The sequence below is a fragment of the Pseudorca crassidens genome, chromosome 19 (genome assembly GCF_039906515.1).
Source record: "Pseudorca crassidens isolate mPseCra1 chromosome 19, mPseCra1.hap1, whole genome shotgun sequence".
Lineage (NCBI taxonomy): Eukaryota > Metazoa > Chordata > Mammalia > Artiodactyla > Delphinidae > Pseudorca > Pseudorca crassidens.
The window spans coordinates 42,314,299-42,523,420 of record NC_090314.1 but is presented as its reverse complement, the minus strand read 5'-3'; the positions used below and the strand labels follow the sequence as shown (position 1 = coordinate 42,523,420).

At 42.8% G+C, this 209,122-nt stretch overlaps 3 protein-coding genes and 2 long non-coding RNA genes across 13 annotated transcripts; 3 read left to right on the top strand and 2 right to left on the bottom strand.

The window, feature by feature from the left end:
• Positions 1–24,488: 24,488 nt before the first annotated feature.
• On the top strand, positions 24,489–121,829 carry NPEPPS (aminopeptidase puromycin sensitive). Of its 2 annotated transcripts, XM_067717012.1 has the most exons (24): positions 24,489–24,895; positions 35,331–35,415; positions 50,831–50,965; positions 80,417–80,494; positions 88,819–88,940; positions 91,539–91,646; positions 92,903–93,103; positions 93,557–93,653; positions 93,766–93,799; positions 94,641–94,755; positions 96,885–97,049; positions 97,861–97,965; positions 98,392–98,452; positions 100,325–100,434; positions 102,775–102,838; positions 105,212–105,351; positions 107,181–107,315; positions 108,569–108,788; positions 112,817–112,959; positions 114,101–114,157; positions 116,988–117,095; positions 117,584–117,739; positions 118,010–118,057; positions 120,310–121,829. In XM_067717012.1, exons 1-24 carry the CDS (start codon positions 24,635–24,637, stop codon positions 120,460–120,462), a joined length of 2,901 nt encoding a protein of 966 aa, XP_067573113.1. In that variant the 5' UTR covers positions 24,489–24,634; the 3' UTR covers positions 120,463–121,829. The 2 variants fall into 2 exon arrangements, with proteins under 2 accessions (XP_067573113.1, XP_067573114.1); XM_067717013.1 differs by lacking the exon at positions 50,831–50,965 and having other exon boundaries at positions 24,490–24,895.
• Positions 121,830–125,447: 3,618 nt separating this feature from the next.
• Positions 125,448–142,845, bottom strand: LOC137212893 (uncharacterized). 5 transcript variants are annotated; one of them, XR_010937686.1, is made up of 4 exons: positions 142,352–142,845; positions 138,336–138,437; positions 131,619–131,705; positions 125,448–130,586 (listed from the first exon to the last, which is right to left on the bottom strand). It is a non-coding gene; the product is annotated as an uncharacterized lncRNA (long non-coding RNA). The 5 variants fall into 5 exon arrangements; XR_010937684.1 differs by having other exon boundaries at positions 138,319–138,437; positions 142,352–142,844; XR_010937685.1 differs by having other exon boundaries at positions 142,456–142,832.
• Positions 142,846–143,184: 339 nt separating this feature from the next.
• On the top strand, positions 143,185–167,039 carry KPNB1 (karyopherin subunit beta 1). The gene is made up of 22 exons (XM_067717014.1): positions 143,185–143,572; positions 143,677–143,735; positions 145,931–146,113; positions 148,570–148,770; positions 149,665–149,817; positions 151,513–151,572; positions 152,349–152,438; positions 152,786–152,896; positions 153,656–153,757; positions 155,004–155,228; positions 156,442–156,633; positions 157,437–157,567; positions 158,635–158,782; positions 159,129–159,200; positions 160,431–160,575; positions 162,153–162,235; positions 162,727–162,834; positions 163,220–163,363; positions 163,478–163,583; positions 164,248–164,362; positions 165,018–165,179; positions 165,848–167,039. Coding segments are annotated over exons 1-22 (2,631 nt in total). The 5' UTR covers positions 143,185–143,532; the 3' UTR covers positions 165,849–167,039.
• LOC137212894 (uncharacterized) lies at positions 166,568–177,438 on the bottom strand. The gene is made up of 4 exons (XR_010937687.1): positions 177,295–177,438; positions 171,755–171,841; positions 171,275–171,355; positions 166,568–170,871 (listed from the first exon to the last, which is right to left on the bottom strand). It is a non-coding gene; the product is annotated as an uncharacterized lncRNA (long non-coding RNA).
• TBKBP1 (TBK1 binding protein 1) lies at positions 175,907–193,377 on the top strand. 4 transcript variants are annotated; one of them, XM_067717017.1, is made up of 10 exons: positions 175,907–176,027; positions 177,970–178,229; positions 178,639–178,761; positions 178,996–179,100; positions 180,132–180,312; positions 180,924–181,096; positions 181,292–181,353; positions 189,771–189,889; positions 190,106–190,842; positions 191,900–193,377. In XM_067717017.1, exons 2-10 carry the CDS (start codon positions 178,005–178,007, stop codon positions 192,026–192,028), a joined length of 1,854 nt encoding a protein of 617 aa, XP_067573118.1. In that variant the 5' UTR covers positions 175,907–176,027; positions 177,970–178,004; the 3' UTR covers positions 192,029–193,377. The 4 variants fall into 4 exon arrangements, with proteins under 4 accessions (XP_067573118.1, XP_067573120.1, XP_067573117.1 ...); XM_067717019.1 differs by lacking the exon at positions 175,907–176,027 and adding an exon at positions 177,428–177,567; XM_067717016.1 differs by lacking the exon at positions 175,907–176,027 and having other exon boundaries at positions 177,444–178,229; positions 178,696–178,761.
• The last annotated feature ends 15,745 nt before the right edge of the window (positions 193,378–209,122 follow it).

The following is a 209,122-nucleotide window of genomic DNA, read 5'->3' as shown; positions in this document are numbered from 1 at the left end:
AGTCAATTGTATTATGCTTCTAGACCTCATACATGTCCCTTTCACTGTTTGTCCTGTGAAAATGTGAGCTGCATGTCTGTTGCCTCCCTGACAGATTGTTGAAAACACTTTAGAGTTATTTAAGATTCAAAGAAGCCCAATATAGTAGTCTGTGTGAGCTTAGATCTTAGAGACAGGAGATTCCATTTTTAAATCATTTGTTGGTGGTCACATCCTACTATCCTTGTGTGTCACCATACTAGTGGATGCTGAAAATTATTTTCTTATCTCCCCTTTACGCAAAGGTCCCAGTTGCTCCCTAACTAGGGTCATGCTTCCTAAAGACATGAGCTGGTTTCCAAGAAAGCAGATTTCAGCTTTATCCCTTGGCAGAGAGAATGGAGTCATTGCACACAGGCCAAAACATTCTTTCTGCCAGAGCTTCCCATCTGGAAGAAAAGAGAAAAAGAGTTTCAGAGTTTCCATAAGGGCTGCCTAAAAATGGGAGGGAGGAATAGTGAGCCATAGGGAGGGGAGAAGAAAGCTACAGGGCTGGAACCCCAAGCTCCATTGTCTGGAAAGAATGTCAGATTCCACAGGCCTAAAACCCTGGCCTAGCAGCACCTACCTTTCCCTTCCTCCTAACCCTTAGCCAGGATTTATTTTGTACCCCATTCCTTTACCTTTCACATGTATTTATCTGTCTTGCCTATCCCATCTCAGAATTTTCCCTCTATTCTTTGTTCTTTATGTACCTCCCTTCCAATTTTTTGCTTTCTGTATGGACAACTCCGAAATGTTCCTAGACTACTTTAATGCGTCTCAAAAATAAGATTGCAGCGTTAGAAGGAACTTTCTCATAACCTGTGATGTACAGAAGGACTTCAGTGGGTCCAGGAAGCCTCTGAAATTGAATGTCAGTTTAGTCCATATATGCATCTTTCTGGCAAGAAGGCCTGTAGCTTCTATCAAGTTCTCATATCTTCTGTTCAAATCCCTGCTGTTGACCCTGTAGTTCAGTGTGTTTCGGTGTAAGGCTGGGAACCCAAGTTAATTTTGGAACCTAGATCATGGCTTCCATTTTTTAAAATGAATAAAATAGAAAATATCAATGTGGGACTTTCCTCGTGGTGCAGTGGTTAAGAATCTGCCAGCCAGTGCAGGGGACATGGGTTTGAGTCCTGGTCCGGGGAGATCCCACATGCCGCAGAGCAGCTAAACCCGTGCGCCACAACTACTGAGACAGCGCTCTAGAGCCCGCGAGCCACAACTACGGAGCCCGTGTGCCACAACTACTGAAGCCCGTGCGCCTAGAGCCTGTGCTCTGCAACAGGAGAAGCCACCACAATGAGAAGCCTGCGCACCGCAACAAAGAGTAGCCCCCGCTAGCTGCAACTAGAGAAAGCCCGCGTGCAACAATGAAGACCCAATGAAGCCAAAAATAATAACTGAATAAATAAATTTATTAAAAATAAAATTTCAATGTGTATTACACATAGTAAGGATGTTAGTTTTGATTAACATTTGATTCAAAATGCATATGTGTAATAATTTTTATTTTATGTATACATATATGTAAAATCAAAACATCCAGCCTCATTCATTTAGTGAATATTGAGCATCCAAAGACATTGCTCTAATCACTGGGAACATGGAAAATGAAAGAGACATGTTTCTGGCCCACAAGCAGCTCACATTCAGTAGGAAAGAGAGAAGTTCACAAAACATTTGCAAAAGAACAAGTCCCACTGTAGAAGTAAGCACAAGGTACAAGGTATAAAAGAGAGTATGACACACCATTTAGAGTTCAGGTGGAGCCACACTTGAGTTGCATCTGGAGAGATGAGTAGGAATTTGCAGGGTACATAGCAAGGAGATGTGCAGTTCTAGGCAAGGGACTGACATGCACAAAGACACAGCAATGTGAGAACACAGGATGGCCAGGGTGGCTGTCACAGTGGTCTCGTGTGTTGCCTCTGTACTGTAGAGAGGTTGGATGCTCAGGCCAGATCATGGAGAGTCTCCCACCTGAATGCAGAAAATGCTAAATATTCCTAACAGACTGTCACCCAGCTCTGCTTGGGCTCTCTCAATGAGACAGAACCTAGAACTCTGTGAGGCTGCTCATTCTGTTCTTGAGCATCTGATTGTGACAGATTCCTTCCTGTGCTGATGTAATATTTGCTTCCCTCTTTCAACCATTGATTCTCATTTGCCCTCTGCAGCATTACAAAAGGAGTTGACATCATCTTCTATTCGGTTGACCCAAATTAAATTGCATTTTTTTTTTTTTTTTTTTTTTTTTGCGGTACGCGGGCTTCTCACTGTTGTGGCCTCTCCCGTTGCGGAGCACAGGCTCCGGACGGACGTGCAGGCTCAGCGGCCATGGCTCACGGGCCCAGCCGCTCTGCGGCATGTGGGATCCTCCCGGACCGGGGCACGAACCCGTGTCCCCTACATCGGCAGGCGGACTCTCAACCACTGCGCCACCAGAGAAGCCCGAAATTGCATTTTTATAGATCAAGATGGTTGGATACTGACAATTTCGTGTTGTTGGCCCGTACTTAAAAAAACAAAAAACAAAAACACAGCTAATTGAGGATATCAATTCTTTATCCACCTTAGTCTTTTCTTCCCAATATTTAATATCTTTTTTTTTTTTTTTTTTTTTGCGGTACGTGGGCCTCTCACTGTTGCGGCCTCTCCCGCTGCGGAGCACAGGCTCCAGACACGCAGGCTCAGCGGCCATGGCTCATGGGCCTAGCCGCTCCGCCGCATGTGGGATCTTCCCGGATCGGGGCAGGAACCCTCGTCCCCTGCATCGGCAGACAGGCTCTCAACCACTGCGCCACCAGGGAAGTCCCCAATATTTAATATCTTTAAACTACATCAAATTATTCCTCACGTAAGTTACTGGATCTTTTCCAACCTGATATCTCCCCGGGCATACACTGGTTCATCAATATCTTTTTAAATATGAGGTACCCAGTGGATGGACCTAGAGTCTGTCATACAGAGTGAAGTAAGTCAGAAAGAGAAAAACAAATACCGTATGCTAACACATATATATGGATTCTTAAAAAAAAAAATGGTTATGAAGAACCTAGGGGCAGGACAGGAATAAAGATGCAGATGTAGAGAATGGACTTGAGGACACGGGGAAGGGGAAGGGTAAGCTGGGATGAAGTGAGAGAGTGGCATGGACTTATATATACTACCAAACGTAAAATAGATAGCTAGTGGGAAGCAGCCACATGGCACAGGGAGATCAGCTCCGTGCTTTGTGTCCACCTAGAGGGGTGGGATAGGGAGGGTGGGAGGGAGACGCAAGAGGGAGGAGATATGGGGATATATGTATATATATAGCTGATTCACTTTGTTGTAAAGGAGAAACTAACACACCATTGTAAAGCAATTATAGTCCAATAAAGATGTTAAAAAGAAAACTAAAAATTTTCTCCGCTCAAAAAAAAAAAAAAAAGCCCATGGTAGGTGTTCATTAGAAGAAAATAATAAATTATAGTATTTGTCAAATAAATAAATATGAGGCACCCAGAATTGGTCAGTTTAAAGCACAGTGATGCTATTATCTCTTTTGATCTGACCTTGTGTCTTTTCATGAAACTGTGACTGCATTGGGTTTGGTGAGTCCTAAACCTTTTTCACGTAAAATGCCGTCAAGCCAGTCCCATGTCTTCCTTGTACAATTGATTTTTTTTTTTTTAACCTAAATATGAGTCTTTACTTTATCCCTGTCAAATTTCATCATGTTGATTTTGGCACTTTGTTCTAATCTGTCATGATGATTTTATTCTTTTTTTATTTATTTTTTATTGAAGGATAGTTGATTTACAATGTTTCAGGTGTACAGCAATGATTAAGTTATACATATATATATATTCTTTTTCAGATTGTTATTACAAGATATTGAATATAGCTCCCTGTGCCATACAGTAGGTCCTTGTTGTTTATCTGTTTTATATATAGTAGTGTGTATCAGTTAATCCCACATTCCCAATTTATCTGTCCCCCATTTCCCCTTTAGTAACAATAAGTTTGTTTTCTATGTCTGTGAGTCTATTTCCATTTAGTAAATAAGTTCACTTGTATCTTCTTTTTTTTTAGATTGCACATATAAGTAATGTCATATGATATTTGTCTTTCTCTGTCTAAGATGATTTTAAACCTTGCTTCTATCATCATCTAAGCTACTGATTTTAAAAATATCTAATACAACAGTGAGGCCCCTCTCTTTATTGATATCAACTTTTTAAATCAATATCCTTTGAGGTCAGTTGAAAAGCTAGTTAAAAAATCTACATAACTGTGATTATCCACCCACAACTCCCAGGCTCATTTTCTTAGCCCCATCTACCTGCTCCTTTACTACCTTGCTCTGATCTGTCCCTGGTCCATTAAGCAAACCAGACCCAGGCATCACACAACTACCGATTTCTGTATGGGACCTACAAACACCAGCTGCTTTTAAAGGAATCATCAACGACCTGCCCGCTTGCTAATTCCCCACCTGCTCTCATGCTGCTCTTCCCTCCGTGCAACTCTGCAGAGCCTTTGTGATTCCCAACTCTCATTACTCCCACCAGCCGCTCCAGGCATGATGTCCCTATTCTTCTAGGATGTAGACTCCAGCTTGGACTTGGGCATTGCTCCTCCAGTTGGCTCTTGGTGCTCTCCCTCTGCCTACAATAGAACTCTCTTCTTTTGAGCTTGGCTATTAACCATAAATAATATGTATAACTTTGCCTCAATCTTTTTAATGGCTACATAGTATTCCATTGCATAGATAGACTATGCTGATGGACACTTAGGTGGTTCCCCAAATTTTGGCATTACAAAGAGGCCATGAGTCTGTTTGCAAGTACCAAGGTAGGATAAATTCCTGGAAATAGAATTGAAGGATCAAAAGATATGTACCTTTTTATTTTGATAGTGCCAAACTGCTCTCCAAGTTGTACCATTTTACTTATGGTGGTTTAGAGCTCAGCAACATAAATAATTTTGAATTAAATATACCTGTTCTTAAAAGATACCTTGCTGTTATACTATTGGAAACTTGAAATGGCTTTTAATTTTTCTCTTCTCCCTCATTTCTTCTCCTTACTGTCTCCTCTGATTTCTATCCCACCCTGAACTCCAAATTCTTCTCATTCATTTGTACAAAGTAATTCCACTGTCTCCAGACCATAATGATTAACTCTCCCCATCCCTGCATTTGCACATACAAACCTCAGCATATTAAACCTGCTGCCATCCAAAGCCACCCTCTTTAGTAATAACAATGTTGAGCACGAACATGTATTAACTGATTTAATTCTTTTAACAACCTTGTCATGCAGGTACTATTACTATCCCTACTTCATGGGTGAGGAAATTGAGGTACAGAGAGGCTAAGTAGCTTGTCCAAGGTCACACAGTTTAAAAACTGCACTAATACTATTTGAACCTAGATTGCAGGTCTCTAGAGATCATACTCTTAACCCCTACAGACAGATATGTCTCTTCAGAGATTAGTCTACTTAGGTTCTTATCAAATTCTAACCTAACTTTCCTAGTGCTTCCTATGATATAATTCAGGCTATGGTCTCTACCCTGATCCCTATCTAGCCCACAGCATGTTCTATTAGTAGCTCTGCCCCACAAACGTGTCTGGAAAAAACAAGTTTCAGGATGGCCATATTTACAGAGGAAAAAGTGTGGGGTGGGATCACAGGCAGAGGGGGACATCAGTCAAGCCCTCTCTCTCCCTCTGCAGAGGTGCGGCCTCCTGTTCTGGTCTCTGGGTGGGTCTCCCCAGACAGGAAGGGAGCAGTTGGCTTAGTCAGTCTAATTTTCCCTAGAGCTCGGCACACTGTGAAATTCAGGAGGTGCCTGAGGCTAATTTAGGCAAATTCTATTCAACCAACATTCATTGAGTCCCAACAATGGGCCAGGCACTGTGCTGTGTAAGGGTGCAACATGAATAAGTCACAAGCTCTAGAGTGAGGATAAGCACTTCCATTACCAGTTACCTACAGTGTGATAAGTGTCTTAATAGTTAGAACCTTGACTGCATTGTTTGGAGTGGGGGAGGGCAAGAGGAGAAAGGGAGAAGGGAAAGTATGGATAAAGTCCATATCCCTGGGTGTTTTAATTTTAAGGAAACGATCCAGATTAGGGAAAGAAATCATAACTCAGTCTCAGTAAGGATTTCTGACGGAAGGGCAGTAACTTCTCAAGTACTGAGGTCTTCAAATGCAGGTGAGGTCAAATACCTCGCCTGTTTATCTGGACTGGTGTGGGAAGGAAGGTATGAGGGCAAAGAGTAGTCAGGAAAAGTTCCAAGATCCATAATGGTGGGGGGAGGGCGATCTGTGAAATGCTAATTCCTACTTTTTCCTGGCAGCTTTCCTGGAAATTGTGATGACAGCTGGTGGTAGGAAAAATGACGGAAATCACCAGTGACCACAACAATTTCCCTGCCCCTAAGTGGCTGGCTATCACCTGAGCCATTCCAGATGATGGCAGGCTGCTACGGATCCTTTCTTTTCTTCCTTCCTTTCTTTATTCCTTCCTTTCTCCCTCCCTCCTTTCTTTCTTTCTCTTTCTTTCTTCCTTTCCTTTCCTTTCCCTTCCTTTCTTTCCTTTTTTTTTTTTTTTTTTCTGCAGTGCAGCTGACAGGATCTTAGTTCCCTGACCAGGGATCGAACCCAGGCCCTGGCAGTGAAAGCGCCGAGTCCTAACCACTGGACTGCCAGAGAACTCCTCTTTCTTCTTTTCTCCCTCCCCCTCCTTCCTTCCTTTCTTCCGTTCTTTCTTTCTTTCAGGGAGGAACAGAAAAAGAGGTTCATTTTCCAAGAGCAATGAATAAGCAAGCCACATCTTCTACATTAACTAGACAGCTTCTTGTAGGATAAAAAGGCCTGGTCAAGAGACTCAATCAGCAGAGAGACCCAGTCTCTGGCTTCAGATCTGGTCCAACTTAATGAGAACTTTGGAAATTCACGACCTATCTGTACATCCATTTCTCATTTGTGCTGTGGGAATAATAAGTTCTTGTCTCTCAATGATATTGCAAAATAAGGAAAGAAAGGAATAATAGATAAACATTTAAAGGCCTCAGGAAGAGCTTCCCTGGTGGTGCAGTGGTTAAAAATCTGTCTGCCAATGCAGGAGACACGGATTCAAGCCCTGGTCCGGGAAGATCCCACATGCCGCGGATCACCTAAGCCAGTGGGCCACAACTGCTGAGCCTGCACTCTAGAGCCCATGAGCCACAACTACTGAAGCTTGTGTGCCTAGAGCCCATGCTCCACAACAAGAGAAGTCACAGCAATAAGCCCATGCACCACAAGGAAGAGTAGCCCCTGTTCGCTGCATCTAGAGAAAAGCCTGCGTGCAGCAATGAAGACCCAATGCAGCCAAAAATAAATTAAATAAATAAATAAATAAATTTCTTAAAAAATAAAATAAAATAAAAAATAAAGGCCTCAGGAAACAATACTCAACAGGGATTTTTTTTATTGTTTTTAATAATTTCACAGATTGTTTCAGTAAAGTCAAAAGGCCATGGTTGATGTGCTGTTTTATTAAATGGGTGCTGAGAGTTGCTAAGGGGTCTCTCCTGAGTAACTTCCTCTTCCTAATTGGGACAGAAATTCTGGCTGTGGATAGAAACATAGAAGGGCCAAAATAAAACTCAACTGTTCTACAACTTCTGGTTCTCAATAGACTCCACTTAAGCATTTTGTTCTATTTCAAAGCTAAGTCATTAAAACAGGGGCCAGTTCTAATGAAGAGCATACTTATGAAGAAATATGGATAACACAAAGAGAAAGGAAAGGCAAGAAAAAAAATTCACTAATGAACTACAAGTGGCCATAAATCTGGAAACGTGAGTGAATATACTTAAAAGATTTGTGAATATTACAATACGAAACATGCTATGTTCAGTAACGTTACACAATACGTTCCTCACTAGGGATGCCTTGTTCGATGCGATGGGCCAACGACCCACAGCACATGCAGTGCTAATGCATAGTTTCTACCATTCCTTGCAAATGAGTCTGTGATACCTTGTCTCATATAATTTATCTTTGATTTTCATTTTCACTGTATAAACATACATACCCCAGAAGAAGTAAACAAGGGGGTTCAATCTGTAAAAATATAAACTGTTATCTATGTTTCCAGACTTTATGGCTATCTTGTAACTTCTACAGAGATGAACACAGAAAATAGATGCAAAGAGAATGGTAAAGAGTCTAGAGAAAAAGAGTCTAGGGTAAAAGTAGAAACATACAGAGTGTGACCATGGAAACAAAACTGGGGGGGGGGGGAGGTGAAATATCCAAATCCAAGCAGGGAGAGACAGAGACAGAGAAGAGAGACATAGAGATCCTTTGGAAAATAGGCAACATATCAAGGGGACAGGACAGTGAGAAGGACAGAAAAGCAGGTCAAAAAGGAAAAAAACATTCTTAAAAGAATTTCCTAAACTTCACAAACTGTCAAATGCAGCCTTCATTAGCCATAGCTGATGGATGGAAGCATACTTTTTACACAGAAAATTAGAAAACTATAATTTAAGAACTAGAAAGAAATTAAAAGTTTATCTAGTCCAACACCTAATTTTACAAATGAAGAAATTAAGGCACTGAGAGGTTGTAGAGACAGATTTGGGTGGCCCTGTTGGAAAGGTGGGAGAGTCTGATGACCATCAAGAGAAAATAATGGGGCTTCCCTGATGGCGCAGTGGTTAAGAATCTGCCTGCCAATGCAGGGGACACGGGTTCAAGCCCTGGTCCGGGAAAATCCCACATGCCGCGGAGCAACTAAGCCCGTGCACCACAACTACTGAGCCTGCGTTCTAGAGCCCGCGAGCCACAACTACTGAGCCCGCGTGCCACAACTACTGAAGCCTGCGCGCCTAGAGCCCGTGCTCCGCAACAAGAGAAGCCACTGCAATGAGAAGCCCGCGTGCCACAACGAAGAGTAGCCCCTGCTTGCTGCAACTAGAGAAAACCTGTGCACAGCAACGAAGACCCAAAGCAGCCCCAAATAAATAAATTAAATTAAATAGAAAAGAGAAAATAATGTCTTTTCACAGTTCTCAATATTCATTCATTTATTTATTTATTTTATTGACTATAGTTGATTTACAATGTTGTGGCAATCTCTGCTGTATAGCAAAGTGACTTAGTTTTACACATTCTTATTTAAATATTCTTTTCCATTATGGTTTATCACAGGAGATTGTGTATAGTTCCCTGTGCTATACAGTAGGACCTTGGTGTTTATCCATTCTAAGTGTAATAGTTTGCATCTACCAATGCCAAATTCCCAGTCCATCCCTCTCCTCCCCCCACCCCCCGGCAACCATAAATCTGATCTCTATGTCTGTTCTGTAGATAGGTTCATTTGTGCCATATTTTAGATTCCACATGAGAGTGATATCATACGGTATTTGTCTTTCTCTTTCTGACTTACTTCACTTAGTATGATAATCTCTAGTTGCATCCATGTTACTGCAAATGTTATTATTTTGTTCTTTTTTATGGCTGAGTAGTATTCCATTGTATATATGCACCACATCTTCTTTATCCATTCATCTGTCGCTGGACATTTAGGTTGTTTCCATGTTTTGGCTATTGTGAATATTGCTGCTATGCACAGTTCTCAATATTTAAATGAAACAGGTGATGGAAACTCATCTACTCTTTTTTTAAAATTAATTAATTTATTTATTATTTGGTTGCACCGGGTCTTAGTTGTGGCCTGCAGCCTCCTTAGTTGTGGCTCGTGGGCTCCTTAGTTGCGGCAGGTGAACTCTTAGTTGCAGCATGCATGCGGGATCTAGTTCTCTGGCCAGGGATCAAACCCGGGCCTCCTGCATTGGGAGTGTGGAGTCTTAACCTCTGTGCCACCTGGGAAGTCCCCTCATCTGCTCTTGAGTGGGCCAATTTATGCACCATCTGTTAGGGAAGAACTAAATGGGAACTCAAGCTCTAGACTTGTCTTGTTCCAGCCATTCTTTAGGTTAAATTACATCATCCCTGGAGTTTATGGAAAGAGATCATGGGAAGACTGAGTGTTGAGGTGGAAAGAGTGCCTGTCCTGTGTCAGGTTAACCTGGGTTCTTGCACTGGCTCTGCCAGTTACTAGCCACTGAGATCCCAGGCAAGTCAATTAATCCATGCATTTCTCAGTTTTCCAAAATGAGAATAATACCATGTGCTTCATGTGGTACTTGAGGAGATAAGTGAAGGAATACATAGTATAAAGTGCATAGCAATTCACCAAAGCAATAAAAGTGGCCAATGCTAAAAAAAAAAGTTCTTCCTAACTAGGAATCAAAGAAATGCAAATAAAGAGCAACGGGATACCACTTTCGCCTACCAAACTGACAGATTAAAAGAAAACAAAGCTAATAACATGATGCTGGAGGGTGTGGAAGCAGATATTCTCATATTTTGCTCAAAAGAATGTAAATTTGTACATTTCTGGAGATCAGTTTGGCAACATTTTTAAGAGCCTTAAAAATGTTCGTGCTGGGACTTCCTCGCGGCGCAGTGGTTAAGAATCTGCCTGCCAATGCAGGGGACATGGGTTCGATCCCTAGTCCGGGAAGATCCCACATGCCGCTGAGCAACAAAGCCTGTGAGCCACAGCTACTGAGTCTGTGCTCTAGAGCCTGCGAGCCATAACTACTGAGCCCGCTACCGAAGCCCTCGCGCCTGGAGTAGCCTAGAGCTACTGAAGTCCTCACGCCTAGAGCTCGTGCTCCACAACAAGAGAAGCCACCGCAATGAGAAGCCCACGCACTGCAAGGAAGAGTAGCCCCCGCTCGCTGCAACTAGAGAAAGCCTGCATGCAGCAACGAAGACACAGTGCAGCCAAAAATAAATAAATAAACAAATTTAAATGTGGCATGTTTAAAAAACAAAAAAAGAGTACATAACTGGCGGGATTATATTTGCAGAAGAGAAAGTAAATATTATAAAAAATAATGTTCATGCTCTTTGATCCCTGATTTTACTTCTAGATATTGAGCCTAAGGAAATAATGACATGTAGGAGGAAAAAGATATTGTATATCTATATCTATAAATTTGTTCATATAAGTTCTTTATATCAGGGGTCCCCAACCCTGGGGCCACGGTCCGTGGCCTATTAGGAACCGGGCTGCACAGCAGGAGATGAGCGGCAGGTGAGCAAAACTTCATCTGCCGCCCCCCATCACTTGCATTACCACCTGAACCATCCCCACCCACCTTCTCTGTGGAAAAATTGTCTTCCATGAAACCGGTCCCTGGTGCCAATAGGGTTGGGGACCACTCCTTTATATGACAGAAAATAATATGGTAATTATGAATTTTCACAACCTTCCTCTCTCCCACAAGACAAAAAGAATGTTTTGCTGCTCGATTGGTAAAGTGAGGGTATTGGGTCCTGGAGAAAATGCAATGGAGCTTCAATTTAATTAACATTGAAAAAGGCAGATATTTATAGGAGAGTGGGAAGAATTTTATCAGACTGTTTGGCGTCAGGGACCAAAGAGATGATGGGAAAAGGAAGGAAGGAAATGGAGAAACCAGGAAAAGCCGAGCTAGTTGGGAGGAAGTTTCAAACAACTGTCCTCTGCATGAAGTATTAAGAGAAAGAGGGAGAAGAGAAGAGAGGATTTTGAGAAGCTTTGCTATGTCTTATTAATGGAATCTCCCTTTGGTTTTGTTTTTTTTAATATATTTATTTATTTTATTTATTTATTTTTGGCTGCATTGGGTCTTCGTTGCTGCATGCGGGCTTTCTCTAGTTACGGCGAGTGGGGGCTACTCTTCATTGTGGTGCGCAGGCTTCTCATTGCGGTGGCTTCTCGTGGCGGAGCACAGGCTATAGGCGCACGGGCTTCAGTAGTTGTGGCACGCAGGGTCAGTAGTTGTGGCGCACGGACTCCGTAGTTGTGACACACGGGCTTAGTTGCTCCGCGGCATGTGGGATCTTCCCGGACCAGGGCTCGAACCCTTATCCCCTGCATTGGCAGGCAGATTCTCAACCACTGCACCACCAGGGAGGCCCCTCCCTTTGGTTTTATCTTGAGAAAGTGAAGATTTACTTTTCTTTTTCTTCTCATTCTCCTCCTTTTTCCTTGATTCTTTCTTTTATTTTTAAATGCTGGAATGATGTTTCTGTAAAATCTTAGCTTGAGCTACCCGTCAGCTTGGTTTTATAGGGGTTATATTTAAAACAGTAAACATAATTAGACACACTCTGAATATCCAAGAATAGGAAATTGGTTAAATAAGTTAACTAGTTTATAAGTTAAATAAGTTAGCGCATGTCTATAGCCATTGACATACTGAAGAATATTTAATAACATGAATACTTGAATAATATATTAAGTGAAATAGGTTATGATCCCAACATGGTGTGTGTGTGTGTGTGTGTGTGTGTGTGTGTGTGTGTGTGTGTTGTTATGTATCATCAAAAAAGACGGGAGGTCAGTATACTAATTATTAACAGTGATATGTTTAGAATTACTGATTATTTTTATTTTCTTAATGCTCATCTAAATTTTCTGAATTCCCTACATTGATCAAGTAATACTTTTATAATCAGAAACCTCCTTACCTTAAACCTTATTTTTTAAAGTGAGTAGCACAAGAACCATACAGCTTCCAGATAAAGTACAGAAGAGTATCTTTGTGACCTTGAAGGAAGCAAAGATTTCTCAGCAGGACACAAAAAGCACTAGCCATAAAAGAAAAAATTGAAAACTTGGACTTCATCCAAATTATAAATATTTACTCATCACAAGACATCACTGGGACTTCCCTGGTGGCACAGTGGTTAAGAGTCTGCCTGCCGATGCAGGGGACACGGGTTTAATCCCTGCTCTGGGAAGATCCCACATGCTGCGGAGCAACTAAGCCTGTGTGCCACAACTACTGAGCCTGTGCTCTAGAGCCCGCGAGCCACAACTACTGAAGCCTGTGCACCCTAAAGCTATGCTCCACAACAAGAGAAGCCACCGCAATGAGAAGGCCGCGTACCACAATGAAGAGTAGCCCCCACTTGCCACAACTAGAGAAAGCCCAGGCGCAGCAGTAAAGACCCAACGCAGCCAAAAAAAAAAAAGACATCACTAAGAAAATGAGTAGACAAATGATAGACTGGGAAAACAGTTTTCATTTTACATATACATGACCAAGGATTCATATCCAGATAATTTAAGGAGTGCCTATAAATTAACAACAAAAAGTTGAGCTACCCAATTAAAAAATGGGCGAAAGGCTTGAAAAGATGCCCCACAAAAAAAGAGATATAAATGGCCAATAAGCTATGAAAAGTGCTTGTAGTAAATGCTATGATGTGCCACTCTGATTCTCCTTTTGGAATGAAGGACTTACTCCTCAGCTGTTGGAAAGGCTGCCAGCAGACAGCTTTCAATCAGTCCACTTCAGTGATTGCCTCTGCTGAAGAGCCCTGACTTTCCCAAGGTCAAAGCTTATACACACATACACACACAATGAATTGCTCTAGGCACTAAGTAAATGTTTAATAAACAAGAGCCTCATCTCGCAGTGGTCTACATCCAGTGACTAATCAACATGGGGGTACAAAAACCCAGCCACTTGTCCAAACTCAGAACATTTTTGACGGCTCATCCCAGTTTCAGCGCTTTCTGTAAGGTCAGCTGAGGCCTCTGACACTACATTGTATAATAGCTCAACTTCTTCCCTTGCTCAATCATGCTCTGTCTCTTCTCTTCCACAGATGTTGAGCCCAAGTGCACTCCCTAAAAAACCTGCCAACTAATCTCCCAGTGAGTCTGCTTCCAAGGGAATTCAACCTGTGACAATGCTCAACATCAGTAATCATCAGAAAAATGCAAATTAAAGCCATAAGGAGATGCCATTTTACATCCACTAGGAGGGCTAAAAAAAGACAACACCAAATGTTGGTGAAGATGTGGAAAAACTGGAACCCTCATATAGTGCTGGTGGGAGTGTAAAAACGTACCACCATGTTGGAGAATTGTTTGGCTATTTCTTATAAAATTAAATATATATTTAACCCGTGACACAGCAATTCCATTCTTAAGTATGTAGCCAAGAGAAATGAAGACATATTTATATAAAATTGAACAAGAATACTCATAGGTAGCCTTAGTTATAGTAGCCCCAAACTGGAAATAATACAAATGTCTATCAATAAGAGAAGGAATAAATAAATTACAGTATAGTCCTACCATACTACTCAGCACTATAAAGGAATGGAGTACTGATACACACAACATGTGTAGATTAAAAACATTATGTTGGGGCTTCCCTGGTAGCGCAGTGGTTAAGAATCTGCCTGCCAATGCAGGGCACATGGGTTCAAGCCCTGGTCTAGGAAAATCCCACATGCCGCGGAGCAACTAAGCCTGTGCACCACAACTACTGAGTCTGTGCTCTAGAGCCCACGAGCCACAACTACTGAAGCCCGCGTGCCTAGAGCCCGTGCTCCGCAACAAGAGAAGCCACTGCAATGAGAAGCCCACGCACCGCAACGAACAGTAGCCCCTGCTCGCTGCAACTAGAGGAAAGCCCGCGTGCAGCAACGAAGACCCAGCGCAGCCAAAAATAAAAACAAATAAAATAAATAAATTTAAAAACAAACAAAATTATGTTGTATAAAGCCACACACGTACACACACATACACCCCCCCACACACACACACACAACACATACTAAAAGATTCCATTGACATGAAGTACAGGAACAGACGAAACAAATCTACAGTGACAGAAATCAGAAAGTAGTTGGGTTGCTCGGGTGAAGTGGGGGCAGGAATGAGGATTGACTGAAAAGGCCATGAGGAAACTTTCTGGGGTGATGAAAATATTCTATATCTTGTTTTGACTAGTAGTTACACAGTGGTTACAATTGTCAATATGCATTGACCTGAACATTTAAGATTTCTCCATTTTCATTGTATGAAAATTATATTTCAGTCAAAGCTTATACACACATACACACACAACGAATTGCTCTAGGCACTAAGTAAATGTTTAATAAACAAGTGAAGAGGAGATGACTTTTCTAAAGAACCAAATTATTAATAATTATGGAAAAGATTTCCCTTTCCTGGGTTATAGTAACATGTGATTCTCTTGGGATATTCCTTGATTAAAACTCTGAATATTTATTCTTCACAGTGGTGTTTTTCCCTTCTGCATTAAAATGGTTAAGCTTTGATCTCTCCCAAAATGGCAGAATCAGGTCTATAATGTCTGGCTGCATCATTTGCAGGTGAGTGGAAATGCTAAGAGGATATTAAGATAGTAACAGTGGTGAGAGAAAGAAATAAAAAACCATCATTGGTTTCCCAGTGCGGTAGATCAGCATTTGGCTACGATTCCACATAATCGGGCCAACATCACTCTCAAAGCAATTTCTCTTATAAAATATGGCACAATCGCCACCCTATTTTGAACATGGGTATTTAATCTCAGAAAAACTATTTAAAGTATTTGAAATATTTGAAGAGACAAGTTGATTTATATGGAGCTGGTTGATATCAACCTATGCTGTTTTCCGCTAAAGTTAATACCCTGGGGAATATGAAAATTAGAAGAAGAGAGTCAGAGAATCCTTTTAGGGGTTTCATAACCTAAAAAACTAAACATGACAGAATGCCAATGACTCTCAAGAGAAAGATTTTTGTAAACACACAAAGCTACTTTAAAATTCCCTTTAATAAAATCAAACAGTTCAAAAACCATTGTCTGCCATCTTCAAAATCTGAAAGACTACTGGTGGAGTTGCCAGATTTAACAGAATCTTCAATTAAATTTGAATTTCAGATAAACAATGAATAGTTTTTAGTATAAGTATCCCCCCCAAATATTACATATTTTAGTATTAGCAGGTCCCATGAAATATTTGAAACATATTTATACTAATAAACAAGTTATTTAAAAAAATTTGTTGTTTATCTGGAAATCAAATTTAACTAGGCGTCCTGTACTTTATCTGGCAACCCTAGTACTGGGGAGAGTTATTTGGCCTCCTCTGCAGAACATGAGGCCCCACCTGGCTGATGAGAATGTACCTTTAGGGTTACTACATGGAATTACAAGGTTAGCAATGGTCATGGTTAAAGGAAAAGAACTGAACCTTTCTTCTGCTCCATGGATTTACTCTCTCTTTCACACTGAAGAAATACTGTGAAAAGCATTTCAATGTATTTCTAATTATTTAGAGTGGTAATGGATTAGTTGTACTAAATAAAGAGTATACTTCATTTGGATCTCTAGGGTTTGTTTGCGTAGGGGCTAAGAGCCTAGGATTAACCGTATGGATTTATGAAACTAGAGAACTTGTTTCTCTTGCTAGGTTTGCTAGTCCTAGTGAGGAATGAACAGACCTGGTTTTGTAAAGCAGTTGGAAGACTTCGAAGTTGCTGCATGCAAATATTTTCTAATGAAGTTATTACCACCACCTCTTTCCCTAAAGGATTACCCACATTTTTCTGGTTTTATAGGAATTGTTACTGTGGTAGATCTCCCTATTTGACAGATCTCATCCTCTTTAATGGAGGCTGGAGTACTAGTACTCCAGAGGTAGGTTGAAAACAGCAACATTGCTCTGAGTCTGTTTTGAACGCTCATGGAGGGAGCATTCTTTCTAGCAGCAGCTGATGCTCTGCAGCGTGGGATTCTATTACCTTCATTTGAGCTGCCTGGTTATTCTAGCAATCAGATCTTTCTGTCTCCTTCCTGTTACCTGGCCTTGACACCAGCTATCATGTGCCCACTTTGCCTTGACTCCGAGGCCCACAATTCTTCTTTCATTTTCTTTAAACTCATATGCCAGAATATTGGAATTTCTAGGACATTTACATGGCTATGACAACAGTGGAGAATATTTGAAATCAGGACTGTCCAGTAAAATCTAGGGCATGTAGTCCCCCTAATATTTCAACACTTGTCCTCTGACAGTTACTTAGGACAGCATGGGTATTTGGAAAGGAGACAGGACTGGGAATCAGAAATTCTTCTCTTCATGGCTTTTGTCACTGCTTTGCAGTTAATTTTAGGCAAATTACTGCGTCTATCTCTGTCACTTTCTGATCCTTTTTATTTGAAACCCCTTATAAAAATAATAAAAAAGAACAAAGCAAAAGGAACTCATTTTCAACTTACTCTGCCTATCCTTAAAATTTAAGTTTGAATCCTAGTGTTTGTAATACAGCATATTGGGCTTCTCTGTCCATTTACCATGAGGGTGGGGAAAGTTAGGGAAAACTAAGGCCTTAAAGACTTTACCATTTAATTTTAACTTCTTGTTTAGGAGGATAAAACGAGTGTCTGCTTTCAGGAGTGCAATTTGTAAACTTCAAGTCTGAACCCAAGCTGGATAGAACTATAGTATTCTAATTCCCGGAAAAAATAAAAAGGGCTTGTAAACTAAAGAAAGTGATTTACTCTGTCAGACAGTAAGAATAGCACAATCTGTAAAACAATGTCTCCTTTTTCTCTTTTCTGCCTTTTCAATTCCTTTGATCCTGTCAGCCTCCCCTCCACATATGATATCCTCTTAAATTGAGATAAGATAGTGATGAATCATGTTAGTAAAAGTACATAGGGCCAAACAAAGATGTCATATTTTGGCATCACTTGGCACTGAGACACATCAGGACAGGACAGAAAGAGTTCAGGATTTCCTGATGCAAAGTTCCTAAAACTGTGGTTCCCACTAAGTGGTTAATGTAGGTTTGGGGCAAGAAAAATACAAATTTCTCCTGAATGTTGGAATTATGCCTTTTTGCCTAAAGAGTTCTGTCTTTTTTTTTTTTTTTTTTGGCCTGCCCTAATTCCTGATGTCAGGTCCCCAGGGTATCTGTGCTCTGCCTCATTCTCAGTGAATGTATATTTTATACAGTGTGATCACACTTTGAACTAAAATAGACCATATCTAGAAATCTGCTGGTACAGCTTCCCAAGGACTAAAGAATATGAACAGTTTGAATTGTTTTTTGTGTCTGTGGCTTCTTCTTGAGTCAATTCACAATACAGAGATGTTACCCTCTAGATTTTATTTCGGAAAAAAAACTGCATCAGATCCCAAAGGCTAGCCTCCATACCAAGACTATTTTCCTAGTAAATGCAGAATATCTGCAAAGGAAAGGGGCCTAGATGCCTACTTTTCAGTCTCTCTTCAGCTCTGGCATTTTTTTTATTGAGGACAAGATAACTTTCAGTTCAGTCCTGTGCGTAAGCAGGCCACAAGCCAATTTCTAGTTCCCCCTACGCTTTTCAAGTGTTTATTAATCTTGACTCCAATGCAAATCCTGTAGGGAGGCTGGCAGCAGCAGATTTTCATCCTCAGTTATTTAAGATGTGGCTAAAACTTCAAAGGCAAATTGCTCTCATAAAATCACATCCTGTAAGACGTGATTTCACCAGGTTGGCAGGCCTTAGTGTTTTGAGTATCTTTTCTTCACCCCACTCTTAACCTAGGGTTGGACAGAGGTGAGATTATTCTCTTTGCTAGGTATGGAGTCAGGTCTTGAAGGAAGACTAATTCTCATGTAAATTCTTTCTTGTCAGGGATTTAAAAAACAAATAGAAATAGAGCCAAGGGTGGAGAAACTGAGGCTATCTGACTGTTGCCAAGTTGCTGAGACTAATCCTTTTGGCTACTTCACTGGTCTGGTTCAACCTAAGCCCTCACTATTTTTTTTTGGATTTGAAGTCAAGGCAACACCATTGCTAAGTCAATTCCAGCATGCCAGCTCCAGAACACTGTAACCTTTAAAGTCTTGGGATTCCGTGGGAAATATAGCAGCATTCCAGGGACCCACGCATCAGACACAGACATATGCATTCTTCCCTGCAGCAGGGGGCGTTGGCCTTACTCCCTAAGTGATGTCCTCAGGAGTCCAGCGGCTGATCCTTCATAAGAGGACAGGGTCAAACAGGCTCATCTCAACTTGAAGATCACCAGCAAAGGGTTTAGTCATGTAGTTGCCCAGTCACTTGGGATTGGTAAATAATCCTGGAGTACTAGTAGTAAAAAAGGAAGCAGAAGTACTGAAAAAAGGGGCGGGGGGAGGGTCTAGAAAGGAAGTAAGACAGGTGGAAATGCATGACTTCTTCAACTTCCTGATGGAAAGATCCAAGAGAAATAAAACTCTTTCCGACTCTGAGGACCTTTCTTTGGCTATATTTGGATGTATATAATGTCATATCGCCACTCTCAAATAAATAAATGAACACATACAGATATATACACACATACATATATCACCTGTTACATCAAATATAGTTATTATCCATCAGTATAGTATACATTTTATTTTATTATTATAATTATTTTTTGCGGTACGCAGGCCTCTCACTGCTGTGGCCTCTCCCGTTGCGGAGCGCAGGCTCCGTACGCGCAGGCTCAGCGGCCATGGCTCACGGGTAGCCGCTCCGCGGCACGTGGGATCTTCCCGTACCGGGGCACGAACCCGTGTCCCCTGCGTCGGCAGGCGGACTCTCAACCACTGCGCCACCAGGGAAGCCCAGTATACATTTTAAATAAAGCATATGGAATTAATCTACTCTCTTTCATGAAGAACACAGGAGGGGTAGGCAACATTCCATCTACTCCCCACATTTCCAACGGTCATTCCAACAGCCATTTTAAGTTAGAGAAAAGAGTGAAGCTGGGATCTCATGGCATCAGCTTCCTATGGATTACTCTCCAACTTTTTGTCTCCCTGGTTTTTGGAACTCCTTCACCATCTTCCACAGGTAAGACTCATGTTAGTGGAACTGGAGTTACACGCTTGAAACTGATGTTGAAGGCTATAATTTCTAAGTGAGGCTAAATAGTAACAGTAATGCTTTATTTTCATCTAATGTGGTGGGTTTTATAATGGCCTCCCAAACTCTTCGACCTGTTTCTCTTCCCCTTTCAATGTTCCATGGCCAGTGTGTCTCGCCCTTCTGCCTGAATATTTTGGCTTCCTAACCCGATTCCTTTATATTCTCTTTGCTTTGAAACATCTTCAATTTCTTACATTTGCTCTATACAGTTGACCCTTGAACAGCATGGAGGTTAGGGGCACTGACCACTCCCTCCAGTCAAAAAAAAAATCCATGTATAACTTTACAGTCAGTCTCTGCATCTGAGGATTCAATCAACCACAGATCATGTAGTCCTATAGTTTGTATTTTATTGAAAAAAACCCATGTATAAGTGGACTCGTGCAGTCCAAACCTGTGTTGTTCAAGGACCAACTGTATATCCTTTACTCCAACTTTTTATCTACAACTCATGCTGTGAAGATCATTCTGATATTAAGCACATGACAGGACTTCCCTGGTGGCACAGTGAGAATTTGCCTGCTAATGCAGTGGACACGGGTTCGATCCCTGGTCTGGGAAGATCCCACATGCCGCGGAGCAAATAAGCCTGTGCACCACAACTATTGAGCCTGCGAACCACAACTACTGAGCCTGCGCACCACAACTGCTGAAGCCCACGCACCTAGAGCCCGTGCTCTGCAACAAGAGAAGCCACTGCAATAGGCCCGCACGCCGCAACGAAGAGTAGCCCCCGCTCGCCACAACTAGAGAAAGCCTGCGCACAGCAATGAAGACCCAACGCGGCAAAAACAAAAAAGAACATGACAGACTTCTTTTTTTTAAAGGAAATTCCCAAGCCACAAGTAAAATAATAATACTTTTCTTTAAGAAGAGTATGTATTATGCACTTATCTGCTTTACAAATGTGGAAACTGAAGCAGGGAAATTATAAAACTTGCTCTAGGTCATATATAAAAATTGGGGCTATGTCCTCAGACTCTCAGACTAGTGCTTTAAAACTAAAGACAAAAGGGACTAAGATCAAAATGAATTTGATTAGTTTTTTTTCTTTCTTTTTATTGAAGGATACAACTTGCATAGGTTTTTTTCATTTGCAGATTTTCAAGGGCTTTGTTAAACAGAGAAGCTGAGAAATCTGTTAGAAGTACTGCTAATGACCTTGAGATATTGCTGACTTCCCTACTCTTTCTGAAGCCCTATTGGAGGGAAATTAATTTCCAAGAGCCTTAAACTTCATTTAAACTATGCCAGAGAAGACTGCCTGGAGCATATGTTAGCTTCTTAGTCTTCTTAATGGGAACTATATGCTACCTTCCATTCCTCTATCCCAAGTAGGCCTGGGTTCAATCTTGACTTGCTGCATTGGAACCTCGTGGGTCATGGGACTAGGGATGTGGCCAAGTAAGAGTCTCCTCTTTATTACTGTTGCCATGAAGTCTATGGCCCTGGTAGGTTTTTTGTTTTGTTTTTTAAAACATTTCTGTGATTTTATGAAAGAGCTTGCTTCTAGCCTTAGGTTCACATAGGTTCTCTGTGGAGCACACAGCTTGTATACAAAGGAAAGGCTACAGACTGGGTAAAATACTCTCTCTTGGTCAGTTGGTTAGTTGGGTCAATAAAAATTGAGATGTACTTTGTGCAGGGCTCAGTACTGACAGTTACAAAAGAATAAGAAGTCAAGCTTTTGCTAGTAGTACATCTTAAAAAGATATCCATATAAGACAAATTAAAAATACAATTACAGAAAAACAGAACAAGTCCAAATAAGTCAGCAAAAGCCAGTACTTGGGAGCTGATGGGAAACGGGTTACAGTTGGGTGGAGTTAGTCAATGAGGACTTTCTGGAAGAGGTGAGTTTTGAAGGAAGGGAGGGGCATGGGTTTGCGAAGAAGGATGAGGAGGCCTTTCCTAGCAATAATGCATGAGCAATGGTAGAGAAGAGAGTGAGCAAGCTCTAAGGACCAAGTGGTAAACAGCTTAGCTTGGTAAGACTGGAGAATCTATGTTAAAGGGTAAGGAGAAACAAGTCGGAGAAAATGGTAAGGACAGTGCATGAAGAGCCTTAAATGGTTATATATCAAATTTGCTTTAACAGAAAAGAGGGAGCCTCAAAGTTTCTTGCATAATAAAAATTACTTTTTAAGCAGCTGAGGTACAGATGAATTAGAATAAAACAAAACTGGAGAAGTAGAAAATAGGGGAGATGCTGCAAAATTTTCCAGGAGAGAAAAAAAATGGCTGGGTCCTAATGCCAGCTCTGCCATTTATTAGCTATATGACCTTGGGCAAGTCACTAAATCTCTATGTGCCTGTTTTCTCATCTGTAAAATGGGGATAATGGTGTCCACCTAACAGAATTGTTGAATGGATTAAATGAATTAATACATGAAAAGTGTTCAGTAAGCACTCAATATATTAGTATGCAATTATTAATTACATTATTAATATATTAGTATTATATTATTATTTTATGACCAAAAAGTGGGCATAGAAATGCATCCATGTAACAAAAGTCCCCATCTCACATCTTACTTTGAAATGATTGCAGCTTTTCAGTCTGTTCTAAAAGGTATGTAGGATTCAGAGGATAGGAGGGCAGGCCTAGTGTCCGAGACTGTGCTGATCAATATAATAGTCACTAATCACATGGGGCTGTTGAAAACCCAAAATGTGCCTAGTCAAAACTGAGATGTGCTGTAAATTGAGATGTGCTGTAAATACACAGTGGATTTCAAAGCCTTATTATGGAAAAAAAAATCATATACATTTATTTTTTTGGCCACCCAGCTTGCGGGAACTCAGTTCCCCCACCTGGGATTGAATCCAGGCGGTGGCAGTGAAAGCCCAGAATCCTAACCACTAGGCCACCAGGGAACTCCCTCATTAAAACTTTTTTGTTGATTGCATGTTGAAATGATAATATTTTGGATATATGGGGTTAAATAAGATGTATCAGTTTCACCTTTTTCTCTTTTTTTTTGAATTTAAAGTTACGTAGCTGGCTTGCATTATATATATATATATATATTTAAAATAAATTTATTCATTTTTGTCTGTGTTGGGTCTTTGTTGCGGCTAGCAGGGGCTACTCTTAGTTGGGGTGTGCGAGCTTCTCACTGCCATGGCTTTTCTTGTTGCGGAACGTGGGCTGTAGGTGGGTGGGCTCAGTAGTTGTGGCTGGCGGGCTCTAGAGCGCAGGCTCAGTAGTTGTGGTGCACGGGCTTAGTTGCTCTGCGGCATGTGGGATCTTCCCAGACCAGGGATCGAACCCGTGTCCCCTGCACTGGCAGGCAGACTCCCAACCACTGCGCCACCAGGGAAGTCCCTTGCATTATATTTCTATTGAACAATAGTGGTCCAGTACAACTTTCAGCACTGAGTTTTAAAAATTAAGCGGTTCTACATGAGAAGGTTCTATAAAGGAATATGGGGAATTATAGACAAAATCTCCTTGTCCTTGACACTTTAAAACATATATTTAAATATACACACATTTATATGTAATTAATATATATTTATATTAAAAATATATATACCTCAATTTGCGAGATACCTACAAAACTGAGGGAGCCACAGCTAATTTACCTTTAAAGAGGCCACAATTGGTAAAAGTTCTTTTATTTTATTATTATTATTTTTTTTGGCCCCACCACGAGGCTTGCGTGATCTTAGTTCCCCAACCAGGAATCTAACCTAGGCCCTGGCAGTGAGAGCACAGAATCCTAACCACTGGACCGGCAGGGAATACCCAGGTCTTCTATTTTTTTAAAAAAAGCAGAAACAAAGACGAAAACAGAAAAAAGGTGAAGCACATCTTACTTTTGAACATTAAATCATGAAAACAAAAATCTTCTAATTTCTGAAATCACACCCTCAAAGGTCCAAATCTTATTGGTTTAAGTAACCTGAATTATTAAAGGGTTTCTGACAAAATTTTTCATATCATCCCCTGAAGTTACTACTTAAAATAACAGAAATAATTACGGCCAAAGAGCCTCCCATCAGGGTTTTCTGCTGGTCTGGAGGTAAAAATCTAGTTTGGGGTTTTGCTCTTAATTGATATTTCAACATTTTGCCCTGACTGCACTGACCAACTACATAGGCTTCTATTTCCAAAGACAGCCCGGGGGTTGGCGGGGTGGGGGGAAAGAGAGAGAGGGAGAGACAGAGACAGAGAGACAGAGTGAGAGAGAGACTGAGACAGAGAGACAGAGTGAGAGAGGTGTGTGTGTGTGTGTGTGTGTGTGTGTGTGTGTGTGTGTGTGTGTGTGTGTGTGTGTGTGTGTGTGTGTGTGTGTGTGTGTGTGTGTGTGTGTGTCCCTCACGCCTTTTCTGTGCTTCTCAAACCCTTCCGGGCTTCTTCCAGCTCGCAGGCGGCCTGCTCCCCGCAGCGGCGGAGACAGGTGCAGCGCCGGCAGCCGCCTCCCACCGCCAGGGCTCGCCGGCGACCCTACATCCCGCCAAACTAGCCGCGCCCTCGCCGCTCCGCCCCCTTCCCGGCGCGCGCGCGCACACCGGCGGAGGCGCGCCCGTCCGGCGGGGCCGCGCACGCAAAACTGTCGCTGCCGCCGCCGCCGCCTCCTCCCTCCCTCCCTCCCTCCCTCTCTCCCTCCCTCCCTGCTGGCCCTCCTCCCCTTCCCTCCCCTCCGCCCCCTTCTCTGTAGGCAGCCGGCCCGCCAGCCCGCGCGTCCGTACTGCCTGCCTCCCGGCCCCTGGCGATCGGGCTGGGTCTCTCCCCCGCCCCCAGGCTCCCCCGGTCGCTCTCCTCAGGCGGTCGCCGGCGCTCGGTGGATGTGGCTGGCAGCCGCCGCCCCCTCCCTCGCTCGCCGCCTGCTCTTCCTCGGCCCTCCGCCTCCTCCCCTCCTCCTTCTCCTCCTCAGCCGCTCCTCTCGCTGCCGCCGCCGCCTCCACAGCCTGGGCCTCGCCGCGATGCCGGAGAAGAGGCCCTTCGAGCGGCTGCCTGCCGACGTCTGCCCCATCAATTACAGCCTTTGCCTCAAGCCCGATTTGCTGGACTTCACCTTCGAGGGCAAGCTGGAGGCCTCCGCCCAGGTACGGCGACCCTCGGGTGCCGGGGGCGAGCTGCCGGGCAAGCAGTTAGGCCGCGCCCACGGGCTGGGCTGGGGGCCCGGTCGGCCGGGCGAGCGGGCGCGCGGGCCTGGGCGCTGCGGACCTGGGGCTGGGGGGGGCCGGCTCGGGGACGGGCGCGCCCCTCTGGGGCGGCCGCGGGGCGCCCGGCGGCTGTGCTCTGCCCTGCCGGCCTGGGGCCCGGGCCGTGCTGCAGGGAGCGCCGCGGGAACCGGCCGGCCCGGCCCGTGTGCCCCTCGGGGCCAGCACACCTGTGTGGAGCCTCCCCCAAACCCCGGCCCTTCCGGGCTTGGTCTTGGTCTGGGAGAGGCTGGAGGGTGTTGGGGAGGCCAGAGGGGTCATCGGAGTCCATGCGTAGCCTCCTGACTCAGTTCTTTTCTCTCGTTCTCCCTACGCCCCATGGAGGACACATTGGAAGGGGCAGTCATCTGGGACTCCGGCTGCCGCGCGTTAGCCAGGAGGGGAGATTCTAGAAGGGGGAAGAGGGTGAGAAGGAGAATGTTAATCCCGGGCAGCCTTGCTGAGTTCTCCCCGCCTGCTCCGGCCCAGGGGCTGGGTTTCTAAGATGATCCGCCCCCTCCCCCTTCTTTCCCTCAAGTGACAGTGCAGCATTGACTTTGTTCTCTCCTAACCTCTAAAGAAGCTGAAGGAGGACCCCCATCTCCGCTTTTCCTTCCATCTTCTTAGCTTTGCAGCCTTTAAAGCAGGTGGATTTATTGGTACAGCGATGGTTGCTTAGCAGTACCCTCCTCTGAAAGAAGCTATTGGTTTTAGCATACCACCGGTGAAAATATTCCATTAGTCTTCATTGCAGTTTTTGGTGAATCATGCTCCCCCCGCCCCTCCCCCCGCAGATTATCTAAAGTATTGTTTGATTTTGGAGATCATTAGTATTGATGCCCTACAAAGATCTAGAACAATAGACATTTGTGATACCATGTTATATGATGTATTATGTGAAGTCTGTAATGAAAAATGGGAACTGTTTAGTAGTTACCTTTAAAAAGAATGATGGTAAATACATTTTGTTTCATTTCTTTTCCTCCTGCAGTCAGGGGGAAAAAATCAGTAGGCCTCAACCTTAAAGATTAGGGTGTATGTAGCAGCGAAATGAAAGAAATGTAGACTAGGGTAGCGTTCGAATGAATTGAAAGTTGGCAGTTGTTTTTGAAAGCCGAGTACTCAGACTGAAAATATGTCTAAAAGTGTAGAATTAAAAAGTATACTGTCAGATTTGGAGTGCTTGTACGAAAGCATGAGGGCTCTGTTGTCTGGCTGCATCAAAAGGGAAAACTTACCCCTGTGAAAGTCAGGTGATTTAAAAATTTTCCATTAAGAATATGAATCAGAATGAGTGCATCTTGGGTCTAAATTAGGATTTGAGAGGGTTATTTGGGAGAGACTGTTTATTTAAGCCAAGTGACTAGAGTGTTTGATATATATTGGCTGTGGGCAGATGGGAGGGATTGTAAACAGTAGTGTGTCTTGTGACTTGGCAGACCTGTGGGAAGAAGGACCTAGCAATGAATGAGTTTGCATTATGTGCAAAGACTAACATTAAAAAAAAAAATCATTTGTTTCTTTACCCCAGTAGTTGGTGTACCCCATAATGCATTCATAATTTTGAGAGGTATACATATTTAGGGAAAAGTTTCAGAAAAAATATTATCAATAATAAAGATTTTCAAATGATTATTTTATTGGGAAATGATAGTTTTGTTTGTGTTAGGGTATAACAACAAGCAGTGACATGCTTGTCCTTACCCCTTTTCTACTTGCTTTTGGAAAGAAATGAGAAATAGTTGGTGGACTGGTTTGGGCCAATGAAGGAGCGTGTGGTAATGTACTAGGTATTAGCAGGGACTCATTAATTTGATACAAGGAAATAAATGAATCTTTTTTTTTTTTTTTGTAACATTAAGTTTTCAAAGCTTTTCAGAAAATTTTTTTCAGGCAAGGTGGCAACACAAATGAAAGATGGCATGATAGAGAATTCTAACAGGTTTTATTAAAGGATGATTGGACTTTTTAATTGTATGCTTTGCCACCTTTGGAAGTGTAAAGAGGAGTTAACATTAGTAAAAAGTTAACATTAGTAGTAAAAAGCATATATTGATGTTTTTGAAATCCATAGATTGGAGCAATAAGTTTAACTTGTGGCATTAGGTGGTACCTAATTGTGGAAATATAAAATGTGGACAAAATTATATCTCTAGAAGCCTAGATTGATAATTGGTATTGTGTCAGTTCCCTAACAGTTTGGAATTACATTGCACAAAGTATGCAAGTTGCTTGGTTGCTTTAGTTGCAGAATTTTATGATAAGCTCAGAGTATTTGTACAGGTTACATATTAGAAACTTAGTGGATTTTTAACCTGGTCTGGGGTGTGGACTTCTGGGGAAGATGAAAATTAGTCAGTGTGCAGTGATTTAAAAGTAGTTGTCTTTTACGTAAGTGAGTGTGGTCTAATTCAGCAGGTTTTGAAAATGTGTTATCATGGGCCTAGAAAAATGGGACATTCCCTTTCCTCTCCTTTTACATTAGGATATTTGAGAGGAACAGACTTCGTAGCTATTTAAAATTCTGACTCTCTTGCTTTGTGGTTAATTAATTTAAAAATAGATTACAAGTTTATGTGAGTGGCTACAGTTCCTGGTTATGAGTGTATAGTGGTTTATACAGTAATTCTCTTATGGAAATATTTCACCTGTGCCAGAGAAATTAACTTTATCCTTCAATGCCAGAAGTCAGGATATACTAAACAATCCCTGGCCTCCGCCAACAAAATATTCATGATGGTGATGACTAAATTGGCACGTAGAGGAGAGTTTCAGATACAGTAGATTGTTTGGCAGGCTACAACTTGGCGCCTAAATGGATGTTATTGTCACCCTGTGTTATGGAATTTTCTGCCCAAATTTTGCAGATATTCTATGCAGTCATTTTAGTAGTTTTTTATTACTTAAAACAGATAAAGTTAATTAATTTGTACAGCATTGTGCTAGATCACTAAATGGTCTTAAATTAAATTTGAAAGATTGGTCATAAGGAATTGAATTTGTTCAGATTTTCTATTCTGTTTCTTGAAATGTATCAATGAGGAAACACCTGGGTATAAGAAACTTTTGTATGGTAAGTCCAGTATCATCTGGCATTGAATTTTGCAGTGAATTTTCCAGATAAATGAAGCTTACCCTTTGAGGCACTCAGACTTTAAAAAATATGTAAATATTTTGATGGAAATGTTTATCTTTTTAAGCTCCATAATTCCTCATAATCTAGGTTTCTTTCTTTTCTTCCTTTTCTAAATACTGGACAGCATTCTAACATGTCATTGATACTTATATCCATAGATTACCCAAAACTGTGTAATTACCCAAAACTGTGTACTATAATTCATTAGTTTCAAATCTTCTCTTTAAAGTTTGTTTTCCTTACTCTCAGGTTATTACTTGCTGCTTGTTGTGCCTTGTTGCTCCCTATTGTGCAATTTCTTCCCTCTTCTATTTTACTGAACTTGATCTGAAGAGGTCTAAGTAACCAAATAAACAAGCTTGTTTGAGCTTAAAATTTTTTTCTAAGTGAGGGTTTGATGGATTCTCTTCTGAGTGTAGGGTATGAGCTTTATTGTATGGACTTTGAATCATCTATTCTGGCTTCCATGAAGGCTTTTTTTTTTTTTTTAAACTTCCTGGTTCTTGATAATTGATATTGTCCAATACAACAATACAACCTGGATAAATGCAGTCTTGAGTAGTAAATTATCTATGAAACTTCTCTGAACTTTGCTACATAAATGAGCCTGTTCTTATTGTAAAGTAAATCTTATTCTAATCTGTATTTGAGTCTGTGGCAAAGGACTGAGTCTTCAGATAGCTGTTTTGTTGTTAATTGAGATTAGTTGTCTAGATCTTGGAGATTCCATTTTGAACACCATACAAGTATGTAGCTCTCAGTTTATTTGGCCACATGTAATCACTTTAAAATTTTATTTTAAATTAGGAAACATTTTAAATACAGAGAAAGTAACCACCACCCAGATTTAGCAGATATTAATGTTTTGCCCCATTTGTTTTAGCGTGTACATGATGTTTTTTGGAAAATAAAATGTCACAGAAACCACTAAAGTTCATTTCCATCTCTTCTCGCCCTCACCCTGAGAGGTAAATTCTCTTTTTTGGTAGGTATTATTCCTATGTATAGTTTTAAAGTTTTAGGGTGTACAAAAGTAGCTACAAACAATAAATAGTAATGTTCTGTATGTTCATGTGTTTATGTGTTATGTTTGACTTTCTGCAGCTTGCCCTTTTTAATGTCTCTTTTGTTAGAAAACTCAGCTCAATTTGTGTTTACTAATTATTTGCTCCTTATCGTCTTTAGAAATTATAGCCCTATTCCACAAAGGCAATGATGATTACAAAATTTTAATGATGAAATCACTTTTTAGGCAAAGTGACTCAGGCTTCAGACTGACTGGTATTTAGAATTATCACACTGGAGATTTCCTTTTACTAAAATCGCAGGATTTTAGCAATCAGAAAAAAACCCTTTTGAGTCTTTCTAGTACATGTAATGTGTATTCCTGAGTGATTGTAGTAAAGACTTATTCAGGAAAAAAATTGTCTCAGATTGCTGCTTTCCTAGCTCTTAGGAAACTTCCATTGTAAAATTGTTACCAATGGTCAAGCTGTCTCTTCAGTAGAACCATTACTTAACATTTGGTTCAGTTGAAGTACAGTCTGTATGGGACTCCAAGAAGACTTAACTAACCCTGGGTTTGAATCAAAGAAAGGATATGCTAACGTTCCATTCATTAATAGCACCAAATGGAAAAGTTGAAAATAAGCTTGTTATCAACACAATTTATATGCCAGTTTTAACATTCTGCTTCTATTTTAAGTTTGGAAAGTGAAGATTTTTTTTTTAAAGGATTTTTAAAATAAATTTATTTATTTATTTATATTTTATTTTTGGCTGTGTTGGGTCTTCGTTGCTGCGCGTGGGCTTTCTCTAGTTGTGGTGAGTGGGGGCTACTCTTCGTGGCGGTGCGCGGGCTTCTCATTGCAGTGGCTTCTCTTGTTGCAGAGCATGGGCTCTAGGTGCATGGGCTTCAGTAGTTGCGTCATGTGGGCTCAATAGTTGTGGCTTGCGGGCTCCAGAGCACAGGCTCAGTAGTTGTGGCACACAGGCTTAGTTGCTCCGCGGCATGTGGGATCTTCCTGGACCAGGGCTCGAACCTGTGTCCTCTGCATTGGCAGGCGGATTCTTAACCACTGCGCCACCAGGGAAGTCCAGTGAAGATGATAATGCTGAAATTCCTTTGATTTATTACCTGTTTTTTTTTTAAATTAAAGCATAGTTGACTTACATTATTACCTGTATTTTTGACAGTGGAACATACAGGTAGTATTCAATAACATGATGATGTTAGTGTGTGAGAAATAATATTGAATCATTAGTCAGTGCTCTTGTTGGGAAAGCATCAAAAAGATCAGTGTGGTGGTTGAGTACTTAAGCATACGCTTAAGTCCACACGGATATTTTAAATTACATTCCTTGGTTGGTACATAGAGTATGCTAATATCCAATATAAGATATAATATGTGCTGTATAATACAGCACATAGTTCTTAAATTTTATAGCATTTTGATTAGGTACTTTATAGACTGTTAGGTGCACATTTAGTCTTGGTCTCTGTGCACGGTTTTTTTTTTTTTTAATTTATTTATTTTATTTATTTATTTTTGGCTGTGTTGAGTCTTCGTGGCTCTGCGCCGGCTTTCTCTAGTTGCCTCCAGTGGGGGGCTACTCTTCGTTGAGGTGTGCAGGCTTCTCATTTAGGTGGCTTCTCTTGTTGAGGAGCATGGGCTCTAGGCACGTGGACTTCAGTAGTTGTGGCATGTGGGCTCAGTAGTTGTGGCTTGTGGCTCTAGAGTGCAGGCTCAGTAGTTGTGGCGCACAGGCTTAGTTGCTCCGCGGCATGTGGGATCTTCCTGGACCAGTGATCGAACCCGTGTCCCCTGCTTTGGCAGGTGGATTCTTAACCGCTGTGCCACCAGAAAAGCCCTCTGTGCATGTGTCTTAATAATGTCATCTATTAAGTGATTACTATGTATCAGGCACTAAGTGGTAAAAGCCCTTTCTATGGATTATCCTGTTGTTTAAAATGCATCTCTAGGGGCTTCCCTGGTGGTCCAGTGGTTAAGACTCTACGCTTCCACTGCAGGGGGCACAGGTTTGATCCCTTGTCGGGGAAGTTCTGCATGCCGCGAGGTGCAGCCAAAAAAAAAAAAAATCTCTAATATGAGACAGAATATATTGTCTGTTTTTTAAAGTTTGAGTGGAGTTCTATTATTAAGATAAGTATTTTTGTTCCTTTAGTTCTCCCCTTCCACCCTTCCAGAAATGGCAATACCCTGAAAAAAAAGAATTAATTGGGTTTCCTTGGTGGCGCAGTGGTTGAGAGTCCGCCTGCCGATGCAGGGGACACGGGTTCGTGCCCCGGTCCGGGAAGATCCCACATGCTGCAGAGTGGCTAGGCCTGTGAGTCATGGCCACTGAGCCTGCGCGTCCAGAGCCTGTACTCCACAACGGGCGAGGCCACAACACTGAGAGGCCCACGTACCACACACACAAAAAAAGAATTGCTGTTCAACAAGCAGCTTAATTCATTAGTATAAACAGGTGGGTTTTCCCTAAACCCAGGAAGAATTGGAATGTACTTGTAACTAGATGTTATGCCCTGTACCTTTCCAAAGTTAACGAACACTTTCCCTCAAAATGGTACAATAGTAGTGAGATAAATGTCATTTGGCATATGTAGTGTAGTACAGGTATCTTTTTTTTTTTTTTTTTTGCGGTACGCGGGCCTCTCACTGTTGTGGCCTCTCCCGTTGCGGAGCACAGGCTCCGGACGCGCAGGCTCAGCGGCCATGGCTCACGGGCCTAGCCGCTCCGTGGCATGTGGGATCTTCCCGAACCGGGGCACGAACCCACGTTCCCTGCATCGGCAGGCGGACTCTCAACCACTGCACCACCAGGGAAGCCCAGTACAGGTATCTTGACATGGTAGATTAACTGCTTGGCTACCATTAAATTCATTGTAGATGTTGGTGGATGAAAATAGGATTGCCTAGGTAAAGATTAAGACATGTAACTAGGGACTTCCCTGGTGGTCCAGTGGTTAAGACTCCGTGCTCCCAATGCAGGGGTCCTGGGTTCGATCCCTGGTCAGGAAACTAGATCCCGTGTGCCAGAACTAAGACCTGGCGCAGCCAAATAAATAAATAAATATTAAAAAAACCAAAACAAAACAACAAACATGTAACTAAGCCACTGTTAATGATTTTGTTGGCATAAACGTCAAACTCTGGAAGGTTTTTATTCATTTTACCCTTTGGAGCACACCCCAGTGCTTCATTTTTGTGTTTCTGAAAATTTTTTTTAAAGTCAGTTTGTGAATAGGCAAAGAGTTGTTCTTTTCTTTTTGTTCAAACATAGTGCTATAAACAGCCAGTTGAGATGTAAAAGTTTTAGTGCTGTTTAGGTATGTTCTGGTGAAGTAAACAGTGTGAAGGAATATTATCACTTACAAAAAAAACCCCAAAAAACAAAAACCCAAAAAACTGTTCACTAAATGGCATTTTTGTTTAGAAACAGGAAGATTTATGAGAAGAATTTTTTTTTTTAAATGAGCCAAAATAGTTTCACTTTATGTGTTAGAGATTTTGACAGTCTGTTACAGGCTTAATAACATACTATCTGTAATTTAGGTCAGGTAATTTTAGTTTAATATTAATCATGTTTATGTATTGGTTATTAATAAAATAATTACTCTTAGGTATAGCTTTTTCATACAGATTTTATATTACTCTGTGTCCTTACCTAGTTCTGTGGTCCGTTCAGTGACACTCAAGGCACTGTTGGGTTTTGTTTGGTCTATACAGTGTTTTAGAAAATTTTGAATTAGTTGTCATCAATTAGAAATTGGGAGATTGCACATGAAATCTGAATTTGTGGCTTTTTTAAATTGGAAGATCTGTCAACACTGAGTCTGTTTTTTATTGTATATAGCAATAATTGGTTAGCTCCAAGAAATGTCTACTTCCCCCTTCCTTTACACATAGCTTTCCTTTATGCATAGCCTTCACCTGGCCTACTGTACTCATCTGTTTCATTGGCCTCTGTAGGCATATGTGATTTAGGACATCTGTATTTTTGTTATTTTAGATTTAGACCATTAAAATGTCTGAAAATGAATTTGAGATTTTGTGTAATGCAACAGTTATAGAAAGACAAGGTTCCAACCAAATGGAAAATGAGCAAGGGTTATGAATGAGCAAGTAGGAGAGGAAAAACTTAAGGGTCAAAAGAGAAAGAAAGAGGGAGGGAGGGAAGCAGGGGTGGGGGAGGCAGAGGAAGAGAAACAAAGGAGAAAGAGAAAGAGAAAAGAGGTAACTCATATTACTAGTAATCAGAGAAATTCTAATTAAAACAATAATGGAATACCATTTTTTAAAATAAATTTACTTATTTATTATTTATTTTTGGCTGCATTGGGTCTTTGTTGCCGTGCACAGGCTTTCTCTAGTTGTGGCGAGCGGGGGCTACTCTTCCTTGCTGTGTGCAGGCTTCTCATTGTGGTGGCTTCTCTTGTTGCAGATCACAGCTCTAGGGCGCTCGGGCTTCAGTAGTTGTGGCACATGGGCCTAGTTGCTCCATGGCATGTGGGATCTTCCTGGACCAGGGGTCGAACCTGTGTCCCCTGCATTGGCAGGCGGATTCTTAACCACGGCGCCACCACGGAAGTCCCTGGTATACCATTTAATACCCACCAGACTGTCGAAAAATTAAGTTTTTTGGAGGTTGCTGAAACTGGGATTTCTTTATTCTTTGCTTATCGGAGCGTGCATTGAAACTACTCTGGAGGAAAATTTTAGCAATTCTTGGTAAAGAAAATGGGTGCACAAGAAGACATGGGCCAAGATGTTTATTATAGTACTCTTTTACATAACAAAAAAGTGGAAATAACCTAACTTCCTTCAGGAAGGAAATGGATAAATAACTGTGGTTTATTTATAGAATGGAATACTACTATGCAGAAGTAAAATTAATGAGTTAGGTTTACATCTATCAGCATTTACCTATCTCAGAAACAATGTTAAATTAAAAAAACAGGTTGCAAAAGGTTATACACACTTTTGATACCATTTGTGTAACATTAAAAACATTCTTTGCTGATCTTTATATATGTAACAAAAGTACTAGACATATATGAGAGAGATATACATTAGCCTTAGGATAGTGGTTATCTCTAGGGAATGAGGAAGAGAGGAATGGGCTTTCATTATATCTGTATTTTATTTTTTGGATCTAAATCAAGTAAGACAAAGTCTTAAAAGTTTATTTAATCTTGATGGTGAGTCATTAGTGTCTGTTATATTCAAAATGTTTCTTCAGGAAAAGAAAAAATTTAGAGAGTGTTTTATGAAGTTCTGACATAGTTTATGATACCAGATTTCTTCCTCTATCCTTACAAAATGAGGGGACCCTCATGATGGTTTTGATGTGCAGGTTGAAATACATGATTAATTGCAACATATAAGAAATGTTTCCTAATTAAAATTTTTTTGAAATTAAAAAGTTTAATTAAGAAGTTGTTTTAGGGCTTCCCTGGTGGCGCAGTGGTTGAGAGTCCGCCTGCCGATGCAGGGGACACGGGTTCGGGCCCCGGTCCGGGAAGATCCCACATGCCGCGGAGTGGCTGGGCCCGTGAGCCATGGCCTCTGAGCCTGCGCGTCCGGAGCCTGTGCTCTGCAGCGGGAGAGGCCACAACAGTGAGAGGCCTGCGTACAGCAAAAAAAAAAAAAAAAGAAGTTTTAAATCAAGTTTAAGTAGGAAAAAAAAAGGCTTTTATTTAGCTCATTGGTCAGATCTTTGAATTCTGTGAAATACCTAAGTATTTATTATTGCTTTTAATATAATCCAGATATTATAATATCTATTCAGAACTAGTCATTAATTTATACCATTGATGCATATATATTTAGTATTGGTTTAAGTGGTGTTTGGCAAGGGTCCCCAACCCCCGGGCCTCGGACTGGTACCAGTCCGGCCTGTTAGGAACCAGGCTGTACGACAGGAGGTGAGCAGCAGATGAGGGAGTGAAGCTTCATCTGCTGCTCCCCATCGCTCCCATTACCGCCTGAAACCCGCACCCCCCCCATCCATAGAAAAATTGTCTTCCACGAAGCCGGTCCCTGGTGCTAAAAAGGTGGGAACCGCTGATGTATGGGTTTTTAAAAATTGCCTGTGACATATTTTAGGCTGAGATGAAGATGTACATATTATTAACCTAGGCTATCTCTGACATTGCCGATTTTTTTTTTTTCTCCTTAGGTGAGGCAGGCAACCAATCAGATTGTGATGAATTGTGCTGATATTGACATTATTACAGCTTCATATGTACCAGAAGGAGATGAAGGTAAGCGCTGTTTTCCCTTTTAATTTGCTGTCTCTGTGTTTATGTATAATATGTACTTGTATGTGCTTTTGTGTGTGTGTATACATAATGTATACACTTGCAAATTAAGATATTAATGTTTGTTACTTTTGAAATAGGAAAATTCTTTAGATGTTCATAGGAGATATTTGAGTAATGTAAGATAAAGGAAATGTAACAATTTAAATTCTGCTTCAAACATTAACTTATTTTGTGACCCTAGGCAGATCACATTTCATGAGTGTAAAATAAATATAATATCAATCATGTAAAGCTGAAGAGTTATTTAAAAATTAAGTACTTTGGACATGAAAAGTTTCTCAGGCAGGCTTAGTTCATATGCGGTTTTCTTAAAGTTTTTTTTTTTTCTCTTGAAAAATAGATTAAAATTGAGATAGTGTTACTCATAATTGGGAGAAAAATATTTGCTTTATGAGATCTAATGTGAAGGTTAGAAACTAGATGATGGAGTTAATTACAGGGGAAGAATATGTTTAAAAGAAACATGGTATAGAATGTGAGGGAACTCAATTAGCATCTTTAAAATAAGAAATATTTTGGACCTTGTAATTACAGTAAGAATTAAATTGAATAATCAGTTTTGGCCTGAATTCTTATTCCCACATAAACTGCATTTTAAAAAGTTATCAAGTTTGGTATAAACTCACAAGTGTATTAATATTGGATCTGAATTACTTTTTACTCTTGACTTCTTCACATTCCTTGTTAAAATGGCTTATTGGTTAGCCTCTACTACTCAGACTTTTCCTCTTAGAAAGTCTTCTTATTTGATATAAATTAAGTTAGAAATTTGACCTTTTAATTTACATTTTGTATTGCTATTTCCCTTCTTTACATTATACTGAAAATAAGCATACAAGTAACATTTTAAGGCCTGGCTATATTTATTTTGTGGATTTTTCTTAAAATATCTTGTCCATAGAAAGATTAAAAAATGCAAGTAGCAGTTGAGCGTATTATTGCCAAGAAGTACTTATGTTCAGTTGATTGTAATTGAGATCAGCTGCTGCCATTTTAAGTTAGAGGAACAGATCCTTCAAATGGACTTTGATTGAGTGCCAACTTTAAAAAAATTGTTTGGTAAATGAAAGAGAGACTGTTTAATTTCTTTAGCTGAAGAAAAATGGGAGCACCTTAGCTAGGCATATCAAGGCAAGCTTTCTTTGTTGTAGATAGAGAACATTTAAATTCAATATAGGGTTTTAAAATGTTGTCAAGTTTAGATAGGTAGAACTAGTAAAATAAGTGTGTACCCTCCAGCTGGCATGGTTTCAGCTCAGGTTTGTTTTTTTATCCTCCTCTACTGAAGTGCCAGGAAAGAATTCAGAGAATTTAAATGTTTGAATATGCATAACTGAATGGTGCCAAGCTCATAATGATCTGAATCTTAAGGAAGCAGCGTTAGTATTCTCAATGAAAATTCATACAGTAGAGAGGATTTGGAGAGTGATTCATATAAAACATTAAATTTTTTTACATACATAAAATATTTTCTTCAGAACTAGCTAAGGTACATTTCTCAATTTGTTCTCCTATAGCAGTAGGAAATACCTGGAGTCGTGTAAACCCGTTTAATTTTAGAGTATAAAAGAATGGGGAGTTGTATTAATTTCGTGTTTTAAGGAGTCAGAACAGATAGATTTGGCCTTCCAGGTATATACATAGCTTAATTTTGCCCTTAGATAGAGAAGCATTTCTTGATTTTTATCTTATTTGGAGAGTATAATATTGTTTCTTTAGAAACTAATAGTTGTGAACTTGACTGTCAGCTCCTTCTAGGGCTGTATGCTGGTGACAGGGTGATAAATGGGTTAATAGGAGAGATACCATTTTTTAACCCAGCTAATCTCATCTAGTACCTATTTATGATTGCCTTCTGGAAGACTGTTTTACATATCTGTAGCCAAAATCTTGGTGCTTTCAGGTAAAATCAGAAAATGATTTGAAGGCGTGAAGTTGTTGCTTCTTTGTGTAAGTTTCTAATTGATGAAAAAGGCCATCTTGTGATATGTGCAGTAACCCAGAAAGATCTATTGGCGTGTGTCTTTTTTAAACTAAAGCACTGCCTTTTAAACAGAAATAATTTATTTTAAAACCTATTTGAAATCTTTGTAATATTTTTTAAAATGAGAAATCAGTAAGAAAAACGGCTGAAAACTGTTTTTTTACTGTTCTGCACTTCAAGGGTTGGTGAAATCATTAGCACTTAAGCCAGTGCAAGGAATGCACCTCCCTACACAGTGCAGGGATTAGTATTGTCATCAGCTTCTGCAAGAGAAATACGAAACTTTTGAGTGCCTGAACTCAGGTCCTGACAGGTAAAGAGTCTTTTAATTTATCATTAATAGTTGATGGCTTGGGCATAACCACATAGAGAATGATCACTTGAAAGTTTTGTACCAACTTTTGCCTTAGTATACTCTGTCAGGTATGTGTTTGCAGAATTAGCTGTGTAAGAAAAAGTTTTTCCATTGGTTACATCATATTTCATGCAGAGTTCTAATATATAGTTTCAGATCCACCAGCATCACTTTGGTTTATCCATAGAAGGCATGTAAATTTTAACACATTTATTCTTAAAGTAGGATTGTATATTTCAGTGTTACGCATATGTGCGTGTGTGTTTAATGGAAGGATAAAACAAACAGCTTAGAAATACTGCCAAATATTAATTTTGAGCAAAACTATTCACTTCAAAAATAGGAAACGTTCCTCACACTTGATCATAAGCTTTTATCCAACTGTTAGTAATATATATTCTGTCATACAGTTATGTGTGGATTAGTAAAAACATTAATAAACCATCTTCTCTTTGCAATAGAATTGTTCATGGCATTGTTCTGAAAATACATATGTGACTAATTAAGTGCTAGCCCTCAAAGTCAGGAGGATTGAAAGAGAAGGGAATATATTCCTTTCTAATACAAATGTATTGAAATATATCGTATTTCATAAGGAAATTTTCAAAGAAGTCTGAGTATAACTTTAGTTACACAAATAACAATATAGGGTAGTGGCCTAAAACCAAAGTTACTGTGGGGTTAAGCAAATAACAACCTTGAATGAATTGGGCTGGATGTAGGAAAATAAGAATGTTGGGGCAGAGGCTGAACCAAAGAGTCCATGTCTCACGTAAATCTACTAACATTTTAAAGAACTTTTTCTGGCCAAACAGAACATTTTTGTGGGCCATATTGAGTTCTGTTGATTTTGCAACCTCTAAAGAGGGATTCCAGAGAACTGTGGTGTGTATGCATATTCTTATCACTTGGACATGAAGATAAGACTTGAACATAGTTAGATCCCTGGTTGGGGAACTAAGATCCCACATGCCATGCAGTGCGCCCCCCCCCCCCCCAAAAAAAAGAAACTTCCCTGGTGGCGCAGTGGTCAAGAATCTGCCTGCCAATGCAGGGGACACGGGTTCGAGCCCTGGTCCGGGAAGATCCCACATGCCACAGAGCAACTAAGCCCGTGTGCCACAACTACTGAGCCTGTGCTCTAGAGCCCGTGAGCCACAATACTGAGCCTACGTGCCACAACTACTGAAGCCCACGTGACTAGAGCCCGTGCTCTGCAACAAGAGAAGCCACCACAATAAGAAGCCCACGCACCATAACGAAAAGTAGCCCCCACTCTCAGCAACTAGAGAAAGCCCGTGCATCAGCGAAGACCCAATGCAACCAAAAATAAAGAAAGAAAAAGGAAAACAGGGCTTCCCTGGTGGCACAGTGGTTGAGAGTCCGCCTGCTGATGCAGGGGACACGGGTTCGTGCCCCGGTCCGGGAAGATCCCACATGCCGTGGAGCAGCTGGGCCCGTGAGCCATGGCCACTGAGCCTGCGCGTCCGGAGCCTGTGCTCTGCAACGGGAGAGGCCACAACAGTGACAGGCCCGCGTCCAGGAAAAAAAAAAGAAAAAGTGTTTTTTTAAAAAAAAAAAAAAGAGAAAAAACCCTTACGAGATTCTTCTAAGTTCTTAATTGAAACTGATATAAATTATGTATATTATGCCATATCACTATTAAATATGTTAAGCAAATTGTTTGTTTGCTATATGAGTTCCAGTGGTATGTACTTTAAAAAAATTCAGAATCTAGCATAATAGCTCTTTTAGGTAGCTTTTAGTTTTTCAAGCACTAAAATGGCATTGTTTTTGAGAACTTGTTTTTATTTTGTCTCTTGTTTATTTACTATTCCCAGGTGTATTGAGTTTGGGGATTTTATTTATTTGTTTGTTTATTTATTTTACTTAGAACTCCCAGATTCTCTGGGGTGTTCTTCTTTTCTTTGTTTTTTAAATCTTTTGACCATGCTGCGCAGCATGTGGGATCTTAGTTCCCCAACCAGGGATCGAACTTGCATCCCTTGCATTGGCAGGGCAGAGTCTTAACCACTGGACTGCCAGGGAAGTCCCTGGGATTTTTTTTTTTTTTTTTTGGCCACACCGTGAGGCTTGTGGGATCTTATTTCCCTGACCAGGGATTGAGCCCAGGCCCATGGTAGTGAAAGTCCCAAGTCCTAACCACTGGACTGCCAGGGAACTCCCCAGTTTTGGGAATTTTGAAAATAAAGTCTGTTATATGCTATTACTGTTCTGAAGAATAGATGAATTAATGCATAAGCTAACCACAGTGTCCAGGCTACATTGAGGAACCAAATATTTTCCCAGTTCTTTGGTAACTATCAGAGCTGCCTGCTTTCTGAATTAAATTTTGTTGATTTTATTTTTTTAATTAAAATCTGTATTTTTTAGGGTTATAAGTTCAGTGCAAAATAGAGTAGAAAGTACAGAGATTTCTCATATAGCCCCTGTTCCCACACATACAGCCTGTCCCACTATCAGCATCCCAAACCAGAGTAGTACATCTGTTACAGTCAATGAGCCTACATTGACCTCATTATCACCTAAAGTCCATAGTTTACCTTACAGTTCACTCTTGCTGTGATACATTCCATGGGTTTTGACAAATGTATAATGACATGTATCTACCATTATAGTCTTGTACAGAGTTTTTTTGTTTTGTTTTGTTTTTTTGCGGTACGCGGGCCTCTCACTGTTGTGGCCTCTCCCATTGTGGAGCACAGGCTCCGGACACGCAGGCTCAGCAGCCATGACTCACGGGCCTAGCTGCTCCGCAGCATGTGGGATCTTCCCGGACTGGGGCACGAACCCGTGTCCCCTGCATCAGCAGGCGGACTCTCAACCACTGCGCCACCAGGGAAGCCCTGTACAGAGTTTTTCAGTACTCTAAAAATCTTCCGTGCTCTGCCTATTTACCCATCCCTCCCCTTGGCAATCACTAATCTTTTTACTATAGTTTTGTCTTTTCTAGAATTAGGTGGAGTCATGCCTTTTCAGATTGGCTTCTTTCACTTAGTAATATGCATTTCTTCCATGTCTTTTCATTGCTCAGTAGCTCACTTCTTTTTAGCTCTGAATAATATTCCCTTGTCTGTATGTGTCAGTTTTTTTTTCCATTCACCTGCTGAAGGTCCTCTTGGTTGTGTCCAAGATTTGGCAGTTATGAATAAAGGTGCTGTAAATATCCATGTATAGTGTTTTGTGAGGACATAAGCTTTGAACTCCTTTGGCTAAATATCAAGGAGCATGATTCCTGGATCCTATGATAGAAGAGTGTGTTTAGTTTTGTAAGAAACTGCCAAACTGTCCTCCAAAGTGACTGTCATTTTGGATTCCAATCAGCAATGAATGAGAGTTCCTGTTGCTCCACATACTCCCCAGCATTTGTTGTTGTGTCTTGGATTTTGGCTCTTCTATAAGTGTGCAGTGGTATGCCATTATTTTAATTTGCAGGACCCTAATGACTTCATGTTGATCATCTTTTCATATGCTTACTTGCCATCTGTATATCTTCTTTGGTGAGATATCTGTTTAGGTCTTTTGCACAATATTAGCTGGATTGTTCTTTTTTTTTATTGTTGAGTTTTAAGAATTCTTTGTACATTTTGGATAACCGTCCTTTATCAGGAGTGTCTTTCACAAATATTTTCTCCTACCCTGTGGCTTGAATTCTTATTCTCTGTAATGTTGTCCTTCTCAGAGCGGAAGTTCTTAATTTTAATGAGGTCCGGGTTGTCATTTATTTCTTTCATGGATTGTGTCTTTGGTGGTGTTGTATGTGAAAAGTCATCACCATACCTAAGGTCAATTAGATTTTCTCCTATGTTATCTTCCAGGAGTTTTATGGTTTTGCATTTTACATTTAGGTCTATAATCCATTTTGAGTTAATTTTTATAAAAAGGGTAAGGTCTGTCTAGATTGATTTTTTTCTTTTTTTTGCATGTGGATGTCCAGTTTCCAGCACCATTTGTTGAAAAGATAGGTCCATTGTATTGCTTTTGCTCCTTTGTCAAGATCAGTTGACTATATCTATGTGGATCTATTTCTAGGCTGTCTGTTTTGTTCCATTGACCTATTTTTCTCTTGTTTCTCCAGTACCACATCATCTTGATTACTGTAGCTTTATAATAAGTCTTGATATTGGGTAGTGTCCTCTGACTTTGTCTCCTTCAGTATTGAGTTGGGCATTCTGGATTGTTTGCCTCTCCATATAGACTTTAGAGTCAATTTAAAAATATCCACAAAATAACTTTCTGGGATTTTGATTGGGATTGGTATTGAGTCTGTAGATCAGGTTGGGAACAAGAAATATCTTGACAGTATTGAGTCTTCTTATCCATGAACATGAAATATCTTTTTATTCATTTACTTCTTTGGTATCTTTCATCAGATATGAATCTTGTACATATTTTGTTAGAGTTATACCTAAGCATTTCATTTTGGGGGGTGATAATGTAAATGATAATTTTTTTTAAGTTGTTTATTTATTTTTGGCTGTGTTGGATCTTTGCTGCTGCGTGTGGGCTTTCTCTAGTTGTGGCAGGTGGGGGCTACTCTTCTTTGTGATGCGTGGGCTTCTCACTGTGGTGGCTTCTCTTGTTGCGGAGCACGGGCTCTAGGCGTGCGGGCTTCAGTTGTTGTGGCTCGCCGGCTCTAGAGCGCAGGCTCAGTAGTTGTGGCACATGGGCTTAGTTGCTCCGCGGCATGTGGGATCTTCCCGGACCAGGGCTCGAACCCGTGTCCCCTGCATTGGCAGGTGGATTCTTAACCACTGCGCCACCAAGGAAGTCCCTAAAATATAATTAAAAAAAATTTTCAGATACCACTTATTCATTGCTGGTATATGGGAAAGCAATTGACTTTAATGTGTTAACCTTGTATCCTGCAGCTTTGAACTTTGTATCCTGAAACCTTGCTTTAATCGCTTATTCGTAACAGGAGTTTTTTGTTGATTATTTTGAATTTTCTACATGACCATATCATCTGTGAACAAAGACAGTTTTATTTCTACCTTTCCAGTATGTATACCTTTTGTTTCCTGTCCTTTTCTTGTCTTGTTGCATTAGCTAGAACTTCCAGTATGATGTTGAAAAGTAGAAGTGAGAAGGGACATCCTCGCTTGTTCCTCATCTTAGCTGGAAAGCTCAGAGTTTCTCATTAAGTATGATGTTAACTGTAGGGTTTTTGTAGATATTCTTTATCAAGTTGAAGAAGTTCATCTTTATTCCTAGTTTGCTGAGTGTTTTTATCATGAATGGATGTTGGATTTTGTCAAATGTTTTTTCTGCATCTATTCATTTGATCGTGTGATTTTTCTTCTTTAGCCTGTTTCTGTGATGGAGTACATTAATTTAATTTTGAACATTGAAACCGCCTTGCATATTGCTAATATTTTGTTGAGAATTTTGCATCTATGTTTATAAGAGATATTTATTGGTCTGTAGTATTCTTGTAATGTCTTGTAATGTGTCTGATTTTGATATTAGGGTAATGGCTGGCCTAATAGAATGAGTTAGGAAGTGTTCCCTCTGCCTCTATCCTCTGGAAGAGATTGTAGAAAACGGGTATAATTTTTCTTAAATGTTTCGTAGAATTCACAAGTGGACCCATCTGGGCCTGGTGTTTTCTGTTCTGGAAGGTTATTTCTTCTTTGACCTGTGTCTTATCTAGACATGTGTTTAGTCTCCAAGTATTTTAGTATTTTTTCAAGCTATTTTTCTTTTATTGATTTCTAATTTAATTCCATTGTAGTCTGAGAGCAGACAGTTTATAATTTTTTATTCTTTTAAATTAGTTAATGTGTGTTTTATGACCCAGAGTGTGGTCTGTCTTGATGAATGTTCCATGTGAGCTTGAGTAGAATGTATAATGAGCTATTGTTTGATGAAATAGTCTATAGATGTCAATTATATCCAGTTGATGGATGGTGCTGTTTAGTTCAGCTGTAACCTTACTGAGTTACTGCTGCTGGATCTGCGTGTTTCTTACAGAAGGGTGTTAAAATCTCCAACTGTAATAGTAGATTCATATATTTCTCCTTGCTATTCTGTCAGCTTTTGCCTCATGTATTTTGACACTCTGCTGTTAGAGGCATACATGTTAAGGATTGTTATGTCTTCTTGGAGTATTGCCCCTTTTATCATTATGTAATTCCCCTTTTTTATCCCTGATAAGTTTCCTTCTTCTGAAGTCTGCTCTGTCTGAAATTAATATAGTTACTTCCACTTTCTTTTGATTAATGTTAGCATAATATATCTTTTCCCCATCTGTTTATTTTTTTAATGAAACATATTTTAAAATTCTTTTATTTATTGTAAAAAAATTATTTATTTATTGGCTGCGTTGGGTCTTCATTGCTGCGTGCAGGCTTTCTCTAGTTGTGGCGAGCAGGGGCTACTCTTTGTTGTGGTGTGCGGGCTTCTCATTGCTGTGGCTTCTCTTGTTGTGGATCATGGGCTTCAGTAGTTGTGGCTCACGAGCTCTAGAGCGCAGGCTCAGTAGTTGTGGCACACAGGCTTAGTTGCTCCATGGGTTGTGGGATCTTCCTGGCCCAGGGATCGAACTCATGTCCTCTGCATTGGCAGGCAGATTCTTAACCACTGCACCACCTGGGAAGTCCCATCTCTTTATTTTTAATTTATATGTGTCTTTATATTTAAAGTGGGTTTCTTGTGGACAGCATGTAGTTAGGTCTTGTTTTTTGATCTGCTCTGACAGTCTGTTGTTTCATTGGTGTATTTATACCATTGATACCTTTTATGTTTTGTTTTGTTTTTTCTTTTGCGGTACGCGGGCCTCTCACTGCCGCGGCCTCTCCCGTTGCGGAGCACAGGCTCCGGACGCGCAGGCTCAGCGGTCATGGCTTACGGGCCCAGCCACTCCGCGGCATGTGGGATCTTCCCGGACCGGGGCACGAACCCGTGTCCCCTGCATCGGCAGGCGGACTCGCAACCACAGCGCCACCAGGGAAGCCCCCTTTTATGGTTTTAATTGAACATTATATGATGCCATTTTCTCTCCTTTCTTAGCATATCAATTATATTCCTTTTTTTAAGTTTTCTTAGTGATTGCCTTAGAGTTTGCAGTATACATTTACTACTAATCTAGTCCACTTCCAAATAAAACTATACTGCTTCACAGGTAGTGTGAGTACCTTATAATAACAAAATATTCCTAATTCTTCTCTCCCATTCCTTGTGTCATTGCTGTCATTCATTTCCCTTACACATTTGCATCCACACAGAAGCCAACATAATCAAATACATTGCTGCTGTTACTATTTTGAACAAACTATTATCTTCAAGATCAATTAGGAATAAGAGAAGTAAACATTTTTATTTTTCTCTCATTTACTCATTCTCTGATGCTCTTCCTTTCTTTATTGTAGATCTGAGTTTTTGACTTATATAATTTTCCTTCTCTTTAAAGAACTTTTAACATTTCTTGTAAAGCATGTCTACTGGCAACAGATTCCCTCAATTTTTGTTTGTCTGAGAAAGTCTATTCTCACTTTGTAAAAAGACTTTATTTTTTAAGAGCAGTTTAGGTTCACAAAAAGATTGGTGTTCCTTCACTTTGAAGGACAATTTTGAAAGGTACAGGATTCTAGGTTAGTAGTTTTTCTCTCTTGACACTTTAAAGATTTCCTTCCACTCTTTTCTTGCTAGTATGGTTTCTGAGAAGTTGAATGTAATTCTTATCTTTGGTCCTCTGTAGGTAAGGTGTTTTTCTTTTCCTCCAGCTTCTTTCGAGATTTTTTTTTTCTCTAGCTTTGATTTTCTAAATTTTGACTCTAATATGCCTAGGTGTAATTGTTGTTGTTTTTTTTTTCTTTCCCCTCCGTTATCCTTCTCTGAGCTTCCTGGATCTGTGGTTTGGTTTCTGACATTAATTTGGGGAAATTCTTAGTTATTGCTTTAAATATTGCTTCTGTTTCTTTCTCTTTTTCTTCTCCTTCTGGTATTCCTGTTACATGTACGTAACACCTCTTGTACTTTTCCCATAGTTCTTGGATACTTTGTTGTGTTTTTGTTTTTTTCAGTCTTTTTTGTCTTTGCTTCTCAGTTTTGGAAGTTTCTAGTGTCAAGTCCTCAAGAGCAGAGATTCCTTTCCCAGCTGTGTCTAATAATGAGCCCATCAAAGATATTATTTATTTTCTGTTACAGTGTTTTTGATCTCTAGCATTTCTTTTTATTTCTCAGAATTTCCATGTCTCTGCTTGCATTATCCATTGTTAGATATTAATCATACAGGTCTGATAATTCCAACATTCCTGTCATATCTGATTCTAGTCTTGATGCTTGTTCAGTGTCTTTAAGCGGTGTTTTCTGCCTTTTAGTGTGCCTTGCCATTTTTTGTTGAAAGGCAGACATGATGTACTAGGTAAAAGGAACTGCAATAAATAGGACTTTAATAATGCAGTGGTAAGGTAAGAGGGGAGCGGAAGCATTCTTTAGTCCTATGATTAAATCTTAGTCTTTCCGTGAGCTTGTGCTCCTGGTCTGTGAGCTTCACTGGTGCTTCTCAGGTTTTCTTACCCCCTTAGGTAGAATATTTCTTACCCCCTTAGGTAGCCCCCTTAGGAGGGGCTGGAGTTGGGCATTTACTTTACCCCAGGTAGGTTAAGCTCTGATGGAACCCCAGCAGGTTAAACTCTGGTAAAATAGTTTCTTCTGAGGGCAGGTTTTGTTAAGAACAGAATATTCTAGCATATTTCAGAATGGTTTCTTTTCCCCTCCCCTTGCCGGAAGCATGAGAGGATTTTTCTCTGATATTTACTTTTAGGACCTGGTACAACTCCTGAAGGTAAGACTCGTAAAAAGCATGAGGGTCTCCCTATGACTGGGTCCTCCTGGAATTTTAAACTCTCAAGCTTGTCCACACTGAGCCTCCAGCACTTCATCAATTACAGTTCAGGTATTCCTACCCCAGCACTAGTTGCCAGGGGTGATTTCTTCTTGTGGGTTTCTGCCCAGGTATGTTGTGATTTTCTGTATCTGCCTGTCTCCAGTTTTTTCAGCAGTGGTTTGCTCTTTGTCCTCACTTCTCTGGTGGATCTAAGGAGAGTTGTTGATTTTTCAGTTTCTCCAGCTTTTTACTTGTGTTGTTAGGATGGAGTGGCAACTTCTAGGCTCCTTACATGTAAGACCAGATATCAGAAATCCTCCTAGTGATTTTAGTTTTATTTCTAATATAAAAGGTTGCATTCTTAAAATATAAAAGCAATATGTGCCCTTTTGTAGACATGTGCTTTCATTTCTCTTGGGTAAATACCTGGGAATAGGGACTTCCCTGGTGGCACAGTGGTTAAGAATCTGCCTGCCAATGCAGGGGACACGGGTTCGATCCCTGGTCCGGGAAGATCCCACATGCCGCAGAGCAACTAAGCCCGTGTGCCACAACTACTGAACCTGCACTTTAGAGCCCGCGAGTCACAACTACTGAAGCCCACTCACTCTAGGGCCTGCATGCCGCAACTACTGAGCCCGCGTGCTACAGCTACTGAAGCCTCCGCGCCTAGAGCACGTGCTCCACAACAAGAGAAGCCACCGCAATGAGAAGCCCGCACACTGCAAAGAAGAGTAGCCCCTACTCACCACAGCTAGAGAAAGCCCACGCGCAGCAACGAAGACCCAATGCAGCCAAAAATAAATGAATGAATGAATGAATAAAAACACTTAAAAAAATACCTGGGAATACAATGGCTGCATAATATGGTAAATGGAGAATTTTTAAAGAAACTGCCAGTTTTCTCAAATGGTTGTACATTTTATATCCCCATCAGCTGTGTGAGATCCAGTTGCTCCATATCCTTGCTAATGTTTCTTTTTTTTTTTTGCGGTACGCGGGCCTCTCACTGTTGTGGCCTCTCCCGTTGCGGAGCACAGGCTCCGGACGCACAGGCTTAGCGGCCATGGCTCACGGGCCCAGCCGCTCCACGGCATGTGGGATCTTCCCGGACCGGGGCACGAACCCGTGTACCCTGCATCGGCAGGCGGACTCTCAACCACTGCGCCACCAGGGAAGCCCTCATGAAACTTTTATATTTTCTTCTAAGAGTTTTATAGTGTTAGTTCCCACATTTAGGTCCCTTTTATAGTATTAATTCCCACATTTTGATCCATTTTTGTATATGGTATAAGGGGTTCAACTTCATTCTTTTGCATGTGGATGTCCAGTTTTCCAAATACTATTTTTTGTTTGTTTGTTTTTTCAGTACGCAGGCTTCTCACTGCTGTGGCCTCTCCCGCCACGGAGCACAGGCTCCGGACGCTCAGGCTCAGCAGCCATGGCTCACGGGCCCAGCCGCTCCGCGGCATGTGGGATCTTCCCGGACCGGGGCCCGAACCCGTGTCCCCTGCATCGGCAGGCGGACTCTCAACCACTGCGCCACCAGGGAAGCCCTCCAAATACTATTTTTTGAAGACTTCCCTTTTCCCCAATGAATGAATGGTTTTAGCACCCTTGTTGAAAATCGTTTGACTGTATGGGCAAGAGTTTATTTCCGGGCTCTCCATTCTATTCCATTGGTCTATATGTCTGTCTTGATGCCAGTACCACACTTTTTGGGGTTAGGGTAGCCTTGTAATCAGGAAATGTGAGACTTCCAACTTTGTTCTTTTTCCAGATTGTTTTGGCTCTCCAGGGTCCTTTGAGATTCTGTTTGAATTTTTGGATGGGTTTTAAAATTTCTGCAAAAAACACTGTTGGGCTTTTGAGAGGGATTGCATTGAATCTACATATAGATCACCTTGGCTATTGTGGACATCAAACAATATTAAGTCTTCTAATCCATGAACAAGGAATATCTTTCCATTTATTTGTATCTTTAACTTCTTTGAGCAACATTTTGTAGTTTTTAGTGTACAAGTCTTTCACCTCTTTGGTTAAAGTTTTTCCCTAAGTATTTTATGTTATTTTTGATGCTATTGTAAATAGAATGTTTTATTAATTTCCCTTTGAGATTGTTCATTATTTTTAAAATAACTTTATTTATTTATTTATGGCTGCATTGGATCTTCGTTGCTGTGTGCAGGCTTGCTCTAGTTATGGCGAGCGGGGGCTACTCTTCATTGTGGTGTGCGAGCTTCTCATTGTGGTGGCTTCTCCTGTTGTGGAGCACGGGCTCTAGGCCCGAGGGCTTCAGTAGTTGTGGCATATGGGCTCAGTAGTTGTGGCTCACGGGCTCTAGAGTGCAGGCTCTGTAGTTGTGGGGCACAGGCTTAGTTGCTCTGCGGCATGTGGGATCTTCCCAGACCAGGGCTCGAACCCATGTCCCCTGCATTGGCAGGTTGATTCTTTTTTTTAAAAAAATAAATTTATTATTTATTTATTTATTTTATTTTTGGCTGTGTTGAGTCTCCGTTGCTGTGCACGGGCTTTCTCTAGTTGCAGCCAGTGGGGCTACTCTTTTTTGTGGTGTGTGGGCTTCTCATCGTGGTGGCTTCTCTTGTTGTGGAGCACGGGCTCTAGGCATGTGAACTTAAGTAGTTGTGGCACGCGGGCTCTGTAGTTGTGGCACGTGGGCTCAGTAGTTGTGGCTCACGGACTCTAGGGCGCAGGCTCAGTAGTTGTGGCGCATGGGCTTAGTTGCTCCGTGGCATGTGGGTTCTTCCCGGACCAGGGCTCGAACCCGTGTCCCCTGCATTGGCAGGTGGATTCTCAACCACTGTGCCACCAGGGAGGCCTGGCAGGTGGATTCTTAATCACTGCGCCTCCAGGGAAGTCTTGAGATTGTTCATTGTTAGAGTATGGAAAAGCAACTGATTTTTTTTTTTTAAAGAAGGTTATCTCCCTTTTAAATTTATTATTTATTTATTTATTTATGGCCGTGTTGGGTCTTTGTTGCTGCGTGCAGGCTTTCTCTAGTTGCGACGAGAGGGACCTACTCTTTGTTGCGGTGCGTGGGCTTCTCATTGCGGTGGTTTCTCTTGTTGCGGAGCACGGGCTGTAGGTACGTGGGCTTCAGTAATTGTGGCACGCAGACCCAGTAGTTGTTCCTCACGGGCTCTAGAGCGCAGGCTCAGTAGTTGTGGTGCACAGGCTTAGTTGCTCCGCGGCATGTGGGATCTTCGCGGACCAGGGCTTGAACCCGTGTCCCCTGCATTTGCAGGCGGATTCTTAACTACTGCGCCATCAGGGAAGCCCCCTACAAAGCCATTTCTTAATGTTGCACATATTGGTTATCCCTCCCTTTTTTGGCTGTTATAAACAGTAGCGCAAAAGACATCTTTTGTGAACCAGTGTGACAGGTTTTGAATAGCTGTATTGCCGGTTTACTGGATGTTATTATGAATCTTTCTATTTTTTCTCATCTGAGAAATGAAAAATATATTGTTTACATTTGAACTTTTTATTAATAGAGTTGAATATCATTTCATATACTATTGGCCTTTTAATTTTTTTGGTAACAATTTTATATTTGTAATTTTTTTGGCCTATTTTTGTATTGCTTTGAACATACATGATATATATTGTAGGTACACCCTTTGTTATCTATCATTGCAAAATTTCATTGTGTCTGTCTTTTGTGTTTTAACTTTGCCGTATTAGTTAAATCTGTCAGTTGAGTGAATTTTTTAAGTTAGCTTTCTCCCACCTTGCTAATCTGCAGCTAACTGAAAGGCGCATTTTGGTTTAGAATTCTCTTTTGTCGTGTCTTTCTAGATTTTTATATTCTAGTTAATGTTTCTGGACTTGATTCAGTCTGTGGTATCATGAGTCTACAAATTAAAATTTCTAATTAGCATCCTGTGACCAATCAGTCACTTGAGACTTATCCAGAAATCTTAGAACTTGCCTTAAAATAACGCATAATAGGATTTATATTACCTATACTGAGTATGAGTTGTCTACTCTTCTACCCGCTTTCCCTTGGAAAGAGGAAAGTGAGACCATTTCAAATAGAAACTAAAACTTTCTCATATCTTTTAATCCAGATATATTAACAGTTGATCCTTTTTTTTGTTTTTTTTTTTTTTTTGGCCACACCGTGTGTCTTGTGAAATCTTAGTTCCCCGGCCAGGGATTGAACCCAGGCTCTTGTCAGTGAAAGCCCGGAGTCCTAACCACTGGACCGCCAGGGAATCCCCTACAGATTGTGTCTTTAGATGCTTTGACAACCGTAAACAATTCAGTGACAATTTTGGTGAGTAGGCTGTTTTTTTTTTCCTCCCCACATTTTCCTATTTTCCTCTTTAATGGAACTTTACTCTGAAGGTATATATATTCTAACATTTAAGCACTGGTTCCAAAACCTACATTATTTGACTGCTTTATAAACATTTAACATTTTGGTTTATTTAAGTCTTTTTTTTTTTTTTGGCTGGGCCACACAGCTTGCAGGATCTTAGTTCCACGACCAGGGATTGAACCTGAGCCCACAGCAGTGAAAGCACCGAGTCCTAACCACTGGACCGCCAGGGAATTCCTTATTTAAGTCTTATTGATGTGTACATAAATAATTATTTATGTAAGCATCATAATTAATGTTAGAATCAAGTACCTTCGATTATTGTGGAACTGCAAGTAATATTGTACAGAATGTTTCCCTCTATCTCCCAGGTTCTGCCTGTCTGCTCACTTTTCAGATAAATTAACTAAAGGAAGTTTAGTTTATTATTTATTTGAAGACTTCCCCTCCCCATATCAAAGTTTTTCGTTTTGTTTTGTTTGCTTAAGTGGTCATTTGTGTAGTAATTCAAGGAGTTTTTATTTAATATCCATTAAAAAAAAGTTTTTTTTTTCTTTTTGGCCACACTGCGTGGCACGTGGGACCTTAGTTGCCCGACCAGGGATCGAACCCATGCGCCCTGCAGTGGAAGCGCGGAGTCTTTTTTGGCCACACCGGGCGACATGTGGGATCTTAGTTCCCCGGTCAGGGATTGAACCCGTGCCCCCTGCATTGGGAGTGTGGAGTCTTAACCACTGGACCATCAGGGAAGTCCTGAAGCACAGAGTCTTAACCACTGAAACACCAGGGAAGTCCCAATATCCATTTTTAAGTAGTAGTTTGGTAAGTGTGAAAGCATGTCTGAAGTATCCCTTATCTACAAGAAACTTAAAACCAATTGCAAAGACAGTAGAGACAAACAGAAGACATATTTTTCAAGGGAAGAATTTATAAATAGTATTAACATTAAGATAAAACCTCACATTTTTTAAAAAAGATTTATTTATTATTTATTTATTTTATTTATTTTTGGCTGTGTCAGGTCTTAGTTGCGGCATGCAGGATCTTTCGTTATGGCAGGCGGGCTCTTCGTTGTGGTGCACAGGCCTCTCTCTAGTTGTGGGGTGCAGGTTTTTCTCTTCTCTAATTGTGGTTCGCAGGCTCCAGAGCGTGTGGGCTCTGTAGTTTGTGGCATGCGGGCTGTAGTTGAGGCGTGCAAGCTCAGTAGTTGCGGCACGCAGGCTTAGTTGCCGCGCGGCATGTGGGATCTTACTTCCCTGACTACTGATCGAACCTGCGTCCCCTGCATTGTAAGGTGGATTCTCTATCACTGGACCACCAGGGAAGTCCCAAAACCTCACATTTTTAATTCCTGATCTTGTTGGGATTTCTGAGTTTATCTGTGAACTGTGTTCTGCTTTCTATGCAGAATGGATCCCTTTTTTAAAAAATTCTGGCCACACTGCGGCTTGTGGGATTTCAGCTCCCGACCAGGGATTGAACCTGGGCCACAGCAGTGAAAGCACCTAATCCTAACTACTAGACCACCAGGGAACTCCCGGAATGGATCCATTTTAAAATAAGTAATCTTCAGGAGTTCCCTGGTGGCCTAGTGGTTAGGATTCCAGGCTTTTACTGCCATGTTCCAGGTTCAATCCCTGGTTAGGGAACTCAGATCCCGCAAGACATGAGTCATGGCCAAAAAAAAAAACTGGAGTCCCATTGAATAAATCCTTGCATTAGAAGGAACAAATGATAACAATAGCCAACCTTTTTATTCCTTTTTAATACAGGTCACAGAGAAAGAACATGAACTTTGCAATTGTACATACTTACATTCTTTCACTTTCACTCTAGTTGGTTTTGAGTGATAGTGAAAGACTCGCTGATGAGGAATAGCTAAGTTTCCATATGGCTGTGTACAAATATAAAGTATATGAGTGTATAATGGTTTTCAAGTTTTATTTGTATTTGGCAAGTTTTAAAACATATTTAAACAGCTTTAAGCTGATATGGATTGCTCTAGTGACTGTTGTTTTAAGAATTTAGATGACTTATCATTTGATTATACAAGGTGTATTTGTCTTCCTAAGTTAGGTTTCCTAACCTTCAGACCAGATCCAACCAAGGGTATCATTTTTCTTAATAATGATAATGTTAATAGTGATGATAATAAAAAAAATGAATTCATTGTTTAGTGTATGCTAGGCACTAAATGCATTACATAATCATATAGCTAACCCTAGGTACAGAGAGGTTATATAACCTACTGTAGGTCATAAAATTGGTAACTGATTCAAACCTAGACAGTTCAGCTCCTTGGGTCCATGCACATCATCACACAGTCTACTGCCTGTCATTAAAAACCGCACCATATATATATATATATATATGTTTTTTAATAGATTTATTTTATTTTTGGCTGCATTGGGTCTTCGTTGCTGCGTGCGGGCTTTCTCTAGTTGCGGCAAGTGGGGGCTACTCTTTGTTGCGGTGCGCGGGCTTCAGTAGTTGCAGTGCATGGGCTCAGTAACTGTGGCTCGTGGGTTCTAGAATGCAGGCTCAGTAGTTGTGGCGCATGGGCTTAGTTGCTCTGTGGCATGTAGGATCTTCCTGGACCAGGGATAGAACCCATGTCCCCTGCATTGGCAGGAGGATTCTTAACCATGGAGCCACCAGGGCAGTCTCCACACCATATTTTAATTATCTGTTTGTGTCTGTGCTACTTCTTATTAGAATCTAAGTTCCTTAAGGACTAAGAGCCATGATTCATTCTTTTTCACCTGTGGTCTTCCATGGTATCTGACGTATAGTAGGTGTTCAATAAATACGTATTGAGTGAACTAAAGCAAAATGTAAAGAAATGCAGTAATAAGTCTGTCATATTTTTTGGGCTTGAATTTCTTTTTTTTTTTTTAATTTATGTATTATTTATTTTGGACTGTGTTGGGTCTTCATTGCTGCACGCGGGCTTTCTCTAGTTGTGGTGAGTGGGGGCTACTCTTCGTTGTGGTGCACGGGCTTCTCATTGCAGTGGCTTCTTTTCTTGCAGAGCACGGGCTCTAGGCACACGGGCTTCAGTAGTTGTGGCTTGTGGGCTCTAGGGCACAGGCTCAGTAGTTGTGGGGCACAGGATTAGTTGCTCCGCGGCACGTGGGATCTTCCTGGACTAGAGCTCGAATCCATGTCTTCTGCATTGGCAGGCGGATTCTTAACCACTGTGCCACCAGGGAAGTCCCCTGAATTTCTTCATATGCTTATTCTATTGACTTTATGTGTAACAAACAAAATTATATTTGGGACTACTTTCATTAGCTTTAATTTGTATTTTATTTCCCTTTGAGGAATACAATCAAGATATTTACTAATTGTAAATATTCTGTACAGTGTTTTAAATATTAAGGAAATGCAGAGTGTAAAAATTGTAAATTACGTACTTTTTAGATTAAATGGAGAGAAAAACTGATTCCATAGCATTATATAATATTGTATTATATGCTATTGTTTTTTCCAGTTTTATTGAAATATAATTAACAAAAAATTATATATCTTTAAGATATACAACTTGATGTTTTGATATACATATACATTGTGAAATAATCATCACAAGCTAATTAACATGTCCATCACCTCACACATTTACCATTTTCTGTTTTTTTTTGTTTTTTCTTTGTGGTGAGAACACTTAAGATCTACCCTATTAGCAAATTTCAAGCGTGCAGTACAGCAATAGATACATTGCTGTACATTAGATTTCCAGAACTTAGTCATCTTGTGTAACTGAAACTTTGTGCCCTTTGACCAATATCTCCCCGTTTCCCCCTCCCTCCAGTTCCTGGCAGCCAGCATTCTGCTTTCTGCTTCTGTGGGTTTGATTATTTTAGATTCCACATATGTGATATCATGCAGTATTTGTCTTTCTGTGTCTGGCCTATTTCATTTAGTGTAATGTCCTCCAGATTCATCCATGTTGTCACAAATGGCAGGATTTCCTTCTTTTTTAAGACTGAATAGTATTCCATTGTGTGTATATATATATGTCTGTGTGTATATATATATATATACACATATATATATACACATATATGTCTGTGTATATATATATGCACACACACACATAAGCATAACATTTTCATATATATATGTCTGTATATATACGCACACACACACATAAACATAACATATTTTCATATATATATACATCTATATATATATATATACATATTTATATATGTCTGTGTGTGTGTATATATATATATATATATATACGCACACACACACACATAAACATAACATATTTTCTTTATCCATTCATCCATCACTGACAGACATTTAGTTTGTTTCCATATCATAGCTATTGTGAGTAATGCTGCAATGAACATGGGAGATATAGATTTCATTCCTTTATGTTGTATACCCAAAAGTGAGATTGCTGGATCATAAAATAGTTGTTTTTAATTTTTTGAAGAATCTTCATGCTGTTTTCCATAATGGCTGTACCAATTTACATTCCCACCAACAGTATTTCAGAGGTTCCCTTTTCTCCATATCCTTGCCACCACTTGTTTAGTATGTTTTGTCTTTTTTCATAATACATATGCTTGTTCTTAAATGCTAAACTGAAGAGTTAGTTCTCCAAATCAGTGCTTCTTAACTTTTTTTTTTCCAAGATGTTAATAGAAAAGGATGTTTTCTTGGTACACCAGAAAGAAGAGGCTCACACAAGGAGGGTGTCAGAGGCCTCTCATTGCTCAAGACCTGTTGGCTGCCCCAAGGGCCAAGGAAATCAATATTTTGGCAAATCTGTAATTCATATTTGGAACTGCCACAGAATATTGCTTGGAAATTCTCTGCTGTAAATAGTTTCAAACTTTTAGAATTACAAGGGATCTTCTTTTCCAGATCCCTTATAATAAAATATTATTTTATTTTTCTATGTATATATTCTATTATAAATAATAATTTTATAAACATATTTATTTATATATTTTATTTGTGTCTTCTCTTTTTCCTGCCCTTAATCCCCAGATATTTGTCCATTTTATTAGTCTTTTTTTAAACATTTAATTTATTTGGTATTGGGTCTTAGTTGCAGCACACAGGATCTTCATTGTGGTGTGCAGGCTTCTCTCTAGTTGTGGTGTGTGGGCTCCAGAGCACGTGGACTCAGTAGTTGTGGTATGCAGGTTAGTTGCCCCCGGCATGTGGGATCTTAGTTCCCTGACCAGGGAGCGAACCTGCATCCCCGCCTGCACCCCCAGCATTGGAAGGCGGATTCTTAACCACTGGACCATCAGGGAAGTCCCTTATTAGTTTTTTCAAAAAACTGACTTTCGATTTTTTAAATCCTCAACTGAATGTTTATTTTCTATTTCGTTAATTTCTGCTCTTATCTTCATTATTTCCTTCTACTTTCTTTGGGTTTATTTTGTAGTTTTTTTTTAACTTCTTGAGATGGATACTTGACTTATTAATTGCTTTTCTAGTATATTCACTTAAAGCTGTAAATTTTCCTCCTAAAAATATATTGCTTTTAGCTGTATCCCCCACTTTTTTTGGTTTGTTTGTTTTGGGGGAAATTCTCCAGGCAGTGACTGTAGCTCTTGTTGCTCGCTGCTGCTGCTGCTCCTCCTCCTTCACTCCTGTCCTCCCCCCCCACAATAGCTTTGTGAAGGTATATTCAATATTCACATACAATAATCTGCATATATTAAAATGTGTAATTTGGTACTTTTTGACCTATGAATGCAACAAGGGTAATGAACATATCCATCACCCCCACAGCGTTTCCTCATGTCCCTTTGTAATCCATTTCTCCCCTTCTCCTCATCCCCAGGCAACCACTGATCTGCCTCTACAGTTTTTGACATTTAGTGTTTTTTTCATTCAATTTAAAATATTTTGTGATTTTTGATCTGGAATGTTTAGATGTACCTGGAGATTTTCTAGTTTACTTGTATTATGGTCAGGAAACATATGATTTCAGTCCTTTAGACTTTTAAGACTTGCTTTATGACCCAAGATATGGTCAACTTTTAAAATGCTTGTGTGTGCTTCAAAAGAGTATAGCTGTTGGATGTAATGTTTTATGTATGTCTTACTAAGTCAAGTTTGTTAATTTTGTTTAAATCTTCCATTTTTACTGATTTTTTTTCTCTTGCTTGTTTTGGTCAACGTTTGCACGTAATTTTTTTCTCATTCTTTTTTTTTTTTTTTTTGCCGTACACGGGCCTCTCACCGCTGCGCCCTCTCCGGTTGCGGAGCACAGGCTCCAGACGCGCAGGCCCAGCGGCCATGGCTTAGGAGCCCAGCCGCTCCATGGCATGTGGGATCCTCCCGGACCGGGGCACGAACCCGTGTCCCCTGCATTGGCAGGCGGACTCTCAACCACTGCGCCACCAGGGATGCCCTTTCTCATTCTTTACCTTCACTATTTTCAATCTTTATGTTTTAGGTATATCTCACATAAACGGCTCATTGTACTTTTATTTTTCTTTTTAAATCCAGTCTGAAAATCTTTGCCTTCTAAATAAAGCATTTATTAATCTATTTACGTTTAATGTAACTACTGTTATTTGGCTTTAAATCTACCATTTTCTTATGTACATTCTCACATTCTCTTAATTAGAAAAGTTAAAAAAGATTTTTTTATTGTTGTTGTTTTTTGGATGTGTGTCAATACCCCAGGAACTATAACAGCCATCCCTGACTTAAAAAAAGATCCAGTGTTAATTGATCATTTTACCCTTCTCCTGGATAATACAGGGATCTTAGAGCACTTAATCTCCATTTATCTCCCTCTGATTTACATGGTATTATTGTGGTGTAGTTTAATTTTCTTATGTATGTATGTATATTTAGTTAAATACATTATTACTGTTATATAGTATAATGTTCATTTAGCTTTACCCAAATATTGACTGTTTTTGTTGTTCTTTATTCTAGTAATCCTTTTAGAATCATTCTTTTTTTGTTTGAAGAATACCCTTTGTAATGTTTAATGTAGGTCTGTTGATGGCAAAGTCTGTTTTTGTTTCTTTGAGCATATTTTTGCTTTACCTTATTTTTTTACCTTCGTTTGGAATCCCTATGTTGTTTTTTTAAATAAATTTATTTATTTATTTATTTTTGGCTGAGTTAGGTCTTTGTTGCTGCACGCGGGCTTTCTCTAGTTGCGGTGAGTAGGAGCTACTCTTCATTGTGGTGCGCGGGCTTCTCATTGCGGTGGCTTCCCTTGTTGCGGAGCACGGGCTCTAGGTGCATAGGCTTCAGTAGTTGTGGCATGCAGGCTCTAGAGCGCAGGCTCAGTAGTTGTAGCACACAAGCTTAGTTGCTCTGCAGCATGTGGGATCTTCCCAGGCCAGGGCTCGAACCCGTGTCCCCTGCACTGGCAGGTGGATTCTTAACCACTGCACCACCAGGGAAGCCCTCCTACCTTGTTTTAATTGTAGTTGATTTACAGTATTAGTTTTAGGTGTACAGCATAGCAATTCAGCGTTTTTACAGATTATACTCTAATGGCTCTATTTCTTTGTGCCATGCAAGATATCCTTGTTGCTTATCTACTTTATACATGGTAGTTTGTATTTCTTAATTCCATACCCCTATCTTGCCCCTCACCCCTTCTCTCTGTCCATTGTCAATCACTAGTTCTTTATAACTGGGTTTTGTTACATAAATTCATTTGTTTTATTTATTTTTATTTTTATTTTTAAAATAAATTTATTTATTTTTTGGCCGTGTTGGGTCTTCGTTGTTGCGCGTGGGCTTTCTCTAATTGAGGTGAGTGGGGGCTACTCTTTGTTGCGGTGTGTGGGCTTCTCATTGCGGTGGTTTCTCTTGTTGCAGAGCACTGGCTCTAGGCGCACGGGCTTCAGTAGTTGTGGCACGTGGGCTCAGTAGTTGTGGCTCGCAGGCTCTAGAGCGCAGGCTCAGTAGTTGTGGCGCATGAGCTTAGTTGCTCCGCGCCACGTGGGTTCTTCCCGGACCAGGGCTTGAACTCGTGTGCCCTGCATTGGCAGGTGGATTCTTAACCACTGAGCCACCAGGGAAGCCCTGTTTTATTTTTTAGAATTCCAAGTATAAGTGATAATGTACAGTATTTGTCTTTCTCTGACTCATCACATATTGCAGATGGAAGGGTTTTATTCTTTTTTATGGCTAAGTTTCTGTTGTATATAAATTACATCTTTCATTCATCTGTTGATGGACACTTGGGTTGCTCCCATATCTTGGCTATTGTAAATAATGCTGCTGTGAACATTGGGGTACATGTATCTTTTCAAATTAGTGTTTTCATTGTTTTTTTTTGATACATAACCCAGGAGTGGAATTGCTGGATCATATGGTAGTTCTATTTTTGTTTTTTTAAGGAGCCTCTGTACTGTTTTCCATAGTGACTGCACCAATTTACATTCCCACCAACCGTGTACAAGGGTTCCCTTTTCTCTGCATCTTTGCCAGCATTTATTATTTGTAGACTTTTTGATGATAGCCATTCTGACAGGTGTGAGGTGATATCTCGTTGTTTTGATTTGTATTTCTCTAATAACTAGCAATTTGGGACATCTTTTCATGTGCTTGTTAGCCACCTGTATGTCTTTTTTGGAAAAATGTCTCTTCTGGCTTTCTTCCCGTTTTTTGATTGGGTTATTTGTTCTTTTGATACTGAGTTGTAAGAGCTATTTATATATTTTGAATATTAATCCCTTGTTGCTCATGTCATTTGAAAATGTTTTCTCCCATTCCAAAGGTTGTCTTTTCATTTTATCGATGGTTTCCTTTGCTGTGCAAAAGCTTTTAAGTTTAATTAGGTCCCATTTGTTTATGTTTGCTTTTATTTCTTTTGCTTTGTGAGACAGACCCCCCAAAATATTGTTGTGATGTCAAAGAGTGTTCTGCCCATGTTCTTTTCTAGGAGTTTTACGGTTTTAAGTCTTACATTTAAGTCTTTAATCCATTTTGAGTTTATTTTTGTGTATGGTTTAAGGAAATATTCTAATCTCATTGTTTTACATGTAGCTGTCCCATTTTCCTGGCACCACTTACTGAAGAGACTGTCTTTTCTCCATTGTATATTCTTTAAAAAATATATATATATATATTTATTTATTTATTTATTTATGGCTGTGCCAGGTCTTAGTTGCAGCATGCAGGATCTTTTAGTTGCAGTTTGTGGACTTCTTGGTTGCAGCATGCAGGCTTCTTAGTTGTGACATGCATGCGGGATCTTGTTCCCTGACCAGGGATTGAACCTGGGTGCCCTGTATTGGGAGTGTGGAGTCTTATGCACTGGACCACCTGGGAAGCCTCTCCATTGTATATCCTTGCCTCCTTTGTCATACATTAATTGACCATAGGTGCCTGGGTTATAAAGTTTATTTTCGAGGATTATTTTTTGCTGGCTGTAAAACTCTAGATTGCAATTATTTTCTTCCAGTACATTCACTCTTTTATTCAAGCTGTCCTCTTTCTTCCATTGTTGATCTTAAGAAGTCAGCTCTCAGGCTGTTATTTCTTTAAAAATAGCCCTCCTCCAAACCTCCCTACCCCAGATGCTCATAGTCTTTGTTTTTCTGAAGTTTAACTATACTGTATGCACTTGGATTCCTTTTTATGTAGCCTGCTTGGGATTTGAAGGGCTTGGTGAATCTATGGCTTAATATCTTAAATTGGTTTTAGAATGGTCTTGGTCATTATCTCTTCAGATACTGCTTCTGCTCCATTCTATCCTCTCATCTGCGCTCTTGGGATTCCAGTTAAATATATGTTTGTTCTCCTAACAGATCCTCCATCTTTCTTATCCTTTCCCGTATTTTTTATTCTTTTGTTATTATGTGCCTTGTTTGGATCTTTTATTCTGGTTTATCGTCCAACTCATTAATTCTTTCCTCAGCTGTATCTAATCAGCTTTTTTAAAAAAATAAATTTATTTATTTATGGCTGCATTGGGTCTTTGTTGCTGCACACAGGCTTTGTCTAGTTGTGGCTAGTGGAGGCTACTCTTTGTTGCGGTGTGTGGGCATCTCATTGCGGTGGCTTCTCTTGTTGTGGAGCATGGGCTGTAGGCATGCTGGCTTCAGTAGTTGTGGCACGTGGGCTCAGTAGTTGTGGCACTAAGGATCAATAGTTGTGGCTTGCAGGCTCTGGAGTGCAGGCTCAGTAGTTGTGGCGCATGGACTTAGTTGCTCCATGGCATGTGGGATCTTCCCGGATGGGCTCGATCTCATGTCCCCTGCATTGGCAGGTGGATTCTTAACCATTTTGCCACCAGGGAAGTCCCTAGTCTGCTTTTAAGGTTGTCCATTGAAGGTGTTTTTCTTTGTGTTTTGTTTCAGTTTTTGTCATTGTATATTTTTGTTCTATAATTTATTTTTCCAAGTGTACAGGTTGTTTTTGTGGGTTTTTTTGGTGGGGGTAGCTTGTCATTCTCTGCCAGATTTTTCAAGCTTGGGCTTTTATCTTCTTGAACATACTAAGAAAGTATATAAATATATCTGCTAATACCTGGGACTCCTGTTTTATCATCCATTGTTTTAACTGTTTTCATTTAAATTTGTCTTGTCCTCTGATGTGCCAGGGTTTATTTGATTATTGTATGTTAAATTAGGAAAATTATATGGTCAAAATAACATGATATTTTCTTTGTCTAGGGAAGATTTTTGTTTACTTCGTCTGGGGGTCACTAGTACTAGTTATAATCTTTTTCCAACATCAGGGCTTCAGATTTTCTGAAGTCTTATTGCATTCCATGTGTGGACTAGTTTTCTTCTTAGTCACCTTTACTATGAGGTTATCACCTTTTGAGGTTCAGGTCCAAAGGAGGAACTGGTTTGCCAAGACCCCTCCCCACCAGTCTTGATGGACCCTGAATTCCAACTTTTGTCCCAAGGGCCTACTAGACTCAGCCTCTAAGGCATGTCTACCAAATCAACAAATGACTCTAGAACAACAGTGGCCTGGCATGGGATAGCTTCCTACTTTTGTAATCCTATTTCTTTTTCATCTTGACTTCCTTATCTTGTTGCTTTTTGATGCTTTTAAGAAGAGATTTTTTCCCCCATCTAACTTTTTTAGTTTTGAGGGAGTTGGGTAAGTGAGAGGGAGAATTTGTTTAAATTATATACTACACCGTTACTTGAAATAAAGTTTCTAATTGTTTTATAGGTGAAGAAACTGAGATCCAAACAGGTTAAGTAATACTGTAAGACCACATAATCAGCGGCAGAACCAGGTCTACAATCTATGTCTTTGTGTTACTCTAGTACTTGTACTAATGATAAGTCATTTTAACTAAATATACAACAGTCATTTAGTTAAAATAGGTATACTCTAGAAGGGATTTCTTCGTTCTCTTGGGCCTGATTTGTATTTGGTATATGGCTAATTCTCTTTAGAATTTTTAGATAGCCTAATGGGGTAGGATCATTACTATATTATATAAATCCATTTCAAAATATGGAACTGTGAATATAGTTACTGCTTGATCTGTAACTGTGCAATACACCAGAATGGTTTCTAAAACCACAGAAACAATATGGTAGGTAGGTTGCCAAAAAAACAAAATAAAACCTCATCACATGTTTAATCTAGTACTGAACTATACAGGCGTATGTGGGCTATATAGAATTATGTGGGCTAGGTTTCCTGTTACTTACATACAGCAGTGGCTTGGAGGAAATGACATTCTGAGTTCCAAATAGACAATATATAAAGGAACTTTTAAAGTACAGTTGAATTGGAGCTTCTAATGTTGGGATTTTTAGAAGATTTTACATTTGAATCTCAATATAATATGAGAGCAGAATCCATTAGAGGCCTGTTTATATGACGTAAGCAATGACAACTTTGGCTGACTTTCTGTATGTTTTTTCTATTTCAATCTTTTAAAAAATGTGGCCTCCTGAGTGTACCACCTTGTAGTTCTCTCTTTGTACTTCCTTTTCTGTGATTAAATTTCACCATGTTTAAACATAAAGAGGGAGAAAAGTGTATCATGGCTCAACTAATGATTACCTTTCAATCCAAGATTATTATGCTCAAATATTTTATTTTTTTTTTTATTAATGAATCTATTTTTGGCTGTGCTGGGTCTTCGTTTCTGTGTGAGGGCTTTCTCTAGTTGCGGCAAGCGGGGGCCACTCTTCATCGCGGTGCGCGGGCCTCTCACTATTGCGGCCTCTCTTGTTGCGGAGCACAAGCTCCAGACGCACAGGCTCAGTAGTTGTGGCTCACGGGCCCAGTTGCTGTGCGGCATGTGGGATCTTCCCAGACCAGGGCTCGAACCTGTGTCCCCTGTATTAGCAGGCAGATTCTCAACCACTGCGCCACCAGGGAAGCCCTCAAATATTTTTAAAATAAATTTATTTATATATTTATTTTTGGCTGCATTGGGTCTTTGTTGCTGCATGCAGGCTTTCTCTAGTTATGGCGAGCGGGGGCTACTCTTCATTGTGGTGTGGGAGCTTCTCATTGTGGTGGCTTCTCCTGTTGCGGAGCACGGACTCTAGGTGCGTCGGCTTCAGTAGTTGTGGCACGTGAGCTCAGTAGTTGTGGTTCATGGGCTCTAGGGCGCAGGCTCAGTAGTTGTGGCACATGGGCTTAGTTTCTCCGTGGCATGTGAGATCTTCCCAGACCAGGGCTCGAACCCATGTCCCCTGCATTGGCAGATGGATTCTTAACCACTGCACCACCAGGGAAGTCCCAATCATGCTCAAATATTAATATAAGAAGGCTTTTTTGATGCAGCGAGAGGGAGAAAGAGTGTGTATATGTGTATATAGAGGGCTAACATTAAAATGTTAAATGAAGTGAGGAAGAAGAGGTGTTGTTCTAAACTTAAAACTTATTGCTTCTTCCAATAAAAATTAATTTAAAAAATCTGATTGCTTCTGCTAAATTTTAGTGGTGAAATAACAACTTTAGTTAATTGTAAACTTCCTTCTTGATATAAATGTAGCATCTTCTGAAAAACTGTTCTGTACTTTGCTTATCTTGGAGCTTGTTATAAATCAGTACATAAAGAGCTTCCGGGGCTTCCCTGGTGGCACAGTCGTTAAGAATCTGCCTGCCAATTCAGGGGACACGGGTTCGATCCCTGGTCCAGGAAGATCCCACATGTGGCAGAACAACTAAGCCCGTATGCCACAGCTACTGAGCCTGTGCTCTAGAGTCTGCGAGCTACAACTACTGAAGCCCATGCACCGCAACTACTGAGCTCACGCACCGCAACTGCTGAACTCACACATCACAGCTACTGAAGTCCACGCGCTCTAGGGGCCTGCGTGCCGCAACTACTGAGCCTGCATGGTGCAACTACTGAAGCCTCCGTGCCTGGAGCCCGTGCCCCGCAACAAGAGAAGCCACAGCAATGAGAAGCCTGTGCATCGCAACGAAGAGTAGCCCCTGCTCGCCGCAACTAGAGAAAGCCTGTGCGCAGCAATGAACATGGAACGCAGCCAAAAAAAAAGTAGCATATTAAAAAAAAAAGAGCTTCCTCCTTTTTATGATTTTTTAAAATTTTTATATATTTATTTATTTATGTATTTATTTTTGGCTGTGTTGGGTCTTCATTGCTGCGCACAGGCTTTCTCTAGTTGCGGCGAGCAGGGGCTACTCTTCGTTGCGATGCACAGGCTTCTCACTGCGGTGGCTTCTCATTGCAGAGCACGGGCTCTAGGCATGCAGGCTTCAGTAGTTGTGGCACGTGGGCTCAGTAGTTGTGGCTCACGGGCTCTAGATAGCAGGCTCAGTAGCTGTGGCGCACGGGCTTATTGCTCCGCAGCATGTGGGATCTTCTCGGACCAGGGATCGAACCTGTGTCTCCTGCACTGGCAGGCAGATTCTTAACCACTGTGCTGCCAGGGAAGTCCCCTTTTTATAATTAAATGGAATGAATTTATCATAAATCATTAAGAATCTATGCTGCAATGAATAGTATTGTACATATCTCACATCATTTATCTAGGATAAATTCCTGAAGTGGAATTGCTGGGTCAGAAGGTATTTGTATTTGTGATTTTGATTGATATTGTCAAATTGCACTTTATAGAAATTGTATCAGCACCTACCAGCTTGTTAGTCAGACACCCTGCTCAGCAGCATATCTATATCTCAAATTTTTTGATCTTTGTTAATCTGATGGTAAAAAATGATTATTTTGCACTGCCTTTACTTTGCATTTCTTTATATTGTAAAATTGAAATCTTTCATATATTTAAAAAGCCATTTGTATTTCACTTTTCTGTAATCTGTTCAAGTCATTGTCCATTTTACTTGGGTGCTGCCCTTTTTTACTGATTTAACTTTTTCCATAATATGGGTTGTAGTATTTTTTCCCTGATTTGTTATATGTCTTTTGATTTTTGCTTATGGTTATTTTTATAATGCCAAGGTGTTTTGTATTAATGTATTTGTTTCTTTTATAACTTCTAGATCTTAAGACATTTAGTTATTAAAACATTTTAAAAATGTTAATTGAAGTAGAGTTGATTTGTAATTTTATGTTAGCTTCAGATGTACAGTATACTGATTCAGTATTTTTCAGATTATACTCCATTAAAAGTTATTACAAGATAATGGTTATAATTCCCTGTGCTATACAATATATCCTTGTTGCTGATCTATTTTATACATAGTAGTTTGTATCTGTTAGTCTCATACCCCTGTCTTGCCCCTCCTACCTCTGTCTCCCCTTTGGTAATCACTAGTTTTCTATATCTGTGAGTCTGTTTCTGTTTTGCATATACGTTCATTTGTATTATTTTTTAGATTCCATATATAAGTGATTATCATACAGTATTTGTCTTTCTCTGCCTGTCATATTTCACTAAGCATAATATTCTCTAGGTCCATCCACATTGCTGCAAATGGCAGAATTTCATTCCTTTTTATGGCTAATTTTCCATTGTGTGTGTGTGTGTGTGTGTGTGTGTGTGTGTGTGTGTATCAAACCCACCCATGTCCCCTGCAGTGGAAGCATGGAGTCTTAACCAGTGGATCGCCAGGGAAGTCCCTGTAGCACATCTTTATTTGTTTGTCTCTTGGTGGGCACTTGGGCTGCTTCCGTGTCTTGGCTGTTGTAAATAGTGCTACTGTGAACATTGGGGTGCACGTATCTTTTTGAATGAGTGTTATTGTTTTTTCTGTATTCATACCCAGGAGTGGAATTGCTGGCTCATATGGTAGTTCCATTTTTAGTTTTTTGAGGAACCTCCATACTGTTCCCCATAGTGGCTGCACCAATTTACATTCCCACCAACAGTGTACAAGAGCTCCCTTTTCTCCACATCCTTGCCAACATATATTATTTGTAGACCTTTTGGTGATAGCCATTCTGACATAGGTATGAGGTGATAATCTCATTGTTGTTTTGATTTGCATTTCTCTAATAATTAGTGGTGTTGAGCATCTTTTCATGTGCTTAAGACGTATTTAGAAAGGCTTTTGCCAGCCAGAGATTATTTTTTTAAATCACTATTTTAGTAGTTCCTGTTATTTAAATCTTTGTTCCATCTGGAATTTTCCTAATAGGTATAAGGTATGAATGCAACTTAGATTTTTGCTTCAACACCATTTATGGAATAATCCATCTTTTTCCCCACATCCAGTTGCCACCTTTATCATATACTAAATTATATATGTATTTGATTCTTCTTCTTACTCTTCGAATATGCTCTGTATTTGAGTTTAGTTCCATACTTATAGTTACTGTAACTTTGTAATATGTTCTAATGTCTGGTAGAGCAAGCCCTCTCGTTACACTTTATTTTTCTGAATTCATTTAGTTCCTCTTATTTATTTTTGCATATGGACATTGGAGTCAGATTGCATAATTATAAAATGAAAAAAATCCTGTTGGTATTTTTATTGGGATCATATGATATGTAACTTAAGAGAATTAACAATATTTAAGATATATCCCCAACTAAGAATATTATTTACCTTTACATTGTTTGTCTTCTGTGTCTTTAAGTAGTGTTAAAATTTTCTTCGTAAAGATTTTACATATTTCTTATTAAATATATTCCTAGGTGTTTTATACTTTTTGTTGCTATTATGAATGTGGTCTTATCTTCCATTATATCTCCTAGTTATGAGATATACGAGGTTCTTGATCCCTCTATATTAATTTTGTATCATGCTACCTTACTAAATTTTCTTTTTATTTCTAATAGTTTCTCAGTTGACTCTTTTAGATTTTCCTGACATATAGTCTTATCACTTGCAAGCATTGAACTTTTATCTATACCAATTTTATTAAGAGTTTCTATCAAGAGTGGCTACTGAACTTTTATTCTGTTTTCAGCATCTATGGAGTAAATTATATTCGTCTTTTAAATCTGTTTTACTGAATTGGTTTAGTTGTGTTTAAAACACTATAAGAAATGTTTTGGTGTTAAGGTAGATGGTATCCATCTGTTTTTAGTATGACCCCCCTCCTTAAAAATTATAAACTTTTTACTGTGAAAATTATCATTACCTCAGAAAAATGCATGTAACAGTTTTACAGCTTAGCACTATAACCCTAAGAACCTCTCACATCACCCCTTCTTTTTTTTTTTTTTTTTTTTTTTTGCGGTACGCGGGCCTCCCACCGCCGTGGCCTCTCTTCGCTGCGGAGCACAGGCTCCGGACGCGTAGGCTCCGTGGCCATGGCTCACGGGCCCAGCCGCTCCGCGGCACGCGGGATCCTCCCGGACCGGGGCACGAACCCGTGTCCCCCGCATCGGCAGGTGGACTCTCAACCACTGCGCCACCAGGGAAGCCCTCATATGCCCCCTTCTGATCACATCCTCTCCTTCCCCAAAGAGACTACCTTACTTTGACTTTTGAGGTAGGAATTTTCTTTTTCTTTTTAAAAATATTTATTTATTTATTTGGTTGTTCCAGGTCTTACTTGCAGCACGTGGGCTCCTTAGTTGCGGCAGGGGGCTCCTTAGTTGTGGCACAGGGCTCCTTAGTTGCGGCATGCATGTGGGATCTAGTTCCCTGACCAGGGATCAAGCCTGCACCCCCTGCATTGGGAGTGCAGAGTCTTATCTGCTGCGCCACCAGGGAAGTCCTCAATAATTTTCTTAATTTGCTTTATAGTGTGACGATGTAAGTGTGCATCCCTGAGCAATATAGCTTAATTTACCCTTTTTTTTTTTGTATTTTATATAAATGGAATCACAGTAAATACTGTGTGGTTGCTTTCACTCAGTATTACGTTTTAAAGATTTATCCATGTCATTTTGTGTAGCTGCAGTGCCCTGTATTCCATTATAGGAATATACTGAATGTATTTATCCATTCTCCCACTGGTGGACATTGATGAACATCTGGATTGTTTCAGTTTGGGGCTACTGTGCACAGTGCTGCTATGTACTTAATGTTCAGGCTGGTGCACATAAGCACACTTTTCCATAAAATATATGCCTAGGAGTGGTCTTGCTAGGTTATAGGGTATGCATATCTTTAGGTTATAGCAGTTACACTACTTCCAGGAGTGGGTACCATCTTTTCTTGTCCTCATTAACACTTGATATTTTCAGACTTCTTGCTGTTAGCTAACTTGGTGGGTATCTGATGGAGGTTTTAATTTTTATTTCCTGATTTTAATGAGGTTGGTTACCTTTTATATGTATATTGGACATATTTATTTCCTCTGTTGTGATGTATCTGTTAAAAGTTTTTTGTCCATTTTTCTACTGGGTTCTGTGTCTTTTTCTTAGAATTTAAAGGAATTCTTTTTATGTTCTGGATATAAGTTCTCTGCCCCTTGTGTGTTACAAATATCTTCTGCATCTTCACTTTCTTAACGGTGCCTCTTTTTTTTTTTTACAAGTTACCTTGTTTTTGTTTGTTTTTATTTATTTTTGGCTGTGTTGGGTCTTCGTTGCTACACTCGGGCTTTCTCTAGTTGCGTCGAGTAGGGGCTACACTTCGTTGCGGTGTGTGGGCTTCTCATTGTGGTAGCTTCTCTTGTTGCAGAGCACGGGCTCTAGGTGCGCGGGCAGCACGTGGGCTCTAGAACACAGGCTCAGTAGTTGTGGCACACAGGCTTAGTTGCTCTGTGGCATTTGGGATCTTACCAGACCAGGGCTCGAACCCGTGTCCCCTGCGTTGGCAGGCGGATTCTTAACCACTGCACCACCAGGGAAGTCCCTGACCTAGATTTTTTTTAATAAGGAGAGCAGGAGTTACCTCATAATTACTCATTGTGTTATTCATTGATAACACAAATTGGCTTTAAGGGCAACAGTAGGTTCCCTTATAGCGGTGTAGGTGTTTACTAAATAAAAGGCATTGTATCCCTCTTGAGGCCTATTATGGCAGAAGAGAGAACCAGAATTAACATATTAAGTGACAAAGTGGGAAAGGCCAGCTGAGAGGGGGGAAATTACAATGAAGTAAAGCAGATTCACGAAGGGACCTGAGGATCCTGGTATTCTTTGTGGAAGTAAGCAGGGTAATTTAAAGGAAAGGTATTGGACCAGATAGGATACCTGCACAAATATTGAACAAACTCTTTGTTCTAGAAGAACTCATGTGAGAGAGGTTCTCAGATTTTGTCAGAGACTAAGTGGTACAGTGATTAAGAGTGTCTGCCTTCTTTTGGTTATAGTTAGAGAGTTTTGCACTGGCTGATTATACAAAGAAGATGAGCCACTTCACCTTTTGTGTTTTCTAAAGATGAATATGGTTTTTGAATTATGGTTGGCCAAAGTCCTAAAGACCTAGGCAAGAGTGCCTCCTTGTCAATAAGCCACACTTGGAAAACCCAGAATGAGAACACATATTCATTAGATTTTTTTGATAAATGGGCTTCCTATAAAAATTTGACCAGGATCTCAAAAGGAATATCTTTAAAAAGATTTTTTTAAACAATTAATTTTTTTTCATAGTTAATATGTACACATGATGCCAAGTTCAAAAGATATGCAGTACTAAGTAAGCCTGCTAAGTAAGGCCTCTCCAGCCTTCCAGCTCTCCTGCCTGGAGACAAAGTTGTCAGGTTTGTATGTATCCTTCCTCAGATTGTTCTATGCATTTACAGACATATATGTGTATATACGTTCATGTGTGTGTGTCTGTATATCTACAGATATCTAAGAATATATGGATATGTGTGTCTATATTTCTATATATACATATGTAATGTGTGTGTGCTCATAAATGATAGCATCCTGTGTTCTGAAATTTTTTTTACTTAAGTCAAAATTATATCCTAATTGGTTTTTAAAAAGTGACATTTAAAATCCAATTTATAGGTCTATCTTGTTATGAACTTTGTAGGTATATATTGTCATGAGTAACCTTTTATAGTCAAAGTGAATATTGTTAGTAGTTTTGAGTATAAGATTTTTCTTGTTACAGTTTTATACATGCTATGGTTATATTCAAATTTTGCTTCTGTTTATTTGATTACTAAAATACATACTTAACACATGCATGCTTATTCCCAAATAGGTATGTTTATATCCATAGATTTGAAAATGCCAATTACATTTAATTTTTTTCTGAAATGTAGCACTCCATGATAAGTAATTTGTCATAACCAGACACTATGCTAAGCACTTTGCATAGAGTATATTATATAATCTTCAAATAACTAAGGAGTAGGTAATGATTTTAATTTTACAAGTATGACAATGAAGGCTCAGAGAGTTGAATAACCATATATGCCTGATTATAAGATTCCTACTCTCCCATTTAAAATATTTTTTAAAAAGCTTTTTCATCAAGGTTAAGTTTGGTTAAGTTTAATTTTATTGTTTATACATGATGTAGGAAAGTGTCTACTTATAATGCTCAGTTTACATGTATACATTTTAAATTATAAATATGTTAATATAAACTGTTATTGATACATTAGTATTAAATTAATATGAACATTAATTTAGAAATATTACCTTTTCTTCTCTACTTCAATGAAGTATATTTATTCAGACTTTTCATATGTATTTTAGTATTAATGGCTTTCCACACTTTGAACAATCTAATTGTTCCAGAGCAAATATTATCTTCTAAGGTATTTGAGATAGATCCCTTTTTGAATCACTGTATTATGTTCTAATTGGAAAATTTCTCTCTAGCCATAAATCCCCATTCATATAACATTAGTAAAGGTTTTTTTTTAAAATATTTATTTATTTATTTGGTTGCACTGGCTCTTAGTTGTGGCAGGCAGTCTCCTTACTTGTGACATGCATGTTGGGATCTAGTTCCCTGACCAGGGATCAAACCCAGGCCCCCAGCATTGGGAGCGTGGAGTCTTATCCACCTGCGCCAACTTATTCCCTGCACCACCAGGGAAGTCCCAGGGTTTTTTTATTAATGTATTTTGTATGGATGGTATTGATGATCTCTATGATATAATCACTTAGTCTGTTGCTTTTTAAAGTGGTCTATTTGTGCTGCTAATATTTACTAAACCTACTATGGTCCAGAAACCATTCTAGCATTGGAGGTAGAATTGTGGACAAAACCAAGAATCAACATTCCAGATACATATATTCAATCTGGAAAGAAAGACAGTAACAAATATGTGGTGTAAAGTAGTGATAAGTACTCAGAAATCACATAAGAGGATATAGAGTGAAGATTGTTGTTTAAGGTGATAGAACAGATTTCTAAAGAAGTGATTTGAGCAGAGACCTGAATGACACAAAATGTGTAGGTAACTGGATAAAGAATTTTCCATGAAGTTGCAGAAACTCTGAGGTTGGAGAATGCTTACAGTCTTTGAGGAACAACAGTGAGGCACTAGCAGCAAAATATGAGTTCTAGTCATTGCTCCATATCTTCAATGACATTTTGTTATGTTTCATGTGTACAACATTATATTTCTACTTCTGTATACCATACAGTGTGCTCACCACCAAAAATTTCATTTCTGTTCATCACTATACAGTTGATCTCCTTTACCCATTTTGCCCTCTCCTGGGCACCCTCCACCCCCAGTAACCACTACTGTGTTCTCTGTATCTGCATGTTTGTTTTTGTTTGATTTAGTTTGTTCATTTATTTTGCTTTTTTAAAATTAATTTTGTTTTATATTCCACATATCAGTAATATCATATGGTATTTGTCTTTCTCTGACTTATTTTACTTAGCATAATAACCTCAAGGTTCATCCATGTTGTGGCAGATGGCAAGATTTCATCTTTTTATGGCTGAGTAATATTCCATTGTGTATATATCCCACATCTTTATCCATTTATCTGTTGATGGGGGTTTAGGTTGTTTCCATATCTTGGCTATTGTAAATGAGGTTGTGATGAACATAGGGGTGCATATATCTTTTTGAATTAGTGTTTTCTTATTCTTTGGATAAATACCCAGAAGTGGGATAGCTGGATCGTATGGTAATTCTATCCATTCATTCATTCATTCATTCATTCATTTATTTATGGCTGTGTTGGGTCTTCACTGCTGCACACGGGCTTTCTCTAGTTGTGGTGAGTGGGGGCTACTCTGTGTGGCGGTGCGTGGGCTTCTCATTGCAGTGGCTTCTCTTGTTGCAGAGCTCAGTAGTTGTGGCACTCGGGCTCAGTAGTTGTGGCACACAGGCTCAGTTGCTCTGCGGCAGGTGGGATCTTCCCAGACCGGGGCTCAAACCCGTGTCCCCTGCATTGGCAGATGGATTCTTAAACCACTGCGCCACCAGGGGGAAGTCCCGGTAATTCTATTCTTAAATTTTTGAGGAATCTCCATACTGTCTTCCATAGTGGCTACACCAGTTCACGTTCCCACCAACAGTTTATGAGAGTTCCCTTTTCCCCAGATCCTTGCCAACACTTGTTATTTCTTGTCTTTTTGATAATAGCCAGTCTAACAGGCATGAGGGGATATCTCATTGTGGTTTTGATTTGCATTTCCCTAAAAATTAGTGATGTTAAACATCTTTTCATGTGCCTGTTGGCCATTTATATGTCTTCTTTGGAAAAAATGTCTATTTAGCTCCTCTGTCCATTTTAAAATCAGGGTTTTTTTTGTTGTTGGTTGTATGTGTTGTTTATATATTTTGGAGATTAACCCCTTTTCAAATACATCATTTGCAAATATCTTCTCCCATTTGGTAGGTTGTCTTTTTGTTTTATTGATGGTTTCCTTTGCTGTGCAGAAGCCTTTTAGTTTGATGTAATCCCATTTGTTTATTTTTGCTTTTGTTTCCCTTGCCAGAGGAAGCATATCTAGAAAGACATTGTATTGGTAAGACCAATGTGGAAGATTCTGCCCGTGTTTGGCCTCTCCCATTGCGGAGCACAGGCTCCAGACATGCAGGCTCAAAGGCCATGGCTCACGGGCCCAGCCGCTCCGCGGCATGTGGGATCTTCCCGGACCGGGGCACGAACCCGTGTCCCCTGCATTGGCAGGCAGACTCTCAACCACTGCGCCACCAGGGAAGCCCTGGGGTTGTCTGTCTTTTTACTGAGTTGTAGAAGTTTTTATGTGTATTCTGGATACAAGTGTTTTGCCATATATAGAAAGTAAAATATTTTCTCCTGGTCTGTGGTTTGCCTGTGCATTTTCTTAATAGTGTCTTTTGATAATTACAAGTTAAAAAAATTTTTTTTACATATATATATTCTTTTCCATTATGGTTTATCACAGGATATTGAATATAGTTCCCTGTGCCGTACAGTATGATATTAACGAAATTTGATCTATCAATTTTTTAATTTTATGGTGAGTGCTTTTTTTGGTCCTCTCCAAGAAATAATTGCCCATCTTAAGCAGACTTAGCTTTTCATTCTGAATATTTGGACTCTGTTAGAGGCTTAGATCTCACTGATTACTCTAGCTGCTGTGTGAAGACAAGATTATAAGGCAGCAAAAGTGGAAACAGACCAGTTAACAATTTATTGACCGGGGACATATTAATACGTCTTTTGTTAGCCGATACAATTAACATCACCGTGAGACATTGTTAGAGCTTAAAATTGATCAAGGGTTCATTATACAACTTATGATTGTCGTTATCATTCACATTTTGCTCCATTAGGTTTTTGTTCCACCTTGTGTATATTATAAATGCAAGTTTATTACCATAAAGTTTTCAAAAATGATGCATTGTGAAATTTTGAGTGAAGAATATTTCAGTGAATTTTATCCAGATACTTTCACTGATTGTCTGAGCGACGTATATACTAGTGTTTCAGAAGATGATAGTTCTTCAGAACATAGTTCTGATTCAGACGAATGTGAATATTAGACCAACAAAAAGACAAAACACCTCAGTGATTGATTCTGATATGGAAAGTGAAAATGAAACCCATGATGCTGGAGAATGATCCTTTTCTTCGGCAGAAGAGTGGGTTGAAGACAACATTTCACAAAAATTAGAAGACTTTACAGGTGTGTCAGGTGTAACTTTTTTTTAAAATAAATAAATTTACTTATTTATTTATATTTTGGGCTGCGTTGGGTCTTTGTTGCTGTGTGCAGGCTTTCTCTGGTTGCAGCGAGCAGGGGCAACTGTTCATTGCTGTGTGCGGGCTTCTCATTGCAGTGGCTTCTCTTGTTGCGGAGCATGGGCTATAGGCGTGCAGTCTTCAGTAGTTGTGGCATGTGGGCTCAGTAGTTACACGAGCTCTAGAGCGCAGGCTCAGTAGTTGTGGCACACGGGCTTAGTTGCTCTGCGGCATGTGGGACCTTCCCGGACCAGGGCTTGAACTCGTGTCCCCTGCATTGGCATACGGATTCTTAACCACTGCGCCACCAGGAAAGCCCAGGTTTAACTATTGAATGTAATAACCCGCAAAATGTTAGTGAAATAACAATTTTTGGTAACGACTTTTTTGAGTTGGTCACGTCTCAAACAAACTTGTATCATCAGCAGAATGAAAAATCATATAAAAAGTATGATGAGGCTTTAAAATGTTCTGATGTAACCAATAGTGACATGAAGAAGTTTCTTGGATTAATAACTTTGATGGGACAAATAAGAAAGTCACACTGGAAGGAACATTGGTCGACTGATACCTTACTTGAAACACCTATCTTTCCAAAGATTATGACGAGAAGAAGGTTCCAACAAATAATGACATTTCTTCACTTTAATGATAACTCAGGAACTCCACTTCCTACAGACAGAATTTCAAAAGTTAAACCTCTTTTGGTTTATTTTCTACCAAAAATGTTTAATAAGTTTTAAAAATATTTATCTATTTATTTATTTATTTATCTATTATCTATCTATTTATGCGGGCTGCGCCGGGTCTTAGTTGCGGCATGCAAACTCTCGGTTGCAGCATGCATGTGGGATTTAGTTCCCCAACCAGGGATCGAACCTGGGCCCCCTGGATTTGGAACATAGAGTCTTACCCAGTGGACCACCAAGGAAATCCCTCTACCAAAATTTCAATCAATCTATATAACCAGACAAGAGCTGTCACTTGTGGAGGCAGTGATAAAGTAGAGAGGATGACTCAGATTCAAAACCTGTAACCCCAGAAAACTTACAAAATACAGAATTTTGGTCAGGATGGTTGGTGAAAGTGAAACTGGATATATGTGCAACCTTGAGATTTACATGGATGAAGGAAAGAAACTATAAGAAACAATATTATCGGTCCTACAACGTTATCTTGGTTCGTGGCACCATATTTACCAAGACGGTTATTACAACAGTGTGTCCACATCTGAAATATTGTTGAAAATAAAACCAGAGTTTGTGGGACTATAAGAGAGAATCGTGATCTACCAAACCAATTAAAGGAGAAATCTAAATATCTGCAGAGGGGAGAAATGACATTCTTACGGAAGGGAGAAGTGACTCTTCTTATATGGAAAGACAAGAGACTGGTCCCCATGGTGACAACTATTCATGACGCATCCATAGCCTCTCCATAGCATGGATCCATAACATCTACAGGAAGGAAGACAGGACTGGCCATCAGATAACTAAGCCCACTTACATACTAGAGCAGCTGTCCCCAACCTTTTTAGCACCAGGGACTGGTTTTGTGGAAGACAGTTTTTCCACGGATGGCGGGGGGATGGTTTAGGTGGTAATGCAAGCGATGGGGAGCGGCAGATGAAGCTTTGCTTGCTCTCCTGCCGCTCACCTAACTGCTCTGCGGCCCAGTTCCTGACAGGCCACGGACCACTACCGGTCCGTGGCCTGGGGGTTGGGGACCCCTGTATTAGAGTATAATAAATATATGAAAGGAGTTGATCAGTCTGATCAATATCTGGCAAACTTCAGTATCTTCCAGAAAACTTGAAAATGGTATAAGAAAGTAAGTTTCTATTTGAGTAATTGAGGTTTATTCAGTGCACTTAAAATTTTACTGTAACCTTAATGCATAGAATAAAATGACTTACAAGCAATTTTTCTTAGCAGTAGCTAGAGAATGGGTAACTGGACATTCTGGTAAGTGTAGTGGTAGTCCCGAACCTGGTCCTTCTTGTGGTGTTTCGCAAAGATCCACCTTGTCGACTCTCAGGTAAAATAAAAGAGTATATGCTAGAGGAAATAATATACACAGGACTAAAAAAAAAATGCTGCCAGAAAGCGTAGTGTGCTCTTAGGGGAAAGCGTAGTGAAACACGGTATATTTGTGACAGATGTTCTGTTCCCCTGCACAGAGGTGCCTGCTGTACTGCATATCACACTCTAACAAAATATTAGAATGCTTTAGTAAGACATGTACAAAGTTTCAAATAAGTACATTACGTGCAAAAAAAGTTGTTGGTATTTACTCAAACTTGGGTGTTTCAATATTCCCTTATGTAACAAATTGTCGGCCACAGTTTCTGCAAAAATCCCCTGGTCAGCAATGTTAAGAGGCTATTGTAGTGGTCGAGGAGAGAAAATAATGGTACTCTGGACTGGGCTGTAGTGGTGGAGACACTGAAAAGTCTGGGATTAAGGGTGTTGAATTTGCTTGTTGGATGTATGATATAAGAGACAGACAGACATGGAGGGGAGGCAGTTAGGATCATTTCGTATTTTTGACTTGAGCCACTGGATAAATGGTGGTGCCATATGCAAAATATACAAAACTACAACTGACTGAGGTTATTTCAAACTCTAATGTACATTTGCCAAGTAGTATGTTGTCCAATATAAAGTAATTGGAAGAGTATCCCATAATACAGTAGACATTTAAAGAATTCAAATATATGGCTACTCCCTTTTTACTAAGAGAATTTTACTCCTTTTTTGGTACACATGTATAGTTGATATGTACATTTGGAAGCATATTTTGTAGAATGTAACCTAACAATAGACAGTGCTTGATTATTTCAATTTAAAAACTGCTATTCTTTTGTTTTTCTAGCTTCATTTCTTACCATTTTGAAGCTTTTTTGTGCATCTATAAAAACAAGTTAGCTTTAGTAAACTTTTATGGAGATGGTCTTTGATCATAGTACCTCAGAGGTATCATAATCCTACTTCATATATTAGTTAGAAAGGTACATTCTTAAGCCTTGAAGTGCTTCTTAGCTTCCCTATAGGCAAAGTAAGATTCTATTCTTGGGAATCAAGTTAGAGCAAATCTCAGATTTTTGCCAGCAAAAGTCATTGTTTCAGTAGAGATTTCATTAATATTGTATATATATACCAAGTCTTGAGTTTCTGTTCAAATTTAGGAGCTAGCTTATGATAGCAGAAAGAATTTTGGCAACAGGAATAGGAAGAGAACTGAGTTCTAGTCCAACTCTGTGACCTTAGGTGAATCATTAACTTTATATGCCTCATTTTCTTCATCTGTAAAATGAGGAATAATTGATTAAAGTTCTTTTAAAAACTGAAATTATAGTTTCTTATTGGTTTTGTAAAGATTTTGGCTTTATAAAGACATGTTTGAACCATCGTATTAGAAACATTGGAGGGATTTCCCTTGTGGTCCAGTGCGTAAGACTCCATGCTCTCAGTGCAGGGGCCCCGGGTTTGATCCCTGGTCAGGGAACTAGATCCCGCATGCATGCCACAACTAAGAGTCTGCATGCTGCAACTAAAAGTTTGCATGCTGCAACTAAGAAGTCCACATGCCACAACTAAGAATCTGCATGCCGCAACTAAGAATTCCGTACGCGGCAACTAAGATTCCGCACGCCTTAACTAAAAGATCCTGCGTGCCGCAACTAAGACCCAGCGCAACCTAAATAAATAAATAAATATTTAAAAAAAAAAGAAACATTGGAAATTTAATCTTTGGCTGACTCATTTGAAAAAAAAAAGTGAATTGTGGGCATCTTGCCTGGTTCATAGAATGTTACTAAATTTGAATCACTGTTACCCATATCAAACTTAAACCTGTGGCTGGTAAGGCTACCTCTCTTTTAATAATAGCTTATTGAGATATAATTCACACACCATACAGTTCAATTCAGTGGTTTTTAATATATTCACAGAGTTGTGCAATCATCGTCAGAATCAATTAGAGCATTTTCTTCCCCTTTTTTTTAAAAAAAAATTTATTTATTTATTTGGCTGCGTCGGGTCTTAATTGCGGCATGTGGGCTCTTCGTTGCGGCATGCGAGCTTCTCTCTAGTTGTGGCACGGGGGCTTCTCTCTAGCTGTGGTGTGCAGGCTCCAGAGTGCATGTGCTCTGTAGTTGTGGTGCGTGGACTCTGTATTTTGCGGCATGCAGGCTCTCTAGTTGAGGTGCACTGGCTCAGCGGTTTCAGTGCGCGGGCTTAGTTGCCCCGCGGCATGTGGGATCTTAGTTCCCGACCAGGGATTGAACCTGCGTCCCTGCATTGGAAGGTGGATTCTCAACCACTGGACCACCAGGGTAGTCCCTTAGAACATTTTCATCATCGCAAAAAGAAAGTACCCATGAGCAGTCACTTCCCATTTCTGCATGACCTTCCAGCCCTAGGCAACGGCTAGTCTACTTTCTGTCTCTATGGATTTGCCTAATCTGGACATTTCATATAAACATGTGGCCTTTTGTGTCTGGTTTCTTTCACTCAGCATAATATTTTCAAGGCATATCCATTTTGTAGCATATATCAGCGCTTCGTTTCTTTTTGTTGTAGCATAATATTCCATTGTATATCACGTTTTTTCTGTCCATCAATTGTTGGACATTTGGGTTGTTCCTACTTTTTGGCTACTAAGATCTCATTTGTGTATAAATTTTTGTATGGACATATGTATTCATTTCTCTTGGATATATACCTAAGAGTGGGATTTCTGGGTTATATGGTAACTCTGTATTTAATCTTTTGAGGAACTGCCAGACTGTTTCCCATAGCATTTGTTTTTGTTTGTTTTTTTGGCTGCACAGGGTCTTTGTCGCTGCACTTGGGCTTTCTCTAGTTGCAGCGAGTGGGAACTACTCTTCATTGCAGTGTGCGGACTTCTCCTTGCTGTGGCTTCTCTTGTTGTGGAGCACCACGGGCTCTAGGCCCGCGGGCTCCGTAGTTGTGGCTCACGGGCTTAGTTGCTCCGTGGCACGTGGGATCTTCCCGGACCAGGGATCAAACCCCGTGTCCCCTGCATTGACAGGTGGATTCTTAACCACTGTGCCACCAGGGAAGTCCATCCCATAGCATTTGGAAACATTTTTACATTCCTATCAGCAATGTATGAGGGTTCCAAATTCTCTACATCCTCCCTTAAACCTTATTATTGTCTATCTTTTTGGTTATAGTCATCCTAGTAGGTGTTAAGTGGTATCTCATTGTGGGGTTTTTTTTTTTTTTCCCATTGTGGTTTTGATTTGCATTTCCCTGATGGTTAAAGATGTTGAACATCTTTTCAAGTGCTTATTAAGGCTGCCTCTTTGGGCAGTTTTTCTTTCGGAATGGGGATATGATGTGGTTGGGAGTTGATCTACTTAGCTCTTTTCCTAAAGTGTCAACTAAGCATTCTGAAGTATCAGTTAAATAAGCAGACTCTTCTCACTCCTGGTAGGGAATAAATCAAAGTCTAAATTTAATCCACACACCTGTTTTCACCTTCCTTATTTCTGTAAAATGTAACAAAGAATTTCACTGGAAATATGATTTATATCTTGTTGGAATTGTTACCTATGTTTGGGTGGCGGACAGAACTTTTACTGATGTATCTTTAACACTGAAATCTTAACAATCTGCTCAGTATTTCAGATGTTCATGAGTAAGACTGCAACGTATAAAGCAGTATCATAGTCACACAAAGATGAGAATGAAGCGTGTCTGGGAATCTGGTAGAAAACCTTTTCATATTTATAGCAGCCCTATTTCCCTTATATCATAAAAGTTTTGTGAATTAATATAGGATGTGTAATTGTTTCTAAGGAGCATATTTAACTTAGGTTACATAGCCTAAAATAGGTTACTTTGAAATGATACTCTTGTTAATAGAAACTTAATTTATTAAATTAAGAATATTTAGTTTTAGTAGAGATTTTGCTCTTAAAAATGTTCATTGCTGCCATCTGGATTTGATCTTATCAGTCCAGTCAGATTTGTGAAGTAATTTTTTTTTTCCATTCCAGAAATACATGCTACAGGATTTAACTATCAGAATGAAGATGAAAAAGTCACCTTGTCTTTTCCTAGTACTCTCCAACCAGGTAGGAGAAATGGCTTTTGTAAAATCCTGTTATGAATAGTGACATCTTCTTCCAGAAAAATTTATCATATGCCCTTTTTTTTTTTTAACTCATTGTTTTAAGGAGATTAAGTATTAAGACAGAGCTTTAGACAGAGTCAGGTGCACTTCAACTTTTGGGCCACCAGAAAAAATAAAAAAACATAGAACATAATGCATTGTTTTCACCTTTTCGGTTTTTAAAAAATATATCTACCTAGCTCCATCTTCTACTAATTGAATCCAAATCTCTGAGATGAATGTCCCACAGATGATTCTGAGATACAACCAGAGATTAGGGAGCTATTATGCTAGTGAGGGCATGGATGAAAAGATTCGTTGGTATGTTACTATATGTTCTATATAAAAGCACAAAGAAACTAGATGTTCTGAGCTTAATATAATGGAAGAAATCATATACAAATCAATTGGTAAAGCACTAAGACTTCGAGTAGTGAGCAAATGAAAAGCCACAGATAATTTGTATGCAAGAAAATGCAAATAAATAATAAACGTGAAAAGATATTTGCCCTCCTAGTAATGAGCAATATTAAAACAACAGCTACTGATATGTCAGTTTTTGCCTGTCATATAAGCTGAAGTAAAAAAACGATTCTCAATGATGTGACTGCCTCATATGACTGGTAAGAATGTAAATCCATGTAATTTATTTGGAAAGCGGTCTGGCAGTATGTATTAAGAGCCTAAACATGTTCATGTCTTTGACCCAGCAATTCTGGTAATAGGAATATATCCTAAAGAAAAATCATAAATACAGGAGACACTTTATGCCTAGAAATGTCTATTGAGACGTTACCTAAGGTAGTAAAAAATTAGAATTAATACATTTGTCCAACACTAAGGGAATAATTAAGCTAATTATGACATACATGTATGGTGGAATATATATAGCAATTAAAAGTGAGGTTTGTGAATTCTTAACACTCTAAAGTACTTATTATAATGTAAAATTGAAAAGCAGAATACAAAATTACATATACAAGGTGATGAATCAGATCTCTAAAATGGTACAAATGAAATTATATGTCTGGTTGTTGACATAATTGACGATTTTTCTTCTTATTCATACCTTTCTCTGGTTTCCATAATTTTTATATTGAGAATATATTCCCTTAATATAAAAGTATTTTAAGAAAAATTTTAAATTGGAGAAATTTTGTCTTTTATTTTGATACTCTTAAAGACCTTTCATTTTGTCTTTTTCTAAGATTATTTTTGTGTGAAATTATTATAAAAACAAATGCTTGCCATGAACATGTATTAAAAGATACTGAAGAATATAACCTGAAAATTGAGATTCCCTCTCTCTGACCCCTTCTACTTCCATTGTCTACTAATCCTTCCAGAAATATTCTATTTCTTTCTAGAAATATTCCATAAGTGTGTATGTACCTTTTAACCCACAGATGGGATCACAAATGTCAGTGGCTTGCAACAAATATTTCTTGTTTACACATGGCCCTGAGGACTGCTGATCATCTGCAGCCATATTGCCAACTTTACTGAGCACCACTAAGCTCACAAGTCTGCTCATTCTAGGCTCTGTAGTGAGTAGCTACTATCTGCAGCATGCTGTTCTCTTACATGGCAGAAGGCAGAAGCTCAGAGATGGGGACAGAGCCAAACCACAAAGACACATTTAAAGCTTCTGCGTGGATGGTGATGTCCATTCACATTTCATTGGCCAAAGCAAATAGCATGGCCAAGCGCAAAGTCACAACAATTACCAGACATTTGATAAAACTTCTAATATGAAACATAAAGCAAAAAGCAAAACAATAAGTATAATAGAAATATAGGAACTTGGAAGAAACAAAGACAAATGAAAAGAAAGCCTCAAAAAACCCAAACAGATTAATATCCTTAGAAGTATTATTAATATTACATTCATTAAATAAGGACAGTATGGAATAGAGTAAGAAAACTTTTGGAAATTATAATACATTAGAAGTAAAAAACCAAAATAAGTTGTAGAAGATGAAATAGAGGCATCTTCCAATTAGGAAAATTGGAAGACCAATCTAGCAGGACTGGACTTCCATCTAGTGAAAGAGAGGACAGAGAAGATGGTAAGGGGAAATGATGAAAGACACAAAACATGAACATTTCTCTGAACGGATGGGGCATGAGCCTTAGGTTTGAAAAAAATACACTACTGAGAGGGACTGACTCAAATGTAAAAAGTCTCACATCAGAGGAAATTTTAGAACTTTCAGGGGTAAAGTGAGACTCTCAAAGAGTTTCTACCCGAGGTGAGGGACTTGGGAGGAAGGAAGGAAGACTGACAGATTGCCTTCAAATTTCAGGAATCAGAATAGCAGTAGATTTTACCATCAGGAACAGTGGAAACTAGACTCTAGTATGGCCGTTCCTTCAAAATTATGAGTGAATCTGATTTTCAATCTAGAATTCTGTGCTTAGCCCAACTGTGAAGTTAAAGAGAATAAAATATTTTCAGATTTGGAAGGTTACAGAAAATTTAATTCTTTGTAAAAGATGTAGGAGTGGAGAAGTAGTTTAGCTACACTTCACTTTTTACTGTTTTTTTTTAATGTATTTATTTTTATTATTTATTTTATTTTTGGCTGCGTTGGGTCTTCGTTGCTGCACGCAGGCTTTCTCTAGTTGCGGCGAGCAAGGGCTACTCTTTTTTTTTTTTTTTTTTTTTTGCGAGGACTACTCTTCGTTGCGGTGTGCGGGCTTCTCATTGCGGTGGCTTCCCTTGTTGCGGAGCATGGGCTCTAGATGTGTGGGCTTCAGTAGTTGTGGCTCGTGGGCTCTAGAGTTCAGGCTCAGTAGTTGTGGTGCACGGACTTAGTTGCTCTGCAGCATGTGGGATCCTCCCGGACCAGGGCTCGAACCCGTGTCCCTTGCATTGGCAGGCGGATTTGTAGCCACTGCGCCACCAGGGAAGCCCCGCTTCACTTTTTATAGTAAGAAGAAAAGAGTGTGTAAAATTGTAAAATGAAAAAATAGCTAAATAAGCAAGGTATTTAGAAATCACAGAGTTGCTACTGAGGCAAGTGTAGGGAGTAAGTGGCATTGGGCAGGTGCCTGCAGCTTATATATGTAAGCCTGTAGAACTATATGAGGTTTTAAACTATGAAATATTATTTTGATAGAAGTAACATGAACTTTAAAAAAAATTTAAAATCTGTATCATTACAGACTATATTCTATGTTCACACTGTGAAAAGATAAAAAAGTTAGTTGCAAAAGAGACACAAAAAAATTCCTTCTTTGGAAAAATGATACCTCTGAAAATTAATGAGTCAAAGAATATTTGTTAGGGAAATTAGAAAATATTTAGAACTGAATAATGAAATTACTACTTACAAAGCATGTGGGACGCAGGTAAAACATTCTCAGAGAGTATATTTAGCTAAGAAGGAAGACTGAAAATTAATTAGCTAAGTAAGCATCAACATCAAAATTAGACAAAAAGAATAGGTAGCTTGAAGAAAGTAGAAGAGATAAAGATTTAAGAGCAGAAATTAATGAAATAAAAATGACTTACTAGCTATTGACCTTGGGCAAGTTATTTAAGTTAAATAAACTCAGGCGGAGTCTGAATTTGAACACCAGCAGTTTAACTAAAAACTTTGCACTTCTAACCACCACATTATGCTCTTTTTATTTTTTAAATTAAATATTAAAAAATATAATACATGGGCATGGTTTGAAATTCAAATGATATATAGTGATAATTTGTCATTCTGTCCGTCTTCCTCTCTCAGCTCCACTTCTCAGAAGTGATCAGTTTCCTATGTATCCTTTCAAAACTGTTCCGTGCTTTTATAAGCATTTATGTATGTACCACTTAAGAACACAGAAGTTAGCATGTCATACATATTCTGTACCCTTCTTTTCCCCTTATATATATGAGTTCATTTATTATCAGTATATAAGAGCTGCATCATTCTTGATAAGGACTGTTTACAGTAGACATGGTAAATTAAGTCAATTCTAATAAAAGCAGGAACAAGTCAGTGAAGGTTATGACCATTAGTATACTATCATTTGACAGAGTTTTGGAGATTTTTAGCTAATATAACAATATACATAAGTAATTGATATGAATATTAGAATTAAAAAATTATTTGCAGATGTGACTATATTAAATTATTGAATATCTATAAATATCTGTTCAAAAATCACTGCCTTTCACATTTTCCCAAGATTCTCTGGGTCAAAGTTACCCAGTCATTCTTTGCTTTAAGAATAAAGTCCTTATTTTTTCAAATTTTAAGTGGTCTCTCTTCTGGTAATGGAGTAAATATTGAACATATATCAGGAGGATATTAGTAACCTTTGTGTTTAGCCTCTTCAAACTTAACAGTCATGCCGAATATTATATAGCTAAGTAAAATATCTTCTTTTCTGAAATTAGCACCATTCTAGAATAGTGGTTAACTTACCATGATCATTGTAAGGCCTAACAGCCTCAGAATCGGTGGTTAAGGATCCTGTAGAGTGACGTTCATTTGGAGAAACACTAGAAGATGTTAACATTTTGAAGAGTGGAAAACAGGATCATAAGAAATGGTGACAGAAAGGCAGAGACCTTTATTTTCTCTTTATATAAAGTAATCTGTCTCAAATTTCATAGTGTTTGGTAGGCTTATTAAATTTTTAATAATTTAATTTTTAGTAATTTTATTACCTCAGGTTTTACAACAATTATTATACTCTCCTAAGCTTTAATAAACAAATAAGGTTTTTGGAGGAGGTCCCAATTTTTCAGTTGTTTAATTAATAAATGAGCTTATTGTATATTTTAAGAGGCTTAGTACCCCAAGCAGATAAATATTGCATACATTGGATATTCAAATAAGGTATCTAATTTGAGGAAGCAGTGTCAATTATGTGTGAAAATAGGTATAAAATCAGACTTTCTGGCAATTGGTTTTTCAATATGGTATAAATTTCATAAATGAAATTTATCGTGAAGTCCTTTTCCCTCCTGTTCTTGCCCTAAAATTCTACTATATCAATAGCAGATACTTTGTAATTAGTATTGTATAATGTGACACTAAAATATTAATATATTAAAAAAACTTAAACTTGTGTTTTGTTTGAATTCCCAATAATTTATATTTTGTTTAGTATGCCACTTTTTGGAAGTGGTCACTGTCAGTATCTTGCTATATAGTATGATGACCTTGGAGATTTAAAACCAATTAAAAGTGTAAGCAGCCTTTCTTATTTAGTTTTGAGTTTTAAATCCACTTTTATTCCAAATAAGAAAAGTCAGAAGTAGATTTACTGTGGAATATGAGTTATATAAAAGACATCTTAACAGCTGACTTAGGGAAAACAGACTGGCCAATTCCATTTATGGAATTGTAACATAAAGTTCCATCAAATAGTTATCTTTAAAGGGGTTTTTGTAATCTAATAGATATTCCTTGTAAACTTTATTAATGTGAACACATCTGCTTTTTAAAAAAAAAAAATCAGTGAGGGACTTCCCCGGTGGTCCAGTGGTAAAGAATCTGCCTTCCAATGCAGGGTTCGCAGGTTCGATCCCTGGTCAGGGAACTAAGATCCCACATGCCGTGGGGCAACTAGGCCCGCTCATCACAACTACTGAGCCCGCGCACCTCAATGAGAGAGCCTGTATGCCACAAACTACAGAGCCCACATGCTCTGGAGCCTGCGCACCACAACTAGAGAGAAGCCCACATGCAGCAACTGGAGAGAAGCCCGAGCGCCACAGCGAAGACCTGATGTAGCCAAAAAAATAAAGAAAATAAATAAATATTTTAAAAAAATCAGTGAATTCCTAATGAAAATAGAGAGAAATTTTTTATTATTTATAGCTAAACTCTTCAGTATCAATCATTTAGAATTCTTTCAGATTCTTTTACTGTATTCTTATTTCCTGTCCCAGTAATCTATCATTCTCTTTAAAAGTAAAAAGTATTGGGACTTCCTTGGTGGTCCAGTGGGTAAGACTCTGTGCTCCCAATGCAGGGGGTCTGGGTTTGATTCCTGGCCGGGGAACTAGATCCCACAAGCATGCTGCAACTGAGAGTTTGCATGCCGCAACTAAGACCTGGCACAGCCAAAATAAATAATAAATAAAATAAATAAATATAAAGAAAAAAGCATTTATTGACCCCTTCAGACAGAATGTCTGGTTTTAAAAAAAAACTATCACAAATGTCTATTCATTGGACCTTCAACTGAGTTGTTTTGTTTTATGTTCCCAGCACGATTAATTTAAGAATGTGGCACTTTCTTTAGTGGTGACTTTGCTGCAAAGTTCTGAAATTTTCACTTGAAATTATTTTCAGAGCCAGTTTGAGGCACATAAGAAAATCAGTTTAATTATTTCATAGACACAATTAGTGTTTTGTCTAGAAATAGATTGCAATTTGTCATTCACATATTCTGTAGACTTGAACTCTTCATGACTTGGACCTTTCCAAAAAGCAAGTTCAGTTTTGGAAGGTGAAGACATGACTTTGAGAACATCCAAAAGGATATGTCAGAGAGAGAGTAAGAACATTTTGAACAATGTCAGTGTCATTGCTCTACAGCATTCCAAAATGACAGTTTGAAACATTAGGATATAAAAGTTTTAATATAAGTGGCTAATTACTTTATAGTCATACTGTATCTGACTTGTTAGATTCCCATGCTCTAGATTCTTTTATAAATAGGCACTTTAAAGGGATCTATTACAAAGTCAACATTTTGGGGGGTTTTTTTTGTGACTGGATTTGTAAAATGTAGCATGGGATTATTGTTTTGTCATGCATCTGAATTTAGTAGACGACTACTAGATAATGGTGATAATTTTTTTCTGTTAGCGAAAGAGAGCATAGTTGATGCTTGAACAACACAGGTTTGAGCTGCATGGGTCCGCTTATACTCAGATATTTTTCAGTAGTAAATACTGTACCACATAGTCCAAGGATGGTTGAATTAGGAGATGTGGAGGAACTGTGGATATGGAGGGCCCTGTATAAGTTATAGGTGGATTAACCTCTGCATTATTCAAGGGTCAGCTGTATATATACTCATAAAAACTCACATTTTCTTCTCTCTCTCTCTTTTTTTAAATTAATTTATTTTATTTTTGGCTGTGTTGGGTCTTCATTGCTGTGTGCGGGCTTTCTCTAGTTGTGGTGAGCGGGGGCTACTTTTTGTTACGGTGCATGGGCTTCTCATTGCGGTGGCTTCTCTTGTTGCAGAGCATGGGCTCTTAGGCGCATGGGCTCAGTAGTTGTAGCTTGCAGGCTCAGTAGTTGTGGCGCATAGGCTTAGTTGCTCCGTGGCATGTGGGATCTTCCTGGACCAGGGCTCAAACCCGTGTACCCTGCATTGGCAGGCAGATTCTTAACCACTGCACCACCAGGGAAGTCCAAAACTCACATTTTATATAAAAAAAAGAACGTCTCTGTGTATAACTGAGTCACTTTGCTGTACAGCAGAGGTTGCCACAACATTGTAAATCAAATACACTTCGGTAAAAAACAAAACAGAAACTCCCATTTTGTCTAAATTGATTTTGCTCTTATATAACAATGGTATATGTATTCAGGTTTCATTTTTATTTGCATTTAATAATTATTGATTAAAATTTATTTCTTTAATATTATTAGATTTCAAATGACTGAGGTAACTGTAAAAGTTTGTTTTATGCCCTGTTGCTGATCAAATCATTGGTCTTCTCTATAGTTCCTTACAAATGTATGGAATCAGTGTTCCATTTGGATTGAACATCTGTGTCTTGTCTTAATAATAGAATAATTGGCATGAAGTCATCTAAAAGGACCAATTTACATGGTATAATTGGCAGAGAGCATGAACTTTGGATTAAACAGACCTAACTTTTTAATCTTATTCTTGCTACTTACTAATGGTGTGACCTTGGACAAGTTATTTAACTTTTCAGGCTCAGTTTCTTCATCTGAAAAAATGGAGACAATACCTACCCAACTAAATATTTTTAAAGCACCAATGCACAATAGCTTGTCATACATTTAATAATAAATGTTCATTTCTTTTCCTGCTTTTATCTTCATGTATTGGTAATTTGAGACTAAGTTAGTAAAATTAAAGAACTTTCTAAGCAGTCACCCTAAACATGAGATTAGTCTGCCATTTACTTTAGTAAATACTGTATTCTCTCCATTGCCAGGAGGAGTATTTGAGAAAGGAAGGAATGATTTGAACATTGTCAATAGCCAGCTGAATTAGTGTTTTAGGGACATACTTTTGATAACTTGTACTTAATATCTCCATGAAAATGTTTTCATTTATCTTCAATCACAGGTACAGGAACTTTAAAGATAGATTTTGTTGGAGAGCTGAATGATAAAATGAAAGGTTTCTATAGAAGTAAATATACTACCCCTTCTGGAGAGGTGCGCTATGCTGCTGTCACACAGTTTGAGGTATGGTATTCTTTAATATATTATGACCTTAAATTAGACATTCTGACAAAGGTCTAATTCTATTATTTGCGTGATTATTTGAGGCTTAGGTGCCTTTTGCCATAATTGTATTATTGATTTTGGAATTTTTATTTTATACTCAGCCAGTTATCTCTCTTATACAAGAGAGAGAATTAGGGATGTGGGCTGGGGAATGATTTTATTTATAACAGTACCATTATTAATTTAGTAGGAAAAGCCACAGGTACAAAAAGAGGTACAAAGTATAAAAGGAATCCAGGTATTGAAATTTTGTTACCTGTATGTCTGTATATATAGTTATATATGGATATATATAGATATAGACCTATCAATTTAAATATAATTTTGTTACCTGTATGTGTGTGTGTATGAGTGTGAGTGTGATTCCAATGCTTATCTCTAGCCCTTTTGAGCACTTCTTCATCCTGGAATGGTTGGCTGGAGTGTGTCTCCAAATGATTTTTTTTTAAGAGAGGGTATGTGGGTGGTATACTTCCTGAGTCTTTGCATATCTGAAAATCTTTCATTTGCCTTTATACATGACCAGTTTTACTGAGCATGTAAGAGATTTGTTGGGGGGGGAAAGAAAAAAAGCAGCCCCTGACATCCAGAAGTTGTCCTAGCACTGAAAGCTAGTCCAAGTTGTTTTCCTGTTGGACATAAACAGTATCATAGAATGCCAACCTCAGACAAGGTCACTCCGAGACCATGATAAAGTGAGACAAAACAAGGGCACTTCATAATTTCATCCAAGCATAGACAAAAACAAGTTCACTTTGTTAATCACAAAAGACAACTCTCTCTCTTGGTTAAAATGAGTGACTGCTGCTTCTTTACCATTTGCAGTTTTAGGCTTGATGTAGTCTGCCCTCTCCATAGGTAAATAACAGTTATTGAGACACCCACTCATAAAATTGCCTCCACTTTCTGACAGCACCCAACTTAGAATGAATCCTTTCTTCTTAAATCCTCCTCCAAATCATTCAGCCAAATCCAAAATCACATAATTGTTTCTTTCTTAGACTCTTACTGAGATACCCCATGGTTTCTTTTGATGTGAGTTTTCCCTTGCTACAGTGAGTAATAAGCCCAACTTCTTCAGTGATAAGAGTGGTACAACTGGCTTACAATTTTTCTCTTTCAAAGGTGCATAAATATTGTTCTAAAGTCTTTCACGTCTCATTTTGTTGAGGGGGAGGAGTCAGACTAGAATGTTTCTTCTCCCTTTGTAGGGTAACACATTTTAAAATTTTGTTTTATTTTCTTCCTGATTGCTTGTTAAATTATTTCTTTGTACGTAAAAATTAAAAAATTTCACCAGGTGTTCACTTTTCATTAACTTTTAATAATTGGTGAACCCTATTGATGTTCATATTCAGAGCTTTCTTCAGTGTAGCAGTATCTTCTTCTATTGCGTCTTCATCATGGTTTCTGTTCTGATCTCTTCTTCAGGAACATCATTTAATAATAACTTTAGCTCTAGTGTCTATCCCCCAAATGTACCTTAGATTGCTTTTATCACTTTGTCCTTTGGATATTTTGGAAACTTAAATCTTACTATCTATGTCATTCATTTGATTTCCTCTAATATAAATACATTTATTTACTGCTGTTGCTCCTAATTTGAATTTTTCTGTGCATTTCTTTCTTTACACTCTACTTACTGTTCCAAATGTCTTATTTATTCTTTTTTTAAACATCTTTAGTCTTATTTATTCTTTAGTAGAATTCATAATTTATTTAGTTTCTTTGAGAGTACAATCAGCCATCTAATGTTTTTCCTTGGAGAAATCCTTTTTCAGAAGTATGTGCTTCCTCTGCATATTTCGTTACTTCTTTTTAAGATACAGAATCTTGTCGATGGTTCTATTTCTATTTTATTAAAGATTTTTTCTTTTATAACTGGTATTCTACTGCACCACTAATCTTATTTTGCTTTAACAAGTTTGCTCTTTTTTATTTTTAAAGAAAGAATGAGATCTCTTTCAAAAGGTAGGTCAAATGGTGACAGTGTTATGTGTTGTATATGGAAGTGCCATTAAACAAATGACCTGTTTGGAACTGATACAGCATCTGTCTTTATTCCTGTTGCTACCATTCCAGATAAAGAACAAAGCACATCAAAAATTCTGGAGATATTTTTATTTTTATTTTGAAATCAAAGCCAGAGAGGCAACCAGTCATATTTTCCCATCGTTGAATCCTTACAGTAGTATACTGTTAACCTTCCTGTGCTCTGTGTTGTGTTGACATTATAGATAAAGCCATTTGCCTTTAATTTGAAATATTGAAATGTTTTAATAAAAACAAAAGTATAATTGTCAGTTATTCTAATACTATAAATTGTTAAGCTCTATAGCAGACCTAGTTCCTGGATAATTGCTGATGTGGCAATGATAGTAAACCTTGTGTTTTCTTTGTAGTCAGTGCCTAGCTTGTTGCCTGGCACTGAGTAGAAAATAAATATTTGAAAAAGTGAATGAACAAATGATAGAAAGAAAGAAATGTCTGTTATTTCATGAAATAGTCTGGTAGGTTAATTCTGTGATATTTTATATTTCATATTCTTTTCTTAAGGCTACTGATGCCCGGAGAGCTTTTCCTTGCTGGGATGAGCCTGCCATCAAAGCAACTTTTGATATCTCATTGGTTGTTCCTAAAGACAGAGTAGCTTTATCAAACATGGTACGTTTGTGTTTGTGAGTATGTTCATATTTTGAATAAGCGTTTAGCAGATTTAGTTTGCTGATTAGATGGGATAGCATGAAACCACCCAGCACAGTGCTTGACACATAATTGGAACACAAATGTTAGTTTTCTTAATTTCTGAAAAGCCTTCTTTTTCTTTATTGCCTTATTTGGGGAGTTTCCCCCCTCCTGGAAGAAATTCTTTATAAACTGTATTAACAAGATCATCTAATTCCTTCAATTTGGAAATCTAAATAAGAAATGAATTTAATAAATATTACCTGAAAGAAAAAAAATCTGATATTCTTATTAAATGCCAAAAGATATAGCCACATAATGAAGTGTATTTAGGTTTTTGGCTGATTGTATTCTTGGAATATGCTCCCTTCACTGATGTCGTTGATCCTCATTCATGATAGAGTAAGCATTCACTACTTGACGTGTATTGTCTGAGACTGCCTTACTTAAGACATAGAGTAGCTTGTAGCTTATAATAGGAGTCTAGGGAACTTGGAAATGCCTGCTGCACCTGAAAATAACTGGCTTTTGCCTCCTTTATTGGTGGAGAGAATTCCATAGATTCTCTTCTCAAATATTCTCAGAGAGGAAGCTAATATATTACACTGAAATGTTCATTTACAATTTAGTATGAATGAATTTATCGGATCAATTCTTGAATAAGTCTTACTTGGAAGAAAGAATAGAGAGACCTTGAGGAAACTGAGAGCCTGAATAGGAAAAAGAGGGAGAACACCAAAGGGAAATTAGGGGACTCCAAAGGTAAAGTGGAGATTTTGTGACTAATTTGTTTAGAGCCAGCCTTTGTACAGAGAATGCTCTAAATCTAGAAATCTGTACCCTTTGAAATGTCTGATTACACAATTACATTTTATTTTCATTAATATTTGTTGTCTCCTATCCTTCATTCACTTGAAAAGTATTGAGGTCTTAAAACATCCCAGTATCTGGCATATTAATAGGTATTCAAGAAAAGTTGCTTCTTTTTTCTTACAAATCCTTGGAAGTTTTAACACTTTAGGCTCCAGTTTCTTAGTGTGAATGCTTTATCAGGTGACTTTCCTTCTTAATAGGAAAGATCTTGACAGCATAATAGCACTGGATGAATTAGGATAGAGAAGTAAGCAGTGCTGGAAAGGGGGAAGAAAAGGCCCCAAAGCCTAGAGTTTTTGGCTAGTGTTTGCTCTAAGGTATTTAATGTAAATCTGTTAAATTTTCCTTTTTTTTTTTTAAAGAATGTAATTGATCGGAAACCATATCCTGATGATGAAAATGTAGTGGAAGTGAAGTTTGCTCGCACACCTGTCATGTCTACATATCTGGTGGCATTTGTTGTGGGTGAATATGACTTTGTAGAAACAAGGTCAAAAGATGGTGTGTGTGTCCGTGTTTACACCCCTGTTGGCAAAGCAGAGCAAGGAAAATTTGCGTTAGAGGTAAATGTACTTGAAGAGGATTGTTCCAACAGTCCATAACTCCAGGTTGGGGAATTTACATTTCTGATCAATTATTAGTACAATTATTTATAATTTAATCTGAAATTTCATGTACTACTTTGGTTTTACTTTTAATAGAATCTGGGAACTAGCAACTTTGGTGTTTTATTAACATTTTACAAGATAATGATTAAGAAAATATTAGAGTAGAATTTATTTACCCAGAGAGTGGGTGGGAAAATACGTAATTATACTTTTCATTCTGAATTATAAATGGATTAAAGTTTGGCTGACATACAAAGCTTAGGGCTAAAGCACTCTTTGGAGGTGGGGCTCCCCAGGGTTGGTTTCTAGTAACTTGAGATATTTGGCTTGCAACAGGATTCCTTTGTGGATTTCTATATGAATGACAGTAAGATTTATCAGATGGTTCTTTTGTCTATACTTTTATAGGTTGCTGCTAAAACTCTGCCTTTTTATAAGGACTACTTCAGTGTTCCTTATCCTCTACCTAAAATTGATCTCATTGCTATTGCAGACTTTGCAGCTGGTAAAGTAAATTTCATTTTATTGATGAATTGTAATAACTTTTTTGAATTTTATGATTTTTCAAGAAGAAGTATATATAAATATCAATAAATGTTTATATTTGTTTTATGAAGGTGCCATGGAGAACTGGGGCCTTGTTACTTATAGGTATGTTAATGATGTATTACCCTGCCTTATCTTTTTAAATCACTGATTTCATGAGAGCTTCACTCCTAAGTACAGTTCAGTAGCTTCTGCTTTATGATCTGTCATAAATTTTCCTACCTCCCCCCACTTCCTTGAACATTTCAAGAATGCAGATGAACACCCTCTGGAGTATAAGATTTTAAAGTGAGCATCTGGCATTAGTAGCATTTGTAGATGTATTTTTGGCTGAGTTTCTCATTTCAGTGCCTTCTCTTCCTTCTAGTAGTTACATAATTATATATCCAGCTTGAAGAACTTTCCCTGATTTAATATCTTCTGGCCAAATTTTTGCATGTCTGTCACCACAATACAAACATGTAGGTTGTATAATTTTAAAAGCAGTGTCTGTAAACAAGTTTTTGTCTTCCACTTTCAGTTGCCTTCTTCAGTGAGCTAAGTTTTGGACAGCCTGCTCAGTGTTCTCTTTAGGACTGTGGAATGTATCTTCCCCCCACTTTCTGCTCCCCTTCTTTTAATGGAAGGACTGTCTTCTCTCTCTGTCTAGCACAATAATCCCTAATCCTTTAGACAAAGTTTTTCTGAAATTTCAGGCAGCTGTCCTATAAACAAACTGATAATTAAACTTGTGTTACATCTTTGATCTTCTGTTATGAATTCTATTGGAGTGGTGTCTTTAATCTTCCCAGAACTTTTTCTATCCTGTGTACTCTGAGGAAATGTTTTCTTGACATCTTTAAAGCCTAACTTGACCATCTTATTTACTGTTTGAATCTCCCTCCCCCACTTCTGCATGCCTGCTTTGGTTGTAATACTTAAAAAAAAATTTTTTTTTTAAACACAGGGAGACTGCATTGCTTATTGATCCAAAAAACTCCTGTTCTTCATCACGCCAGTGGGTTGCCCTGGTTGTGGGACATGAACTCGCCCATCAATGGTTTGGAAATCTTGTTACTATGGTATTTAATATTTTTAAGTGCTCAAATATATTTATTTTTTTCCTGCTGCACCTTTTTTTGTCTACATAGTATTTCAGGTTTGGCTGGAATGTTGTACCAAAAAAGTAGTTTTTTGATTGAAAAACTTTATTTTAAAAGGTCCACTTTGAAGTGTTTATCAGAATATTCTTGTTGATCAAAAGCATGTAGATAATCTTTATTCAACAGAAAATACTTCCTAAACTGTTCTAAATACTGCCTGCAAGTGGGGGGAGTCATGATACTAATTTGGGTGAAAGGAAGAGATTCCATTTAGGTAGAGAGATTCCATGCAGTGAGATTCAGACTAATTGTAGTTTCTTGTGTCATATATATTATGTAGCTCACTAGCTGTGAAGTAACCTGATAAATGACAAACTATCCTTGATTAGGTTGAAATGTTTTTAAGGGTCATTTTCTTCATTGCCTGAAATTTTAAGTTGAAATTTGACAGAAATGAAAGCAAAGAAACAATAACTGTGAAGTATATTAAAATTTCCAACTGTCCTATTGAAGTTCTTGTTTATTATAATGTTTGCAGTGAATGATCTCTGTCCTCTAGTCTTGACCTTTCCCTCTTACTCTGAATAAGTACTATCTATAGCAGCCAACTATGTTAGAGCTTGGGAGCCCAGCGTTTAATAAGTGAACTAGAAGTGCCTCTGCAAAGAAAGAACTGGAGATTCTGGAGCCAGCCAGATTCCCTGATGGCATTTTAGGCTGCCAAAGAGCAGAGCCCAATTTGGATATTAGTTGAGTCCACATGTCACAAAAATAAGCAAGAAAGGAAAACATTTAGCAACTCTTACATATTTGAAAGAGTTTCTAAAGAAAGTCAGCCCTTGAAAGTAAATCCTTTCCTTTTTGCTTTGGATGTTTAAAATTTTGCTTAGGGGTAAAAAAAATTTTTTTGAAATATAATTTTATGTGGAAGTAAGTATACTAGTACCTGTATTCAGTATGTCAGGAACATTCTTTTCTAATGCAGCAAGTTTGTTGCTGCCAAACAATTTTTTTTGCTCAGTGTTGAGCAGACTTTATTTTTTATGATTTTATTTTTAAACTTCCAGTAATAAATTTTAGTAGGGGAAATGTGTGCATTCTCATTTTGCTTTTAAACAACTTTTTACTGGATTGGAGCAACTTCTAGTTATTAGATGTCACTTGTTTCATTAACCAAAATTCAAAGGCTTAGAGATAGTTGGAAAATTACTAGGTTTGTACCAGCTTATCTCAGTGGAGGCTTTTAGTTAAATAAGTGCACAAAGCATATAGACAGATAGCCATTTATCAGTTGATATTGAAAATATTTGATCTTTTCAGAATTTTAAAATGCCCTTTTGTTTTTCACCATTGCATTAGTCCTTTGTCCTAAATTCATATAGTATTGCTTTCTTTTCATAAGAGATTTAATCAACTTTAATGAAAATTAGATTGAAATCTCTTTCTAAAAAGTTGATTTCTTTTTCAAAAAGTTGATTTTGTCTGTGACCCATTATATTCTTTATCCACTCCACTGTTAAATTCTTATTAACAGATGAGAATTTTATATTTCATAAATGTTTAAACACTAATTCGTTACTGAACTACTTACTGCCATGACATTTCTGTTAATTTCACATAATTCTTATATAAGCAGTACTGCTTTTCTGTTTATCTAGAAAGTTTAACTTTTCAATCAACAGTGATTTTTCCCTGTCATTGTGGAAATAGTTTCCAGTTTTCCTTGTTTGGTCCTGATAAGCTTTCTGTTGTTTTTAAGAGAACTGTTTATTAAACTAAATTTTATATGACAGTGTAGGCGCTTGCCTATATTTATGCGCTCTCTTCCCCTTTTCCGTATTTAGGGTGTTTTTCATCCTCCTTCTTCCTCCTTTTCTACCTTCAGTACCAGAAAGTTACTTAGCAGTGGTGATAATGCTAGTGTCACCAGGTTGGCCTTTCTTGGCATTTCTTTTGTTCAGGGATGTGAGTTATTCACTAAATGTTTTGAAATGAATTTCAGTTCATTAAGAGCTTTAGAGTATAGTGGAAGGGACATATGAGTTTTTTAAATTAGTGGAGTGACAAGCATCTTGTTTTCTTAATATATTTCCATCTTTTGTTTTTAGGAATGGTGGACTCATCTTTGGTTAAATGAAGGCTTTGCATCATGGATTGAATATCTGTGTGTAGACCACTGCTTCCCAGAGTATGATATCTGGACTCAGTTTGTTTCTGCTGATTACACACGTGCCCAGGAGCTTGATGCCTTAGATAACAGCCATCCTATTGAAGTGAGACATAATTTTCACTCATTGGCCTTTGCTCTCATTTTCAATAAAATATATAATTTGTTTATAGAGATACTTAGGACTCTGAAAAGAAAATTGCATGGGTGATGTCATTTACTTTTGTAGTTTATGTTTCCATTCTTGAAATTCTAGCAATACTAAGTTCTAATTATGTTTCTTTTTAAACATCTATGATCTTTGTAGAAGCAAGTGCTCTGTACCCATAAGCATTCACTAAATAGATTTTTATTGAATAGTGTGGGGGAACCATAGCTGTTGGGTAGTATGATTCTGTTGTTTCAGAGAAAATTCTGAACATACTTTTTATTGTTGTCATTGTCTGTTTTTATATAAATATTTTAATTCTTTTGACTTAGCCTGTCCTTATTTCAGCTAGTTTATCTGTATAAATTTTGCCTCTAAAGAGCTAGACTTAGAGTCTACCTGGACATATTTAACCAGGGTCCTGTGTAACTGTAAGCCATTACAATTAGTGCAAGACGTCAAATGTTTTTCATCTCTCCCTTCCTTACCCTCACTTCCCTACCCACAAAGAGATCAATAGTGACTTGCCTCCCAGCAAAGCAGTGCCAAGGTTGGAACCCAGGTCCTAAGAGATGATGGGGATTGTGTTATATATTCTATTTTATTAGTATTAGTTATTAAGCCCTTTTAAACAATTACACATTATGAGTCACCTAAAGGGAAAAAGTATCTTATGATTTAGAAGGGTTTTCCTAGAAAGCTTTTTATGTAATTCAGTATTACAGGCTGTCTGCTTCCTGTCATAACCTTGAATCACACTGTCTGCTAGGTCAGTGTGGGCCATCCTTCTGAAGTTGATGAGATATTTGACGCTATATCATATAGCAAAGGTGCATCTGTCATCCGAATGCTACATGACTACATTGGGGATAAGGTAAAAAAGCAATTTAAAAAATCTTCCATTCTTTTATGCTGAAGCCATAGAGTTTTGCATGAAAAAAAAAAGTTTGATTTTATTTAGGTTAAGTTCCTAAGTAATTTTTCTAGAATTTATAAGGATAGTACTCTGGCTTGTCTTTATTTCTTTTTATGCTGATTATTTTGGTCTCTGAGATGAATGATGTTGCAGATATGTTTTGGGGGTTGGTGGAAGTCTGGTATAAAACTTAAAAGCAAAAGTAGAAGGCAAAGAGTATGCATTTTTAAACAGAAAGTAGTAGACATTAGGGGGATACATGTGTTTTAGTAAATCTAACAGTCAAGTAATTTGAGTAAATTAGTTTTTGAGTACTATATACTCAAAATATACTATAATTCTAAGTTCTGACTCTCCTGGATTTTAAAAATTGTGTTTTCTCAGGACTTTAAGAAAGGAATGAACATGTATTTAACCAAGTTTCAACAAAAGAATGCTGCCACAGGTAATCTTTCTATCTCAATAATCCATTGAGATAGAAATGGAGAGAAAGTGTTGGCATACTATCTAGAGTGTGACATTTTATTTTTTCTAAATACTTAATTTTCCATGTGCTGGATAGGAAATAGAGTCGACGTATTTGAAGATGTGTTACATCGTGGATCAACAACATGAATCAGGACCTATTATCCTTTTGGTCATCCTCCAGTAGTCTGCTTTCCACAGCTCAATGTTTTGTCACTTTAAAGAGTCTGAAAAGTTCTGTTTACTTTACCAGAGCTTGTTCTTTTTGATGATTTGTGGGTTTTGTTGCCCTTCGTTGACCATTGGCCACTAAAATAGCTGCAAATTAACCATTTGTAGGAGTGAACTTGTGGAACTACAGATTTTCAATGAAGTAAATTCTTAAGATTTTATGATGGTCTATTAGATATTAGAGTCAAAAGGAAGAATAAAGGTGTAATAGTTGATTGACTGTGAAGCTGAGTTCCTTAGTGAACAAAAATAGTTTAAAATACAAGATTTGTGTAATGTCATTAGTATAGGTCTGGGGTGGGGCCTGAGAGTCTGCATTTCTAACAGACTCCCAGGTGAAGCCAGTGCTACTAGTTCATGGACCGTACTTTAGCTTACCAAAGTGTAACTGGTACAGGGTGTACCATGTAACTTTTTTTGGTTTGTTTTTGTTACTTATGAAAGACAATTGGCAGTTCAAATACATTCCCGTTAATCATCCATGATTTTTATCCTCTTGTAGCAGTTGTAGTGCTCTCTGTCTACTGTCTCCGCCCCGCCCTTAATTTATGCTTTCTTAATCTCTCCCCTGGAATTCACTACTAATTTACTACTCGCCTTGTCCCACTCTCTTCAGTTTCATCTCTCACTCTGAGGCTAGCTAGGGTTATCTTTCTAAAGTGAATATCTAATTACATCACCCTACTGATTAAAAACACTTGAGATGCCACATTCCTTTCACGATAAAGTCTATACTTCTTTGTAAGCCATACAGTCTTGAACAGTTCAACCCCTGCCTACTTTTTTAGCCTCATGGCCTGTTGCTCCCACACATGCGCCTCTGTCTTCAGCTTATTGAATGTATTGCTGTACTGACATTTTCTGTCATTTCTTATACTTTCCTCTTTTTTTTTTTGGCCGTGCTGCATGGCTTATGGGATCTTAGTTCCCTGACCAGGGATCGAACCCGGGCCCACGGCAGTGAAAGCTCAGAGGCCTAACCACTGGACGCCGGCGAATTCCTTTTTATTTACCTCTTTGTACCTTTATTCTGTCTACCTGGAATGCTCTTTTTCCCACTGTCTAATGAACAACTCCTCTTCAAGCTGCAGACCAAAAGTTTACCTCTTGTGAAGCCTTTATTCTTTGGATTTTTCTTTCTCTGTTCTTGCCCCTGTTATAGTATGTACCACATTGTATTGTTGTTTTGCTTATTCTACCACCAGAGTTGTTTGACCATATGGGTCAAAAACAGCATCAGCATTGAGTATTTTTTAACTTCTGTTAATTGAATGGGTATAATAGTTTTAAGTTTGTGAATGATTGTTTAGTAGTGACCTTGAATATGTTTCCATTTGTTTGTTTCTGTTTCTTCTTGTTTGAACTCACCTGTTTGTCTTTTGTTTATAACTTGTAATTTTTTAATAAATTGGAACAATTAAGAACATCTTAGAATATAAGACCATAGAGTTCACTTAATGGGAAGGCAAGGGGAACGTTAATTTGGCCCACTGTTCCTGAACCTGAAAGAACCACAAAATTGGTCAGTGTTGCAGTGCCAAGAGTTATATAAAATTTCTGGTTTGTTTAGGAAAATAAAAATGGAAACATTTTAGATTTTCATTGTTTGTATATCTTCTAGAGGATCTCTGGGAAAGTTTAGAAAATGCCAGTGGTAAACCTATAGCCGCTGTGATGAATACCTGGACCAAACAAATGGGATTCCCCCTCATTTATGTGGAAGCGGAACAGGTAAACTTATAAAAAGTCCTTCAATTTTTTTGATATTGTATTAAATGAAATTCAGTCAGTGTTATCAAATTTGCTTTTCTGTCCTTTAAGTATTCTAGGTAAGATTTAAGCCAGCCCTTATACTCTTTTCTCAATGATTTATTATGTCTATACCAAACAGTTTACCCCCATGTCTTTAAAATTATACATGCTTATGGTAGAAAACAAAATATTGTCTGCCCTTACTGTCCCCAAGGAAAACACTGTAACCTTATTGATATAGTTCTCAAATCACCAAATGAGGTTTTTTCTGAGAATGCAAGGTTGGTTTAATATTAAAAAACAGTCAATGTATTGACTCATAGTCACTACATTAACAGAATCAAATTAGAAAAACCACATAATGACCTCACCTGTTGCATAAAAAGGATTTGGTAAAATTCAACTACACCCGTTTATAATATCATTCTTTAAAATTAGGGTTTTTTTTGTTTTGTTTTTTGTTTTTTTTGTTTTTTGCGATACGCGGGCCTCTCACCGCTGCAGCCTCTCCCATTGCGGAGCACAGGCTCCAGACGCGCAGGCTCAGCGGCCATGGCTCACGGGCCCAGCCGCTCCGCGGCATGTGGGATCCTCCCGGACCGGGGCATGAACCTGCGTCCCCTGCATCGGCAGGCAGACTCCCAACCACTGCGCCACCAGGGAAGCCCTAAAATTAGTTTTTAATGTTGGATGGCATTGTGATTTTGATTAGAATTGCATTCATATTAGTTGAACTGTTATCTGAATTCAGACAGGTGTAATTCAAAATGAGTTGTCCTCCAACAGTACTGAGAATTACCATCAACCTATAATGCATACCAGAAAGTTTGTCTTAATGAAATCATTCTCTTAAATTTCTTTGCCATGGTTTTATAAGCTGCATAGGGAATTAATTCCATTCTTTTTTAGGGAGGAGGATTCATAGCTCTTTTTTAGATATGTGTTTGTCCTTGTGGTTCTGCATTGTCCATGAAGCTAGTATTTTACAAAGGCTCGATGTGGCAATAAAGTACATACATTGGAGAACCTCTCAGTTAGATTGGCTGCAAGCATTTGAAAAGGCAGTTTAGGGAACACAATTAATCATATTTGGTGAGAAAGGATATCTAAAACTTTAGTGAGCTGTCATTGTGACCATTCTGTTTCTTTCTAGTTTATCAGAAGAGAGGACACTAATACCCCACTTCCTCCCAATGTTATTGAGACTCAGCGAACTTTTCCATCAAGCTACTTTCAAGATCTTACTTTTTCTCTGCATTTTTTTTTGTCTCCAAGCACAGCCAAACTAATCCTCCATTTTACATTACAATAAAAAGCCTGTCTATGGCTCAGTTCTTTTACAGATAGGAGAACTCTGCAACATTGTATCTTGATTATGATCTGTATCTCACTTTATATTCCCTAAATTTAAATATTTTTGCTTTATTTCTGAATCAATTTAAAAGTCACCTAATAACTTTTTCAAGGAAATCTATGTGATACATAATTAATCAGTGATGTAGTATCCGTATTTAAGTTCATTAGTAGTTTCTTTATGGCATCAAAGTGGCCATTGCTTCCTCACTCAAATTTTTTAGTTTTTCATTTCTGTCTCTTGCAGTTTATCCCTTTATAAAGGTCATTGACCCAATTTAGTGTTTGATTTAAGTGATCTTAAAATTGTTTTATCTTGCATTATTTAAAATGTCTAGGGCATAGTAACAAATGATAACTAAATAAAAGATTGCATATTGTTGAAGTAGTTTTTTAAAAATATGTACTTGCCTTTGTTCCTTCTGGCTTTTTAGTTTATTGCAGTACCTCTCCCCGACTTTTTTTTGTGTTTCATTGCAAAGCTCATCCTTTGAAACAAGGTGTGTGCTGCTTTCATGTTTGTCAGTTGTTCTAAAAATGACTTTGGATTCTGAATTCAGAATTTGAATTCTGAATATTGAGTCCCCATGCTAATTTAATGTTGCCACTTTTTGGAAGTAGAAAAGGCTGAAGACATAACCTTCCTCGATAAAGGTTAACTATGTATCCTTTTTGAAAACTTTAACACTTTGAAGTTCTTATCTGGATACATATCTCTTCACATGAGCAATATTTCATAGCACCTGGCCTTTAATTTTTAGAGTATTGTTATTTTGAGGCCTTAATGCGAAATAGTGACTTTTCTACCATTCTGTAGTATCATGCTCTTTATCACCATTGCATTTTGTATATTCAGGAGCCATTTGGCTATATGGTTTCACGTCTGCTTTGTCACAGAGATGTCGTCCCCTCCAAAAAAAAAAGTGTTGTTGCTACTACAGCCTTTATTTTGTTTTGCTTCTTTAGATAGAAGATGACAGACTACTGAGGTTGTCCCAAAGGAAGTTCTGTGCCAGTGGACCATATGTTGGTAAGCAAATGGCTATGAGTGGGAGCTGATCAGTGAGTTTGGATACCATACCATAGTGTTCCAACTAGTAAGAAATAATTATCCATTTAAAAATATTTTTAATAGAATTAAACAGAAACAAGGTAATGGTAATAGAATAAAAACGAAATCTAGGAAGTCAAAACAGGAGATTCATGGGGTATTTGTAGTATTGTCATATTCTTAGATTTTTGAAAGTCCATGTCTCTGTGTGTTATTGGGGGTGTAATGAATGAAGAAATATAGGAACACTCAAGGGATGTCTCTAACCTTAATCCCTAGAAGAAGACTTGGTATGCATTTGTGTACTAAGTCTTATGCACTCGTGTGCTAAGTACATTTGGTATATTTGTGTACCAAGTGTATACATTGTGGCTACTTTTTTTTTTTTTAATTCTTGGGCGTAGTAAGTAACTAAGCAAATAAATAAAGCCTAATGATTATTTAGATTTATTATGTACCAGTCATTGTGCTAAGCACTATAACTGACCCTTATTTTATACTCTCAGCAACCCTATTAGGTAGGTCATATTATTTCTGTTTACAAATAGGGAAGCTGAGGCATAGCTAACTAAGTTAAATTGTGCAAGATAACCTATATAATAAGTCAAAGAGTAGGAATTCAAACAAAATAGTTGGATTATATAAGTTTATAATCCTTAAGTTTATACCCTTAACTATCATTCAACTCTGCTTTTTCAAGTATTTCTACATGACATTAGACTTTTTTGTTGTTGTTTAATTATTTTCGGCTGTGTTGGGTCTTCGTTGCTGCACATGGGCTTTCTCTAGTTGTGGTAAGCGGGGGCTACTCTTTGTTGCGGTGCGTGGACTTCTCACTGCAGTGGCTTCTCGTTGCAGAGCACGGGCTCTAGGCGCGTGGTCTTCAGTAGATGTGGCACTTGGGCTCAGTAGTTGTGGCTTGCGGGCTGTAGAGTGCAGGCTCAGTAGTTGTGGCGCACGGGCTTAGTTGCTCCACGGCGTGTGGGATCTTCCTGAACCAGGACTCAAACCAGTGTCCCCTGCATTGTCAGGTGGATTCTTAACCACTGCATCACCAGGGAAGCCCGACAATAGACTCTTTTACCCAGGGAATGAAAGATGAATTGAAAAATCAAGAAGTAAACTGTTTTTCTGCACCTTTCTCACTTCCTTTAAAATAGTAGTTCCCAACAGGGGGAAGGGTATATCAGAATCACCAATGCCTTTTCATGTTCCACCCACCAAATGATGATGCACTCTACTAGGTTTAAGAGGTACAGCCTTCAACCCTTAGTCTTAGCATTGAGAGTTACTCTTAATAAATATGTCTGACAAGTGAGGTGACATGTTTATTATCTAAATAAATAGTGTCACAGTTGCTGTTTTCTGCACATATCTGCAATCTGCATTGTAGGACTGACAGGTTTTGCAGGTCTTTCCAATACTCTGTGACCACTCTAGGCATTATTAAAACCTGAATTATCCCAGTGTCAGGAGGGAATTTTCATTTGTGGTTTAGCCTGATAGCATAAAGCTATATAATTTATTAAGATAGTTTCATTAATGTACTGGGCAATGACTCTCTTTTGTTTGGCATCTTAATGCAAAATCTGTTTTGCTGTATAATACCTAAGAGAGTGTATGTATTTGCCTTACAAAAGCTTTGGCTTTTAGATGTGACTCCTCAGTGTTCGAATCCAGCAGCTCCCAAGGTGTATCCTATCTGTCGCAGAAATAGAATCAGCCCTTCAGTTTCTCAGCAGTGTATATACCTGTTAAGAATTGCACCTTAGAATTTGTTGTTGTTGTTGTTGTTGTTGTACGCAAGCCTCTCACTGCTGTGGCCTCTCCTGTTGCGGAGCACAGGCTCCGGACGCAGCTCACAGGCCCAGCCGCTCCGCAGCATGTAGGGATCTTCCCGGACCGGGGCATGAACCTGTGTCCCCTGCATCGGCAGGCGGACTCTCAACCACTGCGCCACCAGGGAAGCCCTGCACCTTAGAATTTGTTTTTAAGTGCTATGTGAGAGCTTTAACCCACTCGAAATGTCTCTTACTAGTAAAATCATTATTTCTTTTGCTCTGAAAGGGGAAAACAACAATTAAATTAAAATTGTTGTATTTGTGATTCTACAAGTAAACACAGTGTTCTCTTTTTTATAGGCTATTGTGATTTCATTAGTAAATTCTCTCTTCCTTATTATTATTCAGGTTACCTGGAAGAGTTCATGTACCATTAAAAATGAGCTATTGGCTTAACAATTGGATTCAAACCCATGCATGGGACACCACTCCTCTCTCTCTACTTTACCTTCTATTTCTCCCAGTGAGAAATTATTTTTCAAGTTTCCTCTTTGTTCTTCTCTTGCTTAAGGAGAAGACTGTCCCCAGTGGATGGTTCCTATCACAATCTCTACTAGTGAAGATTCCAGCCATGCCAAAATGAAGATTCTCATGGACAAGCCAGAGATGAATGTAGTTTTAAAAGATGTCAAACCAGACCAGTGGGTGAAGGTGAGTCCAGAAATGACATGGCCATTTTTATCTTACCTAAATTGATTTATTTCTTTCATTTCCTTTATTCATTTTATGGCTGGCTCTAAATTCTACTGCTTCATTTTGGACTAGGACTTGAAAAGAAAAAAACATTTCTGAACTTTCTTGTGTGAAATTTAGGGCCAACTTTCAAATAGTATTGTCTAGATATTTGCCTTTATGTCAGGTAAGGGAGTGGTCAATAAGCAGTTACAAAGGGATAGGATTAAACAGGAAAAAACTAGTAGTCTATGTATAAAGTCACATTAACCAAAACATTTGTAGTCTTGCAACTTCAAACTGCCCTGTCATTGTAATGACATGTTAACTTCAGTGATGTGTTGTCATTGTGCATGTACAACTATAATCAAGTGAGATCAGACATATAATAATCAGTTTGTGTCACTGAAATGTGAAATTACTTTTAGCTGGTGTTTTAAAGCCATTTCACAACACTAAGAGTCAGTAAATATTATTTTTCATTATTCTGTACTCTGCCTTTCATAATGAAAGTATCTGTTACAGACTTTTCTCCCAATTATAGGTTCCTAATAGGAATTATACATTGTCTCAGGCTTTTGTGCTTGCAGAACTATTTCTCCCTCTGTTTTAATTTTTTTAATATATTTTTATAATGTACCCAGTGGAATACTATATTACCATTTGAAATTACATTCTGGAACATATGTAGCAATATGAAATTTTTCTTATAAGAAAAAACACTATGATTGTAATTAGGTAAATAAAGGTGTTATTCTTATAGTAAAAGATAAAGGGAATCAATAAAATAATTACTGTATTAGAAATATGAAGTGACTTAAATATATATAAATAGTAAAATATTTATATCTTTTTTAAAAAATTAATTTATTTTATTTTTGGCTGTGTTGGGTCTTCGTTGCTGTGCGTGGGCTTTCTTTAGTTGCAGCGAGTGAGGGCTACTCTTCGTTGCAGCGTGTGGGCTTCTTATTGCGGTGGCTTCCCTTGTTGCAGAGCAGGGGCTCTAGGCGCACGGGCTTTAGTAGTTGTGGCACGCGGGCTCAGTAGCTGTGGCTCACAGGCTCCAGAGCTGTGGCGCACAGGCTTAGTTGCTCTGAGGCATGTGGGATCTTCCCGGACCAGGGCTCGAACCCATGTCCCCTGCATTGGCAGGCGGATTCTTAACCACTGCACCACCAGGGAAGCCCAAAATATTTATATCTTATACTGTCATTTTATCATTAAAATACTTTGCATATAAATATTATCAAAAATATTTTTGACTGTTGGTAAATAGCCTATAGAAAATAATGATAGTCAATGATTACCTCACTCCAAAAATCATATGAAATTGCCTTTTAACTCCATGTAATTCTTTAAAATCTAGGACCTGACAGTTGTTATTCTATTGAGGCTCTGGGCTCATTAGATCAGTATTTGTAAAGGTTTAGTCTTCCTCAAAGATTTTATTGTCCAAGTATTTTTATTTTGTAGTAAATGTTTTCTGTAAACTGAAAACCATTCACTGAAATTAGAAATAGAAACTTAGCCGCATTATATCCTCCTTTTCAGCCATGTTCTTTTCACTGTCACTCACTTTGCCTCCCACTATGCCAAGTTTCTGTTTTCTTTTGCCTCTGTATTCATCTTTGACAACTGATTACTATCTTTATATGTTGTTTCATTTTAATAATTTGTCTGTTAGCATAAATGATCTTTGTTGTTTTTCATCCAGATATACTAAAACTAGAACTTCTTTCATACCTACAAAAAATTGATTTAAAAAATAAATGCAGCTCCTTAATAATACCTGTTGTATATCTTTTCAGTTAAACCTGGGAACAGTTGGGTTTTATCGGACCCAATACAGCTCAGCCATGCTGGAAAGTTTATTACCAGGCATTCGTGACCTTTCTCTGCCCCCTGTGGATCGACTTGGATTACAGAATGACCTCTTCTCCTTGGTGAGCCTCCAGTAGTAAGATGGATTTTGCTGATTAAAGGATTTTGTTTTTCCTGGAGTGCCTGACTGAAACATAACTAGAAGAATATAGTTCTTCCTGAAGGTTGAATGCCTTTAGTACCAAAGCAAATGACTAATTATTAATTAACATGACAAGATTGAACCTATATAATTTACCACAAACAAATCTCATTTTATTACTCCTAAGCCAGCTTTTTGCAACTATACTTAAACTATCCTTTGTAAGGCAAAAATTCTTTTCAACACACATAGATACGAACCTTGAAGAAATTTCTCTACTTATGTAGTTTTTAAAAATAATTCAGAATGATTTATATTTTTCTAAAATAGTGGTTATACTTTGCAGGGAAAGTCTAGTAGAATTTTTTAACATTCCCTTACTATTCAAATTATAATATCCCATTAGCTTTAGAATTATATTTATATTTAGCTTTGTTCCAGAAAAAATTTTAAGGAGCAATTAGTAGTATTATCTTTATGACCCCAAAACATAGGTTAGATAATTTCTAGATGTCTCTGTGATAAAATTGTCAGATTCCTCCTAGTGTTCCTTTAATTGGACTTGAAATTTTCATTCCCCTCTGCAGTAACTGGTTTTGGATTCCTCCTTTGTATAAACACAGATTAGCATTGATGCACAAAACCTCACATCTGCTGATTTCATTGCTGAGAGAGACCTGTCCCAGGAGAGTGGTGTGTTTGTGCAGTTGGCTGCTGTAACAGAAGTTCTTTTTCCTGACTCTGTTAGTCAGTTCTGAAAGGACTGAATTTGTAGTGCCTTCCAGTTTGCCTTCTTTTAGAAATGAGTAAAGGACAGGCTGACGTTGACATAGTTTGCAGGTCTAGTTTTGAAAGCGCCTCTGTCAAAAACCAAAGCCCCAACTGTTTTTGCAACTTTTCTGAAAGTATGAAAATTTTCAAAATAAAAAACAATGCCAAGACCCCGGAAACTGAATAGAAATAGGACGTTAACTGTTTTCTTTCTTTTTCTAAATTGGTGGAATTCTAGCAATTTTTTAAAGTGGCTCTTCTATAAATAGCAAAAAAGTAAGGAATGGTGTCATAATACAGTTTTTATTTTATAAAATTCTGTAGTAGTCTGAGCTTATATAGTCTAGTCTCTTCCTTAAGGGATAGCTAACTAGCAGAAGATAATGCCAAAAATACATGCTTGTGTTTTTTGTTTTGCTTTTGTTTGAAGACTAGATTAATTTATGTTTTTTCCTATCCCAGGCTCGAGCTGGAATCATTAGCACTGTAGAGGTTCTAAAAGTCATGGAGGCTTTTGTGAATGAGCCCAATTATACTGTATGGAGCGACCTGAGCTGTAACCTGGGGATTCTCTCAACTCTCTTGTCCCACACAGACTTCTATGAGGAAATCCAGGAGTTTGTGAAAGATGTCTTTTCACCTATAGGGGAGAGACTGGGCTGGGACCCCAAGCCTGGAGAAGGTAATGGATGTACTGAATGGGGAAAGAATTGATCAGAAATTGGTCCTTTTTTTACTCAGCTGTGGTTAACAATAACAATAGCATCATCTTTGTGTCTGCTGGATGTTACTGTGTATTCAGCTAACTAGTAAGACTTAGGACTTTTAAGCCTCCTGGTGAAGTTACATAAAAACAGTGGTGGCTATGTGTATTTGTTGCTAAATATGATATATGCACAGAGCAAATGGTGGAAATAGAAGTCTTTCACAAAGTTCCAAAGGCCCATTTTTAGTAAAGAAAAGCTAAAGGGCATTCTGGATTATTTTATTTATTATTTTACCATAAATACCAGGCACCTTATGTACAGCTTGAAAAGGTGTTGAGAGACACAGGGGCCAGTTTTCTGAATTAAAGGAGTTATTTGCTTTCTCCATGTATCCTGTCCTCTTTATTTCTGTAATCCTGTATTTACTCTTTTGCTGTCATTTAAATGTTGGGAATAGTGATTACAGGGCTTTAAATATAATTATTTTCTACTATATGCTAATAACTGAAGGTGGTATTTCCTCCTGCCCTTCTTATTCTGGCAGTCTTTTACAATAAGAACAATAGTAACAATTATCTAGAGCTCTATGTCTTTCTTTTATTGATTCAACAAATATTTATGTACCCAGTAAATGCCAGGTACCGTACTAGGAGATGGTGGTATAACAGTGAACAAAAAATCACCCTGTGTGGCTTACATTCTAGTGGAAGACACAGCAAACAGTTCAATAGATAATATTTTAGGTGGCAGCAAGTATCGTGAAGAAAAATAAAGTTAGGTAAGGTAGATCAGGAGTAAAAGGAGTAGTAAGCCACTGTTTTATGGAGAGTGGACAGGAAAATGCAGGAAAACTAGTGAGGTGATATTTGAGCGTAAGCAGAAACCTGTAGGAGAGACCTGTGAGGATATCTAGTGGGAAAATGGTCCAAACAGGAAACAGCAAGTACAAAAGACCTGAGGCAGAGGCATGCTTAGATGTTCAAGGAATAACAAGGAGGCTGGTAAAGTCAGGACAGAGAAACTGAGGGAGAGAGGAGGGTGGAAGCATATCAGCTCCTATAGAACCCGTGGGACTTTCACATTTAGTGGTATGAGCAACTCATTTGAGAGTTTAAAGCAGAGGAACATGACTTATTTACTCAGCTGTGTGAAGAACAGACTGTAGCAGGGGAGGCAAAAGAGGAAGCAGGGAGACAAGTTAGAAAGCTATTTCAGTAATCCAGTTAGGTGCTGGTTGCAGGTAGCACTTGTAGGTAGTAAATTCTGGGTATGTTTTGAAGGTAGAACTGAAAATACTTGGTGGTGGCCTGTGTGGTGGAGAGAAAGAGGGGAGTCATCAAATTTTGGCCTGAAGAACTGAAAGAGTGAAGTTACCATATACAGGGACGGGGAAGACTGCTGTAGAAGCAGATTTGGGTACAAAAGGGAATCAGCAGTTTGGTTTTGGACATCTTAAATTTGAGGTCCTTTTAGACATCCAAGTGGAGAGTCCCATGGCTAGAGGTCCAGGCTGAATAGATACATTTAACGCATAGATGGTATTTACAGCCATAAGATTGGATAAGGGCATGGTCAGTCCAAGATTTAGAGATTGGGTAGAAGAGGAGGAATCAGCAAGGGAGATTGACTGGACAATAATGTAGGAGAGACAGGAGGGAGAGGAGTGTCCCAGAAGCCTTAAAGAAGCAGTAGAGAGGGAGAAGTGATCGTCTGTGACAAATGCTGCTCTAAGTCGGGCAGAATGATGAAGAACTGATGATTGCATTGGCCAAGTTCTGTGGCGTGGTGATGAACAACACCAGAAAGGGAAGAGAGGAAAAGGAGACAGCACTTTTAGACAACTTTTTAAAGGAGTTTTGCTAAAAAGAGGATCAGATAAAAGGGGATAATCTGGAGAGAGATGTGAGGTCAAGGGGGCTTTTTTTTTTTTTAAAGTGGGAGACTTTATGTTTTTGTGCTGATGAAAATGATGCAGTAATAGAAAAATTCATGATGTGAAAGAGAGGTAATTGCTGGAGTGATGGCTGAATAATCGAGAGGAGTCAGGATCCATTGCACAAGTGGAGGAGTTGGCTTTAGGTAGGAATACAGCAGATCCATAAGAACAAGACAGGAAGTATATGGACACAGATGCAGGTAAATTGGTGGATGTTGCACTTTCTTTCATGATGATAATATGTGAAACTTTGGGGGCTAAAAAATACCTTTTTGAAATAGGGAGAATGTCATTAGTTTCCCAGCTTTACAGATGGAAGAATCAAACATAGCAAAATAATAAAAATATTGCCTGTATCAACACAGCAAATCAGCACCAGAATTATAAATTGGTTCTTATAAGAACCTTCACTAGCATCGTGTTATCTATTGATTTCTTATGGTTTTCTTAAATATATTTTTCATGGAGTTACTATTTAAATATGGCAAATTGTGCATGTTCAATTCAGTGACTTGACAAATGCATACAACATCTCCATCACCACAGGAGGTTGCCCTCAGGCCACTTCCCAGTCCCTGCCACTCTACCCACCCCACCAACCCTCACATCCCTTGCAGGCAAACACTATTCTGACTTCTTTCACCCTAGATTAATATGGTCTCTTCTAGAACTTTATATAAATGGAATCATATTATATAGTCTATTCTTTTATCTGGTTTGTCTCACTCAGTATAATGTTCTAGAGATACATCCTTTTTATCGCTGAGTGCTATTTCATTGTATGAATATACCACAATTTATTTGTCCATTGTGCTGTTGCAGTCCATCAGTTTGTATGCTAGGTTAACTATTTTTTTTTGAGGTATAATCAATATACCACAAAATGCACTCTTTTAAATATACAATTCAGTCTTTTTTCACAGTGTTGTACAACCACCAGCACTATCTAATTCCAGAACAATTTCTTTACCCTCAAAAGAAACTCCATACCCATTGGCAGTCACTCTGTATTCCCTGGCAACTCAGTCCCAGGCAGCCACTAATCTGCTGTCTCATGGATTTGTCTGTTCTGGCATTTCATATAAATGGAATCATACCCTGTGTGGCCTTTTATATTTGGCTTCTTTCATTTAGTATGTTTTCAAGGTTCATCCATGTTGTAGCATGTATCAGTACTTCATTTCCTTTTATAGTCAAATAATATTCCATTGTATTATATGGATATACCACATTTTCTTTGTTCATTTATCAGTTTATGTATGTTTGGATTGTTTCTACTTTTTGACTGTTAGGAATACTGTTATGAACATATGTATACAAGTTTTTGTATAGACAAATACTTTCATTTCTCTTGGGTATATACTGAAGAGTGGAATTGCTGGGTCATACGGTAACTCTGTGTTTAACCTTTTGAGGAATTGCTGGACTGTTTTTCAAAGTGGCCACACCATTTTACATTCCTACCAGCAATGTATGAGGTTTCTAATTTCTCCCCATCCTTGCCAACACTTGTTATTGTCTCTTTTATTCTAGCCATCCTAATTGGTGTGAAGTGGTATCTTGTGGTTTTGATTTGCATTTCCCTAATGGCCAGTGATAGCTTATTGGCCATCTGCATATCTTTGGAGTAATCTATCAGATTCTGATTTTAAAAATCTAAGATTTCAATGTACCCAGCATACTAGTTCTATATGTGACCTTTCTCTAAATCTTGGGTCAAAATTGCATAATCTAAGTCTGTTCCTTTCACACATAATTCTTTTTTTTTTTTTTTTCACACATAATTCTTATTAGTGTAATTACCTAGATGGAGTGAACATTTAGTAAATCAAGTTGGCATTGTAACTATAGACAGAGGCATCATATTTGCTTGTCTAGTGTGTTAAGCACTTCATTTCATTCTTATTTGATAAATTTAAATCAAGTGTTCTCTAGAGTACTAAGGTAATTGATTTTGTTTGTTCAAGACTGTAGACACGGTATAACACAATTATAAGATACCTAGGTGGCGTATTTGTAAAAATAAGCTTTTTAAGTAGTTCTATATCTCTTTTACTTCTCAATCAGGTCATCTCGATGCACTCCTGAGGGGCTTGGTTCTGGGAAAACTAGGGAAGGCAGGACATAAGGCAACGTTAGAAGAAGCCCGTCGTCGGTTTAAGGACCACGTGGAAGGGAAACAGATTCTCTCCGCTGATTTGAGGAGTCCGGTAGGTTTTCATAATAAAGTACCTTGATTTCTAGGTGACTTCATCATTCTGTGTAGTGTGGAATGTATTTAATAGTAACCGAAAATGACCTAAGTATTGACTCACAAATCATGTCTGATTCTTTTCTTTATTTTTTTCCTTTATTTATTTATTTTTTCTTATTTTTTTTTACTTTTTGGCTGTGTTGAGTCTTACTTGCGGCATACGGGATCTTCACTGAGGCACACAGTCTCTTCATTGCAGCACTCAGGCTTCTCTCTAGTTGTGGCATGTGGGTTTTCTCTCTCTAGTTGTGGCACAGGGGCTCCAGAACACGTGGGCTCTGTAGTTTGCAGCAGACTGGCTCCTTCGTTGACGCACGCAAGCTCAGTAGTTGTGGCACACAGGCATCTAACCTGCGTCTCCTGCATTGCAAGGTGGATTCTTTACCACTGGACCACCAGGGAAGTCCCCTGATTCTTTCATTGTTTTAAGATATTTTATTACAATTTTTTTTTTTTTTTTTTGTGGCTTTACATGGGCTTTCTCTAGCTGCGGCGAGCTGGGATTACTCTTTGTTATGGTGCGCGGGCTTCTCATTGTGGTGGCTTCTCTTGTTGCGGAGCATGGGCTCTAGGCGCACAGGCTTAGTAGTTGTGGTGCATGGGCTCAGTAGTTGTGACTCGTGGGCTCTAGAGCATAGGCTCAGTAGTTGCGGTGCACAGGCTTAGTTGCTCTGCAGCATGTGGGATCTTCCCAGACCAGGGATCGAACTCATGTCCCCTCCGTTGGCAGGCAGATTCTTAACCACTGTGACCAGGGAAGTCCCTCCTGATTCTTTAAATATACACCACTTATGAGGTCTGTAGGCAGCTTCTCATTGATGTGAAGCTTCTCAGTCTGCACTAGGGTACTGAAAGGTGATTGACTGTCCGTGCACATTCTCCTGAAAGACTGGTGTGTTCTGCTGTTACTTACTACCTGCCATCTACCTTTCTGGTTGTTCATGTGGGCTCTTAGATCCTTGTCACAATTTGTATTAATATGTAATATCCACACAATTTTTTTTGACTTGCTTTCTGTCTTTTCTTAACGTTAGAATATTTGGAACAAGATACATTTAATCAGATGCCTTCTTTTTTGTTCCTGTATTCTCTTGTAGGTCTATCTGACTGTTTTGAAGCATGGTGATGGCACTACCTTAGACATTATGCTGAAGGTGAGTAAATTTAGAAAGGGCTCCCACTTTCTGCTTTTTAAGTTGAATTGACATAGAGTATGAGCTTGAGCGGTTAAAAAAAAGTCCTGGCAAAAGAAATACATGCTGATATGCATACTGTAGACATGCAAATATTAGGAAACTGTGAGAGAAATATATAATATCTGTTTATCTGTACTACCAATACAAGTGCCAAAAGTCATCTAATTTTTTCACTTTTTTTTTTACTCACGAATTTATGCATCTTAAATCTTAATACCGAAATGTTAATTTTGATTAAAAAGTCAAGTTCTTAAAACTTTTCCCATCAATGCAAATTTACTTGGGGTTCTGCCCATTTTATACAAAAGGTTTGTTTCTGTGCTTAGAAAAGGGATAGATGATTAGGTGTCTCAAGGGTTTGGTCTATGCCAGTGCCTCTTATGAATGGACAGGAAATTAATTCACTTGCTTTCACAGCCTCTGTAGTCCCAGGGTGGTTGGCATATAATTAAACTCCGACTTAGAAAAATATAGGTAAAACTTTCCATGTCCTTATAATGGCAGTGATCTGTTTGAAAGTCCTAATGCTGTGGAACAAGTGCTATCTCCAGTCCTTGTCCATGCAGTTATTAGTCTAAGAAATAACTTGACAATCTGGTTGCATTAGAGGTGGAGAGAGCTGATTCTACTTATTACCATTAAATAAAATGTGCAAAATGTGCCTAAATACCCAAATCATCTATCAGACCCATTCATTAAATGATCTGCACTTAGGGAGACAAACAGGATAGGAATGGGATGTGCTTTAATACTTCTACCCTTAATCAGAATACTTTTCTTATCCCAAGTGGATCAGAATTGCAAATCTAATTTCTAGTATTTTAGTTCTAAACAAATCCTATTTAAATGATTAGAATGTTTTAAAAAATATATATTATAAACTTTATTTAAGAAACTACATCTCAAACTGTATTGCTTTAACTACCTATCTTGTATAAGGATTTCCTTTCTAATAACATAAAAAAATATACTTCGGGTTTACCTTTCAACTAAATGACATTAAGGTCCCTTCTCATTCTTAATATTCTGTGAACCTATGCACTATAAATCATGTATTTCTTTGCATATGAAATGAAGTACTTGGTATTTTTTGTCTATTCCATAAAGGTGTGGGAAAAATAGGGGTTCCGAAATTTTCATGAGAGGTACTGAGACATTTTCATGTCATGGCATATTTTTAACAATTTATACTAGTATGTTTATTTAATAAATGTTTGCATCTAACACAAGGGAGCTCACAGTGATTCAGCTTTACTATGGAAAGCTCTAATGAAGGCAGAGTCAGGGTTCTTCAAGAAACCAGTCAGGGGAGGTTGCAGAGGGATGGATTGGGAGTTTGAGATTAGCAAATGCAAACTATTATTATGTATGTATAACTGAATCACTTGCTGTACATCAGAAACTAGCACAACAATGTAAATCAACTATACTTCAATAAAATAAATTTAAAAAAAAGAAAGAAACCAGTTGATGAGAGATAAGGAAGACAGTTTTCTGTTGGTAATTTAGGAATAATGAAGCAGGATAAATAACTTTAATTCAAAGTGTATTTGAAATGTGGTGTTATGATGCCATCTAGTGGACTCCTGTAACAGGTTCTCCAGGGGGTGGGGTGGGGAATGCTTCCTAAAAGCCAGAGTTCAGACCTTGAGTATTAGAGCTGAAAAGGACCTTAGAAATCATCTGTCCACCCCACTCATTTTACAGATGGGGAAACTGAGACCCGGAGAGGTTAAGGACTTAGTCAAGATCACACAGCTAGTTAGAGGCAAAACTGGGACTAGAACCCAGGTCTTCTGACCTCCTATCTATTTTACTACACTGCTGCTCAAAAGAGTCCAAAGGAAAGGAAGAGGAAACTGGGAGCTGTGATGGGGTCTCCAGACACTGGTCAGTGTTAAATCTTCAGAGGGGAAAAAAGGTCAAGAGAGTCTATAAATTAAGTTGTCCTAGAGAAGTATTTCATATACATTTGTAGTTCTAATTTTAAAAAATATATAATAATATTTTGTTTCTAATTATGAAAAAAGATTTTGGTATACTCACTATGGAAGATTTAGAGACTAGAAAAGTATAAAGAAGAAAACAGAACTTACCTGTAATTTTTAAAACGTGACATATATAGCATGTATAATATGATCTTATTCCTGATTTGTTTTTTCTTTATGCTTTTCTGTTTTCTTAATATTCTTCATTCAGCATGTGCTGCTTTTGCAGTTAAAAAATGTGATGATCCCACTGATCAGAGACCATTATTATTGTTAATATTTTGATATGTTTTCAAGTGTTTTTTCCCCTTCACATTAACTTTTTAAAAATTTAGAATCATTTTGCTTTGTCTCTCTTCTTTCATTTAATATATCAAGAGCATGTTTAAGTCATCAGACATTCTTAAAATATTACTTTCAATAATGCATCTTATATTTTTCACTATTGTAAATAGTGAAAAATATTATAAATTGAAGTGGTATTAGTAATTATTATTTTGCTCATCTAACATAGAACATTAGTCAGACATCAATGAGTAAAGAATTTGGTCATGACAGGTTGACCCCTTAGATCTTGATGTTGAACTGCTTAGAACTGATGACAAGCTATTCATACAGTAAGCACTTGCACCTAGTGTCTTACTATAGGGGCACACGACAAATTTAGTGCCCAAACATCTTGAAAAATATTCTTTTGTTAATTTCATATCCTGCAGTCTTAGCCAATGAGAATGTAGAGCAAAAGTTTCACCTTAATGGGGGAGAAGTTAATTATCTCTATCTGTATTTTTTCACTATAGCTTCACAAACAAGCAGATATGCAGGAAGAGAAAAACCGGATTGAAAGAGTCCTTGGGGCTACTCTTTCACCTGAATTGATTCAAAAAGTCCTCACGTTTGCACTTTCAGTAAGTTACCATGAAAACTGCTTTTAGAGGGAATTGTTACCCACTGATCTGTAGCAAGTGTCCTTGATTCAGTATTCTCTGCCTTAACCCTAGACTAAAGGCTCCCTCATTCTTGGAGGACTGGAATAAGCTTTTGTTACTAATCACTGTATCTCCCTCTAGTGGTGAGAATCAGAATAGTTGGGAGAGGAAATAAACTGGAAAGCTGACACATCCCTGTGCCTACTTTCTGTCTCTTCCTTTCTTTACCCTAGAGCAGGTATCTATTGAGCAGCCTGTTTGTACCCATCCCAGTGCTTCATTCTCAATTTGGCTGATCTTTAGGTTAAACATTCTCCTCTTTGTTAGAAGCTTCTGGTGCAAGTTATTCCTAAAACAATAAGTGTCTTCAGTGGGATTACTTGGGTATACCTCAACAGCATTTGCCCTTTCTGGCAGCAGATGATGTTCTGGATATGGTAGACTTTTAGTTCTCTTCTTTTTTTTAGGAAGAGGTACGTCCACAGGACACTGTATCAGTAATTGGTGGAGTGGCTGGAGGCAGTAAGCATGGAAGGAAGGCTGCTTGGAAATTCATAAAAGACAACTGGGAAGAACTTTATAATCGATACCAGGGAGGATTCTTAATATCTAGACTAATAAAGGTAGGTGAAAATTTTTGAGTAGCTTGCTTATCATGGGTATTATTGAGAAACATCCATGATTCACTAGACCCATAGATTATGGCCTTTGCCTTTTAAGAGTTTCCTTAAGTAGTTATTAGCTTTACTAAAGAGTTTCTCCATAACCCATCCTGTACCCTCTAGAATAAACTGAAGTTGGGAAAGAATGGAATGATTTGTTTTTATGGTAAATGGAAGTTTGTTCCTAAACTCTTAGTTGTTCTTACTATTTATAAACCTTTTTTTTTTCAGCTATCAGTTGAGGGATTTGCAGTTGATAAAATGGCTGGAGAAGTTAAGGTAAGGAAAGGACTGTTTACTTTTCACTTTTCAATCCAGTAAGTAAAAACACTAACCCAATTGTAATGATAGAGTGTTGGGGTAATGTTGTACTTTAGGGTCTCCATGTTCTTGCTTGGAGAAAGACAGGTTAGGTTGTATCTTTAATGCTTGAAGAATTTAGAGTTGGAATCATCTTTGGGGCATTGAAGCGTGGTTGAAAGAATGTGGAACTTGACATCAGTCGACCTGGGTATAAATAATCTGTGCTCTGCTCCTTGTTAGCTGTGTAACTTCAAGCAAGTTTTTTAACCTCTGTGAGCCCGGCTCCTCATCCATAAGATGAGGTGTTAAGATTGTCATTTAGATTAAGTAACACAGGGGGCCTGGAACATAGTAGGTCCTTGATATTCATTCTTTTTCCTTTTCTAAAACCTTCATAGGTCTTTTGTAGGCACAATGAGACAAGATGACTATGTAGGGACTCTCCTCTTAGCTCTTAGAAAGACTGATAATCAGTTTAGTGGCAGAGTTCAGTGTTTGGAGGACAAATCTACACTGATTAGGAAAATCTTAACTTTAAGCCTTTCATTGCATTTAATCGCAAAGTATTTCTTAAGTGTCACTTCCACCTTCATTCTTGAAAGCAAGGGGGTTATCAGGTGTGAATTTGGAAATTCTGAGAGCTATAATGTTTGATTCACTTTATGATCCATTGTTAGAAATAAGATTCATTTAGTTTACATTGCATATTGTATTGTGTTAATAATTACTTTATTGTAAAGGTAATAAATACTCTGAAGGAGAAATATGTATAATTAGTTTGAGGGGAGGGCACTGGTTAAGCTAAGCCTGGTAAAGTAGGCAGAGGCCAGACCGAGGAGGGCCTTGTAGGCCATATTAAACTTTTCCTAAGAATGGGAAGCCCTTGAATGGCTTACAAACCAGATCAAGTCACTCCTTTGTTTATATGATAAAAATTTCACTCTGGCCACAGTGTGGAGAATGCATAATTTGGAAAGGAGAAGAGAAGATGTCGGGAAGCTCTCTCTCCAAGCAAAAATGATTTAGTAGCTTGGAGAAGATGGAGTAAGAAAGAAATTCAGGGGCTTGATTTTGTTAACCTTTAATTCAACCAGTATTTACTGAGTGGCTTCTCTGTGTTGTGAACGTATCTGGGGAGGAAGAACGAAGAGTCAAGGATAATTCCCAGGTTTCTGGTATGTAAATTGTGGTGCTGCTTCTCAAAGTGAAATGAGAGGAAGTCTTGTATCTTACTCAGGCCCTAAGAACCCAACTGTGATAGGAGCCTTGGAGCAGGAGCCATTGTCATCCATGTAAATAAAGTTTGATTTCTAAAAGGTCTAGACTTAATCTGATGAATTAGTCATTCTCTCTTGTATACCTGTGGTGATGACTAGCTCAAAGGAAAGACCCGTGTCCTTTTGCTGGTTGGTATTTTCTATGGAACCAGGTGTACTTCATTAGAAAATGATTTATTCAGCGTTTAATCAATAAGCATTGTGATAATTACAAGAAACTGAAGTAGTTTTACTGTGTGAAAAATGCGAGTCTATAAAATTTTAAATTATTAGGATATAGAAGCAATTTAAGCTTCTTAATTTTATCAACCCTTACAAATTAATCTTTATTTGAAGCAGCCAAAATGTGTTGCGTCCTTAACTACTCTGTGCCAAGTATTATGCTGTTTATATGGGTTGTCTCTTTAATCTTCTGGAGTAAATATTTTCTCATAGATGAGAAAACATACTTAGAGCAGTTAATTTACTCAGTCACAGGATAGTACATGATGGAGCCTAGATCAAGTCCCAAGTCTGATTCCAAAACCTAGACTTCAAGTAGGTTTTTTAACCCCTGTGAGCCAGTTTCATCTGTAAAATGAAGTGATAAGATTGTCATTTAGATGAAGTAACTAACACAGGGGGCCTGGAACAGAGTAAGTCCTTGATACCAGTTCTTTTTTACTTTCTTTTGCTGGTTGGACAATGAACTTAAAAGAAAGGCCGAAGGTTCTGTCTCTTTACTGTTAACTTTTGATTAGGTTGTAAGCATATAATATATTTGGAGGAGAATTCCTGTAGGCAGGTACAAGGAGCTGCTTGTTTTCTTTTAGCCTGGAGGTGGCAGTGGTAAATTTTCATGAGTGAAGCTTATGAACCCTTTATAGGCAGTGGGTATTTTTTCAGAGCCTGTGATATAAGCTTCTTACTATTGCTGGTAATGATCCTACATTCTGGGTTGTTTTATACCAGGCTTTCTTCGAGAGTCACCCAGCTCCTTCAGCTGAGCGTACCATCCAGCAGTGTTGTGAAAATATCCTGCTGAATGCTGCTTGGCTAAAGCGTGATGCTGAGAGCATCCACCAGTACCTCCTTCAGCGAAAGGCCTCACCACCCACAGCATGAACCCGGAGCATGCCGCCACTGCGGTTCTGCTGCTTCATGCAGGGATAAGGTGGAGCGACCGAACAGCTGATTCATATGCCAAGAATTTGGAGTCTTCTTTCAAGCCAGTGGGGGTTGGACATTGAATGTAGTTAACTGGTTCCTGCTCACACTCCAGAATTAAATTCTATTGAAAAAGGAAAATCAGCAATTCAGCAAAAAAAATAAAAAATAAAAAAAATGTAAATATGATAGTAATAAAATAGAGCATAACGAAACTGTGAAACTTCCTGAAGCCTTGTCAGTGGTTAAAAGTATTTAACACTCTCCTGTTAATGACAGATGTTCTGTTTTTATAACCTACCAAAAGGAAACTAGAGGCTTCTGGGTAAAGAGGATTTTTGTGAAATGGGTTCTACAAGCAGCCTACAAACCAAGGGTAGTGTCCATTGCTGGGGATGTTAAACATGAAAGGCTGATAGCTGGTATACATAGAGTCTGTGCATAATTTCAAGTGGGTTTTTTTTTTTTTTTTTTTGGCATGGGGACTGATCAGGAAGATATATTTTCCTGCATAACTCAATCTGAACCAAGGATTGTAGTTTTCCTCCTTGCTTTCCCTTCTGTGTGACCCCTTGGCAAAAAAAAAAAAAAAAAAAAAAAAAAAAGGTTAAAAAAAAAACCTATCCTGGTCTGGGTTTTTTCCTCCCCTAGTTCCATCCCCAACCCACCACCCCGGTGTCCTTCTTAGAGATAAAGAAATAATAAGGAAACATCTTTTATAGCCACATTAAATAAGAGAAACTGATATACATTATTTTTTTCTTTCTTTTTTAAGATGACTTTTAAGAACCCTGAAATGCATATAGGTGAGACAATAGAAATGAAAGGTTTTCATCCAGGCCTTTCTGAAGGAGTTACTCTGCTGAAAATGGTCTTAGTTGTCTGACAGGCCAACTGTTGAATCTCTTTATGACAGTATCAACACTGGCTTCTTCTGGTTCATTTTGGGCATGTAAGAAGTCATTGGTAACTGCTGCAGGGCCTATATATTAGTGGTAACTGGTTTTAAAAACAACAAAGACTATAAGCCTGTGTGTGCCACTCTGCTTCCACAGTGTATCCTACTAACAAGCCTCACCAACCTAATCCAGTACATTTTAAGTCTAAATCTCATTCCTTTCCTCTTTCCCTACCTTTTTTCTTTTCTTTTTCTTAAAAAAAAATATTTTTGTGTGTTATTAACAGGAATTCATATTTGGTGTGGCTTAACTGTATTTCAGAAGGTCATCAGATTGTGAGACTGCTTCCTTGAAACATTTTTGTGCTATTGTTTTAAAAAAAATAATTAAAAAACAGTTGGCGTTAATAAAAATGTCAATGTGAAATTGATGTCCTGATATCCTTTATTCTCTCTGATAAGCAACTAAAACCTTTCCTATCATTCAGTAGGATTATGAGAAGTTTTACTACCATAGGATTTTTCTGAGTCTAAGAAAATCCAGTTGCTGAATTCCTAATGAAGAGTACCTAACCAGAAAAATCTTAAGATTCCTCCTAAATTAGTTCTGGGTTAACTCAAAAGTCTCTTATAGTCAGCATTCAGGAGTCAACTTGAGCCTGCCAGTTCCCATTTATTGAGGCTTCCTTTTATCTAGGCATGTGCCACCGGCAAAGCAGGGGCATCAAAAAGACTGAAAGAAATTCTGCTTTAATTAAAGAACTCACAGTCAAATTCTGGAAAGAAGTTATTTTAGTTTCAGCATACATGCAAGTTTTGTGTATACTGGTTTAGCAGTTTGAATATGTTGGGGAAGAGGTTGCGCTAGGTATCTTCCGCTTCCTCTTTAGAACTACTTTTCATCCTGCTCTGCGTCCCAGGAGGTATTGACCCCCATGGACTGCATTAACAGGCTCCTTTGCCCTCTGACTTCAGGTTGTGTTGATCCAATTAGTAACACCCTCAGAAGATCAAAAGGCTGAGGAATGGATATTTAGAAGCTAGGGTGTTTATTCCCCTGGCTTCTAAATTGCCAGGTCACATAGGTTGTCTGAGTCCCTCTACGAAGGACTGCGACTCCTATCAGGCAGCCTCTCTAGCTTCTAGCTCCTTCTCTTTGGCCCTTCAGATCTAGGGATAGAAAGGACCACTCATTTACTAGCTCTGGATAACTCCATTATTCCCTGTTGGTTTCTCTGAACTCTGCCCATGTCTTTGTAAACAGTCCCTTTATTAAACCTTTCTCAAATTACCCAGTTTTAGTGTATTCTGTTTTCTACTAATATCTTGATTGATCTGGGCACCACAGTCCTGATGCTTTGTGTCTCTAGAGGTCTTAGTCCGACATTTTGCATGTCAGATATTTTTGTTTTGTTTGGCCACACCACAAGGCTTGCAGGATCTTAGTTCCCCGACCAGGGATTGAACCTGCACCCTGGGCAATGAAAGTGCATTAACCACTGGACCGGCGGGGAATTCCCTGTCAGATGTTTTAATTTGTTTTCCAAATAGCTCCCTATCCTAGGTAGTATACTCATCTTACAGACGAGAAAGCAGGCACCGAAAAATTAGGCAAAGTAGTTAAACAGCAAATAACTCTCAGTACTAGTGATCAACGCAAGCTTGCCAGTCTGCAAAAACCTGTGTTCTCCCAGCTAACTGTTAGGTCTCCACAATTAGAAGAACATACAGTCACACTGGACCCAGGCAATAGCTTTAAAGATATTCAGTCATTGTCCTTTTCCCTAATATTCTTCGGTTAAAATTTTTAGTGGAAATCAGAAGGTTGGAAAGAAAGATGAATGTGTTATTTCCTTACAGAGAATGTTATTTTATATTTTATTAATGGGAAGCAGTAAAGCCTTTTGGGACAGTGGGCAGTTGTGGGTGAATTCTTATCTTGCATTTTCTAAGGATGAATTTCAGGAAGCAAGGAACCCCTTTGAAAAGAATATCTCTGTAGTGTGCAATTTGGGGGGGTAGGAGGGGTTTTATAGCTTTAAATCAAGTTTTCAACTCTATTATCCAAATGAGTCCTGGACTTGGAGCCACATTTGTAGGGTTAGTAATTTTTTTCTCAGCAAGAAAATAAAAAGCTTTGGGTAATAAATTTATAATTTTGAATCTATACTTATGGCATCATTTTTTTTATAAATTTATTTTTATTTTTGGCTGCATTGGGTCTTCATTGCTGCGCATGGGCTTTCTCTAGTTGCAGCGAGCGGAGGCTACTCTTCGTTGCGGTGCGCAGGCTTCTCATTGTGGTGGCTTCTCTTGTTGCAGAGCACAGGCTCTAGGCACACGGGCTTCAGTAGTTGTGGCTTGCAGGCTCTAGAGTGCAGGCTCAGTCATTGTGGTGCATGGGCTTAGTTGCTCCGCAGCATGTGGGATCTTCCCAGACCAGAACTCGTGTCTCCTGCATTGGCAGGCGGATTCTTAACCACTGCACCACCAGGGAAGCCCTACAGCATCATTTTTGACTGAATAATAAAATCAGCTGATGAGAGTTTAATCTCTTCTTACTAAATACTAGTTTTAGGATCTCAGAGTTGTTGTTTTTAATACGACTCTCTTTTGTGGTCATGGAAAATACCCACCCAAGATGGACCATGCCTTCTTGTACCAACCCGAGTGCAAGCAAAGTGGTTAAGGTGTTTGGTTTCCAATGCAAGACTGAGACAGGAGACCCTGAGGTTAATGAAACATTGGGCCAAACAACTGCTTTCCCTAGGAACCCAAATCAGGTTGCTCTAACAGTACGATTGATGGCAAACTGTGATAGATGGCAGTGTCAGGAAAGTCAATCGGGTTCTTATGGCATTTGTAAAGAACTCTGTTCCTCTGATTTAGTTGCTGATATCTGGCAGCTGTAGCTTTCACTACTGAACTTCTGGTCCGACGCTGGGGTGGAATTAGCAAGAGAAGGAACGTAGCTTACTATCATAATCTGTGCTTTCTCAGGAAGCTGCCAGCAGCTGCCAGCAGACATGTTATACACCAATTAAAATGACAACCAAGAAAGAAATAAAAATTAAATCTTGCCATGGTTTGGCTGATCATACCAGTATGGTCCTCTGAGACATCCGCCTCCTCTCACCCCAAAACAACCTTAACTTTTATCATAAATTTGACAAACTGTACAGGTATATTACATTACACTGCAATTTTAATCCACTCTAATTTATTAGGGGATTGATTATCTACCTTGTATAATATATACTAGTCTTATGGATGTACTCTTAATGCTTATTAGACTGACAAAGAAATTAAGAAAACAGTATACTGAATGGCTGATGGTTTAATGGGAGAAGTCTCAAGACAACGTAGAATACAAGATAATGGAGGAGAGGTGAAAAGAAACAGCTTATAAGAAAAAAATACAAAACATTTAAAATATTTGAGATGAATGAGGATGGGTGAGATGATTGTTGCTTTTCTAATAGGTCAGTTCCTTCGTCTATCAATGGAGCAGTTAAACTCAGGAGAATGTGAAGGGGTGTGGTAGGATGAAGTTAATGCTGTGGCCTTTACAAGTGTAAAGAAGTGTCTCCTCTATTCTTGTAACAATCCTAGAGTACATAGACTCTACTGGATAGACAGCATAACAGAACATGGCTTATAGAAGATCTCTTGGCTACCAAATCTGGTCTCTCCCTGCCCCTGCTGACAATCTTATTTCCTGTAAATGGAAAGTTGTAGACCTGTGTGTCCAAATGCAGTAGCCACTAGCCACATGCACTATTTAAGTTTAAATTAAATAAAAAATAAGTTCCTAAGCTGCGCTAGCCACATTTCAAGTGCCCAGTAGCCACCCATGGCTAGTGGCTACCATATTGGGCAGCACAGATATAGGTCATATCCATCACCAAAGAAAGTTCTATTTGAACTGTTCTATATCTAGTATGTGCAAGTGTATTTTTTGTGTATGGTAGAAAATAATTAGAGTCTGTGGCTTTTCTTTACCAACCTCATTGTAACAATTTGCTATTCATCTGAGAATACTGTATCCACTTAAAATTTTAATTCTGTTCACAAAATGTAATACAGATCCATTTTCCAAATTTTGAAGGGAAAAAAAAAAAACCCTAGAAAGTGACTATCCCTTCTTATAAACCCACCTCCCAAAGACAATCATGATTAATAGATAAGTTTGGGGCATATTCTTCCAGCTATGTTTTTGTTGTTGTTGTTGTTTTGCGGTGCGCAGGCCTCTCACAGTTGTGGCCTCTCCCTCTCCCATTGCGGAGCACAGGCTCCGGACGCGCAGGCTCAGTGCCCATGGCTCACGGGCCCAGCCGCTCGCGGCATGTGGGATCCTCCCAGACCGGGGCACGAATCCGCGTCCCCTGCATCGGCAGGCGGACTCTCAACTACTGCGCCACCAGGGAAGCCCTCTTCCAGCTATGTTTTTATACTTTATGCACTTAATTATTTTTGGTAACAAAGACAGGCTGTGCCCCTTTTGCCTATTCCCCTTTGTAACCAGTGCCACACATCTTCAGTCTTTGCCTTGTGACGCCAAGTGTGCCAGGCTCAGACCTGCGACCCCTGATGTCATGCTTTAAGTCATGGAGCTCATCACCGAAGATGACTTGAGAACAAAGTAACATATGGCAAATGCATACCTTGAGAGCATTTCTTCCTTGTTTAGATTCTTTGGTTCACGACTGTTTTCCAGCCTGACTGCCTGACACTAAGTGCCAGTTTTGCGGAGTGCACATATTTGAGGAATGTGGCTTTAAGCTCTCAGGCTCAGTTAGTTTAAGCCGTTCATGTAATGAATTCGTTCAATGTTCTTTCCTTACTGGAGACGTGAACTGCACTATATTTGGAACTACCATTTGCAACCTTATACGCCACTGCCTGGGTATTTAGCCACAAGTTTTGATCACCGTGAACTGGACTGAGGAAGTTATATGGTGACAGATTTCATAAAGACTGTGCTGAGGAGAGATGTAGCTGGCTTGAAAACCTTCAGGGACTTCAGCTTGCTGCAGCTGTTGAAATGAGGCCATGCGCTCCTCCCACTGGACCCTGCTTACCTGCTTAATGCCTGCCTCGCCAGCTTGAGCGACTGTATTACTTCCACTCCTAGGCTTGCACCATTAATTTGGTAACTATACCTCACTGCTTCCAACAAGTAAAACAAATGTGCCATCCAACTATAAATGACCCAGGTGTGCACCAAACCAAGACCTGAGATGCAAATAGTCAGAATAGCTTTCGTTTTTTATTTTTTAAAAATAATCCTTTATTTTAAAAAAATTTTAATAGATTTTATTAATTTATTTATGGCTGCGTTAGGTCTTCGTTGCTGCACGCGGGCTTTCTCTAGTTGCGGCGAGCGGGGTCGGGGGTGGGGGGGCTACTCTTTGTTGTGGTGCGTGGGCTTCTAACTGCAGTGGCTTCTCTAGAGCTGTGCGGGTTTCAGTAGTTGTGACTCGCGGGCTCTAGAGCGCAGGCTCAGTAGCTGTGGTGCACAGGCTTAGTCGCTCTGCGGCATGTGGGATCTTCCTGGACCAGGGCTCAAACCCGTGTCCCCTGCATTGGCAGGTGGATTCTTAACCACTGCGCCACCAGGGAAGCCATGAATAGCTCTTAATGTCCCTGTCATCTGTGATCCACCCTTGACTGCTCCAAAAGGATGCTGGGCAAAGGTTCTCATTGGTATGTGAGCATCACAGAAACAACAGAAGAGGTGAGAACAGCACCAGCTTTTTCTAGTCATTAATAAAGAATACAGTGTCGCTGTGTTCTAACCTTACAACCTGCTATTGGATGTGGGAGGTGTGCATTTTGGTCACTCATCAAAGGATGTTGGTTATTGAAATATCAGAAGAAGCCTGTCAGAAAAGCCCCACAGCACTGGACTTGAAGGCAAGGTTTTGATGCATTAGTTCCATGGCAATGGAATCCAGATAGCAGACTCATTACAAAAACTTTCAGAATGAAAGTATATTATACGAGGCACTGAGACTATAGAATCAATTAAGGCAGATTTGGTTTCTGCCTCATGGAGCTTACAGTCCAGCAGGAACAAGAATTATTGAATGAGTAACGTGAAGTGTGATGAGTCTTTGGAATGGGAAGTGCCGGGGGGTGTAAGAGGATATTACTGGGGAGTCCAACATAGCCTCAATGTTCAGGAAAGGCTCCCGTGAAGAAATGGTGTTAAACTGAGACCCAAAAGATGAGTAGTTGCTAGCCAGGCAAAGAGGACAGGGAAAAGTGTCCTATGTGGGAGAAACGGCACATGCAACACAAGGCCTATGGCTGGAGAGAACCTGACCTACTTAAGGAACTCAAAAGAAACCCAGAATAGCTGGAACAAAGAGAGGTCTTGGGAAGGTAGTGAAAGAGGGATCTGGAGAGGTAGGCAAGGCCCAGACTAGGGAGGGACTTAGGTCACGTTGAAGATTCTAAACTTTAGCTAAATGACAATGGGAAACCATCAGTTTCCTTACCTGTAAAGTGAGAAATAATAATCTCAGAGTTACCAGGAAACAAAATGAGAAGAATGCAAGTGGAAGGTCTTGTAAGTTATAAAGCATGATAGGAATATTACTAACATTATGATAGTAGTAGTAGTAATAAGCAGTGCTGCTTTCTTAAGTAACAGAGGTAACAGTTCAAATCTCCTAAGAGGGAATATGAAATTTTTTTTTTTTCTTTCTGACCGTGCCATGCAGCTTGCAGGATCTTAGTTCCCGGACCAGGGATCAAACCCGTGCCCCCTCCAGTGGAAGTGAGGAGTCTTAACTACTGGACCGCCAGGGAAGTCCCTGAAATAGTCTATAACATATAAAACTCTGACTGAAAGGAACTGATGGAAAGGTCAGAAGTTTATTGCAGTTGAAACTTCCAGTGTGAGGTTCATGAAGCCAGGCACGAGCTGAGCTGTTTGGAGCAGGGTCATGCCATTTATGGCCACATGTATGTCTCAACTCCGCACTGACTCTTCAATGCCACTTCCAGGAAAGATCAGTGTTCTGCCTCCTTCTCAAACCCACCAGAGCACAACGGCTGACACATTCTTTCCCCTTCACTTCTTCCAGCCACAGCTGGGGCCCAGCATCTCCTAGGTCAGCTTTTATAGAAGCTGTTCCCAAAACATTACACTCTTCTGAGCTCTTCACGGCAAGATAATTATCCCAGTTAGCACCTGCATTACATTTTAGGAGAAATTCACCTTTCCAAATCTGTGATGTTTTATTCTACAGCGGTTCTGTGAAGTAGGCACAAATGAATCTCACAGAAATGATGCGAAATTGGGGGCCCTCCCCTCCTGTCTGACCGGCACAGATATGCTACCAGGAGAACTTAATGGTTCATTTTAGGCCATTTCCTCTATGCCTGCAGCACATTAAACTTTACCCAAGGACAGAAGGGCAGAGCTTGTGCAGGTGCAGGCATTTGATTTAGGCGCCATTAACCTCTTCCCAGCCCTGGCCAAACAAACCAGACACAATTCTTCCCCAGAGCTCACTACCTACCATAAATGCTCCACAGTACCACACACCAGAGGTTGCAAACTTGTATTTTGTCTTTGATTTACACAATGCCTTTTAAATCTTTTTGAAAATTTAAATGCCAGCTTTAAAAAATCATGGTATTTCACACAGAAATCCAGATTTCCAGCTTTTCTTTTTTTAAAAAAAATTTTATTGGAGTATAGTTGACTTACAATGTTGTGTTAGTTTCAGGTGTATCTAGTTTTTCTTGAAAAATCGTAAGATCTGACATCAATGTCTGGAGCTGAGTACAGACTTATGACCAGCACACTCTACCACAGTCCCCTCTGACTAGATCCTTTATGAAGGTCCCATGACAGGCCCAGAATATCTGAGTTTGTGTACCCACCCCTGTACAGACCACGTACCATGAATACCGAATCCCTCCTTTGTGACCCTTTCATATGCACAGGGCTTACTCTGTTTGAATGCAACTTTGGGAATGCTCTGGAGACCTTTATGTAGATGAGAAAAAGCCTTGGCCACTCCAGTCCATCTCTGGTGGATCTTAATTATTTGCAGCTATTTCCCGAGGGTAAAGGTAAAAAGCTTTATTCTATCAAACTTCTCATAGGCCACTCCTTTCTGCTGTCTCCTCTGTTCCATTCTGACCCCTTTGTTCATTCATTAGAAATTCAGAACTTTTTTTTTTTTTAATACTTATGAAGGTGCTGGGACAGTGGCCTCAAATCATTTTTGGAATGAGATGGAGAACTTAAAAGATGCATTACTGGGGCTTCCCTGGTGGCGCAGTGGTTGAGAATCTGCCTGCCAATGCAGGGGACACGGGTTCGAGCCCTGGTCTGGGAAGATCCCACATGCCGCGGAGCAACTAGGCCCGTGAGCCACAACTACTGAGCCTGCGCGTCTGGAGCCTGTGCTCCGCAACAAGAGAGGCCGCGACAGAGGCCTGTGCACCGAGATGAAGAGTGGCACCCGCTCGCCGCAACTAGAGAAAGCCCTCGCACAGAAACGAAGACCAAACACAGCTGAAAATAAATAAATAATTAATTAATTTAAAAAAAAAATGCATTACTGGAATCCCACTTCCAAGTATATATCCAAAAGGACTGAAAGCAATATCTCAAAGAGATACATGTATACCCATGCTCAGAGCAGCATTATTCGTAATAGCTAAAAGGTGGAAGCAACCTAAGTGTCCGTTGATGGAAGAACGGATCAACAAAATGTGCTACAATGTAATACTGTTCAGCCTTAAGGGAGGAAATGTATCAACCTCGAGGACATATGCTAAGTGAAACGAGCCAATCACAAAGAGACACATACTGTGTGATTCCACTTACAGAAGGTATCTAGAGCACTCAAATTCATAGACAGAAAGTAGAATGGTGGTTGCCAGGGGCAGGGGTGAGGGGAAAGTAGAGAGTTGTTCAATGGATATAAAGTTTCAGTTTTGCAAGATGAGTAAGTTCTAGAGATCTGTTACACAACCATGTGACTAAACACTACTGAACTATACACTTAAAAATGGTTGATGGTAATTTTTTTTAACCAGTTTTTTAAAAAGTATTTTAATGTGTCACTGGGTGTCAGGAGACCTGAGTTCTGCTAGAGGCTCCAATGCTGACTTGTGCGACCTTCGGCAAGGCACTCTCTGGAACTCAGGTCGTCGTCTGCAAAATGGGACAGTAGAAGAGAGAATACTGAAAACACCAACCTCAGTATGGGGCAGACGGATGTGACAGTGTGTGTGAGCAACGGAAGGCTCTGCAAGTATTAGATGTGGTCATCAACTCAAACTGTGGTCTCTTGTGGTGACTTAAAATTAGATTAAAAAAAAAAAAATCGAAGGTCTGTGTCAAGTGCCAGAACCTTACAGACAAGAGCCTGCCCTCAAACTGCTCACTAGTGGAAAAAAACTAGAAAAAAATTTACAATATAATGTGTCACACGTCAGCCTAACATATGCCAGATTCAAATACATAGCACTTAACTTCCCTATTGAATGGGATGAAGGCTGGGTATACACTACATGTTGTTTGGGTAAATCAAAAGTCTCAAATTAGTTAGAACACAAGTTTAAAGCTTGATAATCTTTTCAAGGTGTTTAGTCTAAAAAAGAAAAAAAATATGTGTGTGTATTGCTTAGACTCATTTTTTACTGATATTTTAATTCAACAATTAACTTAATCTATTAATATATTAATTTACTAATTGAATTTAATTAACTTAACTCCCATTTAAAGAAAAGAAGCCCTGGGTAGTTGGAACAAAGAGCACTCCTGCTGGCTGGAATGCAGTCTACAAAGGAAAGCCCACAAGTGCTGGGGTTGGTGGAGATCAACATCCATACTCTGTTGACACAATTACGCCTCCAATAACTATTATCCACAGCCAAGCTAGTCTACTATGATTAAGCTTTGTTTCTTTCTCAGTTTTTTAAAACATTTTTTTCCTGGAGTTAATCATTAATTCAAAACAAAAATTTTTTTTTTTGGCTTAGTTTTCCATGTCCCTATAATGAATTTATTCTCCACCATCACCAGAAGTGTAAATTTTTCCTCTATTCATTCCATCTGATTTCTTGGAGACGTCCCTTCTGTCCTCCTGCCCCAGTCCTGATTACTCTCAAAGGCCTGCAGCCAGGTTATGTCACCCTGGGATTTCCTTTCATCATCATCTTGAAGATTCTCTTCATTTCTCACCTCTGTTGAATATCCTGTTTCCAGGATCACGTCTTCCTGTTTCTTGATTTATTCTTGTTTTGGTGTACCACATCCTCCAGACGTTTCCTAAGAAAGGGTACATGGGTAGGAAGTAAAATTTTTTAAGATTTCACGCATCTGAAAATATGCTTACTTTACTGAATTCACAATTTGTCTAATTCATAAAGTTAGAGGTCATAAATAATTCGAAAGCATTCCTCCACCATCTTCCAGCATGGCTGATGGGAAGCATGGTACCATTCTGACGGCTGTTCCTTTGAACGTTAACTTTTTCTCTCAGAATTTTTTAGTAACCTTCCTCTATTTACTCAATGACCTGAAATTTCTGATTTTTTTCCCGTCCATTATGTTGGGCACTCAGTGGGCTTCTCATTCTGGAGATGTACGCCATTTAGTTTTGACTTGATTTCTTGAATTATTCCTTCAATGCTGCTTTCCCTCCACTTTTCTCTATTTCTCTGTAACTCCTCTTAGTTGAATGTTAATCCTCCTGGGCTACTTCTAGCTGTTAAAAATCTTTTCATGCCAATTTTCCAGGTTATTTTTTGGAGGAGGGCCAGGCTGCGCAGCCTGTGGAATCTTAGTTTCCCAACCAGGGATCGAACCCAGGCCCTTGGCAGTGAAAGTGCAGTCCTAACCACTGGACCGCCAGGGAATTCCCCAGCGTTTTTTTTAAAAACAGGATATTTTCTCAACTTTATCTTCCAACCCTTTGATTGAAGTTATTGGTTATCATATCAAGATCTGTTTTATTCTTTTAATATACATACCCTTCTGTTCTTATTTCTTGGATGTAACATCTCCATATCTAAGAATATTTATCATCCTTTTATAAATTTATTTTTATTTATTTACTTTGGCTGTGCTGGGTCTTCGCTGTGGCACATGGGCTTTTCATTATGGTGTGTGGGCTAAGCTGCGGTATCTGGGATCTTAGTTCCCCGACCAGGGATCGAACCCGGGCCCCCTGCATTGGGAATGTGGAGTCTTAGCCACTGGACCACCAGGGAAGTACCTATCTTTTTTTTTTTTTTTAATATTTATTTTTGGCTGCACCGGGTCTTAGTTGCAGCATGCAAACTCTTAGCTGTGGCATGCATGTGGGATCTAGTTCCCTGACCAGGGACTGAACCCGGGCCCCCTGCATTGGGAGCTCAGAGTCTTAGCCACTGGACCACCAGGGAAGTCCCCTATCATCTTTTAAAGTTATACTTTGTTTTGTTCTGGTCTCTGTGCTGTTTCTGTATCCTCTAAGTTCCTTTGTTCTTGTTTGTTTGTTTGGTCTTTGTCTTTCATGTTAGAGATTTTCTTCAACTACCTGGTAATCTCTGACAGTCCATTCATGTTTAAGACTGAGGCACTAAAGTTTTCTGGAAGCTCTGTGTTCTGAGACAGGGCTTTGCAGTTGGGCATTACTATAGTGAGTTGACTTTCACTTGGGACGCTCAGCTCTTAGTGGGTTGAATAGCGTCCCCCCCAAAAGATATATCCACATCCTAATCCCCATAATCTGTGAATGTGACCTTATTTGGAAAAAGGGTCTTTGCAAATGTAACTAAGTTAAGGATTTTGAGATAAGACCACCCTGGATTATCTGGGTGGACCCCAAACCCAATAACAAGTGTCTATAAGAGATAACACAGAGGAGAGACAGAGAGAAGAGGAGAAAGTTATGTGAAGATGGAGGCAGATTGGAGTGATGCTGCTACATGCCAAGGAACACCTGGAGCCACCAGAAGCTGGAAAAGGCAAAGAAATGCTCCCTAGAGCCTCCAGAAGGGACACAGCCCTGCTGACATGTTTTCAGACTTGATTGATTTCAGACTTTTGACTTCCAGAACTGAGAGAGAATAAATTTATTTTGTTTTAAGCTACCAAGATTTTGGTAATTTGTTATAACAGCCCTAGGAGACTAATACAGTGTCTATAGGTATTTCTTCTTGAGCTGGTCAGTTTTCCCAAAGGATCCTCCAATCTACTGACTGTAGGGTAATATCCTGGCTAGGAGAATCTTAGGGCCAAGTGTGACAAGGGGGCCAGGTCGCACCATCTGTTATGTAGGCTTGTTTCAGCTATGCTTAGCATCCCAGAGTTCAGATTCTTTCTAGATTAGATTAACCTTTCTTTCTTTTTTTTTTTAAATAAATTTATTTATTTCTGGCTACACTGGGTCTTCATTTATGCACGTGGGCTTTCTCTAGTTGTGGCGAGCAGGGGCTACTCTTTGTTGTGGTGCACGGGCTTCTCATTGCGGTGGCTTCTCTTGTTGTGGAGCACCGGCTCTAGGTATGAGGGCTTCAGTAGTTGTGGCACGCGGCCTCAGTAGTTGTGTTGCATGGGCTTAATTGCTCTGCGGCATGTGGGATCTTCCTGGACCAGGGCTCGAACCTGTGTCCTCTGCATTGGTGGATTCTTAACCACTGCGCCACCAGGGAAGTCCCTAGATTAACCTTTCAACAAGGTGTATTAATCGTGTTTTAAAAAACTTTCTGTATTTGACATCTTGGGGCTTTGCTAGCCCTGGACAGACTGGCCCTCCCAACACTAGCCAATTCTTAGAGATAGTAAACCATTCTCCTGCCAGTGCACCTTTTATATATAAACAACCGATCCAAAACCCTTACTCCAACCACCTACTTTATCAGGCTCTCACAATTAGAGTCACTATTCCTCTGCCCTCATCACCCCAGGGCCAGATACCAGACAACTAGAGATAGTCCCTGTGCCCCAGTGTCCACTGAAATTATTAAACTAGCCAATCCTAAGCCTGCTTACCCAGCTTCACCTGTTCCTTCCTGTGGAAACCAAAATAAAGGCTGTGGCCAAGTTGTATATCCATACAATGGAATACAACAAAAAGGAATGAACTATTGCTATGTGCAACAATGCTGATGAATCTCAAAAAAAAAAAAAAAACACTGAGCAAAAGAAGCTAGGCACAAAAGAGTATATGCTGCATGATTTATTTATAGAATTCTTTTTTTTTTAAATTTTTTGCCCATGCCGAGCGGCATGTGGGATCTTAGTTCCCTGACCAGGGATCAAACTTGTGCCCCCTGCGTTGGAAGCATGGAGTCTTAACTACTGGACCACCAGGGAAGTCCCTAGAATCCTTTAAAAATGCAAAAGAAAGATGGCAGAAAGCAGACTGTGGTTGTAAGATGGAGGGTTGACTGCAAAGGGGCATAAGCTGTGGTACTGGTAAACTGGTTCTAAAAAAAATTTTTTTTTTTTTTTTTTGTGGTACGCGGGCCTCTCACTGTTGTGGCCTCTCCCGTTGCGGAGCACAGGCTACGGACACGCAGGCTCAGCGGCCATGGCTCACGGGCCTAGCCGCTCCGCGGCATGTGGGATCTTCCCAGACCGGGGCACGAACCCATGTCCCCTGCATCGGCAGGCGGACTCTCAACCACTGCGCCACCAGGGAAGCCCCCATACTAATTTTTAACACAACCTGACAATGAGTTGAACCAATTTAAAATTCTTGAAAGTACATTTTGGGGGGGGGGGTGACAAAAATGTTACATAATAATACTTCAATTTTCATTTAAAATTGAACTACGTTGAGAAGTATGCCAATATTTCAGTGGTGGATATAATTTGGGATTACAGGTGATTTCTGCTTAACTCTTCATGCTTTTCAAACTTCTCCAGTGAGAAGCATGTATTACTTTGATAATTAGAAAAAGAACAAAGGAAGAAAATAAAGGAGGATTGAATAAATGAAAGGAGAAAACGGCTGAGGGTGTTTGGTCTGTCTCCAGACTCTGTGACAAACACAGAACCAGGCCGGGGTAAGACTAGACAATCTGCTCCACTTCCTTCACATCTCTTGGAGGCCCTCCTAACTCAGGATCCAGGAAGCTTTTATCTCTATATTCTTGCCTTTTTTCTTCTTCTTCTTCCTTCTCTCTATGTCCCCAGTACTGAGTCCCTTTCTGCTTTGGGGTGGGGGGGATACAATGTTTTAAAAAACCACCTATTGGGACTTCCCTGGCAGTCCGGTGGTTAAGACTCCGCGCTTCCAATGCAGGGGGCAAGGATTCGATCCCGTGTCGGGTAACTAAGATCCCACATACCATGCAGCATGCCCCCGGTACCCCAGCCAAAATAAAATCACCTATTTTCAGATAATGGTTTATAGAGGCTTGGTTGTGCCAGGTGCTGCAGGGCCCTTGCCCTTGAGCTTGCAAATCATTCTCCAGACTTTCTCCCTACTCCTTTCCCTTGATTTTTAAAAACTAATTTTTTAAATATATTTTTTGATCAAAAAAGTAATACTTGTTCGCTGAAGAAAACTTGGAACACACAGAGAAGAATAAAAAATGAATATAGGGCTTCCCTGGTGGCACAGTGGTTGGGGGTCCGCCTGCCGGTGCGGGGGGTGCGGGTTCGTGCCCCGGTCCAGGGGGATCCCACGTGCCGTGGAGCAGCTGGGCCCGTGAGCCGTGGCCGCTGGGCCTGCGCGTCCGGAGCCTGTGCTCCGCGACAGGACGGGCCGCGGCAGCGAGAGGCCCGCGTACAGCAAAAAAAAAAAAATAATAATAATATAAAAATCATCTGTAATCCTACCACCCAGAGACAGCCATTATTAACATTTGGTTTATACATTCCCAGTCTTTTCCCTATTCATGAATACACAGGTATAATACATGCTTCCCTTCTTTGAACCAAACAGGACATCTATGTGCAATCTGCAAAACTTTTTGAGGTATACCATACAGTCAGTGCAAAAAATGCATGACTCTTAGGTGTACCTCTTGATGAATTTTCCACATAAATACCTACAATATTTTAACTTATTTTCTGTACTTCACAATCTACTATGAACATCTCCCACACGATTAAATTATCTTCTACAGCATAATTTTTTTTTTTTTGCAGTACGCGGGCCTCTCACTGCTGTGGCCTCTCCTGCCGTGGAGCACAGGCTCCGGACGTACAGGCTTCAGCGGCCATGGCTCACGGGCCTAGCCGCTCCGCGGCATGTGGGATCTTCCCAGACCCGGGCACGAACCCATGTCCCCTGCATCGGCAGGCGGACTCTCAACCACTGCGCCACCAGGGAAGCCCTACTGCATAATTTTTAATGGCTAACTACAATTATAGTAGTCCATCATACTAATGTATTGTAACTTATTTAACCAATCCATCACTGTTAGGTATTTGGATTGTTTTCAGTTGTTAACCACTGCAGTAGTTTCCTGTCACTACTGTAACAAATTACTACAATCTTAGTGCTTTGAGCAACACAAATTTATTCTCTTACAGTTCTGAAAGAAGTCTAAAATGGGTCAGCAGAACTGTGTTCCTTCTGGAAGCCCTAAGGCAGAATCTGTTCCTTGCCTCTTCCAGCTTCCAGAGGCTGCCAACATTCCCTGGCTCATGGCTCCACATCACTCAGGCTTTTACCTCTTGTCATCACATCTCCTTTTCTGACTCTTATCCTCCTGTCTCCTTCTAAGGACCTTTGTGACTACACTGGATCCACCCAGACAATCCAGGATAATCTCCCCATCGCAAAATCCTTAATTTAACCACAGCTGCAAAGTCCCTTTTGCCAGGTAAAGTAACATATTCTTGGGTTCCAGGGATTAGCACATGGACATCTTTTGGGGAACATTATTCAGACCACCATAGCTATGAACAGTCCACTCTCCCACTTCTTTTTCTACCTCTGCTCTTCCTTCTTTTCTCCCTCTCACTTTTAGTGCCTACTAGTTTGTAACCCCATTTCCAGTTCCAAAATCTTTTCCTTTTCTTTCTCTCTTTATAGAATGTTAAGACATAATTTATCCTTGGGAGCTCAGTGACTGTTTCTGATCTATTGACTTCTAACTTCTTCTTTCCCAAGCACCAGCCTTTCTCCCAAATCCCAATCAAGAATGTACAGTTTCTGGGAATTCCCTGGTGGTCCACTGGTTAGGACCCAGAGCTTCCACTGCCGGGGGCCCGGGTTCAATCCCTGGTCAGGGAACTAAGATCCGTTAAGCTGGACGGCCCAGCCAAAAAAAAAAAAAAAAAAAGTACAGTTTCCCTTGATTGTCCCCTTATGACATGAAAGACTAAACGTTTCTAAAACTGGCACACGACCCCTCCCCTAACCTCTACCCCACCTTCCTGCACCAACTCAGCTCCTACACATGATCTTGTTTTTAAAATGATTACTCTCAAAAATACTCAAGGCTGGAGACCTAGGACTCACCTTTCATTCTTCTATCTCCTTTGTCTCTAATCAGCCGCTAAATCCAATCAATTATTTTGTGACTTAGCATTCCTCTAATATTCACCTAATATCTTGGCTGTTGCTAGAGTGTGTAATCAGAGGATTTTCTCCCCATCCAAACCATACTGGTTGTATGGGGGTGGATTATCCTCTCCTCCAGGAAGCCCTCTTTGACTGCCCCTTCCTGGGATACCATCTCCCCCTTCTAGAGAAAAAACCCATAATTAAGTGTCCACTATGTGCTCAGCTTTTCAACCATCTTAAAATTTAATCTTTAAAGTATGGTTTTAATGTTTACAAATGAGGAAACTGAGAAGCTAAGTAACTTATGCAAAGTAACAGAGCTAGTAGATGGCAGAACTTGAACCCCAGCCTGACCAACTACAATGCCAAGCTTTTTGCCTCTATTCCACATGACCTCCCTGGAGTTAATGCCCATGGTTTAAAACTTGCCTGTTCATTAAAATCACCTGGCAGAGGGACTTCCCTGGCGGTCCAGTGGTTAAGACTTCACCTTCCAGTGCAGGGGGTGTGGGTTTGATCCCTGGTCGGAGAGCTAAGATCCCACGTGCCTTGTGACCAAAAACCCAAAACATAAAACAGAAGCAATATTGTAACAAATTCAATAAAGACTTTAAAAATGGTCCACATCAAAAAAAAAAAAAAAACCAAACCCTTAAATAAATAAATAAATAAAATCACCTGGGGGACTGATTCTGAAGCCCCACACCAGAGCTACTAAGATTCTCTGAAGGTGGAGCCCAAAAATCTATTTTTAAAAATTTCTATACTCATCATATGACATATTTTATTATTTATTACTAATTAGTATGCTTAAAATACATGCTTTATTCCACCAACTAGGGGAGGAAGTACTGTCCTATTCATCTTTGTGACCCATCCAGTGCCTTTATAGAACAGGCACTCAAAAATATCTGTTGGTTATTTAAATGCTAAATAAACTATGAGGTATACTGTGAGCTACACTGTAGTAAGAGTTCAGAGGATAATAACAATAATAACAGCTAGCACTTACTGAACCCCCATCATATGCCAGGCCCTCACTGTTCTAAGAAATTTACATGTATTAACTTCTTAGGACTTTGCAATAATCCTACAAGGCAAGATCAGGACACAATTTGCAGGGCCCCTTGTTCAAAAATTATTAAGAATTTCAACATGGTGACAGCAGAGCATTAAACCAAGTGAGGGGCCAGCATTTCTAAGCACCTGTGTGACTGTATAGGTCTCACACCTATAAGCCAACCCTGGCTAAAACTATTATCTCCATTTTACAGATGAGGAAACTGAGACACAAAGATATCAAATAAGCATTCCCAGTATCACACTGTTAGTAAGAGAAGATATAAATGTGCACTACCTTAGTTGTAGAAGGCTTCATTGCAAACTCTATATTTACAAAGTTCTCCAGTCCTTCAAGGTTCAGCTCAAAACCCCCTTGTCTACTAAGTACTCTCACAAGTCAGGAAAAAAATCTCTCCTCCTCCTCTGATATTTTAGCTCCATGACAGCATTTGGTTTGAAACTTTCTTATGGACTTTATCACATCCCCATGTTATACCTGACATAACCTGGGAGGTGGGGGGTACATCTAATAAATTCATGTAGTTGAATGAATGAACAAAGAAACAAACTTGTGCATGACCTGAAGACTGGGAGAGATGAGGAGGGAACCTAGGCAGGGGACAGGCCTAGGCAGGGGACAGGATAGTGCTGAGCACTTATGCAGGATGAAATTATATGACCGGCTTGATTGGACCAATGGTACACATGGGCCCTAGTGTGGATAACACTGGAAAAGACGGTGAGGTTAAGTTTTACAAAGCTAGACCATCACTTCTCACGGGACATAAGGACGAGTTGCATGTACCCCTCTGAGGTCAGCCAGCTTTGCTCAGGAGGAAAAGGCATCAGGTCATAGAGTGATTGCTTCTCCTCTCGCAGCCAGTCTCCTCACACATAAGCACCATGGGTTAGTGGGGGGACTGAGCTGGAGAATGCCATCTGATCTCATCCATTCACCAATTCATTGTTTAACAGATACTGGTTAACAACTCCCGTCATAAGACACTTGCACCGAGCACTTTCCCAACTCCCATTCATGCTCAGATCACCCAATGGTATGGCAGAGATTCTCCCATTTCACAAGACTAAGACGTTAAGTAACTTGCTCAGGATCAGACAGCAAGAAGTGGCAGAGTAAGACTGAAATCCACTTTCTCTCTTTAATTTCAGAATTTGTTCATTGGACATGAATATTCCTGTTATAGAGAATAGCATATCAAAACCCATGGACTCCATACACAGCTCAAGAAATACAACCTGAAGCCCCTGTGTACCTCTCCACATTCACTAAACCACATGGCCTCCAATTCCTCCTACTTGGGAAACACTGCAAATGGCATCACCATCCGGAAATCTAGCAGGCACCAGTGACACCTCCCTCTCCTTCCAATCAATTACCAAGTTCAATACCTATCTCTATTTCCACTATTCCTTCTACCTTTCTCCTTTCTACAAGTATCAGCTCATATCTGGATTATTGCAATGGCCTCCTAACTGGTTTCCTTGCATCTGCTCCTCTCTTTCCAGTCTTAATCTTCACATTGCAACCAAAGACCTTTTTAAAACCTTTGAGTAGCTGCCCTCTGGTCTTAGGATATAGACAAAAGCATTGGCATGTGAGGCTCTCACATGGTCTTTCCCTTACTCAACACTCTAGCTTTGTCTCAATCCCTTGTTCCCTGTATTTTGGGTGTGCCGGCTTTCTTGCAGTTTCTTATAATCTCTGAGCTCCCTCCCACCACAGGGCCTTTGCACATGTTTGTTCTTCCCTTCTCCACCTGAATTAACTCTTCCTTTCTCAAGTACGCTTTCCCTGAGCCTCCTGGCTGGGTCATTCTTTGGTATCTCTCACTTTTACAACTTTACATCTGTTTGTGAGATTAATTGATTAAAGTCTTTCTTCCCTAATAGGCCAAGGGCCAAGAACCACTTGCTTCGTACAAAATACATGCTAAATAGATAATAGCCAATGTATATACAACATATACAAGATGCCAGGCAGTGTTAGCTCTTAACATGTATCAACTCACTAAGACCTCCTAAAAGTTGTGTATGAGGCAGGTACAATTATTAGCCCCACTTTACATAAAGCAAAGAAAATCACACAAGCTTAGAAGTGACAGAGTTGGGTTATGAACTCAGGCAGTCAGTTTCTGGAATCTGAGTGCTAAGCACTCACATTATCGCGCCCAGTAGCATCTGCTGAATGCATGACAGTGTTGGCTGTTTTTGATAGGGACTACAAAGCACCTATCTTAGCTCAACTAAAAAATCATTTCAGTTGGCTGTGGTAAGGACCTTATGTTTGACTGGAACTTTGCTGCAAAACATTTATCTTCCCAGCATTTTATTCCAGCTACTTTAAAAATCCATTTCCCCTCACTGGTAGTATCATGACTGATGTTGAGCTGATAAAAGGACAGGAGAAACTTGGCTTGGAGTGAAACAGAACTGCGGATCATTTGTAGTATGGGTAATACTCATAAAGACAATACAAAGATTTTGATGGACGTCATCCCAATCTTCATTGATTCCTAATAAAGTTACACACACAGGGCAGTTCTTCATCAGCTGGTAGATGAAGCAAAAGGCTGAGATTAAAAGGACTGCTAAGCCACAGGAAATCAAATAGTCACAGGATGGGTAAGGAACGGTGTCCCCACACTTCCAGCTTTAGAACTCCAGATATTTCTGGCAGAGAAAGATCTCGTCTTCCTTTAAGGAATAAAGGTAGCTGGCCAACCTTTCCTAATTCTTTTTCTGTGTGTGCGCTGCGTGGCTTATGGAATATCAGTTCCCCAGCCAGGGGTTGAACCCAGGCCACGGCAGTGAAAGCACGGAATCCTAACCACTAGACCACCAGGAAACTTCCTAACTCTTGGTTGGAACTTCTCAACAAGGACAGAGTTGCTCTTAGGTTTTCCCAGTATGGCTAGAGTAGGGCAATTTTTCCACAAGCTGAAGCTATATGGCAAAGAGCTCTGTAAGCTAGCTGCATCCAATTAACCCTAGATCAATATGGTGAAAATGTAACAATTCTGGAAATTCTTCACCTGGAGCCCCTGTACCAATGTAAGGGGAAGTCAAGAAACTTTTCGCACATTTTCTTTATGTTCATTTTGCTAAGAAAATCTTTCATTAGTTTCTTTGAGGGCTTACAACTAAAAAGGCTAAGAACCACGATTCTTTATGCCTGTACACACATTCTTTCTGGTTCACGGTTGCGCCTTTATAAAAGTGCCACGTTCGCAAGATGAAACATTTCTATTCTTTCAAGTACCTAATAGCTATGAATGGGAGTGTAAGAGAAATCCAACTGTCCAAACCACATAAGTTAGACCTTATAACAGCACAGGCGTCAAATTATAAATAGGTCTAAAGTAACTGTATTAGCATTCACCTCCTTGGAGGAGATGCATGTAAGGCCAAGAGCAGTCAGGAGCGCTTGAGTCCAGTCCCAGTAAGGCCACTAACCGGCTGAGTAACCTTGGACAAGGTGCATACCCTCTCTCGGCTTCAGTTTCCACATCTGCAAATTGGAAGTTGAACCGCATGGTCTTCAAGGTCCTTCCCAGCCGAAAACCTGGTACCAAGTAGGCCTAGCCATTAAAGCAGCTTCCTGTCGGCGCGGGGCAGGGTTTTAACGGTCCCCCCCTCCCCCGCTCGAGCCCGCGAAACCCTCTTCAACACGCCCCTCGGAGTGACTGCGCTTTCCCAACCGCAGCCCGGACACGGCTCCGCCCCTTCCCGGGGGCGTCCCGTCGTGCACTGCGCCGGGCTTCTAAAGCGGTGGGTCACCTCCCGCCTTTCCGAGGCCCCGACCCCAAACTCCTCTCCCCAGTTTTTTAGGGTGCCCTATCCTATCAACGTCTAGTATCCCAGCCAATCAAGCAGGCCCGGAGTCTTACCTTCTGTCCACCCTCCTCCCAGCGCTCAGACGGCCTCAGCTCACGGCCTTTACCAGGCCAATCCAATCAGCGGCAGGCTCTGGCCGGCCTCACCCCAATCTCCCGCCCCTCGGCCAATCCGCGCCCCCATCCCGCTGCCCGCCCAGCCAACCCCGGGCCTTGAAACCAGCGAGCGAATGGGCGCAGGGCGGCCCTTCAACGCTAACCGCCGGGCCAATTGGGGATTCCGCGTGGCCACAGCGGCAGCCAATCGACATGTAGCGCGGTGCCGCCGCGGAGAGGTCCGGCCCGAATATCCCTCCGCCTTCCTCCCTCCCCCTCTCTCCCTCCCTGCGAGCCGCCGTTAACTCACAGCCTCCCTTCCCTTCTTTCTCCCTCCGCCACCCGAGCACCAGCCGCGCTCTGAGCTGCCCCCGGGGTCCCTCCCCCGCCGTCAGAGGAGCAGCTGCCGCCGCCGCCAGTAGCAAATTAGGAGGGAGGAAAGACGGAAAGGAGGAAGGAAGGGGAGCTGGAGCGACTACCAAGAGGGAGCCGGTGAATGGGCTTGTGGTGACCCCCGCCCCCCACCCCACCCTCCCTACCCACCCGACCCCCAACCCCCATCCCCAGTTAGAGCCGCCGCCCGAGAGGCCGGGCCGTCGTCCTAAGAGGAGTCGCCGCCACCGCCTCCGCCATGGAGCTTATCACCATCCTCGAGAAGACCGTGTCTCCCGGTAGGACGCGGGGGCCGGGGGTCGAACTGAGGTGATTGGGTGGGGGGAGGGGAAGCCCTGGCCCCTCTGACCCTGTCCCCTTTCCCACTTTCCTTCCCCCCCAGATCGGCTGGAACTGGAAGCGGCGCAGAAGTTCCTGGAGCGTGCGGCCGTGGAGAACCTGGTGCGTGCCACCCCGCCGTCCCCCATCCCGCCGTCTCCCCATCCCCTGCATGCGGGCCTTCCCGCCCTCCTGGAGGCCCAGGCCTCGGGAACCCACCCCGCCCCATCCCGTCCCCCTCCCCCCCCGTCCAACCTAACCCCGCCATCGGGAAGCCGGTGGGTGTGTCCCGCCCCGGGCCCGGCATCTGGCCAATGGCGCGGCGCGCCGGGGTGACTGCCACCCAATCGGCGTGCAGCCTGAGGGCGGCGGTGCAGCAGGAGGGAGAAAGAGGGAGGGAGGGGAGGTTAGGTTGCGCGGCGCTGCGTGTTCAGCAAGGGTGGGGGTGGGGGAGCCGGGCCTAGGGGCCATGTGGAAGCTACGAACCCTGCCGCCCGCCTTATTCGTACCGGGGCCGGCTTCTCCTTCCTGTCCCGTGGCCCCTGTGATTGTTCGCCTACTTCCCAGAGCTCTACCGTTTCCAGTCTCCGTGGGTCTGTGCTCATGGCCAGGCCTGCACTCGAATGCCTCTTAACCCATTTCCGGCAGTGTTTCTCCCTTTTTTGACTGGGTATTTCTCATCCGGGTTTTTGTATTTCCCCCCCGCGTACCCCCGAATCAGTAGAGACTAAATCTGCACCCAGATAACAGGTTGAGGCTCATCCTTGAGATCGGGCCTGTTTCCAGAGGAAAGTTCCTCGTTTTTCATATTTTCAAATTTAAAGGATACAGAACAAATGAATGTTAAGTCCCCTAGAGACTGGATCTCTGTATAAAATTGTGAGATGTATTGGTTGAAACAACCTGTGTGCCAGTAATGTTCCTCTTTGGATTCCCTCCTGTTGGGGGGATGGGGAGCAGAGAGAAGGGTGAATGATACTAGACATCTTTTAAAGGTAATAGTTCACTGTAACCAGATGTGTTCTTTTGTGTTACTTAGGCAAAATAACGCAAGAAAAAAAAGTGACAAGGTGTATTTTTATTTTATACAAACTGCCTTTGAATGTTTTTTGGGTTTTTTGTGTTTTGTGGAGTTTTCGTGTTTTTTGTGGGTTTTTTTGCCTTTCCATGTGTTAGTTTTTACTACTAATCTTTTTATCCTTAATTTTCCATAGAAAAGATTTTTATCCACTAGTATAGACTGATAATACTTCCATTTGGTATATATTCCTCTTTTCTTCTTTTGCTAAATTTGCAAGGAGCCTTTTCTCTTATTCCTAACATTTTATCTTATTCCCAACATTCCTAACATTCTTTAGTGGTATATAATTAATAAAACCTTTAAGAATTATTTCCCACTGTGGTTGGAGGACTTGTTAGTGGTAAACTATCTGCTTTTAGTTTTTCCTGTTAGCTTTTCCATTGGAGAGAGCTTCTTGCAGGGAAGACTAGTGTGTGTTAAAATTTTTAAACCAAATTTTTAAACCAAATTGGGGACCTGAGCAGTACAAAAGATTGAGTATACTTTTCAAGAATCTACAGTAATGTTTAAACAACTCAAGAATAGGAACAACTCAAGGAATTGTTAATAACACACTTTTAGTGTGTTAACTCTTGCCTATTAAACATGAAGTCATTTTCCTTGACATTTTTATCTTTTCAGTTGCCCCCTATTTCTAAATATTTGTTATCACTTTTCCCTTATATATCTTTTTTCACTGTTATTTTGCTGAAACACTGAAAACTAAACTAGAGAACACTAGCCTCCTAAGTCTATGTTTTACATTTAGAAGTACTTCCCTCTCTTATAACCTGCTTCCATGAGATCAAAAGCCACCCTGGGTGTCATTCTTTTTGGACCAAGATTTTTTTTAATCTAAATTTTAAAAGTAACAATTTTACTTTCTACCCTGTCATAACATATTCATTTAACAAATACAAATTACTGAGTACCGGGTTTTGTTCTAGGTATGAAGAAGAATCCTCTACCAGATTGTCAAGCTTACTTTAATTCTGGGGGATCTGATGTGAAGATTTGGGCACTCTTAGTTGATGTTGATAGGAAAACCTGTAACTCCTTGTTAAATGCTGAGTCTGTGTGAGAAGATGGATGACTTCCTCATGTACCAAATAACATTTTTATAGGAATCTTGAAGTAGATATTTTGGCATTTTCCGAAATATTATATGTCCTAAAAATTTTAGGCTTTCCCCTGTTTTTTGGTGCTATTCTCAATTGGTAAAATTCCTAAGAGGTATTATTCATTCACATCTTAACAGCCCACTTTCCTTGTGGAACTGTCCAGAGTGCTGGCAAATCCAGGAAACAGTCAGGTTGCCAGAGTTGCAGCTGGTCTACAAATCAAGAATTCTTTGACATCTAAAGATCCAGATATCAAGACACAGTACCAGCAGAGGTGGCTTGCTATTGATGCTAATGCTCGACGGGAAGTCAAAAATTATGTAAGTAGCTTTCATCTCCTTTTGGTCACACTAGTCTGGGGAGTGTCAGTTCTTTGGTCATCTACATGGGAAGGAGCTGACAGTGCAATAGATGTCTGGGATCTAAACTTAACTTGAAGGTAAAAAATGTATTTGATACAAGTCTTCTTTCTCAAACTGTCTTTATCCAAGTGATTTGGAGCTTAGTTAACTAACACTTAGCTCTTGCTGAACTTCTGCTGTAGATAGTTCCATTGTTTGGTGATTTAGGCATGGCACTGTGTGGAGTCAGAAGGGGAATTAAATGATCTCCTGGGCTTTCAAGCCCAAAGAGTTTGTGAAATAAGATTATGACATTAATCATGATTTTATCTACTTAGCAAATAATGAGAAACTTCTAGAGACATCTGGCTTTTTGTCAAGGTGTTTAAAAAGTGAGCTGATGGATTTTTAGTTTTTATTTATTTTTTTGAGGAAAATTGAATGTCACTTGTTACGCTGCGTTATGGAGTTCTTGTGATTTGCTTGGTGAATTAGAAATCCATAATTCTTGCTACAGCAAAGAACTCAGAATATGTGGACGTATATGCTTTTTTTTTTTTTTAATTGGGTTCTTTAGTGGCCTGTGTTACATGGATAAGGCACAGAGAGTAGTAAGTCAAACATCTGTGCAGTCATCAGTTGGTCCTTGGTATTTGAGGAGAAACCAGTGGGGGGATTTCTGCGTCTGTACTTGTGCTAGTCGTGGTTCTGCACATCAATCTTCTGTTTCCTGGTTCTGGGTGTCAGCATTAGGTAAATTAGTGCTCTTTACGGCAGTAACTTCTCTTTCTAATTATGTACCTCCTTCCCTCTTCACTCTTGCATGGAGGAACTCATGACAGGAAACTAGGTTACAAAAGCCAACTTATTTTGAATCTTCTTTGGAATATGTAGAGCTATTTCTGTCCACATTGGGTTTCCTTATATAATAACATTTTAATCCTTCTTTCAGTAATTTGATATTAATGAAGTTTATTCCATTAATCACTGGAAATCTTTTGTTGTTGTTTGTTTGTTTTTGTATTTTGGCCTCGCTGTGTGGCATGCGGCATCTTAGTTCCCCACCCAGGGATTGAACCCATGCCCCTGCAGTGGAAGGGTGGAGTCTTAACCACTGGACCACCAGGGAAGTCCCATAATCACTGGAAATCTTGGTACTTAACTGTATTCATTCAATTTCTCGTTTTCCTCAAATTACACAATAGTAAATGAGAGAAGACATGATTGGAACTGTAGTTGACTTTGGAGGGGGGCACATCAATCTTAACACCAAATTTAAAATTTTTGAGTAAGAATTTGTATAGACATTATTGAGCTTTCATGCATGAAAAAAATAGTTATCTTGGGTTTTTTTCCCTTTCATAGCACATGTGGTAATACTTTTTCAGTGCTGGTGGTTATTTTTTAAAATGTGGGTCTGGACACAGTTGAGAGCTAATTTCTTACTCCTCTTATTTCTGATAATTGACTATTATCATTAGGGTCACCCCTAGTTTTAAAAAAATAACTTTCAGTAGTCAGGATTTAGACATTTGTAGTCTCTAAATCACCTCAAGTAATATTAATTAATGGTCTTCTAGAAGCAATTTAAAGGAGAAAAGCTAAAGATAGAATGGGATTCACGTATGTACTAGGAGATGGTGCAATACAGTATAAAGGCACCCTGGATTTCTTAGTCAGACTTGGATTAATACCTGTTCAACCCCTGCCCTTTTGGACAATTCATCTCATCCCTGCTCCCTGCCCCCTTCCCCATAACAGTCTTTCTTAAAGTCCAGTCTAGCTCTGGTAGCCCTAGGGAGCAAAACCTTCATTTAGAATCAATCAGAACTGTTATTGGGTAGAGCTGTTGGGAGTGGGCAGGGCTGATGATATACCGTATAAGGGGGAAGGATGGGGATTTCATTATTATTAGCTACAAAGCAGGATACTAAGTGACCTGACCTAGTCAGCAGAGCTGGCCTGGATATCTGGCAGCTACTCTTTGTCCTGCGTTCATGCCAGGAACAGTTAACTGTTTGCCTTTTGAGTGGACTGGTGATTCTTAGTGAGTTCATTGACAGAATTAGCTGATCGTGGTAATGATTAACCCAGGGTCAGTTGTGGCTTCATTCTTTATCTGTACCTATGCCTTTGCTACTTTCTCACCTTGTGTTGAACACTGAGGTGAGGTATCTGGCTTTGGAGATTCCATTTGGAAGTAGGAGATAATTGGTTTCATTTCTAGCCTCTGGGGCAGTGTTGATTGTGCTGCTGTTGGTATTGAGGCTGGCTGTTTTCCCAACAGGTGGCCTATACTGTATATGCCTTTTCCTACTTTTCTGTATTATAGAAAATTCAGAGACTGATGTAAGAGGTATGCTGGTAGGCAAAATATATTTAAGTAGTATTAAAATTGATATCTTTTGTCTTTTTGTGTGTGTACCTGCGTACAGGTTTTGCAGACTTTGGGCACAGAAACTTACCGGCCTAGTTCTGCCTCGCAGTGTGTGGCTGGTATTGCTTGTGCAGAGATCCCAGTGAACCAATGGCCAGAACTCATTCCTCAGCTGGTGGCCAATGTCACAAACCCCAACAGCACAGAGCACATGAAAGAGTCGACATTGGAAGCTATTGGTTACATTTGCCAAGATATAGTAAGTGCTGTATCTAACTTATATACCTCTGATTCCATCTGGTTGTAACATGCATGGTATTAGAATTATTCTTTATCATCATGAAGAAAACCAAGCTATTGCAGAGTGTTTTGAAAGTAGGGCTGCTTTGTTATTTTAGACTTCTATATTTAGATAATTTATCCTCATATTGCTAAGCATGCCCTAAAGGAAAGAGACTTAAGGTTTACAAACTCAAGATGGAAATCCCTGTATGGAGGGGCATAGATATTCTCTCCTCTCCTTGATCTGATCGCTTTCTGAAGATCCTCAATGTACCAAGGATGCTGTGTTACTTTTTCAGTTACTATTTTACAGAAACAGTTTGCCAGCTTTTGCTGTAGTGGTTTAACCACTGGAGCCACAACACAGTATGTTAAATGCAGCCCTCCTAGGACTGTTGTTGCTGCTGAGGTTACTACTCTTGGTGTCTGTTTTGATATACAGATTTGATGAAGCAAAGAAGTCCACAGCACTTGACCTGGACTTAGACTCCATAGATGTGCCCAGGTGTTGATCCTTGGTCCTCAGATGTTCTGAAGCTTTACTTCAGTTGGTACAGATGGCCTGGAAAAAAACACCAGACTGCCATCTCCATTTGCACAGAAGGGGAAAAAAAAAGCCAGCATTACTTCATGCCCAGAGTCATTATGCTAAGAAGCAGAGATGAAGTTGATGAGTTTAACTTGTTTCAGTTCAATTTTGGACTACCAGACCCTGGGATATTTTGCAGGTGGTTTGTCCCTAAATGGAAATGTGTGGGAAAAGATCAGGAAAGTCTCATGATACTCTCTCAAATAGATTTTACAGTTGAAAGGACTGCTGATTAGTCATGAGCTCAATTATTATATTCACTGCACTTCTCTGCTGTTTCAGGACCCAGAGCAGCTACAGGATAAATCCAATGAGATTCTGACTGCCATAATCCAGGGGATGAGGAAAGAAGAGCCTAGTAATAATGTGAAGCTAGCGGCTACTAATGCACTCCTGAACTCACTGGAGTTCACCAAAGCAAACTTTGACAAAGAGGTAAGTGTCTCTTGATTAAAAGGTGTAGGTTCAGAGGGTGAGGCGTGAGAGTTAAATGAAAGTTTTGTTTTGTTTTGTTTTAAGTTTATGACTTAGAAGGTACCATCTTCTTTAGAAGCATTTATTTCCCATCTAGTTAAGATTTGTGTTGTGTGAAACGACCATGGAGTAGGTGTTTGCCATTTCTCATCAGGCTTTTGGGAATAATGTGATCTAAAATGTTTCTAGGTTTAGGTTTTCCCTTTTGCAGTCCAAAGTGTGAGTATGCTTTGGGATTTTTTTTAAAATATGCAAATTGGGCTGTTTCATACTTCCTTAGGAAAGTGCTTTTGAAAATTAATAAATAAAGTTTATTTTGCCTGAAAGTATTTCCCCCTATTATTTATTTGTAGTTGTGTTAAAATGTACAATAAAATGAAGTTTGCCATCTTAACCATTTTTAAGTGTAAAGCTCAGTAGTGTTAAGTATATGCACATTGTTTTGCAGCCAATCTCCAGAACTTTTTCATCTTGCAAAACTGAAATTATATTAACTCGCCATTTTCCCCTTTACAATCCCTGGCAACCACCTTTATACTTTCTGATTCTATGAGTTTGTTTATTCTAGACAGTTTATGTTAGTAGAATCATGCAGTATTTGAATTGTCTTTTTGTGACTGGCTTATTTCACTTAGCATAATGTCTTGGGTTCATGCATGTTATAGCATGTGTCAGAATTCTCTTTTTAAGGCTGAATAATAATTCCATTATATTCGTTGGTTGATGGGCATTTGTTTTGCTTCCTTCCACCTTGTGACTGTTGTTAATAGTGTTGCTGTATACATGGGTGTACAAATATATCTTTGAGAAGTCGTTTTCAGTTCTTTTGGATATATACCCAGAAGTCGATTGCTGGGTGAAAGCAATCGACTGAAAGTCTGAAAGCATTTTTGCACGTTTGTTGATGCTTTAGTTGGGCTTTTTGCCTTTTCTTGGCCTTAGAGTGGACAGAGTAGGGAGGTCTAAGAAACGAAAGCAAACTGCAATTCTAATTGCTTGGAAAATGTAGTTCATTAGTCTTCTCCTGTATCTTACCACATTTGATCTGGGTTTGTTTGAATTCCCTTAAATTTTATTTTTTTTTATTTTTAATTTTTAAAAAATATTTATTTATTTATTTGGTTGCATCGGGTCTTAGTTGCGGCATGTGGGATATTACTTGCGGCATGTGGGATATTACTTGCGGCATGCGTGATCTAGTTCCCTGACCAGGGATTGAAGCTGGGCCCCCTGCATTGGGAGCACGGAGTCTTAGCCACTGGACCACCAGGGAAGTCCCTCTCTTAAATTTTAAATACAAGGAAGGGGGTTTTCCTAATTGTAGGGGGGGTTTTTGTTTTGTTTTAGCCATCTTTATTTCAATCCTGTGACCTACATTTTCCTGTCTGCTTCCTTCCTCAAGTCTTGTTAGTGAAGGTCATTTGGGGGATTAAAAGATTCAGGACCTCCTTAGAGGGCAGGTCATATAGTAGACACTGGGGGCAAACTCTGTAGAGCCTTCATAGTCCCATTACTGTGTCGGGAAAACCTGCTTGATTGGTCCAGGGTTGTGTGGGTCCCTGAGGGAGTGAGAGTTTTCTTTGAAGGGATAGTCTAGTAATCTTCATATATGTGGTTTATACTCTTCTCATTTTCTTTATTTTTATTCTTTTGCAGTCCGAAAGGCACTTTATTATGCAGGTGGTCTGTGAAGCCACACAGTGTCCAGATACAAGGGTAAGTGAGAGGTCATGTGAAAAATTTGTCTTCTGTCTTTCCTAGGAAATGCTAACTCTAGCATAGTAGTTTGAAATGTTGGAATCTGGTGACTTCAGAAATAGGTTTGACTAATACTGTTATTAAATAAGAATTTTTCTTCACTGAATTGGAGAAGAGGGAAGAATAGTCCTTGGAAAGCTAACATGATGGAAGTTGTCACCTTCTTAAAAAAGATTTAAGGGAGAAATGGTTTTTGATCAGCCTTGCTGTTTTTTTTTTTTTTTCCCGCCACGCGGGCCTCTCACTGTTGTGGCATCTCCCACTGCGGAGCACAGGCTCCGGACGCGCAGGCTCAGCAGCCATGGCTCACGGGCCCAGCCGCTCCGCGGCATGTGGGATCTTCCCAGACTGGGGCACGACCCCACGTCCCCTGCGTCGGCAGGCGGACTCTCAACCACTGCGCCACCAGGGAAGCCCAGCCTTGCTATTTAATTGCTGTAGGTTGTTCAAGTGATTGTTTTCCATTGTAGCCGTTGAAACAGCTTTCCTATTGCAGTAACCTAAACCTTGACCCTTGAAGCCGGTGGGAGTAACATCCAGTCTGAGGGCGTTAGTGAGTTTAGTCCTGCCAGGGGTTCCACAGATATCTTTAAAGTAAAAAAGAAGGAAAAGAAATACACTTCAATTGACACTATAGATTATTAACCCATTTGAGTGAAGTGGTTATTTCCCTTTGTCAGATTGCATTGTTATTAAACTAAATAGTAAACTGTTTAATCTGATGTTTGCAAAAGGTACGAGTGGCTGCCTTACAGAATCTGGTGAAGATAATGTCCTTATATTATCAGTACATGGAGACATATATGGGTCCTGCTCTTTTTGCAGTAAGTATTTTTATTTTATGTAGTTGAGCATAGAGCTGATTGCAAAAGTCCATTATTCTTAGTTGATGTTTCGTCAGTTCTGTAATTATTTAATGTTGTGAAATCAAGGAAATTCCCTGAGTCTGCGTATTAGATTTAAGTTCATCAGCAGTGTGCCAAGAAAACTTGTGCTACCTTTGTACTAATAAGAAGAGTATATTTTAAAAATCTCTTTTTCCTACCTTTCATTTCAGACCTAGCTTTCATAAATATACATTTTTGAAACTTGAGTATCTGTGATTATAGGAGGGGTCGAACTTGAACCAGCACTTATTTGGGACCTGGGGTGTTGTGTTTTCTCTCTTAAGATCACAATTGAAGCAATGAAAAGTGATATTGATGAGGTGGCCCTACAAGGGATAGAATTCTGGTCCAATGTCTGTGATGAGGAAATGGACTTGGCCATTGAAGCTTCAGAGGTGAGCCTGGGAGAGTCCATGTGGTGGGAGAGCTGTCATTCTGACTGGGCTTTGGGACTTAACCTCTTTTGTGGATATTATTTTTCCTCTGGGAGAGCTTTATTATGACCGGGCTTAGAGGGTATCTCCATTTGTAGAGATTTGGGGTTTTCTGCTAGCCAAAGGCCCTCATGAGGGAGACAGATCAGGAATGAAGCATCTCCTGTTTTTACCAGTCAGGATTTGTTGAAAATACTAGTACTGTGAACACAAGGGGGCAGCAGGAAGTCGCATTTTAACCAGGTGACATCTGATGCTGAATTATTTTCTTTTGGAAGGCCTAATGCAAGCATGGGATGTATAATTGATAGCTTACTAACTCTGGTGAAGGAATTAGATACGGAGAAAGGGGTTAATTCTGCACTCGCAAATTCGAATTCAAGCTTTGTTTCCAACCTTGATTGTCTTTATGTCCTACAAAAAGCACAATCTTTGGCATCTTTATGTAAGCTTCATACATCTCTTCATCCAGAGGTCACTTAGTGAATAAAGAATATAATTCTTAAGGTTGCCTTGGTCCTTTAAGGTAGATTATATGTATGGCCTAAAAGAGTCTCATTGAAGTAGCCCAAAAATGAGCGCCTCCAAAGAGCACACACACTGCATGTTACCATGTGCTCCATGTATTTCTGTACAGACCTGTGGGCAGCTCTCACTGTATGCCTTTAGTATCATAGCTTGTTTGCTGCTGTCCAGAATTTGCTTTATGTTTCTCCTCAGGCAGCAGAACAAGGACGGCCCCCTGAGCACACCAGCAAGTTTTATGCCAAGGGAGCACTACAATACCTGGTTCCAATCCTCACACAGACACTAACTAAACAGGTGAGTTACCTTCCAAATCTAGCCAGGTGAGCTGTGAAGCCTTGTTAACGGTTGGTTTGCTGTGGAACAGTTGCCACGAAGGAACTCAGCAACTCTTGAACTAGTTGATGTTCTGTTATAGATGCCTCGGGAAGAGCTGAGCTGGATCAGTAAGATCCTCTAGGCTCTGAGTAGTTTTTGATCAGCCTGACAAAATAACTGTAGCAAGACTTCATGAGGGATGTGGGTTTAATGAGTAAGTAGAGAAATTATCTTATAAGAAGTGTATCTTGGTTGCCATTGTTCCCTTTCAGCTTCATGCATCACAGTTTTTCTTGGTATGGTGTTTGGAAAGATTCTTTCTGTCACCTCATCTCTTCTGGTGCATGTGAAATATTATCAAAGAGCTGGAAGTGCTTTGAGGAAACAACGCTGTAACTTTGAGCACTGCAAAATTTCTTCGTACACAGGAATGTAATTTGTTTTTAGGGAAGTACATGACTCTTAATAGAGCGATCTTGAAAGATAAATAGAGATACACTTAGTTTGAAATGGACTCGGTGTTCCCTTAAATTTTCATCTCATCTTTTAGTTTTACAGTTGTTGTTTTTCTATCTTTGACCTTAGTATTTTCACTTTTGTATATTTTTGTTGTGCTTTTCTCATTTTGGGAACAAATCATTCTTTAGGTATATAATTTTCTGAAGTTGCATAAGCAGCCTACCTTAAATTACTCTGGTGTGAACAGCCACAATAAGAAGGATATACCTTGAATTCTAGTTTCAAGGGAGATCTGAATGGAATCTTTTTTAACTTTTTACTGAAATAATAATTACTAGCACACCAGAACCACACTCCCCAGCCCCATCCCCCCAGTGTCTTCTTCCTGGTCATTAACTCCTCCCTCACCTTTCACTGCATAGATTTTGACTGATTTTGAACTTTATATAACTAGAATCAAGTAGCATATATTCTTTTGCCCTGCTTTTTACTTTATGTGTTCAAGATTCATCCTTATTGCATATAGTTGGAGTTTGTTCATCTCATTGTATAGTGCTAAGAAGTATCTTCCCTCTATCTACATCTTGTTTAACAAAGGCTGTGCTGTGATGAATCTTTGTGGAAGGGATAAAGATATAAAGGTTTTATATTTTATTTACTTCCCCAAAACTTAAGTTGTAATGATATTTGAGAGTAGTCAGAGGACCTTTTGAGTTAAAGTGATTCTTTGAACAAAAACTTAATTAATGCCACATTCTTTCACTAGGATGAAAATGATGATGACGACGACTGGAACCCCTGCAAAGCAGCTGGGGTGTGCCTCATGCTCCTGGCCACCTGCTGTGAAGATGACATTGTCCCGCATGTCCTCCCCTTCATCAAGGAACACATCAAGAACCCTGATTGGCGGTACCGGGATGCAGCAGTGATGGCTTTCGGCTGTATCTTGGAAGGACCAGAGCCCAATCAGCTCAAACCACTAGTTATACAGGTGAAGCTGAGGGAGTTTGTGGGTGGAAAGTGGGATATTTATTGTTTATTTAAACTTTTTGCTTGAAGATTTGCCTTTGTTTTTTTTATTTTTTTGCGGTACGCCGGCCTCTCACTGTTGTGGCCTCTCCCATTGCGGAGCACAGGCTCCGGACGCGCAGGCTCAGCGGCCATGGCTCACGGGCCCAGCTGCTCCGCGGCACATGGGATCTTCTCGGACCGGGGCATGAACCCGTGTCCCCTGCATCGGCAGGCGGACTCCCAACCACTGCGCCACCAGGGAAGCCCTTGCCTTTATTTTAAAAACAAAGCTGTAAATAGTTATCCACAAAGATTACTTGTGGATAGCTATTCGCTGTCAATGAGGCATAAAATATATTTCTTTTTTTATTACAAAAATCATATGACTTGAAAAATGCAGAAAAGGCCAAAAAGAAAAAGCTACCTTTAATCCCATTGCCCAGTGATAACAGTGTGCATGTATGTGCAACAGGATGGAGATTTTACTATACAAATAGTTTTAAAACTTGTTTTTTCACTAAATGCTATATCATAAACAATTCTCCATATTTTTTTTAAATTTATTTTTGGCTGCATTGGGTCTTCGTTGCTACACGTGGGCTTTCTCTAGTTGTGGTGAGCAGGGGCTACTCTTCGTTGTGGTGTGCGGGCTTCTCATTGCCGTGGCTTCTCCTGTTGTGGTGCATGGGATCTAGGCACGCAGGCTTCAGTAGTTGTGGCGCACGGGCTTAGTTGCTCCGCGATATGTGGGATCTTCCCAGACCAGGGACTGAACCCGTGTCCCCTACATTGGAAGGCGGATTCTCAACCACTGCACCATCAGGGAAGCCCAAGAGTACATTTTAATTGAGCTTAGCGTATATAGACCTCAACCGTTCAGGAATAGCTAAATGCCATCACAGCTTCATCCTGGGATCTCTGCCTGAGTAATTCAATAAAGATTGCTGCAAGTATTCATACCAAACTCTTAATAAAACTGTGTATTGGGATTTGGTGAAGAGAGGAGGACTTTTTCACTTTTCCAGTTACTTTTATTATATTGTTGGATATTTGATAAGCATGTCTTATAAAATGACAAAACCATCTTGATACTTTGAGTTAAATTCCAAACATCAGTATTTCCTCTTCTGAGGTATCAGTCAGCATGAACTTTAATCTTTGTTTTGCTTTGCCAATAACTGTTGTATTTTCAGGCTATGCCCACCTTAATTGAATTAATGAAAGACCCCAGTGTAGTTGTTCGAGACACAACTGCATGGACTGTGGGCAGAATCTGTGAACTGCTTCCCGAAGCTGCCATCAATGATGTCTACTTGACTCCCCTGCTGCAGTGTCTGATTGAGGGCCTCAGTGCTGAACCCAGAGTGGCTTCAAATGTGTGCTGGGTGAGGGATTTTCTTCCTGGTGAGATAAGGAGGTTGGCCAAGCCATTGGCAAGGAAGTAGGAGGTGTGGGAGAGAAATGGGTCTACCTCACTAGAAGGCTTTTTCTGAATAGCATCTCCTTTCTAATTTCTTCAATTAAAATGTGGGGGAGATGTGAGCTGCATGACCCAGTGGGAACTGTTGTCTCATGGTGACTGGTTCCCGAGCCATTTAGAAGAGTCATGTTAAGCCAGCGGGAAAACTATCTGGACTTGGGTTTTTTTCTTCAGTTGCTTGGGGACAAGAAATTTTGATTAAGGTAGAGAGTTGCTGGCCATGAAAAGTAACCATTGCTGAGAAGGGGGTATGAGGGAAGGAAGGTAGGCAGCTCAGTGTTGAGTCAGTATAGGCTGAATGTAGTTTGTTAGGGACCTTTGGGGTTTGGGGGAGGAAGGTAAAATAAGGAAGGAGTGGGACAAAGAGGCTTTCTGTGAATGGAAAGAGAAGAAATGAAGTGGCAGGCATTCGTGGTAGGTGAAAATACTCTGCTGCTTAGAGAGTTGTGTGTAGATTATTAGGCAGCAGAAACAAAATATAAAGAAACATACGTACATACATACGTTTATTTAATTTTAAGGGTAGCTGAACATGTTAAGTTGTCTTGAGATGACCTGGATAGGAAGAATTGAGGATTCACTGCCATTGGTTTATTCTTAGATCAGTTGGAAAGGAACTCTGCCCAAGGTATCTTAAGGGAAAATGAGGTAATCCTGGAGTGGGATTCTTTTGAAGTTTAATTAATATTTACTCTGTCTGGGTTTAAGGCTTTCTCCAGTCTGGCTGAAGCTGCTTATGAAGCTGCAGATGTAGCTGATGATCAGGAAGAACCAGCTACCTATTGCTTATCTTCTTCTTTTGAACTCATAGTTCAGAAGCTCTTGGAGACCACAGACAGGTAACTGATACTACACAGAAATGAGTGAAATGAGTGGTGTCTTTGCATCCAACTCCTTTTGCCTCTTGTGTAGGGACTGTTTAACCTAATCATAGAAACATTGCAATAGGAGAAATTAAAAGAATCCTGTTCTAGATTGTTTAAATAAGAGTGAGGAAAGAAATGTAGACTTTCGACTACCTTAGAATTGTACGGTTTATAACTAAGGTCAGAAAATAATCTCATTTCTCTACAGGTAGAGAGTAGTTGACCTAGAGAGGTGCCTTCATTTTGCAGTGTCTACAGTTAATAGGAGTATTTGATTATGGTATAAGAGAAATAGTAGCTCTCATTATGAATTTAGTTGCCATACCAGATTACTAAACACCATTTATGATATTGGGTGAGGAACTTGGCATTAAATACAGTTGTTTTATAAATGACCTTTGGAAATGTAGTTTGAAGGGGTTATAAGTTGGGGACAACCTTTAATTATTGTGATTTTGTGTAAGCTATACCTAAAGCCATGCTCAAAAGAAACCATTAGGAAGAGGGCTGGATATCAGTTCTTCATGCTTAACTAGTTCATTTCTTCATCTCGCAGATGAATGAAGACAATTGATATATCTTTTTTTTTTTTTTTTTTTCTGACCACACCACGTGGCTTGTGGGATCTTAGTTCCCCGACCAGGGGTTGAACCCCAGGTCCTTGGCAGTGAGAGTACGGAGTCCTAACCGCTGGACCGCCAGGGAATTCCCAAGTTGTCTTTTTCATAGCTACTTGTGCAGCCTCTTCAATTATCCACATGGGTTCTTCAGCATTTTTAACTATTTTTCCTACAATTTTAGCCCATTTCCAAAAGGGCCATTCTAAAGTTTAAACAGGTCTGGAAACCATATTGAACGTAGTCATTGGCTCAGAGATTGAAAATTTGGTTCCAGGCTGTATTGTGTTTGCCAAACTCAGATCAAGTCTGCAACCATATCGGTTTCTGGGTTATTTTCAGTGAGAGAGTTTCTATATTATAATGACTTCTCTGTCCTTTCTCCGTTAAGGCTTTACGATTTTTGCTGTCTGTTCCTTACAGACCTGATGGACACCAGAACAACCTGAGGAGTTCTGCATATGAATCTCTGATGGAAATTGTGAAAAACAGTGCCAAGGATTGTTACCCTGCAGTTCAGAAAACGACTCTAGTCATCATGGAACGACTACAGCAGGTGCTCCAGATGGAGGTGAGACTGAGGGCGTTCCTGGTTCCTGGTGGGAAGGGTGTGGTACTTAACACAGAGCTCTAGTTTCAAGGCTGTTCTCTTTTTTTCAGTGCTTAAGCATATATGTTCTCAGAAAGATATAAGGCTTATACAAAAATTGTTGCAACTTAAAATTGTATTGCTTGCTACAGTTTATTCATACATGTGTAACACCATGTACGTATATAAGCTTATTTACTTTCCTGCATTAGCACCAGTAAAGATTATTTAGTGGTCCTGGCAAACCCAGCAAAAATGGAAGCATTGAGGGAGTTTAAAGCCCTTTCAGAAGGTGTTTATTCAGAACATGATCTTCTTTTTCTTGTAGTCGCATATCCAGAGCACATCGGATAGGATCCAGTTCAATGACCTTCAGTCTTTACTCTGCGCAACTCTTCAGGTATGATGGTGCCTTATCACTTAATAGCTCCAGGGAAGAGAATCATATCTCAGGATGACAAGTTCATGTACACACAGAACTCTGAAGATGATGTTATAGATGATGGTGGTCAGAAGCTCTTCTCAAAAGGCCTTAGTCTGATTGATTAGGAGAGTAATTTCCCATTTTCCTTTCTTGTCTGTCCGTAAAAATGTGGTTTGTCTTTTGTACAGTGTAGGGAAGGAAACTACTCCATTTGTGATGGTCCTCCCAGCTGTGCAGCTATTTTGTATTAGCAACTTTTAGTCTGGTTTTCATTGGGTTGTCCAAGTGTAGCCCAGTCAGATTTGGTTCCCAGCTATGGTTCACTGAGCTAAAAATACAGCCTTGTGTTTTTACCATCATCTTTTGAAACAATTGCTGTTGGAAACTTTATTATAATTTATAGTATTTGGTGTTCACAGTAGACTTTTTCTGAGGAGAGACTGGGAAAATTAAACTGTTAACTCCTTGCTCGTGACTGGAGTCATGGCGTGGCTGAGGAGCTATTCCCTTTTTTATCCAAGAACAGGAAAACCTTGGAACTTGTCTAGTGCCTAGGTGGGTACTAGGTTTTAGAATTGAGTGATGCTGACTAGGTCATCTTACCTATCACTCCGTTCTCTTTTTTACTCCAAACTTTATTTTTTAAAACATGACTGTTAAGAGGTCTTTCCTGATCCAGTAACATTAGTTGAAACAAATTAAAGGGTAGGGAGGGAGGTTTGACGAATATTGAATTGGGAAAAGTCAGATGGGTTTCAGTTTATCAAGATAGTTTCTTGACCATCATCTGTAAATGGGTTAGGCTATAGAAAGGGTTGCTCTTTTGTTTTATGAGTAAGAACTCTAATATGACGTGTCCTTATTCAAAGCTGAAATAATTTAACTGCCATTCCAGTACAACTAGATTATGGAGGCTGCTGACAAGGATTTGTCAGACTTAAATAAAACACAGAGGAGATGACTTTTTGCACTATGGAAGATCATCTTGTATTTGTTCTGAATTGGGAAATAGATGAGATATTTAAATGTATGTTTCATTGTAGATGAGTTGCACTGTCAAAACTTCTGAGCATAAAAAGCCTCCCCCCCCCCCGCCAAAAAAAAAAAAAAGAATTCTAGGGACTTAATTGATTTAAAAAAAAAAGTATGGTGTTCTGATTGAAGGGTTTGGCATCAACAGATTCTGAACTCTTATTCATTTCACAGAATGTTCTCCGGAAAGTGCAACATCAAGATGCTTTGCAGATCTCTGATGTGGTCATGGCTTCCCTGTTAAGGATGTTCCAAAGCACAGCTGGGTCTGGGGGAGTGCAAGAGGATGCCCTAATGGCAGTTAGCACACTGGTGGAAGGTCAGTGAGCCAAAATTGGGCAGGGAATGTCTTTAGAATGCAAGAGTATCAATGGCCATGAAGAATTTTTGACTGCAAAAAAGCATAGTCCCGTCTTCTCACTTATTGGGGTATTGAGTCAGTTCAGAGCTGGATTGAACATAAGTGTAAATTTGTGTATAACTGCCTTGCCACTCTCCTTGAAGTGAATGGGGAGCCAATTTGCAACTCAGATTGGCAACCTTTCTGGGGGTGGAGGGAACTGTTACCTACCTCAAATTCATCAGGTTCTTCTTTCCCCTAAAGTCTACTTGCTTTATTGAGGTTTGGCTCCTGTAAAGCATGGAGGAAGTAAAGGTTTCTATTTTCTTTCCTGGCACTTGGTGCCTTCTGGTTTGGGTTGTAATGCTTTGGATTCAGGTTGACGCAATATGGTGCCTGGTATGGAATGGAATGAAACATCAAGTTCTAGGAATTAATTGATTTTCTGGGTGTTACATGTCTAACTATGCAGAATTGCTTTGGGGAAGCCATATCTGACTTAAGGCTCCTTGAAAGGCCATTAAAAGCACATTAAAGAGCACTTCAGAAACCTGGAATGCTTCTTCAGTGGTGGTTTGTAAGGTGTATTTTTTTTTTTTTTTTAAGAATTATTTATTTATTTATTTATTTTATTGGCTGCGTTAGGTCTTCGTTGATGCACGTGGGCCCCTCCCCAGCTGCGGCAAGCGGGGGCCAGTCCTCGCTGCGGCGTGGGCTTCCCACTGCAATGGCCTCTCCTGCTTCAGAGCACGGGCTCTGCAGTGAGGCGCGTAGGCCCAGCAGCTGTGGCTCACGGGCCCAGCCACTTCACGGCATATGGGATCCTCCCGGACCAGGGCCCAAACCCATGTCCCCCGCACTGGCAGGCAGATTCCCAGCCACTGCGCCACCAGGGAAGCCCTGTAAGGTGTATTATTAAGGCAGACCCATTTCTAGCATAAGGAGCCTATGTGCAACTGGTCTGGCAACATGTGATTACCCTGGCAGGGCACAGAAGTTGATTTTGGTTCCTGGAGTGGCTGATTTGGATATGAAACCCAGACAGCTTTTCTTGACTGGCTTATTAAGTAAGTCCTTGATGGAATTGGCTAGAGACCAAGCTGGCTTCCAGGAGTTCCCTGGTGGTCTCAGGTTCAATCCCTGGTTGGAACTGAGATCCCACAAGCTGCCCGGCGAGGCCAAAAAAATAGCTGGCTTCCAAAGAGGACATGTTATAATCAGATGAAGAGATGGACAAGAGGCAATATCACTAGCTCAGGCAATTCATAATTAACCTTGGCATTCCTTGAGGGCCATACCACTTGGTAGTTTCAGCCAGAGTGAAATCCCACTCTTTGGAGATTTGGCATTATCTCCAGGGTATAAGAGTTAGGCCCTTTTAGCAGTTATGAATTTGGCTTGTCCAAGGCAGCCCTAAGTCTTTGTGATAGAATCTGTAATTAACTCACCTTCTACCTAACTTTTGACTGGAGTGCATACATTTTGGGAGAGCTAGGATGGTTATTTTTGTTCTCTTCTGTGATATCCTGTGGTGCTAATAGTTTGTTTCTTTACAGTGTTGGGTGGTGAATTCTTAAAGTACATGGAGGCCTTTAAACCCTTCCTGGGCATTGGATTGAAAAATTATGCTGAGTACCAGGTAAGCTGTGCTTTTCACAATAATACATTTATATTCTCATTTATACTTGGTAGTCATTGTAGTACAGAAGTCTGGATCCTGTAGCCCAGCTAGTATTTCCCTGTGTATCACCCCAAGGGTTGAGCTACTTTGTTGCCCTGAGTGTCTGAACTAGAAATAGTCAGTGGAGGACAGGATATTAGACACATCAGAGTAGCACCCTAAGAAGGAGTTTTGTTTTGTTTTGTTTTCAGTAAACCATCCGCCTCTGCCACCACCATCCCTGGTGAATATTGTCTTTTCTGTCCTTTCTTAATGATAGATTAGATAGTCCTAGTTCTCTTCCTGCCATATTGGTTGTTAAAAAATGGACTAATGTGAGAGAGGAAGGGTCTTTTCTTCTTTGACTCTAGGTTCAAGTGATAAAGGACCAGTAGCTAGGTAAAAAATCATGCCTTACCCCTGCAGGCAGGCTTTTCTGTTCTAGAGGTCATTTTCTTGATTCTTGGCAGGTTTGTTTGGCGGCTGTGGGCTTAGTGGGAGACTTATGCCGTGCCCTGCAATCCAACATCTTACCTTTCTGTGATGAGGTGATGCAGCTCTTACTGGAGAACTTGGGGGTGAGTGTCTATACACACAATCTAATTTACCATTGGTTAGAAAGATAGTTAAACATCAAGATCCATGACAGGGAATGTATATGTCCCAGAATGTTGGCTGTGGGCTTATGAAGGGAATTGTTCATTTTCGCAAGATGATTCTAACCTAAGAATGTGAAGTTAATTAAAGGAACGCATGGTCAATGCATGGAACTTGAGTGGGGCAGGTGGGGACCAGTAAAGTACAAAGGAAAAGTAAATATATAATCTCTCTATCTAGAGGTAAGCATTGCTAATTTTTGTGTATGTTCCTTAAGGTCTATACCAAACATATCAGTAGTTGGTTATTTTAAAAAGCTTTTTGAATCTTTGGACAGAACTAAATTTTTTTTTTTCTCCTTGTCAGAATGAAAATGTCCACAGGTCTGTGAAGCCACAGATTCTGTCAGTGTTTGGTGATATTGCCCTTGCTATTGGTGGAGAGTTTAAAAAATATCTAGAGGTTGTATTGAATACTCTTCAGCAGGCCTCCCAAGCCCAGGTGGACAAGGTAAGTTTAAAGCTATCTTTAAGTCCAGCCCTGACTGGAGGAGCAGGACTTTTGACAAATATTACAAATAAAGGCCATCGATATGATGGAGATTCTGTTCTTTTTCTCTTACAGTCAGACTATGACATGGTGGATTATCTGAATGAGCTAAGGGAAGGCTGCTTGGAAGCCTATACTGGAATTGTCCAGGGATTGAAGGGAGACCAGGAGAACGTACACCGTTGAGTATACAACCCAGTTGACTTAGTCCAGTGTGCACTTAGCCAAATGGGCTGTGTGTTCATTGTGTAGTTTACTTGTAAACTAACACCTATTGCTTAAAAGAAGAGGAGAAGGAGGAACAGTGCTCTAATGAAGGGAGTAGCTTTGAGGGAGGATACAGACTCTTCTGATCCCTGCTTCTTCAGCTACCTTGCTTCACATTTCTTGAGCATTGCAAGGGATGGGATCCAGCAAGGCTGTTGCTGCTGTTTGCATATGTGCCAACACTGAGTGGGACTCCCCTAACCCCCACCATGCATCTGAATTGAAGGATTGGGGGCATTAGATTTCCTCTATCAACTGATGTTTTTGTTATTGATTGGGGAAATATTTGTACTTCACTCCTTTGATATTACAGGCTTAGAGGAAAGGTTCCATTTGTGTTTCTACAGATATATATATATCTGCTTATAAGAATAGGAGTATCTGCCTCTTCTGTTGACTTGAAGAATGACATCTTAATCTGAGGAAGAACAATTTGGTATAACTGTATGCAACTAGTTCTCCAGCCCAAAACCTGCGTGATGGGAGTAGAGTATTTGGGAATTTTGAAACAGGGTGTAAACAGGGTATATAGTCCTGCCAAATGTGGGACAGCCTCATCAGACCTCTTTCTTTTATAGCGGATGTGATGCTGGTACAACCCAGAGTAGAATTTATTCTGTCTTTCATTGACCACATTGCTGGAGATGAGGATCATACAGACGGAGTAGTGGCTTGTGCTGCTGGACTGATCGGGTAGGTTATACCCTGCTTCTGATAGCTGAATAGAATGTGTCCGGAAAATGAGAAGACGTGTAGTGAAGAATATTGAGAGTAGCCTGGATGGCAATTACCCACCTTTTTGGTACAGAGGGGATTTCTTTCTTTAATAGAACCCATCATGTCCTGTTTTGAGTTCTCAGATAATAATTCATTCCAGAATTTAGCTCTAATCTCATTTCAGACCCTCCAGATTTCTAATTTCTCCCCACCAAACTCTTATGAAGTGAGCTCTCAGAGATTATAGAAGCAGCATCAGATCTATGTCCATCCCCTATTCTGATGTTGGTCAACAAATTGCCTGTTTAGCCTCCTCTACTGAGGGTTTCTGAGGTATCATTAGAAGAAAGAACATTGGTTTTGAGCAGCTCAAAGACCTGGAGTCTAGTTCTCATTTTACCATGAATTAGCTGTGGAACCTTGGGTAAGTTATTCTACTTTTTTAGACCTCATTTTTTTAATCTGTTGAGGGCAGGTGTTAGACTTACTTATCTTTAAATTTTCTTCCAGCTTTAAAAAGTAGGTAAATACCAAGAAACCCATAGCTAGCTTAGCACTGGTTCGGAAGGTTCTAAACAAGATCTTGTTGTAGGGCCAGGAGCCCATTTTCAGGTGTGTTTACTTTGCACAGGGACTTGTGTACAGCATTTGGGAAGGATGTACTGAAATTAGTAGAAGCTAGGCCAATGATCCATGAACTGTTAACTGAAGGACGGAGATCGAAGACTAACAAAGCAAAAACCCTTGCTACATGGGCAACAAAAGAACTGAGGAAACTGAAGAACCAAGCTTGGTAAGAGCTTGTCTCCTCTGCCCTCTTTCTTCTTCTTTCTTGGGGAGGAGGTACATTTTCTTTAGACTGTTCTGACAAGGGCTTTCTTTAGGTGTTTTGTACTCTTTCCCATATAGTGCTTCTGAGCCAGGCCTTTGTTCCTCAGCCTTGTACTAGTGGAAGGGTCAGGCAGCCAATCTTTCCTTGAGCCACGTTTTTGGTTCCTCATGGTGATAAAGAACAGAAATTACATAACTAGAATTCACTGAAGTCCCCAAATCATTTTGGACCTTAATAAAGTCATCGATAATGGCATTTTCCCAAAATTCTCTTTCTACTCTGTATTTCTTTCCTCATGTTCTTTTATTTCTTTACTGCAGTGCTTTGAGACATTGCTTTCTTTTACAGAAGATATCCAAAGTCGGAGTTGTCTGACCTCTGCTTTGAAATGTAGTTTTAATTTATTTTCCTCTCACTTAGTGAGTTATCTTACACCACAGATCTCAGTAAAATTGGCTATTTTGAGTTTTATCTTTTCAGTTTCCTACCCTTCATAAGTGCTAATGATTGAAAAGTTGACAAATTCCATTCAGGTCTATAAGCACTTAATTGTAGGAATCAGAGAGGTGTTTGGCTCTACTGGCTATATGGGATTTCAAAAATTGACCTTTTTTCCAATCTGTTTTTAGATCTGTTACCATTGGGATGATAACCTGAGACCCCCACTGGAAATCTCCAATCTTTTGAAAAACCCGGAAGTGAGGAGTGTGCACGGATGCTGAATGTTTGGGAATGAGAGGATGAGTGAGTGAGGCTTGAAAACACACCACACTGAAAATCCTGCCACAGCAGCAGCTGCAGCCATCAACAGCAGCGCTGCTGGTGAGCTAAGTAATCACTGACTTCGTAGAAAACCATAATGTCGGCCATCTTGGAAAAGAGAAAAATGGTGGATTTACTTTAAAAAAAAAAGAAAGCTCTCTCTTCCCAGGAGAGGCTAGAACTAGCTTTTCTGTCTTTTGGCCGGTGCCGAGTGGAATGACTAGTTTGGGGGAGAGGAGGAGGGACTGGGTTCAGCTGTGGTGCTTTGTTGTAAAAGGCATCCTGGCCTTTGCTACTGATGAGAAAGATGGAGCCTGGGTCTCAAGCCCACCTTTGGTGTACCTTTGCCACGTGGTACTGGTACTGTATGCGTGCTGGCTGAAAGGAGGGTGAGGGATTCTTTACAGTCTGAGAATGAGTGTGTGTGAGTGAGGCGGTATCCACATTCTCAACTTCAAGTCATTGCAGTTTCTTTTTCCCAGAAAAAAAGAGGTTAGGATGTTGCATTTCATGAAACTAACTGAAGTTCTGTCTACTGATGCAGCACAAGAGATATAAGACGAAAAAAAAGGAAAGACGCTCTTAGGTTTTGTTTTTTGGGTTTTTTTCTTTTTTTTTTTTTTTTTTTAATTCTAGGGAAAACACTGACGAATGGTCAGAGCTCCCACCCTGATCTTTTCATCAAGGCGCCTTTCCTAATAATATGGTTCAACTGTGAATGTAGAAGTGGGGTGGGGGGGAACTCTGGAGTTAGAGGATATAGAAAAAATAAAAATACAGTTGTTACAAATAAAGAATGCAGACTTCGAAAACAAAAGAAAGCCACAACCCAACAAACCAAAATTTAAATGCTCATAATTGGCAGCACAAAAGAAAAGTTCTCTCCTGACATGTATCTTGGCAGTCTGAACGCCCCCAGAAAATTGTGCCAAAGAGTTTAGAAAATAAACATACCATAAAAGTAAACACAAACAGCAAATTTCAGGTAACTATTTTGGATTGCAAACAAGGATAAATTTAATGTTTAAACAATCTGATAAAATAACCATTTGGAAACTGCTTGGCCTTCTGTTCTCTTTTATTTGATTGATTATAATGCGGTATTGGTCTCTTGCTGCACTTCAAAACCAAGTAAAACAAAGGAATATATATGTGTGTATATATATATACACATATATATATATGCTAGAACTCTTGTGATGAAAATGGCACTTGAAAAAGGTTATATTTTTCCACTGAAGTTGAAGATTAATAAAATGGTGTCAAAACATTCCCCTGGTCACACGCTGTAATATTTTTTTTAAAGTGTGATGTGCTATGATGATAAATCAGACTTAATTATTTTCCCTTTTACAAGGAAACAGGGCACCCTGAATTTTGGTTTTAGACTTTTTCAGCAATAAGGAGGGATGTTGGTAAGCTTTGATCCCCTTTTGGGTCTGCAGTTATTAGGAGTTTTTGCTGGCATTTTGAATATGCTGCTTTCAAAAGCACCAAGAAAGATTTTTAAATTGCTTCCAGGTATTTGGAGGATTAAAAAGACCTTAATTTCCCACTTTCATTTCCATTCTAGCAAAAAATATGGGCTTACATGTTTCTCTTTGCCAACTCCCTGTTCAAGCCTTCCATTCATAAGCGGGATTGGCTCAGTTTTGCCCATCCATACGGCAGCATCTCTAATAGCTCTTGTACAGGGTATCAGATATTGTGCCTTTTGGTGCCAGGTTCAAAGTCAAGTGCCGATCTATGAACCAGTGTACAAAAAAAAAAATCCAGGTGTTTGAAGGAAAGACACTCCATTGTGAATAAAGAGCTCACACCAGCTCCTGAGCCCTCTGAAGAGACCTGGCCCTATAATGCCTTGTTTAAATTTTAGTTGTTCTTGAGGGAAAGGGTGATATACTAACCATTCCTGATAAGGGTTGGTCAGGGCTTAGGGAGGGGGCAGGAATATTGGGGAGAAAAAAAAATCTGATCATTCCTCAGTGCTACCCATTTCTGTCCTATGTGGGCTGCTTAGCTAGACAGCAGGAGAATAAAGTACACCGAGAACCATAATGAAAACAAAACCCGTGTGTTTTGTCATGTTTTGTTCCAGGGAAGCAGTTGACAAGTGCTGTTATTAATGCTTTCTCCCAGATCCACTCAGTGATGGAGAGGAGGAAAATGGGCTGGTTGGACTGTGGTCTTGGTGCCTCGCAGTTACGCTGCACTGGTGATGCATTTATTGCCCTCTTTTCTAGTTACCTTTGGCTAGTGGGTCTTCCCACTAGGTATTTGTCCTTAATTGTGCCACCTGAGGCAGATGGGTGCAAAATGCATTCTGCCCCTCACTGTCCGGGCCTTCCCCACTCTAGTCTTGGCACATTCCTTCAAGAGTGTAGTTACCGTCTGGTAAGATGGCAGTGCAAATGTGAAGAAAATAGGCATCGGGCTCGGCTTTGGTCTGCCACGAGTGGCAGCTGCCTGTATCAATTACAATTACATTTATTAATTTTGCTTTTCATTTTCCCAGTTCCCCTTAGCTCCCCTGTTGAAATGTTGAGATTTTGGCTGTCAGAGGCAACTGCAACATTGCCTTACGGACTTGTGGAGGAGGGGAGCTGCTCAGTGTAGTGTTTTCATTTTCAGAACCAAGTAATCTAGTCACTCATATATAAGAAACGTGTCAGTCCAACTTTAAGGAAAACATCCAAATCCAAGCTCCATCATCAGATTTTGACAGCGTCTTGGATTTTGAAACAACTTCAGTCTGTAATTGGCACTCAGAATGCCCTTGGCATGCCAGTCTGTGATGGCAGTAAAGACCTGTTAAAACACTTGAGCCCAACTTTATTAACCAAAACTGATAACACCACCTTTATCTTCTAAATAAAGTCCGCTTTATTTTTATTTTCAACATTTTGCCGCTTCATTTTTGGTTCCAGACGGTGTCACCTCCTTGGAGGTGAAATGAGTTGTTTGAAAGAAGCTGGTGCGTGTGGTGATAGATGTGTGAGTTGGGGAGAGGAAGGACACATCTGTCTCAAAAATTAGCTCTGCGTAGTACAATGGGATATGAATGAAAGTTTTCTACAAATGAGGTAGTGAAAAATGACTACGTGGAGGAGGTTTCCTGTCCAGAGAGATCTGAAGCTGCTGGAGATTGTCCTCTGTCTTGTGCATATTTTGCAGGCTAATGATCTCGTCTATTTAATGGCTTATCCAAAGGTTGGATTTTTACTTAGTTTGCAGCGTGTATTTAATTTCTGCTTCCACTTTTCCCCCCCTAGAGACTTGTAGAGGCTAGAACACTGACTTGAGATTAAGAAACTGGGTCCTTTCCTTCACCTGCTGCTTGTTAGTGCAGCGAGACGCCTGCAGGCTACTTTATGAAAAAATGCACTTTCTTAGTTTATGTTGGGCAAGTAAAATGAGGGCAGACCTTCATTTTCCTACCTTAGCCTCCATGTGGCCTTTCACCATTTCTAATTGCACACCCCTGCAGTAAGGAATTTTTGATCATGCGTACCCCCATGTGTTGATAAATTATATACCTGTACTACTGTACCCATATATTGTGTAACAAGGCACAAAAATAGATAATTAAAAAGCAATTATATGAAAAATAAATATAAATAGGAGTTCTAATATTTTCTTTCTGTACCCAGATTTGGAGATTACTGGGTTATAGAGGGTAACTTGTAATTCTTGATTAGACTGCGTTAAATATTTCTCCATTGAAGGTATACTTAGAGGAAAGAATGGTATTGGTTCATTATCAAATGGTAAGGAAGAACTGCTTCTCCTAAGAATTTTTTTTCCAGCAGCCCTCCAGGTCATTCCCCGTTCCCATATACCCGCCTCCTCAACAAACACTGAAAAAGTACATACAGTACAAGGCTACAGTTCCACCTGGCCTCATCAAGGATTCCAGCTTGACCTGTCTGATGTGAAAAAACAGTAAACACTGAAAAGATTTTATGTTTATTATATCTTAATTCCCACAGCAACCTTAACAGAGTTCTGTATAGGGGAATATATAGGAATGAGGAGCAGAAAGATTAATTTATCAGACCAAGGTCACATGGAGCTCGAATTCAAACCCAGTTCTGTCATACCAAAACCCAAGCTTTCGTCAACATCTGTCCTGGGCAGATGCTGTCGGCATCTTAGTAATACGAAACAAGGGTCCATGCCGTACGTATTTATGCTGTGCCATGCATTTCCTCCACAACACTGTCCAAAGGTATATTTGTTGCTTATTTATTGCCAGTTTTCCCAACTATAATGAAAGCTCCCAAATTTGGTGACCTTGACTGTCTTTCCCCAGCTTAGAGCAGTGCCTGACATACAGTAGACCCTCAGTAAGTATTTGTTGAACTAATGACATGTCAGTACAGTTCAGGGAGTTTCTGAAATGGCATCACTTAGCCTTTGAGGGGCAGAACATCCAGAAACCTGGGAATGGCAGAGCCTCAAGACACTTGGGCACCTAACTCTTACCCTCGTTTGCTGGATGACTTCAGGCTAGCCTCTTAACCTTGGGTTAACTGGAGGAATGGGAATAGGATTAATCAATAATTAGACGTACAGTGTTGATTTTATGCATTACCAGATGCCAGGCTTGTAATAAGCATCTTATATAGGATAATGAAAGTAACCCTCATCAACCTTTTAACAAGAGCACCATTTTAGTCCCAGTTGACAGATGAGGGAGGAGAAGCACAGAAGGGGCAAGAATCTTGCCAAAATCACGTGGGCTAGCCAAGCAGTCCCGACTCCATAGGCTGTGCTTGTCCTGCTGGGCTGCTGCATACTGTGTGCTATGCAGGGTTAGAGGATGAGCAGATGAGCCTCTGCTCCCAGCAAGCTTCCAGGTAACAAGCAGGGAGAGCCCTGGATGAAGGGGCTTTGGAATTAAATGGCAAAGTCATTTTGCGGTAATTCTATAGTGACGTCCATTGTTAACCTTTGTCAACTATCAGACTCAATTCAAGGATTGGTGGGAGGTGGCATACTTCCCTAAAGCCAACTTTCCTCCCAACTGGGATTTGAATCATCTCCCTGCACTTCTGCTTCATCTTCCCTCTGAGCTAGAAGCTTTTGGGAACCAGGGCTGGGGGGCAGGGTGGATGTTGGTGCCTAGTGGCCCAAAAGGCCACAGGCTGCTGAGTAAGCTCCATGTCTGAATTACCCCTGCGCTGTCAGCCGACCCTGAGCAGTGCAGTGCGGGTAGGAGGCCTGAACTGTTTCATCTCACAGGTGCTCCTAAGCCATAAGTTCCTGAGCTTAGCTGTGTGTGTGAAACATACCTTCTTGTTTGAAAGCAAAGTACGTCTCGGCTTTGGTGCCCAGCCTGAGCTCTGGATGCAGAGGGGCAGCCTATCACCATCCTGAGGAAAAGAATTAAGACATGGCTTTGGGGCTTCCCTGGTGGCGCAGTGGTTAAGAATCCACCTGCCAATGCAGGGGACACTGGTTCAAGCCCTGACCCGGGAAGATCCCACATGCCTCGGAGCAACTAAGCCCATGCGCCCCAACTACTGAGCCTGCGCTCTAGAATCCATGTGCCACAACTAGTGAGCTCGCGAGCCACAACTACTGAAGCCCACACGACTAGAGCCGGTGCTCCACAGCAAGAGAAGCCACCGCAATAAGAAGCCCGCGCACTGCAATGAAGAGTAGGCCCCTGCTCACGCAACTAGAGAAAGCCCGCACACAGCAATGAATGAAGACCCAACGAAGCCAAAAATAAATTTATTAAAAAAAAAATTCAATACAGGCATACCTACCTCAGAGATACTGCAGGTTCCGTTGCAGACCACCACAATAAAGTGAATATCTCGATAAAGTGAGTCATGCCAATATTTTGGTTTCCCCTGTGCATAGAAAAAGTTATATTTAGGGACTTCCCTGGCAGTCCAGTGGTTAAGACTCTGCGCTTCCAACGCAGGGGCCGCAAGTTCAATCCCTGGTCAGGAAACTAAGATCCTACATGCCTCGTGGCGTGGCCAAATTAAAAAAAAAAAAAAAAAAAGATACTTACTATAGTCTATTAAGTGTGCAAAAGCAGTATGTGTGAAAAAACAATGTACATACCTTAATTTAAAAATAATGCTGTTGGGGGACTTCCCTCGTGGTCCAGTGGCTAAGACTGCACTCCCAATGCAGGGGGCCCAGATTCGATCCCTGGTCAGGGAACTAGATCCCACATGCTGCAACTAAGAGTTTGCATGCCACAGCTAAAGATTCCGTGTGCCACAACTAAGACCCAGAGCAACCAAATAAATATTTAAAAAAATAATAATAATGCTGTTGGAAAAATGGTCCCAATAGACTTGCACAATGTAGGGTTGCCACAAAATTGCCATTTGTAAAAAACCTAGGGGTGAGACAGGAATAAAGACACAGACCTACTAGAGCATAGACTTGAGGATATGGGGAGGGGGAGGGGTAAGCTGTGACAAAGTGAGAGAGTGGCATGGACATATATACACTACTAAACGTAAAATAGATAGCTAGTGGGAAGCAGCCGCATAGCACAGGGAAATCAGCTCGGTGGTTTGTGACCACCTAGAGGGGTGGGATAGGGAGGGTGGGAGGGAGGGAGACGCAAGAGGGAAGAGATGGGAACATATGTATATGTATAACTGATTCACTTTGTTATACAGCAGAAACTAACACACCATTGTAAAGCAATTATACTCCAATAAAGATGTTAAAAAACAAAACAAAACCCATGCAGTATCTGAGAAGTGCAATAAAGTGAAGCACAATAAAACAAGATGCCTGTAGACTAATTTTTAGTTGTTTGGGAGAGAGCAGAAATGAACACAGTCGCAGAGAATATGAAGCACAAATAGTTATAAACTTTCCACCCAAACCTTGCAAATTTGATTGGAGGATGTGCATTACCTCCACAGAAATTGGAGGATCTGGGGAAGGAATGAGACTTTCCACCACTGCCCAAACCTCTGATTTGATGGAAGACTAGCAGCTACAGTTGGAATCCCAGGATGGTTCCGCAGCAAACCCTAATTTTCTAGGATCTAGAACTGAAGGGCTAAGGTGGCAACCGGATCCTGCATTGTCACATGTGTCTAATCAATTTTTCTGCCAGCCTGATTCTATCTGAGTCATCTGCGTTTTATTTTGATTCAATTTTTGCCAGCTGCTAACGCCACCTCTTCCTACTCTTTTCAGGCAAGAATGGGACAGGAAGGTTAAAGTGTTTCTCCAAAGCAAGGGTCCTGGGAGTGGGAAACAGTCTCCCCCTGATGGTTTCCAAGGAGGAAACATGCAGGGGTGACTTGGCTCCTGCTTCTGCACTGTCTCTCCTACCAGTAACTACTGGAGACAGGTCCTCTCACAGCACCTGTGAATGCCATTTACAAATGTCGCACAACTCGAGCCTGACCAGTTGTCCACCACATTCCCTCTTCTCCTCTCACTTCCCTCTACCACCCTTCCCCTTTCACCAGGACCCTGGGTTTTACCTTTTTCTGTCTCTATCATGATGAGCCCTGATAATATCATGGGTTCTTAGAAGGAATTCAGACCAATCTCCAGTTTTCTCAGATGAAGAAACAGGCCTACAGAGGTGAGAGTAACTCATCCAAAGTTACACAACTTCATTCACTTATTCATTCAACCAGGAACACTCCTTCCTACCCCTTAAGATTTAGCTTAAACATTACCTCATCAGGGAGAACTTCTCTACTTTATCTAAAGCAGATACCCCCCTCCAATTCTTCCCCATTGTTGCCCCTTGTGTCTTTTTACTTTTTATCACAATTTATAATGTTTCATTTATTAATCTTTCTTTTTTTGTCTGACTCCTCTACGAGAACATAAGCTCCAAGAGGGTAGGAGATACATGTTTGTCCTTCAGAGACATGCTCATCACTCTATTCTCAGCATCCAGCACATAATAGGTGTTCAAGAAATCTTTGTTGAATAAGTAAGTGTATAGTGAGCAGATACTATCTGGGCACCTAGGGCTATGAAGACAGATGGGATACAGTTTCTGTTCTCAGAACTGTCTGTCCAATATGAGCAACAGAACCAGAAAACAGGGAGAATGCAATGAGATCAGGTCTAGATTCCAGGGAGGTATTTTGGGGGCACCTGAACCAGGCATAATCTCTGTTGGGCTTTTGCTACCAACTGCTTAGAATCCCAGATAAACCACTGGGCTGTGCCCGGCTGGGTGACTCAGGCCTGTACCCTGAGCAGCCCAGCAGCATCAGGACCTGACAACTCATCCTGTAGAGTGTGTGCTTAGACGGTACCTGGACCCATTACCCTTTTCAGTGAGGGAAGGCTTGCCAGTCAGTTTCAGGCCAGTTGATGGCCAAATCCACACTCATTGAGGCCTCAGAGACAGCCCCACTACCTTTAAGCCCAGCCTCCAATCTTTTGCCTGGTCTTCTAAGTTTTAGAAGAGAACCTGTGCAGCCTTAAGGGAGATGACACCTGTGGGTAGCCTTTATATCTAAAGGGCAGGTGGGTTGTCCCACATGGCTCAGAGAAAGCTAGTGTTCTGGACCGTAAAAGGCTAGCAGGAGCAACTGGAAGGGAACCCAGCAGGAGGAGGAGGAGGAAGGGAGCCAGTGAGAATCCCTTTCTTTGAAAATAAAGAGTACACAGCCCCCGCTGGCTCTCCTAGGAGGAGGAGCTCACCCTCCAGCCCAATCTTCTCCCTACAGTGGGACAAAATGGGAACTGCTGCTGCTGCTTCTCAAAGCTCACAGCAAGCAAGAAACCTTTTCTCCTGCCCCTTCCAGATTCACCACCCACCTCCTCCAGGAGCCAAAAAGATAGGCTCAGTTTCCCAGCAGCCTGAACCCTCTCTCCAGATGGGAGGCTTCAAGCTAAATTCTGAGCCTACCAAAAGCCCCCTCCTTAGCCTATACTCTCTTTCCAGGGTTGGCTTGTTAGGGGTTAGCCAGAGTCCTCCAGAGTTTCCCTTGATCATTCCCTACCTGCAACAAGGTTGACCATGCCTCTGCCCATGGTTTTTTAATCCATCAGGGAATAACCAAAATGACTTATTAACACCCCCCTAAGGATTCACAGAGCACCTTTAGTTCTGGTCCCCATTCCTCTCCTACAGTTGCCCAGGTCAGGAATTAACTCCAATTTAATTCAGAGAGGTTAAGTAACTTGCCCAAGGTCACACAGTGGAAAAGTGGCAAAAACTTGTGACTCCTGCCCAGCAGTTTGGCCGGTGCTCAAATAATCTTTGTGGAAGGGTGAAATCTGTTGTTTGTTCACTTCGCTGGCCTGTGGGTGCGTCTGTGTGTTGCGGGGAGGGGGCTGTGTGTGGGAGAGGAAAGCTGTCCCCCTTCCTAATGAACTTTGATCTTCTTAGCTCACTCTCAATTCCAAAGAAGTTACTGATTTAACTCTAATCTCTCCGACTGGACCCTAAGGTCATTGTATTCATTATCATTGCAATGCCCCCTCTCCCAAGAGCTATGAAGAGTAGGTCTAATATTTTCCTTCTCAAAAGATCAAAGACCAAAACAATCCAAATAAAGAACCTCACTTTCCCCAAAACATACAGCCCCAAAGCAAATTCCAAAGCACCTCCTGAGCCCCGGCGCCGTCCGCAAACTCCCCCACACACGCCGCCAAGCCACAGTGCGATGGGAGGCGTCTGGGAGGGGGCGCGGAGCATGGGCCGCGCAGCAGGGAGCTGGTGGGCGCCGGGCGCGCTGCCAGGCGGGGCCGCACGCCGGGGGCCGGCCGCCCCTTGCCACGTGGTGGTGGCCGCGGCGGGGTCCGGGGCGCCTTCCCAGCCGGAGAAACCCGGAGCAGCCGGGGGGAGGAGGAGGAGGAAGAGGAGGAGGCGGCGGCGGCGGCGGCAGCGGCGGCGGCGGAGGAGGAGGAGCGGGGCGGGAGCGAGGGAGGGGGTTGGGGGGAGGGGGTGGGGGGTGGGGAGAGACCCGGCGGCGACAGGGCGAGAGCAGAGCGCGGTGCCAGGGGGGTGGGGGCACCGGTCTGGGGAGGGAGCAGGCGGAGGGGGTAAGCTGCGATTACCAGCAGGAACCCGCAGCAGCTGTGAGTCCCGGCTGGGCTGGGCGGGGGGAGGGGAACGGCGTCCAGGGCCGGCCCCAGTGGGTCGCGGGGTGGACCGGAGGAGGGGGCGGGAGGTTGGCCCGCAGCTGGCCCAGGGTGGCGGGGAGGGAAGGGTCCGGCGTCGGCAGTCCGCATTCCCCCTTTCCCCCTCCTCCGCCGCTCCTCAGGCCGCACCGCATCCGGAGCCCCTTCCCCGGCCCGGCAACGGCGGACTGGGGCCCCGGGGCTCGGCCGGCTGTGGGGCAGGGGGCTGCCTGGTCTCGGCCCCTGAGAGGGGAGGGGCGACAGTTTCTGTCCGCCGAGCTAAAGGGGTTTAAAGGGCGGCTCTTAAAGGGACCGCAGACGGGGCCCGGGGCCGAGGAGGCACCCCCTCCCCATCCGCCTGCTGTCGCTCTCGCGCGGGGTCGCTGGGCCGAGGGGGGGGGATGCAGAGGAATCGAACACTGGTCGCGGCCGCTAAGGGTCCAGAGCCCTGGCTAGTGGAGTTGGGCCCGAGGTGGCCGGCCAGCCGGGGGTCTGGGCGGGTGTGGTGAGCGCGGACAGCGGAGTTTGGGGAGAGGGGATGGGCCTGGGGAGGAGAGGGTTAAAGGTGGGGCCAGCCGTACAAATACGCGCGCACACACTCCTTACTCAGACCCGGTCACACGCGTTTCCCTGGCACTTAAGGCGGGGCAGTGTTGGGGCCTGGGCCTGGGCCCTCTTCACCCCAGGCTCCTGCTGCCCGATTTTGGGATGTCGCGGACCCCACTGCCTCAACTCACACCTCGGGAGCCCCCTCTCCTACGGGCACACACGCTCTGGCGCGCGCGCACACACCTCGGACATTCCCATAGTGCCTCACGTGACACACGGCCCCGAACGTGCCCACCCTTCACACACGCTCACGCACGCGTGCACACACAAACACACACGGCCTTCTGGCCACTTCCCCACTCCCTCCGACCCCCCCCCCCCGCCCGCCCGCAGCCCCGCTAAGGCACTCATTGACTGTGATACACCTACACTCATTCACAGACACACACATTCCCCCCACACATGCCAGCCACAGACACACATTCATAAACAGGGCCAGGAAAAGTACACACGCACCCCCTCGCCTACTCTTTCGGGAGCCCTGAGTCATTCCTGCCCCCTCTCAGGGCTCCCCATTTCCCTCTGTGCAGGCACACAGGCCAGGCTTCAGAATTCTCTGTCAGCCCTCTCCACCTGCGCCGGGCTCTCTCCCAGAGCCCCCTTCCCCACTGTGTACCCTCAGACACTCAGCCGATGACCTCCTGTGGGTCCCAGGTCAGGGGTGTGGAGGGCCTGGAGGGTTGCCACAGCCGCCCGGCCTGGTGTGAGTGGGGGAAGCACTTCCTTTTCCTGAACTCTGGGATCCTAGAGGAGGAAGCCGGGGAGTTGGGCGGGCGCCCAGCAGAGGATGTTCTGACAGTGGTGGGGCTGACCCTCCCAGAAGCACTGGGCCTTCCTTAGGGAGGAGCCAGGGGTGCCAGAGGCCTGGCATGAGGAGCTTGGAAGAAAGGTATTTGGGGAAGTGAAGCCTGGGGTGGAGAAGGGGCTGAGGAGTGAGTCAAGGCAGTCCCCATCTGGGCCCTGTGTGCTGGGAAGGCAGCCCTCTCCTGTCCACAGTTCTCCCTGGGTTCCGGAAGGAGCCCTTCCCTGCTGCTGGCCTCGCTTACTTGTCCCTATTTGTCACTGCTCCACCCCCCCCACCCCCACCCCCGCCACCTCCGTCTGGTCCTAGCTCCTTCCCCCAAAGGCAGCAGAGAAGAGAAGATGGGTCTGGGAGGGGGCTGTGAGACACGGGGGCAGGACCAGGCTGCATCCCAGCTGGCCGCAGGGCTCCTCAGGCCAGGACAAGGGGTATTAGGGACAAGCCCTGGGCCACCCTCTCCACCGTTGCTCGTTGCTCCTGCTCTCCCAGGAGGCCCAGGGCGGGCTGTGGCCCAGGCCCTTGCCATGGAGTCCATGTTTGAGGATGACATCAGCATCCTGACCCAGGAGGCCCTGGGGCCCAGTGAGGTGTGGCTGGATGCCCCTGGAGACCCCTCGCTGGGGGGGGACATGTGCTCCGCCTCCCACTTTGCCCTGATCACGGCCTACGGAGACATCAAAGAGCGGCTGGGGGGCCTGGAGAGGGAGAATGCCACCCTCCGCCGCCGCCTCAAAGTCTACGAGATTAAGGTCAGAACCTGGAGATGACGGGGGTCTGGCTGTGTGTGTGACAGGGGAGGGGGCTGCTGGGTGGCAGGAACTGGGGATCCGGCAGAGATTCCAGGGATCCAAAAGAGGGGTCAGGGTACAGACTCTTGGGAACTTGAGGATCCCTCACGAGGGATGTGGCTGCTCTGGACGGATGGGAACTCTGGAGACCCCAGCACCAATCAGGAAAGGATCAGGAGGGATCCGCTTTGGAATGCTGGACCTTGGATCTAAAAAAGATCTGGTTGGTGGGAGACGCCTACAGGGCCATGGGAATCAGGATGTACAGATCCCACTGGAGTGGGGAGGGAGAGGCGAGGATTCTGACGCAGGTTGTGGGATGGGGACACAGCAAGGCTGAAGCTCTTCTGAGGGCCTGCCCCACCCGCAGTACCCACTGATCAATGACTTTGGAGAGGAGCACGGCTTCTCTTTGTATGAAATCAAGGATGGCTCCCTGCTGGAGGTGGAGAAAGTCAGCCTGCAGCAACGGCTCAACCAGTTCCAGCACGAGGTGAGCCCTCCCTGAGCTCTTTGCTCCAGTCCATTTCTGATAACCTCCCCAGCCTCTGACCTTCCATCTCCTTAATCAGAGATGGCCATGGTCCTCCCTAGAACCAGCTGCAGCTCCTCCTACCCCTCCACTGGGTGCTGGGAGTGGGGGTGGGAGGCACAGGGTGCTGCTCTGCCCCCAAGTCAAGATGGGCCTGACTCTGGCTGCACTCCACCCCCTCCGGGCCCCGTCCAGTTGCAGAAGAATAAGGAGCAGGAAGAACAGCTCGGGGAGATGATCCAGGCTTACGAGAAGCTCTGCGTGGAGAAGAGTGACCTGGAGACGGAGCTGGGGGAGATGGTGAGGTCCAGGGAGCCCGGGTGCTTGAGGGTGTGACCTTGGCTGTGTGCTTGTGGAATGCACCCCACCGTGTTCGTGTCTGTCCGTGAGTGAGTGCCCGTTTGGCCTGGTGAGTGGGGTTGTGTGTATCATACAGGTTGTGAGTGACTCTGTGTACATCCTGGCCATGCAGTGACAGGAGGTGACTGTGAGTAGCCCTGTAGAACACTGTGAATCTGTGTGTATGTTGGTGCTCACGCTGCGTTGACCCTGCACCTATAGCACTGAGCTGGAAGGCTGTGTGGGTGAGGGCAGAGGTGACTGAAAGTGTTCGTGGCTGCTGGGATGGGCCTTGGCCTGTGTGTGATTCTGAGTCAGGGTATGGCCATGCATGTGAGCAGGTGGGCAGGTGTTGGAATCAGGAGGCATGGTCTCTTGCTGACTCCTAGCTGTGAGCTGGGTCAAGTCACTTAGCCTCTGTCCTGCCTGTGAAAAGTGGGGCAAATAACAACGTTGCTGAGCTGTTGGGCATTTGTGTAAAAAATGCTTTGACTTAACAATCACAAACACTTAATGGCACTTAACTGTGCCAGGCATCGTTCTTATCTCTTTAGATATATTTACTCATTCTAATCCTCGTAACAAACTTACTTAAGAGGTAGGTGTGGTTAGCTCCGTGTTATAGGTGAGGTAGGTGAAGCCCAGAGTGGTTAAGTGACATATGAAAATGGAAATTATTATGCTCCTGAGGGTGTGGTGGTGTCTGGACAGGAGGCTGAGTGTTCTTGTAAGTGTGTCTGCATGTTAGTGACAAGGAAGAGGCATTAACTCTGACCTTGCAAGGGGCAGTAGCCAGAAACATCTGCATTGCAGTTGCTGGGAGAGGAGACTCATGGCCACTTGGAGAGTGGAGTTGGGATATGTGACCTGGGGTCTCTGCTCAGTTTAGGGGGGTGATGGATACCCAGACATGGAGAAGTTCTGGGTTTGGGTGGCCCACAGGTGTGCCCTGACCTGATGCAGATCCTCACCCCTTTGTTTCCCCCCCATAGCGGGCCCTGGTGGAGACCCACCTGCGGCAGATCTGTGGTTTGGAGCAGCAGCTGCGGCAGCAACAAGGCCTCCGGGATGCAGCCTTCCCCAGCCTGAGCCCCCCACCTGCCCCTGCCCCGCCCTGTGCTGATCTGGACCTGCACTACTTGGCACTAAGAGGCGGATCTGGCTTGAGTCACGGTGAGATCTCAGCCACCCCTGATTTCCATACTCTGAAGTCCCCAAGCCAGCCCCCCATTTCAACACTATTGGACACCTCCAGTGTTTCAGACTGGTAGTCAGCACCCCGTTACAATGTCTTAAACTTCTCCCATAATCACCTCATCCCTCCTTACCAACTGTCCCCTCACCTCATCAACTATTACCCCAGTTTCTCCCACTGGCATCCCCCCACCCTTAACTCCTTCATTCCCAGGCTCTCCCATGCAATTCCTGTATGTGCCGGCAGAGGGCGGCCCCACCCAGAGTCCCCTCCGCCTGTCTTCCGTTGTGATTAGGAGAGGCCCCTGAGGATGCTTTCAGACTTGAGTCTGGCTGGGGAAACCGTTCCAGAGCCCGTCTTATTTCTCCCCTGGCCACCAGAAAGATTAGAAAAAGCGGCTCAGCCCACTGTTCCCCTCTGCCCTCCGTAGAGGTCTCTCTCTCATCCTGGGATATCTACCCTCTGGATGTCTCTCTTGGATCCTTCACGCTGCAGTTCTCACCTGTTTCACTTTGTATTGATCTGGGAGTGGGTGGAGGGTGTCCGGCAGCTGGTTCCAGCCTGACATTGTCCTTTCCTCTACCGACAGGCTGGCCAGGCCCCACGCCGAGTATGAGTGAGCTGGAGCGGCGGCAGCTAGAAGAGGCTCTGGAGGCTGCCCAGGGAGAGGCCCGGGGGGCTCAGCTTCGGGAGGAGCAGCTCCAGGCTGAGTGTGAGCGGCTGCAGGGGGAGCTGAAGCAGCTGCAGGAGACCCGGGCCCAGGTAAAAAGGGGGGGGGCGCTGACCTGGGGTCCCTGCTCTGGCACCTGCAGAGCTCCTTGAAGGTCTGGGGGCTGCTGGAAACGACTTTAGAGATCTGGGACTTCCTCACTGAGTACAGACCAGCCCTGGGAATGGTAAAGAAGGGAAGTTCAGGCAAGGTGAGGTTGGGGTCTGACTGCTCGATCTTTCCCTTAGGATCTGGCCTCCAACCAGTCAGAGCGCGACATGGCGTGGGTGAAAAGAGTTGGGGATGATCAGTAAGTCACTCTGTAATCCTCCTCCTCTTAACCTCTGCACCCCCGGGGATGGCATTTTCCAGGTTCCCCCTTTGATTCTCTCCTCCCCCTGCACACTGTTTGGGGGACCTCTCTTCCACGCTGTCGGGTTGCTTGTGTGGCTCTGCACCCTTCACAGGAAGAAGGCGAGCTTCTGGAGGTGCTCAGGTTCTGGGAGGTACCCTTTGCTTTCCTCTGGCACCCAGGCCTGTGTCTTCTTGAGGTGTCAGGTGTTGAGAGAGACTTTCTCAGAAGCTTTGCTGCTATATTCAGTGTCCCCTGGTGAGTTTGGGGGCCTCTCTGGAGCCCATTTTCTATCCCAGTAACAAGGCCCAGCCACTTGGGTTAACCCTGTCCTCCCTGACAAGGAGGAAGGAGATGGTCTCTTTTAGGATTTGTGGTGCCTCGTCTCCTATCTCAGGAGAGAGAAAGCTGAGGCTTAGGAGAGGATGGACTTCCTTGAGTTCATACAGCAGCATGCAGGGAATTAGAACATATTATGCTGGGGTGTCTCTTGGGGATCCTGCCATTAAAGAGAGGCAGCAGTAGGTGGGGAGGGAGCTATGTCAGGGTGAAGCCTAGTAGCGGGGCCTCCGGGGCAGCATTGGGCAGCCAGGGAGAGGGTGAGCGCAGCCTGGCAGCAGTGAGCCTGGTGCCTTTCACATCCGCACCCGAACTCGTCCTCTCCCACTTTCTGAGAAATAGAGCACAAACCTCCTTCCGCCTAAGCCTTCTCCCCTAAGATGAGACGTGTGGCACAGACTCCCTACTTTCATCAGAGGGGAAGACTGAGGCCCAGCAAGGGCAGGAGCTAACCCTCCACCACACCACACACCCAGCCCCAGGACCCCCGGTCCTCCTCCCAGCAGGCTCCCTCCTCACCTTCCTCCTGGCTTCTGGCCGGTTGGGGGTACCTCTCACCTCCCTCTGCACCCTGGGGTGAGGGCCTGGGTGGGGCTGTGATAGCTGGGGAGTGAGAACCCAGTGTGTGGGACTGATGGGCGGGACCCCTCAGCTGTTAGGGGCCTCTGCAGAGAGGGTCCACCCTAGCTTGTGGCTGGGGCTCAGGGTCCATCCTAGCCTGTGTACCCAGACCCGGAAAGCGCGCACACACACACACACACACACACACACACACACACACACACGTTCTAGAATCATAGCTTGCCCCTAAAGTCACACCGTGGGGCCCTTTATGGCTCACTGAATCCTACTCCCTCTTAGAAGACCAGCAGTGAAGCCTCCCTCAATTGGTTGAACCCAGAGAGAGGATTTTTTTTGGCTGGAGTCCGAAGAGCCAGGTTTCGAATCTCAGGGACCCCTCTTGGGATGCCGAGTGGCTTAGCTTTGTCCACTTCACCTAATCTGGCCCCAGGTTTCCCTCATGGCCTCAGAGGTCCGTCGTTGCTGGGAGAAGTGGCAGAAGGTGATGTGGGGGAGGCAGAAAAGGGGGGTGGGTCCCAAGGGGCCACGTGAGCGAGTGAGTAGAAGAGAACCCCTCCCGCAGATGCTTTTGGAGGTCATATCGTCTATGCCACTAATTCTGGCCCGGACAGCCGCTTTTCCTTCGCACCCCAAGGCACCCCCACCCGCCCCGACCCTGTCCCTTTGGCCAGAGGGAGCTGGGCTCTGCTCCGGGGCTGCTCCTACCTGAGGTGACCTCCAGCTCCTCCCCTTGGTCTCCATGGCTTGGGCTCTGCATCAGGGCCTCCTGGACGTCTACCCGTAGAGCCGGCTGGGCCCTGCCTGCCCAGCTTCACACTTCCTTTCAGGCCAAGCATCTCTGGATAGCCTCAGCTTGGCAAGAGTTAATTCTCAGAGGAAGTCCTCCCTCCCCCGGTAGTTTTATTTTCTTATAAACTCAGCTCCTTTTGGTAATAAGCCGCTTCCCGAGTGCTCCCTCCCCGTCCTCCCACCTGAGGAGGCCTCAGTCATCTACTCCAGCTCCTTTCCCCCCACCAGCCCCTCCTTTTCTTTCTACTTCTGCCTAAGCCTCCAGGCTAGTGGGAATTTTATATGTGGACCTTCCTAGGAGAGGATTGCAGGGGTGGGTTATCCAGATGGAGGTGTGAAGGCTAAAGAGGGAGCCACAGAGCTTCCTGAGTCCAGCCGAGTCCTCTGTGGGAACCCTGTGTACCCCCGAGAGGTGCTCCCCCGTCTCTGTGTGGATGCCTCCAGGTGGCCAGTTTCACCGTGGGAGTCCTGGCTGTTCACACGCCCTCACTTGTACTGCCACCGCCTCTATTAATTCCCCTCAGTGAGTCCCCCAGGTGCTGAGGGGGCAGTCCTGGGACGCAGCCCCAGCCCCAAGGCTTCCAGTCCCTCCCATCCCAGCCCCTGGCTCACAGGTCCAGGTCATCAATGTGCCTCTGAAAATGGGCGCCCAGACCGGACTGCCACCCTCCAGGTCTGACCTCCGGTCAAGATTTCCCTGCTGTTCGGTCAGCCCAGCATCTGGTGGTCGGTGCCCAGGGGGACGAATTGCCCCAGAGGAAGAGCCGCTGAGGGTGACTCGCGGGCCAAAGGCAATAATGAAGGAGGAGGTAGGAGTGGAGACCACCTGCTCCTGAGAATGTGCAGGGAGCTGAGGACCCCAGGAGGGTCCCAGCCAAGTGAGAGGTGCAGAACCCATGGCCTCCTTCCCTCTGGGCCCCACTCGGGGTCACAGGTCCTGAGTGCGGCCTTCCTGAGGGTGTGGCCAGTGCTGAGGGTGGAAGGGAGATTGTGGAGAGGGGGCTTCTTGAGGGGGCTCCGTCAGGGGAATGAGGGCCAGTGAGGGAGGGGGTTCATCCATGAGGGGAGCACCCTGTGAGAAGATGGGGATTCAGTATGAGTGATGGGGGGGGACTAGAGGCCTTTCTCCCCAACGTGGGGGGCTCAGTGTTGTAGCCTGGGTGCTTTTCCGCCCACCCCCCACCCCTCTCTCTCTCCACCCACAAGCCTCTGCGTGGGCTGCGGTTAGTGGTGGGGGAGAAGTGTGAACTCGGAGAGAGAGGATGGAAACTCTGCACGGAGGTCAAGGGCAGAGTTGTGGGGGGGAGTCAGGACGGAAGTCGGAGACCCCCGTGTACCCTGAGCTTAGTCTCATGCCCCAGAACCAGCGGGCCCAGGGCCTCCCCCTTCACGCTTCTCACCCTCCCTACTTCCTTTCTTTCAAATTTCCTTCAGCCTGGGTACCCGGCCCACAGGAATTAAGCCCTGAGCACTTGCAGCCTCGGGGCTCCCCAAGGGTGGGGAGGGGTTCTGAAGTAGGGGCCCACCACGCCCACCTAATTGTGGTCTGAGGGGTTGGTGGGCTTTGAACTGTCTCTGACCCTTTCCCTGCCAGGGAGGCAGAGAGCAGCTCTTACCCACGCTCTCTCCCTCGATGGGGAACTCCACGTCCTCCCCTCATTCAAACCAAACTCACTGAGCTGGTATCTCTAGAAAAGGATCAAAACTGGTTTCCCCCTTTCTCCACCCGTCTCCTAGGTGCTTCCCTGAGTCTTCATCCACAGCAGACACTCTACGAGGCAGTTTACCTACAAAATCTCATTTGTCTCTCACCAAAATGTGACAGTATTGTCCCCTTTTACAGCTGAGCAAACCAAGGTTACAAAGAAGTAATCAGAGAAGTTAAGTGCAAATTCCAAACAGGTCCTGAGCAGATGGGGTGACGGTACCTTGTGGTGTTTTTCTGGTTCACATTCTTATCCAAGTAGGAGGTCCTTATATGAGGGGCAGCCAGATGATTTGTTGACTAAACCTGATCATTTTTAAAAGTGAAAGGGGGCCCTATTAATAATTATGCCAGGTGACTCCTGTGAACCAGGACAGCCCTGGGCAAACTGGGATGTGTGGGCCCCCCCAACCGAAATGGGGACCCTGGTTCCTAGCCCTGCTGTGAGCCTCTCGGTTTGGTTGTATCTGAGGAGGCTTTCTGGACACAGAGAACATCTGGCTGAGCTGGAAGCATGGCAGGGGCTGCCATGAAGAGCTGGGCTCTGTGGACCGCAAGTCATAGCTGGCCGAGGAGAGTGAAGGGGCTCAAGGCGCCTGAAAGGAAGTGGTGGAGCGCTGGGTTGTTGCATGCGACTTCCTCCTCCCCCGGCCCACAACCTCAAGTCCCTCCACGGCCCGGTGCCTGTGGTCCCCTCCCTGAGGGTCGGGCCGGGTGGGAAGACTAATGCTGGGTGTGCCTGTGGGTGGTGGAAAGTTGGGTCCCTCAATTCCCCCGCGGGGGTGAGGTGGCTGGGGGCAGCAGGGGGCAGCTATGGGCAAGGATGGAGGGGGTGGGGATGCTGGATTTCTGTTTTCCTGCTGATTCTGTCAGCCAGGGATTCTGACCACATGACCAGCTCTGATCCTTACCCCGGTCGTATCCCTAATACTGATCCCATCCCTCCCTGTAACCCTATCCCTCATCCTGCCCCCAGCTCCATCTACAATCCTGACTGAAAATGAACTAATCTGACCCCGACCCCAGCCTTAATCCTGACCTTGAGCCCATCCATCCCTAGTTCTAATCCCATGACCCAGTGCTGGTCTGAATTTCGACCCTGCCGCATCTGCGTCTGCATCCAAATCCGCATCCTCACAGAGGCTGCAGCGCAGCACAGGGCACCCAAGTGAACCTCCCTGGGGAAGACACTGCACTCGGACGTGTCTCCCAGCTGGTTTGGGGCAGAAAGAGGCCTTTTACAGAGGCAGACGCTTACGTCTCTAACCTTTCTCATCTCAGTTGCTTTGTCAATAACAGTGAAGATGATTGTTTCCAGATGAATTTTTGAGCCCCCTCAATTATTCGTGGAAAGAATGAATGAAAGGATAAGTCAAAAAAGGGTGGAAAGGTTTGCAGTGGTGGGAGCCCTCTTTCCTGCCAACGCTGCCATTTGCACTGTGGCTCTTCCGAAGGTGCCAGCGCAGCAGGCTGAGGTGCCAAGAGCCTGTTTGCATCCCTGCTCTGTGCCACCACTGCTCTGTGACCTTGACCCGGCCTCCTAATATAAACTCTGTCCTTCCACTTCCACACGTGTCTAGCGCCTTCCTCTCCCCTCCCAGGGCAGGGCTGGTGATGCTCAGGGCTCCCAGGCCACTTTGCAGGTCCCCAGCCTCTTCCTCCTCCTCCTCATCTTTCCCTCTGCTGCCTTCCCACCTCTCCTTTCCCCCGTTCCCTGATCCTTTTGGAAGGCAGTAGATAGCTTAGTGGTCAGTAGCCTCAACTTTGGAGTCCAGGAGACGGGAGCTCCCATTCCAGCAACGCCACTATTACTGGGCTTTATGGCTTTGGTCAAGTGACTTAACCTCTGTAAGCTTCAGTTTTCTCATCTGTTCAGATGGAGATAATAAGAGTGGTCACACTGTAGGGTTGTTGTGAAGATTAAATTCTTAGCACACTGCCTGGCCCATAAGGGCTCATACAGATTATTTATGACTCTTTTCTCCCTGAGTCCTTCCCAAGTTCTGAGAGACTCAGACAGGATTTTCCCCCATAATTTAAGCAATGAAGAAGCACCCAAATGCAGCCGTCTGCTGCCGTTCACCTGACCCATCCTTCCCAGACAGCTGTGATGGTGGAAAATAGCACTCAGGTGTGGGCCAGGAAGCCAGGAAGTGGAATGTGTATTCAGGTGCGCGTGTGCGACTCTTGGTTGTGTTGTGAAGTGAGATTTTTTCCCACTGAATTGGCAGTGTTTTCTAATGGGAGTCATTCGGGTTGTTAGAGCATTTAGCAGCCTGGGCCTGAGCATCTTGAGGTGGGAAGAGAGAGAGACGCCCAATGAAGGGGGAGGTCCCACAGGGCCATGGGGCATCAGGAGGTCAGGTCCCCCCACCTTGCCCGGGGTCTCAGAGGTCATTGCAAGGGCTGCCTGGAGCTCCAGGAGGACACAGGGTCAGAGCTGGAAGAGGGGCTGGGCATTTTGGGCCAGGGCCTTCTCCATTCCATTTCCTCTTGCCCTGTTTTGCTGCGAGGAGGGTGCCAGGAGCTGGGCGGTGGAAACTGGGGTAGCTCCTGATATGGGGAAGAAGGCAAGCGGGGAGAGATGGAGCTTGGCAACTGAGTGTGGCAGGTGAGATCGCTAAGGCAGGGTGTGAAGGCGACAGCCTGTATCTGTCACCTGAGATACAGCAGTGAAGGCGGACAGGGAGAGAAACTGTGGTTGCTCGGTCAGAGAGGATGTTCCATCAGTGCCCTGCCCAGGGCTCCCTCCTGCCCCCACCACTGAGGGGCTAGCACAGTCCTCCAAAAGCCCCCAGTCTGAGCGGGGGAGACGCAGCTCCTGCCCTCAGATTCCCTCGGTTTGAAGAGGGGAGCCTCCTGCTGGGAAGTCCCCAATTTAATGTGGGACACAGACTGGCCTCCCAGTCTGATGAAGGCAATGCCATTTCTCCCCATGCTGAAGAAGAGCGTGGGGGAACATAGGACACACGACGGCTGAGATGTGGTGGGATAGAGGCTGCAGCACCTTGGCCAGGGCTCCCAAAAGGACTCCCTCCTCTCTGCTCCTGTCCATCCCTGTCCACCATCAGACTGGTAGAGGGCACTCTCCCGCCTTTAGAAGTGGGCTTGTCCCCCAGAATCCCAGCTTGTTTGCAAGAATTTGGCTTTGGTCCAAATGGGTTAAAAATAGCTTTGTTGTGGGAGGGGCTCCCCCTTCCACCCAGCTCTGCCCCAGGATTGGCGCGAGAGAGCCCGCCAGTGAGTAGAGAGCGAGGGAGTTCAGTCATCATCTACCCTCTGCACCTCGGCTTTTCCTGCCCTCTGAAGCCCTAACCTCATGACTTCCCCTCCTTTTCTCCGGGGTCACACACACACACTCTCTCTCTCTCACCCTGTTCCTCACACCCATCACAGTGGTCTCACACCTCCCTTCATTCCCTCCCATTCACATACATCCTCTCTCACTCGTCCATTACCATGGGATGAGGACAGGGTCCTCAGGGTCTGGAGAACTGCCTCCACCCTCCTCTCCTTGCTGCCCAGGGCCCTTCAGCTACTGGGGCAATAGGGCCTCCCCTGTGAGGAAATCCCTCTGGACTGGCCAAGCCTCTGCCTGCCACTTCCCTCCAGCTCCAACTTCCACAAAGTTCCAGAGTCCCTTCTGGATTGAGGAGGCAAGATCTGAGGAAACAAAATCCCCTGCTTCCCAGGATTGGTCCAACCCCAGATCAGAGATGAAAGCAGTGACCCAAGGCCATGGCAGAGCCTCATGTGACATCAAGACAGGCTCCCTGGAGGTGTGCAGGCTGGGGTGGGAGAGAGGGGAGGGGCAGTGTTGAGAATGATAACCTTCAGTGATTCTGGGTCACAGGGACCCAAAGAAAAAGGAAGAGAAAAGGAAGTGGTTGAAGTCTTTGCTAAGTCTGTTCCAGCTCCATGAGGGTGGGTGCCCAGGAGGCCTGAGCATGAAGTGCGAGGAAAAAAAGGGAAGAGAGAAAACTGGATAGAGAGGCTCAATTCAATATTCACTTACTGAACAGCTCCTGGGTACCAGACCCTGGACAAGATGCTGGGAATACGAATACAGTGATATAGACCGCAACTTTGAGGAACTCCCAGTGAAGTTCCAGAACAAGGCAACTTTTGTTAGGTGCTTAATGTGAGTGGCGCCCCCTGGAGGTGTTCAGTGCACAACAGCTCCATGTAAAGGGTTCCCTGATGATCCTGGGAGTTGCAAGGCTGAATCAAGCTCAGAGGCAGCTTTGAGGTGGAAGCAAGAGCAGTGGACCTGGAAATAGGCAGACTTGGGTTCAAGTTTATCAGTTGGCACCTCTGCCAAGCTAGAAGGCCATGTCTTCACTTATGGAATGGAGCTCTTCATAGGCTGTGCAGCAGTGATCCCTGATCTTTCAAAGGTGAGGACTCCTCAGGCAGCCCCTGCCCCCAATACACAGATTGCACTTAAACTATTACCATGAGCTCTTTGAGAAAATTCACAGGGACAAAACCTACTATAAATTCAGTGCAGCTTTTTGATGAATCTGTGTTTTATTTGTCACCACAGCTTCTGCACAGATTAGAAAAACATTCACACATACCTGTATGAGGTGTGTTCAGGCCACAGACAAGGCTCAGTGAATACACAATCTCAGGGATCCCTTGAAATCACTGAGCTCTCTATCCCCAGCCCATAGTCTGGGAACCACTGCCCTAAACCAAGGTAAGGCTCGGGGTCGGGGGAGGGGTCCCTGGAAGAAGTTCCGTTTGAGGTGGCCCTCAAAGCCCAAGAGAATTTCTGCAGCAGGGCTAGGAGGGCCTGGGAGGGGAGGGGAGGGCCAGATGTGGGGCAGAGGCAGTTCTCCACAGCTGTGGCAGTGAACCCATTTCCCTTCTCCTCTCCCCCACTCCCTGCCCTCTGACCTCAGGGTCAGGGCAGGCTGGGGTCAAGCCTTGACCTGGGTGACTGGGTGTCCTTCAGGGTGAATTTGGCGCTGGCTTACACGGAGCTGACAGAGGAGCTGGGCCGGCTTCGGGAGTTGAGTTCCCTGCAGGGGAGGATCCTGAGGACTCTGCTGCAGGAGCAGGCTCGGAGTGGCGGTGAGATGGGGCAGGGGAGGCCTGGAGCTGGACCCGGAAGGAGGGGATAGCTATGGCCACCGTCCTGCGTCCGGGGACCACCCTTCACTTCCTTCCCCCGTGCCCAGGCCTTTTCCACTCCCGTTCGGAGAGTGGGTGGGCACTGGTCGCCGGCAAGGCCCTGTTTCCCCAGTTCTGACGTCTTCTCTCCCCACCACTGTCCCCCTTCTCTTCTAGGCCAGAGGCACTCGCCGCTGTCGCAGCGCCACTCCCCGGCCCCCCAGTGTCCCTCGCACTCCCCGCCGGCCCGAGCGGCGCCCCCTTGCCCCCCGTGCCAGTCCCCCGTCCCCCAGCGCCGCTCTCCCGGGCCCCCCTGCCCTTCGCCCCAGCAGCGCCGCTCGCCGGCCTCGCCCTCGTGCCCGTCGCCCGTCCCGCAGCGCCGCTCGCCGGTGCCGCCGCCATGCCAGTCCCCCAGCCCGCAGTGCCGCTCCCCAGGGCCTCCCGCCTGCCCGGCCCCGCAGCCCCGGCCCCCACCACCCCCGCCGCCCGGGGAGAGGACACTGGCCGAGCGAGCCTACGCCAAGCCGCCCAGCCACCACGTGAAGGCCGGCTTCCAGGGCCGGCGCAGCTACTCGGAGATGGCGGAGGGCGCGGGCTACGCGGGCGCCTCCCCGCCCTGGCTGCAGGCCGAGGCGGCCACGCTGCCCAAGCCGCGGGCCTACGGCAGCGAGCTCTACGGCCCCGGCCGGCCCCTCAGCCCACGGCGCGCCTTCGAGGGCATCCGCCTGCGCTTCGAGAAGCAGCCGTCGGAGGAGGAGGAGTGGGCCGTGCCCGCCAGCCCGCCCAGCCCGCCCAGCCCGGAGGCTGGCGCCATCCGCTGCGCCTCGTTCTGCGCTGGCTTCCCCATCCCGGAGTCGCCCGCCGCCACCGCCTACACCCACGCCGAGCACGCGCAGTCCTGGCCGTCCATCAACGTGAGTGGGCACGTGCGCGGGCACGTGCCTCAGACCCGGCGGGGGGTGGGGGGCCGCGGGGTGGGGGCCCGCCGCCCTCTTCACGCCTGATTGATGGGCGGGGCTCCCTTCCTTTGTTACCGCCCCCTTCCCGGGGCGCAGCAACCCCTCTCTCTCCAGTGGCCTTTTGTTGGCATGAATTGGGGCCCGCACCATTAAAACTTGTTCAGTTTCACGGTTAAAGGCCGGGGTCTTTAGAGTGACAGTCCTGGCTTTGATTCTGGATTCCACCACTTAGTAGCTTTGGGACCTCCGGCAAGTTACTTATCTTCTTGGCCTTCAGTTTTCTCATCTGCAAAAATGAGGTCAATGATTTATTATCTAATTCCATTAGAGAGTTCTTAAGAGGGAGGCAGTGAGCCCAAAGCACTCTTGCACAGTGCCTGGCTCAGTAGTAAACATCTGCTGTTACTTGGTGACGGAGGCTATGCTGATGCCATGGGTCTTGGTTCCGGACAGGGACAGGCCTGCTCATCCAGTTCTGTCCATCAGGCCTCAGAGCCCCTGCCCCTTTCTGTCTGTCCTAGAAGACAGCCCTATCTCACGGCTGTATCGTTTCACTGAAATAATGAGTTTCCTGGATGTCAGAGCCAACTCTTGCCACCTGAAAGGACCAAAAAATATTCCAAAGCCAGACAGAAAATTATTTTGGGGTTGTACATTGTTTAGGATTATCCACTGCTTTGAGTTATCTGAGAGCTGTGTCTTAGTCAGTTTGAGGGCATATCTGGGTCTTGGCTTCCCTCATTACCGCAGATGCCTTGGGGGGCTGAGCATACCCACCTCCCCATTCACACCTCCTGGGGACACTATGCCCGGGGGTCGGGGCAGTGGGTGATGAACTGGTAGAAGGTGGCCAGGGAGGGGGAGGAAGGGGGTGGTACAGGAGAAGGGGTGCCCAGATGCCTTCTGCATGCTGCAGCCATCCCTGCCTCAGGTCCCAGGGAAGGGCAGGTTGGGATGTGGGGACCATGAGGGAGGATTGTGGACCATAAATGACTCCCTTCTCTCCCCACAGCTGCTGATGGAGACAGTGGGCTCTGATATCCGCAGCTGCCCCCTCTGCCAACTGGGTTTCCCTGTCGGGTACCCCGATGATGCCCTCATCAAACACATTGACTCTCACCTGGAGAACAGCAAGATCTAGGGTGCCTCCCCCACCCACTGGCTGTTTCTTCACCTTCTCCCATCACCCCCAAACTCTCACTCACTTTGAATGCTGCATGAATCTCGTAGGGGGCCCCTGCCCCTTGCGACCCCCAGATACCTCCACTAGCTATCGAGTCAACGTGTGCACCATCTTCCCTGGTCCAGGCACCACTCAGCCCTGGCTTTTCCCAGGTCAGCTGAGGCTCTCCCCAGCTCCCTGGCTTCTGCTGGGGAGGTGGGGATCAGGGCTGGGGTGGGAAGGGGCATATCCCACCCAGCCTCTCCCTCTGCCTTTCTGTTTTCAAACGGTTGGATCCAAGAAGGTGTCTAGTGCTTGGGCCTGGGGGAGGGGAGGGTATCAAAAGACTCCAGGAGCTCCCCTAGCACCTCCCCAGATGTCCGTCTTTCTCAGGCTGTGCTCTGTCCAGGGAATGCCTCCCTGTGGGGTCTCAGAGCCTCCCCTGCACACTGACGCCAGTTCCTCCATCCCATGGCCAGGTCGGGACTCGCCGTTCCCTGCAGGCCAACCCTGTTCTCCCCCTCTGCCCACCCTGGAGAGGAGAGGGAGGACCCTGGAGGACTGGGAGCATCCAGCCTAAAGAGGCTGCCCTGAGGCGCCATGACCGTCAGGCTAGGGAACTATCTGTGCCAGCCTCCCGGGCCTATGCCCTCCTCCTGGAGCCCCCAGCACCAAGGCACAGATTGTTAAGGCAGATGCTTCCCTCCGCCCTGACCCCACTCAAGCCCCGACACCACAGGTGCCCTGGAGCCCGGGTGTGACTCAGCCTCTGTTAGCTGGGTGGGTGTCATCAGCCCCGCCTCCCAATCCAGAACCTGAGGATGGGCCCAGGGTGCTGTGGAGATCAACTTCAAAAGAGCTAACCCCCTTCCCACACCCCAGAGCCCCACATTCCCTCTGTGAAATCTACCTCAGAGTCGAACCCTCAGAAGGACGGGTAAGCAGGAGGCCAGGGGGTCCCCAGGGCTGAGGTGTGGAGCTTGCTATGGCAAGAGCCTGCCGCCCCACGATGAGTCCGCCCCCCTCCACTGCAAGCCCCTCCCGGGTCCCAGCCCGGTGCGGGCAGTGGACGCCACTGTCAGTGCATGTACCTTTCTGATCCAACTCTTCCAGGTCCCCCACCTCCTCACATCCCTCCCCCCCTCCTCAGTGCAGGGGAGTGAGGGGGTGTGTGGGGCAGGGAAGGGGCTGAGGACTCCAGAGACACATGGCCTTGTACCTTGAGTGTCCCCCTAGGGAGGGGGAATGGGGAAGGGGGACTGGAGAGGGGAGTGGGGCCCCGAGCTCTCTGAACAAGTTGGAAGTCCAAATAAAACTTACCTGTTCCATCTGCGCTTGATCTGTTCCCTCTGTGGCTGTGGTGGGGAGGAAACCCTTGTAGCGGAAGGTCTTGGAAACTGTCTCAGGTAACCACAACCATGGGAGGATGGGCATTGGGCAAGTAGGGGATGCACGGGGCACCCATGTTCCAAGGTGATTCTGGAGATGCAGGCATGTGAGTGGCTACAGGTGACCTGTGACGTGGACTTTATTTGGAACAGGTAGGGAGCAGCAGAGGGTGTCTTTGTGACCAGCCCTGAGCAGATGTCAGGGACTCATGAATTTTCCCTTCCAGCAGGTCTGGCAGGTAGAAGTTCTGTAGCCTGGGGATTCATTTATCAGTAGCAGGATTTTTTCATCAAATGATTTCTTGTGCCGTGAACCAGACTGGCGCCTCAAAGAGGAGGGAACATTTGGATCTATGTCCTTATGGGTCAGAGAGCAGGGAGGGGCTGGGCTCCAGGCTCAGCAGCTGCCTTGAAAAGTCCCATAGCCTGGGAGGTCAGAGGCAGGTCGTGAACCCATGACTTCTGCCCCAGCTGGGGCTGTGCCCTCTTGCCTGCAGAAAGGGCCTGAGTTACTTATTCATCAACACTGGTTGCCTTTCATTTCCACGTGACCCTTTTGGCCAAGGATTCACTTAAAAACAAAAGGCAGGGGCAGTTGCTCATTGAAGGCCCAAGGCTCAGCTCCAGACCCACGGCTAACATCCCTTTCCATTTAGTGCCAAGGTGCAGACCCCCATGGGGAGATGTCCCAGTCTCCCCTGCTCTTCTGTTGCAGTTGGCAACTATAGCTGGCCTCTAAAAGTTTATCCAACCTGGATTCCATCTGCAGCTGAGTCCTGAGTGCCAGGGAAGGTGAGAACAGACATCCCTATGGGACATGGTTTCTCACAAGCTCTGGGAAAGAAGCTTCCGGGACCTCTGGCACATGGGTTCCCCTGGTTTTTTCCCACCTCCGTGAATTCCCATGGAGGAAGGTAGCACCCAGGTTTCTGGGTCTGGGTTTGTTTGGCTCTCTGGAAGCATTTGCTAGAAGGGCATTGGTAAATTAGGGATGGTAAAGAGACACAAAGCCAAGAGAAATCCTAGCCATAGATAAAAAGTGCAAAGGATGACCTGGGAGTGAGCTACAGGAGGGGGCGTGACCTGAGTAACCACATCTGGTCCTTGAGCGCGTTTGAGGGGGGAGGGCACCCAGGTATCCTGCAACCTGGACATTTCCCCTGTCACCAGGGTGAGGGGAGCATGGCAACATAGGGTGCAGATTCTGGCAGCTTGTCTCCTTGATTTCTGGGGACCCGGGAAAGGGCTCAGGTGTAAGGTGGGAAGCTGGGTGGAGCTGGGAGGGAAGGGGAGGAAGGGAGAAAAAGCTAGTGTTTCCGCAGCCCAGGTCCTCCAGAACCACAGCCTTTAACTTAATGCCTGCCCAGAAGAGAAGACATCAGGGGTGGGGGGGCTGGAGGAGGGGCTGGGGAGCCCAGCCAACACTCATCCTCCTCTTCCCAACCAGGGCTGTGATCAGATGGAAGGACTCTGTGGGAGTGATTGAGGAACACCAGGGCCTGAGAGAGCGTGGGGCAGAGGGGTCTGGATCTCTAAGCTCCTGGAAGGGTGAGGAGGGCGGGAGAACTTGCGCAGGAGCAAAGTGGGGGGAAGATCCTGCTAAGGCTGGAGGAGACACCCAAGAACCCATTCACTGTCATCAGCACAGACCCAGAGCTGGACGGCTGGCGGTGTGGGGGGATTCACAGACACCAAGCTGTCCATGAGCTCATCCCCGAGTGCCCGGTGAAAGGCCAACACCCAACATCCCAGCTCCGGCCCCACTGCCCTCTGTCTCTCCTTCAACCACCAGCTACCCCTCAGGCCTCCCTGCCTCATCTCTGATTTCACAGCCAGAGCTACCAGGCCGTGGCGACCCCTGCCCCTCTCCTGGGTCCCCGTAGAGGCTGTGCCAGGCAATCAGCTGAGGAGAGCAAGAGCTCCTTTCAGAAACTGTAGTGGTGATGGTGATGGTGGTGGTGGTGTGTGTGTGCGCGTGTGTGTGTGCGTGCGCGCACGCGCTTGGGGGGAGTGGAGGGGTGGGAAGCTGACAGCTAGCAAACGGGAGGGTGTGTGGGTGAGTCAGCCGTGTTAATGAGAAACACCACACCCCGCTGATTAGGACTAATGAAGATCAGGGAGGGTGGGGTTTCAGTCGGTGATATCTTTATAGGGCCGGGGGAGCAGGACTGCGCCCCCAGTCACATTTCTTCCTTAGCAAGGGCACGAACAGAGCCACTTTGGCTACTTGCAGGAAGAATGGAGGTTAGACACAAGGATGAACCGTCCAGGTCAAGGGAGTCCTACCTGGGAAGGGGTGGAACCAGGAGTCTGGGCAGAGACCATACATGGGGGGAAGTGGTGTGAGATCCTGCAGCACCTGCTCCCATTCCTGCCCTTCCTCTGATTTCTCTATGTTGACACACTCCAGAGACATTCCTGCCACTCGGAGCTGTACCCCGCAGTGGCCTAAGTGCCTTTTGAAATCTAACTGACATCTGAAGAGGACCTGATGGAGGGGGTGCCGTGGAGAAGGCTCCAGGCTGTGTCCCTCCCATCGGCAGCCTGGAGGGGAGGCTCTGGTTTGAGGCATTGACGGTCTATGCAGATGTTCACGACCCAGGGGGGCCTGGCAGGGCTGAGGGCAGAAGGGAGATGGGGTGGGGGAAGGCCTGGGCATCGCCGAAGGCCCTCTTTGTGGCTGCCCTGTCCTCATGGCAGAGACAGAGGCCCCCCGAGAACCCGCAGTGTCGCCCACCCTCCATGCCATCTCAGCCAAGGGCAAAGGCACCGGGCGCGCCTCGCAGATGTTCCAGTCTGCTGTGTGTGCCGGCCTGCAGGGAGGGAGGGCAGAGGCTGGGAGGGGGGACAGGATGGGTGTAGGCAGCACCTCCAACACCTAATTTGCATTACCGCTGACACCCTTCTGGACCAAGAAAATGGAGCCCGAAATAACAAAGGGGGAGGTGATTCCCTGAGGGGGCCTCTGAGGTTCTCTTTCCTTGCCTCCAAGCTCCCGGTGCTGAGGGCAAGAGGGCAGCCCCACAGCCGGCCCCTGGTTAGGGAAATGCACCTACTGCTGCTCCAGACACCCCATCCCAGCCTCCCACTTCCCTTGGCCCCAGACCCCCCAGCCCTGCCCCTTTCCTTCCTGGGAGCCTATTCCACCCACCCTTCCTTCCTCTGGGAACCCTCTCCTTGGAGCCCCCCTCACACCTTCGCTGACCCCAGCTCTGCCCAGCTGGGGAGTTGTTCTCTCCAGACCCTCCTGCCTCCCCCTTCAGACTAGGCATTTCCCAGGGCAGGGCCCAAACAGCCCCTGCCAACCTGGGAGCTGCTCAAGAGAACATTCTGCATGAGAAATAATCCAAACAATAGCAGGGGAGCTTATGAGTAGATTCTAGAAATGGTGCGAGGTGGACCAGGGTCCAGTGTGAGACCCCGGCCCTAGGGCTGCGGGGTGGGAGGGAGAGGGGACTCCCAGCTCCACTGGAAGAGGACTCTGTCCATCGGAGGTATTGCTAGATGTCAGGTCTCTGCCCTGTAAGATCCTTGGAGAAAAGGACCAGGACTGTTCCATTCTGACGTATGTTTCCTCTGCCCCAGGGACTACCGCACCGACCCCCAGCACCACATTTGGTGCTCGATTTATATGCACTGAATTTACTTCTATCCCAAAGAGGGCAGGGAATGATGTGGCAGCCAAGGCTTGGAGGCGGGAGGCAGCGAGTGTGATGGGCTGAGGAGAGGGAGATGGGACCCTCTGCCGGAGGGTCCTGGGACCCGGACGAGCCAACGGTGAGGGTGGAGGCAGAGCAGAAGGACCTGGCAGGGAAACCAGGTCGCGAGAGACAGCCGAGAGAGCTGTGAACACGCTGTGGGGAGGAGCGAAGGATGAGCTGAGAACTTCCCCCACTCCCCTCCAGAGATGCTATTTTGGAGGGAGAGAATATATGCAGTGCAGGGGGCAGGGTGGGGGGAGTATGGCAGCTTCCACAGGGTCAGCGGGACCCCCCCTCTGCCTCCACTCTCCCCGGTCAACCATCTTCACTGGCCCTGAGACCCCGCCCCCGCCCAGCACTTCCCTCCTCATTGGGAAAATCTTGCTCTCTTGAGAGCAGGAGGAGAAAGAGCTTGGAGATTTGCAACTGGCTTCTTGGCACCCGCCTGAGGGTCCCCTGGGTCCCCCCCTCCCCCCTAGGGAGAAGCTTCTATTTCCATGACTGCCTTGGAATGAAAATGTGGAGGGTACCATGGGGCACAGGGTGAGACAGGCACCGAGTACGGCTCGGGGGGCCTGAGCACTTCTTGTCCCCAGCTCCATACTTAGGCACTCAGCATGGATCCCCCTCTGGCACCAAACAGGGAGGGAATTTGGTGTTAAAAGAGACCAGGGCAGAGGCTGCTTCCGGGGCCAGCTGGGTTAACCCACAGGAGGTCCAGCCCCTCCGGGTGGAAGCCCATCTTGCCCCTTTGGGCCAAGGAGGCTGGACAGAGGTCAGTGTGAAGTAGAGCCTTGCTTGGCAGGAAGGGAAATTCCTGTGCCCCAGCTCAACCCTTCTGAGGGGCCCTGACTCATTTTGGGATGAAGGCTCCAATGCCCTGCGGGTTTCTGTGGTAGCTGGGGCAGGGGGCGGGCAGAGTGTGTAGAGAGCACTGGGGACGAGGGGAGACTTTTGTTTTCGTTTTTGGAGCTTGGCTGTTCACTGCCTGAGAGCTCAGCTTCATCTGAAGGAGCAAAGGTTGGCTGAGATGGGAAGAAGGTGCTGGGCACGGCTGCAGTAGTAGGAATGTTAGGTTAGACTTTAGGCAGAACTTCCTGTGAAGACGCTGGGACACATTTCCCAGATGAACTGAGGGATCTGGTTCCCTGCATATTTTCCACAGTGAATCCCTCCCGCTCTCTAAGGCTGGGCGTTTGGGCTGCCATTGAGGCAGTGCAGGCCAGAGGCAGACAGATGAGCAGAATGACCCAGTGCAGGCAGCGGGGGTCGGAAGGGTCCAGGGAGGAAGGATGAGAGTGGGTGCCGGTGTCAGAAGACATATGTCCCCACCCCAGACATGGGTGAGGGATCTGAGTTAGAAGACCACAGGTGAGAAAGCCTGTCTCACCTCATTCCCTCTCCCACTGTCCTAGCGTCACGCTTTTCTTCTTCTGGCCCTTATAGACCAGGGAGGGAAGGAGAGGAGGGGAAAGCAGCCACAGTGAACGGGCTCCTTCCCCTGTGCCTGGAGCAAGAGGCCTGCAGGACTTCTTGGCGGGGGAAATGGGGGCACTGGAGCCAAATTCCCTGTGGTAGAGGAGCTGGGGGGGTGATCAGCAGAGGGGCAGGGGGAATGCAGGAGCCCGTGTTATTCCGTCCAGGGCCCCCTGCTCCAGAAGGATGCCCAGTCCAGGCTTTCAGCCCACGGTGAGTAAGGGGATGGGGCCAATTGAATGATGATCACATCCCTCCCCCTTCCTGGGGCCCGTGGCCTTGTGGGTGTTGCAGGAGCTGAACTCTCCCATTCCCCAGCCCCCAACAGCAAAAGCAATCTGTGGATGGGAGGTGGGGGAGGATCAGGGGATGGTGTGAAGGAGATAGGTCACCCAGAGAGGCATGGGTGAGGGGCAGGGAAGAGGACAGTGCCCCCTGGTGCTGGCCTTTATGGTGGGCCCAGCACACACAGGAACTTACCTGAGGGATCAGAGGGCCCCTTGCGTGCCCTGGCATCCCACTCCCTCCTGGACTGACAGGTGGTTAAGCCTGAGGACAGAGGAGGGACTGAACAGGACTTGGCACGGGGGTCTCTGAGCTCAGCGATTTGTGTGTGTCGGGTCTCAGGCGTGGCCCTAGTCCCCCACAGTGAGCACATGTGGGTCTTTTCCCCACGGTGGTCCTCCACACTCATCCTGTCACACATAGCCCCAGATGCACAAAGCGCACACACATCCTTCCAAAGTCCCGGTTGTGTGTATACACACACACACACACACACACACACACACACACACACACCCTTCCTCACTTATCAGGCTCCCAGTGACACCCACCTGCAGAGACACACTCCTCCCAACACGCATGGCCCACACGCACAGTCTCAAACAACCAGGAGCAGAGTGCCACACAGTATGTCCCAGGTGCCTCAGGGACATAGGCACGCACTGCCATTCATTCACACGTGACCCCACGTGGACCCCAGGAGCAGTGCACACCAACACATGCGTGAAGTCCCACGTGCATATGCTCCTGGCTTTGAAGTTGACCCCGTTATCCAGTGGTGTGCTGGTAAATGTTCAACAACGGGCTCTCCAGTTTGAGCTGCCACTAGGATAGCACTGAGCATTGGGAAGAGACACACATAATCAGCTCTTGCGAGCTGGTGTAAGCCAGCTCTAGCCCACCACTCCACTATCCTTTGTAGAAATCACATGATAAACCTTAACTGCAGACGGGCAGCCCCCAGGAGGGCTGCCCCTGGGCAGCAGTGACTCATTAAGGCAGCTTTTTCCCCATGGGGGTGCCTCCCCTTCCCTAACTTCTCCACCCCACACACCCCTCTCCTGTCCAGACCCCACTTCCTGTCCCAGGTATGGAGGGTGACAGACCCAAAGCTACTTCAGGCAGGCTTCCAGGAGGAGGAGGACAAGGAGATGCCGCATGTTCTCAGAAAAATGCAAAACCTCTCTGTGCCCAGCTGCTGATGCTCTGTATCTGCCCCCTTGTGCCTGGCCCACCCCTCGTTTCCTGATTCTTCTCCCTGATCATTAGGACCTGAAGTCTGGTCAACATTAAAAGCTGAGAAGGGGAGAAATTTGCACCTTGTGGGGCAGTGACGGGAGGTGCTCAGAGCCTGTTCTGAGAGTGAGGACCTCTCGTCCTACCCAAGCTCTGAGAATGTTGCATCACTTCTCAGAGATTCTGCTCCTCAATTAGAAAAAAAGGGGAAGGGACTGGACTGGGTTGTTTTAATTTCCCTCTCGGTGCTGACCTTTTGGCATTCTATATTTCTGAGATTCTTCTAAAATCGACTCCCTTATCGCTAATCCGGATCCCTTCTCAGCTCACGAGGGAAGTGAACAGATGTGGTTTGGGGACTGGGGGCAGTGAGTGCCGTAGCCGAAGGAGCTGGAGGCTAGGCCTGGGCGTCTGGATCTGGGGCCTGACAGCCCGTTTTCATCTGGAGGACCTTCCAGCAGCCTCTGTTCTCTTCGCTGTGGCTCCTGAATTATTCCTGCCACACACACATATTAGAGGAAAAGGGGAGGGGAGGGAGAGAGAGGAGAGAGGGAGGGAAGAAGGAAGAGAAAAAGGAAGGAAGGGAGGAAAAAAGAAAGAAAGAAAGAAAAAGAAAGGAGAGAGAATGAAAGGAAGGAAAAGGAAAGGGAATGAAAGAAAGGAAAGAAAAAAATGAAACCAAAAGGAAGGAAAAGAAAAGTGTTCACCCTGGATCCAGGAAGCAGCCAACCTAACCAGTCAAGTTGCTGGGGGGACATGGAGAGGATGGGGGAGAGCGGTGTTCCTGGTTGTTACAAACTCTTCCCTGTGAATCTGTGAGGTGGGGGCAGTTCCGGGCCTTCCTGAGCTTGGGCTGAGTCGTGCCAGGGCAGAGCTGAGTGCCCTCACTCTGCCCCATCAGTGCCCCGGGCAGGGGCTGTGGTCCAGGAGGCAGCCCACTCCTCTGCCCACAGCCTCCTGCTGCTGCATTGCTGCTCCTTCTGAAAACAACTGAAACCACAAAATTGGCTTGTGGTTGGGTGAATATCAGTCACTGCTCTTCAGCTTGGCTTCCTAGGATGACTAAGGGGGTTGGAAGCCCCTCCTATTAGCCCCCCAGATTTTCAGAGGAATCAGAGGCAGACATGGAAAAGTGGTTTCTTTTGGAGGCTTTTGCTGGAATCTGAGCTCCCAGATGGCAAGGCTGCAGGCACTGTATTGCAGCATGTCTGTGGGCCCAAGGGTTTGGGAGGTCACCAAGGTGGAGGGTAACATTATTCCTGGGCTACCTCACCCAACAGCTTGGAGAGGGAGGGGGAAAGGATGAGGACACTTAGGTCTCCAACGAGTCTCCTTTCAATCTGCCTCTTCCAATTCCAGTCCTCAAGGGAGCCAGGAGCCGAGCTGCTGCAGAGGGCGTGACTGGGCATGGTGGGTCCCGCGGGCAGGGCCTGGGTATCAGCTTGGCAGCCCAGCTGGTGCCTGGGCCTGGGGTCAGTGTCCTCAGCGGGCACCTCCCTCCCAGATTGCTGCGTGACCTGGAGACAGTCCCCTCCCCTCTCTGGGCCAAATTGTGCTGGTGGTCTTTCAGGCAGGGTGCTGCAAATGGGAGAAGCCAGGCTGCACTGTGAACGCCCAGCCCCCGGTCAGTGTCACCTAGAGTTTGATAGTCTGGGGTTTGACAGGGCCTAACTCTCCATCCTTCCCAGAGTCAGGAAGAGACAATCGAGGTGATCCTGAGTTTGGGATGGAGGTGGCATGGGTGAAAGAGACACTTGCTTTCTTTCTTCTGGATATTGAAACACTCTTGGCCCCTTTTCCTATCTCCTCCTTCCTGTGCATCAGTGTAGCCAGCGCCAAGGGAGAAGGCTGCATCCCCTCCTCTCAATGTCATGTTATGTAAAGTGGAGTAAGAGCATCCTTTAGAAAGTTTTGCTATTTTTATTGATCTGTAACATCTCAAAGGAGGAGGTGCGCCTGCCATACAAATACACGTCAAGACCAATCTCCTTCCCCCTTGCCACCCCCAAGCCCCACCACAGAAAATGTGGGAAGTGTCAGCTGAGCCTGATCCTCCGGCTGCCTGATCCTCCGAACCCGTCTGGGCTTTGAAAACGAGCTCGGTCTGGGAGGCAGGAGGGTGGGTTCTCCCCGGCTCGGTTTTCCCTTTTAAGTGACTCTATCACTAAGCCTCGATTTCCCCTTCTTGACCTGAGAGACTTGCATTCTCTCAGCGCTGACCGCTTGTGCATCTGTGATGCTGGTGAAGAAAGGGGAAAGGCAACCCTTCCCTTGACCCCTGCTGCCCGCGCCCCCCGCCCCCCCACCCTCGCCGCCCGCCGCAGTTCTGCTCCCAGTGGCCCCCTCCCTTCCCAGTTCTGCCCTTCAATCTCTTTCTGACTCTGATCTCTTTCTGTCCATCGTCTCAGTTTCTCTCTCCAGCTTTCGTTCTCTGTCTCTCCATCTCTCTTCCTGTTTCACTCCCTCGTTCTCCCCGCCCCGCCCCCAGGCTGCGGGTGGGCGCACGTGAGTTCTAGATTGCCGACTCAGGCTTTTCTAACTGCCCCCTCCCCGGGATTCAATTTCCCCACACTCGCCTGCTCTCATCCAGGGTCCGGGAGTGGGGTTCATGGGGTTCACATCTCTTTGAGCCTTTGACCAGGTGGGAAGGTTGGGGGTCTACCTGACCTATCTGTGACCTGCCCCGACCAGCTGAGGGTTGAGAGTCCCCTGGTTGGAGGAAGAAGGGTCATTTTTCTGTGAAGGGATGGGCCTACCTCCTCACTGATCCCTGAATTCCCCAAACTTTGGGGAGGAGAAGGCCCAAGGCGGGGCTTCTCACTTAAGGAGAGGGAGGGACTCTGTTGAATACCGCAGGCTGCAAGCAGTAGGGCACACACGGAGCATTCCAGGAGGGATGGAGAATACATATGCACAAGGAACATATGAATAACGTATGTGGGGAGAAAACCTGTGACACTCATAGACACACCAAAGGCATGACATCTCCCCTCCTCCACCCCACTTTCACCTTTGGGGGTTAGGGGGCTCACCCCTAATACCAACCGTACGTGTGTGTTAAGCACACACACACACACACACACACACACAAAATGCTCCTGCACTCGCGCACACATGAGCTAGAAGGGCAGGACTGGGGAGCTGGGCTGAATGAGGGGAGGGGAGGGGCAGGAAGGCGGGGTAGCCCCACGCCCATCCCATGCCCCATGCCCACTATCCGCCTCCCGGTAATTGGCCAGGTCTCTGCCCCCTTGACTTTTCCCAGCTTCGAGGAAATACCTCCCTTTAGGGGAAAGCGAGATCGTGAGGGGAAGCAGGGGAAGCACTGACTCGGGCAGAGGCATGAGCCTGATTTTCCAGTCTGAGGCGGGGCGGAGCAAGGTGGCACTGGGGACGCCCGGGCGACGGGGCCTGACTCAGAGCCAGAACCACAGAGCTCGTCCGCTGTATTGTCGTCGGGGAACAAGAAGCCACCAGGTTTATAAGAAACTGCGATTCATCTCTGCCCCCTTCCACCCCTCTGCAGGGGATCACAGTTAGGCTCGAGGAAGAACTTACAGTCCAGGCAAGGAAAGGACTGTGTCTCAGATGATCTTTTTGGAAGTCTTCCCTGGGTTTGTTAAGGAAGGATGGTATGTTTCAGGGAGTTTAAGTCTTGAGAAGAGTCTCGGGCCAGAGGATGGGGCCCTTGATTTCCCCACATAAGCTGTCAGAGAAAGCCCCTTCCTACCTCCCAGACAAGAACAGGAGCTCTTAAGCCCCACTTGCTGTCCCAGAGCTACTGAGGCTGCAGCAGGGGCATACAGGGGTCCCCAGAATCACAGGCAGTTGGGTTGGCATGGAGAGGGGTGGGGCAGCTGGCCCCGGCTCTGCTGGTTCCCTCTTGGCCACTGGCTCACAGGTCCCAAGGTGAGAAGCAAGATGGGGAGTGAGTGCAGGTTCTGTTAGCAGAAGGGCAGAGCCGAAGGTGTGATGAACCTTGGAGTGCGCAGAGAGAGGGAGGCAACACTGCCTGGCAGGGAGAATGCCCAGTGGCGTCCTCCTCCTATTTCTGAGAGCTGCCGAGCCCCTCCCCACTCACACAGAAACACCAAACCGCTCGGATGTGTGGCAGTGGGCCCAGTTTTCAGGGGTGGGGAGTTCAAAAAAGTGAGGAATGCCTCTGCCCCCACCCCTACACCTGGAAACAGGACTCCTGCACTCCTGGGTTCTTCTGTCTGGACCTGTTTTCCTCCACTGCCGCCATGCCCAGTGCAGCCTGGGCTGTGCGTCTGAGCCAGTCCCTGCCCCTTTTAGTTCCTCAGTCCTGCTTCCCCCGCCACCGCTCCCCCCTCCCACCCCGGCGTTTTGCCCCATAAGTGGGATGGGTTTTGCTGAGTAATGGAGCTCAATTCTGCAGGGTCGTCAGACAGAAAAGGACACTAGGAATGACTTCCCAAAGTACAGGGGACACACACCAGGGGTGACCTGGGGAGGCCTTAAGGTCTTGCCTTTCTCCAGGGGGAGGGGAAGGGCTCTGAGCCAGAACTGGGGTGGGTAGGATACTTAGTGAGCAGACAGGGATAGGGGATAAAAATAACTGAGAGCCTGGGGAAATAAAGCCACCCTCTGAGCTTTATTTATTCAGTTTCCTCATCTGTAAAATGAAGAACGGATAGTATCCTCTTTACAGGTAGGGTCATGGCAAGGGCACAGTGCAAGCATAAGGGTTCAGTACAGGGTCACCAGCTTGACAAGGTACTTAACTTCTCTATACCTCAGTTTCCTTCTCTGCAAAACGGGTACAGTGGTCCCCGCCCCACTGACCTGCGGCCTTGTGGAGCCTAATGAAATCAAGGGTATGAATTGCCTGGGAGTGTTCTCTTTTCTCATCCTCTGTGCCCTTAAGCAGCAGCAGGATCACCAGGAAGAACTCAGGTTTTTCCAATTTCCAAACTCACTGGGAGTCAAGGGATGAGACAAAGTACAAACTGAACTCAGCAATACGTCCAGGGTAGTGGGAGCCTGAGAACCCTGGTACACAGCCCACTCCTGGGGCCCTGAGCCTTGGGTGGTGAGTCCAGGTCAGTGTGCATATGTGTGTATCTGTGAAATGCGAAGACCCTGGGCCCAGTATCCAATCCCCAGCCACTGGTCCAGTTGCTAAGAACTTGCCTAACCATAGCCATCCCTCCCCAACCCACAGAACATGTCAGGTTCTGGTGCCAGTGACTGGAAAGAAACAGAGGCAGGCACGAGGTGGGGAGGCTATGGGCAGCCACACCGGCTTCACGACCCCTGTGGCTGGAGATGAGGGTCCAGGGGCTGCCAGCTGCCCGTGGCTCTGGTGGAAAGAGGTTGGCAGGTCGCCTTGTGACACTTCCTGGGTAACTGAGGGGGGTGGGCAGCAGACGACAGGCTCCCAGGGAAATCTCAGACTTGTGTGTCAGAGCGGATCTGTGTCTGGTATGGTAAGTGGGGTTAAACTCAAGGTCAGACCGAACCAATCTATTTCCACGCCTACCTGGCCTTGGGTGCCCTCCGTTGCAGTGGCTGGGACCCAGGTGTCCACTCAGCAGGAGATGGCACTGCTAATGCCTGCTCTGTCCCTCTGCCCAGACGCTGCTTGTCTGCCTGATTTCTGCCTGTGCCTGGGATTCATGAGGAATGGAGCACAGCGTATAGGGCCTGGGCCTCCATTCCACTCCCAAGTTGGGGGTGTTAATCTCTCCATAGGTTTGGGGGATCTCAGAAAAGGAAATGAGATTGAGCTGTAGTATGAAGGGCTGAGGGAAGACAACTTCTTAGCCTTAAGTGGATGAGGTGGGAGGTGGCTCTAAACTGCTTAAACGGAGGGAACACTACCAGGTGTCTCAGAGTTCTGTACAATCCGGATGCGATCACTTAGCCTCCACCTATGAAGTGCCAGGAGACCAACCTGCCCCAGGCTCCTGGGTCTCCTACGTCACTCCGCCTTGCTCTCTGCCTTATGCCATTCCCAGGCCACTGTTACCTTTCATGGAGTTGAGAGGGAGGAAAAGGAGGGAAGGAGGGAAAAGGAAGCCCTGAGTACGATCTGGAGGGCCAAAGTGGACCCCAAGCAGGATGCAGAGCTGGCAAGATGACAAAGAGGACACAGTGGTAGGTGAATTTGTTCAGACGGGCAAGAAATGTAGGATAAGTCGGCAAGCTGCCTTCGCAGTAGGGGGACCTGAGGTGGAAGGTAAGAAGGGTTTCCATGGCGGGCAGTAGTCCCGGTGTTTCTGGAACAGGATTTGTATGTATATTGTGGGTGGGGTAGGACTGGACAGAGGAAGAGCTGCATCTTCCTGCCCTTGAGGAGGAGATGGCACAGCAGGAAGGCCAGAAGGGGGACTGCAGGTAGAATTCCAAAGTGCCCCATGAGATAGGGATGAGGGAGACAGAGGGCCAGCTTCTGGGCCTGCAGCCTCGCTGTCCCCACTCCTAGCACAGCTCCCCCACCCCATCTTGGCCCACAGCCCTGGGGAAGCTACATGGCGTTCTCACCACGGACCCCATGCCGGCTGCGGCTTCTTCCCTCTGACCTACTTTTTAATCATCTGATGGGATCCCCACCCCCCCACCAAACCTAAGCCCTGGCCCCCTGGGCCCGTCAGCTTCACCGCGTGTCAAAACTGCCCCTGTCACTTTGCGTTGGTTTCTCAGTCCAGCCGGCCCCTCCCCCAGGGCCTGAGAGCGATGGCTAATTCCCCAGCTGCTGAGCCTACACCCCCAGCCCCAATGGAGGTGCCCCAGGACCGCTGGGAGGAGAATCTGGGGCCTCCTCACCCTCCTGCTGTGTGGCAGGAAGTCCTTCCTGCTATCTAACCCCCATTCTTCCCTCTAAGCCGGCTGGGAGCTGAATCACAGACACAGAGGATGTTGGTACTGGAAGGGACCTTAGGATACCTCTCAAGGGACAGAAGAGGGCAACCAGTCTCCTGCCCTGGGTTTAGGGAAGTCTGCTGCCCCCTTGGCTCTCTCACAGAATTCAAGAGGATGGTCTCTACTGACTGTTTCATTTTACAGAGCGGAAAACTGAGGCACAGTGAGGGAAAGCCCCTAGCCCAAGGTCATGGGGGGCTAGTGGTGGAGCCAGGGTCAGAACCCAGAGCTCCCTTTCTGTATTTCCATTTGCTTCTGGGTCCTCCCCATTTGATGTCTGTTTCAGTTTCTGTGCAACTCTACCCTTGACCCTGACCAGAAGTGTTCCCTGCCATGTCCCTCTCTCCCTTGCCCACTGGCCTGGAAGAGCTTCATCCTGGTTTTCTGGGGCTATCCAGCTTGCTTCAGGCAACGTTTAGGAATGGGATTTGTCCCTTCATCTCCTCCTCCCCACTACCGCCTGTGTCCCCTTTGTCCCTTCCTCTTTGGTCCATCCCTGGTCCACTCCATAAGTTTGCCCCATCTAGTCCCCACCCCACAGTGTTAACCAGATGCACAAGCCAAAGGGCCTCAGGCCAGAGACAGGCCCAGAGCAGACTCACAGATGGGGGCCCAGTCCCAGACAGACAGGCAGACAGACAGACATGCAGCAGGCACACTGAGACCTAGAGAGAGCTCAAGGCACCGACAGAGACATGGAGACGTTTGCAGACTCAGCCCCAGAGAAAAGCAGATGGACAGACACAGAGAGGTTGACACGGAACCTACACTCGGGACAAGCACGCTAAGATTTTACAGATCCCAGAGATAGAGGTGGGTGTAAGAATACTCACAGCCAGGCAGGCAGAAGCACCGGGGACCCTGAGAGACACAGAATCAGACAAACACAGCAGAGAAACACAGACTCAGAGCCCTAAGAGACCGGCAGAGTCACGGGGCAAACGGATACATACAGCTCACAGGAAGCCAGGCGAGGGCCTTGGAGAGCGAGGGAACCAGGCAGGGGCTGTTTGGCTGCCCTGTGCCCAGAGGCCCCGGGGAATGGCCTTCCATGGTGGCCTGGCCTGGCGGAGCCTGACTGTGCCAGGGGGTTGTGCAGTCTCCAAGAGCACAGGATGGGGAGAAGAGAGGAGCCTGCCTGTGGAGGGGTCAACCCTTGGCCTGCATCCCACTACTCAGCTCTTCTTTTCCTCCCTGCCCCCTACCCCAGCTCCCTTTACCCAAAGCCCTGGGTATTCCCCCCACCCCCACTCCTGGTAACCGGACCCTGCTTCCTGCCTGAGATTAAGGGCCTGTCTGCTGAGATTCCCCAGGAAGGGGAGGGACACAGTCTCTCCTCGGCCTCCCTGGAGCTCAGGCTTGCCCACCCATAGCCTGGCATACCCCCAAGACTACAGGTTGCTCAAGTACCCAACATCTTACGGTCCCTTCAGGAGGGGGCAGGGACCCTAGCCCGGGAACACAGTGGGGGTGGGGTGCTCTGCGCACGTGTGTGTGTGTGTGTGTGTGTGTGTGTGTGTGTGTGTTTTGGGGGGTGGGGGCGTGAGGGTCTAGTGTGAAGAGCTGAGGCTGGGGTGACCGTGGTTAGAGAAAGAGAGAAAAGCTGATCTGAGATAGGATGCCCATGGAGGGAGGACTGAAATGCAGGAGCCAGGCATGGCCTGGAGCCAAAGGGTAAGGCTGCCCAGCCTTGAAGGGTGTAGGGGGTGGGGAAGGGGAACCAGCCTGGGGGTGAGAACCCGGAGCCCTTGACCTTGGGATGAGGCCACACTGACCACCTGGTGCTGGGTGCCGGGGACTTGGAACTCCTCCAGCTGTCGTGGGGGGAGGGGCTTCTACAGGTGCTTGTCGCTCCCCTTCTGCCCTCTCTGGCTGTTAAGCCGATGGTTCCGGCCCCGCTCTCTGAAGGACAGGCAGTCTGGGCCCAGAACCGGAGGGGGTTCAGGGCGGGTGTGGGTGAGCAGAGCAGATGCCCAAGGAGCTCAGGGAGGCTGCATGTGGGACAAGAGAAGGGGTGTGGCTGCAAGAACTGGATCACAGGGATTTGTCTAGCATCGCTCTGTGGGCCGTGTGTGTGTGTGTGTGTGTGTGTGTGTGCGCGA

Excerpts from the sequence above, each read along its gene's own strand:
- NPEPPS (XM_067717012.1), top strand. The coding sequence starts at position 24,635 with ATGTGGCTGGCAGCCGCCGCCCCCTCCCTCGCTCGCCGCCTGCTCTTC. Across the intron at positions 97,966-98,391 it reads ATGACTACATTGGGGATAAG|GACTTTAAGAAAGGAATGAA; the intron begins GTAAAAAAGCAA and ends GTGTTTTCTCAG. Across the intron at positions 100,435-102,774 it reads TTTATGTGGAAGCGGAACAG|ATAGAAGATGACAGACTACT; the intron begins GTAAACTTATAA and ends TTGCTTCTTTAG.
- KPNB1 (XM_067717014.1), top strand. The coding sequence starts at position 143,533 with ATGGAGCTTATCACCATCCTCGAGAAGACCGTGTCTCCCG. Across the intron at positions 155,229-156,441 it reads TCAAACCACTAGTTATACAG|GCTATGCCCACCTTAATTGA; the intron begins GTGAAGCTGAGG and ends TTGTATTTTCAG. Across the intron at positions 160,576-162,152 it reads AGTTAGCACACTGGTGGAAG|TGTTGGGTGGTGAATTCTTA; the intron begins GTCAGTGAGCCA and ends GTTTCTTTACAG.
- TBKBP1 (XM_067717015.1), top strand. The coding sequence starts at position 177,822 with ATGGGTCTGGGAGGGGGCTGTGAGACACGGGGGCAGGACCAGGCTGCA. Across the intron at positions 180,313-180,923 it reads CGGATCTGGCTTGAGTCACG|GCTGGCCAGGCCCCACGCCG; the intron begins GTGAGATCTCAG and ends CTCTACCGACAG. Across the intron at positions 190,843-191,899 it reads AGTCCTGGCCGTCCATCAAC|CTGCTGATGGAGACAGTGGG; the intron begins GTGAGTGGGCAC and ends CTCTCCCCACAG.